At 40.3% G+C, this 288,358-nt stretch overlaps 1 protein-coding gene, 2 non-coding genes and 1 pseudogene across 6 annotated transcripts; 2 read left to right on the top strand and 2 right to left on the bottom strand.

Annotated features, from left to right (window-relative positions):
- Positions 1-59,964: 59,964 nt before the first annotated feature.
- Positions 59,965-261,829, bottom strand: CCSER2 (coiled-coil serine rich protein 2). Of its 4 annotated transcripts, XM_075560994.1 has the most exons (11): positions 261,607-261,829; positions 203,933-205,388; positions 202,666-202,868; positions 164,552-164,642; positions 146,969-147,131; positions 135,484-135,679; positions 118,091-118,174; positions 107,223-107,309; positions 88,879-88,968; positions 81,127-81,211; positions 64,617-64,855 (listed from the first exon to the last, which is right to left on the bottom strand). In XM_075560994.1, the coding sequence occupies exons 2-11, from the start codon at positions 205,347-205,349 to the stop codon at positions 64,761-64,763; spliced, it is 2,511 nt and encodes an 836-aa protein (XP_075417109.1). In that variant the 5' UTR covers positions 205,350-205,388; positions 261,607-261,829; the 3' UTR covers positions 64,617-64,760. The 4 variants fall into 4 exon arrangements, with proteins under 4 accessions (XP_075417110.1, XP_075417112.1, XP_075417108.1 ...); XM_075560993.1 differs by lacking the exon at positions 81,127-81,211 and having other exon boundaries at positions 59,967-64,855; positions 261,607-261,828; XM_075560995.1 differs by lacking the exons at positions 81,127-81,211; positions 164,552-164,642; positions 202,666-202,868; positions 203,933-205,388; positions 261,607-261,829 and adding an exon at positions 147,796-147,926 and having other exon boundaries at positions 59,965-64,855.
- Positions 128,755-129,650, top strand: LOC142458114 (large ribosomal subunit protein uL18 pseudogene; annotated as a pseudogene).
- On the bottom strand, positions 210,913-211,053 carry LOC142460350 (U4 spliceosomal RNA). Its single transcript, XR_012786569.1, has one exon. It is a non-coding gene; the product is annotated as a U4 spliceosomal RNA (small nuclear RNA).
- A 3,992-nt stretch (positions 261,830-265,821) lies between the features above and the next one.
- Positions 265,822-265,924, top strand: LOC142460395 (U6 spliceosomal RNA). The gene has a single exon (XR_012786607.1). It is a non-coding gene; the product is annotated as a U6 spliceosomal RNA (small nuclear RNA).
- Positions 265,925-288,358: the final 22,434 nt, after the last annotated feature.

Here is a 288,358-nt window from a genome sequence, read left to right as displayed (position 1 = left end):
CTTAATGTTGCTGCCCAACAAACAAGGCAATTGTTTATGAATGGCATAAACTCATTAAGGCGCAACATAAAGACCGACAGTTGTTATGGCTCCCTGTCTGAGTCACATGCGTACCACCTGCGACGCATGGTACTAGTCCTCCATCTCCAGCCCATATGACTGTCTCTCTGCTTCCACATGGCATTTAAAAGGGGTCACTTCCTGCACACAGCTTGTGCGGTCACGCAGTGTCGAAAGAATTGGGTATCAGGCATCATCAGAACCAAAAATCATATCATTGTGAAACAGGGGAGTGCGGAGTGGAAGCCCAAAGCCCACGTGTAGGCAATTGGACATCCCCTACGGAAGGGTCACGGGGAGGAGACGAGCCAGTCAGGGTGCAGTGTAGCAACGATGAAACATAAAACTTTCCTCTAGTTGCTAAATGATTCCTTTCCCCCCCTCCCGCCCCACCCCACTATTATGATCCCAATTCTACCTCACAAATCTTGCTAGACCAGATAGGTACAGATAGGAACTGGAAACACAGGGAATTCAGGGTGTATGATCCCTTCAGGGCCAGTGGTGAGAGTGGCAATACCGGGAGGGTGGAGAGAGGGTGGGATAGAAAGGGGGAACCGATTACAGGGATCTACATATAACCTCCTCTTTGGGGGATGGACAACAGAGAAGTGGGTGAAGGGAGATATCGGACAGGGCAAGATATGACAAAATAATAATTTACAAGTTATCAAAGTTTCATGAGGGAGTGGGGAGCGGGGAAATGCGGAGCTGATGCCAGGGGCATGGGTGGAGAGCAAATGTTTTGAGAATGATGAGGGCAATGAATGCAGAAACATGCTTTACACAATTGATATATGTATGGATTGTGATAAGAGTTGTATGAGCCCCTAATAAAATGATTTTTTAATTAAATTATTTCTTTAGGATCACTTCCTTTATCCTCTGTTTTCTTTATAGTCATGGCATGTGACTGCTTCCTTCAGCTCTGCCCTTCTGGATTTTAAAAGCTGGTTTTGAGAATGGGGATGGAGGGAAGAAATTTGTTACCTTTCTTATTTACCTTACTTATCCTGGAACTCTGGTGGTGTCATGGTTATGCGTTGGCTGCTCGCCACCAGCCATTCTGTGGGAGAAAGATGAGGCTTTCTACTCCTGTAAAAAGTCAGTCTCAGACATGGAGAGGGGTAGCTGCCCCTGTCCCCTAGGCCTCTGTGAGTCACAGCCCCCTTGATGGCACTCGGAGTTTGCACTTATCCTGAAGACTCCGGCTGTCTCTACTGGAGAAGGATCAACAATATATACAAAGAAATATGAAGAGGGGACAATGAGGGGCAAATTGATTCTTCATATTATTATTTAACACAACAAACATGTACTTTTAAAAACTAGTGTCATGCTTGCCTAACTGAAGGGTGTTTAATGAGTATGCGAGGCTGGGTTCTCTACAGAAACAAAAGCAGTAGCACTCATATATGTATAGGAAAGCACTTTTTATCAAGAAGGAATTCTCTATCAAGAAGGTCTACCAGCCCAGTTCAACTCAAGTCTGTAAGTCCAAAGGAAGCCAAGGCCATCTTCAGACTCAAGTAGCTGCAGGCTGATGAAGGCAAAAGATGGAGTAGGATACAGGAAGATGAGAGGCCCCAAGGCTGTGGAAATATGGTGGGGTGCTGGCATCTCTCAGGCTTAGGCAGCCTGTCTGGAGCCGCCCCTAGAAGCAAGCAGAGACCTAGTAACTAGGAAGGGAGAGAGAGAGAGAGAGAGAGAGAGAGAGAGAGAGAGAGAGAGAGAGAGAGAGAGAGAAAGTTTTCATTAAGAAGGCCACACCCCCTCATGGGGCATTAATCCACCCAAGGGGAGGTTATTGTTTATATCTCCACAGGGAAAGTGGGACCAGACTTCAACCCAGTGTCGCAAGGTGTGAATGCAATATCCCGGCGTGGAGGAGGGAACTGGTGGAGAGGTCTGGGAGGCTGGCCCCAGCACCATAAATTAAGTGGATTCCTGCCCCTCCCCCGAAAAGGATTTGTTCCAAAGGACGACATTGACTCTGCAGCTATGGGAGATGGACATATTTGATCAGAGCACACGGGAGCAGATGAAGGGGCAGGAGGAGAGAGTGGAGCACAGCCTGGCCCACCAGGCCGTGATGATGATGTTCCTGAGTAGAGCAGCCAGCCCACAGAGAACAACATGGCTGACCCTACTATGAGACATGATGCCCCTCAGTGACTAAGGGCGATACAGGGGACAGCACCGGAGACACAGTGTGGGAATTGCACCTGACCTGATCCCACCACACCGAGGCAAATCACTGCGGGAGTGCAGCGGAACAGCAAGGGAATGGAGTGGCAAGGTCCCCAGGGAATGCTGAAAGTGGACTTTGGGGCCAGGGCGTGGTGCCCCAACAGACTGGACTGGAAAACGCTCCTAAGGGCCAGCAAACGATCCCTGAACTAACTACAAGCTTTTCTCTTATGAACTGTTTTGTTCTGTTCTTTGTCAGTGGTTTGTTTTTGTTGTTTTGTTGTCTGGTTGTATACTGTTGCTTTGTTTTCCTCTGTCTAGTTTTCGTGCATGTTAGTGACTCCACAGGTCTGTCTGAATAGGACAGGCTGGATGAACTATCTGGAGGAAAAACAACGGGACCGACAGTTCCAGGGGGACTTGGGGTGGGGGGGTAGGGGCGGGTAAGGAAGTGGTGTTAACAAACCCAGGGACAAGGGAAAAACATGGGACCCCAAATGGTAGAGAAGGGGGAGTGGCAGGCCTGGTGGGAAATGATCAAGGGTAAGGTTGCTTAGAGAAGAGGTATACTCTAGCCCAGGTGGCGATGAAGCATGGTAGTAGGTCAGGAGGAAGGTCAAGGGAGATGGAGGAAAGAGCTAGGAGTCAAAGGGCATTCATGGAGGTCTAGACAAAGACATGTACATGCAAATATATATAGGAGGATGGGGAAATAGATCTATGTGTCTATATTTATAGGTCAAGTATTAAGGTGGCGGAAGGACCTTGGGCCTCTACTCAAACACTCCCTCAATGCATGAATACCTTCTTTTATTAAATTGGAACTCTATGATGCTCGCTCTCCCGACACAACGGCTGGAGCCAAAGTGTGTGAACAAGTAAATGTGGTGAAGAAAGCTGATAGTGCCCGGCTATCAAAAGAGATAGTGACTGGGGTCTTAAAGGCTTGAAGATAAACAAGCGGCCATCTAGCTCAGAAGCAACAAAGTCCACATGGAAGAACACACCAGCCTGTGTGATCGAGTGGTCCCAAAGGGATCAGTTACCAGGCATCAAAGAACAAAAAATCATATCATTGACTGCACACCTCCATGATAGGATCGCTGAAGACAAATGGGTGCACAAGCAAATGTGGTGAAGAAAGCTGATGGTGCCCGGCTATCAAAAGAGATAGTGTCTGGGGTCTTAAAGGCTTGAAGGTGAACAAGCGGCCATCTAGCTCAGAAGCAAATAAGCCCACATGGAAGAAGCACACCGGCCAGTGCGATCACGAGGTGCCCAAGGGACCAGGTATAAGGCATCATGCAAAAAAAAAAAAAGATATAAGTGTGTGTATGTATGTGTATATATGTGTATATGTATATATGTATGTGTATATATGTATATATATATATATATCATATTAAATAAAGGGGGAAGTGCAGAGTGGAGACCCAAGGCCCAAGTGTCGGCCAATGGAGATCCCCTCATAGAGGGGTTTAGGAGAGGAGATGGGTTAATTAGGGTGTGAGGTAGTATCGATGAAGAACACAGCTTTCCCCCAGATCCTGGATGCTTCCTCCCCCCAACTACCATGATCCAAATTCTACCTTGCAGGGCTGGATAGGACAGAGGCTGTACACTGGTACATATGAGGGTTGGAGGTACAGGGAATCCAGGGTGGATGATACCTTCAGGACCAAGGGTGTGAGGGACGATGCTGGGAGAGTGGAGGGTGAGTGGGTTGGAAAGGGGGAACTGATTACAAGGATCCACATGTGACCTCTTCCCTGGGAGAGGGACAGCAGAGAAGGGGGGAAGGGAGACTCCGGATAGGGCAAGATATGACAAAATAACGATGTATAAATTACCAAGGGCATATGAGGGAGGGGGGAATGGGGAGGGAGGGGGGGAAAAAAAGAGGACCTGATGCAAGGGGCTTAAGTGGAGAGCAAATGCCTTGAGAATGATTGGGGCAGGGAATGTATGGATGTGCTTTATACAATTGATGTATGTATATGTATGGATTGTGGTAAGAGTTGTTTGAGTCCCTAATAAAATGTAAAAGAAGAAAAGAGAAAAAAATGATTAGGGCAAAGACTGTACAGATGTGCTTTATACAACTGATGTATGTATATGTATGAACTGTGAAAAGAATTGTATCAGCCCCAATAAATTGTTAAAATTAAAAAAAATTTAAAAAAAAGAAGGCCACACCCCCAAGGAGGCATCATCAGGGTGATTGACAGGTTAAACTCCACCACTACACTTTCATATCAATTCAACTAACTGCCTCAATGGGGTTCCATTCTTTAAGCAATGTTCCTAAACTGCAAAAAGTTAACATCTCAGCTGCTGACTGAAAGATTATTGATTCAAATTCCCAGAGGCAGTCAACTCAGAAAAAAGAAAGAGTTGGCAATATACTTTTGTTCCCTATAAAGCACAGTTCTGGTGCACACATTGTCACTATGAGTCAGAGTTGACTAGATAGTTTTAAATTTAGAAACCCTTCACGTCTTAACTGCACGTTAATTTTTCCTTCACCTCTCCCTCATTTTTATCAAAACATCCCAAAATGCCACAAAATCTTCCAATATTGTATAAAAACACAATGCTGTACAAATTTGAAAAGGGGCCAGCAACACGGGATTATTGGCCAGCAGGCTGTGCTACAGCACCTACTGAAAGGAGCATTCATCAGCTGAGGTGCAAATGTATATATTTAATGATTCAGGGCTTCTTCCTTTCCTTAAATATTTTATTGGCCATGTCTAATTCAATCAAACTCTTATGTGTTCACTGTTAGAGGTAAACAGATTTATTTGAAGATATAGTTCATCCCTTTGTCCTACTTACCCCTCCCCCAGTTGTCAGGTACCTTCTTGTAGGTTCCGAATCCTAGCAGCCCAATACAAAAGAAGAAATCACACTCCCGGGTCTTGAGTTACCCTAGAAACCTTTGCCAAGCACAAGCCCATTGTTACAGCCACTCTTCTATCCATCTTGCTGAGGGTCTTTCATTTTTCCAATTAGCCTCTACTTAAGAGGTATTAAGAAAGACACTGATTAGAAATACTAGCGTCCTTGCCAAAGCTCTGTATTGGCTATTGTCTACTAATAAGGGTTGATGTTGCTGCTGTTGTTGTTAGATATCATAAAGTCAGTCCAACTCAAAGTGACTCTGTTTTTAATAGAGAAAAACACTACCTGGTCCTACAACATCCTCACAATAGTTGTTATGTTTGAACCCATTGTTGGAGCCATTTTGTCAATCCATCTTGTTGAGGATCCTCTGCTTTCTCCTTGACCCTCGACTTTATCAAGCATGATGTCCTTTTCCAAGAACTGTTCTCTCCTGAAAACAAATCCAAAGTATGTGAGATGAAATCTCACCATCCTCACTGCCAAGAAAATTTTCAGCTGTGCTTCTTCCAAGACAGATCTGCTTGTTCTTCTGGCAGTCCACAGTACTTTCAACATTCTTCCCTAGAACTATAATTCAAATACATCATCTTCGATCTTCCTAATGGGCCTCTGATTTCAGTGTGGTTAATGAAACGTAGGGTCAAGTGTGTGTAGAAATCATTCATACATCACTCATCCTGCAACTAATGCAGGTAAACCATAGGCAATGGAGCTTATCACTGCTCAGCATCCAGCACTACCCATGATTCATTCCAGTTCTTTCTGGTTTCTGGCCCTGGATTCTGTGTTCTAATTTTAGCTCTCTGTTTCCTGACCTTTTAAGTTTCACTAAAATAAGGGTTCCTGCTTTGTCTGTCCTTATCTTTAAGGAATTTGCTCATTTCTACTTTCAATTGTCTTAGATGGATAACTTGGTTCTTTCCTAGACCACAGTATCCTTAGTCTTCTCACAGAAGAGCCTTGGGCATAGGCATACAGAAACCCAATATTGGCAGCAAGCTCAGCAACCCCATGGAATGGTAACTGTGGTCTAGTGCACTTTCATTCATTATTTTCCTTGTAAAAGAAAAAAAAGCATCATAATGATCATACAGTATGAGGGATGATCCGTGCAAAAGAGGAATGATCGTACAGTATGAGGGATGATCCGTGCAAAAGAGGAATGATCGTACAGTATGAGGGATGATCCGTGCAAAAGAGGAATGATCGTACAGTATGAGGGATGATCCGTGCAAAAGAGGAAGGCCCTAACAAGATGCACTGACACAGTAGCCGCAACAATGGGTCCAAACCTAACAGTTGTGAGGATGGGGCAGAGCTCTGTTCTGTTGAATAAAGGGTCTCTGTGAGTCTAGCAGCATTATGATGAATAAGAGGATGTAGTATGGTGGGTGAGCACAAAATAATTATGTAACATCAATCACTCGGGTCTGTGTGTTTGTGTGCATGTGTGTGTTTTGTTTTGTTTCATCTCTTCCCCTATATCAGTGAGAATGCTGAAAAGTAAACAACAAAAGTCACCTCAGATTAGTTTAAACATAAAAACGGAATTAAAAGAGACAAAAATTCTGTAGTTTTTAGTGGAATTGGGCTGACTCATTGCCTGTTCAAGGAACCAGAATTGTGCCTGGTCTGAGCGGCAGTACCCACACAACATTTCTGTAACTGCCAGTCAGGGGTTAGAGAGCACCCTCTTGTCTTCTTCTAACACTCAAAATAGAGAAGAATGAAAGAATTGCATCTGCCAGAATTATCAAGAACTTAAACTAAGAAGAAATTTGGTATACTCAAAAATGAGTACCTCCAGATCTGCACTTGCTGACTAGAAATATGCAGACTTCTTAGATTTGGAAGAAGTATACCTGGACTGGGCCAGGGGCTACCTACAGTAGTTCCTGCCCTGGACACAATAAAACAAGTCTATATCTCTTCCCTGGCACTGTTAAAAATGTTAAAACATGGTCAAGCTGGCGTTCTGATGGAAGTTTTGGGTCTGATGCTTGGAGAATTTGCTAATGACTACACCGTCAGGGTGATTGATGTGTCGGATGTGTGTGGAGGCAGTTGATGCCACGTTCCAAGCCAGAATGTTGACTATGTTGAAGCAGACAGCAAGGTCTAAGATGGTTGCTGGCTGGCATCACAGTCACCCTGGCTTTGGTTGTTGTCTTTCTGGTGTGAATACCAAGACTCCGCAGAGCTTCGAAACGTTGCCAGAGAGAGCTTTCCATGACAGTGGCTGTAGATCCTATTTAGAGCATAAAAGGAAAAGCTGTGGTTGATGCCTTCAGATGGATCAATGCTGATATGATCTTAGGACATGAATGAAGACAAACAACCTCAATTCTGGACCACTTAAACCAGCCATCTCTTCAGGCATTAATTCATGGATGAAACAGACATTACTATTAACTATCAGAAAAATGAACTGGAACAAAAGGAAAAAGGAACTGAGAAAGAAAATGTTGCTAAATTTGCCTAAGAATCATTGGATAGAAGGTTTGACCCTTCAGGACTACAGTGAAGATTGTAAATACAATGAATCAGTGGCAAAAGAGATGCTGGAGTTAGTCAAGAATTACAGTTAGACCGTAGAGGCAGAAGAAAAGATGAAACCTGAACAGGTAGCAATAAGGACTGTTTGCAAGCAGGATTCCAAATGTCATGTTAGATGGGATTCTCTAGAGAAACAACACCAGGACACTAATGATATATATAATATATATATATATATATATATATATATCAAGAAACAAACACTAAATTAATCTATAAAGCTGTACAAATGGCTCAGTTCAACTCACTTCCATGAGACAGCTAATACACCGGCAGTCCTCCAAGTCTTGAGGGCTGCCGGGTTGTCCTCTGTAGAGCAATTCAGTCTATCTGGCCACAGGCAGCAGACAGCAAGGCAGGTCACCAACAGTCAGCCAGATGACAGGGTCTGACAGTCCTCAGCTCAAGTGATGGATACTCCAGTAGTGTGGCGAAGCAGATCTTGAAGGAACCTCAAACTACAGTGACACAGTCCACAGGTTAGGTGTCCCGCAGGAAGCATGGTTGCAAATTGAGGCAGAGAACAAACTAAGGAAGCCACACATTGGTCTGATCATCAAAGAGAAAGAGACAAGAAAGGCGAGGTTCACCGAGCCATTTGTCTCTCTGCCCTTCAATTAATCTCACATGTGTTCATTGGCCATGTTGACACTATAAACCGACCTATCACAGAGAGGGATGTGTGGATGTACTCATAACTTCCAATATTGTCCAGTAGTTAGCAGCTAGGTCGTATTTAAATAAGACAATATAAAAAGTAAACAGTGCTGCTCACAACAGCTATCTGTTCCTGTCTTGTTACTGCTGCTCAAAATCAAGGGACTCCTGAAGGTGGGTTTGGTTAAAGGTAAGGCATTTAGCAATCTGCAGGGATTTAACACCTTCAGTTTCAGTTGCGTTTCTACTTGTTTCTTTATTCAGGGTTTTTGCAGATTCCAAAGTTGTACAACGCATCAAGGTTTTTTAAGTTCCATTTAATATTGGGATAAATCAGTTATGCAAATAAAAGACATTTACAGCATTAAAAATAGATACAGAAACCCTGGGAAAGACAGGGAAACATGGCATTTCATCAGAGAAAGACCACCAAATCACCCCATAGAGCTAGAACAGTGGAGAGCCATGGCAGAGAATATATTGCAGCTTGTATTATCAACCCCTGATTAAAGCTAGAAGCTGTACCCCTGGCAATGCCAAGTAGTTGCCTCAGCCCATGCCAGGAGGCTTCATTACATCTTTCTATGTCATTGTTTCTGAATCAAAATCTCCAAGAACACTAACTGGCAAAGAAGCCAGGTTCAAATGCCTGAGGTTTAGCTGGCAGAGAGCTGGTATATTTGAGTGTGTGGCTTCCATGGAGGAATGATCTCTACCTCCAATGAGGAGTCTCAAAGTGAAAAATTCCTTAAACGCAGAAAGAATGTTAAATTCTTCTGAGTGACCTAAGAAATTGAAAAGTTCCCATTAGAATCTACCCCTTTAAATGTCCAACATTAACACATGCCCTTCTCCAATAAGTAACCTTCCAAATTATAACAATACTGGTTTCCCCTAAAATAATAAAAATTCTTCCCCCAAAAAATGTTACCCATGTGTGTTAGGCAGGGTTCTCTAGAGAAACAAAACCAGGGCAGTTATATCCATCTGTACATGGATAAGTGTAGATAGCAAAAAGGAATATAACAGCAAATTAGTCCACCCAGCAGCAAAGAAATCTCAGTCCAACTCACTTTCATGGGACAGTTAATATACGGAAGGCCCTTTCAACTTTAGCAGATGCCAGTAGGGCAGTGTGGCAAAGCAGAACACGGTGGAGCCTCACCATGGAGCGACCTAAATGATGTGAAGTGGCATCTGCAGTGGTGGCGACCCTAACCCTAGCCCACCGGCAGCAGACATAGCAAGGTGAGTGTAGTAGTTATATCATCTGTTGTCATGAGACTTAAGAGTGAAGGGGTAGAGTTTAGCCTGTCAATCAGGTTGCAGCTTGATGACCTCATTTGGAGGCTCTAAGGAGATAAATAGCTCACTGGACTCAGGACACATGCTCACTTCCAGCAAGACATTGTGGTTGATAAGCCACATGGAGATAAGCTGATGGAGTCAGAGCCCTGGGAACTATAGGAGCCACATGGAGATTCCAGCCAGTGCTGAGATGCTTCTACCACCACTAGATCCACAAGACTTTGCACCCACTGGCCTGTAATCTTCCTGCATTTGGCATTATTGCATAGCTATGGACATTGGGCTAATATTAGACTATGGGCTTGGTCTGGACTGAGCAAGGATGTTTTCTTAATATTCAATTTCTTTTATATATAAAGGACTAACACAGTGGGGAAATACTGCATGTGGAACCAGCAATGTGGTTCATTGCCATGAACATTTGTGCTAGTCCAGGTAGACTAGAGAAACACATTCATTGACACTCATATGTGTGTGAGAGAGCTTTATATCAGAGAAAAATTGTATATTAAGAAAACATCCCAGCCCAGTCCAGATCAAGTCCATATGTCCAATATTAGCCCATATGTCCAATACCAGCATATCAATTCCTCTTCAGACTCACACAACACATGCAATGATGGTGAATGCAGGAAGATCACAGGCAGGTGGGTGAAAAGTCTTGTGGATACAGTGGTGGTGGGTGCATATCCAGGGCTCTGTCTGCCATCAGTGTGGCTCCATCTGGCTTGTCAGCAGGAAGACCAAGAAAGCGAAAGAGTGTGTCCCACCTCCCAGGAGGACGGATGGAAGTCCCAGAATCCTCATGAGAAGGCCACAAGGATAGATTAACAGGTTACCTGATTGACAGGGTAGACTCGACCCCTTTATTCTTTTATCAAGTTGACATGAAATTGTGTAACCATCACAAGGGTTGACTCAGCCAGGTGGAGCAGAGCACTGCATGGCACACAGGTAGCACATCACCTGTGGTGAGGCAGGGCAGCTAGATCAGGCAGTGCTCTGACTGGACCATCAGGGATGGTAGAGGGTTGGAGGACTGGGAGAGCAATTTATCTCAGTTGCGCTCCATAGGAGGTCATCAAGCTACATCCTGAGTGACAGGCTAAAGTCCACTCATGTCTCTTTGCAAATGCCATGTTGTGTTGACACAAAAAAATGAACTATCACACCATGCTCATCCCTGAGACAAGGCCAATCCAAAAACATTTAGGATTTTTCATGCACTTCCACATTTAGGTTCTCTGGAAAAAGTCCATCCCTCCTTAAGTTCTATTATAATTGTCCAATGTCATTTTGTGAATGATAGACCAAATAGCAGAGTTTAACTTCAAAATGCACCTGTACAAAATTTTAGAGAGAGAAGATATGGATGGGATATATATATATATATATATATATATATATTCAATTTATGACAAAGCAAGAGGAAAATATTCATATGTAATTTCCAAAAAGTGCATGTTTCCACTGAACACAATGAACAGAATTGGCACAACAATGTGCTAACTTTCTCCTAAAAAGAGGAGACCCCCAAATCCAAAAGTTACTACAACTTAATCTGTCCCAATTCCCTTTTTATCTCCTGAATATCATAAAGTAATATAAGGATAGATCAATGATAGATGAATAGATAACTAGATGATAGACAATATAAAATGGCTTCCATAATACCAAGGGCTCTAGTAGAAAGAAAATGTTTTGAGAACGATGATGGCAACAAATGTACAAATGTGCTTGACACAATGGACGGATGGATTGTGTTTAAGAGTTGGACAAGCCCTAATCATTTTCTTAAATGATTAGGGCAAAGAATGTACAGATGTGCTTTATACAATTGATGTATGTATATGTATGGATTGTGATAAGAGTTGTATGAGCCCCTAATAAAATGTAAAAAAAGAAAAGGGAAGAAAAAAAAAAGAAAGAAAGAAAAGAAAATGATTAGGGTAAAGAATGTACAGATGTGCTTTATACAATTGATGTATGTATATGTATGGATTGTGATAAGAGTTGTATGAGCCCCTAATAAAATGTAAAAAAAGAAAAGGGAAGAAAAAAAAAAGAAAGAAAGAAAAGAAAATGATTAGGGTAAAGAATGTACAGATGTGCTTTATACAATTGATGTATGTACATGTATGGATTGTGATAAGAGTTGTATGAGCCCCTAATAAAATGTAAAAAAAGAAAAGGGAAGAAAAAAAAAGAAAGAAAGAAAAGAAAATGATTAGGGTAAAGAATGTACAGATGTGCTTTATACAATTGATGTATGTACATGTATGGATTGTGATAAGAGTTGTATGAGCCCCTAATAAAATGTAAAAAAAGAAAAGGGAAGAAAAAAAAAAGAAAGAAAGAAAATGATTAGGGTAAAGAATGTACAGATGTGCTTTATACAATTGATGTATGTATATGTATGGACTGTGATAAGAGTTGTATGAGCCCCTAATAAAATGTAAAAAAAAAAAAAAGAAAAGAAAGCCATCCAACTTAAAACAATTGATCTCTAGTCACCTAGAGTTGGGTTGGCAAACTGTGGCTCTCAAGCCACATACAGCTCTTTCGGAGGTTCACACATATGGCTCTTAAGTAAAGTTGACAATGAAAATAAAAACGATTATTCAGAAAAAAACAGTTGTACAAGCCTCAATAAAATGATTTTATTAAAAAAAATACATTCCATAGAGTCAACTCAGATCATGGTGATTTTATACACAACAGAATTAAGCGTTTCCCTCTCCTGCATCATCCTCATGCTCATGGACAAGTTAGAGCTGATAGCCATGACCACTGTGCCAACCAAATCTGTCTCCCCCTCACTGGCCCTCAGTTTAACTGAGCATGAGTTCTCCTCCAGTCATTTGTCCCTCCTGATAAAAAACAAGCAACTCAGACAATGTTCTGTTGTGATTCTTAAATTTTCTATTGGCTATATTTTGGAAGTTGAACACCAGGCCTTTCTTCCTAATCTGAGAGCTTATCCGATATCTATCCAGCATGGGTGACCCTGAAAGAATTTGAAATACCAGTGTCAGTTTCCAGTTTGATAGCAATACACAAGCCATCACAGTACAGCAGACTAAGACAAGTCAAGGATTATAAAGTTAACCTGAACAAACATGTATAACATAAAACAGGGAGTGAAGAAAGGAAAGATTGGTTACTTTATATAAATATTCACTTTTTCAAGATGAGGAAGAATCTATGTAGAAACTCCACACAATTCTCATTTCTACAACTAATCATGAGGCCATGGTCAATGGTTAAAATTTCCTATTTCCATTACTAGTCCCATAATCTCTTGAACTTTAGCTGGCCTGGATGCCTTCTCATCCCAGTCTATCTCCTTCCAGGAATGCTTGGAAAATGCTTACAGAAAAAGTCCTCAGGGAGGTAGTTTAAGTGTGAATGAGAAGGTAGATGTGAGAGACCAGTCCTCCCTGCTACCTGATACTCAATGTTTCCCAGGGCTGGCCCCTTCTGCTCAAGGTCTACAAATACCTAAAAGACTTCCTGGGATGAGATGGATCTGGTGGCTTAATGTCCACTGATGGCTCCATGAGGAAGAAAATGAATCCCCCTTGACTCGTACGGAAAAAGGACAAGTAATACTTGAATTGTGAGCATAGATCTGGTGCCAGATAGAGCTGAATGTACAGACAACCTCCAGCTCTTTTCAGTTCAATGATCTTTTGAAATTTTAAAGTATCGCTGAGCCTCCATTCTTCATAAAATATGAATAAAATGGCAATTCTGTTACAGGGTTGTTCTCAACATTAAGTGAAATCATGCTTAGAATTTTTCTGGGGCACAGTAAACAGCTCAATATAGTCAACTAATATTTTTTTTCTATTATGGGTACTTAAACTTAGATTCTGAGCATCTCATGTGCAGAAGGCTATGTATGACAGTGGAAACCCAAAATCCATTTGCAGAATTCTCACAGAGATGAAGTCCTCTATTGAATTCCTTCTGACAATTAACTAGCAATGAGAACAGTCTTGACCCAAGCATAGTACGTTGGAAAGTGGATTGTCTCTACTCATCTTTAGCCAGCCCAGGGAGGGCTAGTCTCCCTTATGGGTTTACATGGGTATGTCTTTGATGGAGAGAGCTGTACATGGGGTCACATTGTGAGGAGTTGTGCCCTATCAGTAATGCCCTGACTGCCTTGGCCAGACTGTCTTGGATCAATTTTGTAAGCTCTTCTCTCTAACATCATGTAAATGTCCAAGCATGGTCCGGTCCCCCTTCTGTAGTCCCACCTATGAATGGGATATACTAATACATTGCCAACCATGAATTTTCAACAGTTACTTTGGTGTCCCATGCCTTATTTAAGAGTCTGCCAGTAATACTCTAATCCTATTGTGACCTCATGCTAATGGTCTCCCTCATCCCGGTGATGTGTCTTTGTCCAATTTAAGACTTAATAAATGTTCTCCATAAATTATATTTGAGATCAAAGTACCCTAAAACAGACACGAGGGTTGTATAATTAACCTTATGCAAGAATGTTGGCTTTGTTCCTATTGCTCAACAGGTAATCTCTAAAACCTTGGGGTTTCCAAGGAAGACGAGTCTTTGCTATCATGGAGGGACTTCAGAGCACACAAGATAGATGATCCTAATGAGGTGACTCAGATGGGAGCAAAATCAAACTGGGGAGAGGGATTGCTGAATAGTGAGTCTAACAAAGTGGGAAATGATTAAATCAACTATTAAAACAATAAAACCCCAATAAACACTCTGGACACGGAAGGTCGGGTGAATTTTTTTGATCATTGAAAGGTATCACTCCAGGAAAAGGTGATGTGTCCCTGAGGACATGGAAACTGCATTGGGGAACCTTCTAGAACGTGCTTATATGTCTCTTCATTTGTACTCTCATTATTGCTCCTGATGGGTTTAACTGTACTGGATTCGCTGTGTTTCCAGTTCCTACCTGGACCAATCAGTGTACATCCTCTGGTCTAGCTAGATTTGTAATTTAGAATTAGTATCATGATAGTAGGGGAGAGGAAGCATTTAGGAAGTAGAGGAAAGTTGTATGTTTCATCATTGCTACACTGCATCCTGACTGGCTCATCTCCTCCCTGCAACCCTTCTGAAAGGGGATGTCCAGTTGCCTACAGATGAGCTTAGGGTCTCCACTTCGCACTCCCCTCATTCACAATGATATGATTTTTTTCTTTGATGCATGATCCTATCAACATCTCATGATCACACAGCCTGGCATGCTTCTTCTCTGTGGGATTTGTTGCTTCTCAGCTAGATAGCTGTTTGTTTATCTTCAATACTTTAAGACTCCAGATGCTATATCTTTTTATAGCCAGGTGTCATCAGCTTTCTTCACCACATTTGCTTATGTACCCGCTTTGTCTTCCTTGATCATGTCGGGAAGGGGAGCATTCTCGAATGCCATTTTAATAAAACAAAGCTTTCTTGCATTGAGGGAGTACTTGGGTATAAGCCCAATGTCCATCTGCTTTCTTAATATTAAACCTATAAATATATGCACATAGATCTATTTCCCCATTGTCATATATAAACATGTTTACATATATACATGCTCTGGTTCCCTTGTTGTTCTGCTGCACACCCTTAGTGTTTCGCCTCAGTGTGGTAGGGTCAGATCGGGCACAATTCCTACACTGTGTCTCCAGTTTTTGTCCCCCATAGTGCTATGGGTCAGAGAGGGACGTCAAGCCTCACAGTGTGGCCTGCCCTATGGTCCTCTCGGTGCTTTGGCTGCTCTTAGGGGGAATATAATTTTCAGGGCTTGTTGGGCCAGGATGTGTTCCACACTCTTCCTCTCCCTTCATTTGCTCCTGTGTACTCTGATCAGACATGTCCCTCTCCTTGAGCAGTACCTTCAGTGCTATCCACTGAAGTGAATTCTTCTGTTTTTTTGCTTGTTTGTTTGTTTGTTTGTTTTTTATCAGGGGGCTGTCCACATAGTTAGGATTGGGGCCAGCGCCTAAGACTTCTCTATTGGTTCCCTGATTCATGCTACTGTGTTGCATTCATGTCTTAGAGCACCAGGTTGAAGTCTGGTCCCTCTTTTCCTGTGGCGATATAAACAATACCCTCCCCTTGGGTGGGTTAGTGTCCTGTTCTCCCACTACTCATATCTTTTTCTTTTTGCCCCCTCCTTTTTAGTTGGCTACCATATGTATCCCTGGATTTGGTCTGGCCTCTGCCAAACTACGTGGACCTCACCCCAGGAATATTTGTATACACTAGCTTTTTCCCTATGCCCTTTTTGCATTTTTAAGCTTACCTCAGCAGACTCACGTTTTGTGCTTGGCTTACTTTACTTAGAATAATATCCTCTAGTTTTTCCCATTGGTGATGTGCTTCATGCGTTCATCACTGCTTTTGGGGGATACATAGTACTCCATAGTATGTATGTGCCCCAGTTTTTTAAACCATTCATCTATTGATGGAAATTTGGGTTGTTTCCAACTCCTTCCAATTGTGAACTGTGCCGTGATGAACATTAGACCACAGATGTTGGGCCATGGTTTGTTTCTTGCCACTTCTGGGTATATGCCCAGTAGGGGACTTGTTAGGTCATATGATTCTCTCAATTTCCATCTGTTTTAGATATTGCCAATAGTGATTTCCATAGTGGCTGTACATACTTACAGGTCCACCAGCAATGGATAAGAGTTCCTACCTCACCACAGCCCCTCCAACACTTGTTGCTTTCTGAATTTTTGAATTGGGCTATCTTTGAGGGTGTTAGGTGGTATCTCATGGTTGTTTTAATTTGTACTTCTCTTATAGCTAATGATCTGGAACATTTTCTCATATGTTTATTGGCCATTTTGATTTCTGCCACTGTGAAACTTCTGTTCAGGTCCTTTGCCCACCTCCTCAGTGGGCATTAGTATTTTTCTTTTAGGAAGCTAGCAGAGTATTGTAGATTTTACTGACAAGACCTTTGTCTGATGCATCATTGCTAAAAATGTTTTCCCAATACAGGGCCTCTCTTATAACTCTCTTGGTGAATTCTTTCAATGTACACAGGTGTTTTATCTTCAGTGGTTCCCACTTGTCAATTTTGATACATCTTTATTTGTGTCCTTCCCTATTTCTGATAGCCTATGTATTCCCTGCGCCAAAGTTCTCAGGTTTGTCCCAATTCCCTCATTGATGGCCATGATAGTTTGGGGTTTTTCCTCAAGGTCTGTGATCCACCTTGATTTTATTCTTGTGCATGGAGTGAGATAATGGTCTACTTCATGTTTCTGCAGGTAGATATCCATTTTTTTCCAGCACCACTTGTTGAAGAGGGAGTCTGCTTCCCATTTGTTATTTTTGGACCCTTATCAAAGATCAGTTGTCTATATGCTGATGATTTTGTATCTGGGTTTTCAGTTCTTTTCCATTGGTCTAAGTATCTGTCGTTATGCCAATACCATGCAGTTTTGACCACTGTGGCTGTATAATATGTGCTAGAGTCAGGTAAAGCAAGCCCTCCCACACTGTCCTTTTCTTGATGAGTTCTCTGCTAATTCTAGGCTTCTTCTCCCTCCATATGAAGTTGGTAATCAGTTTTTCCAATTCTTTGAAGAACAATGATGGTGATTGTATTGGGATGTTATAAAACTTATATAGTGCCTTGGGCAGAACCAACATCTTTACTGTATTCAGTCTTCCAATCCATGAGCATGGGATATTCTACCATTTGTTGAGGTCCCTCTTGGTTTCTTGAAATAGTGTTCTGTAGTTATCTTCATACAAATCTTTTGTTTCTTTAGTCAGGTTTATCCCTAGATATTTCAATTTGTGCTTGGCTATTGTGAAGGGTATCACTGTTTTGATTTCCTCTTCTGTGGTCTTGTCTGATGTGTATAGCAGTCTGACAGACTTCTCTTTGTTGATTTTGTGTCCTGCCACTCTGCCATATTCCTCTATTGCTTCCAGTACTCCCCTTGTGGAGCTTTTGGGATTTTCCATATATAAAATCAGAAAATCTACACATAATGGTAATTTCACCTCGTCTCTCCCCAGGCAAATAACTTTGATGTATTTTCTTTGCCTTATGCTGTTAGCTACAACTTCCAGTATGATGTTAAATAAGAGTGGGGCTAGGGGGCATCCTTGTCTAGTCCCCTTTTTCAGTGGAATTTTTTTCATCTTGTCTCCATTGACTACCACGTTGGCTGTTGGTTTTTCATATATAGCTTGCATTATATTTAGGAATTTTCATTTCATTCCTGTATTCTTGAGTGTCTTAAATAGGAATTTGTGTTGGATATTGTTGAATGCTTTTTCCGCATCTATCCATATTATCATGTGGTTCTTATAGTTTTTCATGTCAGTGTGATAAATGATACTAATGGTATTTCATATGTCGAATCATCCCTGCATCCCTCGTATGAATACCACTTGGTCATGGTGTATTGTTTGTTTTATATACTTTTGTATTCTATTGACCAGTATTTTGTTAAGGGTTTTTTGCATCAATGTTCATTACAGATATTGGTCTGTAGTTTTTCATTCTTGTGGGATCCTTGCCTGGTTTGGGCATCAGACTTATACTAGCTTCATAAAGGAGTTCTGGAGTTTGCCATCTTTTTCTATGTTCTGTTAGAGATTTTGTAGGATTGTTGTCAGTTCTTTCCTGAATGCTTGGTAAAATTCTCCTATGAAATCCTATGGTCTAGGGTATTTTTTGTTCGTAATTCCTTAATAACCTTGTCTCTTTTTTTTCTATTGCTATGGGACTGCTGAGATTCTTGATGTCCTTTGGGGATAGTCTAGGGAGGGGTTGTTTTTTCATGAATTTGTGCATGTCTTCCAAGTTGTTGAATTCATAGGAGAACAATACTTTGTAGTACTGTGTAAATATACTTTTGATTTCATTATGATTTGTTTAATGTCCCCTCTTTCATCCCTCATCCTTGCTATTGAAGGTTGTTCCTTCCTTTCTTTGGTTAGGTTTGCCAGCAGTCTGTTGATTCTGTTTATCCTTTCAGAGAGCCATCTTTTAGCAGCATTAATTTTTTTCATATATTTTTAATTTCCCTCTCCTGAATCCCAGCCCTGAATTTTATTATTTCTTTTCTTTTGCTATTTATAGGATTGTTCTGTCGACTCTGCTCTAGTTGCTGTAAATTTTATGCCAGCATATCAACCATAAGTCTCTCTTCCTTTTTCATGGTCATGTATTTCTGTGAACCTTCCTCTGATAACTGCCTTTGCTGTGTCCCATAAGTTTTGGTATATCATGTTCCCATTCTCGTTGGTTTCTAGAAATTTCCTACTTTCATCTCTGATCTGTGTCAGTATGAACTCCTTTGACAATATAGAATTATTCACCCTCCAATTGTTTTCTCTTCATCTTCCTTTTGTTGATTTCTAGCCTTATGCCACAGTGGTCAAAGAGAGAGAGGTCTGTATGATATCTATGTGCTTAAATTTATATAGATTCTACTTATGCTTCAGCATGTGTTCTATCTTAAAATGTATGTCATGTGGGCTTGGAAAGAATGTGATTTTTTATTTGGGTGAAAGCTCTGTAAATATCTATCAGGTCAAATTGTCTAATTGTAGTGTTTAGATCTCTAGCCTCCTTGTTGAGCTTCTTTCCCTGTGACCCATCCTTCTCAGAGCGGTGTATTGAAGTCACCTACTATAATTGCTGAGAGTGTGATTTCTTTTTTCATCTTCTGAAGCATTTGTTTGATGTATTCATTGGGTCTCTCCTTCGGGGAATATATGTTTAAAATGCTTAGTGGTTCTTTGTCTACAGTTCCCTTGAGCATTATATAGTGTCCCTCCTTAGCTCTTTTTATAGTTTGCACTTTGAGGTCAATTTTTTCTGAGATTAGGATGGCAACCCTGCTTTTATTGAATTGTTGTTTGCTTGGTATTCTTTTCTCCAGTCTTTGATTTTCAGGCTATTTTTGTCTGTACTCTTGAAATATGTCTCCTTTAGGCAGCAGATTGATGGTTTGTGTTTTTTTAATCCAGTCTGCTAGCCTGACTTTTAATGTCTAAATTCAGTCCATATATATTTAGGGTTATTACATCCATTGTGGACTCTGTGGTGTCATATGATACCTTTTGTTGTTTAGTGTTTTGTATTGGGTGTTTTCCTACATCATTTTCTTATCAGTGTGTTGTGTGTGTGTGTGTGTGTTTCATTCTTGACTTCTTTCCACCTTTAAGCCAATGCTATCTTTGTAGCTGTTTTCTTTGTTGCCTTCTGGATAGGGTTGTTCTATGTGGTGGTCTTTTATTTGTGCTCAGTGAGTGCTATTCCTCTGTCCATACTCAGTCGGCCATGATCTCTTGTAGGGCTGGGTTTCTTTTAATGTATTCTTTGAGTGTCTCCTTGTCTGGGAAGACTTTTACTTCTCCATCTATCTTGATAGATAATTTTCCAGGATAGAGTATTTTTGGGTTTATGTTATTTTCCTTCAATTTTTGGAATATGTTACTCCACTCTCTCCTCTTCTTCATAGTGTCCGCTGATAGGTCTGAGCATATTCTTATTTCGGAACCTTTATATGTGATTGCTTGTTTTTCCCTAACTGCTCTCGTGATTTTCTCCTTTTCCTCCAACTTTGGTAGTTTAACTATTATGTGCCTTGGTTACTTCTTCTTGGAATTCAGTCTAGCTGGTGTTCTTTCAGCCACCTGAATGGTTGCGTGGTTTTCATTAATTAAGCTGGGGAAGTTTTCCTCCAAGGATTCTCTCACTATTTTTGCAGATGACTTCTTTGTTGTGTCTTCCTGCAGTAATCCAATTATTCTAATGCTGTTCCTCCTCATAGCATCAGAGATAGCACTTATATTTTCTTCAGCTTCTCTGATGATCTTATTAGATTTTTGTTCACGTTTGTTAAAGTCTACTTGGCTGTCTTCTAGGTCACTTGTGGTTCTCTGCCTCCTCCAGTAAGCTGGTGAGATCCGTGAGTCTGTTATAGGTTTTTGTTATGTTGTCCCTAAGCTGTTGTATTTCCCTTTGGTGTATGGTCTCTATATCCTCTATCATTTCATCCTTTTTCTGTATCATTTCCCTCATATTCTGTATAACTCCAAGCAGCATTCTGACAATTTATTTCTGTGGCAGATCAATGCCTGCTTCTTCTATGCACGTCATTAGGCTCAGTACATCTTCCAACACTGCCATTTGTTTCTCCTGTTATATCACTGAGGTTGTTGGGACTGGTTGCTTGCCTTGCATTGTTTTAGATGAGCCAGGTGCCATTTTCAGAGAGTTAAGAGCACCGGACTCTTTCTGGGAGACTTGCATGCCTGACACAATGGATGTATGTATGGATTATGATAAGATTTATATTAGTCACCAATAAAATTATTTTTTTAAGAAAGAAAGAAATCAGGATTATGAAGCATGTAAAAAGAAATTGTAAATTTAAAATTTCTTTGATTCTGTAACAATAACATGCATGATGCTCTTCCTGTGCCCCAGCAGTGTGTAAATTTCCCTCTTAGTGACTCTCCTGCACTGATCTCTACAGAATCCCTCTGGTATGTGTTACTCAGCTGCTATTTTACCGGAAGTCCAGGATTATTCTAGATTCTTCTTTTGTTGTTGGTTTTTTGTTGTTGTTGTTGGTTTATTTTCTTTTGCTGTTTTATATTGCTCGGTCTTGTTTTTGTGCTTATTATTGTCTCTACATGTCTATCTAGGTAAGATAGGTGGGATAAAAAATCCAGAGTAGAAAATAATGGGACCAACTGCACTGAGGGGAAATGGGAGAGGGGGATATGGGGGATTGAAGTGGGTGTTAACAAACCAAGGGACAAGGGAACAACAAATGAACTAAAATCGATGGAGAGAGGGCCTTGGATGCTTGATAGGGTTTGATCAAGGGCAATGTAACCGAGAGGAATTATTGAAACCCGAATGAAGGCTGAACAGGATAGTGGGAGAAGAGAAAGTAAAATGAAATAGAGGAAAGAACTAGGAGGCTAAATATAGGCATGTGCATATGTAAATATATTTATATATAAAATAAGGAAATAAAGCTATGCACATATATTTAGGAGTTTATTATTAAAGTACATTCCTACATCGGGCCTTTACTCAAGTACTTCCTCAATGCAAGAACACTTTATTCTAATAACCTGGCAGATAAGAGCTAGAAACACAGGGAAGTCAGGACAGATAAAATCCTCAGGACCAATATTGAGAGTAGCAATACCAGGAGGTGAAGTGGTAGGTGGGGGACAGACAGACAGAACACATCACAATGATCTACGTACAACCCCCTCCCTGGGGGATGTACAACAGAAAAGTGGGTAAAGGGAGACATCGGTCAGCGTGAAACATGGAAAAAATTACAATAATTTATAAACTATCAAGGGTTCATTAGTGAGGGAGGGTGAAGGACAGAGGGAGTGGTAGAAAAATGAGGAGCTGATACCCAGGGCTCAAGTAGAAAGAAAATGTTTTGAAATGATGATGACAATGAATGTACTAATGTGCTTGTACATTGACACAATGAATGTATGTATGGATTGTGATAAGATTTGTATGAGCCCCCAATAAAATGATTTTTTAAAAGAAAGAAATCAGGACTAATAAGCATGTAAAAGTAAAGAAATTATAAATTTAAAATTCTTTGATTCTGTAGCAATAACATGTAGGAGAGTCCTTTGGGGTTGGGAGAGAAATGAATGCAAGCCATGGGGTAAATTTTTAGTTTAATAAGTAATAAGTTTAATAAGTAAGTACATGCATGCTTCTATACTATACTTTCTAAAGAAAAAAATCAAAAGCAAATCACCTAGAGCAGGGAGACCATCAAGAGGAGGCCATAATGGTATCCAAGGATCCACAGTCACGTGGCAACTTAAATAAAACAAAATCATGTTTGGTGGCAGGTCAATTTATTACAGTCACAGGAGAGACTGTGTAAGCAAGAAAGGGGCCATGATTGGTGTGTGTGCACTGTGGCAGATTAGGAAAGTTTACTGGTGAGTTCTCATCACTTCTGAGGCCCTCTGGCCATCTTGGTTGGAGCATGATTCAAAATCCTGCAACTCTAGTACCTCATCCCATCCCATCAAGCACAACCTCATCTCATCAAGCACACACGCAGGCAAGTCTCCCAGGATGAGACTGCCCCTCCTGAGCTGGTCAGGGGCATCACAGCAATCCACACTTAAACACACTAAGCCCGAGGGCAAAACTTTCTACATTGCAGGTCCGTGGTCAGAAATAATGCAATAGAGACTGAATTTTGACCCCACAACTCCAAACTCACTACATGGAGCCAATTCTGATTTATAGTGGCCCTACAGGACAAGAGAGAACTTCCCCTGAGGGTTTCTGAGACTGTCGTTCTGTCACTGCCATTGCATTGATTTCAAACTCATAGCTACACTGTAGCACAGGTAGAACCACCCCTGTGCATTTCCAACATGGTAACTTTTTCCAAAAGCCTCATCTTTCTCCTTTTCAATGGCTGGTGATTTCAAACTGCTGACCTGGCAGTTAGCAGTCCAGCTCCAATGCCACCAGGTTGCTGTGATTCAAAATTGACTTGATGGCAGTGAAATTTATAGAGACTCAAAATAGATGGAGAGGTCCCACGGTAAATTTTGCATGAACCAAGTGGTCTAAGGTATGTCCATAGGAATTAGTGAGAATCATAAATTAAGAATGAGTAAATCAGAAATTAAGGAAGGCTTGGAAAATCCTGAGCTTCTGTAAAACTGGTATCTTGAAGATGTAATGAGCATCCCAAAATTTGTAGCCAGCAGATCAAAAAAGAGGAGTCTCTAAGTTCCCCCAAAACCAGGGTCTGAAGTCTTGTACAGACTTGGCTAGCTGAGAGATTATTCCCTTTACCGTGTAAGAGCTGACGTTGTGGTCACAGCCAGAAAAAGAACTGCTTGTGCTGTTGGTGTTAGAAAAGATTTTAGTTACTGACATTTAAAGAATACACACACAAACAAATGGCTTGGGGTTCAGGTTCGTTCAGGGAGCCTGCTTTCAGGGAAACTGGAGTCCCGAGTCCAACCTGGTCTGCCAAGGATTAAGCCAGGCCTCTGACTATTCTGATCCTAATACTACAGCTAGGACTGAAGAGTGTTGTGAAGAATGAAGTCTCTAACTCTTTAAAAGAAATCAAAGCGATTTATCGGAGCTAATATGTCATTTGAAAGGGGTAAAATGAAAAGGCGCAGGGTCTGAAGCTCATTAATTCAGGGAAGGGGTGTAAATCACCCATACCATAGGAAATGCAAACATCGGGTTCTTACTGGTTTCCACGATGGAGGTCATTGAAAGGAGTGGGGGGAGGGGCAAAGCAAAGCATGATCTTTAACATTACTTCTTACATTAATACAACTGGGCACACTGATTAGCTAAACCTCACCATTACAAATGTTTGCAATTTCAGAGGGGGACGCATGGCTGTTTCAAAACTGGTGACTACCGTTGGTTAAACATTATCTCCCCCAGAGCGCTAGATCTCCTAGAGAGCTAACACAGCGTTTGATAACATTTGGTTATAGATTTACAGTCTTAGCCTAGCCATAAAACCTAAATAATACTGTTGGTTCCTAAGAACCAGTTATGAATCTAAATGAAAGGTTAAATCTAAGATTTTAGAATTAGCTTAGCCATTTTCATTTTAGGTCAGACACCTAAAATAGAGGTATCCTGTCCCTAAGGCCTGCCTCTTGGACAAGGACGACACTCTTCACGGATTCTCTGGCCCACTCTTAACTTTTCCTGTGTCTGGCATCACACTAACATGGCCCCAGAAACAGAGACTCAGCACTGGCTTACACATCAATCCCACCACCAGTCAGAAGCTCAGGATGTTGGACTAAGTACCCTGCTCTAGCATTCCTTACCCATAGATTTACTGCCCCAGAGTTCCTTGCCCCAGTCATGGCTGTGAGGGAGATGACCCGCTGATGCCACCAGCAGACCTTTACTCTCTATGGATGGATGGATGGCCTCTCCCAAGTGACCTTTCCTACTTCAGTCTCAGCATACCTGGATTCAGAAAATGGTTCTCCAAGCCCAATTTGAAATGCTTGCATTATCCAAATTATTGAGAATTAATTTTTGCTTTAGTTTCATCATTCCTGCCTTACTGCTATTGGACGACAGAGCTGACCTCATAGCTCAACGGAGCACTAAATACCATGTGCTTCACTGTTCAAAGACAGAGTCATCCTTGAATGGGCACCATTTAAATGTTAATACTTGGGCTTTCTCTTAAACACAGCACCCTCCTGCTTCTATTTCCACTGTATTCTAGTTTTTAAGGAGCTTTTCCCTGCCCTTACTTTGGCTTCTGAGCTTCTTTTTGGTGTGTTTCTTGGCTGAAGCCTTGTGACCTAATCGGTGTGAAGGGTTTGACATTTTTTGCGTGTGACTTGACCATCCATTGATTTCATGATTCAGCAAATTGATTTTCAGCAAATTAGCTTTTGATGAATTGACTCTTAGCAAATTAACCATTCAATAAATTAGCTTTTGTTGAATTGACCTAGATCCATAAGATATTGTAAGTTCTCAAGTAACATTTTATGGTAAAATGCTCTTAGCAAGGAGTCATATTGTCCTTACACTAATCACTACCTCTTAATTAGGTTGTGACCGTGTGCATACACATTACAAGCTCTTTTAATGAAACAGGCAGTTGACACATTATAGCAGCTTAAGTCTGTTGAGAGTGATCCTACAGTCCTCAAGAGAAAGGATGCGAAGAAGAAGATGGAACAAGGTCACTTCCCAAGATGCCACCTAGAAACATGGGACTTCAGAAGCCTGAATATAAGTAAGAGCTGGTGGCTGGGGGGTGGGGAAGAAGAAAAACACCAACAAGAACAACCCCCCAATTAAGAGCCAAGTTCAGTAGCAAAAAGAAAACGCCCTAATTGTGTCTCAAAGGAAAATGGGTAACTAAATTGGGGTACAAACATAAAATGCAGTACTATTCAGCCATAAAGAACAATGAGCGCCCCAAACATCTTGGAACATGGCTAAACGTGGAGGGCATTGCGTGGAGCTGACCGGTTGGTCACAATACTAAAGGCGCACATAGATTAGACATACGCACACATACAGTATGTTGTCACTTTAGGAAAGTGCATGAAGAGATAAATGTGTAGAAACTAATATCCATTCATGGCTATCAGGGACAGGGCTGGGAGGTAAAGGAGCTCTCTCTCTCTCTCTAGTTAATAGGTACTTGTTATTTTGGATGATGGGAAGGTAATGTTAGGTTCCTGGAGTGGGTTATGCCTCAATTCTTTGCTTGTCCCACATTACAAATGAGTTCTTTCCCTACCCGTGTCTTTGGGAATTTGTAGAGATAGCAGGAGAGAGTAGGGAAGCAGAGAAAGAGACCTGACTACCACTAAAAATAAAGAGCTGCGAGTGGAGTGCCTCCTTTGGACCTGGGGTCCCTGTGCTGAGAACTTTCTAGACCCAGGGAAGATTGATGCTAAGGCATGTGGAGACCTCTAAGCAATTGTGAGCCCAAAGATGTTGAAAGGACATAAAGACCTTCCCTTACAGCTGGCACCTGACTTCCAATGTCTAAAGAGACTGAAATTGTTTGTTACAGCCAAACATACACACAAATTCAATTAGGTTTCTGATGTAATTGAAGGCTAATTAACATACCATTGCATGTTATTTGATTCCAATTAAATGCCTGAGCAATACTTCCTATTTTACTGCACCAAGACAATATGTCTTTTCTAGCTCAGCATCTTTAGAGTTAATTTTATTTTGACTATTTTGGAATATGAAACCCCAGAGAGAACTCTGAGGTAGATATTTAATTGATGTTGCTTTTTCTATTGCTAAAACCTACCTTATACTCTGTAGCTTCCTGGGAAATATAATTATTCATCTCTGGAAAAGGTGAAGCTTCCTGGAGGTGTCAGTGCGGTGCTTGGGTGCACATGCTGGGACAGGCGGGAGCTGGACTGGCTTGGGGGGCAGGGCGTGGGAGGAAAGCACAGGCTCAGTCCTCCTCCTTCTCTAGGAAAGCCTTGCTTAAAGATCAAGACTAACAGCAGAATCTGGACCCTCGGACACTAGACGTGGGAATGTGCATAGCTGAGCTTCTGGGCCAGCCTGTTGAGGGTGTCTTGTAAGAGGAACCCTGAGTGCCAGCCACCTTCACTCTTGGCAAAGGATCGGGGGCTGGGGGCAAACCTGAAGCACTGCATAGCTGTCCGATAGCTGCGCTGTGCCCACTTAGCCAGGTACAGAACTTGGCTAAGGGACTTTCGAGAAGAGGAATGAGAGAGGTTTAACCCTGGTCTTGGGTGCCTGTGATAAGCTCGCCGCTCCAGACCAACCAGTCTCTCTCCACTCTGTGATGCTGGGGCTGCGACTCTGCAAACCACAGTAATGCTTGAACTCTGCCCATGAGGGAGGGAGGGCGAGAGAGAGGGATGTCGCCCTCTATTTCAGCAAAGGCAGATCCCTCCTGTAACTGAAGCCATTTGGCAGTTTTTCTAGCACCCAGAGAAACCAACGCCATCCCCTCCAGCACACCTCTGAGAACCACCCTGGCCTTTGCCCCTTCTCCAGCTCCACTGGCTCCTTCTACATGCCCTTGGGTTTCAATGGTTGCCCTCCTTTATTTTTCCTGATTTTAAACCATGTGGTATTCCCTTGTTCTGTTCACAAACTGCCTCCTGAACCTTGGACAAGTTCAGCACGAGCCCACTCAAGTGCATCGAGCTTGTATCCTCTCCATACTTGTTCACGCCGTGTGCAGAGTAAATCATCAGAGAAGGTGGTTATATGAAGAAGGGTCATATGAAGGTTATATGGCGTTAGCATTGGAGGACGGATTTTTAACAACCTGAGATATTCAGATGGAAAAAAAACTTGCTAGCTGAATGTAAAGAGGACTTGAAGCACTTGCTGATGGAGATCAAGGACTGTAGCCATCACTATGGATGAAAACTCAATGTCAAGAAAATCTAATCCTCACAAGTGAACCCAGAGGTCACATCAGGAGAAAAGGTTGAAGTTGTCAAAGAGTTTGTCTTGCCTGAATCCAAAATCAGTGCTCCAGGAAACAGCAGTATTGAAAATCAAGGATGTGAACTAAGAAATGCCTGCCCCATGCCATGGTCTTTTTAATTGCCTTATATGCATGGGAGGTTTGGACATTGAATAAGAAAGACTGAAGAAGAACCAATGCATTTGAAATGTGGTGCTGGAGAAGAATATTGAAAGCATGGACTGCTACCCTGTTTCCCTGAAAATAAGATAGTGTCTTATATTAACTTTTGCTCCCAAAGATGCGCTAGCTCTTATTTTCAGGAGATGTCTTATTTTTCCATGAAGAATACGGTACACATTTATTGTTTATTGTTTTATTAAAAGAGACCTCGCACTTCCTGTCTGCTCTGGCTGTTCTGCGGCCAACAGTGAGCTGTGTGGCGGTGCCCACTGCTATGGTCTGGAGTCTAGAGTTACGGTAATTGGGGGTGGGGGGGCTTATTTTCAGGGAGGTCTTATTTTGGGGGGATGCTTTATATTTCAGTGAGAGGCAAAACTTTAAGTGGGTCTTATTTTCGGGGATGTCTTACTTTTGGGGAAACAGGGTAAAAGGAGAAACAGATCTGTCATGGAAGACATACAGCCAAGGGGCTCATTAGAGGCAAGAATGGCAAGATACGTACTTTGGACATAGTGTAAGGAGAGACCAGTCCCTGGAGAAGGATATTGTACTCCATAAAGTGGAGGGCCAGTGAAAAAAGGGAAGGTTCCCAACAAGATGGACTGGCACAGCGGCTGCAACAATGGGCTCAGACCTGGGAACATGGATGAGGATGGCGCAGGACCATGCAGTGTTTCGCCCTATTATGCTCTGTGTCGCTATGGGTGGGAGCCGAATCAATGGGCTCTAACAACCACAACTCCTTTACTCTGCCAGCCCCAGAGGTGCAGGGCTGGTTTGTATATTTACTATCCCGTGATACCGTTGAATTCCCTGGGTGCCTTTTCACTTATGAAGTTAACATTTTGTACCTAGTTAACAATCCCTTAAATATTTTCCGTTCAAATGGCTGCTTAGGCTGCTGTCTCCCAACGGGACTCTTAACCGGTGCAGAAGGGAGACCCAGAATGCAAGGTGGGTTTGATTGAAGGGCTGATGAAAACATGTGCCCAGGGGGAGAGAGAAACGCACCAGAGGAGAGGACAAAGGACCAGAGTATGGGAGTGAGGGGAGGGGAGGAGCTGAGGGAGAGAGAGGTGGGGACCAGAGAGAGCAATGAGTCCCCAGGGGAGGGAGAAGAAAGGAAGCCTGCATCTGAAGGGCAGGGGCAGGTTAGCCTGCAGGTCAGAATCCAGCTGTTTCCTGTTCCCTGTGTGACTGGGCAAGTTGCCTAATCAACTTATGTCGCAGTTTCTTCCTTTGTAAAATGGAAGTGATAGCAGTTTTGTATATTTAGTGATATGTTCTCCGAATGCCTTTGGCATAGAGATGCTCCATAAATGTTGCCTGTCATCATCATCATCATCACCATTGTCCTCCTCCTCCCCATAAGAAGTTGATTCGAAGGCATGAAGGTGGGATGTCTACGTACTGAAAGTGAACAGTCCAGCCTGCCCTGCCCCTGCTGTGGTTACACTAAAAGGTGGTCTGTCCCGTGCAGTAGTCCCACAGCCTTGGAGTGGCTGAGCACATTGGGCAGGCTCTGTGCATCCTGCAGATGTGTTCTCACATGCCGCAGTTCCCAGAAGGGCCACTAGACTAGGACTTGACCTGTTGCTCAGTTGGGACCGAGACTACGAATTCGCCATCTGCCACAGCCTCAGGCTCGCTCTGGAAACACTAGCTGAGTCCAGTGACAACTCAACTGGACCCCTTTCCAGGCCCCTGGAAGGTGTCGTCAAATGGTGGGGCCAGTCCATTCAGCCATGACTACCAACAAGGGAGCACTTGATAAAGCCTGCGGGATGCGGAAAGAGCAGGTGATGAGGAGGAGCAGGGGCTCTTCTTCTGTTCTCACTGGGAAGCAGCAAGCCTGCTCAGACAGCGTGCTCGTGGTAAAACGGGGTGGTCCCACCCGCCACAGAATGTAAAGGGCCAGAAGCCTTTTGAGCAAGAAGGGTGAATGTGGACCACACTGAATGAGTGTGAATGAGATCCACACTGTCAGAAGCAGCGACCTTTGATGAGGGGTCCAAAGACATGAGGACCCTGGCACCTGTAGAACCCCTAGGAAGAGGAAACAGACTCACGGTGTGTCCATTTAGATGAGCTGTGAGGGCAGAGGAGCAGCATGGCCTGATGTGATGGACACCGGAAATCCACTCTAGAAAGGTGTCTCCCTGGGATCCAGAACTGATGTTTGCTGCATGAAGTGAGGCCAGCAGCTAATTGTTCTCATGTTCCAAAAGCTCTCTCTGCTAGAAGTTACAAAGCCACCAATTGCATAATCCACCCCCAACCCCGACTATTTTGAAACGACATTGTCATTGACTAAATCCTTCCACTTCTTTGATGGGTTTCTGCGTTTTAATACTGCCCAGTGACCTAGCCTCTTCTTTGCCAGTGCCACATGCTTTCAATGATGGTGTCTTTATAAGGTGTTCTCATATCCAAGGAAGGTTGGTACCTAGACATATTTTGGATGAGGACTTTTGTGGAGGGTTGATGATTTCAGATAAACTTGAGGAATGATTTGATTGAATGCTTTAAACAGTAAAGCAAGGCCAAAGCAGTATGATTTCCAAGTGCCCCCGATGCTGACATGCTGACGCCATGTATGTGTGCCATCGGGTTTTCTGTGGCTGATGTTTCAGACAAAGAGCCTCTGGATGAATCAGACTCTACCGATGTTACACTTGAGCTGAAATTCAATTTCTAGGCAAACGTAGGGAGTCATACCATCTTCACAAGAATGAGTCTTCTGATCTTCCCCTCACTTATTGAATAAAACATTACTCCAGCTCCTATATAGCAGGGACAGTACTGACTGTGACTTCTGCTCATGCAGATCTTATTTTGAACTCCATTTCTCCTTAAAGAAGCATTCACAGAGAAGTGAGAGTTGAAGTCTGGCCACTGAGTGGCTACAGAGGCTCTCCCCTAATTAAGGGAACAATTAGGCATCATCGCAGGCTCACCAGCTGCCCCCTAACTTGTGTACATGTTCCCAGGCAGAGGGCATACATGCCTGATTAATCATGCAGAACAGCAGCAAGACTGGAAGAAATTGAAAATAAAATGTCAAAACCTGTGCTCTGAGGACTTATGCTAATAGGTGTAGCTCAGGAAAAGGGTCAAGCACCTAGTTTGTCCTAGCAGTGGCTTGACTGCATGGTGCTCCCCAAGAAGCTAGAGAACAATAGTAAGTCCCAGAGAATTCCTTGTGGGCAGCAGAGCTAAGAGGAGGAGATCTCTATCCAGTAGCTTCAACCCAGCCTGCACAAAGCTTTGTCTTCTTCTCCATCAATATGTTCTTCTGTCTTCCCCTTCTCTCTGCCTTCTCTCTCTCCCTGCTAACACAGGGAGACAGGCTTAAGCATAGCCTTTTACCATTGGCTCCAATCCCTCCACAAGCTCTAACTTCATGTTTGGCCTCTTGTGATTATCCCTACCTCTCTGTTCACTCAGATCCTATTTCCCAGTAGCAAAATGCACCTCTTCCTACACAGGCACTTTATTATGCAGGCACCCTCATCCTGTCTAAGACATTCCGCTTCCCAAGTTCCATTAATCCTCTTTTCTGCAAGTGCCTATCCCATGCCAACTGTGTCTGACACTGAAGAGATTGCAGTGTCTTGGAGAATAATAAGATGCAATTGAGCATGACAGGCAAAAGGGATATCTCCTGGATACAGAAGGACAGTCATCACATTAGAAACTCTATAGTGCACAGGAGAGAAAGCTCGATGACCGACATAGGAAAAGAGGCTCAGTCTCACCAGTAAATTGGAGAACTACAAATGGAAGCAAGATGACATATTGACTTAGACTCAATTAACAGGGCCCTTCCGGTCGTACTCCCTGATGTGAAAGATAATGTTTCTGGTTCCGTATGCCTGGGGCTGTGCTCCCATTTTGGAGGGTGTTATCTGCCAACAAACCAGAATGGGATGGATTGAGTCATGACCTAAGCAGAGGGAGTAAATCACACCACACTCTGCTTAATGGTCATCCTCTTAGTTACCATCACTCACAATGGATGTAAGGACTTATATGCTTAGAGCTAAGAGGAGAAAGAAAACTGCATTTGGGAGAAATTTTACTAATCTGATTAAGATTAGTAAGAGGCCAATGCCTACTGGAAACATCTTGCCAGAGGCCCCGGGACATAGGTGCATAAATAAGATAGAGTTCAGGGGTGAAGAACAGATCGTTATATTTGAGTGAAATTTGATTGTGCCATGTAACTCCCACCAAAGGACCTTTCCCTGCATCGGTCTGCCAAGGAGATAGGGGGAGATCGTGATAGAATTCGCCTGTGAGTCATTGTGAACAGGGTTCCCTGGATTGCCATTCTGCTGGGTATAAAATGAGTCAGCCAAGAGCAGGGAATGGGATCTCATCAGCGGCAAGAGCCAGGAGTGAGTGTGTCTTCTGGCCCCAGACTCTGGCTTACCCACTGCCTGACCTTCGGACTTTGGACTGAACAGCACCCACCACCAGGTGAGAATTTCCTCTAACTTTCATGAGTTCTGTGGGACACTGCAGCACTCCCCAGAACCCAGAGATATAAGGGAATATACTCCAGGGAGGAGTGGGGGGTGAGCAGTGGTAGGTGGGGGATAGGATGACACAGACTATCTTCTTGTCCAAGTTGGGTTCTTGGGACTTTTTCAATCTCCAACTTCTGGAGACTAATTTGGTACTAACTCTTATAAAAGAAATTATGAGCGCACATATTATATGAATCATATTGACACCCTTTAAAGAGATGTGTTGTTGAGATTGTGGGAAGTCAAGTAGTGAGCTTGTGTGTAAATAGGGAGTCGAAGATGTCCAGTAAGCATAAGGTCACACTGGGTTAGGAATGGCCATAATCCTATCGCAACTAGAAGAGACATCAATATTCAAGGAAGAGAGTCGTATGAAGGTGGAAACTGAGACTGTGTGATGCACCTACAAGCCACCAACACCGAGGATTTCCAGGAACCACTAAAACTAGGACTAGAGGAGGAAAGGATGGTCTCCTAGAGCCTGTGGAGGACCCATGTGCCTGTGACACCCTGAATTCAGACTTCAGCCTGAGGACTCTAAGCCAATTCATTTCTGGTGTTTAAAAGTCACCTGTGGTGCTTTGTTACACTAGCCCTAGGAAACTAAAGCATAATAAGTCAACTCTAGTTCAACTTTACCATCAAAATTTCTCCATTGTGGGACAAATCAACAGACATATTTATATAAACATAAGTGACTAAATCACAGGAGTGAGGCATTGAATAGATATTTGCTCCAATTTCTGGAGTCAGTGAGGGGAGTGGAAGGGAGTAGGAGAGTGGAGCTATAACTGTATTTGCTAGCTTTTATTTCTTCAAAAGGAAAGACAAATGTGGCAAACGGTTATTAGCTATTAAATCTGGACTATGTATACATATATTTTTATTTTCTGCTGTGGTTTTCTGAATATCTTATACCACCGTCCTTCAGGAGCTTATAGGCTCCTGAGAACTGGTGACAAGAAGGCAGACGTTGAACCTGATGGTGGAACATGAGGAAAGTAATAGGAAATAGAGGAAAGAACCAGGAGGCAAAGGACATTTATACAAGTCTAAATACAGGCATGTATATATGTAAATATATTTTTATATAATGAGAGGGGAATAGATCTACGTACTTATATCTATATGTTAAGAATTAAGGTTTCAGATGGTCATTGGGCCTCTACTCAAGTACTCCTTCAACACAAGAACACTTTGTTCTAATAGTCTGGAATTCTGTGATGCTCACCTTCCCGACACGATCGCTGAAGACAAACCGGGTGCATAAGCAAATGTGGTGAAGAAAGCTGATGGTGCCCGGCTATCAAAAGATATAGTATCTGGGATTTAAAGGCTTGAAGATAAACAAGTGGCCATCTAGCTGAGAAGCAACAAAGCCCACATGGGAGAAGCATACCAGCCTGTGTGATCATGAGGTGTTGATGGGATCAGGTATCTGGCATCTAAGACCCAGAACAAAATCCTACCCAATGTGAATGGGATTGGGGGCATGGAGTGGAGACCCATCTGCAGATAATTGGACATCCCCTCACAGAAGGGTTACAAGGAAGAGATGAGCCAGTCAGGGTGCAGTATAGCACCAATGAAGCACTAAACTTTCCTCTAGTTCTTTAATGCTTCCTTCCCCCCACTATCATGACCTGAGTTCTGACTTACAAATCAGATTAGATCAGAACATGCATATTGCTACAGAAAAGAACCCACAACACAGGGAATCCAGGGGAGATAAATCCCTCAGGGCCAACAATGAGAGTAGAGATACCAGGAGGATAAAGGGAAGGTGGGGGGAGGAAGGGGGAATTGATCACAAGGATCAACAGGGGGATGAACAACAGAAAAGTAGGTGAAGAGTGGCAGAGGACGATGTAAGATATGAAAATAATAATCTATAACTTATCTAGAGTTCATGAAGGAGGGAGGGTGGGGAGGGAGGAAAGAAATGAGGAGCTGATATCAAGAGCTCAGGTAAAAAGAAAATGCTTTGAAAATGACGATGGCAGCATATGTACAAATGTGCTCGACACAATGGATGAATGTATGGATTGTGATTGGAGAGGTAAGAGCCCCGATAAAAGTATTTCATTAAAAAAGAAGAAGGCAGTCATTGCATTTTGATGAAGAGAAAACCAGTTCACAGAGCTGGAGTGCAGATACACAGAAACTTTGGAGACGGAGTCACACTAATTGGGGTACTGAGGTGCACGCAGGAGTTTTCTAGGTGGACGAGGAGGGGCACCTCAGTGAGATAAACATGGCAAGCGTAATGGGACCGGGATTATAAACATAGGGAGCTTGTGGGAGAAAGAGAGACCTAATCAGCAGAGGCTCAGGCACCACGCTAAGCATCCTGGGCTTCAGCCTGTGAGCGTAGGCAGCTCTGGGATGTGTGAAAATCATGACACAATCCGGTTCTATGTCCTTCAAAGGTTTCTCAGACACCGTGATTGGGGTGGGGTGGGGGGGCAGAGTAGACACAGAGGTCCAAACTACAGAAGTAGCCACACAGGCAACAAAGGAGTGGATCCAAGGCTCTAGATGTGGGAATTCGACACTTGTGGGGCCCTTGGGGTTGCTTTCCTCCTCCCATCCCTGTCTGTCGAAGAGGACCTGATCATGGCTTCACCCAGGTCGTCTTCTTGTAGTTGACAGTTGTTGTTCAGCACGGGTGACACCGGAATGCTTAGCTTGGACCCACCACGTCACTCCGGTGCCGCCCATGCCCAGGCGTCACCAATCAGAGCTCTGCTCTTCTACTGGCCAAGTGGTGTCAGGGGCACATGTGACCCCATCAGACTCAAAGGCATGCCAAGGATTTCCTGAAGAGGGCCTTCTGTCCGTCCCAAGTGCCCACGAAGTTGCCACTGAAATCCTGGGGCAGAGGTGTTGTGAGAGGAGAGTATGAGTATGAGGGGCAGCCTGAGAGTTGAGTCAGTCAGAAGGTAAGGGGGGTATGCACGGAGTGTTACGGATTAAGTAATTACCCCCACCCCCCAAAAATATGTATTGAAATTCACCATCACCATCCCATCCCTGTGGATGCAATGCTGTTGAAAATAGGATTTTGTTTTGTTAATTAGATCACGCCAGAGTAGGATGGTTCCTAAATCGAATCACTTCTGGGTGATAAAAAAGAGAGGAGCAGACACAGGCTACAGACACATGGAGAGAGAGGGATGCTTTGTGAGGGTCACCAAGAAAGAAATCGATGTGGTGGCAATCGACATGTGAGGAAACACATTTCAGTTCCTGGAAGTCACGTGCGTGCAGGAGTCCTGGCGGCGCAATACTTGGGAGCTTGGCAACATAATACCGAGAGTTAAATGTTAGCATTGCCTCCACCAGCAACAGCAAAAAGAGCCTGGCAGCGAACCAAAGACTAGCGCTTCAAGCTCAATAGCCTCTCCACAGGAGACAAGGCTGGGCCTCTGCTACTGACAAGACAGAATCCAAAAGCCAAGCCCATCGTGGTCAGGATAATTCGGGTTCATAGCAAGCACACAGGGCCACTGTTCCCCGGGATTTGAAGGCTGTCAGTCTTTACAAAAGCAGACTGCCGCATCTTTCTCCCAAGGCACAGCTGGTGCAGTCAAGCCAACCACGTGCTGGTTAGCAGCCCAAAGCCGGACCCGCTGTGCCACCACAGGGCTTGTCATTCGGCCCATTGGGGTGACTGTGAGTAGAATTCACTCAATGGCAAACAGCGACAAAGCCGGCCATTATGGAAGGGAAAGAAATGCCACGCCCATGGCTTCCCTTCAGAGTCTGGCGGCATGGCACTGCGGATTAGCCGTTGGGCTGTGAACCGAAAAGTCAGCAGTTCAAACCCACAGATGCTCAGCAGCAGGAAAGAAGAGTCTGTCTACTGCTTCCCTAAAGGTTCACAGTGAGCTGACATCGTCTTGATGGCAGTGGGCCTGGGTTGGCTTTGGCTTCCTTAAGCCTAGGTCAAGTATATCTAAGCCATTTCTATTCGGCCAGCTTAGGCCTGGTTTACTGCCATCTACCTGAGTAAACCCACGCCATCATTCCTTGCCCGGCTTGAGAGCACGCCCCTGTTGTCAACTACAGGTCCCTTCGTTGGCCGCTTAGAGCATGGTCTGCTTCCTGCCTGCCCCTCTGATGCTCAGTCTGATGGCCTTAGGTTCGCATCTATTTCGGGCCTCTCTGGGATGTCCCCTAGAAAACCCTGCCCCATCTCTTCAAGCCCCATTAGAGATCGTTGCATGGCCGGTGTGTAAAGACTGGAGTGATGATGGGGAGACTGCGGTGGCTAAGGTAGAAAAGGGCACAGACATCGCACTCTGCCAGGGGCACAAGTTACATATTGTTGTCCATCCTCTTTATTGCAGCTGCCTCGCAAGTATATGTAACATCACCGGCAATAAGGGACAGCTATTTCTGCACCCCCTCCATGGCACTTGCATAGCCCTAGCACTGCAATCACACTGGCCTCGCCACGCGTCACTCTCTGTTTGGCTCAATGGTTTGGGGAAACTACAAACAGAGACACCCCCTGTCAGATGTCCCAGGGGTTTCTCCCTTCTCAGTTCCCCCCAAGAGGAATGGTGTTGCCCCTGAATCTCTTCTTTCGTTTGAGGTTTCAGAAGCCACATCTCAGAGGACAGAAGCCACTCGCACGTCAACTACGGCCAATCTTTTGGGGATCTCGACCTGGGGCCCATTTCCATGACACCTTCTGTTATTTTCCTGTCCTTGCACAAATGCCCCCATGTGGAAGAAAGATGGGGATGGGGAAACAAGATGGGCAGGTGTCCAGGCTGGGCTAGAGACAGCTTACGGAATACAATGAGCAGGCAGGGAGGCTTAGACTGTGCAGACGACAATCTACTTGTCAAACGCCCTCCCCCTTCAGCCTTGAAGGTTGACCTGTCCTGCCTCCCCTTTCCTGGCGTTCTCATTTCAAATTTCAAGGCAGCATGCAGTGTAACCTGCCCACTAAACCTGCTAACACAGCTAATGACTTTTCCCAAGTGGTGACGAGTTCCTTCAGCACATCTACGCTGGGCCCGGGTCCCCACCCACTGTGTCGTACGGCTCAGAGAAAGGAAACCACTTTCCTGGTGTATACATGTCAGATGAGCCAGGATCTTTAGAGCCTGGTGCTGTACGTGAATTCTGGGAGGACCGGGTATACTGGGAGACGCTGCTAGTGGCAATATCCCACTTTCCACCATGGAGGCACGACCACTGCCTTGTGATCTCCTCGCCAAAGGAGAAAAAGCCAGCATTAAGCTGGCTGTCCCTCTCCGTTGGCTGTTGGAAGCAGGTGGCTACATGGCATAATTGGGGAAAGATCGGAGGTGGGAGCCGGCTGCTTCCCACAGGTTCAGCAGAACCGATACCTTTTTTGTTGTTGTTGAGTTTGGCAAACTGGTTGTTAAAATGGCACCTGCAATCAGGCTTCTCTCTAAGGTGGACAGCTGGGCAGCCAACCAGCAGGGAAATCACAAAATCCCAGTCCTTACTCATTGTTAGCATTTATCTGCACAACAGCATATTTTATGTGCCCTTTGTAATGTTCATTTGGGTCCATAGGTATGAAAAATTCTATGGACCTATGCTTGTAATATTTATTCATTTCATAGAAGTCTACTCTTTTGATGAGATATTACATTTTTATTTCCTTGCGACTGTTACTGCAGTACACAGATATATAATGTAAAGAGGAAAGTGCGCCAGACAACAGAGGGCGACACGCTGTCATTTGTCTCTGCTAGGTGTTCAGCCCCAAATTCCAACAAGATATTATGTGTGAATTATGCAATTCCTGGAATTGTTCAAAGAGCTAAAAATATTGTTAGGATAATTGCTGTTGGTTCTGCAGAAGCAAAAAGGGGGGTTTCAAAGATAAACATAGTATGTTCAAGGAAGAGAAATCGGCAGTTTTTAGTGTATTCAAACTCAATGACTACTTCTAAAAATCACAGGATCCTCACGAGGTGTCGACGGGATCAGGTATCAGGCATAAGAAGAGCCAAAATCAACAATCATATCAATGCAAACAAGAGGGTTCAGAGTGGAGACCCAAAAGCCCATCTGTAAACAAATGGATAACCTATCACAGAAGGGTCACAAGGAAGAGAAGAGCCACTCATGGTGCAGTAGAGCATCGATGAAACATACAACTTTCCTCTAGTTCTTTAATGCCTTCTCCCGCCCCCGCTCACTCTCATAATCCTGCTTCTACCTTACAAATCCAGCCACACGGCAGTATGTACAGATAAGAGCTCTTGACACCCGGAATCCAGGACCGATAAACCTCTCCAGAACAGTAATGGGAGTAGCGATACCACGAAGATAGTAGGAATGTGGGGGAGAAAGAGAAAACCAATTGCAATGATTGACATATAACCGCGCCCCCTGTCCCAAGAGGGACGAACAACAAGAATATGGGTGAAGGGAGACAGCGGATGGTGTAAGATATGAAAATAATAATAATTTATAATTTATCAAGGGTTCACGAGGGTGGGGAAGGTAGGGGAGGGAGGAAAGAGGAGCTGATACCAAGGGCTCAAGTATAAAGAAAATGTTTTGAAAATGATGATGTCAGCATATGTACAAATGTGCTTGCTACAATTAATGTATAGATTGTTATAAGAGCTGAAAGAGGCCCCAATAAACTGATTTATAATAAATCAATAAAAAGGAACAGGCTTCTACCCCTATGGAAAGATGGTGAAGGATAAATCACACAGCTGGTGATGCTCAGATGAAAGGGAAGGACATTGCACGTGATGGTGCCAATGAGGAAGCAATATGGAAATGTCTTAATAATGGGCTTGTTTTTGTCAGCTAGTATTTAGTATTTTTCATTAATATTTAAAACTGTTTCTTATAATAATCTAGTTTTTGTACCTCTTTTGTTGATCTCATTTAAGTATTAATTGTATTAAATAATAAATTACCTTTGGATGTATCGTTTTATATTTAAAACAGCCATTAGGGCAGCAAACCAGTTGTTAATTTGAATGTGCACACGTGTGTGTATAATTCCTTCTGGTTGCGTGCGTGCGTGTGTGTGTGTGTGATTCCCTCTGGTTGTGTGTGTGAGTGAGTGTATTATTCCCTCTGGTTGCGTGTGTTATTCCCTCTGGTTGCATGTATGTGTGCTATTCCCTCTGGTTGTGTGTGTGTATTATCCCCTCTGGTTGCGCGTGTGTGTGTGTTATTCCCTCTGGTTGTGTGTGTATTTGTGTTATTCCCTCTGGTTGTGTGTGTGTGTGTGTATTATCCCCTCTGGTTGCGCGCGTGTGTGTGACTGTGTGTGTGTATTATCCCCTCTGGTTGCGTGTGTGTGTGTGTTATTCCCTCTGGTTGCATGTGTGTATGTGTGTATGTGTGTGTGTGTGTGTGTGTGTGTGTTATTCCCTCTGGTTGGTCCTCCCTCTGAGCATACCTGGTAACTCAGCTCCTTTGACAGCACAGGTAAACTTTATCCCCAGGAACATGGTGTTTGGCTATGGCTAGGAATTTTTCTTGACTTCATTCACTTCTCTGTGCGCTCTAATAAACTCACAGAAAAATTTGAAGACTATATGAATATAAGTCTTTTGAATCTGCAGAAATATCCACTGACTGCCAAATCTATGTATACATACATGTGTGTGTACATGTGTATGGATATGTGTGTATAGATGTGCATGCACGTATATACAAACAAGGGGGTACCCCCAAAACGGAATTCCACTGAGTAGAGCAGAGCTTTCAGAATACACATTTTCCCCACTAGGAGAGCATTGAGCAATTGCTCTGAATTAGTGCACCTGGTGGCGTCACTTGGGAAAGTTCTCTCTGGTCAAAGTGAATTTTTTTCATAAAAGCAGTTTTGCTCAAACCTCGTTTTCTGTGATGGCCAATTTAACAGAACAGTGTGTGGTTGTGAAATTTTGTTTCCTGCTTTGGGAAAATGTTGCAGAAAGAGTTATGATGTTGGACCTAGCTTACAAGGACAGCAATATGGGAAGAACTCAAGTGTATGAATGGTTTTCTCATTTCAAAAAAGGTTAATTGACAAACTTTTCTGGATGTCCATCAACTTCCCAAACACATGAAAATCTTGACTCAAAGTGTAGTTTGAGTTCATTCCACCAGGTCAGAATGTTAATCAAACATTCTATTTAGGGTTTCTGAAAAGACAGCATAACAGTGTGTGACAAAAAAGGCCTGATTTGTGGCAGACAGGGGACTGGTTTTGCCACTACTGCAATGCATCTGCTCACGCAGCCATCTCAGTGTGCCAGTTTTTAGCCAAAAAAAACAACATGCCTCTCTTGCCCCGTGCACCTTACTCACCTGACTTCGCCTCGTGCTCCGTGCAACGTCTTTTGTCTCCTCGAACGCAGCGGGACACGGAAGGACCGTGCTGTGGTGGCACAGAAGCAGTGAAGAACACGTGAGGGAGGGGCTGGCAGCTGTCCGACGAGTCTGAAACACGTTTCCAAGAATGGAATCACAGGGTCGAAACATGCATTCAGTGTAATGGAGAGTATTTTAAAGGAAATAGGTTGTATTGTAAAAAAAAATTAAATATGTAGCTTTGAAAAAAAATTCTGTGTTCTGTGGGGTACACTCATATATATATGATGGGATATGTGTGTGTATGTGTATGTATATATATGCATGTTTGTGTGTGCATATATGTGCATACACATATATGGTGGGGTATGTGCATCTATATGCGTGGATATATACACGTGTATATGTGTATGTATATGTGTGTACATGCGCATGTGTGGTGGGGTATCTGCACACACATACATATATATTTGGTAGAGGCTATTAACACATACATAAATATGCGTATGTTCCTGGGGAGAAAGCCTATCTGTGCTGTCAAAGGAACTGAGTCACCGGGTATGCCCAGAGAGTAGAGTGCCCAGCTTCATCCCATAGGGCGCCCCTTCCAGGAGTGGCTTCCGCATGGGGTAAGGGACCCCCCAGTCAGATGATGGGGCTGGGAAAGAGGAGCAGCCGCAGAGCCACGGAGGCAGAATGACAGGGAGGTGTGCCCGGCTGCGTGTGTGGGCCCTGGAGACCAGGCCAGGCCGTGCCTGTGTTGCTGTGTAGGCAGTGCTGAGGGACGCCCCTGCACCTCTGTGGGAGCATAAAGGGCCTGTGGGGTAAAGGGCTCCTCCTGATGTGGCCAAAGCCTGGGCTGGTGGAAGAGGGGGACCTGAGGCAACACTTATGTGTCCTCTGAAGTCCCAGTTCTCTCCCTGCACAGGGATAGAGAGATAGAGAGAAGAGATACAGGCTCTGAGGACCAGCTCAGGGAACTCCAGGGCCAACAGAAGAGGGCAATCAAGGCAAGGGACGCTTGAGGTCAACAAGAGCAGCAAAACTAATTGCTAGTGCATTGCTTCTGGCTCCCAGAAGATATGCTCGGACGGACCCTTTGGGTTTTGAGACTTTGACTCTTTACAGGCTAAGACAGCCTGACCTCTTTCTCCTGAGCAAACTGGTAGGCTCAACCCGCTGACCTTGCGGTTAACAGCTCAGTGCACAGTCGATGATGCCTCCCTCCGTGGGCCCAGACAAGAATTGACATCTTGAGAGCCTGGCCCCACACCAAGAGCTTTTGCCTTAGGGGACAGGCACAACCACCGGTCACCACCACTTCACACCGCTCGCTCAAGGACAGCACTAGGAGCCTTGTGACCCAGTTAAATCTCAGCTCACTCGCTCCAGCCATGTGACTAGGACCAGGATTTTGTCCACGGCAGACCGACCACAATTTCCTGCTTGGAAAAGGAGTCCATTACACCTGTCTGTGGACTTGGTCTCTGAGAGAGCAGCACCAGCGCCTTCTCTTGGGGGTTCCATATTGAAGTTGGGTGAAGTCCTCTCTCCTTCCAAGACCCTGGCCTGTGGGAGGGGTTACCAGATGACGACCCCCTCCCTCTGCCATGCTGACTGCCTTCATGGACATAGCATGATGGTCCCTGGATCCCACACCGCCAGGCTGGGCCTGTGGAGAACCAAGAGATTTGCTGCTTAGTTGAAACTCAGCTGCCCTAGGAGGTGGGGGTCTGGGGAAACCTTGCACCCTGGGGTGGGAGTACCCTAGCAGGGGACCCGGCACAGAACAGGGGCAGGGTCCTATAGGCCAGCCGTTCACCCTCTGAGCTAAGCGAGGCTCATGTTCTTCGTTGACCAGAGGTTTTGGCTAGACACAAGCCACTGTCTTGCCCTCAGCTTGGACACACTGGGCAGGGAGCCTTAGGCCCCTGTGTTTTCTTTCCTCGGTGGCAATGGGGTGCACTTGATGCCATCCTTAGACATCCCCTCTGCCTTCCCCAGCCCCTCACCTGAGAGCACGGAGGAAGAGCTCTCTGACAGCTTCAGCACACCTCCAGACCCCTCAGGCTGAGCGGCCACTGGGAGCCCTGGGGTTCAGGAGTCAAATTCGTCCACTCAGCTCCTCCCCGTGGCAAAGGGAGCCAGGTAATGAGGCTGGCCAGTGCAGCGCCTCCTCCTGAGGGTCTGGACTCGGACTGATCCACAAACACTGGGGAATACACCCACCCACACTTAGAAACACACACAAATGCACACAAATACACAAATCTACCTGAAGGCACCCCAAACGGCATGCATACACACTCAGAAACGCACACACTCAAAAGCACACATTCATCCCCACACAAAGCAGCACCCACTGCGCGCCCTGAGGACACCAACACGCGCTTGCACACACAGAGAAACACACACAGAAACACACTCCGAACTCAGGTCCAACTGCCCACCCACAGAATCCTCAGTCTTTCCGGCTCCAAGCCTCCACACCGGACCGCCGACGGCGTCCTGCTGCACCCATGTGTTCCCAGAGGAGGAAGGCCTGTAGAAGAACATCTTCCAGCGGGACTCGGGCTCCTGCCTCTGAACGGCCGGGCTGCTCTGCCCTGGACCCAGGGCTGCAGGCACTGAGATGGCGGCTTTTCAACACCGCCAGAGACCTGAAGGGCTTCCAGAGCTGAGAGATGGGGGCTCTGTACCGATCTGTGCAGAGTGAAACTCTTTCGAGCTTCAGAAGCCAGAGCACATGGGTGCTGTTGACTGGTCAGTGGGGGAGGAGGGGTGAGGCTGGTGGTGTTGGTGGCAGTGGTGGTGGCGGTGGTGGTTGGAGCGCACCTTGGGGGTCCAGTGGAAGGGCAATTTCTCTGGGGAAGCCTATCTTGGCCTCTCCATCAAGAAGAAATCCTCTTCTCTCACACACGTACATTCGAACACACGCTCACTCTCACGCAATCACACACATACTCTTGTCCCTGGCTGGCTAGGCTTTTTGGTGTAGCGTCCTTCACCACTGAACTCACCCGTCTTTCTTGTCGCCTTTTGCTGAAGGCAGAGCTGTGTGCCCTCCCCCCACCCCCTGGTCTATCTCCAGCACAACACAATGTAGACATTGATGCATACCAGTTGAGTAAATGAACCTTCCCTTAAAAAAGACGTAGCCAGGAAGTCGCCATACTATTTACTGCCCTTTGAGACTTGCCCACACACACCTGCTCGACGCTGCCCAGTCAAGCACAGCGAGAAAGCCTGGCCTTTCTCCTTGGGAGCAGCTGGTGATTTTGAACTGCTGACCTCCGACTTTAGCAGCCCAGGATATAACTTCCTATGCTACCAGTGGTCCTTGAGACTCCCGGGCCTTACTAATAGGGGCTTAGAGCCCTGGGTCCGCTGATCCTTGATCTGCACCTAAAGGGCTTAGCCCAGGAGCAATGGGATTGCATAGACCGGGCTGCTGGGCCCCATTAGAAGCGGCAGAAGGGACTTACCCTGGGGGGTGGAGGGGGGAGGCAGGGAGGGGCTGGGCCCTGAGGCTCTTGGAACTCTGGGCATGTGGATGTACACGTGACTTGAAGGGTCCGCCCCTTATGGCTGCTGCCAATGGCACCGGCCCTGCTGTGCCCCCTGCCGTCTGGGTGGCAGCTGAAGGCCAGCAGTGATCCCGGCCCCGGGCTCAGTTTTCTCCCCTGGCCAGGCAAGCCCGCATCAAGGAGTCCGGCCGAAGGAAGGCCTTAGCAATTGCCCCTGTCTGTGAGCCAGCCGGAGGCCGACACTTGTCACCTGGTTTGCACGCAGGAGAAAAACGGGCTCTTCTACTCGCACCAAGAGTTGCCGTCTCCGAACCCCACGAGGGCAGTTCTACCTGGCCCTGCAGGGTTGCTTGGAGTCCAAAGGGACTCCCATGTGAGTGCTCAGGGCAGGATCCAGGCTGCTGCACGGTGCCTCGGGTTGCAACTTCTCTTTCTCAAAGGCTGGCGCAGAGACAGTTCGTAAGGTGGCAGAGATACTGACTGCGGGCACCAGTCCACCCTGGACCTCCCCAGGACCCGACCCCGGGACGTCCCCGGCTGATCCCGGGACCTCCCCGACTGATGCCGAAACCCGTTCTCAGAAATCAAGCTAGGGGAACGTGACTTCAGGGAGGTCACAAACAGCTCTCGCCTCTTGGTTCCCCACCTTCCTCTCTCCCCGGGACCCCAATCCCCTGGGCTGTGGGCAGCACAGGTCCCACTGCGGGCAGGGTACCTGCGCCAACGCTGGGGCCGGGTGCCCCCGCGTGGCCATGTCTGGTACCGCAGGTCCTGGGAAAAAAGCAGGAGAAAGATGGGTGCGGTGAAGGTACCACCTGGGGACCGCGGACAGGGGACAGAGGAAGCTCTGCACCTTGGAGGGCCCTGGACAGGACGAGATCCCCGTGACGCCCACAGACGAGCATTCGCCAGCGGGGAGGCTGTTGCGCCCTCAACCTGCTCCTGCATTAGGAAGTCCCCCACTTGGGGGCTCACTAAGTGGTGTGAAGCCCATGAACTTGGTTCCCCAGAGGTAGGTACAAGGCCCCTCAAAGGCTGTCCTCAGGACTGGAGGCAATGCAAGGGCAGGGGCGCTCTGAAGCTGTGCATGTCACAGGCTGGCCTTGGGCTTAGAGCTCTGGCGCCTCTCACTCCCCACCTTTGCCTTATCTGGCAAGGCAAATGGCATTTAAAGGGAAGTTACTGGGTGGGGGACCACCGCACAATCCACCGAGAAGCTGGGTGGGCCCCAGCCCTGGCCAATCTTACCCGTGGATGTGTGGCCTTTAGATGCCCTGAGAACAAACTGGCCACCAGAAGTGCCTCTGGCCAACTCACCAACACGTTTTGGCAGTCCCCTCTGGACGCACAGGAGAGCTTGACGCCATCTTTCAAATTTGGCCAGAGATGCGGAAAGTGTGGTTGGAGGTACACCAGGCTCTCGAATGGGGTATCGCTTCATTTAGTCATTCAATGCACAGCGTGTGCTGAGCTGGGGCCTGCTGACCTTCGCCTGATGTGATTATGGAGGTTGCTATTGCTTTAACTGGTGCAGCCAAGGATGGAAGATAAAACTTCTGGGAAATTGACTCTTAATATTATCACCCACCGTGTAGAAAAAAAATGAACTTGGAGTAATTATGAGCTTGGTGCTGTGACTAGGGCTTGGGGGTTCCTGTGTGGTTGAGAATGTGCATCTGTGTGGGCTTGAAGATTGCATCATTGACAATAACCCTCTGATCTAATATCCTGGCCTCTAACCTTATCAAATTCCAAACGGAGATTTGCAAGAATGATTTAATCTGCCCTTAGAGCCTAGAAGCCAAGCCTTGACCGAGATGGATACCCCATGAACAGACTGAGAAATCTGTTCTTAGAAACTGGAGAGTCCCTTTCAAAGAGAGCCCACTGTCAGGCCCAAGGCACTGCTTGCTGATTCAGAACCCCAAGTATAGGACATGCTTCCCCTCTCCTCCTTTCCACAGCACCCCACCAAGCGCCCCACCTAGGTGTCCCTGGGTACTGACTACCAGAGTGGAGCATTTTAGTCAAACTAACCCACTCTCAGCTAGTTTTTAAAGGTCCTGGTGCCATAGTGAGTTGGCACTGGGCTGCTAACCGTAAGGTCAGCAGTTTAAAACCACTAGCCACTCCACGGGAGAAAGAGGACACTTTCTACTCCCACAGAGTTAGTCTTGGAAACCCACAGAAGCAGTTCTCTGTCCTGTGGGGTCACGAATAGGAATCGACTCGCTGACAGTGACTTTTTTACTTTTAACCTCGTGTTTGACTCCTTGTATTGTCACTCCCCCCCCCCCCACCTCGCTGCCATTACGTCAATTCTGACTCATAGCAACCATGTAAAGACGAGCAGAATGGTCTCTGTGGGTCTCCGAAACCATAGATCTTTATGGGAGTGGAAAGCCTCCCCTTTCCCCACCAGAGAATCTGGTGGTGTCGAACTGCTGGCTTTGCAGTTAGCAACTACCCCTACAGGCACCCGCAATTCATGCATTCAGTTGCTAACTAAAGGGGTGGAGCTTCTAGTCTACCCATAGGCACCTCAGAAGAAGAGATTTGCAATCTACTTCCAGAAAACCAGTCATTGACAACAGTGCGCCGCACAATTCGACACCAGTACTCGTGGCTCACCATGCATCTGGGCAAGCACAAAGACAACTAACTGGTCTCACTGGTGCTGCAGTGCAGTGAATATGGGCTGCTAACCACAGGGTGGTGGTTCAAACCCACCAGCTGTAACGCGGGAGACAGACAAGACAGTCTGTTCCTGGTCAAGATGGACAGTCTTGGGAACTGCTGAGCAGTTCTCTTCTGTCCTCCAGAGTTACCAGGAGTTCAAATAGATTCGATGGCCTTGGCTTTGGCGTTCATTTTAACCCAGCTGTGAAGGGGTCCTCTTGGAAAGCCAACCTGGAGGACAAGGAGCAGGCTCCTCCCCTTGGCAGCACAGTAGGTTCTGGGTGCCCCTGAGCAGCCCACCTGTTCTTTGTTAAGGAGCCAGACAGGGAGGACATGCTCTGGACCCACACTGCCAGATGGAACCACAAAGCTGCCTACAGATGCATCTTTTATTCTTTCAGAGGCCATGTTTTAAATGGTAGAAAGAAGTAGTGACATGAATTTGAACGATACACCTGTGTAGTCCGGCATGAAACCATTTCTTTGAGAACGCAAGCAACACAAACATCACTGGCGAGGGATTTCACCTTTTAACACCGGAATCTGGTGTGTTTTTACACGTCCTCTGCGGTTGCTGTCGAGTGGCCTCTGACCTGATGCATCCCAGAATGATGCTTAAATCCCGCGCCATCTCCATGGTCACTGAGCCCCAGTTGTCTGTTGTGACATTGCACCTCATTGGCCTGCGTCCCGTGGGCCCTCTATTTTACCAAGCACAGTGAACTCCGGGGACAGGTCTAGCTGACATTTCATTGACTTGTGGCCCGCACAAGGCCGGAGTGGGTCTAGTACCCTGCGCTGGAGCCAAAGGCACGACTGTACCCCTTACTTGCTATCCCAGGACACCAGGTCCTTCAAACCCTAACGGGGTCCAAACTGCTATAAATATGGGGACACGGGAGACGGGGCTTGCTGGGGTCCAGGGACACGTTCACTGGAGGAGTAGCCACCCGAGAAAAAGAGGAGGCTGATTCTGGGCTCCTATCTTACCAGAGATCTGTTTCACGGGACCTTATGTTAGCTTTTCTGAACAAGTGCTTGGATGTCTATGTAGACGGCAGCTACACGCTTCAGTGCCATTTTCACTGAGTTCAAATAAAGTCAGAGGCCAGAAGAATGCTTGAGCTGAAGGGCCCGCCCTTCAGGGAGCAGCACAATGGAACATGTAACTTCCTCTCTTTGCCTTGGCAACTAGGACACTTAGAGCCGACTCGACATTCTTTTAGACACCACATTTCCAAAAGTAAAAACAAAAAATACATAAACAAAGGTTGGTGGAGTTGGGGATTTGAACCCCATGGGGTGAAACTACCGGAAGGTTTAACACTAAAAGAACTCTCTCTGAAATACAACTTTTATAGTCCACTAAAACTCTATTATTTTTTATAAAAATGTTCCTATAACAACACAAGATTTTAAAGTGCAGCTTACATATTATCAATATGCCTACAAGGCTAAGACTATTCATTAAAAAAAAATAAATCCTGTTATCGGGGGCTCTTACAAAAATCTATACTTCAATTGCATCGAGCTTATGTGTACATATGTTGCCATCATCCTTTTCAAAACATTTTATTTCTGCTTGAGCCCTTAGCATCAGCTCCTCATTTTCCCTCCCTTCCTCACCCTCCTACTCTCGTGGACCCCTGATAAATTATAATTATTTTCATATCTTACACCATCTGCTGTCTCTCTTCCCCCACGTTTCTGTTGTTCATACTCCTGGACGTGGGGAAGGGGTGTATGTTGATTATTAAAGTTGGTTCCTCATTTCTCCCCCTTCACTCACGGTATTGCTAATCCTATTACTGTTCCTGAGGGGTTTATCTGTCCTGGATTCCATGTGCCAAGAGCTCTTATCTGTACCCATGTACATGCTCCAGTCTAGCTGGGTTTGTAAGGTAGAACTGTGTGGGCGGGGTGAGGAGGAAGCATGACAGAACCAGAGCAATGCTGTGTGTCCTGTCAGTGATTTGCTGCACACTAGCTGTCTTCGTTCTTTCTTTGGGACCCTGCTGTGAGGAAATGTCCAACTGTCTAAAGCTGGGCTTTGGGTCTCCACTCTGACCCCCCTCATTGCATTGGTACATTTGTTTGTTTGGGGTCTTCTGATGCCTGACGCCGTTGACAACTCGTGATCACACAGGCTGGTCTGTTTCTTCCATATAGGTTTTGCTGCTTCCCTGCTAGATGGCTGCTTGTTTAAGTCTTTAAGACCCCAAACATTGTATCTTGTAATAGCCATGCACCATCAGCTTCCTTCACATTTGCTTATGCACCCATTTTCACTTCGGCGATCCTATCGTGTCGGGAAGGTGAGCATCATGAAATGCTAGGTTATTGGAGTAAAGTGTTCTTGCATGGAGGGAGTACTTGAGTAGCGACCCAATGCCAGTCTGCTAACGTAATACTTAATATTTAAATACATGTATATAGGCTTATATCTCTATCATAATATATTAAGATATTTACATGTGTGTCTGCTTATATTTATACCTCTATAAACGTCTTTTGCCTCCTAGTTCTTTCCTCTATTTATTTTTACTTTCCTCTGTCCCACTATCATGATCAACCTTCTTTTGACTCTCAGTAATTTCTCTTGGCTACACTTCACTTGATCAAACTCCATCAGGCATTCTACGGCCTCACCCTTGATTTTAGATCTCTTATTTTCCCTTGCCCCTAGGTCTGCTGGTTCCCCTCCCGCTTTCTCCCCCTTCCTCCTTCCCATGTCCCTCCTGAGCTGTCGGCCCCATTGTTTTCTTGGTTATCCTGCCTGCCCTATGTTGATAGACATGAGAAACAGAAAAAGAGGAAAGGGGGGAAAGAGAGAGAGAGAGAGAGCGAGAGCCTATAAATAGTTCCAGGTCTGCCTGCTGACCCTTCTGAATGTTTTCCAATCACATCTGGTGAAGTGTCATGCCCAGCCCACCAATTTCTAGGTCTACTTTCAGCATTCCTCTGGATTTCATTGCTTTGCTCCCCTTGTTGCTCTGGTGTGTGTGTGTGTGTGTGTGTGTGTAGTGGGGAAGGGACTGCAGGATGTCAGACCAACTTAGGACACTTCCCACACCGTGTCTCCAGTGTTGTCCCTTGTAGCCCTGTGGGTCAGTGAAGGGACGTCGTGTCTCCTAGTGGGGCCGGCCCCTGTCCTCTCTGTGCATTGGCTGCTCTGAGCAGGAACGTCCTGGAGGCTTGGTGGGTCAGCAGTTCTCTCTCCGTGTCTCTGTCTCTCCCTCTCAGTTGGCTCCCGTGTGGTCTGGGCAGACCCGCCACTCTCCCAGAGCTGTATCTTCAGGGCTGGCCTCTAGAGTGCATTCTTCTGGGAAGCGGATGGAAGTAGTTGAGATTGGGGCCACGCCACACACCTTTCTGTTAGTTTGCTGCTTCAGGCTGGTATGTTGCCCTCTAAGCTCGGCGCCCAAGGTAGAAGTCTGGTCCCTTTCTCACTTTCCTGTGGAGATCGGAACAATATCCTCCTCATGTGTGGGTTAGTGCCCCATTTCCCCATTATCCAAGTCCTTAATTTACTTTGGGACCTTTGAATGAATTGGTGGCATAGTGGCTTATGAGCTGCTAACCCCAAGGTCAGTAGTTCTCAACCACCAGTTTCTCTTGAGAAGAAAGATCAGGCTTTCTGCTCCATTCCATTACCAGTGAGTTTTGGTTTTGGGTAACAAAGTGTCCAAATGTTACCACGAGGTGGCAGCATTGTATAATAGAAAACAAAAGCGATTTCAGCCCCATCAAAGTCCCATTATTCACTTGGGGGTGGGGGGGGTCAGTGGGAGCTGGGGCAGGGGGACTCTCTAGTCCATTACAACTCACGTGTTACAGACTAGCACTGTGTTCCACAGGGGTTTCTTGACTTCAATTCCCAGGCCTTCCTTCACGGCCCGGCAGTGTAGATTGGAAGTGTCAACCTTTAGATTCATCATCAAATGCAAACAATTTGCTTTACCGAAGGGACCTTAAATATGGAGCCATTTTGATAAGGGAAGGGCTGTGAAAACTCACGGAGATGACATGTAATTCGAGAAATGGTCACAGGGTGATGCGTCAGTGGATGGACTCCTAGCTGGACAACTTGGGCTTAACTTCTGCTGTGCCACTGAATAGCTGTGAGATACCAGGCAGGTTACGGCCCTCAGAGCCTCAGCTCCATCTGTACATTGGAGCTCGGAGTGTCTGCTTCATAGGGTTGTTGCGAGGAGCTAAATGGGGCATGTCAAGTGCTTCATCACCCAGTCGTCAGTTGGTCATCCTACGGTGACTTGTACATCCCAGTCATGCTGGAAGCTCCACCACAGGGTCCCCCAGCACGGACCGCTTTCCATTTCATTTCCAGACAAAGACAGACTAGGGAGAAACACCTGGCGATCTTCTCCAGAAATCAGCCAACGAAAATCCTTTGGATCACAAGAGAACACTGCCTTGCTTGCTTTCAGCATATCATCTGGAGGGGTCCATCACTAGAGGGGACATCGAGTTTGGTGATGTAGAAGGCCAGCAGGGGGAGGGGACATCTCCACTGAGACATCAGTGCGAGCAAATCTACCAGCGACTGTGAGGACCTCCCAGGACCAGTCGGAATTTGGTCTCTTGGGCATGAAAATGCCACGTGTCACTGAGACATGTTGTCAGGGCCACGTCTGACCTCCAACCAGTCCCTGCAGAAGGGACTCCAAGTCTCCCCTGACTGATGATGCTTCCTTTGAGGCGGAGGTCAGATGTCCTTCCAAGCTCCAACTCCTTGACCAGCCATCCTCCCAAGGCGCTCCATGTCTCAGCTGGGTTTGCTAAGTCATTGCAATGGCCACACGGACTCACAGGCAATTCTGAGTTTTAGGTCCACTGGGGAAGCTAACAGAATACAAAATGTGAGGGACAGAATAGAATACAAAGCAGTAGGATACAAAATGTCCTTTTGTCCTCTTCTCAGGCATGTTTCTCTCTGGGTTCTTGGCCTCTCATCCACATGGTCCCTTAGCCTTTGCCTTCCTTTCTCCTTCGCCAGAAGGAACGCGTGCTGCTCCTCAGCTCTGTCTCAGGGTCGCAACGAGGCTCCTCTGCTCTGTCTTATGATCTTGGTGCACCAGCTCTGTGGCCTCTGCCGCTCAAGGTAGGGATGTAGCACATGCCTCCCTGGTTTCTGTTCTCTCTTGATAGTTATGGGATTCTCTCACCTTGCTTCTGAGATAACTCACTCACATACCCAGCCGAATGGTAAAAGTCACCAGTCACTGGCTTATACCCCTTATTCCCATGAGCGGGAGCTCGGTGGGTCCTTTGGTTCAAGTTGCAAAGCTATGGCTAATAGAGCCATATCAAGTCCTTTCACGTCACCATAGTCTTAGTTGACCAACGGCAGCTATTTCTCTCTACCTACTTGTCCCCCTTAGCTGTCTATTGTCTATCACCAGCAAGAGGAAGTCCAGAGGCATTGTGTAACATTCACGTTTTGTTTTGTTAAACAAAATAGTCAAGATGGGAAGTTATTTTTTCTCAGCAGATCCTGCATCTGGTCTAAAACCCTCACCCTCCATATATACTGGGGGCAGCGATGGCTCTGTGGTACAATTCTCACCTTCACACGGGCGGCCTGGAGCAGGACCAAGCTAAATTTCCCTCTGTTGTGGCTGGGGTCCCCATGAACCAGGATCAAACTGATGGCAGCTGACATCAATCCTATGTCACCATCTAACGAAAAGATCAGAGGGAAGCTGACACATCATCTTGCTTGGAGGAAGGGGATTGAAAATGAGGAGTGTCGGTCCTCCTTCCTGCCTTCAGGGAGCACAGCTTTAAGAGCAGCTCCGCACTCCCACCTTACCCAGCCCCAAGCTCGCACCTCCAGAGTGGCCCAGGCCCATTCTCTTATCTGCACTCCAGGCTCTTCCTGCCTCTTCATCCAGCAGGAAGCTGGCTACGGAACACACACTGTGCATACACCTTTTCTCTACTATTCTCCGTGTGTCCCATCTGCTCTTCAGGTGCACAGAGGCGTCAGGAAGAAATGGTAACACGTGGGGCTTCTGGAGAATGGAGAAAATAATCATCCTTGGTTGAATAATTGCACGCAGAGTGAGAGGCTATTGGTAAAATTTGGCAATTTTACAGCATCTAATAGAAAATGAAATATGAATGGCAAGAGGAAAACAGCTGCCACGGGAAGAATCTTCTCTGTGCAAACTAAGTGAATGCATATTTGGATTTTAGCAAGGTCTCAAGCTCAAGGATTCCTTTCCCTTCTTTGCAACACTCAGATTTGCCCCTGGCCTTAGGAGACGAAGCTCTGACGAGACTTGGTGGTGCTGAGCACTGTCCCTCTTACCTAGGACCAGAGTGGAAAAGTTCGTGTACGGAAACCACACATAAACGGTGCCGCTGAAAGCTGGAATCTCCCTCCTTGGTCAAAGCAAGCATTGGGTGCACGGTTCGTCAGCATCTCTAAGGCTCGGAGAGGAAACAGCAGGGTACACGCTGAACAAACCAAAGGAGCTTTCAAGTCTGTACCTAAAGGATGGCGGGAAAAGCTTGGGATGCATGCCTGCTCTGGCGACCAGCCTTACTAAGGGATAGTTTTAGAATGTTCACAACCGCCTGATTCACACCTGCTTGCCAGGGACACACTTAAAGGTAGGTCCTACGCCATGGCATAAGGTCCTAATGCAGGGAACGCAGGTAGGCCAGACCGGCTATGTGCGTGCGTGGTGGCACCCTCACCTGGGAGGGTGCACTTGGAGCTGGTGCTGGCCAGAAAACACTGCATCAAGGAGGGTGTGTGCGTTACAGCCATCCCTGTAGGTTAAGCTTGCGTGTCATGAAAGCAGGTCATTCATTCCAGTGTTGGAAAAATAAATGTTTCCAGTGAGGGCAGACTTATCTATCGTGTGTGCTATGTTGCCCAGTCTTAACCCTAATGGGGAAGGGACTGGGGGAGACAGTGAAACAGATGTGATGTCTTTATTTGCAACTGTGAGCTAATGAGACAATTTTTAAGAATTTAAAGAAAATTTAAAAGAATTTAAATTCCCAGTTCTATCCTTTCTATTGTGAGTTCGGTGAAGGTTTATAAAGCAGGTCATCAGCGAGACATTTGAATTTGTCCAACCTCCCATTATTTTGCCCTATTCCCCTCATTCCCCTTGCCCCCACCTCTTCTCCCCCCCCCCTTCTTCCTGGATACTGTTTTACACCTCACCTAAATGACACCTATCCTGGTGGCAGAGGGAGGTTACCGGCTGGGCTGCTAATACAAGGTCAGTAGTTCAAACTCACCAGGCCCTCTCTGGAGAAAAGATGCTTCTTGTTCCCATGGAAATGGACAGCCTCAAAGGGGACAAGATGCTTCTTGCTCCCATGGAAATGGACAGCCTCAAATGGAAGCCCAAAGGGGCAGTTCTCCCATGTCACACGGGGTCTCTGTGCGTCAGAATGGACTCGATAGCCGTGTCTGTGTGCCTTCCTCCTCTCGCCTTTCTTTTCCCACCCCTGGGGACCACCAAAGTTGGTTTCCTCTAGGGTGAAAACATTGTCTCGATTGATTTGAATTAACAGTGGTCTTATGCAATATTTGTTCTTTTAATTTCACTTGGCATAATTAATCTTTTTTAAAATTATGAGCTTTATAGTTCTGGATTTTATGTTGGGGTCTTTATCTTGAGCTCATTGTTGTTTATGAAGTGAAGAATGGGTCTTGTTTCATAATATCACAGTTGTCAGGTCAAGCAGACCTGCCACTAGCTATGTCATTGGATAAATGATTTAATAATTTCTGATAAATCATCCATTGACAGACGGGTGTGGACAGAGACCACTTCCTAGCTCATCATCGATGTCGCTCAGTGGCCAGAGTTACGATGGTCCACCTGTTGCTTCTCTGGAAAAAGTGTGGATGCACAGTGCAGGTAACCCTGGGGCGGGGTGGGGGGCAGTGCAGACAGATTGCAATGGGTAGGCCAAGAAGGACCGCTCTAATGGGGACTGCTTGGCTTTCCTGGGTCAGCTCTCATGAACACTGAGAGGCTGTGATGGGTCCTGGCTGATTCTGTTAAGCATTGCTGGCTTGGATGGGTCCTGGTTGATGTGTTGACAAGAGTGAGCACTGGAGAGGCTGGAGAAGAGGGCGGTGCTGCCTGTGGAGTCCACAAGCCCTGATGGTTTTCTCCTTTGTCTTTTGTCTCTCCTTTGAAAATCTCCCCTTCAAGAATGTGTCGATGGTGCCTGGCTAGCAAAAGAGATACCATCTGGGGTCTTAAAGGCTTGAAGATAAACAAGCAGCCATCTAGCTCAGAAGCAACAAAGTCCACATGGAGGACGCACACCAGCCTGTGTGACCATGAGGTGTCGAAGGGATCAGGTATTAGGCATCAAAGAACAAAAAATCATATAATTGTAAATGAGGGTGAGTGCAGAGTGGAGGCCCAAAGCCTATTTGTAGGCAACTGGACACCCTTTTACAGAAGGGTTGTAGGGATAAGACAAGCCAACGATGATACAACATTCCTCTGGTTGTTAAATGCCTCCTCCCCCCACTATCATGACACAAATTTGGCTAGACCATAGGATGTACGCTGGTACAGATAGGAACTAGAAACACAGGGAATCCAGAAAAGATGATCCCTTCAGGACCAGTGGTGAGAATGGCAAACCAGGAGGGTGAAGATGGGGTAGAAAGGGGAAACCGATCACAGGGATCTACATATAACCTCCTCCCTGGGGGATGGACAACAGAAAAGTGGGTAAAGGGAGACACCAGACAGTATAAGATATGGCAAATAATAATTTATAAATTTTCAAGGGTTCATGAGGGAGAATGAGCTGATACTAAGGGCTCAAGTTGAGAGCAAATGTTTTAAAAATGATAATGGCAACAAATGTACAAATATGCTTGACACAATGGATGGATGTATGGATTGTGATAAGAATTGTATGAGCCCCCCAAATGGGCAGGTCATTGAGAGCATGAAACATTTGTGTGTTTTGGTGTGTTCTATGTGAGTCACAGGACGCCGGCACTTAGAGTGGCCATTGTGCAGAGAGCTGTCTGCACTGTGACTCACACGCACCATTCCTCATCCGGTAGACAAGGCTCCTAGAAAAACTGCATATCCTCCATTGCAACGGCTGCCTTCCTATGCAGCTGTGAGCGAATCAGGACGTTCTAAAGAATTGAAAACTCCCAAATTCTCTCCCAATTTCTGTCCCCTCTTCAGCTTCTCTGGCTGGGGGAGGAACGGGCATTTTAAAGCACCTGGTCACTCGTAAGGGTGTAGGCCCCTCCTGACTTTTCACAGATGGCCAGAGTGTTTCCGGTTGCAGGTGGGGCAGCCTGGGAGAGGCAGACCAACCTAAGTCAATGTGGTGAGGGTCACCACCTGGGCAACTCTCAAGTACTCGGTGAACACGTGATGTTGTGGCAGACTAGCAAAAGAAACTCCATTTTTTGTTAGCTGCTAAGTGACTTACCCATTCCTCCCTCCCATCTCAGAAAGGTGACTGCTAGTTGACCTGCTGTTCTCCCTCCTCTTCTGAGAAAGTCTCTGCTGGTGATTAATTTTAGAATGTACTCCCATGTTCCCAGGCTCAGGACACTAAAATTAGTTTAGACTATTCTTCAATGTATCATTTGTTTTGATTTTTTTTCAATACTGTTCCCTTGGATGTTGTCATCTGAATGGTGGTTAATCTTGTCATGACAACCAGGATGTTACCATCAATTTTTGTCTGTTTCCAGGGTGGTTAATTTTTTTAAATTTAATTTTAAAATTTTTTAATCATTTTATTGGGGGCTCAGTTACAATCAATTTTGGTATCGTTTCTTTTATGATAGTCTTGTTACGGTAAGCAGGATGTTATAATCAATGTGGGTAAAATTTCTTTTATGATAAGGAATGTACCTTGTAACACATGCTTACTCTTCTTGATGTTACAATTAATCCATTAATTTTGCTGTTTCTGTTCACGCTTCCTTGAACCCTAGACAGGTGACAAATGCTTTTTTGGCCTTAAAGGTGGACTGTGAACTTAAAGTTCACTCAGGGATGCTATGAAGGGAAACTTCGTCTTTGGTTTCCCAGTAGCCCAGCTAACGCTTCTAAATTGCAAGACATTATAGTGGCTTTCATCTACTTGAAGCCGCAACAATGTCACTGCCATCTTTCTTGCTAGGCCCGGTTCACCAACTTGGAGACCTAAAAAGAGCCAGGTCTTCCCAAACAGGGCCACACAGGAGCAGCAGAGGGGCTCCGTGGCCATCCCTGCCCATACCCAAGGATTCTCAGCAGGCACACGGCCTGGCTGCCTGGTTCCACGATACCCAGGGTCTGGCCGGAGGCAGTGTGGCCACTGCAGCTGCCTCGTCCTACGCTTACCCATGCTCTTTTGTTCAGCTGGCCTCCAGGGACACAGTGAAGACCGGAGAGCTGGACCAGTTCTACGGGAGATCAGGCTGGGCCAGAGGCCGGTCCTGAGCAATGTCTGGTTCACACTGAGGCTTCCTAGGATCTTGCTATGCATCTCCCTCGACTTGGTTGCTCATTCCAACCCTGTGTCAGCTGGGCTCAGGGAAGGAAGGCTAGGTTCCCCTTAGGTGCAAACATCACCACCACCTGGCTTGAAACCTCCCTAGGGATAGTGAGGACAGCCCTGAGCTAGAAACCTCTAAGGACCAGGTGGCAAATGACCCCGCTGAGCACAGGCCTTTGATCCAGTGTTCAAAGTAGGGTCCTCGAAGTGAGTGTTGTGAGGGAAAGGCTATGTCGCCAGGCATTTTACATGATGTCCCCCAAATAGAAATTTTACAGGAACTTTTTCTCATTAAAAAAAAGGTTACCTCGTGCTGCTTTTCAAAGAAAAGTAGAAAACATACAAACTCAAAAACCAAACTCGGTGCTATTGAGTCAATGCCGACTCATAGCGACCCTATAGGACAGGTTCGAACTATCCCTGTGAGTTTCTGAGACTATGTGAGGAGAAAAGTCTTTCTCCCAGCGTGGCTGGTGGTTTCGAATTGTGGGTCTTTTAGGTCACACCCCAATGTGTTACCACTACATCACCAGAGCTCTGAAAATATTTAAGATAAAGGACAAGAGCAACAACAAAAGTCTTACTCCACAGTCCTTGCTGGCCTGCTCTTCCACGCGAGTGTCAACAAGCACAGGCCACTAGGAGCCCAGCGCCCGTGCAGTTCAACTTTGCTTTGCCCCATCACAGGTGTTTTGGGTAAACAGTCTTCAAACACAGGGGACTGACTATAGGATATTCTGCCATAGGGAGGTGATAATCTAGCCATTCTCCCACTGCTAGGCATTTCAGCAATGGCTAATGTTCTGCTCTTTGGGATAGCTCTTGCTCATTCAAGTGCAATAAATGTATAGTCATTATATTTTGCGTCTTTGACTACTAGGAAAAAATCCAATAGCAGCTCAGGAGATTTGCATGTCATCCTTGGCTAAACTTTTCAATTTTAGTATATGCACTGCCCAAGCAAGTACGAAGTTCAATAATGTTTCACTTATGACTGGCACTTTGTACTTCACGGTTGTCCATCCAGTCTGTGTGACACTGTACTACTCACCAATGATTACAGAATAACCCCGAGTCTCTCTGGCTTGTGCCTTGCATACTTGAGTTCTCTGGCATGAAGCCCTTCCTTGAGGCCCAGCCATCATCTTTTGGAATGAGAGCAGTTGGGCCAGGGGGAGGGTTCCCAGAGCTACCCGGCTTCACTAAGCTGTCCAGGTCTGCCCCCACCCCTTGGCTGAGCGCACCCCTTGAGCCTGGTCTCACTCCAGATCTCTGTGTCTGAGGCAACACCAGCAGCCAGGCATTTGAAGAAGCATTCATCAAATTTGTCTCTCAATTATAATTAAGTCTGAACCACAGCATAAGCGACCACTTGCATTAGTTAATCACAAATCCTATTATAACTTTTTCAATTCACTTTAGTTTGTATTTCAAAAACATGAAGTTTCGATTATAAATTGTCATGAAATTTTCTGTAATTCCTGTCATTGGAACTTGTAGTGTGATTGTAAGGGGGAAAAGGTATTGGGTCAATAGTTTATTTAACGATGCCCTACGCTACAACCACTGTCTGAATGGCTTCACTCGTAAGTGGACACAGAAGCAAAAAGTCACCCGTGGGCTGAGTCAGGTTCCACCCACCTCTACACACCCAGCAGCTAGCACAGCACCCAGCACAGACACCCCAACATTAAGAGAACCCAACCTAAGGAAGGAGGTGAGAATTATTTAGCTCCTATTCACTTGGGGGTTTTTGGTGTTGGTGATGTTTGTGTGTGTGTGTGTATGTGGGGGGGGGGTGGTAATAAACGATTTTCAACATGAAAAATGTGGAATAATATGAATAAGAAATACTGAAAAGATTACCCAGTAGAACAAAGTACTTGCTAATTCCTCAGATGGTCTAACAAGGTAAGACATCTTCAGAGGTAGTAAACGCCATTGTCGAAATGACTACTCGTGACATTTCTTTCCCTCACCATTTTCTCCCCCTGCTGCCGTATCACTGCATCAGTGTTTTAAGTTCCACATCATAACCACCCCCTCTGAGTAGTCAGTAGAATAAATAATAGACTCTCTTCCTTTTGCTCCCAATAATCGCAACGCTTCACTCAACATTCTTCCTGTTGCGTTGGGTTATTTTGTGCAATAGTCAAAAACCAATAAAATATGCATGACTGATTATCCCCTTCAAACAGCATTCGAATCCAGTTTTCAAATAAAAATGTTCATTATCCTCAATATCGCTAATAGAAAGTAGGTATCTTATTAAAATGGAAATGGAAGTACTAGAAAAAACATACAGAATCTATGAAAGCAGAACAAACTATTTCTCAATTCAATCACTGTTTCTTTGGGGTGTGACGCTCATGAGGGGCAATGTGTGAAACAAAAGAAAAAAAACTGGAAAACGAAACAAAAAGACTGAGCAATATTTCAGACTTTTGTGGGGAAAAGATAACAGATTAAAAAGTACACCATGGAAGTCAATGTTGAAAAGGACAAGATCATTTTTATAATCATGAACTTTATTTTTATTTACTATACTGACATTTTCAAGAGATTTTACATCTGGTATTTATAATTCATTTTACAGGCATATGCTAATATACAGTATTTACTAGTTTTTTTGATCAATGGAAAATAATACACCATGTATTAAAGATTGTGGTGTTTTTGTTTTAGTTAGTAATGACGGAGAAACTTAAGTTCTTAAGGTCAGTATTATTTGTTATGGCAACGTTTTACCGAGGAAAGCTTTACCCCAAGAAGATTAAAATACACACTGTCTCTTTGAGTAATGACATAGTTGGAGATTGACATCTACCATCATAACCATTTATTCAAATATGTTCTTTCAAATTTTTGCAGCAGAGCAATAAAAGGGAGATGTGGAAAGACCATTTGAAAATAGAATTCAAGCATCAGAATTAATACAAATAAATAGGCCATCATCCCCAAAGAAAAACATCAGGGATTTATATTACAGCATAATAAATTATCAAATGTGTGCATAAAGCATGCAAACATAACCACTCCAACTCATTTAGCAACACAAGAACGAATGTGCCAGATGGAGAGCAAACTGAAACTGTGCTGCAGTTTTATAGATCTTGGTCACAGGCCTGTTTGGTGAGTCCAAAGCACAGCCCCAGGCCACGAGAGACTAGGGAGCCATGACGACTGCAGGAATCTGAGTGCACCTGTGTCTACACCACCAACTATGCCACCAGAACGTCAGATCGCAGCGCAGATCACGCTTTCTTTGACACACGGAATAAGATACTTATGGGGACAATGGAATAGTCAAAGAAAACTTAAGTGCTTTAACGGGAAAAGTGACATGCTGGGGATGTACTTCTGTGGAAGGCTGTACTGATTATCTTCAAACAGCAACAATTACAGAGAAATTCATTTCAACAAATGACGCCGGACCCATTGGGAGGCATTTTGATATTTCAGGCACAACTCCAAGCAATAAAGCGCATTTAAAGTGCAAATCTGATATTCTGTTTCATATTTAATTTTTACTTGTTAAAATATTTAGTAAGGTCCTTAGTATCTATAATAAGTACAATGAACAGTAGTCAATACACCAGGGAATATTGCACAAATGACAATGAGACCCCAACAGAAAAATGCTCGAGTGTCAGTTATTAGAAAATACCTAAACAACAACATCTTTTACTTAATGCCTTAAAATCATCCCCACCTGTACTGATGAACTCCTTTGGCCAAGCTTTCTTTCTTTAAAAAACTAATGAGTTATCTTATTAATAGCCAACTACAGAATTCTGCGTTCAACTTTGTTTCACAAATGTGAGCTTTAAGCAATTATATTGGATTACAGACATACTGTTGCACTGGCATTTCGCATTCTACTATATATTATGACTATCATTTTTGATTAAATTAGAAAGTAAGATACATTACAAAACTTCATCTTCAGGAATTAAAATGTATGGACTGTAACCGTCTTCATCCAATCACAAGAACCTGTGGAGGATATGACTCGCAGAAGTCAGAAACCAGTCTGGCCAGATGAGAGGTGGCGTCCAGTTATATCCCTCACTTCCAGTCGACTGAGCATGTACTCACTAGAAGCAGAACAGAAAATTCTCGCAGTTTTTCAAGAGAACTGCAGGCGAAATCTTATGTTGTTTTGCGCAAGCATCCTATATAATTTTTTTCTCCTAAATTCATTATGCTTTATAAGTAAGTTAATGAACCTATCCTCTTTCATGATTATGGCTCAGTAGGGTTGAACTCATAAGTTGATTTATGTCTGAAAATTCATCTGAGAGGGAGAGAAAAAAGGAGGACAAAACCAGAATAAACAAAGTCCTGGAGTCAACATTTTATAAAGCAGACAGTGAAGAGATTTCACTCAGATTCAGAGGTTAAAAATAAATTAAGAGTAGAAAACGTTTATTCTAAAGATGAAGGGCGATCTGTAAATATTTCGTTAAGTCTCTAACAAATTCCAAACAAACCAAGAACCCACTAATTTCATGTGTTTATTCTTTACCTTAGAAAAATACGGACTGATAGCATCCCATTTGCAATATCAGAGACTAGTTTTTGTGTTAAAAACAAAAACAAACTCAAGTCCACCTGCAAATGGCAACTGGAGCAGCCATGCTCACAACCACCAGGAACCATGGGGCTTTGCTGACATGCCTGATCACTGTGCGCTAAGGGTGCCTGGACCCGGCGAAGAACTCACACAGGGCGACGGTGCTCTGCAGAAGTGCTGCCAAGCGAGAACAGGACTCGGTTTGAGTTGCTCCATTCAGCAAAGATGAATTCACTTGAATTGTTCATAGGTTAAGGGAGAATTGTGTCAGAATTTCAGTTAAAGCATTTCCTTTTGATACTCTTGTTAAAAAAAAGGACAGACCATTTCACCAATACACACTTTTAAATGAAATCCTTAGCAAACAAGTGACTGTCTCTTTAAACATCATTCCGCTTATCAAGACAAAAATTGGCCTTGGAAATGTTATCTGTTTGAAATACATGTATTTATTCCATTTAAAGCAGCCATAGGTGAACAATCTACAAATGGCATCATCAGGGAAGAGGAGGGAAACGGCCTGGTCTGACCTGACAAGTAGCCAGCAGCTTGATTAGCATCGTGCCCGTTGTGGTCCCTTGGAGCCCCCGCCCTGCAGCTACTTTCTGTAGCACAGCAAAATAAATAAGCATATTACCTTTGAAACACTTTTAATACCTTTTAATAGCACACAATTTATCCTTCTCAATTCTACTTCTCTTACTAAATCCTGTCTACTTTTCAAGAAATTATGATTCAAACATTTTACAACATAAAAGGGAAACCTGGAAAACTCAGGAAAAATAAAACTATGACCAATTCCAGCTTTTCTCAAGATAGTCTTTCTTACAATTTATAAATTTTCCCAAAATATTTTAACTTGTTTTGTAATACAAAATAGTTTTAAATCCCTATGTGTCCATCATACTTTTGTGCAAACACGTCAAGTCCATTATTCGTTTTCAGACATTAGCAGAAAGTCAATAAATACAAATAGTACAACGAACATTTCATTTAAAATAGATGCTGTAGAATCTTAAAACAGCTATCATGGATCCATAAGCCTATAAGGATCAAAACTGAATCACCAGCAAACTCTAGCACCAACATATTTCGGAAGCAGATATCCCCTAGGTACAGGTTTTAAGATACAGCTTATGCTTTCTTTCCACAACTTACCCAGAAGCAAATACAAACACAAATGGTGTGTGGGGTAGCTCTATGGAGATGCTAAAGTGACACTTAACTAATTCATATATAATATGAAACATTTTCAGCCTAGGAGATTTTTTCAGGTAAATGAATTGTAACACTATCTTGTTGATCCTAGCAGAGGAAAAGAAAACCTACATAGACTTCCCATTAAAAGCCTGATCTCCTTTATTCATCAGAGAGATTTTGCATAGACCTTTGAATTATACAAAATACTGGTCAGACATCTTCCATCATCGGCAACATGTTAGGTAAAATAGGAACCTTATTCACAGGAGTGGCAAGTGAAAACAAAGTTTCTAATAACCACAATTAAGACAGACCCTACAAACAACCAAAGCAACTCTGTAGAACAGAGTAGAACTGTCCAAGAGGGTGTCGGAGGCTGATGTCTTATAGACGCACACTTCTGAGGAGTGGCTAGCGAGCATGAACCACTGGCCTTGTGGTTCACAAACAGGGTGTTTTAACCACTGTGCCACCAGGCTGACCTTAAAAGGACTAAATTAGCAAAGCATATTTCTTGCCTGATAGTTTAGTACTACACATCTTATGATATGTAGAGGGGGATAACATGATTAGAGCCATAACAGGCTGCTTAGATGGGTAAGCAAACATATGCGTTTACCTGAGAAACGTATATTCAAATGGTATGTACTTCAACCTGGACATAAAATATATGAGCCAAACTAGAACATTCCCCACTTTAATATGCTTTAATATTTAAGATTTGCAGGCTTTCAATGGAAGCTCCATCGTGGTAGCAAAATGCATAAAAAGATATTACAGGACAGATGAGTTTGTTTTACAAAAGCAAAGTGGCAGGAGATGGCTATGTATTTAATGTATCTTTGGTTTCGGAAGACGAGAACATCGATTGGTGGTCAAACAATCCCCAGAATGAAAACTACCATTCACAGTCTGCACGATTTCTTTTCTTCGTGTTAATGGCCTTGGGATGCTTGTCTTGGACTGGACATTTGGAGGCTCCAGTCGGGGGCTGCTTATTTGTTTTTGTTTGAAAGAGCTGGAAGGGGGTCGGAGTTTAGACACTTTCAAATTAGGATTATTTGTAAGATTTGTCTGACTAGATGTTGGCTGAAGTTTTGATGAATTACAGGGTGTGATTATGGGTGATTTCTTACAAGTCTCAGCCTTACTTAGGGAAGATTCGGAGACTGGAGGCGATACCAAAGAATTCAAGCTGGGTGGCTTTGGAATTTGCAAGGCCTTGGGCTCTGATGCACGACCCACTGGTGAAGACTGATTTCTTACAACTCTCTTAGCCTGGTCTGCTGTGCTTGACTGAGAAGGTGTTTGCAGAGAAGTGGGTATGCACTGTGTGTCACTAATGTTACTATTTGCCAGACGATAAGGCTCTGGAGCATTTGCGGTTATGTTCAAGTTTGCTTCAGAAGATACACTATTCTCCATGTTCTTAGTCAGCTGTGGACTGGGCGACAAAGGCAGGTCAACCAGACCACACTTGCTTTCTTGTTGCAAGCCATGTGTGAAGCTTTTGTCCAGATGTGCAACTCTCTGATGTGTGCCCCGGGGAGTGCATTCACTGTGGGCCTCGGTACGCTGTGGCTTTACTAGTCTTCCCTGGGCGTGGTCTGTGGATCTGGGAAGGCTGTTGGAAGGCTGTAGTACTTGAGGCTGTGAAAATTAAAAACAATGTTAGCAATAGCATATTTTAGAAATAACACACATTAATTAATGCAAGGTCCAACTGTGCTGTTTTTGTATATATTATGATTTAATACAGGAAAAAGTATTTTAATGTGAGAAATGAATTTCAGTATTCCAGTGAATTCATGAAATACAAACATAAAAAGGCAAGAAACACTAAACAAGAACCAAAATTAAACAAGGAAATGAAAACCTTAAAGTACAGTTTTTGGGTAGAAAGCAGTATCCTGCCTTAAATGATTGAGTATTTAAAAATCACATATATAACAAAGCTTGACAGAATAATTCCCATAGCACTTTTGGTTTAAGTTCCATAAAGCATTCAGACTATAGCAAAAAGAACAGTAACCTTTTAAATGCCCCCCCCTTTATTAAAAGATCATCCTATTGGGGGATCTTACACCTCTTTATTACAATTCACACATCAATCATATCAGACATATTTATACATATGTTGCCATCATTCTTCTCTAGACACTTACTTTCCATTGAGCCCTTGACATCAGCTCCTCTTTTTTTCCCTCCCCCTGACCCTCGTGATCCCTTGATAGATTATAATTTATTATTTTCTTATCTCATACCGACTGCTGTCTCCCTTCCCCCTTGGTTTCTGTTGTTCTTCCCCCTGGAGGGGTGGTGTAGCTATGTATGTGTGCAGAATTTAAAAGAAAATGTCTACCATGTTAACACACTTAAGGAAGTTCTTCACAGTGTCAAACGTACATACACAAGAGTTAGAATAAATATTATATTTTCAATTGAAGTAAAACTCTAATTATTTAAATAAAAATATGTCAATGAGGTGTTTTCAAAATTTGTTTGTCCTGTTTCACTGTCAAACAAGGGCCCAACTACGGTTCTGTTACGCTGACATACAGTAAATAGGCAGATTTACCCTACTCAAGAATGAACATTTATTTCCCCCAACCACACCAAACTCAATGTCATTGAATTGATGATGCTGACTTCCAGCAACTCTGCTTATCTAATAAATGAAAAATCAACAGCTTTTTGAATTATGGCTAAGAGGAAAAAAATGGAAATAACTTCAAACTTGAACTCAAAGGCCTCACAACAAAAGCGCTGAGGATTGTCGACTGAGTGCTGAGACCACATGTCCACTTTTCTAGTACCCAGTGTATGGTTATGCCCTGTGTGGACTAGAGACAACATGCCTTATTTTGGGGTCTTTGGTGAAAGATGATATATTCTAAGGTTCTCTGTCAATGGCTCAAATCATTAAATAAATATAGGGCAGGGCCTACTGGGCTTTAAAAGTTCATGAGCAAATTCCGTTATCTTTTAGATTCTTTTCCCACAAACTTTTGGAAGATTTTATATGTATACACACACACACACACACACACACACACACACACACACATCCTCTAACAATCTACACATGATCTCTAACTTCACTCTTAGATAAGGCAGACCTATTTATATTGCATCAATTGTACTTTTTCATTTCTTTCATTTCTTTGACCAGCCCTGGACACTTCTGGCGGGGTTAGTGATCAGAAACTAATTTATGTTGGCACTAGAGAAGACAGAAAACAAAGCAAAGCTCTCTGACTGATGGAGTGATGGTTGGCCAGAGGGCATAGGATAGACTTGCTACCTAAAAGACAAAAATCAAGACAATGTACTCAGTATTAACGCTATAGAAGTATATTAAAGTGTTATTGGCTGTATGTTTAACATAAAGAAGCCAACTTAGTAATAACCTCAAGCTAACTGCCTCAGGCTTTAAGCTTAATTGGATAGTTTCACAATAAATTAACACAGAGAACAAACTGTCCCAAGACTAAAGACAAAAGGTCACCCATCATACAGTTAATTGGGTAGACTCTTTGTGAGGTCCCTGGGGGAAAAGTGACCATGCCAAAATGGTCACAAATCTCAGCAAGTTTAGCAACAACAAAGCTTAAGACCTTATTCAATAAACCAAAAACTACTTAAGTAGAGAGAGCAGAGGCTAGAAGGGAGAAAGGGGCAGCACCACATGGCTGACTGCATGGGAATTTATTTTCCTCTTTCACCTTAAACACAAAAACACATTGTGGTCTCCAGTTAGAATTCTTAGAGCAACTTAAGAACTTTCAAAATGTTAGCAATAATTTAAGCAATGACTATTGCCATTAAGAAAGAAAAAAAATGACAAACGTGCTGTCGGTTCAAAATTGATAAGAAAAGTGTGATTTTCAAATTAAGACAAAGTAATAAACTGATCAGGGCAGCCAAATGTGTAAAGGTGGGGGACTGTGAACTACAGCTGATTGATCTGCATTGTTCCTATGAATACTACCTGTCAGCAAAAGAAGAGTGAATGCCCAAAGACTGGAGCCCACCAGAGGTGCCTTCAAAGAAATGCCGAGTGGCCTGAAAAATTAACCATCACAAACTCAGAGGGTCTTGCTTGGTTTGTGGGGATAGGTAACCAAGAGTTTCGTAATCAACTTGACAGCAACTACTTTACATGCTAAAAACAATATAGATTTTTTTTTAGCTTGCTATAATTTCCCTATTCTTCCCAAAAGGTTTATTATTATTTATGTGAAAAATCTACTCTGGAAAATGAGTGCTAAAAAAGATCACTTTGAAGATAGAAACATGACCATAATTTGATGATCAAGGGCAATGTGTTACTGTTTCGTAGAAGATGATGTGCATGTGATACCCCAACTGCTGGAAACGGCAAGCTACAAAGCAGGTATGTTCTTTGTCTGACAGCTTGCTGCTTGCAGCTCAATCTCCTTTCATTCAAACTCCTCAACTGCTTAAAGGCAAGGTTTTAACAATTCATCTTAAATCTACTGTCTCTATGATCATAAAATGGTATCCTTGGTGTCTTTACAATGAATTAAAAACATAAAAGAAAGCTCTGATAGTCTTGTGGATAATGAAACTACATAGATCAAAACCACTCATCAACTTTTTAGGTACCTACCCTATATTCTAAGGAGCCGTGGTATGTAGTGGGTTACACATTGAGTCACTGCTCATAATGTCAGCTTTTAAAACCAACTAGTCGCTCCGCTGGAGAAAGATGAGGCTGTCTCCTCCTGTAAAGATTTAAAGTCTGAGAAACCTAAGGGGGCAGTTCTACCCTGTGAGTCAGAATCAATTCAATGGCAGTTTTGAATTTGGGTAGTTTAAGGTTAAACTGATACAATTCGTCCCTTAGGGATATAAAATAGCTGGTATAGGAAGTCGTCTGAGTCATGTCAACTATGGTCCAGGTAGGCACATAATAGTTCACTTTTGTGGACCCACCTGGATCAGGGTGGGGTGGGTGTGGTGGGGGAGGGGAATAGATCGGGTCTCATTTAAGGCTCCACCACTGGCACAAAGTAGGGTGTGTAAGAAAGAGTCACTTCTGCCCACATAGCTTTTGAGGAGGCACTGCTACTTACAGAACTTTCTAATTGTATACTGTCTTGTTTTTATAAGTAAATAAAAGCTACTTTTCATGTGCGAAACACAGTGGCTATTGGGCTCAAACATAAGAACAACTGGACCAGGAAATAGTTTGCTTTCTGCACACAGGCTTGCAATTAGTCAGAACCGACTTGTCGGCACCTGACAACAATAATGTCTTCATTAGCCCTGGTGGTGTAGTGGATTATGTGTTGCGGTGGTAACTGCAAGGTCACCAGTTTGAATCCACCAGGTACTCTGAGCAAGAAAGATGAGACTTTCTTCACCTGTAAAGAGCTAGTCTCAGAAACCCATAGGGGCAGTTCCACTTTGTCCTCTAGGGTCACTATGAGTTAAGAATTAACTCAATGACAGTTGAGTTTAGTTATTTGAATATGTTCAGGTTCTGAATCAGAAGGAGATCTGTTTAGGAAGCAATTCATAGTTGTTACTGGTGCTTTCTCTCTAATGATCTCCTGGCTATCTAAAAATTGGGCAAAACCTGTGAGCATCACGCAGATTCTGAGGACTGTCTTACAGTGATGGCATGGTCAAGTAGGATGTGTTGTCTTACAAAGTGAGATGGTCAGGTATATAATTATGTGACCGGGCCTTTAATAACAAGCAGATATAAAGTGAAACTATTTGGCTGACTTGAGTCATTGGAGACATCCAAGAGTCACAAGTATTGGTGTTGAGTTATGTTATTGTTTAAAACTTAAATGTGGTTGCAGTTACATGAACGTGTCAAATTGATAAGGGGCGGTCTGTGGTAGTTACATAATCATTTGTTAATTTGAGGATTAAGAATGGAGGGGTGGAGACTAACCTGCTAATCAGATCAACGACAATGAGGCTTCTGTGTGGCATAGATTCTCCTGAGAATTCTGGGGAATCCAGGATTTTTCCTCCTTGGAGGCAGAGAGACTCTCTCTCACTACTCCCTAGGGGACACTGCAGCTGACAAGCCACATGGATGCAAACAGACTTATGAAGTTGGAGCAGCCACAGAGATACCTCTGCCGGCGCTGAGATGCTTACAACGCCACTGGACTCAAAGACGTTCTACCCACTGGCTGTGGTCGTCCTGCATTTGGCTTCATTGCATGTGTTTCGGGAGTCTGAAGGGGACTTTATAGATTGGTTTCAGACATAGGTGCTAATATCAGACTTATGGCCTTGGACTGGACTGGGTTGGGATGTTTTCTTAATGTACAGTTGCTCTTGTATATAAACCTCTTTCTTATACACACACACACATACACAAACCATGAGTTTATAAAGTAGGCAAAAAAGAATGAATGAATGTTCTCTATTGCAGAGGGTCAATACATATTAAAGGCACAGCAGTGAGAAAGCACAGAGGGGACAAATCAATGAATAAACAAGGAAGTATATCACATCCTAGAAACTTCAAACAGGCTATATTTGGTAAGTGTAGGGCAGGTTGAAGGATGAAGACATACCCATGAAGGGCCAGTTCATGAAAGTCAAATAAGACATTGTACAACAGATGGTGGGGAAACAATGAGTTTTAAGCAAAGGAATCCTAAGATCCAATTTGTATTTTACAATGATCATTACGAGGAACACAATGGGAAAGGAAGATGAGATTCTAAGCAAAAAAAGCTATTGCTAAATGCTCTGGTAATAAATTATAAGGACCTGAAATTAAGATAGAGGTAAAAGCAAACTGGAGAGGACGCAAAGAGATTTTGAAAATGAGACAAATAAGCAGCTCTTTGGTGGGGCTCTAAGATGAGTACTCAGTTTCTAACTCTGGAGACGCGTGATGAGATGCTACTGCTTGTATTGATGAGATACAGGACATGGGGGGCGCAATACACCTACTCATTTGTTTCTCAGCCTAGCAGGCCCCAAAACACAAAGCGTAAAAGGAATGACCCTCACTACTGGAGAAGGGACTTTAGGAAACCCCCTGAATCAAAAAATGAGTAAAGCTTAACTTCTAACTGGGGGAAGAATTAATGAAGCTTCAAAATTCTACGCAATCTCAAGAGTGCCTCTGAACTAGACTCCGCACCTCAAGTCTTTCTTTCAGTACACACATATAATTCAGAACCCAACAGAAAAGATGTCTCGGGGTAAATGGTCATATGGAGCACAGTCATCTCAAGTGATAATTTCAAGTGTCTGCTTTGAGCTGTTAAAAGATGCCTAGAGACAGCAAGCTCATTACAGACATGTGCCATCATTGCTGGTGGCTGGTGTTCTATTCCTGGTATTTGTCATATGAAAGATACAATACATCTGAGGGTCATCAAAAAGTTTGTGGAAAAAAACCCATTGCACTTTAGTTCCATTTTCTATGAACTTGTTGAAGCTCCCTAAAATTTGCTGGGCAAATGAATAAATATTAATGAGTAGAATATGCTAGAATTCTTTGGCCATAAATGATCAAATGGGACCTCCATATTAAGTTAAGGATGCAGCTTAGTGATTAAAAACTAGTTCTTAAAAAAAATAGTCATAAGAAGATACATTGTAATAGGAAAGGTTTTGTTTTCTCCATTTAGGTCTAGGGCCAGCCTAATGATTTATATGTGTTAATTTGAACACAACTACTTCCCATGACATACAAGCTCAGTCAGCAAACCTTTAAAAGTGAAGACTAGACATATTCCTGGATAAGATGCAAACTCTTTTGAAAAGTAATCAGTAAATTCCCATTGGTAATTTTAATCCAGCCAAAACCCACTGTCAATTCCAACTCGAGAAGTTAAATAAAAATATAGATATAAATCTCATAGGACCTTTAGAAAACTTTCGGTGCTGAATAAATGTCACCTTTATTAACGTAAAGGTTTGAGAAATAAATTCAAGCCAGAGACCTTTTGGTCTAATTGGGTGTTGGAGAGAAGAAAGAGTAGGTCCTGTAGGTAGGACACTCATAAACAAGTTGCTACAGAGTTAAGAGATGTCTAAAGCTTCAACTGCACCACAGTGCCATACATTTCAAAACTTTTAGGTTCAATTGTGTCCTTCATGGTTAAATGTTTTAAGTCCACTACAAATATATCTGAATTGTCAAAGTTCCTTAATTGGCAGTTGGAGAGAAAAAGCAAAGTGAGGACATGTCAGTCACCCTCAACTTTAGGAAGAACTGATAGATACATGGTGATACACAGGAGCTAGTTCAGCACAGCACCAAAGCATTTTATAGTCAGAATTATCTGGGTCTGAGTCCTCGCTCAAACACTTAATTACTACTGGTGAGATATTAGGCAAATTGTCATAATGTTCTGAGAGTCAATTCCATAAACCATGAAATGGAAATAACAAAATCTGGTAGGCGTCCTGGTAGTGCTGTGGGTTCCTAGTTGAGGTGCTAACCTCAAGGTCAGCCTTTGGACCGACCAGTTGCTCGGTGGGGGAAAGATGAGGCTTCCCACTCCTTAAAACCAGAGGGGCAAGTTCTACCCTGTCCTCTAGGGTCGCGATGAGTTGGAGTTGACTTGATGACAATAAGATTTCTTAGAACCTCATTGAATTATAGTAAAAAACAAAGAATTATCACAAGTGCAAGGTACTCCATACAGTGCCTGGCACCCAAAACAAATGCTGATATCTGAGAGAATAGTCTTCTCTTCTTTCCAAGGAGCTCAAACTCTTAAGTTTGGCATGTGCACCCTATAATTACTACACATCGGTAGAAAGTATTGTTTTTATTTACTAAAGCAAAGAAGGGTTAACAGAAGTTAAATGGCATATCTAAAGTCACAAACTTCATCAAGTGGCAAAACTAGAATTTGAATTGTAAGAGAATTTTAAAACAACACTATAACTTCATTATATTTCATGATCCCAACAGGTAGCTTAAAGCTATTCGGGTAAACGTGATGTGTCATAAGCTCTCAGAATATGTGCTACAGCTAAGTGAAAATTTCTAATTTTAGTGTATTTTGACTATAGTAGATTCAGTACCAACACTCAGGTACTATCTCTCTTGGAAAATGCCCCATTTTCTTCTTAGATGAACTGGCCTACACAGCATGATTTTTACACACCACACTGTGGAGGAATATTTCTTGGAAGAGGTGGTTCCATAATAGCCCACACAGAGAAAAGACACTGAGCATGAGCAAAGGCTAATTAACAATTGTCTCCTCATCACCTGCACTGTTTTCATTGTACTTCAAATATATCTCTCACTTTAGCATAAGAAAAACGACTCATCCATTTCTGTAAGCATTGTTGTTCTGAGGTCATCAGTAATAAGATGAAAACTAGAAATGTATGTCTGGATTGAAGACAAATATGCCAAAGTATACAAAAATACAGGAATCTTCTCAAGTATAACAGCATTACAGAGAGGAAGTATCTAAAATCCTGGGTACATATAAGTTTATTACTGTTGTTAAATATAAAATATATTTTGAAAGTTAAAAAGAAGATGGGAATTGAACCATCTGCAACATGCCTATAATACATGCAGGCTCTGACATGCATCATGCATACTGGGAGGGGAAAAGTGATTATGAAGGAGGTGGTAGAAGAATCGGAAATTGTACTGTACCACGCTTTGTCAGAGAAGTAATGGACTAACTTCTCAACTCCTTGCCAATGGCATAATGGGAGCGCAGAGACAAGAGAAAGACAGGACAATGGTGTCAGAGACCACAGATAACACCGAGGGACTGCCAAGACCGGGGACAGCCCAACGCATTTGCTTTGGCTTTGTGTTTTTATAAGCATTGTTCACAATTTTACTTAACATATTTGTATTTAATGAAAACACCTCTTCTTGATAAAGTGGTTTTCACTTTAGTACAAATATCTGTAGTCACAGAAAAGTATATGCAAAACTTCTTACATTTAAAAGGAATCATCTGCAAACTGTTACCCAGTAAAAACTGAAAACAATTTTGACAAATTCTAATGTTTATACTTCACAGATCTAAAATTGCTCAGCTCCATGTAACTCTTTATGAAGGAAACAAATTATTTTAATAAGCTTAATGTGTCTTATATATTATATGAAACGCAAAGAAATTACTTGGTAGCTTACTTTTATTACTGCTAGTGTATGTTTAAGTAGGTAAAGTATTATATTCTAAATTATAAGCAAAATTTCATATATGACTATGAAAATAGAAGGGAGAGAAATAATTTTACCATACAATAACTAGATTTTAAGAGTTTTGTTGTAAAATTTCACATAAACCCAATCACAGGATGGAAACCAGGCGTGCTCTAATTCCTCTACAACAGCAGTTCTCAACCTGTGGTTCACAACCCAATTCATAACAGTAGAAAAATTACAGTTATGAAGAAGCAACGAAAATAATTCTATGGTTAGGGGGTCACCACAACATGAGGGACTGTATTCAAGGGTCACAGCATTAGGAAGCTTGAGAACCACTGCTCTAAAACTCAAAAATCTTGCCTCTAGATATCAGAAAATCAATAGTCTTTAACACAAAGTTAAATATATTTTTAAGTAGGTGACCAATTAACTGTTTAAAAAGAAGATCAGAAAGACTAGTAGTAACTTTAAGCAAAAATAGAGATGCTTAAGCCATGAAGTTGCATCTCAAAACAGAATCCATCAATTTCTACCTCTGCGGTTCACAAAAGTTAAACTGTATCATAATAGTATAATTCCATTGCTGTGAATGATAAACATGGTACATCTATCCAGAGTAAGATGTTGCAGGCAGAATAGTATGCCAGCACATACTGAGGAAAGAATCAATTCTACAGCTACATAGCAAGTTGTTACCAAGGGTTTTATACCATACATACTCGAGTATAAGCTGACCCGAATATCAGCCAAGGCACCTAATTTTACCACAAAACCTGCATAAAAATGTGCTGGAACACTCCACATATACACCAGTATATACAGTACTAACTGCTGAGTATCTCTCCTTATTGCAGCATGTTGAGAGATTTGAACTCATGCCTAGGTCTGTGGGAAAACCTACCGGCCCTTGAGTCTGACGCACTTTTCTAGTCAAGTAATTAGAATAATGACTCTATATCACACGGAAATATTCACAATAGTGTTAGATTTCACATTTTGTTTGTTATAAAATGGAAGTGGTTCAGTTTATTCTGAGGTACCCTAGTTTGCCATTTCGCTTAATATTTTATTTTTATGAAAAGCCATACCCAGAGTTGATTTATCATTAAAGCTATTCTTACTTATAAAGTTAAATTGTCACATGTCAATCATGTTGAGCCACGTTAGTTTATCCCTCAGAAACATGTCTGCCAATTGAATAACGTATTATCAAGTGACTCTACAGAAAGTATACTGTCTGATCAGGCAATAGTCTTCAAAGAACCTGTCTATGCAAGAGAAATGCTGACGCTGATTTATACCCAAAGATAAAGTTCAGTGCAGTATTATCTCTCTGGAATGAAGAAAACTGGAAACAACATCAATGTTTAACAAAAATATAGAGTTGTCCACATAATAATGTATTACCTTGCCGCCAATAAAACTGTCAAGGAATATCCACCAAACATATCATTATTACACTTAGGGAACTATAATGTCTTTCAAAAGGATTTATAGCATATACACAAGTATCTAAAGGCCGTAAATAAAAAGTGAGAATGGGTTTTAAACTTTGGTTTGGCTCACTAACCCTGAGTTAACTTACTGTATATTTCTGACTATATTTATAACATTTTAAAACTGGGATAAAAAAATTACATTATGAAATTAATAGTTCTGAATGAAAGATCTGCTAGAAAGACTGATAATTTAAATAAAATGCATAATTACTTACAAAATATTAAAATTAGTGAAAATACTCATCTTAATTAAAATGTGTCACTAACATTTTAAAAAAGTAAACATGAAAGTTTTGCAAGTGAAAAGATTTGAAAAAACATGGTTCTGAAATAATTTTTAGATTTTGTCCTGAGATGAAAGACAATTCTCTAGTTTAATGGATTGAAAGAGTAAATACAAAGCAAGTGAAATATAATGGTGAATGCAAAAGTGAGAATTTAATGAAGTCAGCACTTTGGTTGAACTGAGTAACCTATTCTCAAATCTGACTTTCAGAAATCATTTAAGCCCTGTGTCCAACAGCCAAGTCCTCCATGGGCAGGACAACTAGTTTGTAGCTGGACTACTAGCCTACAACCCAGCTGCACTGTAGAAGAAAGGCCTGGTTATTGTGTGTAAAGATGACAGCCAAGAGAACCCCATGAAGCAATTCTACACTGTAGCACATGGAATCACAATGAGTCTCAATCAACTTTATGGCAAGAGATTTGGGGCTTTCTTAGATTTGGGTTGCTGAGGTTTAAGCCAACAAAACACACTTGCAGGCACCGACCAACTTTTAAGGATACACCATTTAAAAACAGCATGACTACAGGCCAATAAAACATTCTGATATGTGGACGAGGTGCCAATAAAAATGTAAAATTAAAAAAAATAAAAATTAAATTTAAAAGTTCTGCAAAAATGTGTGTTCTTCGATTAAATAAAAAGGAGCCTTTAAAGGTTTGTAGGAAATTCCACTCTCTTGCAATTCTAATTTCTCATGAATTTTTTTGAACCTTTAGTCTTCCTATTTAAAATCAGTTCACTAAAACATACAATGGGCATAATTTTCTGGGAAAAACAGACAAGTATATTTCAAACTGTGTGTTGCTACCAAGATTTTAAAAACTGAAGAAGAAAAAAAAAAGATTTTAAAAACTGAAATAGAGAATGAAAGAAAATATCAGAGTATCATGTTCTAAGGGAAAATGATATTTTATACATACTTGTTCCTGAATATTACATCTACACACATGCCTCTGTGTACTGGACAGATATAAAATATATTATTGTCACCTTTCAAATAAGTTTGCAAATTACATCTCGCAGATTATAAGATGAGGATGTAAGATAATACAATTGTCATTCTTAACATAATTTTGGTGAATGTTATAAATCACTCAATAACTATATCAAATAACTGCCAGCATATTAAGGTGCATGTAGATTTAATCATTTTTTGCTGTTAAGTTACTGAACATGAAGGTAAAGACAGTAAAGATTTCTAGATACGTTAAAGTGCGGTGTCAAAAAGAGAGCTAAAGCTTGTGTAGGCAATAAATGAGAAATGGGTATTATTTCAACACAGACTTTTAAAAAGGTAAGTAGACCTATAATCATTTGCTATGACAAAAAAAAGAGTATGGGTGTTTAGGATGACTATTGTCATCTTACTCACCAAAAATATTTTTAAAGTCAATTATTCATAATACAAATCAAACAAAAAAATCACTGCTGTCAAGTCTATTCTGACTCATAACAACCCTTAGTATGAGATGGGTGTATCTATCACTGCCATTTCATATTGCTGGATGTTAGAGCAGTAAAACTTAACCAATGCCAGTTAGACTGTTAAGACAACATCTGAAATTATTTCTGACACCAGAAAAACCTCTGTAGGTCTTAATACATGCAATATTTTCAGCTAACGCAAATAAAAATTCAACTGGAAATTAGAAAGAAGAAAAGCATCATGAAGTAGAGATTAGAATGCTCCAGGAAAGAAGGTCAAAATTTCCCAAGGGAGTCATAGGGGAACATTTAAAGATGAAAATTTTCCTTCTGTCTCCATTTTCCCAGGGTTATTCTCAAATTGAGCGAGAACATTCACAGGCAGACCAACGTTCTGGAGTCAACAGAGTAAATATTCCCTGTTAACTTTTTCATACTTCCTACGTATATCTAGGACAGGTAAGCTCTACGCCAGAAGGTCTACTGCTCTTCGAGCTTTTAAAAAAACAAGAGCCAGCTTTTAAAACCGTCTAAGCTTCCCAGGTGTTTGCTGTTGAAGAGTAGCTCCCTCATACTGTCATGTTCAGTAGGGCTTGCTAAAGGATGTGTGACTGAAGCCATCTACACTGAAGGAAAAAGCTCTGTCACCTACCGACCATCAATCATAGAATTAACCTTTCAAAATGTAACACTAGGAATCATGGTGACTAAGTGTAGAAACAAGATTTCCTTGATTGTAATTTTTATGCAGAAAAAAAGGGAGAACCCATCTAAAATCCTCTGGGGAAAAAAAAGAAAAGAAACCACATGAATTTGTTCCTTGAAGTCCACACTTTCTGCTTTTATATATTTTATAACGAAAAAATAATTTCATTAGTAAATGGTTTGGTTGGTGTCTCAGGGTAAATGCACAAGTCTAGTAGTTTAGAACGTATCCAGGTTGAGGGTCTATGGTCTCTGTGTTTACCAGGTGGCGAACAAATCTAAACTTTCCAGAATAAATGTTCCCTTTTTGTCAATCTGGAGATGATGACTAGGAAAGAAGGTTTGAACTAAAAAAGCCGAAAAAAGGACCCCAAACAAAAATACTAGATCTTGATACTGGCATCCCAGAGTAAATGTGTGGAGCTAGAGAGGGATGCTGTTTTTTGCCAAAAACTAGTGCATGGAGATGGCTGCGTGAGCAGTTGCATTGTTGTGCTAGTCAAACCAGGCCCCCGTCAGCCACAAATCAGGCCTTTTTGTTGCACACTGTTATGCAATCTTTTCAAAACTTCTAAAGAGAAAGCTTGATTAACAGGCTGACCTGATGGATGGAACTCTAAATGCTCTATCCCCCTCACATCAAAAACACAAACCACCATCATCTTCATCTTTGATTCCTTTTGACAAGCATTATATGGGCGAGGTGATGACGGTGTCTTCTACTGTCTGACTAGTGTTTGCGTTCAGGGTCATAAGAATAGCACCACATCTCTTCACCAGTAATGACCTTGGAAAAACAGTCTGGTCGCTTTGGAGCTGTTCTTTCAAAGACTGGCAGGTTTCCACTCAATGCTCCTTCTCCTGGTCAGTCAGACCAGAGGTACAAATTTTCCAGTGACCTTTCTCATTCCCAAATCTTCTGTGAAAATTCACTGAACCGAGTTCCAAAACAGTCCAGATAGAGTGTCTTCTCTTCAATGGTCCACTGTCGATCTTCAAGCACAAGACCACGAGTTTTGTCAACATTTTAATGCGTTCAGGAAGTTGATGGATGTCCAGAACAAGGTTTGTCGTCAGTCGACATTTCACCTTTTATAAAATGAGAAAACCACTCATAAACTTGAGTTTTTCCCATAGCGCTGTCCTTGTATGCTGTGTTCACTATCACAAAAGTTTTGGGGGCAGGGCATTTTTCCAAAGTAGGAAATAAAATTTCACAGCCATGCACTGTTCTTTTAAATCAGCCATCACACACACACACACACACACACACACAAAATGAAGTTGGAGTGAAACTGTCTTCACGAAAAAAATTCACTGTGACCAGGAAGACCCTTCCCGGTCAACACCACTGTGTGCACGAACTCAGAGTAAGCTGCTGGATGCTCGCTTAGCCGGGAAAATGCTACCACGAAAGCTCTGCCTAGCAGAGCTTTTTCCATTTTGGAGGGGTGGGGAGGGGAGTGGGAGAGTAGCCCTCATATATAAATTTTGGGTATTATAAATGGATTTTATGTGTACACTAATTGTAAAGTCATCCTTTAAGAATTAGTTCTTATGATTTGACCCTACTCATTACTTGCCCTTATGAAATGATCGCTGAAGCTAATGAGGGATTCAAGTGAAATCGGTGAAGAAAACAGATGGTGCCCAGCTACTAGAAAGAAAAATAACATTGTCTGGGATTTTAAAGGCTTGACTTAAAAGAAGCAGCACTCTAAAATAAGATGTCAGCAAAGCCCACGCAGAAGAAACACACCCATGTGATCTAGGGATAGTACGTGATAAAAGTACAAGACTGGAGGAGAGAGCTGTATTAGGACAGTTTTCAGAAGGCTGTGGTCGACAGTGAAAGCCCAGAATCCAGTTGCAGTCTCCTGTGGAGTAAACTCTCCACAGAACTTCCTCAGACCATTGACTCTAAGGTTTTGGCCTCAGGCAGAGTGCATTGAAAAATGGATCACTGCATATATAAGTGACTTAAAATTTAACATCTCACCATTTTTATGCCCTCTTGACCCATTATTAACATGTATTATTTTCTGCTTTCTTTGGATTCAAATGTAACTGATTTATTTTGTTGTCGCTGATAGGTTTTATTTAAGTCAGTTAGTTTGTGTATGACTTTCTTTCTATAAAATCCAGGATAGGTAAATCTACAGAGAGAGCAATCAGATGAATAGATCATTAGGCCTCTTACAGGGGCGGCTGGAGGCCAAGGGGAAACTAATACAGTGGATACAAGAATGAGGAAAACTATAAAAAAAATCCACTGTGATGATCGCACACCACTGTTCAGCATTTTAACCACTGAACTGTATCACACATGAAGTATATGTCAATAAAATGGTGAAAACTTTTATACCCTAAAGCTCCATTTGTAATATGGAATGATTAATCCTCAATCTTAATTCTCTATTATGGTAGCTGACATAAAGAGAGCGGGAACAGGATGCTGAAGAAAAAGACAAAGGCTAAATACTTCACTAAGTATCTAGCAGATCTGTTATACCAAGCTGTTTATTGGCTATATGTCTAAGACTAAGCTATTTGTTATAATTGTCCTTAAAAATTTAGATTAGCCTACATGTAATTTTGGTTGTGATAGAAATCTTTAAATGGGAACTGTTAGTAGGCAAAAGAAGGTGCTACCATACCTAAAGACAATGGAACAGAGAGTGTTTAATGAGATGAAGGAAAATAAATGGGGAGGGAAAGAAGGAAGAGTAAGAAGCTCTTCAGCGCTTTCACTGAGAGATGCGCTGTAAATAAACAAGTTAATATGAAATTCTACCCCAACCTTCGATTCTGTATTTCCCCTTAACACAAAAAAATATGGAGGTTAGGAAGGACTTAATATGTAAAATATATACTTCCCTTTTTTGGAGTTCACATTTATTTCTAAATGTTCTGGTTAACTTGAGAAATAAAATTTGTTTAAATAAATTATATGTCTAATGGTTTAAAAGTTCCTCCATTTTAGACTTTTGATACTGCACTTAGGTTAGGATAATCAATTCGTAGAATCACAACTCTGGGTACATCCATAGAAGAGGGACAAAAGTGGCTCTGATTGACTACATTTCTTTTCACTAACAGTAACTTTTTGGGGGTGACTTTTCACAAAAGATAAAATACAACCAACTTACCAGGTTTATGTAAATATGTAAGAGAAAATAATAAGCACTGCCTTTTAAAGAAAATGTAACATAACAAAAACAATATTGTAATGTGAAGTAACTATTGAATCATCAGAAATGTTAGTATTCCATGCACATTTACAGTCTTGCCTTTTTTGCCATAAAGAAGCTGATAAATGTCAAAGGTAAATTAGTTATTAAGAAGCATTTTTGAAAACATGATCTCGAGAGCTTTCTCTTAGGTGGCAAGAAGTATGACTAAAAGGCCTCAGGAAACAGAAAACTAGGCAATGGTCTTTAGTACGCCTGCTCCCTCACCAGTATGCATCTGTCCATTGCACCACCGTAGGCAGTATACACACTGTTTCTAACATGACTAAATTAAAAAATAGTTTTATTCATATATCTCAAGATCTTAAGGGGAAAAGATGCATTACAGACAGATGCATGCCCTAGGTCTGGGGTCAGTGGCAGTAGGTTTAAATAGCTTCAAAATAAGATGAACTTGTGACAGCTTTCAAAAAGCTCTACTTAGTGGTATGTTGACATGCAGTCAAAGTTGTTAATTGGGACAGGAGGCCTACAGGGAGTGCGGATTTGGCTCATGCCCACAGGTCCCTGCAGACAGAAAGGAAGAGGGTGCCACGTCATGCAGAAGGAAAGCACCATGAAGGGGAAGCCAGCGAGGGTAGGAGTGAGAGGCCCAGACTCACTCTGTCTGCGGTGCGGCGGAACAGTCCGTGGGATTCCTTGGAATGAGCCCTGCCAAGGAGAGAAGGAGGGAGCAGAATACCCACCCTGTACAGAGAGATGGGGGTAGGAAGGTATAATAAAAAGGGGAGCCGAAAAATAGAGAAACCAAAGTCATACTTTTTTCCAAAAAAACAAAACTCAATAATGTTAAGAAGACGACAGATTTCATATTTCTAATATACAAGCAGCTCAAATTACTAAAAATATATCAGAAATCAATAGACTGGTAATTGCTATTTTTCATGTTTGTAAGAAAAGTTATTTTCATGTAATACTTGGAATTAATGTACAAGAAGCCTTAAAAAAGTTCATGAAATAAATGGAATAAAATAATAATGAAAAATTTCCACTTACTTTTCAAAGCCCTCACGTATAAGAAATAATATACTTTCTGGTATACATTTATCATTAAATATTTCTTTTTAAGTAACAAAATACAGAAAAACACTTAAAGAGACAATAAATTTCAAGTAATAAACATACCCAAATTTTGTCAAGTGATCAGAAAATGAAAAAAAAAATTACTAGACATTTAAAATTGTTTCTTCAATTATAGGTGTTCAGAGCATCAGCAGATAAAAACAATACACGTTAGTATGTTAGTAGAATCAATGTTAGCATTAAAAAAAAGAAACATGTAGATTGTGAGCATGAGACCTGCATCAAAAATCTGACATGTGGGCCACCATACATGCTTTCTCATTTGAATAACTTCTGGCTTTTTAGCTTCTTGTCACAGGTCATCAGAACTGCACTAACTGGAAATATCACTAACTTCTATTTCCTCCCTTTTAAGATTCAAATGGGTCATCAAACACAAACAATCAGTGGAAAACTATGTTTTACTCTGTGTTCCTAACTCATGCCGATGACTGAAACATGGGCATACATATAACTATAGAAAAAATTCTTAAAATATCAACAAAGAAATGAGCCTGTAAATCCTCATTACATCCTGATACATCTACAAAAGTATAGACATTTGACCAAGTCACCTGACAAATAGATATCAGAAAACTATTAGCAATAGCCCCACTGTACTTACAGATTTGTGAACACTTCTCCAAATAAAAGTTGCTTGCCCATCTCTGCACCAACAATCCTGGACTCAGCTCACTATGATCAAATAATTCTGTACTTAAACTTAAGAGCAATCTTCACATTTCTCAATACAGAACAAAAAAGATCCTGTTTGCTTTGGTGGATGAGAACAACAGCCACAAGAAACTCAAAGTACTGGATGATCTTTATCAGCTCCTCCTCATGAAGCTCTTGTCTTTGGAGATTAATAGACTTTTCTTGCTGGGTGCAGTGGAGCTGACTCAACTTATAGTGACCCCATGTGGCAGACGAGAACTGCCTTGTAGGCTTTCCTGCGCTGTCGTCCTTATCCAAAGGTGGGGGTTTATCACAAATTATGTAATATATATAAAGCAATATATAACTTGGGTGAAAGGAAAAGATAGTAATACACAAGACAGGAAAAAGAATTCTGAGGTGGGGGGGCAGAGTAACCCACTAGAGGTGGGTGTTAATAAGTTGTTTAAACTGTTGAATACAAAATAAAAGATCTGAAATATAAAGCCATCTACCTAATTTACAATTTAAAATTGTTTTAAAATTATTTTCAATATATAAAAATTATACACTGTGACCAAGTGGAATTTATTTTAGATCTGCAATATTGGCTCCATTAACAAAGGAAGAAAAGGCAGCTGTGTTAACATCAATAAATGTGGCAGAAACATTTGACCAAATCCAACATGCATTCATGTTAAAAGCCCTCAGTAATAGGTATACAGGGGAGCTTCCTTACCAGGATAAAGATCATCCACATATCTACAGGCAACATCATACTGAGTGATTAAAGGCAGATTATATTCCCTCAAGTATCAGGAATGTGGCGGGAATACTCACTGCCATGTTTCTTATTTAGCGTAGCACACACTGCAAGTCCTCCAGAAACAAAATCAAACCCACTACCATGAAGTCAAAGCTACCATGGACTCATAGTTCCACTACAGGCCAGGAAGGGCAGGAAGGCCCTGTGGATTCCTGAAACTGCAATTCTATATGGGAGCAGAATGCCTAGTCCTTTTTCACTGCAATCCTAGCCAGTATTACACTGCAAAGAAAAGAAATAATGTACAGATTAAAAGAACTACAGCTATTTGCAGGTAATGTAATAGTTTGTATAAAACACCTCAAGAAAAGAAGGCTACAGGATATAAAATCAAAATAAAAAGTAATAGTATTGCTATACATTAGCAACGAACAAATTGAAACCAACTAAAATTGTGACAAAATAGTTTTATACGTTTGTATATTTAGAATTAATATTAATCTTACATATAATTACAACCCTCCTGTAGTTAGTGTCTTCACTAGTTCTACATGAATATCTAGGTACCTTCACATCAGTGTTCTCTCTGAATTATCTGTTTCACCTTGGATGATTTGCCTTTGGATGAAGGTACTTGATCAGAAGCAGACCGAACCGTTCGCCTATGCAAATGCCATGTTCTGCTTCTAAGCCTCATGCTCACCTTTCTTCCTCTCCCCTATCGAAATTTAAATGGCATCTTCTTCGTTTTCGTTGACTGGTTGCATAAATTGGCTTTTCTGACTTCCCTTGACTTACTGTTAGGAGAAAGATAAGGCTTTCTATTCCCGTAAAGAGCTAACAGTCTCAGAAAGTCTCAGAAACCCACAAGGAGAGTTCTACCCTGCCATATATAGAGTTGCCTGTGAGTCAGAACAGACTCAGTGGCAGTGAAGTGTTTTTTATTTTTTAATTCATTGCCAGGTGGATTTCTAAAGCCTTTTAAACAGACATTATTTCTAGAGTAATTCTGTTCAGTAAGGTAGTGATAATCACATGTGGCTATTTACATTTAAATTCAGTGGAAAATTCCATCCCTCGTTCACATCAGCCTTTTTTTCAGCATTAAATGTTCATATGTGGTTGTAGCCACTGCACTGAACAACACAGTAAGTTTTATTGGACAACATTATTCTGTTTTAACCTTTTGTTCTCAATTTAGAAATGGTGTTCCCTGTGTGTGTGTGTGTATGTGTGTGTGTGTCTGTCTGTCTGCTTATAGAGTAGTGTTAGATTATTCATTCCTAAAACGTGTTCCTCTCCAAACTACGGATAGCCTCCATTCCAAAGGCAAGCAGTACTTTATACTAGAACTCAATGCTGGAAACAGTGCTCTGAAAAACAAAGTATTCTTTAATGGAGTCCATCATATGCCTATAGCAAGTCTCTGGCAGTCTCCTAAAGCAGCAAAACCTTTTTAATACTCTAAATGAACAGTACCTACCAGGTTATTAATGATTGCTTCCTTGTAAGGGTTCAATTTCACAAATAAAACCCAAACCCAACCCAAAACAGTTCTGAACTCTGTCAGTGTTACTCTATCATAAAAAGCACCCATACAGTGAATGTCAAATGATGCTAAAAGCAGACAGAAACTCTCACTACCTTATTGAACAGAGGAGCAAATTAATGCATGAAAGATGTGATTGGATATACGTAAAAAAACTGAAGGAAAGGAAAGATTTCTAAAACATCACAAAACAGGATTAATCATAAAAGAAATGTTTGGGAGTGACCTGTCAAAAAGTCTAGAAATCCACATATGAACTGTCAATGGCTAATGTGGTTTGGCTAACATCGTTTCCTTCCATTGTCTGCTACGTTCGTGTTGCGATAGCAGTCTGTGGCTGGGAGCAGCTGTACCCTGTTCTAGATAGCTGTTATGAGTTCAACCGGACTCAATGGCAGTGGATTGGATATTGCTTCAACAGAATAAATTAGGTCTGGTGCCACAACCATTACATTGTTAGGTTTTCACACTGAAAAGGCCAATGATTCAAACCCACCAGCTCCTGTACAGTGGGGAAGAGATGTGGCACTCTGCTCCCCTAAATATCTACAGCCTTGAGAACACTATGGGGCAGTACTATTCTGTCCTAGATGTTGCTGTAAATTTGAATCAGCTGCACGGCAGTGGGTTTGGTGTGAGAGAATGAAGACATACTGCTTTCATATGCCTCTACATTATTACTTTCATACGCCCATTGATAGTGTAGTGGGTTTCCTTTAAGCCTGAGGGTTTTTTTTGGTGGGGGAGGGTGGCATGGGGGGAGCACTGCCATTTGAAAAATATCTGTAGCATCCTATTTTTTCAATTATTTGAAGAAATGCTGTTATTAGCATTCTTTCTCTTAATGAGGTGATATCAAAATTACTTTTATATCCTACTTTATCAATAAATTTCTATATACTACATTTGGATCGAGTCTAATTTTGTTGAGTATATTTTTAACGCACTTGTTGAAACTATGCCTTCACAGTCACAAATATTTTTCTCCCAGGAGACTTAAATGAAATAAACTTCAAAAAGTTCACGGAGAAATTCCGTTATCTTTTAACCCATGTTTCTGCAAATTTTTGAGGCCCCCTAGTATAAAGGCATGTTGCATGAATTATTGCAATTATTAGAATGGCTTGCTGCAATCTCTACCACATCCTCTCAAGTCATACCGCATAGTCTCTCAGGAAGGAACTCTCCATGATGATCTTTCACCGTGCTAATACCCTCTCCTTCATTCTGAGAACGATGATAGCCTCTTTTCTCTCTATTCCTTCGAGCCATCTTTCTTCTGCCAGTCCCTCAAAACACAAACAGGTTTGATGCTATCTACAGGTTAGAAAACCTAGCTTCTGTAACACTGTCTGTACACAGGCATCCACATGCCATGCAGGAGAAGAGTGAGATTGCTATCATTTAAGTTCCCTGGCTGTTACGGTAAGGGGCATCTAGGACTCTATCTTCATGATTATACTCCTACATCAGGGCAGTGTCTAGTGTAAAGGTTTGCTTTTCTTCCTCTTTCCTGCTCTACTGACTTTGTTTTTCTTATTGACTGTTAGTCTTTTACTTCAAAGATCTCATTTGCGGCCATGAGCCAAAACCAAAATTCTCTTGAATAATCTATGAAGAGAAGTCATATTGGGGTCAGTATATTCAAATTTCCATCACTCTTCTGTTAGTATTGGCTTCCACCCTCCTCCTCCTCCAGCCTTTACCTGAGATGTGTTTATATTTTTAATTTCTCTATACCTCCTAAATGGCTGCCAACAAATATTACAGTACTCTCTCTTCTGCATCACCTTTTACCCTTCCACTACATCCAGATCTCTGATTTCTAGGAAATACAGCAAGGAAACGCTCTCGTCGGCCTCAAAGCTCTCTAGAGGAGATTCTACAATCTTAAGTAGTGTCAAGAACACTTAAATCCCCCAAGATAGTACAGGGACTAAAGAGGAACAAAGACTTATAGCTTTCATCCTCTCAGAGGAATAGCCAGAACAAAAATAGTAATTTACACAAAGCTAGGGTATTTTTAAATATAATGTACTGATTTCCCAAACTGCTGCTTAACAAGTAAGAAAACTCTCCTTGCATTCTCCTCATTGCTATCATCAGTATTTTCAAACATGTTATTGCTCGCTAAAATGGAAAGTTTTAAAAGCGCAACTTTCTAAAAGAGCCTCTAATTATAATAAAAAAGTAGGAAATAGTAAATTTTACATTAAAATAGTAAAATACTAAACCATATTATAGTAATTTATATCAAATAAATTCCATTAAGTACAGAGTATAGACAAATTGGTCAATAGGACACATTAATATTTAACTAAATAAATATACAACTTAGTAAAACTATTGTTCCAGCAAGTACTACATAAAAATTTGAACTGCACGTTACAACGAGCTTTACCCTAACTTATGCTATGCCAGACAAAATCATGGATTACTGTGTCCTAAAGGTCTCTTACCTTCCTGCCTTTACTCCTACTGCCCCTTTTACCAGGGATCTTCCTCTCATTTCAACAAGCAAATAACCTTGGGAGTAGAACTCAGCAGTCCTACAGTACAGTACTAATTACTCTAATCGTACTAGCTCACCACATACTAATTATACAAACTTTAATATGCCATTTAAACGCCCTGGTTTCTGTTAGCTTAACTACAAAACAAAGGTACAGAACTAGAAGAAAAGCCTGAAGCCTAGGTTTGTTAAAGAGATGATGCTAGACTAGGAAAATTGATCTTCATCTAACATCAGGAAAAAACTATCTCAGGAATATATCAAAAAATGTGTTGGAGTTGTTTTATATCTTTTAGTTTCACCTGATGAGTAGGCTGACTAATAGTAGTCCGTTTCTAGAACAATGACATTGAGGGAGTCAGAGAGGGCATAAAGACGCCCGTTAATACGGTAAAATGAAATTGCTCACACTTAATGCACATGCCTCACTGTGGGGAACCGTGAAAACATGGCAAGCCCACAAACTCCATCTAGAAACAAGGAGGATGGTCTTTTACTTTTTAATTCCCTCCAGAGAGGTTTCCACATTCTTTGACAGAAAGTGTATCTCTGGATTTAATCACATCATAACGGACCCCCAGGCAAGTCCTTTCTGTGGTTTTCTTTCTGCTACAACTGTCGTCTTCTCTACCAGGCTCCAGTTATACTTTCCCAATCTGCTGAATCCTGGAGAACTACCTGAACTTTGATGTGCACTTGGTCATGGAGGAATTCTAATTTATTTGAGTATTTTTTCCTCTGTTCCTCATTTCTACTTCAAAGGTGTTTGAGTATATATTTATTAAGAGTCTAAAATCTAGGACAGGAAAAGTTGATCGTTCCCATTAATTTATTCAGCAAAAGACCAAATGTTTGTTGAATAAACTAATTCTTAGCATAGTACCACCTTATAGAGTATATATAAAAATTAATAACTCATGGATAAAAATAAACTATCTTATACTTTAAAGGTGAATGTTTTTATGAGATCATTGGTTACAATAACTAATACATTCCCCTACTCATTTTTGTTTCTATGGTTCCACTAGTAAACACAGGCAAACAATGAATCAACCGGCTTACTAAGCAACTGCTTAATTACAATTGTCTACTACCAGCCACTATACATTAGGATAATGATAACAATGATCATAAAGGTGATTATCTGGCTCATGTACATTCTGGACTGAGTTGTGGATAACTCTGGTTAAATTATAATGAATGTAGTTTTATCACTGAAGATCTTCTGATATACAGAAATTATACCTTTATGTATATTTTGGAAAATGAGTAAAAACAACAAAAACCCACAGATTGGATTGGCTGCTTTCTATAATAAAGCCCAAAACATAACACTGTCTTAATGCATTTCTATTTTTAATAGACTCTAGACAAGAGTAATTATAATGGAGCATATCCAAAAGGTTTCAACCACAAGAGAATATCGTGCATTTTTAAAGCACCATATGCTAGTAAAGCTAGGATGTAGAATAGTGGACTTCTGTTGCTTTCAGAGCATGTGGAAATCCTACCCCCACATACATACAGCGAGGGAAGATTTTAGACACTCAAACAAAATGAGCTACAGTTTGAAGAATGGAAAAGCCGTTAAATGTGCATTCATTTACATAAGACACACAAAGAAAAGTTTTCAAAAGCACATCAACATATACGGGGCAAAAAAATCAAACAAAACAAAAACAGCTTACCTAAAAACAATTCACAGCGCAAGCATAGCAGATTAAAATTAGCGCTTAGAGTAAAAAAATTAAATAAAGCATCAAAATAGCAAATCACAGGAGAAAAAATTAAAGGCATATGTTACTCACAGAAATTCTTCTCCAGGGTGTTTGGGTATATTTATCAGCATATGTGCACTTTTCCTCTTTAGATTTTTGGTGGCAGTTACACCGAGTTGCCTGAACAAAAGCACATGTTTTTACATGGATAATTGTGTACACACACGAAATAAGGTAACTAGGGCTCTCGTAGAGGTACAAGAAAAAAACACCAAACATTAAAAAATAGTTGTCACATCTTTACCAAAAGAATGTGCTTGCACAGCACTTAGAATGAAACCCGAGGTCTACTTAGTGATGTCTTCTTTCAATCGTTATTGAGTACGAGAATCAGACTAGGTATGAACAGAGTCTACTTAGTGATATCTTGTTTCACTCGTGATTGAGTACGAGAATCAGTCTAGGTACGGACAGAATCGTGAAAAGTCCAAGAGCTTACATATACATATACATATAGTACTATGTTTATAGATCTAGAACATATACTGCTAGGTGTATAATAAAAAATCCAACAGCAAAAATTACAGTAATTCTGTAAAATATTATACAATAGTCACAGCAGCATAGGGACCACTGTCCAGTTTATTGGCCTTTTGATGGGATTCTGCTGAATATTTAATACTACCAGTCTACAAACAAGGTTGTTTTCTCACATTCACAGTGCTAAGAAGTCCCTGTCATGTGTTTGCTTACTGGAATACTCTGAAAGGTCCTTGTTATGATACATTGGCTTAGTGGGAATATATTAATGGGTCTCTGCCCTCTGACAAAATCCATATAAGCATCTCAGTTCACACATGAATTTGCTGTAACTGACCCATTTGTACAACAAATAATAATGTACCCATTGTGTAACCTTGACATGTCATTTTTCATAGAATTTTTAAAAAATTGATTATGGCAGATGAGGTAGTTAGTTTATTGTGCCAACCTGGCCAATAAACACAAGTGGGGTTAACTAAAGGGCGGAGGGATAAGTGGATTGGTGAGCCTCGCCTTTCTAGTTCTTGGGTCTCTTGCTTTGTGATGTGGACCAGGGTGCAGCTGCCTTAGCAGTTCCCTGTTTCAGCAGCTGGCAAGGCTCACTTTCTGCAAGACATCCCCTAGAAGAAGCTACATAGACCTACCCCAATGCAGCCCTGGATGCTGGAGCAGCCGTGTGGAGACCCCTGCCAGTGTGGAGATGCTTACATGTTCACTGATTCGGCTTTCCTCCTGCAGTTGGCATCATAGTGCATGTTTTGTGAAATGGAAGAGGACTTTGTAGATTACTGTTGGACATATGGGTTAATGCTGGACTTGTGGGCTTGGGCAGCACTGGGTTGGGATATTTTCTTGATATGCACTTAACCTTCATATAAAACTCTCTCATGTATAAGAGTTTCTGTGGATTTGTTTCTCTAAAGTGCCCAGACTAACACAGCAGACATAGTGAGGTTAAAACGCAGTATCTTATCACTTGATTTTCCTTTTGACCCAATTTAAAGCTGTTTCAGTATAATTGAAAAAAATAGTAATGGAGAAATATACATGGGATGACTGGGAAGGCTTAGTGGTTCAGGCGTCTGACTCAAGAGCTCATGGAAATATACGTGGATTAAGCCCTTAGTGAATCTTGTGTCTATGGACCAGAATGCATTGAAAAGTGGATTTCTACAGAGGCTAAAATTTAGGTTAAAATTCAACACTACCATTTGATCTCCCTTATGATCCATTTAAACTTGTTCTAGTTTCTAATACTTTCTTTTTTATTGTGATTCTTACCTGTTTTACACTTTTATTAATAGTTTTTGTCTTTTTAATGTTTTACTATATAAGAAATCCAAATAGGTAAATCTAGAGAGAAAATAACTCGATTAATGGTTCCTGGGGGTATGGCCGAGGGTAGGGGGACTAAATGAGAAGCTAATAGCAAAGAGAATAAGAATGAAGAAATAATCTAAAAGTGATTGTGGTGATGATTGTACAACTCCTCTTGATGTTAATTATATGCCAATAAAACTGAGGGGGAGTTGGTGGAGTTAAATGTTAAATATTAAGAAATGCCCATTGGTCTTTGCTTGCAAGCAGTCTTCCAAGACACAATTATAAGTTTATATTTCTCTGGAGCAAAAGAAGTGGAAAGAGTGTTAGTAATAGGAGAAAAAAATGTAATGTGTGGATAATTAGTTCCACAAAAATTACAACCTTTGCCATATATCCAAAGAAGTGGATAGTGTTCAGCTACCACTACTGAATATTTTTATCAAAAGAGGGAAGGATTCATAAGCAGAAGCATGCATTTCGAGAGAATCCAGACTTTCTGGAGTCATTAAAGCTGATGAACCCCAAAAATATTCACCTTCAAAAAAGTTAGAAAGGGAGCTTAGGGATTAAGTTTATTTATGTTAATAACAGAATAATGGTTTGGAAAAAGAGGGTAAGACTATTGACACAACTAGCGGAATGTGACAAAAGTCAGAGTTGCACAAGGAGAAAATGTAGAATTGGTATTTTGTCATGTATATTTTTTCAACAACACCTAAGAGCCCTTTACTAAGATGCTGGAATATAGCCATTCTGTGGGCTAAAGAACCCCTTAGGGTTCTGCTATGGAGTTAAGGCTCTAGCTGCTATGGAGTTGACTCGGATTCATAGCAAACCCTGTGGGTCAGAGTGAACCTGTGCTGTACAGGATACAGCTCCACAAGAGGGTATATCAAGTTAAAATGATATGCTTCTACATTACAAATACTTACCAATATTCCATTTTTTCTGGATGGTAATTGGGTTATTGCATTTTCTGTATAGAATATAAAATCTAGACTTTAAAAATAAAACTTTCTATGTGCAGGACTATTTTCTATGAAAGAAAGAAAGCAGCAACAAGATCAGTTTTGGAGAGTGGATTGGATACGGCTTCCCCATGAAATTCTCACATGGTAACCATTGCACCCTCAGAGAACAAGGAGCAGGTGCTGTCACGGGGGCGGGGAACCAAACAACATTCCGTAGTGCAAACCTTCTGGTCTTCTTTTCACCAATGCAGCTTTCTGTTTTCTTAAAAGTTCCCAATAATCCCCTGTGTAATCATCCTTTGTCATTCAAAACAAACAGTTGTTGTTTTAATCCCCCCAAATTCTATTTTCTGACCTGACTTCTTTGGCTTGAATTTAATTGGCCAAGCAGATCACCTCAGAAGCTACTCTTTTGTTTGAACTTTGTTCTCAGGATTGCATTGGTAAATCCAAGACTTGTCTCTGGTTAAGATCTGGTCCATAAAATCCATCCACGGTAGCTTTGATCCTGTGTAAAGACTGACAGAAAGATCAGCCAGGACTTCGAGCGCCCGATGATGAGGAAGCTTGCTGAGAGCACGATGCTCGTGTAAAATTTTAAATGCTGAGTCCTGTGAGATCTCAACTCAGGAGCTAACACATCCATGGTAATTCCACAGTCTTCTACCAACTTCTGGACTTCAGCTAGCTTTTCATTCATCAAGGTTGTCTTTCCTCTCGAGGTTCATCTCTGAGGTCTTTCTGACCCTTGAAACACTTGATTCACGAAAACACTTGTATTATGTGGGCAGCATTCACATAAACTTGCCAAAGTTTCAATGATTTGGGAAATGTCCACTTGAGTTTTGTTAAAAAGTACATTAGTACTGACCTCAATTATCACTTTTTTTAAAAGACATAAAGTGGTTTTTTTTTTTTTTGCTTTCTTTTTCTGTGAAAGTATCCTAGTGAGACTAAAGAATTAGAGAAAACTTGTGTATAGTCATCCACCCAATCCAGAGGCATCTAAACATGTTTTCTTAGAAATAAGCCTGTGCATGTGTGAACTAGACACACTGTAGCAGTACTTTTTGACTCACCCTTGTAGTTATTCTACTCTAATGCAATTTCAAGGAAGATTTCCCTTGTTGTAACGCATGCTTAATAATACCTGAATTCATAATTTAGGATATCCAGAGCTCATTGAGATGGAAATCCTGGTGGCGGAGTGGGTTACTTGTTGGGCTGCTAACTGCAAGGTCAGCAGTTCAAAATCATCCTGGGAGGAAGATCAGGCTTTCTACACCCATACAGAGTCAGTCTCCGAAAACCACAGGGCAGTTCTACCTTGTGAAGGGTGAAGAGTTCCACAGAACTGAGTCTACAGCAATGAGTTTGGAGTGTTCATTGATACAACAGCTGTCAAGTGACCAAAATTATTCTTTCTTCAACTGTTTTATTCACCACTGATAACCTAGAGTACTTTAAAGAAAATCTGCCTAAAATGCTTCACTGCTGTTCAAAAGGCTGACAGCAAGAATCAGCTACTCTCTAGGATGAAAGGCCTGGTGATCAGTTGCCATAAAGACTCTGATTCATAGTAACGCACCCTGAAAGATAAGAGTAGAGCTGCCCCATAGGACTTCCAAGGTTCACCTGTTTATAGAAGAAGATTGACATATCTTTCTGCCGCAAAGCAGCTGGTATGGTCAAATCACTGATTTGGCTACCTGTCAGCTGACTACTGTGTCCCCCCAAAGTTCCTTCTATAAAGATTGCAGCCTAGAAAGACGCTGGGGCAGTTCTATTCAGTCCTATAGGGCAGCTGTGATTCAGAACGGACTCCAGTGACACAGCAACAGCAAGAGAGAAGGCAGGCCTTATTTCCTGTTTTTGAACACCTCAGGAGGCCCCAGCCATCAACACTACTGCTCCACCAGAGAAAGATAGTGCCGTCCATTCTGCAACTATTGACAATCCAGGAACCCCAAAGCAGTTCTACTCTCACCATCAACCAATGGTGGTGGGTTTTCTTTCGTTTGTGTGAGAGCATGACATATAAAATGAGGGCAGACATCTCGTGACTATGAGGAGAAGCAGAGGATCCCAGCAAAGTCAGCCTAGAACTTCATAAAGCTGACTAAAATATTGTAACCACGGAACTGGTGGTTGTTGCCATACGGAAACAGCAGAAAACATTGCTTGGTTCTGCACCATTCCCACAATTGTTATGTTTGAATCCATTGTTGCAGACACCATGTCAATCCTTCTCATTGGGGGTTTTTCTCTTTAGTGACCTATCTGAATAAGCATGATGTCTTTTTCAACAAGTCTCTCCTGATAGCAAGTTCAAAGTACATGAGACAAAGTCTTGCCATCCTTGCTTATAAGGAACATTCTGCATACTTCTTCCAAGATAGGTTTGTCTGGTCTCTGCAGACCATGGTACTTTTCAATAATCTTCACTAGCACCATAATTCAAATGCACGGATTCTTTTTCAATCTGAAACTGAATAAAACAACAACAACTGAACCCTGACTTCCATGAGTTGGAGTAGGACAAGGTAGAGTTACCCTTGTGGGTTTCTGAGCCTGTAACTCTTTATGGGCGTAAAAAGCCTCATCTTTCTCCGGAGGGAACAGTTGGTCGTTTCAAACTGCTGACCTTTCAGTTAACAACCCAGTAAGTAACCACCACTATGCTACCAGAGCTCCTCTGAAACTGAATAGGATGCAAGTAATTCCTGGTATTTTGGTTTTTAAAATGTTTTCATTCAGTCATTTTTAGTTAGATACTCCCGCTCCAAAATCAAAACATAATAAAAAGCAGTGACTTACTATGTAGGTGATTAGGAACAGATCATTAAATATTAGTTACTACTTATCCCCTATGGCTCAGGCATAGCATTAGGTACTTTATATACATAGTTCATTTAATTATTACAACTCAATCTAATCAGTATTATTTTTATTATCTCCATCTACAAATGAGCTTAGGAGAGATTAAGCAACTTCCCTAAGAAGTTATTACATTTCAAAGATAGGGTTTTAAATTGGGTTACTTAAAAACTATTATATTTATAATATACTTAATCTAAATTCCACTTTCTATTTCTCAAAAATGAAAGTTTCCTACCGAATATGAATTTAAAACTTTATATGATTATTTTTCTGAATGTTAGTGTGCAACAGGTTCTCCCTCGTCTTGTTTTATGTTGAGAAAAGCCAAAATAGCAGTTTCTAGATTTCAGAAAAGCTGCCAAACAAATTTGGCGCAGGCCAGTTTATAAGAATGGGTTTCTGATTGAATAAACAACCTCCACAATGAACTACCCACAGCATCTCATAAGATAGTGACAGACTCTTTCACAATACTGTACATAATTGAGTGTGAGCCAGCACGAATATTAGCAAGGCATCTAATTTTATCACAAAAACTGCATTTAAAATGTGCTGAGAAACTCGACGTATATACAAGTATATAAGGTAAATATGATCTCTAAGTATATCAAATGCAGGGAATTTCACAACCCATATGGCTAATGACTTATACATTCTCTTCTTTAGAATTCTCTTAGATAGTTGCATTCCTAAGATTTTTTTCAGAAAATTATTTTCAGGATGAGATAATATCGAGATAATTCCTCTTCAGTGAGTTAGGAAGAAAGAATAACTCTTGATAAAGAGAAACTTAAGAAACATCAAATGTGCTCTATGATTCTCAAGTGGATTCTACTTTGGATAAATCAAATATGTAGGATGTTTTTAGAATAGCTGGAGTAGGAATATAAATAAAGAATTGGAATAGATGATGCATTAATTTGGTTTAAAATTATAGTATTTCTACAACTATTTAAAAAAAAAAAAACATCACCGTTAGGTGCTGTCGAGTTATCTCCGAGTCAGGATGACTACATACAATAGGACGCAGAACTGCCTGGGCCTGCTCTATCCTTGTAACTTTTGTTATGTTTACCCCATTGCTGTCCCGCTGTGTCAAGTCACCTTATTGAGTGTGTTCCTCCTCCTTGCTACCTTCTACTTTACCAAGCACAATATCTACCTCGAGACCAGTCCCTCCAGATACTATGTTCAAAGTATGTGAGATCAAGTCTCTCTATCCTCATGGCTAATGGGCATTGCCTGTACTTCTTGACGATAGACATATTTGTTCATTCATCTACCATGGAATATTCAATATTCTTTGCATACACTATAATTCAAAGGCACCAATTGTTACTCGGTCTTCATTATTGTCTAGTTATCATATGCATATGAAACAATTAAAAATACTATCAATTATAACAGGTACATATTAGTTATCAGTGAGATCTTTGCTTTTTAACACTTTAGAGATATTTTCCAGCAGATTTAAACAATGGAATATGTTATTTAATTTCCTGACTGCTGCTTACACGGACTTTAAATGGAGAAACTACTAAAATGAAATATTTGAGAATTTCAATATTTTTCTCCTTTATGACAATTTTGCTACTTTGATCCATGTTGAAGTGTATCCATAGTGATAGCTATAATTGTGTTTTCTCATCAGTTAAGAGCTTGAAGTCATCTTCAGTTTCAATAGTGAAGGTAGTGTCATTTGTAAATCACAGGCTGTCAACTAGCCTTCTCCAATCCTGATGTTGTCTTCTTTTTCTCGTAGTTCAGTTTCTCAGATTATCTGCTCAGCATACAGGCTAAGTAAATCTGGTCTAAGATGCACCCCATTGCTGATTTTAAACAATACAGCATCCCCTTGTGCTGGTTGCAAAACTGCCTCTACAGGTTCTGCATGAGCACAATTAAGTGTTCTGAAATTCCCATTCTTAGAAATAATATCCATAAAATATAAATGAAATAAAAATACAAACTTACATTTCTCACCATAGACTCCATCAATATCAAAACACTTTCTAAGTGATACCAATCATTTAGTGAGCCCTAAAAAATGGAGAGTCCTAAAATTTAACCATGTCAATGCAATTTTCTTACATTCTTAATGGAAGAAAAATGGATGCCCTTTAAAGATATTTTAAGATTAAGAAAGAAAAAGACAAAGGAGCCGAAATAGAACTGTAAGATACATGTTTAATGATTTCCCATCTAAACTCATACAAATTAACCTTGTTTTTTGAGAGGAATGTGCAGGAGCAATGTCATGGTGGAAAAAGACTGGTGAGGTGTTCCTAGGTGTTTTACGGCAAAAGCTAACTTTCTGAAAACACTCTCAAAGTAAACAGATATTATCATTCTTTGGCAATGCAGAAAGTCAATAAACAAAATGTCTTAGCATCCTGAAGAAACGGTTTCTATGACCTTTGATCTTAACTGTTACTTTAGACCAGGGGTCCTCAAACTTTTTAAACAGGGGGCCAGTTCGCTGTTGGAGGGCTGGACTATAGTTTGTTTTGTTTTTTTTTAAACTATGAACAAATTCCTAGGTCCACTGCACATATCTTATTTTGAAGTAGTTTAAGGACGCCTGCTTTAGACCACGTCCCTCTCTTGGGAGTCATTACTTCAACTGTGTTTCTCTTAGATTATGCTGGTGAAGTCATGGTCCATCTGTTAAAATTCTGCTAAGAAATATTTCAGGCTCTTAATATCACTTGCTTAAAGTTTCCTTTGAAATTTCTGTCTTGACAGTGAAGTATTTTAATTTTTCAATTTTCAGTATTTAGCTCAATTTAAATTTTTCAGTCAGCATTGTAGAAATTGAACCAATTGAGATATCCATGATATTAGCTAATATTTCTTCCGTTAATCAATTCTTTAATTCTGTCTTCATAACTATCGGGATGGTCTGCTGATGGCTTCATTGTCAACAAACTTTAAGTCCTTCTTAAAATGAGTTATGTTTGTAAATTGCTTATTTCTTTGGGGCACTGACCCCATAAACTTTTCATAAAACATCAATGATTTCACCATTCATCCTCAGAAGGTTCACCATAAATTTATTTGTTTCTATTTCCATTTTAGAAGAATTCAAGTTGCTCTGAGAAATTGATAGCCATCAAGTCAGTACTGACTCGCAGAGATCTACAGAGCATAGCATAATACATTTCTGAGGCTGCAAATATTTACATGCAAAGAAAACCTCATCCTGTCTCCCTTAAGAGTGCCTGGTGAGTTTGAACTTCTGACCTAGGCTAACAGTCCCATGCAAAACCCACTACGCCACCAGGGCTCTTATTAAACTGATACCATATCCAATCAGTGCCTCAAACTAGATCCAGTTCAGACACATAACAAGTTAATATGAGCTTATTTTGTGGGGAAGAAAAACATTACTTTTTTATGATACACATTTTTTCTTTGACGGTCTCTGTAGTATATAGAAACATACCAAAATTAAAGAATTACAATAGAATTTTTCATAGATATTCAGTACCTCTCACTTCATTTGATATACTCATTATTTCCTTCCTTGATTGATTTAATTTAATCTACACATTCTTTAAAATTCTGAGCAATTTAAATTTTTAATTAAAAGTAATAAAAATGTATCATTCAAATTCCAAAATTGAAATGATAAACAATTACTTTACATGAAATGATCCTAAGTATTCCTTGACTAGTGGTTGTAAGATATATCCCACTTAGTCTATCATTAGATGGTTTCCATTTCACTACTCATTCATTTTAATCTTCATTTGTTCTTGTGTTATTTTCCCACTTATCTCAGGTATTTCTGGAATTTATCATTAAACAACTCTACACAGAAAACTTAATGGCATATTTTTCAAGTCTTTGGAGGACTGAGAATTTACTTTTCTAAAGTTATGCAGGTACTAAGCCTAATTTCATGTGCTCTGTATTAAATGTCTAAAACTTACCTCTTTTCCTAATACTGTCTTTTTATTTCCTTAATTGCCACCACCATCGCCCTGAAAACTAGCTAGGTTCTTGTCTTTATTTTTGACATTCAAGAATTAGGTCTTAGCGTTTTCCTTTATAGTTTAAGTTTTGGTGGTTCAAAAATTTTTAACATCAGCGCGAGGTTTTTTTCCCTTCAGATTTGTTAATTTTAATAGGTTACTTTAATCAAAACATTTGGATTTTCTGTTCTGTTTATTTCTTCATGAGCTAGTTATCCATGAACTGATCTCAGTATTTCAGCAATCAGTATATTAATTCAGAGTTAAACAGGTTATGTGTGTTTTTTGTATTAGTACTAAGAGTGAGATTAATATTTCAGATGGCTAAATTAGTTTGTTGTAATAAAATAGTTTTTATTTCTAATAGGTAATCTATGGATATTTGTGATTTTTATGTCATTGTGTTCCTTTTTTGATGGCCCTTTATATTACTACAAACTAAATTACAATTAAATTCAAGATACTACATGTATTGGCTTCTATATGGGGCAAAATTTTGAAATTAGAATAACTATTTCATGTATTTTAAGACTAAAAACTATTAAGTAAATCTGATGGACACTCTCCACTGAATAAGTTGGAAAGGACCTGCTTGTTTGTTTTTACCAGTTGGAAAAATTTTTATTCAAAGGAGTTTAAAAAATGGACATGGATTTGGGAGCCATAATATTTGCCAGGTTCAAAAAATTTTATTTTCCTCAAGTTATTTCATGCAATTCACATTCAAGCTTAGAATCAAGTTTCAATTTATTAGACTGTGCTCTAAGTTGTTATATTTTATTTTTAACTAACAACTTTCACATTTGATCTTAATCTGTACAGAAGTTTAGATCCAGTTTAGTAAAAGTTAATTAATTTTACTTTGAAACTCTAATAATAAAAATTTCTAATTGTCATCAAATCAAATATTTAGTACAAATTGGCAAAAGTCCATCATTAAATATATGACTGAGGAGTTCTGTGAGTTTTGACACTGGCAATCAGGACTTGAACTTTCTACCCAAGAAACAGAATCATAGACACCCACTATGGGACTAGATAAATCAAATGCTAATCTGGGCTAAGTTTCATTTCCAAGTTGCTCTGAAACCCTATTAAGATAATATAGGGTGGAATTTATAGTGTTACTTTCCAATTTACCTTACCCAAGTAGTAATCTTTTCAATACTTCATACATATATGGAATGTATGGCCGCATCACCCCGAATGTGCTGATGTTTGTCTCATCTTGGAAACTAAGCTGGGGCAGGCCTAAACTTCTTTCTAGCAAACCATCATGTAATATTTAAGTCTGAAGGCCCACTCTGACTCTGCTCACAGAAAAAGCAAATGTCCTGTTCTAAACACTCTAATATTAGTTTCTTTTAAAGGATCTCAAAGAAAACATTTTCAATTAACAAGAATTAAGAAGAATGTTCTAAAGTGGCAAGGCTGAGACCATAGACACTAGAGACTGTGGTACAGAGACAATGGTACAGAGTAAAGAAGCCAGGCCAAAACCAGAAACCAAGGCATAGAAACCGTGAGATGAAATAGAAGAGAAGTACAGACTATGAGACTATGAGGCCAGCTTCCTGGTCCATGGAGGCAGAGGCCACAGAAGCACATGGATGAGAAGCTGAGGAGAGCTGTTACTGTGAACTTAGAACTATATCTGTACTGTTTACTGATCCTGATTTGTGGCAACCTATTAACTTCCCTAATAACCTCCCATACTTGTGTATTTTCTGTGAGTTCGGTATGGCTACTGCAATAAATTATCGAGCCTAGCATAGAAATAGAGTGCCATGCACAGGGACTACATGGGTTATTGGAAATTGGGAAGGACACGAACAAAGAGGAGGCACAAATTGACCAATGGGATATACTAAAGATAAAACACATGTGTACATCAAAATAACTAGATAACAAAAGAGTAATAAGAGAGTTCACAGACTGGGAAAACATCTTTAGGATTGACAAATCAGACAAAGGCCTTATTACTAAAATCTCTACTATGCTGCTAGCTTACAAAAAGAAAAAAACGAATTGACCACTCAGGAGGTGGGCAAAGGACGTGAAGAGAAGTTTCTCAAGGGCAGAAATCCAAATGGCCAATAAACATATGAGAAAATTTTCCATATCGCTAGCCATAAGAGAAATGAAAATTAAAACAACTCTGAGATACAACCTAACACCCTCAAAGGTAGCCCAATTCAAGAAATCAGGAAGTAACAAGTGTTAGAGGGCATGTGGAGAGATAGGAACTCTCATCCCCTGCTGGTGGACCTGTAGGTATGTACAGCCATTATGGAAATCAATTTGGCGATATCTAAAACAGGTAGAAATTGAGCTACCATATGATCCAACAGTCCCCCTACTGGGCATATACACAGAAGAGACAAGAAACAAACCACAGCCAGAAACTGTGCCCCAGTGTTTATCACAGCACAGTTCACAATTGCAAGGAGTTGGAAACATCCCAAATTTCCATCAACAGATGAATGAATTAAAAACTGTGGTACATACATACAATGGAGTATTACATATCCCTAAAAAGCAGCGATGAATGCATGAAGCACATCACTGCATGGGAAGAACTGGAGGAAATCATACTAGTGAATAAGCCAAGCATAAAAGGGCATTTAATGCACAAGTCCGCTGAGGTTAAGCTCAAAATATTCAAAAAGGGCATAGGGAAGCAGCTACTATATACATACATCCCTGGGGTGAGGCCCAGGTAATATAGCAGGGGCCAGACTATGGTACACCACTAAAAGGGGGGGTGGGGAAGACATGGGTAGCTTGAGGAACAGGGCACTAACCCACACAGGGGAAGGGTGTTGACAGTCTCCATGGGGAAAGAGGGAATAGACTTCAACCCAGTACTCCAAGACAAGAACGCAACACACTGACATGAAGCAGGGAACTGATAGAGAGGTCTGAGGAGCTGGCCCCATTACCAATTAAGTGGACAGCACCACCCTCTCCCCTAGAAGAATTCACTTCACAGGACAGCACTAAAGCTACAGCTCAAAGAGAGAGACTTGTCTGATTAGAGCTCACAGGAGCCAAGGAGAGGAGAAGGGGAAGGGGGTAATGAAGCACATCCTGGCTCAGCAAGCCGAGGGTAATATTTCTGCTCAGAGCAGCAATGCAGAGATGACCACAGGGATGCACCACCATGGGGCACAGTATTCCTGACTGACCCATAGCACCATGTGAGAAAACACTAGAGACACACAGCGGGAATGGTGCCCTCCCTGAGCCCACTATGCCGAAGCCAGTCACTGAGGGCGTGGAGCAGAGCAGCAGGGGGATCAGGGCAATGAAGTCCCCAGGGAATTCCAAGGATAGATGTGGGGCCAGGGCATGGCACCCCATCAGACTCGATTGGAAAGCACTTGCAAAGCACAAAAGACCTTGAACTATTTATAAAGTTGTTTGTTGTTGTTGTAGCTATTGTTTTATTTTCTATTGTTGCTTTGTTGTATTTGGTCTTGTGATGATGTATATTGTTGTTGCTACCTGTCTACCTGGAAGTGATAGGCAGGATAAACAAACCAGAAGAGAGAACAACTATATGACAGGTTTGGAGGGAAATGGGAGCGAGGGAGGCAGGGCAAACCCACGGACAAGGGAACAACACGGGATCCAGTAGCCAGGAGGGTGTAGGAGGTCTGGCAGAGTTGGATCAAGAACGATGTAACCAAGAGGAATTCCTGAAACCCAGATGAAGACTGAACATGATAGTGGGACAAAAGAAAAGTACAAAGAAATAGAGGAAAGGACTAGGAGGCAAAGGGCATTTACAGAGAGCTAAATACAGGCATATACAGATCTAAATATATTTATATACGAGGAGGAGATAGATCTATGTACATATATTTATAGGTTTAGTATTAAGGAAACAGATGGACAGTGGGCCCCTACTCAAATACACCCTCAACACAAGAACACCTTGTTCTAAGAACTCGGCAGTCTGAGTTGCTCACCTTCCTGGCACGATTGCTGAAGACAACGGGTGTACAAGCAAGTGTGGTGAAGAAAGCTGATGGTGCCTGGCTACCAAAAGATATAGCATCTGAGGTCTGAAAGGCCTGAAGACAAAAAAGCGGCCATTTTGCTGAGAAACAACAAAATCCACATGGAAGAAACACACCAGCCTGTCCCGACTCAAAAGATGAAGACAAAGGGGATCATAAGCAAATGTGTTGAAAAAAGCTGATGGTACCCAGGTATCAAAAGATATAGGGTCTGGAATCTTAAAGGCTTGAAAATAAACAAGAGGCCATCTAGCTTAGAAACAACAAAGCCACATGGAAGAAGCACACCAGTCTATGAGGTCATAAGGCATTGAAGGGATCAGGTATCAGACAACAAAGAACAAAAAAAAATCATATCAGTGTGAATGAGCGGGGAGTACGGAGAGGGGACCCAGGGCCCATCTGTGGGCAATTGGACATCGCTTGCAGAAGGGTTTCAGGGAGGAGACAAGCAAATCACGGTGCAGTGTAGCAATGATGAAACGTACAACTTTCCTATAGTTCTTAAATGCTTCCGTCCCCCCTCCCACTATCATAATCTCAAATCTACCTTAAAATCCAGGTGGACCAGAGGATGTACACTGGTACATATAGGAACTGGAAACACAGGGAATCCAGGACAGATGGACCCCTCAGGACCACTAGTGAGAGTGGCGATACCAGGAGGGTAAAGGGAAGGTGAGAGAGAAAGGGGAAACCGATTACAAGGATCTACATATAACCTCCTCCCTGGGGGATGGACAGCAGAGAAGTGGGTGAAGGGCAATGTCGGACAGTGTAAGATATGACAAATAATAATAATTTATAAATTATCAAGGGTTTATGGGGGAAGGGAGGGGAAAATGAGGAGTCCATTCTGAGGTTGCGTTAGACAGGGTTCTCTAGAGACAAAGCCAGATTGCTGATAATCATAGATAGATAGATAGATAGATAGATAGATAGATAGATAGATAGATAGATAGATAGATAGATAAACACATCCACCCTTCAATTAATCCCACATGCGGTTTATCAACCAGGCTGGCAAAATAACTATCTCCAAGGGCTCAAGTAGAAAGCAAATGTTTTGAGAATGATGAGGAAAACCAATGTACAAAAGTGCTAACACAATGGGTGGATGGATGGATGGATGGTGATAAGAGTTGTATGAGCCTCCAATAAAATGATTTTTTTAAAACCTATATGCAACAAAAGACACAATTAAAAAAATAAAGAAATAGAGCATCATGGGAGGAATGGTTGATATCACAATAAAGAAGGATGGAGAGTGGAGGCACATCTGACCTCTGCCTCATAGCAATAGGGAAGCCAGAGGAGGGAATCTGGCCCTCGACATGAGTTTCTGCACCAGAAGTAGTCATTTGAAAGGTGTTTGGAGAGTAAAGCTCTATATACACTTTATATCTCAGTCATTTTTCCATCACTCTTTTTCTAGTAGATACCATGGATGAAACAATTAAATGGCAAACTATCAGAAAATATCACCTTCTGCAGTTGCCCTACTTACTTTAATTCACTATGTTGTTTTAAAATCTAAGTGGAATTATTTTTTATATGGATGGCTCTCCACTAGACTGAAAATGCTAAATCGTTGTCAAGAGCTCAATTTATAAAGCCAGTACTAATTAGTTATAACAGATGAAATCCCATTGCAAACAATTCCCTAATAATCAATGTCTCTGTAATCTTGAACATGCTTTTCCTCACATGATCCGGAGATTTTGCTTTGTGTCTGAAAGAGTTCTTGTAACAGAGAAATGGCTTCCAAGGAAACAAAGGGTGTGACTTGGTTCACAGCTTCTACTAGTCAGGACTTTTTTAAAAAAATCATTTTATTGGGGGCTCATACAACTTTTATCACAATCCATACATACATCTGTGTGTCAAGCACATTTGTTTCCTCATCGTCCTCAAAACATTTTCTACTTGAGCCTTTGGTATCAGCTCATTTTTTACCCTCCCTCCTTTACCCTCCCTTCCCTCAAGAATCCTTGATAATTTCTAAATTATTACTACTTTTTCATGTCTTACACTGTCTGATGTCTCCTTTCACCCACTTTTCTGTTGTCCATCCCCCAGGGAGGGAGTTATATGTAGATTGCTGTGATGAGTTCCCCCATTTTCCCCCACCTTCCATTTCCCCTCCTAGAACCACTACTGTCATTATTGTTCTGACTAGTTTATCTGTCCAGGACTCCCTGTGTTTCCAGCTCTGTCTGTACCTGTGTACATCCTCTGGTCTAGCCAGATTAGTAAGGTAGAATTGGGATCAGGATAGTGGGAGAGAAGAAGCATTTAAGAACTAGAGGAAAGTTATATGCTTCATTGGTGCTATACTGCACCCTGACTGTTTTGTCTTCTCCACACGATCCTTCTGAAAGGGGATATTCTTCAGTTGCCTACAGATGGGCTTTGGGTCTCCACTCAGCACTCCCCCTCATTCACAAATGATATGATTTTTGGGTCTTTGATGCCTGATACCTGATCCTCTTGATACCTCATGATCACACAGGCTGGTGTGCTTCTTCCATGTGGGCTTTGTTGCTTCTCAGCTAGATAGCCACACTTCAATCCTTTAAGACCCCAGATGCTATACCTCTTGATAGCCGGGCACCATCATCACATTTGCTTATGCCCCCGCTTTCTCTTCAGTGAACAGGTTGGGAAGGTGAGCACCATGGAATGCCAGTTTAATAGAACAAAGTGTTCTTACATTGAGGGAGTACTTGAGTGGAGGCCCAATATCCTTCTGCTACCTTAATGCTACACCTATAAATACATGCACATAGATTTGTTTACCCATTGTCATATATATTTACATATGTACAAGCCTGTATTTAGACCTCTATAAATGCCCTTTGCCTCCTAGTTCTTTCCTCTATTTCCTTTTACTTTCCTCTTGTCCCACTATCATGTTCAGCATTCAGTTGAGTTTCAGTTATTCCTCTTGGTTACATTGCCCTTGATCAAGCCCTACCAGGTCTCCTATACCCTCCTCGCCACTGATTTTGGGTCACTTATTCCCTTATCCTAGATTTGTTAACATGCACTTCCTTTCCCCTGTCCTCCCCCCTCCTATGTCCAGCCGGAACAGTCAGTCCAGTTGTTTCTTCCTCCAGATTGTTTATCCCACCTATCTTATCTAGATAGACCTGCAGAAAATAATATGCACAAAAAACAAAGCAACAAAAGAAAACAACAACTAAAAACCAAACAAACAAGAAAAGCCTGTAAATAGTTCAGAGTCTGTTTGTTGGCTTTTAGGAGTGTTTTCCAGTAGAGTCTGATGGGGTGCCACGACCTGGCCCCAAACTCTATTTTTGGTATTCCCTGGGGACTTCATTGTTCTGTTCCCCTTGCTGTTCTGTTGCATACCCTTACGGTTTTGCCTCAGTGTGGTGGGGATCAGATAGCCACGATTCACACACTGTGTCTTCAATATTGTCCCCGGTAGCGCTATGGGTCAGGGAGGGATGTTGCGTCTCGTAATGGGGTCGGCCCCATGGTCCCCTCTGTGCTTTGGCTACGACTTAAATACTTTATCTATAATCTGAACCACCTTAATCCTGCTGGTAGAGCAGAAAATCCCCTTCAAAACGAGATTACAGCCACAGGCATAATAGAGTCCAGAATTATGATGCATCACACGAAGAATTGTGGCTAGTAGGGCCATATTAATTGACTACATTTCATCTGGCATTAGAAAAATAATGGCCTCAGACTTTCACTCTCAGTCCACAGCTCTCCTGCAACCATGCAATAGGCAGGTAACTATAGCTCAGGTTCTGCTTAATTTTTCTTTTATGTCGCTTTCATTCTAGAATATTACTAGGCAAATATCCTTCTTCCCATTTAAACACTTTTGCCCTGTTTTCTTAAAAGGAGACAACCACTGTTGCTAGTTTTTGTGTGCGCTTCCAGAAGTAGTCTACTCTTTTCTACAAATTGCAGTATTACAACCATACAGCTGTGGTCCTCTTAAAAAAACTAAAAGCTTTAATGAGGCATAATTTATACACCATATAATTCACCAATTTTTAAGAGTAATTTGATGATGGTTAGTAAATTTACAGATATATATATGGCCATTGCCACGGTTATTTTTTTTATACAACTGCCTGAGTAGGGTAGAGGGCAGACCAAGAGGCAGAGAAACGTGGAAGCTAGCCTACACGGATTGCTGAGAAGTGGCTGTCCTGATTAAAGAACTGTATACCATCATTTCAGATCCTAAATTGTAATCTGTCACTTCCCTAATAAATCCCATCATTGAGTATTATCTGTGAGTTCTATGTGGCCATTGGAAAAAATTACTAAGCCAAGCAGAGAAAAACAGAGTGCTTTGGAAGAGACAAGTTCTTAAAATTGTTAAAATTGATTAAAGGTTTGATAGTACAGACATATGTTACCACTACCTCACAAAAATCAGCCTGAAACTACTGATGTTGATCATCCTTCTGCCTTGTAAAGAGGGGGTCAGCTGCCCCCTCTATGTCAGTTTTGCACATACTAAATTCATTTTTTAATGGATCGCCAAATCGCTTACTTTTAAAATACATATAATCTAAAAATAATACAACTTTGGAAGTCAAAATAGTGAAACTACAAATTCTGATTCATAGTTTTTATAAAAAATATGTGTACTTATTTTTAAAAATGTGTATACTCCTTATTGTGAAACACTTCCATTTTACACACTACACTATAATACTTACAAGCTGATGTTCTAATTGTTGGATTTTTTCATCTTTTTTCTTTATTTCCTCTTTAAGTTGCTTTATTTCATTTAATAAATCTTCATTCTGTAATATTTATAAAAAATTAAGATGCATTATTGAACTGTATTTCAAAGATACTGGAAAACATTAAATCAATTAAGAAGACACAGGGACGAATGAACTGCTTATCTATGGGGATAAGTCCTCCTACACCAGAGTATATGATAGGTACTGGACTTTAAAAAATATTTTTTAAATTATTTTAGTTTACCTAAGAAGTTACTGTCTGAATAGAAATTTGAAATGGAAAAAATGAATAGCAGTAGCGGCTACAACGAAGATTTACTGAGTACTTATTACATACTAGGAACATTTGAGAATTGATCCTAATAAACTTCAGGTATGTACTATAATTTGCAGATGGGCAAGCTGGTACATAGGCCCTATAATGTGATAAATCAAATGCAAAACAAGAATGTCCACAAAGATTTCAGATACACAATGTCTGTTCGAGAAAACAAAAAAGGTCCAACAAGCAAAGGGAATAGCATAATTCACAGAGACTCATTCATGATATGCTAGAAAAAAATCAGCTGAAAGACAAGTGTGCTGAATATAAGGAAGAAAAGGGTAGTGGGGTCATGGGGCATTAATCCACCCAAGGGGAGGGTATTGTTTATATCTCCACAGGGAAAGTTGGACCAGACTTCAACCCAGTGTCGCAAGGTGTGAATGCAATATTCCGGCGTGGAGGAGGGAACCAGTGGAGAGGTCTGGGAGGCTGGCCCCAGCACCATAAATTAAGTGGATTCCTGCCCCTCCCCCGAAAAGAATTTGTTCCAAAGGACGACATTGACTCTGCAGCTCCGGGAGATGGACATATCTGATCAGAGCACACTGGAGCAGACGAAGGGGCAGGAGGAGAGAGTGGAGCACAGCCTGGCCCACCAGGCCGTGATGATGATGTTCCTGAGTAGAGCAGCCAGTCCACAGAGAGAACAACATGGCTGGCCCCACTATGAGACATGATGCCCCTCAGTGACTAAGGGCGATACAGGGGACAGCACCGGAGACACAGTGTGGGAATTGCATCTGACCTGATCCTACCACACCGAGGCAAATCACTGCGGGAGTGCAGCGGAACAGCAAGGGAATGGAGTGAGAAGGTCCCCAGGGAATGCTGAAAGTGGACTTTGGGGCCAGGGCGTGGTGCCCCAACAGACTGGACTGGAAAATGCTCCCAAGGGCCAGCAAACGATCCCTGAACTAACTACAAGCTTTTCTCTTGTGAACTGTTTTGTTCTGTTCTTTGTCAGTGGTTTGTTTTGTTGTCTGGTTGTATACTGTTGCTTTGTTTTCCTCTGTCTTGTTTTCGTGCATGTTAGTGACTCCACAGGTCTGTCTGAATAGGACAGGCTGGATGAACTATCTGGAGGAAAAACAACGGGACCGACAGTTCCGGGGGGATTTGGGGTGGGGGGGTAGGGGGGGTAAGGAAGTGGTGTTAACAAACCCAGGGACAAGGGAAAAACATGGGACCCCAAATGGTAGAGAAGGGGGAGTGGCAGGCATGGTGGGAAATGATCAAGGGTAAGGTTGCTTAGAGAAGAGGTATACTCTAGCCCAGGTGGCGATGAAGCATGGTAGTAGGGCAGGAGGAAAGTCAAGGGAGATGGAGGAAAGAGCTAGGAGTCAAAGGACATTCATGGAGGTCTAGACAAAGTCATGTACATGCAAATATATATAGGAGGATGGGAAATAGATCTATGTGTCTATATTTATAGGTCAAGTATTAAGGTTGGCGGAAGGACCTTGGGCCTCTACTCAAACACTCCCTCAATGCATGAATACCTTCTTTTATTAAATTGGAACTCTATGATGCTCACTCTCCCGACACAATGGCTGGAGCCAAAGTGGGTGAACAAGTAAATATGGTGAAGAAAGCTGATGGTGCCCGGCTATCAAAAGAGATAGTGACTGGGGTCTTAAAGGCTTGAAGATAAACAAGTGGCCATCTAGCTCAGAAGCAACAAAGTCCACATGGAAGAACACACCAGCCTGTGTGATCGAGTGGTCCCAAAGGGATCAGTTACCAGGCATCAAAGAACAAAAAATCGTATCATTGACTGCACACCTCCATGATAGGATCGCTGAAGACAAATGGGTGCATAAGCAAATGTGGTGAAGAAAGCTGATGGTGCCCGGCTATCAAAAGAGATAGTGTCTGGGGTCTTAAAGGCTTGAAGGTGAACAACCGGCCATCAAGCTCAGAAGCAAAAAAGCCCACATGGAAGAAGCACACCGGCCAGTGCGATCACGATGTGCCAAGGGACCAGGTATAAGGCATCATGCAAAAAAAAAAAAAAACAACGATATAAGTGTGTGTATGTATGTGTATGTATGTGTATATGTATATATATACCATATTAAATGAAGGGGGAAGTGCAGAGTGGAGACCCAAGGCCCAAGTGTTGGCCAATGGAGATCCCCTCATAGAGGGGTTTAGGAGAGGAGATGGGTTAATTAGGGTGCGAGGTAGTACCGATGAAGAACACAGCTTTCCCCCAGATCCTGGATGCTTCCTCCCCCCAACTACCATGATCCGAATTCTACCTTGCAGGCCTGGATAGGACAGAGGCTGTACACTGGTACATATGAGGGCTGGAGGTACAGGGAATCCAGGGTGGATGATACCTTCAGGACCAAGGGTGTGAGGGACGATGCTGGGAGAGTGGAGGGTGAGTGGGTTGGAAAGGGGGAACTGATTACAAGGATCCACATGTGACCTCTTCCCTGGGAGAGGGACAGCAGAGAAGGGGGGAAGGGAGACTTCGGACAGGGCAAGATATGACAAAATAACGAGGTATAAATTACCAAGGGCACATGAGGGAGGGGGGAAAGTGGAGGGAGGGGGAAAAAAAAAAGAGGACCTGATGCAAGGGGCTTAAGTGGAGAGCAAATGCCTTGAGAATGATTGGGGCAGGGAATGTATGGATGTGCTTTATACAATTGATGTATGTATATGTATGGATGGTGACAAAAGAGTTGTATGAGTCCCTAATAAAATGTAAAAAAAGAAAAGAGGAGAAAAAAATGATTAGGGCAAAGACTGTACAGATGTGCTTTATACAATTGATGTATGTATATGTATGAACTGTGATAAGAATTGTATGAGCCCCTAATAAATTAAAATTAAATAAGTTAAAATTAAAAAAAAAGAAAAGAAAAGAAAGGAGCGGAGACTAAAAAAAAAAAAAAAGACAAGTGTGCATAGAAGTAGTGTTTCAAGGGATTCTTTTTCCATGAACCATATCCATCTGAGAAAGTTGCTTCAATCACCTTAAGAAATTTAAAGCTATTGAATTAAAATGTACCATCAAGTTAAGGATTAGAAGAATTTCTAAACGGTATTTTTATGACAATATATTTAGCCTTTTTATAAATCAGTGGTTATACAGAAGTTCCTTTGACTCCTGTTGAGAAATAAGTACAAGTAAGGAAATTGTAAGTGATAGGCTAGCATACTGTACTTCCACAAGAAGAAAATAATTATAATGTTTTGTTTAGAGGAAAGTACATGCAGAGTAGGAAAAAAAATTGCAGTCTCCTTAAAAGGATATCAGACAATGCCTAGTTATCAAAAGATACAGCATCTGGGGTCTTAGAAAATTTTAAACAAGCAGCTATCTACCAGGGAAGCTACAAAGTCCACATGGAAGAAACACCAACCTGTGTGATCATGAGGTGTTGAAGGGAAGAGACATCAGCAATTCAAAATCACACAAACAAATCAATGTGAAAGGGTGGGGATATAGTGGACACCCAAAACTCACAGGTAAAATAATTGGGCATCCCTCTCAGAAGGAATGGATAATAAATTCAGGGTGCAGTATGGCACTGAAGAACCACATAATTATCCTCTAGCTCATAAATATTTCCTCCCCTTACTATTACGGTTTTTACTTGTTTTACCCTTTTAATCTAGTTGGATTTGCATACGTTTATTTGTATCTTAAGATTACGCGGTACATCAAAATCAAGATATATAACCCTTCAGAAATAGTTAGGGTGTAATGGTTCCCTGAGGAGGGAGGGGATGAGGAGTTGATAGCAATGATGATTGTATAACTTCACTCAATGGGATTGAAAGAACTGACCGTGAATGCATATATTGGATTATGAAATATATTAATAAAACTATAATATAAATATTTAAAAAGACTCTTAAGTTGCTTGCTACACAAACAAGAATGACAAACATACAGTAAGATCATAGTACACTGTGGAATGGAAGAATCATCTATTTTCAACCTTAGTGTTCCAACAAGATCTATGGTTTCTTTTTGGTCTATCATTAGTACAAGTCTTATTTAAAACATTTACTACTCCTAATATTTTTATTGGTACCGAGTTCATAAACTGAATTATTACATAAGAAAATGACTTATGAATTACATGATTTCCAACTTAAAATGATAGAAATACAACATATACTTAATAGAAGTTATCAGTTTCCAACTCTACCAACCAAATAAAATTGTAATGAGTTATTAAATATATTATGTCAAAACAGCAATCAGAATTAGATATACATAATTAATAAAGCAAAGAATATAAAGCAATGAATGAGGGAAAATATTTTTATATCATACTTATGTGTATCATAACTGAGACAGGTTTATCATCATACAAAAAATCTACCATTGAATTTTAAAATTTAGAAAATTTTAGAAATCATATGCCAAGAAAAAAGAAAATGGGTTACAGATCATTTTTAGCTACATGGCAAATGAAGCTATAATGAAATGATACTTATGTAAAATTTTAAAGCTTCTACATAATTAGCCTGCTTTAAGGTAGAATGTAAAATCATACCTCGACAATTATTTGATGGACTAGCTGGAAAAACACAAAAAGTTGTATAAAACACTTGAGAGTAAGATTTGTGTTGTTGAAAAAGATTGTTTACATGTAGAACTGCTCATTTAGAGCATCAGAATGGGGGAGGTAAAATTCTGCTTTCGAAAATAGTCACAGCAGTACATCAAGAAGGAGCTGGCAGAAATTCAGCCCAGATTCAGAAGGGCACATGGCATGAAGGCTGTGAATGCTGACATCAGATGGGGCTTGGCACAAAGCAGAAACTACCAGAATTATGCTTACCTGTGTTTTAATGACTATTTTTAAGGACACGTGACTGGATCATAACAGACCACGTACAGTATTGAGAGGAATGGAAATCAGAGAACACTTCATTGTGCGATTGCAGAACCTACACGTAGACCAAGAGGCAATCATTCAAACAGAACAAGGGTATAAATCCTGTGTGGTTTAAAATCAAGAAAGGTGTGCTTCTGGGTTACATCCTTCTACCAAATTTATTCAATCTGTATGCTGAACAAATAATACAAGAAGCAGAACTATATTAGGAAAAGCATGGGCTCATCAGGATGGGAGGAGGCTTACTAATAGCCTGCCACGTGTCTATGACACAAACCTGCATGCTGAAAGTGAAAAGGACCTGAAGCAGTTGCTAATGAAAAGCAAAGACTACAGCCCCCCATATTAACTGCAATATAAAGAAAACAAACATCCCAACTAAACCAGTACACAACATCATGATAAATGGAGATAAGTTTGAAATTGTCAAGGGTTTCAGTGTACATGGATCCACATCAATGTTCATGGAAGCAGGAGTCAATACATCAAACACCATAAGGTACTGGGCAAATCTGCTATATCAGGCCTCGTTAGAGTGCTGAAGGTGCCACTGTGCGGACTAAGGTTCAATTGAAAGGCCATGGCACTCTAAATTGCCACGTAAGCATAAGAAAATGGCACAGTAAATAAGAAAGAATACAGAAGAATTGACACATTTGAATTATGATGTTGGTAAATAAATAACAATAAAAATACCACGGGCTGCAAAAGAACAAAAAAATCTGTCTTGAAAGATGCCAGCAGGGTCCTCAGAAGCAAAAATAGTGAGATTTTGTCCCACATATTTTGTACATGTTATCAGGAGAGACCAGTCTACATAAAAAGACAGCAAGCTTGGTAATGCACAAGATTAGCAAGAAAGAGGAAAATCCTCAATATGCTGGGCTGACACAGTGGTTGCAGCAATAAACTCAATGATAGGAACAACTGTGGGAAGGGCATAGTACCAAGCTCACTGCTTTGTTCTGTTATACACAGAATCCTATGAACTGAAGCAAACACCACAGTCCCTAACAACAATACTAACAAGATGGAGACCTAGGTTCAGAAGATGATTTGAGAAGCAACAGGTAGTTAACAAACAAGTAGAATAAGCAGCTATGACAACTTGTTGTTAGGTACCAAAGAATTGAGTCCGACCCATACCAACCCTATGCACAACATAATGAAACACTGTGTGCTACTGCCACGTCCACAGAATTGCTCCCTGCTTGGGCCCACTACAAGCCCATACTATTTTGATTTTGAATATCTATACTCAATCTTGTTCACAATAAATTATTAGCTCTTTTATAAGAAAATTAAGCCTGGCTACTTCAATTGCTTCTACCACTTGTCTAGCAGTGTGTCGTACTTTGGTGCTGTGTGTTGCTGTGATACTAGAAGCAATGTTACTGGTATTTCAAATGCCATCAGTGTCACCCAAAGTGAACAGGTTTCAGAGGAACTTTCAGACAAAGAACAGACAACAAGAGGCCTTGGCTCCCCACTTTGGAGCAAGGAGCTGCTGAACACATAATTTCAAATTGTCAAATACCAAAGACCTAATGCGTGGAAGCAGAATATTGTCGGAGCTGGTGCCAGAGGATGGGCCCATTGGGTCTGACAAGGACCTGATTTCTTATGATGGAGTCAACCGTGGTGATGAAAATGAAGTAAAGCTTCTGGGAGGGGAACCTTTGGGGTCTTCATGTGCTGATGGGGTATGACAAGGGAAAAGAAAAACTGATTTAAAACTTTGCTAAATGATTAAAATTTAGAATATGTGAAGTATGAATTTAGGAAAATTGAAAGTGGTCAAAATTAAAGGGAACACAAAGATCAATATTCTAGTTTTTAGTGTGCTGAAATGGAGTGGTTTTGGTCATTTTGAATCAGAAAATCTTATAACTTAGTATACAAAGAATAACAAAATCAAGAGGAATAGCATGACATTCATTGGATATTCAAATAAGATATTGTAAAATCATGTAGTACAATGCTGTCTGTAATAAGATTATATTTATGTGTCTTCAAGGAAATCCAATCAATACAATGTGCACCAACCACAAAAGCTAGTGATGAAGAAATTGAAAAATTAATCAATGACTTTAGTAAGGAATTGGTCAAAATGTAATACTGATAATTACTGGTGATTGGAATGCAAAAGTTAGAAAGAAAGAGGTAGAATAGTAGTTGGAGAATATGGACTTGGTGACAGAAACAAAGTTAGATATTGCAAGGCATGGTTTTGCAAAACCAACAAATTGCTCAAAGAAAATAACTTTTTCAATAACACAAAAGGGAACTATATACACGGACTTTACCACACGGAAAACGCGGAAACTACACTGACTACTCTATGGCAAGAAACAATAAACAAGCTATCAGCAGCTCCAATGAGGCCAGGAGTTGACAGTGGAACAGAACATCATTTGCTCATTATGTAAATTCAGGTTGAAGCTCAAGAAAATTAAAACAAGCCCATGAGAGTCAAAATACAACTTTGAGTCTATCCCAACTTAATTCGGAGAACATTTCAAGAACAGATTTGACTCACTGAACACTTTATGACAGAAGATTTGATGAGCTGTGGGAGCACATCAAAAATCACCACTCATGATGAAAGCAAAAGGTCATTAAAAAGACAGGAAAGCAAGAAAAGATCAAAGTAGCTATCAGAAGAGACTGAAACTTGTGCTTAATCATAGAGGAGCTAAAGCAAATGGAAGAAAGGATCAGCCCAAGAGCTGAAAGGAGAATTTCAAAGGGCAGCTCAAGGAGACACAGTCAACTAGTATAAGGAAACAGGCAAAGATTCAGAGTTAGAAAACATGCTCAGTTATGTTCAACTGAAAGAACTCAAAAATAAATTCAAGCCTCGAGTTGAAATAGTATAACAGTCTATGGGAAAAATATTGAATGATGCAGGAAAGATCACCAGAAACAGAAAGAACACAGTCACTGTACCAAAAGGCACTAGCTGACAGTTCACCATTTCAAGAGGTAGCATCTGAGCAAAAAGCAATGATGGTGAAGGAAGAAGTTGAAAGTGCACTGAAAGCATATTGGCCCAAAACAAGGCTCCAGGAATTGATGGAATACCGATTGAAATGCTTGAATAAGCCAATGAAGCCAGGGAAACACTCACTCATCTACGCCAGGAAATTTGGAAGATGGCCACTTGGCCAACTGCCTGAAAGAGATCCTTATTTCAACGTATTCAAAGAAAGGTGACCCAACAGAATGTTCAAATTACAGAACAATATCATTGCTATCACATGAAAATAAAATTTTGCTTAAGATCACCCAACAACACTTGCAGTAGTACATTGACAGGGGACTGCTGGAGATTCAGTTTGGATTCAGAAGAGGAACTGGAACAGTATTGCTGACATCAGATGGATCTTGCACCAAAGCAGAGAATATCTGGGGGACGTTTACTTGTGTTCTATTGACTATGCCAAGGCATTTGATTATGTGGATCATAAAAAACTATAGATAATCTTGTGAAGAATGGGAATTCCAGAACACTTCATTGTGCTCCTTCAGAACTTGTACATGAATCAATGGGAATGGAATAAGGGAATTCTGAACTTGAAGCATTTGCTGATGAAAATCAAGGATTGCAGTCTTTATGGATTCCAACTCAATGTAAACAAGGCCTAAATCCTCAAAACTGGACCAGTAGATAACATCATGATAAGTGGATAAAAGATAGGAGTAGTCAAGGATTTTGTCATGTTTGGATTCACAATCAATGCTGACGGAAGCAGCAGTCAAGGAATCAAAAGACATACTACTGCACTACATAAATCTGCTGGACAAGGTCTCTTTAGAGTATTGAAAAGCAAAAATGTTACTTTGGGGACTAAGATGCACCTGACCCAAGCCATGGTATTTTCAATTACTTCATCTGCATGTCAAAGTTCACAATGAATAAGAAGACTGAAAAACAATCGATGCAGTTGGGCTATGGTGCTGGAGAAAAATATTGAAAGTACCATGGACTGTTAAATGGACAAATTGGCATGTCTTGGAGGAAATACAGCCAGAGTGCTCATTTGAGGCAAAGACATGGAGACTTCATCTGACATAGTTCTAACATGTTATCTGCAGAGATCAATCTTTGGAGAAGGACATCATGTTTAGTTAATTAGAAGGGAAGTCAAAGGCCGTTAAGGAGATGGATTGACACCACAGCTGCAAGAATGAACTGAAACCCTGGAACAACTGTGAGGACGGCACAGGGCTGGGGCAGTATTTCATCTGCTGTGCATAAGGTCATAATGGGTTAGGGCTGACTTGATGAAACCTAACAAGAACAACAATTTCACTTGATTGGGCCAAGACTCTGTGACAAGATATGACTAGGTCATGTGTGTGTTTGTAAATGCCCATGATAAAAACATGGCCCAGAACAGTTTGATCCTTCAGCCTGGAGCAGAATGAACCTCAACAACTAAGTGAAGAAACAACCTACAGAGAGAACGTTTCTTGGAACCATATAACAGATTAGAGTTTAATATAACGGGACACCATTGATAAAACTCATCCTGACGACATAGCCACATGGCAGCCGAAAACCATACACCCTAGCTTGTTGTGCATTCTTTCCAAAAATCGGGACTTTTAAAAACACCACGGGACAGGGGAAAAATTGTTAGAAATCAGGACTGTCCCGCAAAAAGCGGGACGTCTGGTCACCTTAGTTTAATATCCAAATATATATAAAAGATTTCAGCAGACATTTCACCAAAAAAGATGTAAATATAAAAAACACATGAAACATATTCAATTTCTATTGCCATGAGAAATATAGAAATCTACATCACAATGAGAAAGTGCGTTATCACCGCTGGGAAGAACTGACACTGAACTTAAACACCAAGCAACCGTGCAAAAGGACAAATGAGCAGGCAGCGTTTTGTTCTGGTGTACTCAGGGTTGCTAGAGTTTGAACCACCTTGATGGTACCCAACAACAAGAGTGGCTTAGATTTTTAAAAAGTAGCTAACAAAAATATCTGAAAACAAATGTTAGTGAAAACGTGGGAAAAATTGAACCCTTATCCCTTGCTAAAGCTTATTAGTGATACTAAGGGTGGAAGAGAGAGAAGGTGAGGTGGTCAATATTTAAGAATCTCTGAGTTCCTGTTTATGGTGATTGAAAATTAATCAATAGATATGGCAGTGTTGGCACAACACAGTAAGTATACTTGGTTCTATTAAATTATATGATAAAAACCAAATTAATAAATTTTCTATAATTTTATTATAATACTCGTTAAAAATGCTCCTGAATTCCATAATTATATTTTCAAATATGAAAGTAATGAACATCACAAATTAAACTCATGTTTAATATGGTTTTTTTCTGGTTGAGATTATGGTAGTAGCTTTTCAATTTTGGTCTTTATTGGCAATCATGTTTTAAAATGAGTTATTTGTCTTTTATAAGTAATAGGTTTTAAAAAATCATACAACAGTAATAATACAAGGACAAATTATCCTGGTGAAAAAACTTGAAATTAAAGCAACAAGGAGATCACAGAAAATAGATCAAGGTAACAAAATATTAATAAATTATACATTTTGTTTGCTATCACTTTACAGTTGGAATAATAAGAAATTTTTGAAGATTTTCACATGATTAATTTATCGTACCTTATATATCTGATCACTATCTTCTGGTTCCGGACTAGATGGCAATGAGAGTTGAACATCATGTAATGAACCACTTCCATCATGCTGTCAGAAAGAAGATAAACACAAAAGATTAATCATTCCAAACATGCAGTTCTACCTGAATTAATTCCAGACAAAATGGTACCACTGCAAACCAATAAACATAAACCTACAGGAGAAGCTCTGTTTATAAGATTTAGAAATACATAGAGTATGCTTTTTTATTACAATAGAATTTAAGTAGCGATAAGCAGCAAATGTATTATATCCCCCAAATACTCATAAGTAAAAAAACCCAAAAAACAACACACACACTTCTAACTAAATGGACACAGGAGTCCCGAGAAAATACGAAAGTTCTCTGCTAACCAAAAGTTAGTGAGTGGTTCGAGTCCACCCACAGGTGCCTCAGAAAAAGGCCTGATGTCGACTTTGGAAAATAACCATTGAAATCCTATCACACAGACTTTGGGGCCAGAGCGTGGCACCCCATCGTCAGACCTTGATCTATTTACAGGTTTTTCTTTCTTTTAAAAATTTTTTCTTTTTGTTTCCTTTTCATTAATTTATTCTTTTCTGGGTCATTGGTGTTCTTTTTTGTTGTGTTCTCTTTTGTGGCTTCTTCTTGCTATACCTTGTTTTTTGATGCGTATTATTATCTCTGTAAATCTGTCTAGAAAAGATAGGCTGGATGAACAGTCTAAAGGAGAAAACAATGGGACCAATGGTTCTGCGGGTAAATGGGAGAGGGGGCAGTGGAGGAAAAGAGGTGGTGTTGACCAACCAAGGGACCAGGGAGCAACAAATGATCCAAAATTAGTGGCAAGGAGGGTGGGTGTCAGAGGGATTCGGCAAGGACAATGTAAATGAGAGAAATCACTGAAACCCAGATGAAGGCTGAGCATGATAGTGGGACAAGAGGAAAGTGAAAGGAAATAGAGGAAAGAACTAGGAGGCAAAGGGCATTTATAGAGATCTAAATACAGGCATGTACATATATAAAAATATTTATATAGGATGGTGGGGAAATAAACCTGCGTGCAAATATTTATAGGTTTAGTATTAAGGCAGCGGATGGACACTGGACCTTTACTCAATGCAAGAACACTTGTTCTATTAAATTGGCATTTCGTGATGCACACATTCCCGACCCAATCACAGAAGACAAATGGGTGCATAAGCAAATGTGGTGAAGAAAGCTCATGGTGCCTGGCTATCAAAAGATATAGCATCTGGGGTCTTAAAGGCTTAAAGATACACAAACGGCCAGCTAGCTCAGAAGCAACAAAGCCCACATGGAAGAAGCACACCAGCCTGTGTGACCCACAAGGTGTCAAAGGGATCAGGCATCAAAGAACAAAAATCATATCATTCTAACTGAGGGTGAGTATAGAGTGGAGACTCAAAGCCCATCTGTAGGCAACTGAACACCCCCTTACAGAAGGGTTGAGGGGAGGAGACAAGCCAGTCAGGGTGCAGTGTAGCAATTATGAAACATAGAACTTTCCTCTAGTTCTTAAAGCTTCCTTCCCGCCCCACTATCATGATCCCAATTCTACCAGACAAATCTGGCTAGACCAGAGGATGTACACTGTTACAGATAGGAACTAGAAACACAGGGAATCCAGGACAGATGATCCCTTCAAAACAAGTGCTGAGAGTGGTGATACCGGGAGGGTGGAGGGAAGGTGGGGTAGAAAGGGGGAACCAATTGCAAGGATCTACATATAACCCACTCCCTGGGGGATGGACAACAGAAAAATGGGCGAAGGCAGATATTAAACAGTATAAGCTATGACAAAATATTAATAATGAATAAATTCTCAAGGGTTCATGAGGTAAGGGTGAGTGGGGAGGGAGGGAGAAAAAGGAGGAGCTGATACCAAGGGCTTAGCAAACATTTTGAGAATGATGATGGCAACAAATGTACAGATGTGCTTTACACAATGGATGGATGTACGGATTGTGATAAGAGTTGTATGAGTCCCCAATAAAATGATTCAATAAATTAAAAAAAGTTAAGAAAATCCTATCACATACAGTTCTACTCTGACACATGTAGTTTCACATGAGCCAGGGGTTTTTTGGTTTTAAAAAATCATGGCTCAATTAGAAAATCAAGGTAAATTAGAATAAATTTTTAAATAAAAATTATAATAGGCAACTAAAGTAGTTCTGAAAAGAAAATTTACATAATTACATTAGAAAATAGTACATGTGTCAAATTAATAATGGAAGGAAACTGAAGTGGAAGGAAAAGAAAAATAATAAAGAGAAGTAAACTTGAAATAAGCATGCACCTGAAGTAAAATGAAGCTGCAAATAAAAAGACAGAATGTAATGAAACCCCAAATAGGTTATACTTAGGGCAAAATTGAGCAAGAACCAATGATATACTACAAAAACCAGGGAACAGACGGTACATATCAAATATGAATGTCCTGATATTCTCATCAAGAACTTCTCATGTGTTAGAAGTGAGTAACAGAGAAATATGCGAAAATTATGCACAAACTTGACAACTTAGATGAAATAGGTATGTTCTTTAAGAACCACTCAAAGATGAAATAGGTAACTTCAGTAGACTTCAAACTACTAAAGAAAATAGTTTAAAAATTCCACACAATATTTTTGAGAATGGAAAGAATTATTCTATGATATAGCCCAGAACAACTAGGAGTTAATATTTAACTTATTGCTATACCTAAAAAAAATACAAAAGTCCTTTTTTCATAAGATAATCTACATTTGAAATGTTATTAGAAAAGGCATTATTTCTATTAAATCTAAGATCTTACAGTATATCATGTGTAATCTCCACTGAATCAACTAAGAAAATCATATCCGCCTTCCAGTAATTTGAGAGTGGTACCAAAAGTAGCATCCTGTATTTAACTGACAAATGACATCTGGGTCAAAATAAGGAAACTGTGATAAGCTTTTTAAAGCATTGGATAGGATTTAAAAGGGGAAAAAAAAGACAAAAACCATGCTGTTTTTAAAGTACACCGCAGAAGTAGCCATCACACTTGTAATGTCCGTGCCTCATACAGCCCCCGTGGCCATCAAGTCACAATGACCCTACAGGGCAGAGTAGACCTGCTCCTTCCTTAAAGCGTCTGAGGCCTTCAAGCTTTTCTAGGAGGAGACAGTTTCATCTTCCTCCTGATGCGTGCCTAGGGAATCTGAACCAGAGAACCTGCAGTGAGCAGCCTAGCCCTTGACGCACTGTGCCACTGGGGCTTCTTCATGCTTTACAGCACATACAACAGGGAGCTAACACTTACTGACCACTTACTATGTGCTGAATATTGCGCTAAGCATACTGTAGAAATGTATTTACTAAATACACAGATACAGGAAAAACACAAACATATTTTATCACTGTCCAGAACTTACTGATTCCATAGCAGTTAAATGTTCATCAGGGCTGCTTTATGGACCTGTCTTAGCCATTTCTATAGGTTTAGTTAGGCATTTAAGCTTATTCATATTACATGCTACCTATATTCAAATTACTAAAAATTCAGAAAGGTGAATGAAACTTTCTCTAGTTTAAGTGCATTTGAAGACCAGCAAATGACCTTTCATATTTTTTTTCCAAAGACAAAACAAATGAAAGATTTCTTTGACACAGCATTACAGTAAATTTTTGTTCAAGTATTAGAACCCTCTCACATGAAACCATACTGAAAAATTCTATAACAAATTCCATCTTACCCAACTGGATCTTCCATGAAATTGAACAAACTGAGGTTTTCCTATGAGCTCCAGGGCAGCTGAAATGGACATAGCTACTAGATTAAATGACTAACAAGAGGAGCTGGCTGCAATGAACAACCTTTGTTGACAAGCATCATCAGTGATGTCAACAAAGCTGCCTGTGCTTCAGATAAGCTACAACACAAACCTAAGAGGAGTCCTAGCAAAGGCAGAGAAAGGGAAGAGACAGATTTGTTTTTCTTTTTAAAAAGAACAGACATACATACATACTCATAGAGCCACACTAAGATATATGGATGAACATCCCTTACACAAGTTCAAGACAGTAACTGGTAGCCTAAGACAGAGAATTAGATAGAAATGCTTTTTTTCCCCAGTAAACCTTACAGTATCAGGAGAGCTTTCCTTTAAAATATACAATGTGTCAATTTCTAAAACTTTAATAATATTAAAATTTTATAAAATAATTTTTACGAACTTTTAGAAAACTTTTCTGTAATTTTAAAACTTTTCTACTAGCATTTTAGGAAAATTTGAACATATTCTGTTAAGATTATGAAGTTTGGGACTCCTAATTTTGTTTTTATTGTACAACACAGTAAAATCAATTAGATCAGTATGTATTATTTAAATTCCAGAGGTAAAAATAACAACAAAGACAAAAAGTGCCTCAAAAGACATTGTTTTTTTGTAGATAAGTGAATGGATTTGGGGCTCATCCTTAATTCTAGTCCCAATCTAAGAAAATTAGTTCTTATGACATGGCCCTGCTTGATGATGCTCACCCTCTACATAAAGAGATCATTGAAAATATCGTTACTAAAGCAAAATGTGGCAAAGCAACTACATGGTGCCTAGCTATTAGAAAGAATAGTATCTAGGGGCATGCTTAACAGCTTATCCTAAAACAAGAAGCCATCTGAGTTGTCAACTAAGTCCACATGCAAGAAGCACACCAGTCTGTGTGATCCGAGGATTTTACATAATAAAATCCAAACCTGACAGAGGGAATGGTATCAGAGCGTAAATTGTGAAGACTTGGTTTACAGAAGGTTATGGATGAGATGGGGTGCCCCCAAACCATTCATAGGGTACACACACAGATCAGGGTCCATACACAGAAGCCCCTCGAATCATAAACCAGGGATTTGAATAGCCTTGCCATCACACAGCATATTATGGTTTTGTTCTTTTTCCCTTCTGTAATTTTTGGCTACTTTTTAAAATATAAAATCCAGGAAGGGGACTTCCGGGAAGATGGCGATGCTGTAACACATACCAGAGGGACTCTGAAGAATTCAGCCCAGGAGAGTTGCTTAGAGGGAAATTCAAAACTGCTGGAGCAGGAGGAGCATCATAAAAATAAGTAGGCATAGACCCATGGGGTTTTGAGGGGCTAGGGGCTTTTGGCTTACCTCAGTGGAGGGCAGCTGGGGCTTGACCTTGGCCCTGCCACTGTCACTGCCGGAGCCGGGACCATTTGGAGCCTATAGGGCAATTGGTCTCAACACAGCTGTTTACCACTACCCACATTGGGGCAGGGACTGGACCCTTGCAGCTCCACGGGCAGGGATCGAGGTTCAGCTACACTGTTGCCCTTATTTCCATCTCCTCTGTACCCCCCTGGGTCTTGGAGGGCTGCACAGGGTCCTTTTCTCAACACAGCCACGGCTTGCCACTGCTATCTCAGAGCAGAGACTGGACCCTTGCAGCTCCACTAGTGGGATTCTGGACTCAGCTACACAGTTGCGTTTGTTTCCATGCCCCCCCCCCCCCACCACCACACGCCACATCTCCTGGCCCCCACAGGCTCAGTGCTTGCTTTTTAACTTTTTTTTTCTCCTGTCTCTTTCTTGGTCTCTCACACACTACTGCTAACCTCCAGACCACTCTCTTTAGTCTAGGGCATTTACGCCTTTGCCACACCCAGCTAGGGGAGCTCTACCCTGTGTAGCTAGCCAGAGGCTAGGAAGGCCCTGCTGACCTCCACCAGGGGATACTCTGCTCAACATCTTACAGGGGAATTCCTGCCTGTGTGCCTGGGGTCCTAAGGTACCTTGGCCAACATTCCTGAACATTCCAAATTGCTACAGGAACCTATGCCCAACCTCTCCAACACCAATGCAGGCAACCCAACAGCCTTCTGGGTCACTCCCCTGAGAGGGAAGCCACAGAAGGATAAAGTGGTAGGTTAATTCCATAGTGAAATAAGCTGTAGGCAGTTCGAAGAAGTTTTCCTACAAGTCTCCCAGAGAGAGCCAGTGCTCTAAAACTCCCGGGAAAATGGCACCTGGCTCCTCTAAAACAACGCAACGCAAACAGCTTTCAGCCCCAATGACCTCAACCACAAAAACAGGAGAAACAAAAGGCAATTGCAGAAGATGTCCTGAACATAATGACATGCATATAAGAAGCAGACATTGAACTGCCACAGAAAGAAATTTTCAGAAGGCTACTTGGAGTCATAGAGGATATGAGGGAAACAATACAGAAAAAGGATGAAATGATAGAAGAGATAAAAGTTTAGGGAGGAGATAACAAAAACCAGTATCACACACACAGACCTCGAGAAGCGACTGGAGGAATCAGAGAACTGCATCAGTGACTTGGAGGATAGCCAAGCAGACTTAAAACAAATGTGAACAAAAATCTATTAATATCATCAGAGAAGCTGAAGAAAACTTAAGAGCTATGTCTGATGCTATGAAGTGGAGTAACATTAGGATTATTGGCTTACCGGAGGAAGACAAAACAAAGAAGTCTAATCTGCAAAATAGTGAGAGAATTCTTCGAGGAAAGCTTCCCCAGCTTAATGAATGAAAACCAGGCAACCATTCAAGAGGCTGAAATAACACCAGCTAGACTGACTCCCAAGAAGTCACCAAGGCACATGATAGTTAAATTATCCAACTTTGAGGAAAAGGAGAAAATCATGAGAGCAGCTAGGGAAAAACAAGCAATCAAATATTAAGGTTCCCAAATAAGAATAGGCTCAGACCTCTATCAGGAAAAACAATGAAGAAGAGCAAAGAGTGGAGAAACATTCCAAACATCGAAGGAAAACAATGCAAACCTAAAAAATACCTAGCCAAATTATCAATCAAGATAGAAGGATAAGTAAGAGTCTTCCCAGACAAGGAAAATCTCAAAGAATACGTTAGAAAAAACCCAACCCTACAAAAGATCCTTGCCAACCCAGTTTGGGCAGAAGAACAACACTCGCTAAGCATAAATGAGAGATCACCATATAGAACCACCTCATGCAGAGGGCAAAAAGAGAAAACACACCTCAAGATAGCATTGACTTAAAGATGGAAATAATTCAAAAGTGGTTGAGGTAAGCTTAAAAAAAAAAAAAGGCAAAGGGGTCATAAGGAAAAAGCTACGGTTTATAAACATTCCTAAGGTGAAGACCAGGTAATATGGCAGGGACCAAAACAAATACAGGAATACACATGGTAGACAACAAAAAAGGAGGTGGGGAGAGGAAAATAAAAATAATAAAGAAAAGGGTAGTAGGGTCACAGGGCACTAATCCACCCAAGGGGAGGGGATTGTTTGTGTCTTCACAGGGAAAGAGGGACCAGGCTTCAACCCAGTGCTTCAGGATGCCAATGCAAAATGCCAGCGTGGAGTAGGGAACCAGTGGAGAGGTCTGTGGGGCCGGCCCCAAGCTCAACTACTAAGTGGACACCTGCACCTCCCCTAAGAAGAATTTATTTCAAAGGACGGCACTGAATCTACAGCTCCGGAAGAGGGACATATCTGATCGAAGCACACAGGAGCAAATACAGGGGGAGGAGGAGAAAGTGGAGCACATCATGGCCCACCAGGCCGTGAGGTCGATGTTCCCCATTAGAGCAGACAGTTGACAGAGAGGACCACATGGTCGATCCCACTATGAGACATGACACCCCTCACTGACCCATAGCCCTATAGGGGACAACACCAGAGACACAGTGTGGGAATTGCACCTGACCAGATCCTGCCACACCGAGGCAAAACATTAAGGGGGTGCAACAGAACAGCAAGGAAATGGAGCAGTGATGGCCCAGGAAATGGTGAAGGTGGACTTTGGGGTCAAGGCGTGGTACCCCAAGACAATGGACTGGAAAATACTCCTAAAGGCCAACAATCTTTGAACTAACTACAAGCTTTTCTTGCTTGTTGTGTTTTGTTTTGTTGTCATTGGTTTGTTGCTGTTGTTATTTTGTTGTATAATGTTGCTTGGTTGTGCTCTGTCTTGTATTTGTGCATGTTATTATCTCCGCAGGTCTGTCTAAATAAGATAGACTGGATGAACAATTGGATGAGAAAACAATGGGACCAACAATTCTCTGGATGAGAAAACAATGGGACCAACAATGGGACCAACAATGAGAGAAGGGGAGGTGGGGGAAAAGGTAATGGTGTTAATAAACCCAAAGACGAGGGAACAACAAGTGATCCAAGTAGGTGGTGAAGAGGGAGTGGGAGGCCTGGGTGGGCATAATCAAGGGTAATGTAACTAAGAGGAATTGCTAAAACCCTGGTGGGGAATGAGCATCATAGTGGGACAGGAGAGAAGTCAAAGGAAATAGAGGAAAGAGCTGGGAGGCAAAGGGCATTTATAGAGGTCTATATAAAGACATGTACATATGCAAATATATTTATACATGAGGATAGGGAAATAGATCTATGTGCATATATTTATAGGTTTAGTATTAAGGTAGCAGAAGAACACTGGGCCTCCACTCAAGTACTCCCTCAATGCAAGAATACTTTCTTCTATTAAATTGGCATTCTATGATACCTTCCCAACACAACCGCTGAAGACAAAGCAGGGGACTAAGCAAATGTGGTGAATAAAACTGATGGTGCCGGCTATCAAAAGATATAGCATCTGGGGTCTTAAAGGCTTGAAGGAAAACAAGCGGCCATCTAGCTCAGAAGCAATAAAGCCCACATGGAAGAAGCACACCAGCCTGTGTGATCACAAGGTGTCAAAGGGATCAGGTATCATCAGAACAAAATATCATACAGTGAATGAGGGAGGGAGTGCTGAGTGGAGACCCAAAGCCCATTTGTGGGCCATTGGACATCCCCTTACAGAAGGGTCTTGGGGAGAGGATGAACCAATCAGGGTGCAATGTAGCAACGATAAAACATACAATTTTCCTCTAGTTCCTAAATGCTTCATTCTCCCCGCCCCCGCTGTCATGACCCAAATCCCACCTTGCAAGTCTAGCTAGACCAGAGGACATACAAAGGTACAGATGGGAACTGGAAACACAGGGAATCCGGGGTAGATGATTCCCTCAGGACCAGTGGTGTGAATGGCGATACTAGGAGGGCATAGGGATAGTGGGTGGGAAAGTGGGGACCGATTCCAAGGATCTACGTGTGACCTCCTCCCTGGGGGACAGACAACAGAAAAGTGCGTGAAGGGAGATGTGGACAGAGCAAGATATGGCAAAATAATAATGTATAAATTATCAAGGGTTCATAAAGGAGTGGGGAGTGGGGAGGGAGGGGATAAAATGAGGACCTGATGCCAGGCGCTTGAGTGGAGAGCAGACATTTTGAGAATAATGAGGGCAACGAAATGTACAAATGTGCTTTACACAATTGATGTACGTATGGATTGTGATGAGTTGTATGAGCCCATAATAAAATGATTTTTTTAACTCAAAAAAAAGCAACACAGTAAATTAATGAAAATTTAAAAAAAGAAATCCAGGATGGGCAATGCCATAGAGCGTTCCTTTAAGGGTGGGGGCAGGGTTATGACAGGGGAGGATGGGGAGAAATGGGGAACTGATAACAATGAATACAAGAAAGGAGTAAATGTTCTCAAGTTGCTTGTGACGATGATTGTACAACTCTTTTTAATATGATTGAACTACTGAATTGTATGATAAGTGAATTATAAAGACATTTTCCTACCTTTATGAAATTTATCATTTGCTTTCAATTCCCTTACTCTCTCCTGAATTATGCTTTTTCTTTCATTCTCAGAGATGGCCTGCTCTTAATAGCTATTAATTTAAAATTCTTCAGAATTCAAGGCAACAAACTCAGATACAACAGGAGGTACCTGGAAGAACTAGGAAAATGGTTGACTCAGAATACACTTTTAACATGGTAGTTATTCCCATCCCTTTCTTTTTAATCCAAAACTGTAATAAGAAAAATTTTTCCCTAGTCCATACATCAGAGAAATATTACATGCCAGAGTAAATATCCTTCATACAGTTGAACTACCATAAGATGTAAGCACAGTTTTAGTATTTCAATTTTGGCATCTCTGCTTCAAGTGAAAGTCTAGGAATCTCAGGTGCTAAAAGATCATCTCTTTTCTAGCATAGAATTTTTTCCTTTTAAAAATAGTTCCTTTTAAAAAGCCTATATATAAGAATAGACAGGAGTAGTCCTGATCATCTAAAACAAACAATTCTCATGCCTTTAACAGAATATTTACACTAATCACTAATATTAAAAGACCTATACTTCACATTAAGAAGCACTTATTGAGCTTATTCACATGATGGTCAACAAGGATTCTGTTACTTGGCAGTCATTCATAAAATGTCAAAAACAAAAGCCTCTGAAAGGTGAGGATGGTGCTGCATTTATCATTCAAGAGAAATAATGCTGTCCTCTTCATCACAAAGAATGTTTCAGGATATACAAGTACAATACTGCCTGTGGTAGGACATTATCTGTAGAGTCAAGGGTGATCAGTTAAATACACTTTATCATTCAAATTTAGGAACCAATAATAATATATAAAGAAACTAAATAATTCTACCAATTTCTTCAGAGAAACTGATCAAACATGCAATCAAGATGCACTGACTGGCTTTTTTCCCCACCCCCAATAGAGCCGCTCGCCCTGCCGGTCTGTGGCGATCTGCGGACGATGCTCTCTTTTCCGCAGGATGGGGTTTATTAAAGTTGTCAAAAACAAGGCCTACTTCAAGAGATACCAAGTGAAATTTAGAAGACGACGAGAGGGCAAAACTGATTATTATGCTCGAAAGCGCTTGATGATCCAAGATAAAAATAAGTACAATACACCCAAATACAGGATGATAGCTCGTGTAACCAACAGGGATATCATCTGCCAGATCGCTTATGCCCATATAGAATGGGATATGATTGTCTGTGCAGTGTATGCTCACGAACTTCCCAAGTATGGTGTGAAAGTTGGCCTGACCAATTACGCTGCAGCATATTGTACTGGTCTGCTGCTGGCACGCAGGCTTCTTAATAGGTTTGGCATGGACAAAATCTATGAAGGCCAAGTGGAAATAACTGGAGATGAATATAATGTGGAAAGCATTGACGGCCAACCTGGTGCCTTCACCTGCTATCTGGATGCCGGCCTTGCCAGGACCACCACTGGAAATAAAGTGTTTGGGGCTCTGAAGGGGGCTGTGGACGGAGGCTTGTCTATCCCTCATAGTACCAAGCGGTTCCCTGGTTATAATTCAGAAAGCAAGGAATTCAATGCAGAGGTGCATCGAAAACACATCCTGGGTCAGAACGTCGCCGACTACATGCGCTACCTAATGGAAGAGGAGAAAGATGCTTACAAGAAACAGTTCTCTCAATACATAAAGAACAACGTGACTCCTGACATGATGGAGGAGATATACTAGAAAGCACATGCCACTATACGAGAGAACCCGGTCTATGAGAAGAAGCCTAAGAGAGATGTGAAGAAGAAGAGGTAGAATCATCCCAAGATGTCTCTTGCCCAGAAGAAAGATTGGGTAGCTCAGAGGAAGGCAAGCTTCCTCAGAGCTCAGGAGCGGGTTGCAGAGAGCTAAGCCAAACCATAATTTTCCATAAACTATTTCAAGCAGAAAAAAAAAAGATGCACTGACTGGAATGTGAATGTACATGAAAAACATACCCTTGATGAAAGAAGTGAAGCTGGAAACTACAGGATAGAACTTTACAACACCAACAGCTTCTTCATTACAACCCCCTTTTTCAACAACATAAATAGTAACTATGCACATGGAGTTGCCAGGTGGAGTACACAAGATTCAAATTAACTAAAAATGGACAAGTTCAATTATCATCAGCCGAAAGAAGGCCAGGATTAAATGTGGAGCAGACGACAAACTGCTCATATGCAAGTTGTGGTTAAAGCTTAAGAAAATTAAACAAATCTGAGAGACCCAAAATATAACCTTCAGTATATCTCACCAGAATTTTGAGAACATCTTAGAAAGTTTTGAAGTAACAAGGTCCACTGCTTCCCAAGTGGGTGATACCGACCCCTGGAATAATCCAGAGGGGCTGTAAAAGCAAACACCTACACTTTATCCCAGCATAGGAACTCCGGCACAAACGTTGTTAATTGACAGGGGGTGCTCAGTATTTTTTTTTTTCTTCCTAAAGTGAGGGTAGTCAGTCAAAAACGTCTGGGAACTTATAGATTAAAACCTAGTACCTAAACACACACTGATTTGTAGGATGACAATGAGAATATCATAAAGAAAACAAAAGATCACTAAAATGATAGAAAAGGAAAGTAAGGCACAAAAGTGGATGTCAGAAGAAACTCTAAAACACAATGTAGCTAAGTGACGGGAGGAAATGGTGCTAAGCAGAAAATTTCAACAGGCAGCTCAAGAAGACAATGTAAGCATAATAATGAAAGCAAAGACTTGGAGTTAGAAATCCAAAAGGAACAAACTCAGCATCATCTAAAGCTGAAAAAAATTAAAAGAAAACATTTAATCCTCAAATTGCAATAATGAAGAATTCTTTGGGTGAAATGGTGAATAATGCAGAAAGCATAAATAGATGATGGAAGGAATACAGTCAATTGCTAAAATAATTAGTGGGCATTCAATTATTTCAACAAGTAGCATGTGATCAAAAATCAATGGTATTGAAGGATGAAGACTAAGATTCTTTGAAAGCATTAGAATAAACAAGCAAATAAGGCTCCAAGAATTGATAGGATAAAAACAATTGAAATGTTTCCACAGATTGATGCAGCATACATTTGGAGGATTCCCACATGGATTAAGACTCCAGGGAATTCCCTCTGATCACAGTCCAGGGATGCTATCATACAGAGCATCATCAACTCAATGATGGCTGCAGATGCAGTTGGCAACAGTTGGTCACCCTTTCTAACCATTTTTAAATCTTTTGTTTTTATATTTTCTGCTTCTTATTTTTTTAATATTTTCAGTAGGTTTATTTTATACTCACACCACAGCTGACCCAATATTTTAGATAACATAAAAAAATCTGATTATCATTGTTGTTGGTTGTTTCCTATTTGTTTCTGGTTTGTGTTTTGTGTGATTTTCTGTATATAAAATGCAGAATAGGTAAATCTATAAAGACAGTAACTACATTAATAATTATGTACAGATGGGGCAGGAGAAAAGGATGGGAAGAAATTGAGAGCTAACAATGCAATGTTTCAGAAAATGTTCGGAAATTGATTGTGGTGATGATTGCATAATTTTTTAAAATATGATCAAATTATTATATTGTGTGAGAATCAAATGCCAATACAATTATTTTTAGGCACATTTGATTTTTTAAAATCATTTTATTAGGGGCTCATACAACTCTTAGCACAAACAATATGTACATCAATTGTGTAAAGCCCATTTGTACATTCACTGCCCTCATCATTCTCAAAACATTTGCTCTTCACTTAAGCCCCTGGCATCATGTCCTCATTTTCCCCTTCCTCCCCGCTGCCCTCCCTCATGAACCCTTAATAATTTATAAATTATTATTTTGTCATATCTTGCCCTGTCAGACGTCTCCCTTCACCCACTTTTCCGTTGTCCATCCCCCAGGGTGGTCACATGCAGATCCTTGTAATTGGGTCCCCCTTTACAACCCACCCACCCTCTATGTTCCCAGTATTGCCACTCACACCACTGGTCCTGAAGGGATCATTCGCCCTGGATTTCCTGTGTTTCTGGTTCCTATGTGTACCAGTGTACGTCCTCTGTTCTAGCCAGACTTGCAAGGTAGAACTGGGATCATGATAGTTGGGGGGGAGGGTGGCAGAGGGGTGGATGAAGCATTTAGGAACTAGACAAAAGTTGTATTTTTCATCGTTGCCACATTGCACCCTGTCTGGATCGCCTCCTCCCCAAGACCCCTCTGCAAGGGGATCTCCAGTGGCCTACAAATGGGCTTTGGGGCTCCTCTCTGCACTTCCCCCTCATGCACTATGGTAAGATTTTTTGTTCTGATGATGCCCTGATACCTGATCCCTTCAACACCTCATGATCACACAAGCTGGTGTGCTTCTTCCATGTGGACTTTGTTGCTGCTGAGCTAGATGGCTGCTTGTTTACCTTCAAGCCTTTAAGACTCCAGACTCTATACTATATCTTTTGATAGCCGGGCACCATCAGCTTACTTCGCCACATTTGCTTATGCACCCATTGGTCTTCAGCGATTGTATCATGGAGGTGAGCACACAATGATATGATTTTTTTTTTTTGATGCCTGGTAACTGATCCCTTCGGTGCCTCGTGATCACACAGGTTGGTATGCTTCTTCCATGTGGGCTTTGTTGCTTTTGAGCTAGATGGCGCCTTGTTTACCTTCAAGCCTTTAAGATCCCAGATGCTATATCTTTTGATAGCTGGGCACCATCAGCTTTCTTCACCAGATTTGCTTATGCACCCGCTTTGTCTTCACAGTTTGTGTCGGGAAGGTAAGCATCATAGAATGCCAATTTAATAGAAGAGGAATTGCTGAAACCCTGGTGGGGACTGAGCATGATAGTGGGACAGGAGGAAAGTCAAGGGAAATAGAGGAAAGAGTTGGCAAGCAAAGGGCATTTATAGAGTTCTATATAAAGACAGGTATATATGCAAATATATTTATAAGAGGGTGGAGAAATAGATCTATGTGCATATATTTATAGGTTTAATATTAAGGTAGCAGATGGACATTGGGTCTCCACTCAAGTACTCCCTCAATACAATTATTTTTAAAGAACAAAACAAAACCTTATTTTCACTTATTGCAAAGAAAGTGGACACAACAGAGTGTAGACATTATCAAACAGTATCACAAGTAGCCAAACATCACAAGTAGATAAAATTTTACTCAAGGTAATTAACAAATGGTTGCAGAAGTTAATAAACAGAGAGTTTCCAGAATTTCATTTCAGATTTAGAGTGTATGAATGAGGGATTATCAATGCATTTTTAAAAATTATTTTATTAGGGCCTCTTAGAGCTCTTATCAGAATCCATACATACATACATCCATTGTGTGACGGACATTTGAATATTTGTTGCCATCATCATTCTCAAAACACTTTCCTTCTACTTGAGCCTTTGGTATCAGCTCATTTTTCTTTGCTCCTCTATCACTGTTAACATAAGATAGATCCTGGTTATAATTGGAAAATACCAGGAATATGTTTACCTGTTATTTATTTCCTAAGCAATTGCATTTGACTATGTGTTCCATAACAATTTGAGGATAAAGGGATTCCAAAATAATTGTGATTAGTAAGAACCTGTACAAAGACCAAGAGTCAGTCATTCAAATAGAACAAGGGAATATTGCATAGTTCAAAATCAGGAAAGGTTTAAGTCTAATTGGATCCTCTACCCACACTTATTCAACCTGTATAATCATCAAATAATGTGAAAAGCTGAAATATATGAAGAATGTGGCAGGTAGAGTAGAGGAAGATTCATTAACAAACTGAAATATGTAGATGACTTACCCTTAATTGCTCAAATTGAAAAAGACTTGAAACACTGATGAAATACAAAGATTACGATCTTCAATATAAATTACTACTCAGTGCAAAGAAAACAAAAATCCTCACAAATGGACAATTAGATAACATCAGGATAAGTGGAGAAAACAATGGGGTTTTCAAGGATTTCACTTTACTTATATCCACAATTAAAATTCAAGAAATCAAAGGAGGGGACAAAGAACAGAAATGTGGGTGAAGGGAGACAGTGGTCAGTATAAGATATGAAAATAATAATAATTTATATTTTATCAAGGGTAAACCATGGTGGGGGAAGGAGGGGAAAAGAGGAGCTGATACCAAGTGCTCAAATAGAAAGTAAATGTTTAGAAAATGATGATGGCAACATATGTACAAATATGCTTCATACAACTGATGCATGGATTGTTAGAAGAACTGCAAGGGCCCCAATAAAATAATCTTCAAAACAAAACAAAATCAAAGGCCACAATGCATTGGACAAGTCTGCACAAAACCTCTGGAGAGTTTTTGAAAGAAACATATCACTTTGAGGACTAACGTGAGCCTGACCAAAGTCACGGTGTTTTTGATCACTTCATATACAAGCTAGACAACGAAGAGAAAGATCAACACAATGAAGAGAAAGATAGAAAATTTGATGTATCTGAATTATGGTGTTCGTGAAGAACATTGGGAGAACATGAACCACCAGAAGAGCAAAGGAAATCTGTCTCCTATGAAGTACAGCTCAGATTGTGCCTTAGAATTGAGAATGGCAAGTTTTGTCTAATGTCCTAGGGATATTATTAGGAGGGACCAGTCCATAAAAAAAGACATCATGATGGTAGCGTTGAGGGTCACCGAAAAAAAGGAAGCCTCTCAAGGAGTTTGACTGACCCAGTGACGGCAGCAATGGGCTCAAACAACAACTGTGACCGTGGCACAAGACTGCGGTATTTCATTCTGTTGCACACAGATGTGCTATGAATTTGAGCCACCATGAAGACACTTAATAAGAAAGGTGACCAGTGAGCAGAAAGAATAGCTAGCATACAAAATACAATAAAGATTTGAACCAAGTAAAAGGTATCAGAGAGTTAATTAGCATTTTACTCCTTGATTTCTTGTTTGCATCTGGATTTTACATCTCTCTGTGCTAAAATTCTTCAGAAGCCAGGTATTACCAGAAATCATAACACTGTCATACGTACAAACTTTCTCAATTAAAAAAATTAAAGAACTGGGGTTCAACTTGAATGCTCTACCCAAAACTTAAATTAAGTGCCTACCAAAGGTACAGTTAATAGGAAATTATTTCTACTATATGAAAGCTGCTATGGTTTCTTGTTCTCTATTTAGCTGAAATTACAGTAGCAAGGATCAATTATTGAATGTACAGGTATTAGATTTTATGTCTTATACCTATTATTCCTCAATCACTACAATCTTGCAATGGAGCAAAATAAAACAGAGTAAACAGAAACATAGTGGTTGACTTACAAATACCCTTTAGGTATAATGCTGGAGACCGTATCAAGACCTGAAGCAAAACCTAATATGTTTTTCCTTCAAAATAGTAATATAGTACATATATGATATGCATGTTTTATTTCTCAGAGATGTCAATTAAAGAAACATCTGTGGCTGTTGCACTATTTCAACTCACGGCACCCTCACGTGTTGCAGAGTAGAACTGCACCAGCAAGCTTTCACGGTTATGGCCTTGAATAGCTGATTATCAATCTGGATTTGCAGTACACCTCTGGATATTTTGCTCTATCAGTAGTCAGGTGCTTAACATACACACCACCTAAGGACTCCTACAGATCTAAGTAGATATTAGGAAACCTAGCAACACAATTTTCTAAGCCATTCAATTTGCAATTCAGATGATCAGAATCTGAAATATTTAGTATCGACTCACCTGATGCAACAAACGTTTCAGTTTCAGTAACTGAGTTTTCACTGCAGTGCAATCTTGGACCATGTGCCGGAGAGTCATTTCATCCAATATCACGGTATTTTCTGGTACATCTGCAAACATCCTCTGAGCTTGGAAAAACGGGGCGCCCCCATAGCTTTCAAAATGGCCCAAAGGAGATTCTCGGTAAGGGGAACCTCTAGAAGAATGCAGAAAGGGAGGAGGGGGTAGAGATATACAGCATATTTTTTAGAGAGAGAAAAAAATAAAGGTATCATTACAAGTCATTTTTAATTATGACAAAGACTGCAACTTGCATCCCCTCAGTCAAGGAATCTGTTTCTGCTGGTCCAATCATGTCTAACCGTCATTAAAACTATCTTCTGTTCTCCTCCCTGAATTTTTTACTATTTAACACTGAGTCAAAACAAACCCCCCAAAACAAAACAGAATGTTTATTTTGTTTGTACATTGAATGCCTATTCTTAGGTGAGCATCACAGAATGCCAGGTTATTGGAACAAAGTGTTCTTGCATTGAGAAGAGGGAGAGGGAGAGACACAGAGAGATTTATGCAGGTAGAAATATAGGCATGTACATATGTAAATATATTAATATTTAATGGTAGAGATTTAGGTGTATGTACATATATTATAAGTTAAGTATTAAGGTAGCATATGGACATTGGGCCTCCACTCAAGTCCATACATAAATTGTATCCAGCATATTTGTACACAGTTTTCTCCCACGTGGTCTGGGAAGACCTGCCACTCTCCCCGGGGCTATATCTTCAGAGTTATCCTCTAAAGTGCACTCTTCTGGGGAGGGAGGTCGATGTAGCTGCGATAATGGGCCACTCAGACCTTTAATTCACTGTGAAATCTCAATACTTAAAATAATGGAGTGAAAACTTATTCTTTCTAATATTGTAGGCATGTTCTTATATAAGTTAACATTAAATTCACCATACACTAAATTTGAAGCAGATTAATTCTATACAAACAAGGATTCTACTAAAGTTTCTACCTTTTAAGAACCACTCACACATCTCTGAATTCTTAGGCAATATGAATTTAGTTTTCACATTTTTCTTTTTCTTTAAAATAACCTCTTTCATACATAATTTCAGGCCTGGCTTTTATTTAATATCCTAAAAATATTTTGATGACTTTTAAAACTATTAATACATACATCCCTAATTTAGAGACTAATACTTCTGCTTTAAATTTATTTGCTCAAAGTCGTCAAGTTTCAAATACTGATCAATTAATCAGTATGAATTTATGTGCATGTCTTAGAGGCTGTATTTCCAATACCTTCAGCATGAAATCCAAAAGTGAGTTTTAATCTTCTGGTCTAACTGATACATCTCATCCTCCAGGAAACCCTGCCTATTCTCATGAATTAGATAAAACAATATTTTCATGAGCTTTAACTTACATTACAGCATAAATTAAAGGAACTTATATATGTACCCACCCTAATCAGATTGTAAAACTTTTAGAGACAGCAACTGTGTCTTACTCATTCTGAGACCATCCATGTAGAATCCATGTGTTACATCTTAGCTCTGCCATGTACTAGCCATACAGCACACTCAGAGAGTATTTACACTCTATGCTTCATTTTCCTTATCTACACTATGAGGTATATAATAATACATAACTCATAAGGTTGGTATAAAAATTAAATAGTGCTTAGAACACTGCATGGCAATATAGAAAAAGACACCCGACTGCCATTAAATTGTTATGACTCAGTGAATGTGGTAGTTACATAATTTCATGTCAACTTGATCATCAGGTCACAGCCTGATTGATGCCTCCTTGTGAGTGTGCCCTTCTCATGAAGATTCTGGGACTTCCTCTCTTCCTCCATGGAGGCAAGGACATACTCAGTCTGTTTCACAATCCTGTTGGCAAGCTACATGAGGCCATGCTGATAGCAGTCAGAACCCTGGAGATGCTTCCACTGCCACCAGACCCACAGGACTTTCCATCCACTGGCCTGTGATCTTCCTGCATCCAGCATCATTTCATGTGCTACAAGAGTCTGATGAATTCATGGGCTAATATCAAACTTATGGGCTAATATTGAACTTATGGATTTGATCTGAACTGGGCTGAGATGCTTTCTTCATATATAATTGTTTTTTCCTATACATATGAGTCTCCCTGAAAATTGTTGCTCTGCTCTACCCAGACTAACACAGTGATCATTTATAGTGTTTCTGAAACTGGTAAATCTTTCCCCCATGGAAGCAATTCAATGCTTACTGCACAATGTCATTCCATTCTAAGAGATATTTTTTGCTTATAATAATGCCTAGCACATGTGTTTGTAGGTATATGTATGCATATATGCTAAATAAAAACATATTAATATTGTAAGGAGCCCTGATGGCACTATTAGGTAATTGGTTCAGGCTCACCAGCTGCTCCACAGGAAGAAGATGAGTCTGTCTGCTACCATACAGATTTACAAAACCTTGGAAACCCTACATAGGGCCACCACAAGTCAGAATCAACTGGACAGCAGTGGCGTTGGGGGTTTTTCTGTGGTTATTATTATTGCTTATACAAATAATTTCCAACTTCTTTATACTGATAACATTATCGATCAGAAAATATCAATCACAAGAAACACCATATACCCTTTTACCTTTATTTGCTGATCATTAAAATATTGACACATAAGCTTTATATCTGTGATTAAAAAACCATTTAACAACAAATTGCTGGTAGCAACATTTCATTGAAAGACGATTTGAAATTTGCTGGGAAAAGTAATTATGAATGAAAATTTTAAATGTAAGAGGGCACAAAGATGTAACAGAAAGTGAATGTACAATGGCAGTCATTTTCAGAAAATGGAAGAAGACTACAAAGACAAAAAAGAGAGAGTGAGGATTGTTAAATTTCTGATTGTTAAATGTTGATGCACTTCATACATGAGAACCCAAATCTCCGAAAGAAAAATACACCCAAATCTTCAGTCCACCAGATACAGTAAGACAAATAATTTCTGTACATAGATAAAAGGTCCTTTTGAGGATAAATATAAGGTTGAATAATAATAGAAAGTAAAGATAAGGCAAAAAGGGGATTACTGTACATAATAGCCTATATTAAGTTAAGAGGCATAGAGTTATACTTCAGAACATATTATAATTGTCATGGGTTTTCAGCCCAGATAAGTGGAAAAATTAAGTAATAAAAGAAAGCAATCAAAGGTAGTAACTTGCTATGGGAGACATACTGGAAGGCCAGCAGTGTCCTATCAAAGGGAACACTATGTGACCACTCACAGGTCAGGACGGCTAGTAGAAATGAAGAGTTGATCTCGTCGAGACATGGGAAAAGGTGAAAAGTGAATTCAGAAGTATGGAAAAGAAAATGCTTAAGATCACCATTATCACCTACGTACATTATCACATAAATACAGCCAATGAAATAAAAAAAGAAACCAAATAAGCACAGAAGGTTTAAAAAGAATGTTAAACGGATACCTTTGTTTATTCTTACATTCATTTTGACTGAATGTGCATACTTTATCAATATCTGGTATTCCATTCACAGAACTCACAATTACACTAACATAATTTTATTGTAGTTTTAGAAGAATCTCCTGGAATTATGATTAAAGATATATATATATATCTATATATACACACACACAATGTTTCTTTTCTAACCACTAGTAGCAATTACATATTAAAATATATTTATGTTTGCAGTTTTACATATATGTATATATATTTTAAGTATACCTTTATATCTGTAATTAAAAAACCATTTAACAATAAGTTGCTAGTAGCAACATTTCATTGAAAGACCATTTGACTGATGACCATGGGCATCTGGGGGGTTGGGGGGAAAAAAAGAAAAAGAAAGACCATTTGAAATTTGTTGGGAAAAGTAAAGACCTCCCCAAATCCCCTCCCTTTTATAAAATTTGTCAAAAAATCAACCTTTTCAAATATGTGAACAAATAAAGCCTTAGAGTACTATTCCACAAAGAGTGCTCAATCTTGATGAGAACAGTGAATTCTGTGATGTTTTAACTTACGGTATTTTCAACTCTGCTTCCCAGCTCTAAGATAGTCTTAAAAAACATGATAATCGCTCTCTCTCTCTCTCTCTCTCTCTCTCTCTCTCTCTCTCTCTCTCTCACTCATACACACACACAGTGAAACGTTGCAAATAAAGGGGTAGAGTAGATAGATCTAGAACTCTCCAAAAAGACCTGTCTGAGATTCTGGGGACAAAGCATGGTACCCCTTTGGACCTGACAGAAGGACACACCTAGAGATCAAAAATCAGACCTTGACCAATTTACAGATTTTTCTTTCTTTTAATTAATTTATTCTTCTTTGCATAATTGGTTTCCTTTTTTGTTGTCATCGCTGCGTTCTCACTCATCGCCTATTTTGCTATGACTTGATTTTTGATGTATATTATTATTTCTACAGATCTATCTAGATAAGATAGACTGGATGAATAGTCTGGAGGAGAAAACAAGAGGACCAATGGTTCCGGCGGGACACGGGGGAGGGGGAATAGGGGGTAAGGAGGTGGTGCTGACCAACCCAGGGACAGGGGAGCAATAAGTGATCCAAAATCAGTAGCAAGGAAGATGTGAGAGGCCTGGTAGGGATTCAGCAAGGGCAAGGTAACCGAGAGAAATTACTGAAACCCAAACAAAGGCTGAGCATGATAGTGGGACAAGAGGAAAGTAAAAGGAAATAGAGGAAAGAACTAGGTGACAAAGGCTATTTATAGAGGTCTAAAGACTGGAATCTACATAATGTAAATATATTATATAAGAGTGTGGGGAAACAGATCTATGTGCATATAGTTATAGGTTTATTATTACGGCAGCAGATGGACATTGGGCCTCCACTCAAGCACTTACTCAATGCAAGAACACATTGTTCTATTAAATTGGAATTCCAGGATGCACACCTTCCCGACATGATTGCCGAAGAAAAATGTGTGCATAAGCAAATGGGGTGAAGAAAGTTAATTGTGCCCGGCTATCAAAAGATGTAGTATCTAGGTCTTAAAGACTTGAAGATAAACAAGCTGCTATCTAGTTCAGAAGCAACAAAGCCCACATGGAAGAAGAACATCAGCCTGTGTGACCATGAGCTGTCGAAGGGATCAGATATCAAGCATCAAGGAACAAAAAAATCATATCATTGTAAATGTGGGTGAGTGCAGAGTGGAGACTCAAAGCCCATTGGTAGCCAACTGGACATCCCCTTACTGAAGGGTTGTGGGGAAGGAGATGAGTCAGTCAGGGTGCAGGGTAGCAACGATGAAACATATAACTTTCCTCTAGTTCTTAAATGCTTCCTACTCCCCAACTATCATGATCCCAATTCTACCTTACATATCTGACTAGACCAGAGGATGTACATAGGTACAGATAGCAACTGGAAACACAGGGAATCCAGGACAGATGACTCCCCTTCAGGACCAGTGGTGAGAGTGGCGATGCCTGGAGGGTGGAGAGAACGTGGGGTAGAAAGGAGGAACTGAATACAGGAATCTACATATAGCCTCCTCCATGGGGGATGGACAGCAGAGAAGAAGGCGGGGGGGAAATGTCGGACAGAGTTAACATATGACAAAATAATAATTTATGAATGATGAAGGGTTCATTAGGTAGAGGGGAGTGGGGAGGGAGAGGGAAAATGAGCAGCAGATATTAAGGGCTCAAATGTTTTGAAAATGATGATGGCCACAAATGTACATATGTTCTTGATACAATGGATGGATGTATGGATTGTTATAAAAATTGTACCCATGGTAGTAGGCCAGGAGGAAAGTCAAGGAAGATGGAGGAAAGAGCTAAGAGTCAAAGGGCATTTATGGAGGTCTAGACAAAGACATGTACTTGCAAATATATATATGAGGATGGGGAAATAGATCTATGTGTCTACATTTATAGGTTAAGTATTAAGGTGGCGGGAGGACCTTGGGCCTCTACTCAAACACTCCCTCAATGCATGAATACTTTCTTTTATTAAATTGGAGCTCTATGATGCTCACTCTCCCGACACAACTGCTGAAGCCAAAGTGGGTGAACAAGTAAATATGGTGAAGAAAGCTGATGGTGCCCGGCTATCAAAAGAGATAGTGACTGGGGTCTTAAAGGTTTGAAGATAAACAAGCGGCCATCTAGCTCAGAAGCAACAAAGTCCACATGGAAGAACACACCAGCCTGTGTGATCCAGTGGTCCCGAAGGGATCAGTTATCAGGCATCAAAGAACAAAAAAATCATATCATTGGCTGCACACCTCCATGATAGGATCGCTGAAGACAAATGGGTGCATAAGCAAAAGTGGCAAAGAAAGCTGATGGTGCCCGGCTATCAAAAGAGATAGTGTCTGGGGTCTTAAAGGCTTGAAGGTGAACAAACGGCCATCTAACTCAGAAGCAAAAATGCCCACATGGAAGAAGCACACCAGTCAGTGCGATCACGAGGTGCCAAAGGGACCAGGTATAAGGCATCATGCAAAAAAAAAAAGATATATATATATATGTATAAGTATATATATGTGTGTGTATGTATGTGTATACATATATACATATATACGATATTGAATGAAGGGGGAAGTGCAGAGTGGAGACCCAAGGCCCAAGTGTCGGCCACTGGAGATCCCCTCATAGAGGGGTTTAGGAGAGGAGATGGGTTAGTCAGGGTGCAGGGTAGTACCGATGAAGAACACAGCTTTCCCCCAGATCCTGGATGCTTCCTCCCCCCAACTACCATGATCTGAATTCTACCTTGCAGGGCTGGATAGGGCAGAGGTTGTACACTGGTACATATGGGGGCTGGAGGCACAGGGAATCCAGGGTGGATGATACCTTCAGGACCAAGGGTGTGAGGGGAGATGCTGGGAGAGTGGAGGGTGAGTGGGTTGGAAAGGGGAAACTGATTACAAGGATCCACATGTGACCTCCTCCCTGGGAGATGGACAGCAAAGAAAGGGGGGGGAGACTCCAGATAGGGCAAGATATGACAAAATAACAATGTATAAATTACCAAGGGCACATGAGGGAGGGGGGAGCGGGGAGGGAGGGGACAAAAAAAGAGGACCTGATGCAAAGGGCTTAGGTGGATAGCAAATGCTTTGAGAATGATTGGGGCAGGGAATGTGCAGATGTACTTTATACAATTGATGTATGTATATGTATGGATTGTAGTAAGAGTTGTATGAGCCCCTAATAAAATGTAAAAAAAGAGGAGAAAAAAGAAAATGATTTGGGCAAAGAATGTACAGATGTGCTTTATACAACTGATGTATGTATATGTATGGATTGTGATAAGAGTTGTATGAGCCCTTAATGAAATGTTTAAAAAAAAATAAAAAGAATTGTACCACCCCCCAATAAAATGATTAAAAAAAAAAAAGACTTATCTGGTGGCTCCTTATGCAAGGCTCATTTTCAGAGCACTTCTTTATTTCTTTCAGAGTTCGCAAAGTGCTAATAGCCTTACCTCAGGGTGTTGCAAAAAAAATCAGTAACAATCATTAAGGATAAATATATAGATCAAAGAAATAAAATTGAGTCTAGAAATAAAGCCTTAGCTTGACAGCAACTGGGTTTCAACATAGGCGATGAGACCATAGAGAAGAGTATTTTTTTTAAACAAATGATGCTGAGGAACATGTTCTTCTGTATGTAAAAGAATGAAAATGATCACTAATAGAAAAATGAAGGTAGAAGAGTGAAAGACATGAATCTGTTAGAATGTGAGAGAACTCCACAGAGCAAAGTGGAAGATGTGTGCATAAAAGGGAGGTCTGAAAAGAAAAGGAGTACAATGTCTAAATAGGGGGAGGGGTAAGTAATGATGACGATAATATGAGAGAAAGTAGAGCAATGATTCTGAACTACCAATCTTCCCAATACTCCTGAATTACGGATAAAGCATAATCCTTTAATTAACCATGACAGTGGCAGAAGTTAGAGCTCAGAGAGAAAAGAGAGGGAACTTCACCCAGTAAGCTATACATGGGAAAAAAGACCTTTTGTACTTGACATATAATACAAAGATTCCAGGGTTTAGTATATCCAAATCTTTTAAAATAATATATAAAGAGAAAAAATGTTTAAGTATGCTGGGGTTAGGCTTCTCTTAAAGGTTTTATTCTAAAGTTCCACTCCAAAAACTGGCCCTAAGGAATCTAAATATCCCAAATCCCATATGATCACCGTAAATCATGCAGGCAACATTCACTAGCACACCAGTCACCATCAAGGATATTACCACTGTGTCTCCAGCCAGTTGTTGGGAAATTCTGCCAACATGAGTCAGATTAGTCACCATTAAAGAACTGTGCATTTCCCTCAAAGAATGGTCACAAGAAAGGTACAATCAGCCAGGATGCAGTACTGAACCTAAGAAACATACAACCTTCCTCTAGTTCTTTAATACTTCCTCCCCCCCACTATCATGACCCCAGTTCTACCTTGCAAATCAATTAGACCAGAGCAGGTAGATGGGTACAGGTAAGAGGTCTCGACACACAGAATCCAGGGCAGATAACTCCCTAGGTACAATAATGGGATTAGTGATACCATGAGGGTAGGGGAAGGTGGAGGTGGGAGGGGGGAACAAAGGGGGAACCGATTTCAATGATCAATGTATTAACACCCAGGGGGCCAAACAAAAGAAATGTGGGTGAAGGGAAACAGTGGATGGTGAAGATATGAAAATAATAATAATTTATAATTTATCAAGGACTCATGAGGATGAGAGGGTGGGAGTATGGGGGAGGGAGGGAAAAAAGAGGAGGAGCTAATACCAAGGGCTCAGGTAGAAGAAAATGATGATGGTACCATATGCATAAATGTGATTGATACAACTGATGTATGGACTGATATGAGAGCTTTAAGAGCCCCCAATAAAAAGTTTATCTATTGATCGATCCGCCAAAAGAAAGGTAGGTAGGTAGGTAGGTAGGTAAATAGGTAGGTAGGTAGGTAGGTAGATAGATAGATAGATAGATAGATAGATAGATAGATAGATAGATAGATAGATAAATGTTGTGCATTTCTCTCTAAAAGCCAAGAATCACTGGTATAGATGATAACTAGTCTCTCAAAAAATTGTGAATAAATGATTTGTGCTCCTGTGTTTGGGGATTTGCCAAATTAACATTTTATCTTCAACCACCTCTTATACAATCATAGTACTACATGCACATATTAAAGGCATTATATTATCTTGCAATAAAAAATAGTAATTTTAACTTGTTCATTTCCATACTCATCTGACCAGAGTTCCTATACATTTGACAAGCAGGGAACAGAGTATAGAAAATGTTGTTTAATTTCTCTGACAGGTGCCTTATAAGCCTCATATGATCTCTCCAGGGACAGAGTAAGCTATTTCTAGATAATTCATTGCACTTTGGACAGGCTGAATAGCCACACTTCAAGCTGAACTTTGACATCATGTACTTTAAAATGTAAAAGATCCTTGTATTATCTAGTGTTTAAATCATATTTATTTATTATTCCAAGTGACCCAGATATTCTGCTCAGATAAACTTGGTACGTTCTGTGCAAATGTCATACACTTGTGACCCTTCTGTAAGAGGATGTCCAATTGTCTACAGATGGTCACAAGGAAGAGAAGAGCCAGTCAGGATGCAGTATAGCACCATTGAAACACATTAACTTTCCTCTAGTTCTTTACTGCTTCCTTCCCCCCAATACCATGACCCCCAAATCTACCTTAAAAATCTGACTAGATTACCAGAGGATGTACACAGGTACAAATGACAGCTGGAAACACACGGAATCCAAGAAAGATAAACCCCTCAGGACCAATATTCAGAGTAGGGATACCAGAAGGGGAAGGGGAAGAAAGGGAAACCGATCACAATGATCTACATATAACCCCCTCCCAGGAGGAGGGACAACAGAAAACTGGGGGAAAGGAAACATCGGACAGTGTAAGACATGACAAAATAATTATAATTTATAAATTATCGAGGGTTCATGAGGGAGTGTGGGTGGGGGAAGAAGGGAGGGGGAGGGAGGGGAAAATATGAGGAGCTGATACCATGGGCTCAAGTACAAAGAAATTGTTTTGAAAATGATGATGGCAATGAATGTACAAATGTGCTTGAAACAATGGATGGATGTGTGGATTGTGATGAAAGTTGTACGAGCCCCCAATAAAATGATTAAAAAGAAAAAAAAGAAAATGTCATACCCCTTTCATAGTTGGTTTGTTTATTTGTTTGTCTCATGCTTTTTTCCATCTGGAAGTTTTTTCTCTCTAAACATGTTTCAATTAATACTTTTCAAATCAATTAAATCCTAACTATCTTTATTCTGCATTACACCTAGACAATAATCATTTGCTACATGCTCCTGAAGTCCCTTTTAGAACACTGTCTACATTATCTCTCATATACTCTGAGCATCCCAACACTAGGAAGCCCACAGAAACTGGAAACTGTACAAAGCAAAACCTCAAAAAGGGAAAGCTCAAACATTTTCCATTAGGAGGAGCAACAGAAAGGTGCACCTGCCAAAGATGAAAAACTGTGAGGTCTGGAAACAAACCAGCCCATCAAGTTCCAGCTCTCGCTGTATTAAAAATGCCAATGTCAACCTCACATTCAATTATTAATGTCCTTATATTATTCCCTCTTTATCCCATGCTTATTCCTTGTATTTTAGAAGTACTCCCAGATGATCTTAAATCCCTTGTGAAAAAATTAAGAGCACCAGTAACTAACATTAGGTGCCGACTGTAAGCCCGACACTGCTTTTGGCACTTGACCCTGATCCTGGAACACCGAGAGAAAGGTATTGTTAATTACATTTTACAGGTGGTAAGCAGAAGTAGATAGGGGCTAAATGACTTATCTAAGTTTGCATAGCTAATTTTTGCCTAATCAAACTTAGATCTAAGATTTGAATAACTACAAAGACCTATTGTACATAAAGTCTCATATAACTAAATGTCATCCTTCATGTTACAAAGGCAAGCCTTAAAACTTTCACACAGTACCTTCTTTTGTTTCTAAAAGTACTCTAGGAATTCATTAAGAAATTTAAAGTAAACACTAAAAAAAATAAAATAAGTCGCATGGCAGTTATTTCAGATATTAATTTGAAATCTAATAACCTTCTGACTAAGGCAACATTTAATCATTCCCAAATGGGAGTTAGAAAAATCATACCACAACTGAAAGTCCAAATATCAGATATAAATAATAAGCATTATCAATGACCCCAAAGAAAAAAGATTAAGGTCTTTTTGCAGGAATAGGTTTTCTAATTAAGTCCTTTGTATATAGAATAAATAGCTATGTTTCACTCCAATGAAGGCCATATGTAACTATGAAATGGTTTTTGGTGTATCTGAAAACCAGACAAAAAGCTTTCTGTTAGAAAAGTTACAATTCAAAATTAATCAGAGGAAATAAAATTTAACTTCTAATCGTGCTCACCTGCTCAAGTCACTTTTTCCATGGTGATGATAGTGGTCAGGATGACTGAGGTGGTAGTGTTCCTGTCCACTCCACCTCTGAAGTGGCCTTTTCCAAAATCCTTCCTGAGACTGCCGAGCATTTCTTTCTGATCGGTCAAAACGGTTCATATTGTCACACTCCACTAGAAAGATGTAAAAGCACAGCGCTATAAAAACATGTACTAACTCGATGAAAGTTAGCTGTTTGTAGCTTGACAATTAGACGCTGTTGATAAAATAAAACAAGTATTCTAAAGAATTAGTACAATTATGTTAAACACTAAAGCTTTTCAGAAGAAAAATAAGGAGTTAAAGTACAAAGTGTTAAACTGAAGAAAACAGTGACACTTCTGATAAATCAGTCAAATAAGTAAACAAGCAACTACCATACAGTTTTAAAACAAGCAAATTATCCTTGAAATCAACAGTATATATTTTAAACAGCAGTAAACAATTATACAAAGTTCTTATCACGTTAGTTCTGATTTTAGTAAAAAGTACAAGGCAAAGATCATAATTCTAGTAAAGAATTCACGCCTAAAACAGACATCATTTCAATCTTACAGAGTTCAAGAAGTACAGGCTTAACTTTTTATCAAAAACAAATATTCTTAAATGAAGTTCACATTTTTAAAAAATACGACTTTTCAAATCTGCATGCAGTAGAGCTTGTTCAAAAGTTTAAAACGCCAACTGAAAACAAAGCCAGTACTTAACAGCAACACACAGAGAACTCCCTGCTAGCCACATACCACAAAAACATGCAAAGAATCTCTTTGAAACACCCAGAGTTTCTCCTTCCCTTACCCAAAATCTTGTTCCTTGCATATCTGACCACTCAATGAGAGTGTTACTTTGTACAAGGGAGACATTGTAGTGCTGGCAGCCTACTCAGACATAGTTGCATGCAAAGCACTGACAAACAGGCCTTCCTTCCTGCTCAACGCCCAGCCCTCCCTTGGGAAACAAGCCCAGTTTACCCTGTGACTCCATCTTCACTCAGTGCTTACATAGCTATTGAGTTAGAAATGTTACTAAAAATATAACTAAGCATTAACCCAAGCCACAGAAAGGGAAAGGTTTGTCTAGTCTGAGAATTGTTGTATGAGAAAGTTCAACTCTTGCAAGTTCACAATTCCTTGGGATAAAACTTTAGTAATCAATATAATCCTCAATTTTAGAGAAAAACCAAGTCTTTTTAGTCCTTTTAAAACCTTTTACTTTGAAATATGAAGAGTTCAATTCTCCTCTGTACTGTATTTGAACAATAGTTATATTGATTACAATGCATTGTAATGTATTTTCTAAATACAGAACAATTTCAATGTCTTTGGATGGAATAAATTAATTTGCTTATATTCACTGAAGAGCCCTGGTGGTACAGTAGTTACAAGCTGGGCTGTGATATGCATGGCTAGCAGGTCTAAACCACCAGCAGCAGCAGGGCAGAAAGATTGGACTTTCTACTCCAGAAAACAGTTACAGCCTTAGAAACCCACAGAGGGTCCCTCTGAGTCAGCACTGACTTGGGTGATGATGAGTTTCTTATATTCATTAAGAGTCAATTTGGCAGTGAGGAAATAACTACACATTTTAGGTAGATCCACAAACTTTTTAAAAAGAAATTTTGCATTTGAAATTATTTCAAACAATGCAATTACAAATAATTTCTTGATACTGCATTAGAAAAATCAAGATTAGAAAAGTACTCAATCACAAGGGAAAAAATCCAACTGCTGGGAAAAAACAAGAGAACCGTGTGTCAATAAACTTAGTGGAAAATGAGATTACAGAAGATAATATTTTATAAAACCCTAAAAAGGTATAAAACTATTTTTAGTGTAAAACTTTGAGCAGTATCACTTATAAAATCAAATTTCTACTACACTTACAAACAAATTTTAAAAACATTGTCATCAAGTGGATTTTAACTCATGATGCCTCAATTGAGGCTTTCTAAGGTTATAAAGCTTCACGGGAGCAAACAGCCCTATCTTCCTCCCAGAAAGGGTCTAGTGGGTCTGAACCACCAACCTGCAGTTTCTGAAGTTGGCAGCACAACGCTTAGCCCACACAACAACAGAGATCTTTGGATTCCATAAAATAAATTCCTACATATTTCTACATGGCAACTTTATTTTTAGCAACTCTCTATAGCTGTCATAATTCTCTAGTGCTGCTAGATAACAGCACTTTTACAAACAGAAGATCATTTTCTATAGGTTAGGACAGTAGACAACAGAATTCATAGTGGCAGATCTTCAGAAAAGATTTTTTTTCTCTGATAGGTCTTGAAGAAAGTTCTTGTTTCTTCTGTTTCTGTTTCCTGGTCTGTTGGTTTGTTTTTGAGATCTCCATGTCCATCTCTGTTTACTCACTTGCTTATTTATCTCAAAGGAGGTTGACCTTAATACGGTCTTAAAAAAAAGAACCCATTCCCAAATGATTATAACCATAGGCATAAAGGTTAGGATTCACAGCACATATTTTGGGGTAGAATGAGTGGGGGAGTAATGATTAATGATTCAATCATAACAATAACTAAAGGATACTAAACATCTAAGGTATATACTCGAATATAAGCCGACCTGAGTATAAGCCCAGGTACCTAATCATTACCTGGGAAACCAGAAAAACTGATTGACTCGAGTATAAGCCTAGGGTGGAAAATGCAGAAGCTATTGGTGAGTTTCAATAATCAAAACAAATGAAAATAAAATTACTAAAACTTGAGACATCAGTGGGGTAATGTATTTAAATATTTATTTTAAATAAAAAACATAAATAAATGGACAAGTCATTTAACATTAGTAAACCAGCACAGTTAAGTAGAAAATAGGTTCAACAAAAACAATAAGGTATCAACAATGATTCCTTAAGAGTACTATTCCCTGAGCTCAATCAGCAACCAAGCTAAAATGTAAAGAGTTAAAATCCTTCAAAACTGGGTTCCTCATCATCATCCGTATCCCAATGCAGAGCTTCAGCTGGTGTGAAGTCATCATAGACGCTGTCCTCACTGAGATCGCCGTCATCACCATCACTGCTGTCATTTTCATACAAAGTGCAGTCTTCACTGCCATTCATAGCATTACTAATACTACATTTCTGGAAGGCACGTCGCACCACACCATGTCTTCTGAAATGTCTTCCCATGCATCTCGAACCCACTTTGCTATTAACTCTATGTCAGGCTTCATGACATTTTCCTTTTGTTAGTTGGGTTTGACCAGATGACATTCATTCATACCACATCCTTCGCACATGGTCTTTACAAGGCTTATTCCAAGATACACGTCACAGGATGGCTGTGATTGGTTAGATATGAGTAAACAAACATTCAAAGCCGTGCAGTGTCAGCAGGGCTTTGAATGAACAGCAGGGAAATGGCAATCACCAGTGAGATAACGGGCGCTCGTCCAGTTACCTGGATGGGGGAAAGGGGAGGGGGAGCGAGATGTTACACCTCGTTAGGGTACCACTAACCCATGTATAAGCTGAACCGCAGTTTTTCAGCATATTTTTGTACTGAAAAATCAGCTTATACGCGAATATACACGGTACTTATAAATATTGAATTAGTTTTTCCTTTAAGGCAGAAAAAAATTTTTTTTAACTTACTCTCAAAGGTGGCAATTTTCAGAAGTTAGTATGCTCTTTGGAGGATATAAACCAGAACTCAGGGAAATCTAAAGCAAACACACTAGGCAAAGAGGCCAGAAAAATATTGTGGGAAATAACTATGCAGAATAAACATACTACATTTTCTTTGCTAAAGGTTGTTGGTAACACAACTAAAGTGATTCCAAACTAAAGTATGTATTGAAACTTGAACTCAACCATGGGCATATCAGTAAATAAGCATTTGCCAAAATCCAAAGTTCAGAGTGGCTCAGAAGATTTAAGTTCAAATTGAGACACAAACAGATTGAATTCTAACATGACTATTCAAAAAATTATGCAAAAAGTATCCTGATTATCTTTCTATCTCAGATACCTGACAATAAAATATTTTATTTACTTTAAGACTGCCTACTTCACTTTTAAGAATAGAATGTGAATTTAACACCAGTGGTGGTTTCTTAAAGGAAAAAAGGGTTCTCTGAAAGGATCAAAGAGATAATATAGAAATGAATACAAAAAGTAAACAAAATTACCAAATGGAGACCATTCAGAACAAGCTTCCAGGAGCTGAAAACTAAGAGGATAAAAAAGACCAAGAAAATACGTTTCTCTAAATGTGTAATGTCATATGGGTTGATGGAGCCTCTAGTAAACAAATGGTTCTTAGAGAACTAAAAGCATTCCTTTCTAATATTTTAAAGCCAACGTGTTAATCAAAAGTGTTACAGGTCAGGTTTGGAATTTAGTACCGTGCTGGAAAATGTATACCTCTGAAGGACGATGCCTGCTCCAATGGTATAAGGCAGCATATTTTGATAGTTCTTTTACTATGAGTAAGAGGCAATGGGTGGGAGAAAGACGAGGCTTTCTACCCCGTAAGAATTAAAATCTCAAAAACTACATGGGCAGTTCTACCCTGTCCTATAGCATCACTCTAAGTCAGAATCTACTTGATGGTGGTTAGTTCACATTTTTTGGAGGAAGCAAAAGAGGAGCCCTGGTAGCACAAAGGTCAAGCACTAAACTCCTAAATAAAAGATTGGCTGTTTGAAGCCTACCAAGTCACTGTGTGAGAGAAAGATAGCACATTTTCTTGAAGATTTAAAGCCTTCTCTGATCAGTTTTATTCTGTCCTACAGAGTCACTCTGAGTTGGAATTCAACCTGTCAGTCATGGGTTTAATGTTAGTTTTGGTTATTTAGGAAACAACGATATAGTATCAGGCATTTTACCTCCCTACCCCCCACCGCCCTTGAAATTGGAAAAAGAAAAAGTAACATGACTAAAATGGTATTTGATGTGGAGATTCATGTCTAAAACTCATTGTATCCAATTCTTCACATTTAATACACAGGTGTGTGAGAAGGATTGGTATGAATCCAATCCCTAAAACATGAATCTTTACCCACTTCTCCAAGTTCATCACTAGCTGCCCCAAAGCACTCTCTTTCTGATGTTAGCCAGCTGGAGTTAGGACAGAGCTCACAAGTTTAAAGAGATTGTCCATCAGGTGCTCGGCAAGTCCAAATAACACCTAAACACTCTGACCTACAAGCCAAAAAAGTGGGGGCTGGCTTCCCATTATCTCTAGGATGCCAGCTGCTAGATGGGAATCCATGAAATACCTTTACTCTCTGACCTCCTGGCTCCCACCATTCCTTTGAGTTTAATAATTTACTGCAACGACTCATAGAACTTAGGGAGAATTGATAGTGGTATCTAACCCAAAGCTAGACTCACCAGGGGTTCCAGAGGAGAAAGATGAGGCTATATATTCTCTTATAAAGAGTCACTGTAAGTCAGAAATGACTCCCTGGCAATGACTACATACTTATTGTGGTGGTTACATAATCTGGGGTCAATTTGAGAGGATTATGAGTGAAGGGGTGGAGTCTGACCTGTCAATTACGATATAACTAATGAGGCCTCCTGAGAATTCTGGGAAATCCTGTATTTCCTCCTTGGGAGGCTGGAGACACTTGTCTCTCTCTGCTCGCTCCCTTGGAGATGCTCTACTGACAAGACACATGGTGCTACACCCTAGAAGTTGGAGAGTAGTCACAAGGACCTATGCTGATGCAATCAGACCTATGGAGCCAGGGAAGCCACATAGAGACCCCTGCCAGCGCAGAGATGCTAATAACACCACTGCATCCAGAAGACTCCTAAACCCACTGGTCTGTGATCTTCCTGAATTCGGCGTCATTGCATGTGTTTGTGAATCTGAAGAGGACTTTATATAGATTGGTATCGGACATATTGGACTTATGGACTTGGTCTGGAATGGGCTGGGATGTTTTCTCAATATTCAAATGTTCTTGCATATGAAGCTTTTTCCTATACATATGAGTGTGTCCATGAATTTGTTGTCTACCCAGACTAACACAATTATTAAATCAAAAATGAAGAGACTGGAAGGGTTCCCAACACAGAACTTCACTCTATGCTCCATATACAGATGTTCTTATCATCCAGGAGCCTCTAAGCCTCTGTGGATCAGCTTCTATCAAGCAGTCCTGCATGATAGGCTAAATCACACTTTTTTTTTCCCCCTGTGTTCCCAGGATGTCCCAGACCAAGGCACCTCAATTACTCCAAAGATTATTTGTCAAGAGACAGGGGCAAAGTCTATCTTACCTAGAGTAAAACTAGATCCCTTATCCCAGACAACCTGGATTATTTTCTTATACAGTAATGATAGAGACAAATAATATTCCCATCCATAAATACTAACAATTAGGATGAAGAGGAAGAAATTACATATTATAAAGTCTGGGTAGACCACATTTTCCAGTGGATTTTATAATCTGATCAATAGTTCTGAGCTAAATTTTGGCTTGAATAGTAGAAAAAATCATTTAAAAGAAAATGCACATACACAAACCCACCTTGTTATTACCAAACACAATTGGTATTAAAAGAGGAAAAGACACCTACACAGAAAATGATACAATATTGGAAGCAATCAAGGTCAGTATTATTAATAGTCTGACAAAATTATGGCCTTAATAAATTTAACATGAAGGAAGGGCAACGTAATACAGAAACTCACTCCCATGGAGTCAATTCTGACTCACAGCGACCCTCCAGGGCAGGGGAAAACTACCTCTACGGGTTTCCATGACTGTAACTCATTATGGAAGTAGAAAGCATCTTCTTTCTCAAGCAGAGAAACTCTGGTGGTTTCAAACTGCTGACCTTGGGATTAGCACCCAAACGGGTACCACCAAGGCAATGCAATAGGCACCATGAATTTGTGAGATAGAACTTAGAAAATGATTATATTAATACAAACCTTCTTAAACAGAAAATAAAGAATGGGTGAGGAATTAACAAATTATACATTGTGCAATTGATTAATATGAACCTGAAGACAAATTCTGGATATGCCAAATGCCAGGTTTTAATTGGTAAGACAATGAATGACCATTGAAGGTTCATGAACAAAAGAATAAAGCAACACACCCATGCTTTTAATAGAACAAAATTATTTGAGAGGAATCTTAGAATGAAAATGTAAGGGTCGTCCCCACCCCCAGCCAGTCCTGGGGCTTTGGGGCTCGGCTCAAGGGGAGTCCCTCTGGGACATGGGGGTACAGTGAGTGGTATGACCCTTTGCTGGGCATGCTTACACAACAGGGTATGCTGGGTCCCTCTAGGGTTTCCCTTATGGGCTCCAATAAATTTCGTCCCTTTTGCTTAAGATGATAGATAGATAGATAGATAGATAGATAGATAGATAGATAGATAGATAGATAGATAGATAGATAGATAGATAGATAGATAGAAGCTAAAAAAAAGAAAACATAAGGGTCACAAAAAAGGGCCGAGGGTCACAAGGAAGGGATGAATCAACTAGGGTGCAGTATAGCACCAATGAAACACACAATAAATATCTCTGTTTCCTTAAGCCTTCGTTACTGGCCACTATAATGACTCCAGTCCTGTCTTCCACTTCGGGCTGGACTGGAGCCTGTACACTGGTACAGATAAGAGTTCATGACCCATGGAATCCAGGTCAGATAAAACCCTCAGGAGCAGAAATGGGAGTAGTGTTATCAGGGGGATAGGGGTAAGAAGGAGAGAGGAGGGGAGGAAGCGGGTACCGAAAGCAATGATTGACACATAGCCACACACACCCCACCGCCAAAGGGGACAAACAGCAATAATCATGGGGGAAGGGAGACAGTGGTCAGTGTAAGATATGAAAATAATTATAATTTATCAAAGGGTCTCAGACAGTAAATGTTTAGAAACAATGGTGGCAACATTTGTACAAAAATGCTTGATACAACTGATGTATAGATTGTTTTAAGAGCTGTAAGAGCCCCCAATAAAGTGATCTTTTAAAAAAAAGGAAAAAAATGGAACAAATCAAAAATGCTAAACTGCCTGCCAAAAGCATGAAGAAAATTCAGATGTGAAAATTGCATCCTTCAGAGTGTCTTTGCCATTAGAAGAAAATTATAAATTAAAAGTACCATATATACTCGTGTATAAGCCGAGTTTTTCAGCACATTTTTAAAGCAGTTTTTGTGGTAAAATTAGGTATCTTGGCCAATATTTGGGTCGGCTTACACATGAGTACATACAGTATCTCTCTTTTAGTTTTTCCCACATTCCAGACTTTAACTATTCCCCTTTCTCCTACACTTTTTTATTCTTCGTTACCTGAAGAAAATTATATCCTCGGATGTCTAACATTCATGTGATACAATATTTTCTGAATAGATTTACTGTTATTGTTCGGTGTTTTTAAGTCAGTTCTGACTCGTGGGGATCCAATGCGCAACAGACTGAAACACTGTCATGGGTCATCCTCACGATTGCTGCTATGTCTGATCCATCGTCATCAGCCCTGATGTCAACCCAGCTTGTCAAGGGTCTTCCCCTTTTTACTTTATTGAAAACTATGACTTTTTCCAGGTATCAGTCTCTCCTGATAACATGTCCAAAGTACTACTCAGGAGTATTCTCGCTGTAATTCTTCCAAGACCGACCTGTTTGTTCTTTGGCAGTCCATGATACTTTAAGCACCATAATTCAAATGCATCAATTTTTGTTTGGTCCTCCTTTTTCAATGTCCAACTTTCTCAACCATAGGAGACTATTTGACACAGCTTAGCCCTCAAAATAACATCCTTGCTTTTCACCACTCAAAAGGGGTCTTGCACAGCAGACTTACTCAATGCAATGTGTTGCTTGATCTCTTATTACTACTTTCATGAGCACTAATTGTGGCTATCTCAGCAAGAAAAAAACCCTTGACAACTTTGGGCCAGTTGTGAGAATTTTGGTCTTCTTCATATTGAGTTGTAATCCATGTTGAAGGCTGCAGTCCTTAATCTTCATCAGCAAGTGCTTCATGTCTTCCTCACTTGTATTCTATTTCCTCTTCACTTGTAGCAAGTACAGGAGTATCATCTGCATATCGACGGTTATTATTAGCCTTTCCTCTAATCGTGATGCTGCTTTATTCGTCAATGTCTAGCTTCTGAGCATTTGCTCAGCATGCAGAAAGAGTAAGTATAGTGAAAGGATACACCCCTGGCACATACATTTCCTGAATTTAAACCACAGTATTGCCCCTTGTTATGTTTGCACAAATGCTTCTATATCTCTGGGCAAGTTCTGCAGGAGCACAAAGAAGTGTTCAGGAATTCCCAGTTTTCTCAAGTCTATCCAGTTTGTCATGATCTACAGTTGAATACCTTAGAATAGTGAATAAAAATAAAGCACAGCAAACATCTTTGGGGTAGTCTCTGCTTTGAGCCAAGAAATTTATCTATAAATACAACATTCTGTTGGGTTATCTTTCTTTGAAATGGGTGTAAATAGGGATCTTTTACCATTAGTTGTCGAGAGAGTGGCCTTACATACTTCTTGGCATAAATAAGTGACTGCTTCCAGTTCTTTATCAGCTTGTTGATTTCAGTTGATACTCCATAAATTCCTGGAACCCCATTTTCAGTAATGCTTTCAGTGCAGCTTAGACTTCTTCCTTCAGTACCACTGTTTCATGTTCGTATGCTCCCTCCTGAAATGGTAGACTACTGACTAGTTCTTTTAGGTGCAGTGACTGTGTATTCCCCTCTTCTCTTGAAACTTCCTGCATCATTCAGTATCCTGCCTATAGAATCTTTCAATATTGCAACTCAAGGTTTGAATTTTTTGAGGCGTTTCTGTTTAAGATATGCTGAGCATGTTCTTCCTTCTTAGTTTTCTAACTCTAGGATTTTGCACATTTCTTTTTAATAGTTTATGTTGTCTCACAGATGTATTAGAATACCTCTAATCAGACAAACTTGATTAGCTTGACATTAAAGCTTAAACATCTGTCAGGATTCAATGTAAAAGAATCCCTAGAATACGACCTCTTGCCAGAGGCTAAATCAGCTATCCCAAAATGTGAAATGCTTTGACCACAAAATGAAATCTATTTAACAGTGGTCAGCATATTAGAGACTTTAAGTGTTCTAGTGCTGCTTGAGAAGACTTGGTACTGCTAGCTGAAAGGTCAGGGTTCACACCCACCATGTGCTCAGAGGAAAAAGATATGGCTATCAGCTTCCATAATATGGCAGCCTTGAAAACTCTAAGGAACAATTCTATTCTGTGCTTCAGCTCACTATGAGTCAGAAGAAATGCAATAGCAATGTGATAATGATTTCTGAGGATGTGGATACCATAAAAGGAGGATATCAAAACTTATTAACAAAAACAGCAACAGAGTGTCTGGTTCATCATTTCACCAGACTGTGTTAAACTGCTCAAGATCATGACACTCAAAATAAATATATGAGGAGGTTTCCCATATGAGGAGCTTTTATGGTATGCATTCCCCACCCCCACCCCCACCCCAAGTGACCATCTAGCAACTCTCCATGAGTTAGTGTACCCAGTGGCATGGCGTGGGAAGGTTCTCTCTGGTCACAGTGAATTTTTTCATAAAGTAGTTTCGTTCAAACCTCATTTGTGGCGATGGCCAATTTAATAGAACAGCGTGTGACTGTGAAAGTTTATTTCCTGCTTGGGGAATAATGCCCCAGAAACTGTTGTGATGTTGAACACAGCCTACAAGGACAGCTCTATGGGAAAAACTCAAGTGTACAAGGTGTTTTCTCATTTCAAAAAAGGTGAACTATTGATTGATGACAAACCTCTTTCTGGAGGTCTGTCAACTTTCCGGAGAAAAAAAATGTAGACTTGTAGTGCATTTGGAGTTTGTTTCAGATTGTTAACCAAGTTTTCTATTTAGAGGTTAGGAAATGATTATGTAACAATGTGTAACAAAAAGGGCCTGCTTTGTGGCAGATGGGGGACTGATTTTGCCACCATGACAATCCACCTGCTCACATAGCCATCCTCAGTGCATCAGTTTTGGGGGAAAAACAGCTCCGTGTGACTTCTTTTTGTTTCTGAATGAAGAGGGACATGAAAAGACAGTGATTTGATGACATAGAAGAGGTGAAGAAAAAACGAGGGAGGTCCTGTCAGCCATCCAAACAGATGAGTTTGAAAAATGTTTCCAAAATGGGATCACAAATTTGACAAATGTATTAAATATAATGGAGAGTACTTTGAAGGTGATAAGGTTGTCTTGTAAAAAAATTTAAATACAAAGCTATGGGGGGGGGGTAATAATTACAATATTGGTGGGTACCCCCTCGTAATGCGGCTGACTATTCAAAGAGGTTTACAAAGTTAGCAAAGGAGTCACTGGTGGCAATCTGGATGTCAATTCCAGTTGTTGAAACAGAGTCTCTAATTTATGGCAATCCCAGGTATATCAGGGTAAAACTGCTTCAGGGTTTTTTTTTATAGTTGACGTTGGTTTGGGGTTTTTTTTTGAAAGAGATAACCAGGCATCTCTGGATTATATTAAGAGTTTAAACTCTGAGAACCTCAGTTTGCAAAAGGTTACTGATGTCATTGATCACCAAAATCCATTTGCAGAGTCCCCACATAGATTAAATCTCCAGTGAATTCTTTCTGATCATTCACCAGAGTTGCAAACAATACTTCCCTCAGACAAAATACCTGGGAAAGTAGATTAATTACCTCCACAGCTGCTCCAGCTAGCTTCAAGGGAGGGGCAGAATCTTAGGGGCTTGCCTGGATGTGTCCACAATGAAGATCATGCTCACAGAGATGGTACTGGAGGTTTCCATAGTCCTGAATCAAGCCTTATATCAGTCTTGCCCTGATTGCCTTGGTTGGAAAACATTGCACCAATGTTGTATGCCCTTCTAGCTAACCTAATGTACCTGTCCCAATCACGGCCCTGTTTCTGCTTCTGTAGTCTCAGCTGTAATTTTGATGTACTGATCTGCCACCAATCATGAATTTGTGATAGTTCCGTTACTCTATGCCTACTTATCTAATGTCCCAATAGTGATTCCTTAGACACCATTTTGCCTTCATGTTAGTGGCCTCCGTCATCCATGATGTGTTTGTGTCTCTTTGTAGTTTATGCCTCTTTTAAGACTTAATAAATGTTTTCATTAAATTATATTTGAGATTTGTATCTCATTTGTACCCTAAAACAGGATACACTGGAAGCTCAAATCCATTGGCTAGCAGATGAGTTAATAAACTGCACCACCCTGGATGAAAATTATTTGAGAATAATCTTTTAGCACCAGAGGACTTTTTTATTCTTCACATCATATAATCGTGCATAATCTGAGTTTTTCAGCACATTTTTTAATGCAGGTTTTGTGGTAAAATTGGGTGCTTTGGCTGATATTTGGGTTAGCTTATAATCGAGTATATATGGTAAATAATTTTATTGGATACTCGTACAACTCTTATAACAATCCATACACATACATCCATTGTGTAAAACACATTTGTACATTTGTTGTCATCATCATTCTCAAAACATTTTCTCTCTACTTGAGCCCTTGGTATCAGCTCCTCATTTTACCCCTCCTCCCTGCCTCACGAATTCTTGATAATTTAAATTATTATTATTTAGTCATATCTTACCTACTCCCTTCACCCACTTTTCTGTTGTCCATCCCCCAGGGAGGAGGTTATATGTAGATCCTTGTAATCAGTTCCCCCTTTCAACCCCATCCCCGGTATAGCCATTCACACCACTGGTCCTGAATCCACCCTGGATTCCCTATGTTTCCAGTGCCTATCTGTATCAGTGTACATTCTCTGGTCTAGCTAGATTTGTAAGGTAGAATTGGGATCATGACAGTGTGGGGAGAGGAAGCATTTAGGAGCTAGAGGAAAGTTGTACGTTTCATCTTTGCTACACTGCACCCTGACTGGCTCATCTCCTCCTCGGGACTGTTCCGTAAGGGTGTGTCCAGTTGCCTACAGATGGGCTTTGGGTGCCCACTCTGCACTGCCCCTCATTCACAATGATATGATTCCTGATAAACAATTTTAAGACCGATTATTAAACACCATTGCAGCAGGGGGGAATAGGAAAAATAAAAAACTTGGCTAGAATGATGTGGTAGTTAAATAATCTGGTATCCATTGGGGACTTGAGAGGATTAAGAGCGAAGGGGTGTAGTCTAGTCTGTCAATCAATCGTAGCTAATGAGACCTCTGTGTGAATATGGGCTTCTCTTAAGAATTCTGGGAACTCCTGTAATTTCCTCCTTGGAGGCAGGAGACACACTTTCGTTCCACTCCATTGGAGACATGACACATGGCACTACACTGATAGACTCCAGCCCCGGGTGCTGGAGAAGCCACATGGAGACCCCTGACAGCGCTGAGATGCTTCCAATGCCACTGGATCCATATGACTTCCCACCCACTGGCCTGTGATCTTCCTGCAATTGGTGTCACTGCATGTGTTTCATGAGTCAGAAGAGGCCTTTATAGATTGGTATTGAACTTATGGACTTGATCTGGACTGGACTAGGATGTCTCCTCAATATTCAACTGCTCTTGTATATAAACCTTTTTTTATACACGTGTCTCTATGAATTTGTTTCTCTAGTCTACCCAGACTAACACATATGACAAATGTGAGCTAGTGGTACAGCGGTAAGCACTCAACAGGAAAAATAGTAAACTATAAATTGGATATTCTACCAATGTATTTCTGGCTCCGTAACAACCCATAAGAGCTCAACTCTCAGGGCCTGAGTCTCCAAATTCATCAACTATACAACTAGGAACCCTGATAGTATTGCGGGTTAAGCACTGAGCTACTGGTTTAAAAGTTAGCAGTTCAAACCTACTTGTAGCACTGGAAAAGAAAAGGTTGCTTGATCCAATAAAGGTTTATAGCAGGGGTAACTTTTTTTCTACCAAAGGCCGTTTTAATATTTATATCATTCAGAGGACATACTGATCAAACATTTAATTAACTCTCCCCTAATGTGTTAGCTGAGTAATTTAAATGTTTGATCAGTACGAACTGTGAATGATGTTATAAATAACCAAATGGCCCTTGGCTAGGGAGCCCTAGTGGCATAGTATTTACACACTGGGCTGTGATCTGAAAGGTCAGCAGTTCAAATCCATGAACTACTCCTTGGGAGAAAGGGCTTTCTACCCCCAAAAAACAGTCTCTGAAACTCTCAGAAGGAGGTTCTATGCTGTCCTATTGGGTAGCTATCAGTTGGAATTGACTTGATGGCAGTTTAGTTTGGTTTGTTTAGATGTCCTGACTGAAACTGCTTCTCTTTGGTGAAGCACATGATGATAGCTGGTACTGAGGATTTCAAGGGATTTATATATGGCCCAGGAGCTGGACATTCCCTACCCCTAGATTATAGTTTCAGAAACCTTATCAATCAGAATTGACCAAATGCAAGGGGTTGATACTGAAACCTTTCCCAGCTGAGAACTATTGCTTTCATGGTAGGATAAAAGTCCAACTATTTACTTGATTTTATATGATCAATTTTGGGAAACTCAAGTTTTCTAGTGATGGGGGCACTCCTTTTATGGAACTGTTAAAGAGCTTTGCAAAGTCCCATCTATTACTCAGAACTTTACTGTTTGTCATTTCCAAATCTTCAAGAAAGAAGAAAGAACAAATGAAATTCGAACTCAAATTAGCAATACAAACAGGCTATAAAAAGTTCATGTGAAAGTGGAATTCAAAGATAATATATTTTTCCATAAATTTTCTGATGTCCCCTCATATTGACTCTAAGCATCCATGGCTCTACTGATAATAGATCTGCAGTGCATGAACTCTCTCTTATGAGTTTGTAAAGGGACATCCATTGAAGTGAACAATATACCCAGCTTATCACTAACCAGTATTTTTTTCTCAACATCCTCCTAAACAGTCCTGTCATGGCTAAAAAAGCTGGAAGAGATATTAGAGAAAGATATTCCTGAACCCCAACAAAGAGAACTTTATCAGGGTCTATTAACAGCCACAACAATTCAACTCCAACTGGTTAATCCTTAGATCCACATTCACCATATCCAAAACTCACCTTCAAATCACATCTTGTTATGGATAGAACATGTGAGGGAAATCCTAACCTCTACAACAATGGTTATAATCCCAAAGGGAATGGATTGTCTTTGCTGTATTAATGATACAGGATTAATATAGAGTATGTCTTAAATCGATCTCTTTTGCTATTGAGATAAAAGAGAATAAACACACAAAGGAGAGAACCTTCCCTCAGAGTCAAGAGACACCGAAAGCTTTACCCTACAGTTGGAGTCCTGAATTTGAACTTTTAACTTCCTAAACTGTGAGAAAATAAATTCCTGTTTGTTAAAGTCACCACTTGTGTTATTTCTCTTACAGCAACACTTCTGAACCAGGTAAGACAGAAAGCTTAACCAGATGATAACTAACAATCTTTCAAAGGTTGTCAGTCTATGGATCTCATTCCAAATTTTTAAAGCAAACTAATTACAAAGTAAGAAATAGACAGATTCTACCCAACAGCCATAGAAAAAATCCATATACTGCGTACTTCGTTCTGCATTTTTTCATCCATTATTTTCTTAAATACCATATATACTTGTGTATAAGTCGAGTATTGCAGCACAAAAAAATGTGCTGAAAAACTTGGGTTTGGCTTATACACGGATCAATAGTATCCCAGTGAGGTGTAACATCTCGCCACCCCCCCACCCCCCGCAGGTAATGGGAAAAGCACCCGACACTGCAGGGCTTTGAATGTTTGTTTACTCACATCTAACCAATCAGAGCCGTCCTATGACATGTATCTTTGAATAAGCCTTTTAAAGACCGTGTGCGAAGGATATGGCATGAATGAATGTCATCTGGTCAAGCCCAACTAACAAGAGGAGGAAATCTCATGAAGCCTGACACAGAGTTAATAGCAAAGTGGGTTCAAGATGCATGGGAAGACATTCCAGAAGACATGATATGACGTGCCTTCCAGAAATGTAGTATTAGTAATGCTATGGATGGCAGTGAAGACTGCGCTTTGTATGAAAATGACAGCAGTGATGGTGATGACGGCGATCTCAGTGAGGACAGCGTCTATGATGACCTCGCACCAGCCGAAGCTCTACATTGGGATACGGATGATGATGAGGAATCCAGTTTTGAAGGATTTCAACTCTTTACATTTTAGCTTGGTTGCTGATTGAGCTTAGGGAATCGTACTCTTAGGGTATCATTGTTGATACCTTATTGTTTTTGTTGAACCTATTTTCTACTTACTGTGCTGGTTTACTAATGTTAAATGACTTGTCCTTTTATTTATGTTTTTTATTTAAAATAAATATTTAAATACATTACCTCACTGATGTCTCAAGTTTTAGTAATTTATTTTCATTTGTTTTGATTATTGAAACTCACCAATAGCTTCTGCATTTTCTACTCTAGGCTTATACTAGAGTCAATCAGGTTTTCTGGTTTCCCAGGTAATAATTAAGTGCTTCGGCTTACACTCGGGTCAGCTTATATTCGAGTATATACGGTAATTGCTTTCTTTTTTTTCAGTTTTGAAGCTATCTTTAATTATGTTATCTATATGTTCTCTATATTTAATAATGCTCTGTGTACTCTTTGCAATCCTTAGAACATATTTAACGCGGTGTGGCAAACTAAGTAATATATTCTGGATTATGTTTATGTCCTTATCTCTAGCACCTGTAAATAGGACTTTGAAAAGTTCTCAAAAAAGTTCCACTATCTTTTCATGAATGTTTAAAGCCCTCTAATACTATTTTATATGGCAAGAAGGTTACAGATGTTGAGATGGGGACTCCACCAATGCTTTTCAGTTCACCTCTGATGCCGGGGAAGCCTGGGTACCAGGTAAGCACATAGGATCACAGTATTCTCTGATTGCTGGGAGCCATATAGCATCCTCGCAGGATGAGCAGCCTTGCAGTCCTTGACTCAAATGCTTGTCTGTGGGTCCTGACTAACCCTTACAATCGAAAGTACAACAAAGGCAATGCCAGTGGAGGCAAGAGAGCCCAAGACTTGACTAGCATATGGATTACATAAAGCCCCATGCCAGCAAGTATCCAGAAGAGGAGACAGAATGGAATTAGCAGTAAAATGGGTAGAAGTATTCATTCAAGTTCCCTCTAGTGAAGATTTGCTCATTTTAAAATGTTTTTATTAATGTATTAATTTTTAAAGCTATTTTTATAAGCCAAATAATTATTAGGTACATTAATTTATTAAAATGGAAATAGTTGGAAAGAGGGAAAACGGAATATATACTAAGAGATAAAACCAGTACAAATCCCATCTGTCATTTACTTTGAGGGATAGGTACATGATGTCACTGGATCATAAAAAGCAAACCTAGACCTATACAATCAAGTTTTAAAAGTTTGGATATGCTTTCAAATGGACTCATTTTACTCCACTAAGATTAGTTCTCAGTCTAAGAACGCTTTCATCAACTGAAATTAAGAAATCTGTGACTAATATCTAAAAGATGATTAAATCGAGTGATTCAACTATATACCTCTGGCGGTTAATACTATCCTTACTCACCATTTTCAATAGGTGTGTCTTCAGGAAGATCCACATCAAGCATAAGGTCATCATCCTCAAGGTCACATGATTCAAGATTATTCAGAATATCCTGTGAGCCAAAGTAGTAAAAGACACTATAACCGAGAAGCCAAGAATTTATAAAATCATCAGTTTTGAAAATATTATACCATATAATCAACTTAGTTTTATTAAATGTATGTTAAGTATACAATAAAATAAATAAATGACCAAAGACTCAGTGCCATCAAGTTGATCTGACTCATAGTGATCATATAGGATGAGGGAGAACTGCCCAGGTAGGCTTCCAAGACTATCTATAGCTCTTGTAGGAGTACAAAGGTCAGTCTTTCCCTTCGAAGAACTCAGCTAGTGGTTTTAAACTGCTGACCTTGCAAATCACAGACCAACAAGTAACCATTGCAGCACCAGCTTCCAAGAATATCTTTTTATGAAAACTTTTAATTTAAAAATCTATGCATACAATATATTTTCAAATTAAAAAAATATTTTGAAAGATCCAATTAACTTACTTACCTTGATATTTGTAACACCTTTCCTAGTTTTCCTCCCTACTAAATTTTCATTTTTAAGCTGCCATGCCATATAATATACATGTCAGATACTATTCTAAGCACTTTGAAATATTTAACCCATTTAGTTAATCTTCAAACAACTCTAACTAGTAGTGACTGTCATCTGCATACTAAAGGTGATAAAATTAATGTACAAAGAACTTAAATGCATGGCCAAAACAGGATTCTCAACATACACGAATCCATACTTTCAAAACCTATCCAGGAAAATGTGTATAATCTAAAATAACAATGAATTGCCCAAAATGTATTCAGATTTGGCATGAAAATTAAGTTTTATTATACCTAGGGATTGGACCACCGGCATGAAATAAAGAAGCTTTTAATAGCATTTATACACCATTTCCTTTTTTGTACCAGATCCTCTACTATTACCACCAAAACTGTTATCACTTTAATTTTGGTTAAATTTGGTCTTTCTCTATAATATATATGGACTACATGAATTAATAGAAACAGCCCTTCACTGATTCTATTTGCTACTTTGCTAGCAAGCACATCCCCTTAGAAATTTATTTTACTTTCAAAAAATGTCTTTAAAAAAAATGAACCAAAGAAAGCTGGCAGAAAATCTAATCAAATTCTGAAGAGGGCACAGAATAAAGGACATTATTGCTGGCATCAGATGCATCTTGGCTGTAGCATAGAATACCAAATAGACATCTACCTGTATTTATTTGACTGATTAAGTTTTAAATGGTGTTATTGGCATATATTTCACATATCATACAATTGTTCAATCACATTAAAACAGTTGTACAATTGTACCTATATTTAATTGACTATCTAAAGGCATTTGACTGTGTTGATCATAACAAATTATTGATAACTCTTGAGACTCAAGAACATTTCTTTGTTCTCATGCAACATTCTACATAGATCAGGAGGCATCATTTGAACTGAAGAAGGGGATTCTGAGTGGATGAAAATCAGGAGGTATGTACTATGGCTGCTTCTTTTCACTGTACTTAGTTTGGATGCTGAGACAATATTCTGAGGAGCTGAATTACATATTAGGAAGAAAAAGACATTACAATTGGAAGAAGGTTCACAGCGCTTGTACCCTTCTGAAGTAGGTGTTTCCTTCTCTCTAACCCACTTCTGATGAATTCTGTGCTCTTCCATTTAAAGTACATCAGAACAGAAACTTAGGCATTTTCAAAGGACTCAAATCATGCTCCTTTTATTTTATGACTTTTTCCATGTTCCTTTTAAATGCATTTTGAGTTTGATAATCAAAAGTAAGTTCAAAAGATCAGGTTTGTAGGTTGTAGGTGGTAAGGTTTCCCATGAAATTCCGCATTATTGCTACCCTACAAGGAGCAAGGACATCGCTAGTATTAAAAAAAAAATCCCCGTGTCATTTTCCTGGCCTTTTCCTCACCAATGCAGTTCTTCAACTTTCTTAAAATTTTAAAAGTTTTCATCATAAACCCTCATGATCATTCTGTCTTTAGGAGAAAAAAAAATCTGTCAATCTGGGATCGCAAAAGATAATTGCTACAACCTTCTGAGCTTACCTCTCTACCCCAAATTATCTGGCCCAGAAGTTAACCTGAAATGCCATTTTTTACTGGACTTTGAGTTGTGAAGCTTATTGGTGGATGCTACACTTGGACCCAGTTATAATTCAACCCATAAAATGAATTTTATTAACCTTCAATCTTGTTTAAAAGACTGATGGAAAGATGCGCTCTGAGCTAAGCTGGTCTTCATGCAATGCTTTGGGCATCCTTCTAGCCGAAACCTGGCTGTGGCCATTAGGTTTAATGAAAATTAAAATGGTTTCACCCTCACCACACGATCACTGAAGAAAAAATGGGTGCATAAGCAAATGTGGTGAGGAAAACTGATGGAGCCCCAACTATCAAAAGATATAGTATCTGAAGTCTTAGAGGCTTAACGTTAAACAAGCAGCCATCTAGCAGAGAAACAACAAGGGCACATGGAAGCACACGAGCCTGTGTGATCATGTGGTTCTGAGGGAATGAGGTAACAGGCATCAGAAGACCCAAAAAAATATTGTTGAGAAAGAGGCAGGTCGGAGCAGAGACCCAAAACCCATCTGTACAAAATAGGACATCACCTCAAAGAATGGTCACAAGGAAGGGATGAGTCAAGCAAGGCGCAGTATAGCACCGATGAAACACAATATTCCTCTCGTTCTTTGAGGCTCCCTGACCCACCACTATCATGATCCCAGTCCTGCCTTTCAGTCCTGACTAGACCAGAACATGTACTCTGGTACAGATAAGAGTTCACTACACATGGAATCCAGGTGAGATAAATCCCTCAGGGACAGAAATTGGATGCAGCAATACCAGGAGCATAGAGAGAAGGTGGGGAGAGGAGGGGCGTAAAGCAGAACCTATCACCATGATCCACACATAACACTCCCCCACCCCCACCCTGAGGGGAACAAACAGAACATGGGTGAAGGGAGACAGCATTCGATGTTAAGATATGGAAATTATAATAATTTATAATTTATCAAGGGTTTGAGGAGGGGAGGAAAGGGGAACCTATTGCCTAGATCAACACCTAATGCGCCCCCACCCCCACCCCAAGGGGGACAAACAGAAATGTGAGTAAAAGGAGACAGTGGTCAGTGTTAAGATATGAAAATTATAATAATTTATAATTTATCAAGTGTTTTCAAGGGAGGCAGGGGGAGGGAAAAAGAGGAGCTGAAACCAAGGGCTCATATAAGAAGCAAATGTTTAGAAAATGATGGCAACCTATGTACAAATATGCTTGAACAATTGATGTATGGATTGTTGTAAGAGCTGTTAAAGCCCCCAATAAAATGATCTTTTTTAAAAAATTTAAATTGCTGAATCATATGAGATGCTAACTTGAGTAGCTATTCCATCAATCATAATTCTACAGTCTTCTTTCACTTCTTCCTGGATTTGGGCAGTTTCTTTCTTTCTGAAGATTGATTATTTTCCTCTCATGGCTCATCATGTAGTAGTATCTCCATAAATTTATTGTAAAGCTTCAATGATTTAGGAAGATGCTCCCTTGAGTTTTATTAAAAATTCTGTATTAAAACTGACCTCAAAAATAATTTCTTGGTTTTCCCATAGTACAAAAGTATCCTATGTGCTAATTCACACTAAGAAGACTGAGAGAAGTACGCTGAGAGAACTTACATACAGCCAGACATGACTGTAAGTTTAAATACATTTTGTTTGGAATAAACCCATCCATGTATAAAATGTAACATTAGCAGAAATTTTTGTTAAGTTACCCAAACTCAAAAAAAATTAACTGCCAATGAGTTGACGCTGACTCATAACATCTAGATAAGATAGGGTAGAGATAGCTGCCCCTGTGTGTCCAGGACTGTAACTCTTTACAAGAGTAGAAAGCCCTGTCTCGCCAGCAGAGCAGCTGGTGGTTTCAATCAAGCTCCAGACTCTCTGGTTAGCACCACAATGAGTAACTACTATGCCACTAAAGCTCCTTTTGAGTTTATTTATGCAGGTACAATTAAATATCTAAAAGGTAATTAACTACAGGATTACACACTGTAATATTAGGTTAGATAAGTATTTATATTCTTTATATTCTATTTTATTTTTCCACATTAAGGACATAGTAATTTTATAGTAAGACATCATCTTGGAAAAAGCTTATGTTACCACTGCTCAGTCACAGTCTTACACACACACATATATATCATCTACAGCATTATAATAAAACATGATTAATATTTTGACCATTAACAGCTTTCAAGCTATATACCCTCCCTCTTTTCTTGCCCCATATCTGAGTAAATCGTAAGAAATTTAAGATAGGTCTCCCTTCCCAAGTGTCAGCAACAAAGAACAAACTGTGCAAAAGCAGCCTGCCCGTGGGAACCCTCAGCCTGGACCTTTCCATAACCTCACTAAAAACAAGAACAAGTCTCCCCTACCTTCACTCAAGCCTTTTGGACAGCTCCAAATGGCTGCTCTCCTCACCCCAGAAAAATCTCATTACATGAGCAACATCTTTTTCTATTTTTGTGTTATGTGGTAACATCATGACTTTTGATACCTGAACCAATTTTGGATGAGAAAGAATAATCCCACCCTCCACTGGGAAACCGTGAGACACATTCTCAGTAATTCAACAAACATAAATATTAATATAGGCAAAACCCCATGCTAAGTACAAGAGATACCATACATACTTGAGTATAAGCCGACCCAAATATCAGCCAGGGCACCTAATTTTACCACAAAAACTGCATTAAAAATGTGCTGGAAAAACTCAGCTTATAAACACGTATATACGGTAACTATATAAACAAGCTATAATCCTTACCCTCCAAAGCTACTTGTCCCTCGACCCTAATAATCAGTTCCATTACTGCATAGTCTGGCAAGTCAGGCACAACATAAAAATAAGTTAGAGAAAAATCTAATAAAAAATAAAGTGAAATTTTGGCCTAGAATATAGAACATCTTTTAAACAAACAGCAGAGAGAAGGCAAAAACACACAAAAAACTGTGTTTTATTTTCTAGGAGGTGACAATTTTTAAAATTATGGCAGAAAATAAATATTACAGATCTGAGGTTCAAAAAGCAACATTGAGGATCTTAAGTCTTAAATAATCATTTAAAGCATAACCATTTAAAACACATAAACCATTCTTAGTTTATAAGCCATTAAAAAACTAAACTGTCTAGATTTGTGTTGCAGGACCCAGTTTGCTGATCTCTAGTCTCTTGAAATAACCGTAAATAGTTTATTATCACTCAAATAAAAAGTGAAAAGAAGAAATAAAAAACATACTTCATGAATAACTAATTAGGCTACATTAAGGAGTTCAAGACAGGGGGGCTACAACAAAAGATTTTAGAGAGGAGTAACATAATAAGGTTGGCTTTTAAGAAACCTGATTCTGGCAACAATATAGAGAATGGATTTGAATAGGATAAAAAGTCACTTGTGGCTATTGCAGAAACCATGTGACAGAAAACAGTGGTTTAATATGAGTCAAATAAAAATAAGGAATAAGTAGGAAGTTACAAACATATTAAGGAGTTGAAAACCATAATACTAAAATTGACTGAAAAGGAAATCTGGCTTAAGAAACAGAGTAAATGATGCATAATCACTGAAGTGGTGAAGAAAGCTGATAGCGCCCGGCTATCAAAAGATATAGCATCTAGGGTCTTAAAGGTAAACAAGCAGTCAGCTAGCTCAGAAGCAACAAAGCCCACAGGGAAGAAGCACACCAGCCTGTGTGACCACAAAGTCTCAAAGGGATCAGGTATCAGGCATCAAAGAACAAAATATCCTATCATTGTAAATGAGGAGGAGTGGGGATTGGGGACCCAAAGCCCATCTGTAGATAATGGGACAACCCCTTACAGAGGGGTCGCGGGGAGGAGATGAGCCAGTCAGGGTGCAGTGTGGCAACGATGGAGCATACAACTTTCCTCTAATTCTTGGATGCTTCCTCCCCCGACTATCACAAGTCCAATTCTACCTTGGAAATCTGGCTGGACCAGAGAATGTACACTGGTAAAGGTAGGAACCAGAAATGCAGGGAATTCAGGACTGATGGATCCCTTCAGGACAGATGATTCCTTCAGTGGTGAGAGTGATGAAACAAGAGGGTGGAAGGAGGGTGGGGTAGAAAGAGGGAATCGATTGTAGGGATCTGCATATGGCCTCCTCCCTGGACAGAAGGGAGGGTGATGGGAGGGAGACATCGGACAGTGTAAGACATGCCAAAATAATAATAATTTATAAAGTATCAAGGGGGAGGGGGAAGGAGGCAGCGGGGGGGGGAATGAGGAGGGATTAAGTATAGAGCAAATGTTTTGAGGGTGATGAGGGCAACAGATGTGCAGGTGTGCTTGACATACAATGAATGTATGTATGGATTGTGATAGGAGTTGTATGAGCCCCCAATAAAATGATTTTTTAAAAGGAAAATTAAATCAAAAGAAATATTAAACTTACTTACACAATAAGTGTACAGGTCTCATAAATTTAAAAACGCCAAGGTATCATTTTAAACTCATAATTGCTTTTATACAACAGGAAACAATTCTTTCTATATAAATAAATAAAGATGTGTACATAGTTCAACTCCTAGTGGCATTGTGGTTTCAGGTTGGGTTGCCAATCACAAAGTCTGAAGTTCAAAAGCCACCAGCTGCTCTGGGGGAGAAAGAGTGGCTTTCTGCTCCCATGAAGAGCTATAGTCTCTGAAGCCCACAGAGAAGGTTGTACCCTGCCATACCTGGTCACTAGAAGTTGGAATCAACTCCATGGCAGAAATGGAAAGAGGGAAGGAGGAAGGGGGGGGGGGGGGAGGAAAGGAGGGAGGGAAAGAGGGAAGGAGGGAGGGAGGGAGGGAGGGAGAGAGTTTGTTTTAAGCAGGAGACTCAAACTATAGTTGTAAAGCATGAGTGAGTGAGTGAGTGAGTGAGTGAGTGAGTGAGTGAGTGAGTGAGTGAGTGAGTGAGTGAGTGAGTGAGTGAGTGAGTGACTGACTGAGTGAGTGAGTGACTGAGTGAGCGAGCGAGCGAGCGAGTTTGTTTTAAGCAGGAGACTCACACTCTATAGTTGTAAAGCCTGACCATTTTGATGATGTGCAAGCTGCATCTTCAAGACATGTCCAGCACATAAAATGAAGGGGGTTACAGTCCAGCAATAAGACCTGTATACGCACCACTTTTTACCACACAGACAACAATTGGAAGATATACTATAATGTGTTTAACAAGAAAGACAGTGCAGAAGGAGAAAACTGGTTTCTAATATCTTTTTTCTTTCCTATTCCTTCATTTTTTTAAGAGTTTCTCTAGTATCAGATTTTGAGAAGAGCTCTAACAAAAATGCTCTTAAATTTGAAATATAGGTTCACACACAGGTAAAAAAATCATTCATCTACTGTAATTTTTCTTTACCTGTCAGAATCTGTCATCTGCACAAAGTATGATCTGGATAATTTCAGTTAGAGAAGACTTAAAGCAAAGACTTACTAATGTGGGAATATTTATTTACTACTTTTGTGACAACAGCCTCCTCTAAGAGAATCAATACCCATGTCCAATTGGTTTATTAATAGATAAATCAGAATATGCATTAGCTATGAACACAAAAATGAAAACTCCTTAGTCTGTATTATCTCTGACAACAGAGCTTTCCCATAAGCCTCACTGGAACTAAACCTCTTGACTGAGAATTTATCAGCAGGGTTACCACAGAAGGTCTTGGTCACTAAAGATGTCTTCCTACACAAATAAATTGAGGGTGTGGGGTGAGGAGGCAGTTTCTAATGCTTCCTTCACATGAGATTTCCTTCACTGCAAACTAAAGAGCTTAAAGGTTTCTGACAAAAGATACCATCAACAATTTCCTTTAACTGTCATTTTGTAGGTTTAGTTTCATAAATTTTAAAACACACCTGGGCTTTTTTAACCACCAACACACTCAGGCTAGAGCCTCCTCCCACACTAGCAAAACCTGGTCTAATCTGCATCACTACAGTTGTCCCTTTCAAGAAGTCACAGAAATGGAATCATACATAATACAATCTTTCCACATCTGACATTGGCTGGTTTTTTATTCTGTATAATGCCATTAGGATTCATCTAAGCCTTAGGTTTTAAATGTACCACTCATCACTTATGTTTTACTAATTAGCATTCCAGTTTGTTTATCCATCTATTCACTAAAGAAAGTTTGAGGTTTGGGGTTTTTTGCTTTCCATTTTTACTATAATACCTATAGTTATTCTGAATATTCATCTATAAGCTTTTTGTGAACATAGTTTTCATTTCTCTAAGGTAAACAGCCAGAAGTAAGGTTGAATTGAAAAACAAAGTTTTCCAAAAGTGTTAGAACATTTTGCATTTCAATCAGTAAGGAGAGTTCCAGCAAATCCACAATCCTATAAATATTTGGTAGTAACAACATCTGTTTTAGCTATCTAATAGGTGTGTATAGTAGATGGAATTTTATCATGGTTTAAATGTAATTATGCTAAAGGTTTTTTTGCTCATTTTACCATCCTCCTTTTTAGTGGCATGTCTATTCAAGTACTTTGTACATTTTATTTTGGATTTTTGCTTTTTAAAAGATTATTCTTGAACATTCTTTATACATTTTGCATATAAGTCCTGAGATGGATATATAATTCACAAATATTTTATCCTATAGTTTACATTTTCAATCTCTCAACAATTTCTTTGGTAGAGCAAATGTTTTTAACTTGATAAAATTATAAACATCTATATTTGAGTGGGTTATGCTTTTGGTTATAGGAATTCTTATGTAGTTCCAAGTTGAAGATTTTCTTACACTTTCTTCTAAAAATGTTATCCCTTTACATTTGGATCTAAGATCTAGAAGCAGGCTGAAATTTTTTAAACACATGGAAAGTCCACGGGTCAACATTTATTAAAGAAAACAATGTTTCACTTAAAGAGCTTTTGGGGGGCCAGGTGACAATGGCATCTTCCACAGGCTTGACTGATGTTTGCTTTCAGGGTCAAAAGAATAGCACCATGTCTCATAACCAGCAATAACCTTGGGAAAAGTCTGGGTAGATTTAGAGCTGTTCTTTCAAAGCTTGGCATATTGTCATTCCGCATATTTCCACTCCACATTCTTTTTCCTGGTCAGTCAAAACCCGAGGCACAAATTTCGCAGTGACCCTTCTCGGTTCCAAATCTTCCATGAAAATTCGCTTTATTGAGCCTCAAGATAGTCCAGATAACTTCCCCATCTCTTCAGTGGTCCATCGTCATCAGTCTTTGAGCACAAGTACACCCATTTTCTCGACATTTTTGTCCATTGAGAAAGCTGACAGATGTCCAGGAGGTTAGTCACCAATCGACATGTCACCTTTTTTGAAATGAGAAAACCACTTGCATACTTGAGTTTTTCCCATTGAGCTGTCCTTGTCAGCTGTGTTCAGCATCACAACAGTTTATGTGGCATTTTTCCCGAGCAGGAAACACAATTTCACACCTACACGCTGCTCTCTTAACTTGGCCATCACAAAAAATGAAATTTGAGCAAAACGGCTTTCTTAAAAAATTCACTGTTACCAGAGAGAATCTTCCCAGGCAACTCCACTGGATGCACGAACTCAGAGCCAAGTTGCTCAATGTTACCCTAGTGGGAAAGAGGTGTACTATGAAAGCTCCCTCCAGCGGATTTTTTTGCATTGTTGTTGTTTGGGATTTTTTTTGGGGGGGGCAGGGGTACCTCCTTGTATATAGTAGAACTATTCCATAGAATTGTTTTGTTACAATCTTATTGGAAGTAGATGGGCAGGGCTTTGCTTCAGCAGTACAGCTCAGTGAATTAAAACTGCCACCTTGGGGTGAACAGTTAAATACAAACTATTTGTGCTACCTAATCAAAACCAAATTAAACCCACCGCCTAGTCATTTCCAACTTATAGCAACACTATTAGCCAGAGTAGAACTGCTCCAGATGGTTTTTGAATCTGTAATCTTAACATAAACAAACTGCCACATCTTTCTCTCATGGAGTGACTAATTGGTTCACTCTACCCATCTTTCCGTTGACAGACCAATGCTTATTAACACAAGACTCCTTGGGCTACCTAAGGATATTGAAAGAAATAAGTAAAAATAAGTAAAACTAGACTAAAACTGCTAATATGAGTTCAACTACAATGCTCGTTCCTTCTACTCCCATGACAGCACCCCAAAACTCCTACCTAGAACAGTTTCGGATGTAATACTGCTACAAAACTCTTCCTGAAAATATAGGTTGAGAAAACTATGTTTAAGAGAAACTGAAATGGCCAGCTATGAGAATGATCTAGTTTAAATAAGCTTATAAAATATGAACACAAAACAGACATTATGTAAGTTTTATAGAGCAGGTTCTCAGATCATGAAACCAGAACAAAGAAGCTTTATTAATGTGTCTACGCAAAATCTCTACAAAGAATGCTTTATGAAACAAGTGCCTTGTTTAAAGACAGATTCTCTACTTCACTGTATTCCTTGTGAATTTTAACTAGAAAGTCCCAAGAAGAGACTTCAGATATTGCTTAAGCCTTTGTAAATTTCTTATACAATCAAGAAATGAAGATGTCAAGGATTTCATCTTGCTTAGAAGCATAATCAATGCTAAAGGAAACAGCTGTCAAGAGATTAAACATATTGTATTAGGCGAATATGCTGTATGAAATCTCTTTAAAGTATTTAAAATCAAGTATGTGAATTTGAGGACTAAAGTGCACCTGACCCAAGCCAAGCTATTTCCAGTCACCTAATATGCATGGCAAAGTTCAACACTGAATAAGAATGATGAAAAATACATTTTAACTAGGGAGTTGGGGAAGAATATTGAAAATAACGTGGATTGTCAAAAGAACAAACAGATCACTCTCTTGGAGGAAGTACAATTGCACACTCCTTAGAGGAAGGCTCTCAAAGAGATTAGGTGACACAGAGCAATTGTAAGAACAAATGTGAGGATGGTGCAGAATTGGGCAGTGTTTTGCTCTGTTGCACACAGGGGTGCTATTAGTTGAAACCAACTCCACGGCACCTACCAACTTAAGAGATTATTGCCTTAAATTCCTTGCCCTCCATTTTCCCCAGGAAGAAACCCATTTTAATATCCAGAAACGTCTTTTATACACACATACACACAAATAGAAAACCAGATAAATTCCCCAAATCTTAGAGCTCTGAAAAAAGAAATGAGTAGTAAAGGCATAGCTCTTGTGTCAAGTTCCAAGTCCATTTATTTCGAAGTACTTAATGCTAGATTTGAGTTTACTCTTATTTAAGAACACCACAAAAATAGGAATTCCAGAGAAATAAAATACATTTTCCTAAGAGGTACAATAATTTATAAGAGAAAATGAAGTTACTCATTTTTCTTTAATGAATAAAAATTAAAAAGAAATCATGCCCCAGTTAGAAGTGAACTTTTCTTTTGCTCTTTGAGAGGGGAGAAATTCTAGCAAATATAAAGACAATCAAGAATGATATAAAAAGTATCAAGGTTTAAAAAATGAAATATGATTATTCAACTTCCTCTTAAAATTACATACAATACTACCATCAATACAAAGTCTAAGGGAAATTATGTGAATTTGGGCACCAAAAAGATAGCAAATAAAATGACATCTCTGAAGAATTATCTAAATTTGACAGGAATGTTGTTACTTTGAGGACTAAGGTATACCTGACACAAACCAGTGGTAAAAGCAACTCCACTTACAGAGTTATAAGGATAAAAGGATCTACTGTAACTATTACTCAAATCAAACCCACTGCCACTGAGTTATATTTCAACTCATCGTGACCCCAGGCCAGAGTAGACCTGCTCTATCACAGGGTTTCAAAGCTGTGAATTTCTACAGAAGCAGAATAACCTTCACAATCTCTTGGAAAAGCTGGTGGATCCAACCTCTAACCTTTTGGTAGCTGCCGAGTATTTAACCATTTTACTACCGGGGCTCCAGAAAACTAGTGCAATGACTGGCAAATTGTAAGTCCTACAATTGATAAGCCTATGGAATTATTAGTGTACTCATACATTTTATCCCATAACATTTTCATGACTATTCACCAAGAATGTATAGTGTCCTTAAAATGTGAAACTCTACAGTGTAGTCAACAAAATGGCTTTTATTTATATTGTTAAAGTTCCACATAAGCAACATGCAATAAATCTAGTGGGGCTATGCTCAGCTAAAATTTGAACATACTAGTTTAAACTCCCTGTCATCGAGTAGATGTCAACTCATAACGGCCCTAAAGGACAGAATAGACCTGTCCTTTTAAGTTTCCAAGGCTGCAACTTCTTTATAGGAATAGAAAACCTTGTCTTTCTCCTAAGGAGGAGCTGGTGGTTTCAAACTGCTGACTTTCTGAATAACAGTCCAATGCTGCATAACCACAATACCATCAGGATTCCTAACTCCAAGGACAGCAATTCAAACCAACAGCTCCTTGTGAGAAAGCCCAGGCTGCTTCTCCTGTAAAGAGGTGCAGCCCTGGAAACCCAAAGGAGCAGTTAGACAGTCCTAAATGGCTGCTCTGAGTGGAAAGCAACTTAAAGGTGGTAATTTGGGGATTTTAAGGGGGGGGGGGGGGCGAGATTCAGAAAAAAAAAATCTAAGAGAAGGAAATTCAAACTGCTTAAGGAATTCGAGCCATTAATCACCCAGCAAAAGGATTACAATGTTCCATTAATGCAGCTGGCATTCTGATTTGTGAATGAAATCAGCCACCTACCCACCATTAAAGTCATGTGGCTAACATTACACATCTGATACCTGATCAAGTGTCATTCTCATAATTTTTGTAATAACTGAACTCTTTACAACTGCTGTGTCCCCATCCATCTCAATGAGGGTCTTGCCCTTTTTTGTTGATCCTGCAACAAGTAGTAAGTCCTCCAGGGGCTGGTCCTTCCTGACATGCTCAAATACTTGAAATAGAGTGTTGTCGTTATGTCTGTCTCTCTAAGGAGCATTCTGGATATATTTGTTCAAAGCCAGATCTGTTTAAGTTCTTCTAGAAATCCACAGTAATACTCATTTTCTTAGTCAACACTGTAATTCAAACTCACCAATTCATCTTCAGGTTTACTTTATTGCCCGCCTCAGATTTATTTATACACTTAGCACAGGAGGACACCAGCTCCGTGCAGATGGCAGTCCAGGGATGCTATCAGTTCCACTTGTCCTCCTAACAATGGAGAGCTCTACTAATGGAGTCTCTGTGCAAACCTGAGCACCTCTGGGAGCTTGCCCTGGATCCTGGGCACCTTTGGGAACTTGAGCTTGAGTAAAGGCACTGGCTGGAGCATTGGCCTTGTTTTGCACTTTGGTTTGGGACTTTGGCTGGCAAAGCCTCAGATCCGTGGCAGTATGTGCCCAAGCCTACCTGTCAAGCTTTGGGTGGGCAATGTAGGCCAGTCGACTGAGCTTACAATTGAAACGTACTGGGATCTTAGCCTTGATCTCCATGGGCTTTATATGGGCCTTGATACCCTTGGCAAGAGCATCATTACTCTTGGCTTACATTTTGTTCAGGCCCTTCTTGGTGTGCTTCTTGGTAAAGTACATGGTCTTCAGGAACTTCAGGCCCATCCCCTGAAGAGATTCATATATGTAATCAGAGTTTCTTGATGCGATTTCCATGCCATTTTTTGAATTGGTTGTGTGGTGTGGTTCTTGGCCATGTCTGCACTGATTCCTGCTGCTCCCAGAGTGCCAGCAAGCAGGAGAGAGAGAAAAGCAATAGCCTTGTGTCTTATACTTATTTGTGGAGAAACTGGATTATATGAAGAATGTGGCGTCAGTATCAGAGGCAGACTTATTAACAACCTGTGATACGCAAATGTCATAAACTTGCTTGCTGAAAATGAGAAGAAATGAAACATGGATTACAACAATTGAATTGAAGCATGGATTAAAAATCAAGAATTCAGCATTGATTACAACTCAGTGTAAAGGAGATGAAAATCCTCACAATTGGATCGATAGGTAACATAATGATAAACTAAGATTGAAATTATCAAGGATTTTATCTTGCTTGGATGAATGCTCATGTAAGCATAAAGTCAAAAGATCAAAGGACACATTGCATCGGGTAAAACTGCGACATGACCTCTTTAAAACGTTGAAAAGCCAAGGGGGTTACTTTGAGGACAAAGATGTGTTTGACCCACGTCATGATATTTTCTACTGCCTCATATGCATGTGAAAGTTGGGCATCAAATATGGAAGAACAAAGGAAATTTGATGCATTTTATGGCTAAGAACATTAAAAGTACCATGTACTGCCATAAAAACAAACTGATCTGTCTTGGAAGAAGCACCTCCAGGATGTTCCTTATATGAAAAGATGGTGAGACTTTGTCTCATGTACTTTGGACATGTTGTCAGGAGAGACCAGTCCCTGGAAAGGACATTGGCTTTTAAAATGAGGAAGGCCTTCAAAATGATAAGACTCACAAAAGAGCTCCATTATAGGCTCAAACTTAAGAACAATTGTGAAGATGGGGGAGGACAGGGTGGTGTTTCTTTCTGGGTACAGAGAGTACTGTGAGTTGGAAGTGACTCGAAAGCACCTGTTCCTCTGTCTCAGTCTGGTAGTCTCGGGTCAGATGAGGTGGTCTTGGTGCTGGTCCTCTGAGTTTCAATGACAAAAGCTCTGCTGCAACTGATCTCAGGGGCTTTTACCACTTCAGACTGAGATCTTGAACATTGTCCATCCTGTATGTATAGCACCCAATTGCAAAGAACCTGGCTTGAATTAAGCAGACTTTAGTTCTTTTTTAATAAAGAACCTTATATCAAAGAGCAATAGAACATTAAGAAAATATTGCAGCCCAGCCCAGATCAAGTCCATTTAAGTCAGATATTACTCCATATGTTGATACTGGTCCATAAATTCCTCTTTAGACCCACACAGCCATGTAATGACACTGAATGCTAGAAAATCACAGGCCAGTGGGTGGGTCTTGTGGATCCCGTCATGGTAGAAACATCTCAGCACTGGCTTGGGTCTCTATGTGACTCCTTCAGCTCGATGGCTCTGGCTCTATCAGTTAGCTCCATGTAGCTTAACAGGAATACGAAGCAGAAAGTGTCTCTGGCCTCCAGTGAGCTATTTATCTCCTTCACACTTCCAAATGAGGTCATCTAGCTGCAACCTGACAAGCTAGACTCTATCCCTTCACAAGTTGACAGGAGATTATAAAACTGTCACAGAGTTCCAACTGTTTTTTTTTAACCTTTTATTAGGGGCTCATACAACTCTTATCACAATCCATACATACATCAATTGTGTAAAGCACATTTATACATTCGTTAACCTCAGCAGTCTCAAAACATTTGCTCTCCACTTAAGCCCCTGCCATTATTTTCCCCTCCCTCCCCACTCACTGCTCCCTCATGAACCCTTGATAATATATAAATTATTATTTTGTCATATCTTGCACTCTCTGACTTCTCTCTTCACCCACTTTTCTGTTGTCTGTCCTCCAGGGAGGATGTATATGTAGATCCTTGTAATCGGTTCCCCCTTTACACCACACCCTCCCAATATCGCCACTCTCATCACTGGTCCTGAAGGGATCATCCGTCCTGGATTCCCTGTGTTTCCAGTTCCAATCTGTACCAGTGTACATCCTCTGGTAAGGTAGAATTGGGATCATGATAGTGGGGGAGGAGGAAGCATTTAGGAACTGGAGGAAAGTTGTGTTTCATAGTTACTACACTGCACCCTGACTGGTTCTTCTCGTCTCCTCCCCACAACCCTTTCATAAGAGGATGTCCAACTGCCTACAGATGGGCTTTGTGTCTCCACTCCGCCCTGCCCCTCATTCACAATGATATGATTTTTTTCGTTCTGATGAAGCCTGATGCCTGATCCCTTTGATACCTTGTGATCGCACAGGCTGGTGTGCTTCTTCCAGGTGAACTTTGTTGCTTCTGAGCTAGATGGCTGCTTGTTTACCTTCAAGCCTTTAAGACCCCAGATGCTAATCTTTTGATAGGTGGGCACCATCAGCTTTCTTCTCCAAATTTGTTTATGCACCCAGTTGTCTTCAGCGATCTTATCATGGAGGTGAGCACACAAGGGTATGGTTTTTGTTCCTTGATGCTTGATAACTGATCCCTTCGGCACCTTGTAATCACACAGGCTAGTGTGCTTCTTCCACTTGGGCTTTGTTGCTTCTGAGCTAGATGGCTGCTTGTTTACCTTCAAGCCTTTAAGACCTAAGACACTATCTTTTGATAGCCGGCCTCCATCAGCTTTCTTCACCACATTTGCTTATGCGCCCACTCTTTTCAGTGATTGTGTTGGCAAAGTGTGCCTTATGGAATGCCAGTTTAATAGAACAAAGTATTCTTGTATTGCTACCTTAATACTAAATCTATACATATATGCACATAGATTTCCACATCCTCATATATATATATATGTACATGCTTGTATTTAGACATCTATAAATGCCCTTTACCTCCCAGTTCTTTCCTCTATTTTCTTTTACTTTCCTTTTGTCCCACTATCAACTTCAGCCTTCATTAGGGTTTCAGTAATTCTTCTCCGTTACATTACCCTTGGTCACGCCCTACCAGGCCTCCTACACCCTCACCACTGACTTGAATCACTTGTTGTTCCCTTGTCCCTGGGTTTGTTAACACCACTTCCTTTCCCCCTACCTCCCCCTCTTCCATGTCCCCCTAGAACTGTCAGTCCCGTTGTTTTCTCCTCCAGATTGTTTATCCAGCCTACCTTATTTAGACAGACCTGCGGAGATAATAACATGCACAAAAACAAGACAGAGCAAAACCAAGCAATAAAAGAAATCAAAACAACACCACCAACAAGTCAATGACAACAACAAAAAAACAAGAAAGAAAAGCTTGTAGTTAGTTCAAGGACTGTTTGCTGGCCTTTAGGAGTGTTTTCCAGTCAAGTCTATTGGGGCATCAAGCCCTGGCTCCACAGTCTATTTTTGGTATTCCCTGAGGACTCCATTGCTCTGTTCTCTTGCTGTTTTGTTCAACATGCCCTTAGTGTTGGTGTGGTGGGATACGATCAGGTGGAATTCCCAGTGTCTCCAGTGTTGTTCCCTGTAGGGCTATGGGTCAGCGGGCTATGTTGTATCTCATAGTGGGGCCAGCCATGTGGTCTTCTCTGTGGATTGGCTGCTCTGAGCGGGAATATTGTCCTCAAGGGTTGGTGGGCCAGAATGTGCTCCTCTCTCTCTTCTTCCCCCTTCTTTGGTCCAGTGTGCCCTGATCAGACATGTCCCTCTCCCTGAGCTGCAGATTCAGTACTGTCCTCTGAAATAAATTCTTCTGGGGAGTGGGGTGGGGGGACATATCAGACTTTAGTTCTTAAGGTAACATCTTTGCTTTCGACAAGTTCAAATGGTTTTGTACAGATCTGACCAATGCATTATGTCATTTACTTCCTTTACTGCTGGCTTTCATGACTGCTGATTGTAGATCTATGAAAAACAAAATGCTAGACAACTTCAGTTTTTTTTTCCTCCATTTGTCCAGTTGTGAGGATTATTTGTTTTATGATATTGATTTTTTGTCCAGTTGTGAAAATTTTTGTTTTGTGTTGAGGTACAATCAATTTCTGAAGACTAGTCTTTAATCTTTATCAATAAATGTTTCATGTTCTAAGCAAAATCACATTCTAATTCTTCTCTCCCGCCATCTGAGATGTTATAATTTTAGGTTAGTTGATCTCTCTTTCATCCTACTAGAGAACATAAAAGAGAAATAAACTAATATTTAAACAGTAAAGTATGAATCAGCAATGTGATAAAGATTGCTTAAAGACATGAGAAAAAAATAATCTTTAATTATAGACTTTGAAGAAATAAGGTATGAGCTTCCTCTTCAAATTCTAGCAAATTACCACAAACCTAGTGGCTTTAAAAAAACACAAATTTATTATCTTACAGTTCTGAATGCAAGGATTCAGATTGAACTAAAATCAAGGTATAGTGGGGCTTTGTAAGTTTCTGGAAGCTCTAAAAAGAATCTACTTCTTTTCCTTTTCTGACTTTTAGAAGCCACTCTTGACCAGTGGCCTCTTTCCTCCATCCGAAAAGAGAGCACTGTTGCATTTCTTTGACCATTCATTTTCCCTGTGAATCTCTTTTCTACCTTTTTCTTCCATTTTTTAAGGATGATTATGATTCCATTGGGCATACCTAGATAATCTAAAATAATCCCCTTATATTAAAGTCAGTAATCTTAATTCCATCTGTAAACTCAATTCCCCTTTGTCATATTACCTAATCTATTCACAGGTTCCAGGGACGAGAATATGAAAAACTCTGGGGTGCAGCCATTATTCTATCACCAGATAATCTAAATGAAAGCTCAAATTTTGTAACAAAAATTGTAACAAAGGTCCAAAAACTAAAGCAGACTATCAAAGCCAGATTTTTTTTTAAAGAGTGTTTCAAGTGATCAAAGTAGAAGTTGTAGTTGTAGGCCAAGGAGATCGCAATATGCAGACGAAGATGGTACATAATATTTAAAGATGACAACCAGCAGAGGAAAGAAATGAGTGGGGTAGAAGATCTGAATGGCAGAACTAGACAACAGGATGCTTCTAAAAGGAGTATCAAAATGAACAACCAATGGAAGCAATACTCACCGTTGAGGCAACACCAATGCACAGAGATTCTATAGGCCAGAGTAGCTCTGCTCCTGTGAGTCTCTGAGACTGTTATATAGAAGGCTCATTTTGTCTCTTTTGGTGTTCTCAGTGATTTTTAACTGCTGACCATGCAGTTAGCAGCTCAAAGCATAACCACTAAACTGCCAAGGCTACTTAATGAAAGTAATAGTGAGTATAATGTATTTTTTTAAATTTTTCTATGACTTAAGAGATAAAAAATGTGCCAGCTCATCTCGTTTTTGTCATCATTAGACGGTAATTTTTTAAACCGTCTGTCCATGTGCCATATTATGGTGGTTAACATGTTGCTTAAATGATGGAAGCAAGCTGTACTAGTATTTGAATACCAAAAAAGTCCCAATGGTAGAATGGTTACAGCACAACTACCAAAGAGAGCTAATCCAATTCTGGTCTGCTAATTCAATTCTCAAAATAAGCCAAGGAAAACATAGATCACAGAAAATTATGTCTTTGATTACTGTTGTTGTTGTTGTTGTTGTTGCTAGGTGTCATCAAGTTAGCTGTGACCCACAGCGACCCTATGCACAACAGAATAAACACTCCATATTCCTGTGTCACGCTCACAATTGTTCTATTCCCTGAGCCAAATAATGCAGTCACTGTGTCAATCTAGCTTGTACAGGGCCGTCTTCTTTTTTGCAACCCTTCCACATTAGCAAGCATGATGTCATTTTCCAGGGACTGGTCTCTCCCGACAATATGTCCAAAGTATGTAAGACAAAATCTTGTCATCTTTCCTCTAAGGAGCACTCTGGCCATAATGTTTCCAACCCAGATCAGTTTTTCCCTTTAGCTGTCCATAGAACTTTCAATATTCTTCTCCAGTCCAATTCAAATGCATCAATTCTCCCATGATCTTCTGTATTAAATGTCCAACTTTCACATGCATATGATGGTAGGGAATTACCTAAGTCCTCAAAGTAACATCCTTGCTCTTCAATACTCTGAAGAGGTCTTGTGCCAGCAGATTTAGTCAATGCAACATGTCTTTGGCTCTCAACTACTGAATCCATGAGCATTCCTTGTGAATCCAAGCAAGACAAAATCCTTTACTGCAACCTTTCCTCCATTTATCAAGATGTCATCTACTGATCCATTTGTGAGGATTTTTGTTATCCACACTGAAGGCTACAATCCTTGATTTTCATCAGCAAGTCGGGTTGTGTCATTTGCACATTGCAGGTTGCTAATAAGCCTTCCTCCAATCCCGATGCCACACTATTGTTCACATAATACAACTTCTCTGATTATTTGCTAAGCATACAGATTGAACAAGTGTGATAAGAGAGTACAACCTTGATGCACACTTTTCCTGATTTTAAACCATGCAATATATAGTCTCTTCTTCTGTTCACACAACTGCCCTTTGATTCATAAATAAGTTCTGAATGAACAGTGAAGTGTTGTAGAATTCCTATTCTTCTCACAGTTATTCATAGTTTATTATGGACCACACAGTCGAATGCTTTTCCATAGTCAATGAAACACAAATAAACATGTTTTAAGTTATCTGCTTTGAAACATGATCCATCTGACATGAGCAATGATATCCTTTGTACATCTTCTTCATCTGGCCTGTTTCTTCTGGCAATTCCCTGTCAATGTATTGCTGCAACTGTTGTTGGATGATCTTAAGCAAAATTTTACTTATGTCAGCTATCAGTGATATCATTCTATAGTTTGAACATTCTGTTGGGTCATCTTTCTTTGGAAAGGGCACAAATATGGTTTTCTTCCAGTCAGTTGACCAAGTAGCTGTCTTCCAAATTTCCTAACATAGTCTAGTGAATGCTTCCAGTGTTGCATCAGCTTTCTGAAACATTCCAATGGGTATTCTTGGAGTCCTAATGTGACTTATACAGTGCAATTTGAACTTCTCCCTGCACCATCATTAGTTGTTACTCATGTGCTACCTCCTGAAGTGCTAGAATGTCGACTAGTTCTTTTTGGTACAGTGACTCTGTGTATTCTTTCCATCTTCTCTTGATGCTTCCAGTATCATTCACTAGTTTGTCCATAGAATCTTTCAAAATTGCAACTCAAAGCTTTGTTCTTGAGTTCTTTCAGTTTAAGATATACTGAGCGTATTCTTCCCTTTTTGCTTTCTAATAGTATGTCCTTGCACATTTCATTATAATATCTGCCTTTGCCTTCTCCAGTTGTCCATTGAAATTTTCTAATCGGCTCCTTTACTTCATCCTTTCTTTGATTTGCTTTAGCTCCTCTATGATTAAGGGCAAGTTTCAGAGTCTCTTCTGACACTCACTTTGATATTTTCTTAATTTCCTGTCTTTTTAAGGAACTTTTGCTTTCTTCCTGAGTGATGATTTTGATGTCTTCCCACAATTCGTCAGGTCTTCTATCATTAGTGTTCAATGCATCAAATCTGTTCTTGAGATGTTCTTGACGCTCACAGGAGACAGACTAAAGGCTGTATTTGGGCTCCTGTGAACTTGTTTTAATTTCATTAAGCTTTTCCTAAACTTGTATATGAGTAATTGATGGTCTATTACATAGTTGGCCCCTGATCTGCTTTTATTTAGCTGATATTGAGCTTCTCCATCTTCTCTTCTCAGATATGGAGTCAATTTGATTTTTGTGTATTCCAACTGGGGAAGTCCATGCGTATAGTCACCTGTTGTGTTGCTTTAAAAAGGTATCTGCTATGAGCAAGTCAGTTTTGCAAAATGCTACCATGTAATCTCCAGCTTTACTTCTATCAGCAAGTTCATATTTCCTAACTACCGTTCCTTTTGCTGTTTCCAACTTTTGGATTCCAATTGCCAATAACTATCATTGTATCTTGACTGCATATTTTATCAGTCTCTGACTGAAATCACTGCTAGAACGCAATTTCTTCATCACTAGTTTTTGTGGTTGGTGCATAAATTTGAATAACAGCTACTGTGATCAAACTGAAAGCTGCAATCCTCAATCTTCACCAACAAGTACTTCAATCCTCCTCAACTGTCACCAGGCAATGTTATGCCATCTGTACATCACAGGTTGTTATAAGCCTGCCTCCAAAATGATGTGATATTTAATGTCTTATTAATATGATTTACTAATCAGAATTTAATCTGATCAGTAAATGTTACAAAAATAATATCTGCCCTTTCAGTTTGTAGTACTGAAGTCCTCTTGTTTTTCTATCTGGTCATTTCTCTAGCTTCCTCTGTAGCTACCTGCCAAGGCAATCTTGGTGTTGTTAGGTGCCTCCAAGCCAGTTCTGACTCATAGCAACCCTATGTACAATGGAACAACGCAATGCCCAGTCCTGTACCATCTTCAAGCTGCTCTCAAGTTTGGCCCTAATGTTGCAGTTACTATAGCAGTCAGTCTCATTGAAGGTCTTCCTCTTTTTTGCTGATCCCGTACTTACCAAAATTACATCCTTTTCTCAGGACTGGTCTCTCCTGATAACTACAATGTAGAGCAAAGTTTCACCACACTCAGTTTTAAAGAATCATACTGTTATTTGTCATTTACATCATGATTTTGTAATATTTCCATGTATTGTACATAATGTTTCCTATGTCTAAAATTATCTCTCCCTATTTTCCTAGACCACTTGGTCAACTTTAAATTCAGTCTTTACAACTGAACTCAGAAACTTATGAAAACACAAACATACACAGTGTTAAATGTCCTTTCTGTGTTATTTTGAAACCACATGTACACTAAGCACAGCATGGTACACTTGTAAAAGTATACTATGATCATCTCTTTATTACATCTTCATCACTCATCCTTGACCTTGACCTCATTTTCAACAAAAGCATCTGTTTCTGTATCTTAAGAATATAATATGGTGCGTAAAACACAGAGGAAGCTAAAGAAACAAATTGTTTGTTGAACTTCATGTTATTAACATACTTCACTTATAAAAAGTATTAATATAGAATCAAAGTACAATTATGTTAAAAGTCTCACAATAACTATATTTGATAAATTTAAACTATTCCCCCAAACATAAGAATTACATTGACAGGTCTAAAAGAAATTAAAGTAATTAAATATACTTAGAATATTCCCTATACTGGCAAATAAAATGTGAATTAAGAAAAATGTATTATCTTTATCACACTCATTCTGTTTTATCTGTGAAACAATTGAGTTGCATTAAGTTTTTCAATGACTTAAAGTTCTGTAATTCTGTGTTAAAACACGGCTGTAAGTAGCAATGAGATTTCCAGTTACCTATTATCGACTGTCTCAATTTTCTGTAATCTGCCCCTTTGCTATTACATTTTGTTCACACTACATTTTTAGCTACATGCAGCTTGCTATTATGACACGTGATACCTTAGAAACTTGCTTTGTAAACAGGTTATGTCACAATGCATATGGGGGAAAGTCAACAGTATTAAATACTTAAACTTTAGTTTTTCATTTATTATTATTTAAATGACAATCACCAGGGCATCTGTTTTATTTCAACAAATATTTAGTGAAACTTTTTTAAATGCCAGAAATCTAAAGGATGAGTTCGATAAAACATTAACTACATTCAAGATGTATTATAGGGACCAGAGACAGATTTGTAAAACGTGAGGATAGGTTTCAGAGAGATGACTGTTAGGGAGTTTTGACATTACAAGTCGAACATACAATTTAGGATGATTTATATATTAAGAAAGGAAGCAGCTATGCCAATAAAAAATCTCTGGACAACTATAATTGTAAATCCCATTTCCAAACTGCTCCTCACTGCTCACTGCTCTGCCACCAACTTAGCCCAATCCAATACCTTGTCTCATTTTGTAACTAACCTCCTAGCACCTTGTCTAGCTCCCCTCTAGTTTCATCTTCGGTGTTTTAAAAATGCAAATTCAATCATTTGAAAATAAAGACTGATATAAATATGAGAGTGAGTATATGTATGTATACCAAAACAAAACAAAACCCACCACTATCAAGTGGTTGTCTATTCAGAGTGACCATATAGAACAGGGTAGAATGGTCCCTGTGAGTTTCTGAGACTTTAACTCCAGATATTCCCTAGTTTTGTCTACTGTGATAACCTGGTAGCAGATATTTCTCAATAGCAGTGAATATAATTAATAATGCCTCAGCAAGATCAAAAATTAAGGTACAACCAGTTGTATGTTAAAAACTTTCAAGAAAAAAAAACCTTCCAAGAGTTTTAATTCCCACAATGGTTCTCCATATGTACAAGCCCATCAGCAGTGTATAAGAGTGCCAATCCCTCCAGCATTTATTCTTTTTAACTGGGCTACAGTTGTGGGAGTTAGATGGGGTCTCATTATTGTTTGGATTTGTACTTCTGGATGGCTAGTTAACAAGCGCCTTACCTCGTGTGCTTGTAAATCATTCCAGTGTCATCCTCTGCCAACTCCTTATTCACGTCATTTACCAACCTGTTAAAGGGTTGTTTGTTTTTTTCTTACTGTGGGCAGTATTCTGTAGATTTTAGTAATTAGGCCTTAGTCCATTATGTCATTGCTAATTATCTTTTCCAAATCTATGGGTTCTCGTTTTACTTTTCTGATAAAATCTTTCAATGTACACATGTTGTTCTATTTTGATTCATCTAGTTTGACTTCTACTCTGTGTGCTTCCTTTGTTACATCTGCTAGCCCATGTATGCCCTGCACTAGAGCCTAGGATTTATCACAATTTTCTCATTGATGATCTTGGTAACTTTGGGTTTTAAATTAAGATGTCTGATCCATCTTGAGTCCATTTTTGTGCATAGATGAGGTATGGGTCCTGTTTCATTCTTCTGCAGATGGACATCCGTTATTTCTAGCACGGTTTGAAGAGGGTATCCCCTTCCCATGTATATTGGGCCATTGTCAAAAATAAGTACTCTGTAAGACAGTTTTAAGAAAAGTCAACTAAGCTCAAATGAAAGAAACACACCAACCTCCAAGATATAAGGGTTGTAATTATATAATCCAAATCTGAAGAAGGGAGTAATATCAGAGCTTAAATTGTGACATTCTACTGTGCAGAAAGCAATGCATGACAGTCAAAGCTTTCCCAAAATACATTTGCAGAATCTACACAGGGAATAAGCCTCTGGTGATTTCCCTCTAATAATAATTGAGAGATGGAAATAACCTGGTTATCAGAAAGAGAGTATTGGAGAGACAACTAAAGCAGATTAAAATGATACATCTGACTTAAATGCTTACAGCTTGTTATTTGATCTCCCTTTTGATACTTGATATGGTTGTTCTGATTGTTAATATTCTCTGTCCTTTTGTGTGTGTGTGTATGTGTGTATATATATGTAGAGCTGTTGTATTTTGTCATTGTGAGTAGCTTTTTGATCCTTTGTTAAGTATTTTTCTAAGACGTTCGATATATGAAACCAAGGGTGGGTGAAATTATAGAGATAATAACTAGAATAAGGGTTCCTGGGGGCTTCTGTACTGGAGGTGGGGAAAGAGGAACTAGGGGGAGCTGATACCAGGAGTATAAGAACATGTTGTGAAACTGATTGTGGTAGTAATTAACAACTTTGCTTGATATGATTGAACTATGTAATGGTATGATGTCTGAATTGGGTCCTAATAAAATGGTCTGAAAAGAAAAGTCTCAATTTATCTTTTAAGTCGAAAAACATTCTGCAAATTATGACGCGTGAAACTTGCCTACTATGTGGAAAAAAAAACAGTTGATAAACTAGCTGAGGATTTCTACATTGGTGGCTAAATATAAATGGCCGTGTGGTATCTTAACTTTCTTAGCAGTAGGTTGCGAAAATAACTTCCCTAGGTTATTTGCACTACATTTCAGAATGTTTTCTTATCCAAAATGTAGAATATCAAAATATCAAATCTGGCTTGTATTTGGCTTCGAGTTTCAGGAGACATATCTAAGTCTGTACCGCAATGGTCTTACTATCACTGAGGTTTTTTTCAGTGTGACCGTTGATGTTGGCCTGGATTTTACTTTGAAGGAGAGCTACTTCAAAGCTTTTAAAAAGTGTATTCACATATATTATCTCAACTTGTCCCATGTGGCTAGTTTCTGCTGTTTATAATACATTTCATCAGAGGAGGCCTCGTTTATTTTTTTTTTACCCAAATCATTTTATTAGGAGCTAATCCAGACACCATACCATTCCATAGTTCAATCACATCAAGTAGTATTACACAATTGCTACCACAACCAGTTTTACAACATTTTCTTCCTTCTTGAACTCCTTGCTACCAGGTTTTACACTCTCCCTGTCCCCCACTGTACAACCCAAGTATCCTTATTCTACTTGTTACCTCCATAGTTTAATCAATGCTAGGTTTCATATATTCCCCAAAAAAGAACACATAACAAAGAATCATGAAGGCTACTCACAGTGACTAAATACTTGAGCTAAATCCCAATATGAAAAAAAAACCAAAACGGAATATTGAAAAATAGATCAAGTCTCAAGTGTATCAGAGGGAAGATGAAGTGATAAGAATTTAACCATTCAAGTCAGGTTTATCATTTTACTCTACTACGGTCATCTCTGGTAACCCATTTATTCCCATCCCTCATTTATGGTTAGAGGGAAATTACAAGAGGCTTATTTCCTGTGTAGATCTCGCAAATATACTTTGGGCTTTCATTGTAATCATGTCTCTTTTGAACGGAATTCATGTTCAGAGGATCATTATCCTACTACTTCGGTCTTACCTAGTCTCACGTACAAACTGTTTTAGATTTTTTTTCCTGCCTAAAGCTCTCGTTCTAGACCTTTGTCTATGCTGTACTATATTGATATGTCCTATTTCCACAATTCCTATGAGTCTGTTTTCAGACTGCCTCTCACCTTCTTTCACCCACTGCCATCAAGCTGATTCCAACTCATGACCCTATATACTCAAAATTCACCACTCTCGGAAACCCACAGGATGTCACTATGAGTTGTCATGGACTTGATGACAATGAGTAAGAGCTCTTTATATCTTCATTTCCTCTTTTTACTTTCAAGCATTCTAAAGAAAAAGCATACTGCCATCAAGTGGAGAATGACTCAGAGAACCCTTATAGGAAAAGTAGAACTGCCCCTGTTAGTTTTCGAGACTGTTAACTCTTTATGGGAGAAGAAAGTGCCATATTTCTACTGAGGATCAGCTGGTGATTTCAAACTCCTGACCTTATGGCTCACAGCACAACAAACGTAACCCCTATGCCACTTGAGCTCCTTTCACTTAAGGTGCTCTATAGTCAAGAGCACGTTTCAGAGTTTCTTTTGACATCCACTTTGGTCTACTCTTTTTTTTTCTATCTTTTTAATGACCTTTTGCTTTTATATTATCATAACCTTGATGCCATCTCACAACTCTCCTAGGATGTTTGGTGCATCAAATCTATTCTTTTTTTTAAAGATCATTTTATTGGGAACTCTTACAACTCTTGTCACAATCCATACATCAATTGTATCTGACATAGAAGTCCATATATTCCATCGTTCTTTTCTAGACATTTACTTTCCATTGTGAGCCCTTGGGATCAGCTCCTCTTCCCTGCCCCCCTTCCATAGCCCCCCAATCCTTGTGGCCTCTTGATAGATTATAGATTGTTAATTATTTTCTAATCTCACACCGACCACTGTCTCCCTTCCCCTCTGGTTTGTTGTTCTTCCTCCTGGATCCAGGGGTATGTAGTTATGTGCCATTCAATGCAATCGGTACCTCCCTGCCTCCCTCTCCCCCCCCCCCACCCCTGGACCCCCTACCCTTTTTATATCACTATTCCTATTCCTGTTCCTGGGTTCTATGTGTCGTGAGTTTTGTCTCTTGCCTATACCTATGTACATGCTCCTAGTCTAGTCCAGAGTGGGAAGCAGCAATGGGATCATGATAGTGGGGGGTGAGGAGGCCTCAGGGATCAAAAGTATATTGTATGATCCATTGGTGCTCTACTGTACCAACTGACTCATTCCCTCCCTGCGATCCCTCTGTAGGGGGATGTTTCATTGGCCACAGATAGGCTTTGGGTCTCTACTCCAACACCTCCCCCCCCCCATTTTCACCAATACATTTTTGTTTGTTTGTTTGTTTATTGTTTGTTGTGAATCTTCTGATGCCCATTGCCCAGTCTCGATACCTGCCGGCTGGTGTACTTCTTCCATGTGGGCTTGTTGCTTCACTGTTGGATGGGCACTTGTTTAACTTCAAGCCTTTAAGACCCCAAGTATTATATCTTGTAATAGCTGGGCATCATCATCTGTCTGCACCACATCTGCTTATGTACCCAGTTTGTCTTCAGCAATCATGTGTGTGTGTGTGTGTGTGTGTGTGTGTGTACATGTGCATGTGTGTACACATGCGTATGTATGAGGGGGGTAAGAAGGGAGCATTACAGAATGCCAATTTGTTAGAACAAAGGCCTGTCTGCAAACTCAGTGTATTGCCTTATAAATATATGTACATAGGCTAATACCTCTATTTTTAGGGATTAATGTATTTACGTAAGTGCACCCCTCTGTTAATATCCCTCGCTATACCTTTACTTCCCAGAGCTTGCCTTTGTTTCCTTTTCTCTTCTCCTGTCCAGCCATCACTTCCCCTTCATCAACGTCTTAGTGCTTTCTCTCTGCGGGCTTGGTGTTGCTCTAATACTCACAGGATCTCTACCCTCTCCTAGATGTTGCTTTTGATTCCCTAGTTGTTCCCATGTAGAGTCATATTTGGGCACTCATAAATTTTTTTTATTGAAAATTTTCTTCAGCTTCAACTTGTTGTACCTGCACATGGTCTACTAAACAGTTCCAGGGGCCCTCAAACTTTTTAAACAGGGGGACAGTTCACTGTCCCTCTGACCCATTGGAGGGCCGGGCTATAGTTTTTAAAAACTATGAACAAATTCCTATGCACACTGCACATATCTTATTTTGAGGTAAAAAACAAAACAGGGCAAAACCACCCAGCGGGCCGGATAACTGTCCTCGGCAGGCTGCATGTGGCCTGAGGGCCACAGTTTGTGGGCCCCTGAGTTAGACTCTTGCCTTTATGACTGATGATACATTTCCACAAATGGAGTCAATGTGACTACTGTGTTTTCTTTCCTCAAGCAAGTTGTACAAGTAGAGTCACAGGGTATGTTGTGAGAAAAAAAAAGTATTCAAAATGATTAAGCCACTGGTTTTGTAAATTTATGTCATGCTCTCTCCAGTATGGTGTTTATCACCAATGCCATATTTTCCCTCTACTAATACTTATTTCCATCTTTCTCATTCTAACCACCAATAATCATCAATTGACTATATAGTTGATCAATTTCAGGCTGCAAAACTTAATAAAATTTTCTTCATCTTTGAAAGCATTCGTCAGTGTGTAAACGTGACTGTTACTTACATTAATTAATCTTCCTTATAGTGCTTGGATATTATCTGACCACAGACGGCACTGTCCTTTAGGACACAACATGAACTGTTCTTTTTGATGAGGAATGCAACACCATTACTCTTCAATTAGTCACTCCCAACGTTATAGACCACATGATTATTCCATTCAAAATGACCAGTGCCACTCCATTTGGCTAATTAATGCCTAGGACGTTAATATATATCCATTCTATTTCATTTTCCCTAGAGTATTGAGATATATATATATATATATATATATACTTATTTTTAACATATCTAATTTACCTAGATTCCTACTTAGTACATCCCATATTGCAATGATCTATGTTTACAGTGTTTCTTCTCATTTTGAGTAGTTTCACATGCGCAAATGAAGCTTTTCTATATTTGTCATTAATGTCAACTTTACTTTTGAGGAGGAAGCTATTCTTCCCAAATCATGCGTGACTATCTTCCACCCAAGGGGCTCATCTTCAAGCACTGTATCAGACAACATTTAGTTGCTACTCATAAGACTTTCATACTGTACCAGACAATGTTCAGTTGTTATTCATAAGGTTTTTACTAGAAATAGATTGCCAAGCTCTTTTTCTAGTCTGTCTTAGTCTAGAAGCGCCAATGAAACTTGTACATCATGGTATTTGAAGTGCTGGTGGTATAGCTTCCAGCAATATACAAGCCATTAAAGTACAACAAACTACCAGTCAAGTAGTGGAATAAAAGCATGGAGAGCTAAAAGAATGACAGAAAGAAATGGGAAGAGAATATTCTTGGGTGATGGACATATTCCAATGTCAACTGATTATTAAATGAATATACATATTTACTAAAATACATTGAGCTATCCAAAGAAAATCTGTGTATTTTATCTTTAGTAAATTATACCACAACAAAATAATTTTAGCATTGAAATAAATAACTAGCCTAAATTCTAGAACTAGGCAAAGCATTCAGCTTAACAAAATTGTTTGTTAGGAACCAGGACAAATTAAATAACTTGCATCAGAATGTAAATGAAACACACTGCTTCCCACAGATAAAGTTTTGCTGTGGACAGAATATCAGCTGAATTAAACAGTGGGTTGAAATAAACTGTATCAGAAGATACACATTCTAGTGAAAATCTGCATGTTAAGCACCATTTTAAAGACAAAGCCCAGGGGAACAGGTCAGTGGAGAGAAGGAGTTTGGGTAACAAGAGATGGAGAAGAACAAGAAAAATAAGGAACATATTAGAGTTCTTGGGTTAAGTTAGAACTATTAACTAGAGAGCCTTAATGAAACATGAAACAATTTATATTTAAAAAATAAGAGAACAAAATGAAGTAGAATACCTACATAAATACATTAAACTCACTGGTTAAAATAAGAATATATGTAAAACTTTTATCAAACTAGCTGTTTGTTATATATCGAAAGCTTGAAATTATAGTAATATTAATATTTGAAATAATAAGAGTTTCAAACTCAAAGTTGGATTGGGCCTAAAGGAGATCACTAAATAATGACTTAAATGTCCAATTCACTAGGAAACTACTAAAAGACGTACATACGTAACAGAATAACTTTAAAATATACAAGGCAAAAAATCAAAAGCATTTCAGAGCAAAAAATGGTAGATCACTAAAATGTGGGTGATAGCTACACTAAACACTCTTCTCAATTTTTTCCATGCACAAGACCCTCTCAAATATATCCTGCCTCCAGTGTCCTAAATTAAAAGCCATGTAGAGAAAAACGTGTATCTTTTTCCAAAATGCAGATTGACCATTTTTGTTGTATACCATCTTAGATTTAAGAGACTAAGTAGCAACCTTTTGAAGTTTTAGCTATATGCATTGAAGTCCTAAAGGTGAGCAGTTCAAAACCACCAGCTGCTCCTCCTCATAAGATGGAGCTTTCTACTCCCATAAACAGTCTCAGAAACCCACGGGGAGTCTCTGCAAGTCGGCATCGACTTGATGGCAGGGAGTTTGGTTTTTGGTTTTTCTTTGGCCCTGAAGAGCCCAGGTGGTGCAGTGGTTAGGCACTATCCTACTAACTAAATGTGAGAAGTTTTGAACCCATCAGGAGCTCCAAGAAAGATGTGGCCCATCTGACTCCATAAAGCAATGGTTCTCAACCTTCCTAAAGCCGGGACCCTTTAATACAGTTCCTCATGTTGTGGTGACCCCCAACCATAAAATTATTTTCATTGCTACTTCATAACTATAATTTTGCTACTGTTATGAATCATAATATAAATATGTGATATCCAGGATGTATTTTCATTGTTACAAATTGAACATAATTAAATATAATTAAAGAATAGTGATTAATCACAAAACAATAATTATATATTGTGAAATATTTATGTGTTTTCCAATGGTCTTCGGCAACCCCCCTGTGAAAGGGTCATTCGACCCCCCAAAGGGGTCGCGACCCACAAAGACTTACAGCCTTGGAAACCCTTTGGGATAGATAGACCCTATCCTATAGGTTCACTTGAAATCAGAGTCAACCTGACATTCATGATTTTTACATAGCCCTGATGATAAGTTTAAGTGCTTGGCTAATAAAAAGCTCCTCCTCATCCTTACCTTGAAAAAGACCTGGCAATCTGCTAGAGACTGCAACACAGGAAACCCTACAGAGCAGTTTTACTCTATCACATCACACGGGGCCTCTGAGTTGGGATCAACTAAGCAGCAGCTAACAGCATTTTGTCCCTAGTTACAAGAACAGTGAGTGAACTCAGGGTTGAGTTGGTCAATAGCTCTATTGTCTTGTCCTAAACAACACATTGCTGCCATCTGCTGGGCACACTGTTCATTTCTACTTCAAGCATCTTAGTTACATATTTTTTAAGTTCTATTAGCACATAAGGCCATAAACAGAACAGTCTCTGAACTTCCTTTAGCTAATGAAATAGATAAAAGCTTTAAATTAAATGTGTTCCACACTCTGTTTGTGCAACTTTAATTAAGTAGCCACTGATAATAATGTTTGTTTTCCAAGTCACAGGTTTATCTGCATGTACAAAATTACACTGATTGAAATTTAATATATTCACAAAGACTAACAATTTTCCTACGCAACTACTGGAAAATCCAATTTTACACAGTGAGTAACTACAATGAGTCACTCTGAACACACCACTTTGCTCATGTGGCACTTTAATCCTTCTTTCTTGCCCTTTTTCCTAACCCATAAATCCTCTGAATAATTCAAACAAGCTCTCCATACACAGGACACTGAAAAATTTCTCTTCTATGTCACTTCATTCAATTTGACTTCTTGATCTTTTTGACTCCCTTGAAATGTTTTCATTTCCATATGAAAAAATGTGCACTAAGAATTAATGAGGGCTGATAATACAATTTTTCTTGATATAACTATTGAATTGTGTGATATGTGAATTGTGTGCCAATAAAACTGTTCTTAAAAAGAATTCTGGATAATATCTTTATGAAAAAATTCTACAAGCAGTTGACTTGTACAGTTATTAAAAAACATTTCATCATTGAGCAATCTTTTAAAAATCTAAAAAATGTGACTGTCTTCAATGAGTTCATGGGAAAATTCCATTATCTTTCAATTTTATCTTTCTCTTAATTTCTTAAAGCTTCTTTATACAACCATGCCTCTACTGGGGGAAAAAAACACATTTTTTCAAGTGAGCTATTTCACAAAATAATTGATCCTTGATTGATACAGTATGGGAAAGATTACTATCTACAAATTACTTTTACACACAACACAAAATAAAAATCCAAACATGATTTTTTAGTATATGTTTGGAATAGAATTTTTAACAATAATTTTAAAGTAATTACTTAACTTCTGCGATCTTTCCTCTGCCACGTAAACATGGCATGAGTGTAAACGGACACTAACCAAGTCTCAGATTCAGGAGAGAGAACTTCAAGAACAAGTTAAGATACAGTACTGCAACCTCACTGTCACTCATTTCTAATTATGTGTTGACTATGAAAATACTTGTGAAAAATTAAGTGGATTCCTGCCCCTCCCCCGAAAAGAATTTGTTTCAAAGGATGCCATTGATTCTGCAGCTCAGGGAGATGGACATGTCTGATCAGAGCACACGGGACCAGATGAAGGGGCAGGAGGAGACAGTGGAACACAGCCTTGCCCACGAGGCCGTGATGATGATGTTCCTGAGTAGAGCAGCCAGTCCACAGAGAGAGCAACATGGCTGGCCCTACTATGAGACATGATGCCCCTCAGTGACTAAGGGCAATACAGGGGATGGCACCGGAGACACAGTGTGGGAACTGCACCTGACCTGATCCCACCACACCGAGGCAAAGCACTGGGGAAATGCAGTGGAACAGCAGGGGAATGGAGTGGCAAGGTCCCCAGGGAATGCTGAAAGTGGACTTTGGGGCCAGGGCGTTGTGCCCCAACAGACTGGACTGGAAAACGCTCCTAAGGGCCAGCAAACGATCCTTGAACGAACTACAAGCCTTTCTTTTGTGAAGTGTTTTGTTTTGTTCTTTGTCAGTGGTTTGTTTATGTTGTTTTATTCTCTGGTTGTATACTGTTGCTTTGTTTTCCTCTGTCTTGTTTTCGTGCATGTTAGTGTCTCCACAGGTCTGTCTGAATAGGACAGGCTGGATGAACTATCTGGAGGAAAAACAATAGGACAGACAGTTCCGGGGGGGACAGACAGATCCGGGTGGGGGAGGGGGAGGAGGGTAAGGAAGTGGTGTTAATAAACACAGGGACAAGGGAACAACATGGGACCCAAAATGGTAGTGAGGGGGGAGTGACATGCCTGATGGGGAACGATCAAGGGTAAGGTTGCGTAGAGAAGAGGTATAGCTGTAGCCCAGGTGGGGACGGAGCATGGTGGTGGGGCAGGAGGAAAGTCAAGGGAGAGGGAGGAAGGAGCTAGGAGTCAAGGGACATTTAAGGAGGTCTAGACAAAGACGTGTACATGCAAACATATATAAGAGGACGGGGAAATAGATCTAATTATCTACATTTATAGGTTTAATATTAAGGTGGTGGAAGGACCTTGGGCCTCTACTCAAGCACTTCCTCAATGCATGAATACTTTCTTTTATTAAATTGGTACTCTATGATGCTCACTCTCCCGACACAACTGCTGAAGTCAAAGTGGGTGAACAAGTAAATGTGGTGAAGAAAGCTGATGGTGCCCGGCTATCAAAAGAGATAGTGACTGGGGTCTTAAAGGCTTGAAGATAAACAAGCGGCCATCAAGCTCAGAAGCAACAAAGCCCACATGGAAGAACACACCAGCCTGAGTGAGCGAGTGATCCCAAAGGGATCAGTTAGCAGGCATAAAAGAACAAAAAAATCATCATATCATTGGCTGCACACCTCCATTATAGGATCGCTGAAGACAAATGGGTGCATAAGCAAATGTGGCGAAGAAAGCGGATGGTGCCCAGCTATCAAAAGAGATAGTGTCTGGGGTCTTAAAGGCTTGAAGATAAACAAGCGGCCATCTAGCTCAGAAGCAAAAAAGCCCACATGGAAGAAGCACACCAGCCAGTGCGATCACGAGGTGTCAAAGGGACCAGGTATAAGGCATCATGCAAAAAAAAAAAAAAAAAGAATGTGTGTGTATGTGTGTATATATATATATATATATATATATGTTTATATATATACCACATTGAATGAAGGGGGAGGTGCAGAGTGGAGACCCAAGGCCCAAGTGTCGGCCATTGGAGATCCCCTCATAGAGGGGCTTAGGAGAGGAGATGGGTCAGTCAGGGTGCAAGGTAGTACCGACGAAGAGCACAGCTTTCCCCCAGATCCTGGATGCTTCCTCCCCCCAACTACCATGATCCGAATTCTACCTTGCAGGGCTGGATAGGGCAGAGGTTGTACACTAGTACATATGAGGGCTGGAGGCACAGGGAATCCAGGGTGGACGATATCTTCAGGACCAAGGGTGTGAGGGGCGATGCTGGGAGAGCGTAGGGTGAGTGGGTTGGAAAGGGGGAACTGATTACAGGGATCCACTTGTGATCTCCTCCCTGGGAGAGGGAAGACAGAGAAGGGGGGGGGGCCCCCCCCGGATAGAGCAAGATATGACAAAATAATGATGTATAAATTACAAAGGGCACATGAGGGAGGGGGGAGCGGGGAGGGAGGGGGGGGGAAAAAAAGAGGACCTGATGCAAAGGGCTTAAGTGGAGAGCAAATGCTTTGAGAATGATTGGGGCAGGGAATGTATGGATGTGCTTTATACAATTGACGTATGTATATGTATGGATTGTGATAAGAGTTGTATGAGTCCCTAATAAAATGTAAAAAAAGAAAAGGGAAAAGAAAGAAAGAAAGAAAAGAAAATGATTAGGGCAAAGAATGTACAGATGTGCTTTATACAATTGATGTATGTATATGTATGGACTGTGATAAGAGTTGTATGAGCCCCTAATAAAACGTTTAAAAAAAGAAGAAGAAGAACAGAGAGCCTTGATAGCTCTATAACTCTCTCTGTTTTAACTGGCAAAAAAAAAAATACTTGTGAAATCTTTCCTAAAAAATGTTCTTCGAAGGGATCAGGTATCAGTTATCAAAAAACAGAAAAACATATCACTTTAAATGAGGGGGTGAGTACAGAGTGGAGACCCAAAGCCGATCTGGAGGCAACTGAACACCTCCTTACAGAAGGGTCACAGGGAGGAGACGAGCCAGTCAGGGTGCAGGGTAGCAACAATAAAACATATAACTTTCCTCTAGTTTTTAAATGCTTCCTCTCCCCCACCCCCTAATCAGGATCCCAATTCTACCTTACAAATCTGGCTAGACCAGAGGATGTACACTGGTAGAGATAGGAACTGGAAACACAGGGAATCCAGCCAGGGCAGATGACCCCTTCAGGATGAGTGGTGAGAGTGGTGATACCTGGAGGGTAGAGAGTAGGTGAGGTAGAAAGGGGGAACTGATTGCAAGGATCTACATATAACCTCCTCCCTGAAAGATGGACAACAGAAAAGTTGGTGAAGGGATATGTTGGGCAGTGTAAGATATGACAAAATAATAATAATTTATAAATTATCTAGGGTTCATGAGGGAGAGAGGAGTGGGGAGGCAGGGGGAAAATGAGGGGCTGATATCAAAGGTTGAAGTAGAAAGTAAATGTTTTGAGAATGATGGCAACAAATGCACAAATGTGCTTAACACAATGGCTGTTATGTATGGATTGTGATAAGAATTGTAAGAGAGCCCAATAAAATGATTTAAGACAAACAAACAAGCAAAAATATGTTCTTCTCCGCAGGCAAGCAAGGCCTTGCTCTCAGTCCTGCATACCCTCGCTCTAGTGTGTATATAGGCCTCTTCTCAGCAACCTGAGGACAAGGATCCTCTCAGTCCTCTGAAGATAGACCTTCTGACTTCAGACTCCCTGTTGTGAGCAACTCACCATTAAATGAATAAGCTCATAGACCGTAGAGCCTATTTGTTCTGCTCTTGGCTGCATTCCTAGCAGCAGGTTTCTGCCATCACTGACCCTGCCACAGGACCTCTTCCAAGCCTCTTCCAGCCGTAAGATGTGTTAACTATTTTAAGAGTTTCCTTGTTTCCTCTCTCTCAGCTACGCTCTTCTTCCTTCTTTCCTTTATCTTCATTCCTGCTTTTTAATGTCTGCCAAGCCCTGTGGGGTTCGTATGTACATACACACACACACACACACACACATGAAAACTGGTGAATTTCAAAGTAATGGCCCATCCACCAGGGCCATGAACTGACAATTCCTTCTTAGTAGGTCACAGACACTTCATTTGCATGGTAATCAGCCACTCATTTGCATAAACATACTGACCAATTCCTACACAATATGCAACATAAACTAATCAAAGTACAGACTATAGTCCAAGGTGAGATAAATAGTATGAAACTACAAGTTATTTTCAGCTTACTAAGGAAATGTCGATCAACTTGGACAGAAGTAACAGGCCCTCTGGGGTAGAAGACAAAAGTACCTTCCTCAAAGTTTAAGGAGAAAATCTCTCATGAAGCATGGGGAAATAACACATAGAAGAAATCATTTCAAACCAGATTCCTGAAGAAGGAATGATTTGTATGGCCAGATCAATGCCAGGCCGGCTTCTAGCAGCAAGTGACCTTGAATCTCCCCCACACGTGCGGAGCTGACCAGAGCTGGCTGACACAACTAGCACCAAGTGGCCTTGAATCTCCCACACACACCTGCGGAGCTGACCAGAGCTGGCTAAGTAACCTATCAGCAGTTTTGCAAGTTTTTTTCTTTCTTTCACTCACGGTCCGTTTTGCTCACGGCTCGTTTGACTCAGTGCCCACTTTGTTCTCAGGTCCGCAGCTCTACACCCGGTAGGAATACACCGGAACCAGAAAGACACCTTACATTCCAGAAACCCGGACATACCTGCATCTCCTAACCCCTGACTACTTTACCTTATGTGGACTCAAAGCAGCCCAGTCACATGTTCTCTGGCAATATAAGCACCACCCCCATAGTCTGGGGCACAACTCCCCTGACCCAGACACTGTGGACCGTAGGACTTCACCCAGGCTGAGTTTTTCTCCCCAATAAAGCCTGTTTGCTCTAAGGCGCCTCTCAACTACCTTGCATAATTCTGTCCTGGAGAAAGCACAGTCAAAAGGCTCCTTAGCAGGAAGAATGAGGCTAATCCTGCTTATATTAGACATGCTATCAAGAGAGGCTAATTCCTGTAGAAAGCTACCATGCTTGCTAAATTAAAGTGTTAACGAAAAAGAGATCTTTAACAAGTGGACTGACACAATGGCTGCAACAATGTGCTCCAACATATGCACTGTGAGTATGGCACAGTACTGGGCAACATTTCACTGTTTAATTCAGAGATGATCCGATGGCACCTAACAAAAACAAAGGTGAATTCTCAGTTGTCAAAGTTAATTCATAAGGTTAAAAAAAGTAATGAAAAAATGTAATCATCATTTACAAATATAAAGTTTAAATTGGGATATAAATCCATACATACTATACTGTTCATCTCAGAGGACTCATAACTTCCAACAGGATGCACATTTCCAATGGGCTCCAAGCCTTCTTCATCCCACATGTATGTACCATCAGAGCTATCAGATGGAGAGAGTTCAAAGGAAGAACCAGCTCTGTAATCTGTGTCTGGTGAAATCAAGTTATTCCCAGCAGTGTGCTTTGTACATTCACTCGTGTCTTCAACTGAATATTGAAAAAGGAAGAGAAAAAGAGCAGTTATTATTTCATAAAAATATAATTGTTGCTAAAGCTCTAAATATGTATCCTCTAATATCATCTATTACAGAAAAATGGTTGACAAAATAATATTCCAAACAGTAAAATTTTTTAATTTCTATTAAAAATGTCAAACATCAAAATGCAAAATCGTAAAAGAAAACTTCTGAAATATTTCCCAAAAGAGATTTAGAAAAATTAATTTATCCATCTTTTGCTTCTAAAATATTTCTAGACAATATAAATAAAATCTTTTATTGCCCAAAATATTATTTACTTTTAACCAGAAAAAATCTCCTTCTACTGTGGATAACTAGAGAGTGTCAAGCAAGAAACTGAATTCCTCCTTTCAAATATGAAAATTGCTTGGGATAAAAAAACCCATTGGGTTGGACATAACCTTATGATCTTATTTAACCTTTCTTAAAGCTTTAGTCTTAGCATATAACAATGATCCATTACCTAAGAGATGAAATAGTTTTATGGTATACCACTAATCTGAGAAAGTTGGGGAAAAAACATTTTAAAATACTGCCTTCACTGAGTATGAATAAGTCTGTATATAATAACCAAGAGGAGGTAAGGAAAGAGTTTTGTTATTGATATTCTTGGTAAAAATAGTACAAGGTATAAAAATCACTGAGTAAGGAAGACAAATGTTTCCCTTCTTAAATTTTATCTGGATCCAAATTCTCCTTCTAATAGGCATTTAATATAAACTATGAACTTGATAGTACCTTATAATTAATGGGGGATAAAAAAAAACCTCCCAAACCAAACTCACTACCATCAAGTTGATTCCAACTCATATCCCTGTAGGACAGGGTAGAACTGCCCGTGAGTGTCAGAAACTGTAGCTCCTTGTGGGCATAGAAACTTCCATCTTTCTCCCACAGTGCAGCTTTTTGGAACTGCTGCCCTTACAGTTAATAACCCAGCAAATAATCACTGTTTTAACAGAGCTCTCAATTTATCAAGATAAGTTAGATTATGAAGCACCCACAAACAAACATTAAGATATTGATATTTACCAGATACATTTATATCTATCCATTCCTCAGTTTTAATGAAAGATTTTTCACTTTCCTTGGGGGAATCCAATATATCCGTTGGAGGTATCCGTTCATGCTTTTCTTCTTTGAGAGAAACTTCCTCTGGAGTTACTTGAGTTCTGTTAGAGTCTTCCATATCTATGAAGTCATCACTAAAGTCTTCACTTAAATCATTCTTATCAGAAGAGGATAAAGAGGACAAGGAAATGTCATCCACATCATCACTCAGGTACCTAATTTTGGCATCATTCTTCATAGTCTGGTCATTTTCTGTTCGGTAACTATCATTTTCAATTAGTTCTTGGTCCTTGCTTGTAGTTTTCTCATTAGCCAAATCTGCAGCATGTTCCTCTACACACGTGTTAACAGGTGTGTTTTTATTACCATCAACTGTGATACTCCCAGAAAATGCAGGTCTACTGGATTTCAGTAAAGAAGGATGAACCATTCTATAACCCAAAGTGGAAGTGACACCAGAGCCATTAGATAAAGTCAACTTCTTTCCACTAGCAGGATATGGCCTGTTATATCCATACCTTAAATGTTCATTCCCATTGAGTACTTCCGATTGCCGGGCATTTCTTGTTAGCATGCTTGACCGTAGAGGCACTCTCATGTGTAGGTGTTGGTTCTGGTAAGGCTTAGTAAGATCTACAGCTCTGTTGAAGGAATGTGATCTGGTGATAGATGACGGTGGAAGGAATGAATTCTGAATGGAATGTGAAAAACTTTGTGACCTTACCATTTTATCACAAGCAATAGATTTACTATTGTCTGGGGACTGTGCTAAGCTTTCTCCAGAACTGCTTCTAGTAACATAGGAGTTTGCTCTAGGCCTTTGCATGCTACCAGCTGATCGAGTTCCATAAAATCCATTCAACTGTGATTTGGGAGCACTGACTGAAGAATAGGAAGTCCTTCCTAATAATGTCCCTTTGGTGAATTGACCCAAATTTGATGGTCCAGACAAAGATTTCTCATGTAACTCCTCTGTAGATGATACAAACATAGTGGGTGGCTTTGCTACCTGGGATGTGAGGACAGAAAGACTTTTCAAAGTTCCTTTTATCCTACTTTTATCAAACATTCCTTGGGTAGGAGCATGTTTTTCAGAATCAATTAATTTATCAAGTGAATTCTGAATATCATCAGGCTCTCTAGCACTTTGTTCACTGAGTTGGTATCTATTTGCCTTTCTCCAATTAAATGAACGAGACAACGCACAATCTGAGCCATTGTTTTTGATGTAACTTTTTACATTGCTACTCTTGGAAATGTCTAAGAAGGTAGCAGGTGTCGCATTTGGCATTGGTTGCAGTGTACTTCTTACGGATTTTGTTCCATACTTTGGCAACTTCGAACCCAAAAATGTCTTGATATGAGTTTTTTCTTCCATGAGCTAAAAGGTACATTTGTCCTTAAAGATTGACAGAATCTGTGAAGGGGAGGGAAAAAGAGAGTTGTTATTACTAAATATGGACTAATACAAGGATTATCACATATTAAGAACATCAAAACCCTACCGTCATTGAGTCAATACAACTCATAGCAACCCTATATAGGGTTTCTCACACTTGTAACTCTTTACAGGATCAGACAGACTGACCTTTCTCCTATAGAGTAGTTGGTTAAGTTTGAACTGAAACCTTTGAACTGAAACCCTGTGGTTAGCAGCCCAGATCCATAATACTAATACATATAGTATTTTTTACAATTAGATTCAGTAAAATTAAAGAACTACTACTATTCTTACAAAATCCTTCTTAGATAATGAGTGCATTTATTATATATTAGAATAGAGTATTTTATAAATATTTTCATAACCTTGGGTTTTAGATGATATTAACGTCCAGAAATAATAAAATTAGATTGTCAAACTTGACTTTCTTTAAAAAAAATTAATACTGTCAACTCCAGTACGAGGAGCAACAGAGGAAGAAGTAGAGTTGAGAAGAAGGAAGTAATGGAATGTGTGACTAAATGCCTTCGGGAACAAATGCCTCCCCTTCGCCATGAGACTAGAAGAACTGAATGGTGCCTGCCAGCATTCATTCATTGTCATCAAGTCAATTCTGACCAGTAGGAACCCTATTCTAAACATTTAATCAAAGATTCCATAGGACACCTCTAAATAAGAGGAAAAATAACAGAAAAGAATTTTAAATTCTCATTCATCTAGAGTTTCTAGTGGCAGGGAAGGCAGATGAATCCTGAAATTATTACCTTGAGATAATCATTAAACCTTACACCAAATATCCCCAAATCATCTTAAAACCAAAGAAACTTCGCTGAGCTTCCAAACCAAATAAAACTCACTGCCAATGAGTCAATGCTGACTCAGAGTAACAACCCCTGTGGGTTTCTGAGACTGTAACTATTTACAGGAGTAGAAAGCCCAGTCCCTTTCTCCCTGGTGCTTTTGAACAGTCGACCGTGCTATAACAAAGAAAGGAACGGTGACATCTACATGACATCTACATGTAGGTGACTACATGTAGGTGACATCTACATGAGGTGACTACCATTCCTGTTTTGACAAAGGTCTTCTCCTCTACACCCCATCCCCCACCATGCATGCACACAAATGCGCTTAGGATAGTCAAAAAGCAGTAGAATGATATTAATGATCCAGGGCAGTCATTGTGAAAATTAAGTGTTCTATCCTCCATTAATTCCATTTGCGAGCCAGAAACCTATCACAAGAAGACTGAAGAGAGAATCTTCTATTCTTTCACTTCTCTAGGTTCCCGCTTTCCTGTCTAAAGCCAAGGCACTGCATGTCATCTCCCAAGAACATCTTAAGCATTAATAACTTAGAGATAGGCCCATAAGAAAAAACATACTATGAGTACAAAATATTCAGAGTACCACTTAGGGGAAAGACATATTAATAGTAATGTTAGAACCTGAGTGGACTGTTTTCTTTTTTTAAAATACTTTTATTGGGGGCTTTTACATCTCTCATCACAATCCATACATTCATCCAGTGTGTCAAGCACATTTGCACCTATGCTGCCATCATCATTTTCAAAGCATCCTCTTCCCACTTGAGCCCCTTATATCTGCTCCCCATTTCTTCCCCCTTCCTCTATTGTCCTCCCTCCCTCACGAGCCCTTGATAAATTATATTATTTTTTTTGTATCTTACATCATCCTCCGTTGCCCCTCACCCATTTTTCTGGGTAAACCCCTGGGAGGGGTTTCCAGATTGATCCTTGTGATCGGTTTCCCCTCCCCCACACATACATTCTCCCCTAATCCTCCTGGTATCTCTACTCTCCTTGTTGGCCAGGAGGGGTTTGTCTATCCTGGATTCCCTGTGTTGCGGGCTCTTGTCTATAACAGTGTGCATGTGCTGGTCTAATGCAATTTGTAAGGTAGAACTGAGGTCATGATAGCGGAGTGAAGGAAGCACCAAAGAACCAGAGAAAAGTTGTGTGTTTCATCGGTGCTACACTGAACCCTGACTGGTTCATCTCTTCCCTGTGACCCCTCTATAAGGGGATGTCCAATTGTCTACAGATGGGCATTGGGTCTCCACTCCATGGTTTTATTCTGGGTCTTTGATGCCAGATATCGGATCCCAGAGTAGACTGTTTTCTATCAAGAATAGTTACTCATTGTTAAATATATAAATAAATGTATTTAAAATAAAATCACTTTGGACCTGTGGTCTAAAACATTGATCTAATGGCTCAACTATAAAACTTCCATATCTATTTACATTCTGAACACTGCCATTTCATTTATTGACAGTGAGCTTCATCTACTTTAAATGTTCATAAAACTGCGTTCTCCTACCAAAAAATAAACTTAATGTCACCTAGTCAATGCCAAGTCATAGCAACCCTATAAGACAGAATAAAAGGGGGCATGTGAGTTTCTAAGACTGTCCCTCTTATGGGACAAGGAAGCAGCTGGTGGAGGAGCTAGTGGTTTGGAGCTGCTGCTCTTGTGGATCACAGACCAGTTTCCAAATGAAATAAACAGATTTTGTGAACCTAGCTTACATGTTATGATGTCTCTGATGTACTTTACCTGATAAAAAAAACTGCTAAAAGTGTAAAAAAGGCAATCCCCAAAATTTTTAAATTACATTTGCTGTGATGTTTTAATATTGTCTATAAACTTTGGTTTTATGCTCAACTAAGAATAATATATATAGCACAAAGCTTAGGAAAGTCTACAATATTTCAATTTCTGCTAAGAAACAAAAAAATTATAGTATGGATATTTATAGTACTAGTATTTCACTTTGGAAAATATTTAGAAATTTCTATTTCAAAAACTAGTAAATCAGTTTTTCTTTTAAAAGGAAAAGGAGGTAAAAGAAGGTACAAATATTATTGCGCATGGCAGATCACTTAATCCTTTGTTGGCTCTTTTAGTCTTCCTAACAGTATTAGGAGATGATAAATTTCATTCCATTTTAAATACATTAAGCAGGATTAAGAAAGAGTACTAGACTTATCCAAAGTCACAGGTTCACAAACTGCTAAAGATGATTGAAGTTCAAGTCAATATGATTCAAAGCTTAAAGGAAATAAATTTTTTAATGAAATATCCAGAGTAGTTTACTAATTGGCTATACTAACAAGTCCTGGTGGAGTAGTGGTTATGAGGTGAGCTGCTAACTCCAAAGCCAGCAATTTGAAACCACCAGCTACTGGAAAAGGATGGGCTTTCTGCTCCTATAAAGATTTATAGCCTCAGAAACCCACAGTGGCATTTCTACTTACCGTAGGCTCACTATAAGTCAGGCTCAACTCAATGGCATTGAGTTTTAATAAGTAAAGGAGGAGCAAGATAGCTAACATTAGAAGACTACCATAGAAACTGAAAGGACCTATGCATTAATTAAAGGAGGCTTTTCATTGAAACGTAGCAGCTTTCACTTTCTCAACCTCCTTTCATATCCACTTGAAAATGCCTGACGGTACAGTTAATCCGCACTTGCCTGTTAACCACATGGTCTCTGGTTCAAACCCAACAGCCAACCCACAGAAAAAAGATGTAGCGGTCTACTTTCGGTCAAAAATTACAGCCTTCAAAACTCTATAGAACAAAGTAGGCAACTCTACTCTGACTTATAGGATCACTAAGAATTAGGATCCACTGAATGGCATTTTCCCCATATATCCATTACCTTATCTTGTGAAGAACAATCTTATATTATATGCTCGTTACAATTTTTCAATTAGCTTTGCAAATATATGAATTGCTTGTATTATAGGGATTTACAGAGGCATAAATTCACTACTGAGTTGAAGAGCACTTATCTGAAAAAGGCTAATCAATGGCTATGTACAGATAATCAGCCACTTCTAAATCTGTCTTCACATTCACATACATCCAGTTGCCATTTAGTCTATTACAATTCATGGAACCTTGTGCATATTACAGTAGAAATGTACTCCATAGGGTTCTCAATGGATGATTTCTCAGAAGTAAATCACCAGGTCTTTCTTCCAAGGCATCTCTGAGACTAAAACCAACATTTCATATTAGCCATTCTCACAGCCCAAGAGAAGAGCTCTGCACAGCCAAATAACCACCTTTTAATAATTTTGTTTGTTTTAAAGTCGTGTTACCACACAGGTCTCAACATTTTTCAAGAAAACGAATGAAAGCCAGTCAGAGACCTAAGGGAAGCATCTCTCAACTGCACAGGCATTTAAGAAATTATTAGAAGTTACCAGGAGACAAGCCCTTGGACTGCTCACTTCACTGTATTCTTCTATGCTACAATGAAAATGCCTTAAGCTGCTTGAGAAGCACTCACTCACAAGGTGTAAGAAAAGACCAGTGGTAACAGAGGCAGGAGCGAAAACAAGCCGTCCTGCTTCTTGATAGAAGGGTAGAAAACCCATTGTTCCTAGGATGAGGAAGAAAACCGTCTTGGGTTTAAGATCCTACACAAAGTGCCCTTGGGTGAGGAACAGAAAATTCCTACCTACCATCACGGGCCATATACAAGACAAAGTGTAGCCACCCTATGTAAGAAGGACAGAAACACTGGGAAAGCCCCACCTTTGGGCTTTGGATTTAGCACAAGTCAGGAAAACAGATAATCCCCCAGGTCCCCTATCAATTCATAAGTATTATCAGATTACCACCCAAAATAAAACTCACTGCATCAGTCGATTCCGACTCACAGCTACCCTAGAAGACTGCCTCTGTGTGGGTTTCAGAGACTATACTCTTTACAGTAGAAAGCCTCGTCCTTTTCTCCCTCTGATGGCTGGTGGATCCAAACTGCTGACCTTTTGGTTAGTAGTCCAACTCGTAACCCAGTACACCACCAGAGCCCCTTTTATACCCACTAAGGAGGTAGATATAAAAGCACAGAGGGCTCTTCTGTGGCCCCGATCAATGAAAGCTGAGGAAGGGGGCAAGGTAACAGCAGACCATCACGATACAAACTGAATTCTGAGTTGATCTGAAGGAAATGAAAGTAACAACAAAATGGATATTCTCAGCTTAACTCCTGACTAGGCTGACTAAACTAATAGTCTACCAAAAAAGTGTGCCATTTCCAGGCACATCTACTTTTAATGTTAGTCTCCACTGTGCTTCCTTCCACACATAATGACCAGGATTCAGTTACAAATTAGGAGATATACAGAAAAGCAAAAAGGAAAAATAATAAATCAAAATAAAACAAATATTTTAAGATAAAGCCATCAACAAAACTAGACTCAGAAATATTACAACTATCAAGCAGAAGCTTTGAAACGATAATGAACAATATATTAAAAGAACTACTAGAAAACAGAGACAACATGAACAATTGAGAATTTCAGCAGAAATAGAAGCTATTAAAAGCATTAAACAGAAATACCAGAGTACAATACATAATATCAAAAATAAAGAATTCTTTCAACGGGATCACTAATAAATGTAACCCTGCTACAGAAAACTCAATAAGGTTTAAGATAAATCAAAAAAAAAATTTTCAGTCTCTGTGGAGACCGTCAAAAATTGCCAATGCTGACTATCTTTCAAGTTGTCACGGCAGGGTATTGGAAAAAGTTTTCAATTAGCAATAATCACACCTCAGGTAAACCTCATTAGCTACGATATTGCCACTGTACAAAGCTAAATCAATTTTTTTATAAAAGAATCATAAATAATAATTGCAAAAGAAATGGTGGAATTTTAAAATAAGATAATCATCACTTTGCAATACCTGGGAACTAAAGAGTGTAGTAGTGCTTCAGAGGCCAAATTACTGCCTTCCATGTGAGAGACCTAGAGGTCTATAATGTGGATGGAGGTCAACAGACCTCAAGCATGGCCACCACCCATCAGTGGGGGCTTGTGTACTGCTGTGATGCTTAAGAGATTTTAGTGAGCTTTCAGACTGACAGACTTAAGGAAAAACCTGGCAGTCTACCAAAAAACAGTCAATGAAAGTCCTATGGATCACAAGAGTCTGATCCCATTTACATGTGCTTGCCATGAGTCAGGAACTGATTCAATAACAGCTAACAATAGCGAACTAATGGAGTGAAGCAGTATTCGTCAATATACACTAAATCCATCATGTAAGAAGATACCTAAACCTAAATCAATCTTAAAGTCTCACGTAAGCCAATAGAAATACAAAATATTCTTGCCACAAGCAAATTGAGTAAATAAATCTGAACACATTCACACCTCTAGATATAACAGATTTTAGAGAAGACTAAGAGCAGATAAATATGTCAAACAACATAGGATGTAATCAGTCAAATATGGAGAGCAAAAAAATTCTACAAAAGGAAAGATTCCATTTCTTTCCTCAACAAATAAGGATTGTTCTAGCGCTTAATAGATACGGTAGCTAAATGAGTGAATCTTGTACAGAAACAGAACATTTAAGAACCTTGTTTTTCCAGGTTTTAAAAGTTTTCCACCTTTCCCACTAGTAGTAAGAACTTCTCTAACAAACCCCATAATCATTTGCCTCTGAGCTCTGCTTGGTCACGCCAACAGATTATCAAGCCCAGAAGAAAAGAAAAACAAGGGAGAAACAACTGATTTAAAAATTAATAAAAAGATTGAAGGGAGGTTTGAGGCATGTCCTGTGTCCAAATTATAAAATTATGCCTAGGATTGTGGGAAACAGAAGGATTTATCTCAAGCTGTCTCCCCCACATATATGCCAAACTTAGCTGCTTGCGAATGACTATACACTTGGAGGTCATCAGGAGTAGATTAGGGGTCATTCTCCCTAAGAGTTATCAGCCATCAAGAGCAAGCAGACACCACTGTTTATCCCACAAGTAGGGCCCACTCTCTTCTGATAAGGAGAGTAGTTGTCTGTTTCCTTGTAGGAGACCCCAGAGAAGTCAAACCCGCCCAAGGATGACCAAGGTTAAGCTGCCATCCTAAATCTATGATCCACCCATTTTGTCACATGTATACCCCCAATCCCTCCTCTTCCTATGGCGTGTATGTCCCTAGACCACCCCCTCTCATTACTGTATTACTTATAGCATAGCCCCTGTGACGTATGTCCTCACCTGTAATTAGGGGGCTTGCATGTCCCCAGAGAATATAAAAGCTTGGGCTAGCATTAAATCTCTCTCTCCCTCCATGTGAACCACCAAGCAGGGCTGAGGTGAGCATGCTACCATGAATTGTGTCTGACTCCATTTATTTCAATATTTCTCTTCTATCTCTTATGCTCTCTATAATCTTTACTTATCGCTGTACAATTGCGCCTACCAGACCCGTAATGATGTGTTAGGGGCTGGCTTCTCCTGATATAGGATTATGCCACAGGCTGATGCCGAGTTTGATTCTCATTCCCCTTACTAAGTCAAAAGAGGTAAGGCACCGCCCACAGGCCATTTTTACAGGCAAATAAAACAAATATGTCAGAATGATGAAAACTCTTAAAAGCTGAATGATATATAAACTTGACGTCTAATAATATTCTATTACTACGTTTGAAAGGCACCTGGTAGCATAGTGAGTTACACTTTGGGCTGCTAAACACAGAGTCAGCAGTACCGACCCACCAGCCACTCCTTGGGGAGAAAAAGAGGGTTTCTACTCCCATTAAGATTTATAGTCTTAATATTTTAGTTTATTAAGTTTGAAAGCATCTATATAATTTTTTCTTTAAAGAAAAAGACACCATAGAGTTATTTAATCTTTAAAGGAAAAGATAAGTAACCCTTAAAGGAAGATGAGGTATATACCAAACCTTAGTATATTCCGTGTTATCCTGAGCTGAATACTCATTTTTTCTTTCTTTCTTTCCCTTACTTCCACTGTCCAGAAATTAATGGCCTCAAATAAAACAAAGGCATCCTGACAGCATCATAAGTTGTACACTACTAGGACCAGAGTTTGGATTCCAGATAGTATGAAATAATAGTTAAGGCTACAAAGGTACCCAGTTAGAATCTCATATTCACGAGTCCTAGGAATATGGCATAACACAAGTTACTTGGTCTCTTATTGAGTCTGTTTCCTCACCTGCAGATAAACCAGAAAACCATGACGTTGATTCCCATTCATAGTGTTATAGGACAGGGCAGAACTGCCCCTGTGAGTTTGAGACTATAGCTCTATATAGGAGCAGAAAGCCTGACTTTCTCCTGTGGAGTAGTGGTATCAAACTGCTGACCTTGTGGTTAGCAATCAAACTCATTACAATAACGATGATGCCACCAAGGCTGCTTCACATAAGAGCTAAATAAAAATACCTAATTGTTGGCATTGAAGAGCTTTGATGGAGCAGTGGTTAAGAACTTGGGTGAGAACAAAAAGGTTTGTGCTGCTCTATGGTTGAAAAATGTAGCAGTCTGCTCTTCTAAAGATTTGCAGCTTTGAAAATCCTACGGGGCAGTTCTACTCTGGCCTACAGGTTCAAAATGACTCAGAATTGACTCAAGGGAAACAGGTTTGGTGGTGGTTTATTTATGATTTTCATCTTAGGTTGTCTGTCAAAGAGAATAATCAGATGAGACAAATCATTTGTCAAAGAAGTTTGTATTAAACAAACAAAACTCTATCAATAAGTAATATGAGCAACAGACAGCAAATAACCTTCATCACACCACACATGCCACCCTGAGAGAATAGGGGTGCAGCTCAGAGGTCATGCACAAGTGCCTGTGACACGTTATTACTTTTACAAATGGGGAACATTTAGTAACTTGTTATTAAATACAATCAAATGTACACACCAAAACAGTCACATGCTATGCATCTATTTTCAATTTCAAATCAGTATGACAAAGAGCTCCTCTTAATGTCTCAGCTTCCTTCCAATGTTTAAGTTCCAAAAGAACAGGATTTAATAAAGTTAATATGTTAAATCACAAGACTCATTTTAATGTTCATTTCAAACACCACTGAACAACAAGGATTTAAACAGTAAAGTCACCTGGCAAGATTAGGGGATAAATTACTCTGATAACCAAATATTGAGCAATGGATAAATGCTAAACTCTTTGAACCCACTGCCATCAAGTCAATTCTGACTCAGCAAACCGGAAGTACACAGTAGAATTGGGTTTCCAGAGCTATAGTCTTTGCTGAAGCAGGCTGCTGCAACTTTCTTTCATAAAGTTGCTGGTGGGTCTGAACATTTCATGCTGGCAGCCAAACGCTTGAACTACCGCACCACCAAGAATCCTCAGATAAGTGCTACGTATACAAAATCGGTGGCAAAGAGGGCACAGAATGTCTGGTGGAGTTTGATCAAGTACAATGGAGCCCAGAGGAAGTACAGAGAGCCAAATGATGGTCAAACATGGAATAGGACGAAAAATAAGAGGAAAGTAAGAGGAAATAGAGGAAAGAACTAGGAGGCAAAAGACATTTATAGAGGTATAAACATAGGCATACACATGCAAATATAATAATATATAACAATAGGGATATAGGTCTATATATATATTTATAGGGTAAGTATTAAGCTAACAGACTGTAGTAGTTAAATAATCTGATGTCAATTTGGGACTTGAGAAGATAGTAAAGGGGTGGAGTCTAGCTGTCAACAGATCATAGCCAATGAGGCCTCTGTGTGGGAATGGCCTTCTGATAATTCTGGGAAATCAGATTATTTCCCTCCTTGGAGTGGGGAGAAAACTCCCCCCCCCCCCCGTCCCCCTTCATGGTGCTACACCCTGGGAGCTGGATAAGTCAAATGGACTTATCCTGATGCAGCCCCATAGCTGGAGAAGCCACATGGAGACCCCTGCCACTGCTGAAATGCTTACAACACCACTGGATCCAAAGAGTCTACCCACTGGCCTATGACTGTCCTTTATTTGGCATCAATGCATGTGTTTCATAAGTCTGAAGGTGGCTTTATAGATTGGTATAGGGCATTTGGGCTAATATCAGACTTGGGCTTGGACTGAACTGGACTGGGATGTTTTCTTAATGTACAATTACCCTTTATATAAAACTCTTTTATACGGGTTTGAGTTTCTATTTTTTCTCCATTTATTATGATGTTATCTATTGGCCCAGTTGTGAAGATTTTTTAATTTATATATTTAATCATTTATTATTTAGTGGCATTACAATCTATATATACATCAGTTGTGTAAAACGCATTTGTACATTCATTGTCCTCATCATTCTCATCCACTTAAGCCCCTGCTCTCCACTTAAACCATTGGCATCAGCTCATTTCCCTCTCCCTTCCTACTATCCCCTCCCTCATGAACCCTTGATAATTTATAAATAATTTTGTCATATCTTGCCCTGTCCAATGTCTCCCTTCACCCACTTTTCTGTTGTCCGTCTCCCAGGGAGAGGGTTATATGTAGATCTTTTTAATCGGTTCCCTTTTCCCCACCACCCTCCTTCCACCTTCCCAGTATCGCCACTCTCACCACTAGTCCTAATTCCCGGTGTCTCCAGTTCCTATCCGTACCAGTGTACATCCTCTGGTCCAGCCAGATCTGTCAGGGAGAATTGGGATCATAATAGTGCGGGGGGGTGGGGAGGTTTGTGGTAAGGGGGTAGCATTTAGAAACTACAGGAAAGTGATATACTTCATCGTTGCTACCCTATACCCTGACTGGCTCATCTCCTACCCACAATGCTTCTATAAGGGAATGTCCAATTGCCTACAGATAGGCTTTGGGTCTCCACTCCGCACTCCCCCCCTCATTCACAATGATATGATTTTTTGTTCTGATGATACCTGATACCTTCGTCACCTTGTGATAGCATAGGCTGGTATGATTGTTCCATGTGGGTTTTTGTTGCTTCTGAGCTAGATGGCTGCTTGTTTACCTTCAAGCCTTTAAGACCCCAGACATTTTATCTTTTGATAGCCAGGCACCATCAGCTTTCTTCACATTACGTTTGAGTTTCTATGGATTTGTTTCTCTAATCTACCGAGACTAACACAGAGATGCACATTGGGCCTTTACTCAAGTCCTCCCTCAACACAAGAACAATTTGTTGTAAAAACCTGGCATTCTGTAATGTTCACTTTCTCGACAAGATCACTGAAGACAAAATGGTTACATAAGCTAATGTAGTGAAGAAAGATGATGGGGTCCAGCTATTACAAGATATAAGCATCTGGGGTCTTAAAGGCTTGAAGTTAAACAAACGACTATCTAGCAGAAAAGCAATGAAGCCCACATGGAAGAAGCACACCAGTGTGATCACAAGGTTTTGACAAGATCAGATATCAGTCATCAGAAGACCCAAAAATAAACAACCATTTCAATGCAAGTGGTATCAAAATGGAGACCCAGAACCCATCTGTAGACAATTGGATATCCCCTCACAGCAGGCTCACAAGAAAAGGAGGGGTCAGCCCCTCAGGAACAGTAATGGGAGCAACCATACCACGAGGGTAGGGAGAAGGTGGGAGAAGGGGAAAAAGGGTTAACTGATCGCAATGATCATTGTACAATACCCTCCCCTAGGGGGACAAACAACAAAAATATTGGAGAAGGGAGACAGCAAATGGTATAAAATATGAAAATAAAAATGATTTCTAAATTATCAAGAGTTCACAGTGTGAGAGAGCTGGGGAGGGAGGGGAAAAAAGAGGAGCTGATACCACGGGCTCAAGTAGAAAGAAAATGTTTTGGAAATAATGATAGCAACATATGTACAAAGATTGGTACAATTGATGTATGGATTGTTAAGAGCTATAAAAATCCCCAAATGATTTATTGAAATAAAAAAAACTGATTACCTAGGGACACAGAGGGGGGGGATGGGAAGTCAACAACATGTAAAAGAAAGTAGTTAATGGGGCAGGAAATGTATGGATGTGCTTTATACAATTGATGTATGTATATGTATGGATTGTGGTGAGAGTTGTATGAGTCCCTAATAAAATGTAAAAGAAGAAAAGAGAAAAAAATGATTAGGGCAAAGACTGTACAGATGTGCTTTATACAATTGATGTATGTATAGGTATGAACTGTGAAAAGAATTGTATGAGCCCCAATAAATTGTTAAAATAAAAATTTTTAAAAATCCAAAAAAAAAAAAGAAAGTAGTTAAGGTTCCAAAGTTGATTGTAGCACATTTGCACAACCCTTTTGATAGGATTGCACTACTGAATTATATATGTTAACTATAAATCAATTATTTTTTTAAATAGATGAAATAAACAGTCATTGTGCCAAAATTAATTAGTCAACATTCAACCACTTCAAGAAGCATATGATCAAGAATCAATGATATTGAAGGAAGAAGTCCAAGGTGCCCTGAAGGCAATGGCTAAAAATAAGGCTCCCGGAATTCATGGAATACCTTTAAATGCTAAAAATGCAGCACTGGAACAAACCATTCATTACTTTATGGCTAGAAATTTAAAAGGCAGTTACTTTTTCAATCCACGGGAAGAGATCCATATTTGTGCCAATTCTAAAGAAAGATAACCCAATATAATACAGAGATTATTGAACAATATCATCAAAATCACTAGCAAGTAAAATTTTGCTAACGATAATTCAAAAATAATTTCAGCAATATAGTGAGTTCCAGCAATTCAAGCTGAATTTGGAAAATTTGGAATGAGAGCTAACTTTGCTGACGCAGATGGATTCTGGCTAAAAGCAGAAAATATCAAAAAGATATTTGTGTTTTATTGATTATACAAAGGCTTTCAATGCTTTTGATCATAGAAAAATATGGATGGCATTGGGAAGAATGGGAATTCCAAAACACTTAATTGAATTCATGTGGAATCTGTAAATAGGCCAAGGGGAATTCATTTAAACAGTACAATGGGACATTATATAGTTTATAATCAGAAAAGTGATTTTCACTATCAAAATCTTGATTATCTAATGTGGAAAACATGGAGTAGGTATATCTACCCAAGTGCTGGGAATTCACTGTTTTTTATTGGGGGCTCTTAGATCTCATAACAATCTATACATCAATTTTATCAAATACATTTGTACATATGTTGCCATCATCATTTTCAAAACATTTTCTTTCTGCTTGAGCCCTTGGTATCAAGCTCCTCTTTTTTCCCTTCCTTCCTTCCTCCACCCTCATGGACCCAATAAATTATAAATTATTATTTTCCTATCTTACATCCTCCTCTGTCTCCCTTTGCCCACGTTTCTGTGGTTCGTACTCCTGGGGGCTGGGGGTTGCTATACATCGATCACTGTGGTGAGTTTCTCTCCCTTCTCTCCCCACCTCCCCACCCTCATGGTATGGCTACTCCCATTCTTCTTCTTGAGGGTATTATCTGCCCTGGATTCTGTGTGTTGAGAGTGTTATCTGCACCAGTGTACATGCTCTGGTCTAGGCACATTTGTAAAGTAGAAATGGTGTCATGATAGTTGGTGGGGGGGCGGGGGGAAACGTACCATTAAAGAACAAGATGAATGTTGTGCTACCTCAGTGCTATGCTGCACCCTGGCTGACTCGAGTTTTCTATAACCTTGAATTACTACTATCAGAAGAGGTTACAAGAGGCCTTATGAGTAAATCAGAGACCTATGTAAGCCACAGATATGTGAATGCTTTTTGAGCCCACATTTAATTATAGCCTCAATCTAAGAAAAATTAATTCTTATGACATGGCCTTGCTTGACACTTGCCCTCATAAAAAGATCACTGAAGATAAGGGTGCTACCACAAAGTATGGTGAAGAAAGCATCAAAACAAATAGTCAGTCTTAAAGACTTTTCAAACAAGCAGCCGTTCTAAGTGAGGCATCAACATGGAAGAAGTACACCAACTTGTGTAATCCAAGGATTATAAATAATAAAATCCAAATCCAAAGGAGGGAATCATATCAAAGCTAAATTGTGAACACCTGGTTTTCAGAAGGCTATGGAAAACAGCGGAAGTCCAAAATCCATTTGCAGAGCCCCTACATGGATTAGCTTTTGGTGAATCCCCTCTGACCATAGTTTAGGGATGTGAATAAACTTTCTAATCCGACAGAGAGCACTGTAAACTCAATTGTGGTACCTTATCATTTATGTCCCTTTGGAACCATTTTTAAATTGTTTCATTTTTTAAAAGTGAAGAGTAAATACACATAGATTGAGCCTCCAGTGACTATCCTCTGACCACGGACCAGTAATGTGAATAACTTTGCTATTCTGCAGAATGAAAGAGAAAGATTTGTGACAGAAACAGGTTAAAAGAAAACACCTTGTGATAGTTAGGCTTATTGTGCCAACTAGGTCAATAGGAACATGTGGATGTGTTTACACAGGTCATAGCTTGACTGGAGGATAACCAAATAAAGACAGCCAGCATTCCACCCCCCTCTTACTCCCTGGTGATAAGACTATCATGCCACTGCTTTGGCTCGTTCTCTGTCTCAACTTGTGTGCTAAGCTACCTGTAGGCCAAGCCAACCCAACCCACTGATGGTGGCACTAGAGCTTGAGGCTCCTTCGAGACTTGCTTCACCACATTTACATTCCTTGAGCTTGAGGCTGGTGGATCCTGTCACTCTGCTTAAGTTCTATAGAGATGCCATGGGGCCTGCTTCACTAAGCACAGGAGCTACTGACTGTTGCTGACCCACCCTGCTGTCTGCTACATGTGGGCAAACGCTGGCTGCCTTGCTTGAGGAAAGACTCGTTAGTCGGCTTCCTTGACCTTGGACCCAGCAGCCCACGTGAGTTGAAGGACTTCCTCTGTATTAACTGTTCCATGAAAGTTAACTGAACTGAGCCTTCTGTACTGCTGTGTGGACTACTTAGCTAATATATTCCTTCTCACTGTGCAAACCTATCCTCACATATAATCATAAGTGTCCTGGCGTTAGAGAACCCTGCCTAACAAAGACCTTATCATTTGATCTCCCTTTTGACCCTTTTAAAAATTTTTTCTGGCTTTTGATAATTCCTGCTTTCTTTTTGATTGGAGTTTTTCTCTGGTTTATTTTGTTATTGTTGTTTTTTAATTTTTTGCAGGGTAGGGAGAATGTTTTCCAGTATATGCAATTCAGGATGGGTAAAAAAGTATAGCAAAAGCAATTGGATTAATGGCTCATTGGACTGTGGGGGAGAGAGCAGGGGGAGTGTGCCGGAGGACAATGGGGAGCTGACAGTAGTAAGTACAGGAAGGAAGAAATGTTCTGGTACTGACTATGGTGATAATTGTGCAACTTTTAATGATACGACCAATTGAGGTGCATGATGTGTGAATTCTATGTCAATAAAACTTTTATTAACCCTTTTGATAGAAAAATTGACAGGATAAATCAGGACCCAAGGACCATCAGAAAGAAGCAGAAAATGCCCAGGGTTCACAGATCTCACACTGGGTAGATCTTCTACCACGAGCATTCCACACAGGAAGCTCCATACAAGTGAGCAAAACCAACTGAAAAGTTTCTTGGTAATGCCAGCAATCAAAGGAAGATATTAGCAATTGCTTACAAACCAATTTGCAAACAAACATTCAGAACTTAAAACTGTTTTAAAAGAGTTGGTAAACAGAAAAAGATTAGAGGTGGAGGTTTGGTAGGAGCAGGGGAAGCAATTACAAATTAAAAATTATTTACAGGCAATTCCATCCATCATTTACATTAAGAACATACTATAAGGTGCGTTTCTGTGGAAAGACATGACTTTTCTGAAAAAAAAATTCGTGCATACATACCTATCATAATAAAAACATGTTACCATGAGTGATAGTAATATCAGAAATATATGAAGGGTGTCAAGGAGTTTAAAGAAAATAGAAATGAAATATGATATTTTTACACAAAGTTTTTGAAGCTCTGTTGTACGCATTTTTCTATATAAATTCAACTACTCGAGCCAGTGCTTACTACCTAAAGCTGTAAGAAAAATCTACTAGGTTCAAAATGGGTTGTCATTTGATTTTTCAAGGGAAATTTTGACTATACGTACTCACTTACTGACCATCTTGTTAAATACAATTTCACATACCATATACATATACTCAAGTATAAGTCGACCCGAATACAAACCAAGGCACCTAATTTTACCACAAAAAGTACATTTAAAATGTGCTGAAAAACCTGGCTTATACACAAGTATGTACAGTATACCCAACTTTGAAGAAATTATTAGGGGGTAACTCCATGGCCTAAAAGACTGTCATGCCTGGGATGCCTTCCACAAGTAGGTCTGAGAGACAATCAACTGGCCGAGGGACTATACTCCCATTCTAATGCAACGCCTGGTTTGAGCTAGAGATGGCTTGAGGCAATGGTGATCTCATGGAGATTTCAGCAGGCAAAAGCCGTGGATAACGCCTTAATGTACTCGGAGGTCAGTGAGGGGAGCTGAATAAGGTGCCATGTGGGGTTGAGGTGGGCGGAAAATGAGCATGGTCTTCACCCAGGGTGATGGTGGACAATGCTCAACCATCATCAGCATCACCACCAACACACTCAACTCCCATGGGATACCCCATGGTATTAAATGGGTCACAAAATTCCCTGGGTATCTTGAGACCCACTGGAGAGCAAATAAAATGTCCCAGGGTAAGAACAGAACATTACATTTGAGTCAAATTTGATTGTGCCATGTAACTCCCACCAAAGAACCTTTCCTTGCATGGGTCTGGCAGGAACATAGGGTAAGATAGTAATACACTTCACCTATGAGGTCTGTTTGCTCACAAGGTGCCAAAGGGATCAGTTATCAAGCATCAAAAAACAAATAATCATATCATTGTGTGCTCACCTCCCTGATAGGATTGCTGATGGGTTCATAAGCAAATGTAGCGAAGAAAGCTAACGGTCCCCACTATCAAAAGATATAGCATCTGGGGTCTTAAAGGCTTGAAGGTAAACAAGCAGCCATCTAGCTCAGAAGCAAAAAAGCCCACATGGAACCAGCCTGTGTGATCACAAGGCGTCGAAGGGACCAGGTATCAGGCATCATCAGAACAAAAAATCATTATCATTGTGAATGAGGGAGGGAGTACAGAGTGGAGACCCAAAGTCCATTTGTAGGCCACTGGACATCCCCTTACAGAAGGGTCTCAGGGAGGAGATGAGCCAGTCAGGGTACGAAGTAGCAACAATGAAACATATAACTTTCCTCTAGTTCCTAAATGCTTCCTCCTCCACAACTATCATGATCCCAATTCTACCTTGCAAATCTGGCTAGACCAGAGGATGTACACTGGTACAGATAGTAATCGGAAACACAGGGAATCCAGGGCAGATGATCCCTTCAGGACAGTGGTGAGGGTGGTGATACTGGGAGGATGGAGGAAGGGTGGGTTGGAAAGGGGGAACTGATTACAAGGATCTACACGTGACCTCCTCCCTGAGGGACGAACAACAGAAAAGTAGGTGAAGGGAGACGTCAGACAGGGCAAGATATGACAAAATAATAATATATAAATTATCAAGGGTTCATGAGGGAGGGGGGAGTGGGGAAGGAGGGGGAAAATGAGGAGCTGATGCCAGGGGCTTAAGTGGAGAGCAGGGGCTTAAGTAGATGAGAATGATGAGGGCAGTCAACGTACAAATGTACTTTACACACTGATGTATGTATGGATTATGATAAGTTATATGAGCCCTAATAAAATGATTTAAAAAAAATTCGCCTGTGAGTAATTGTAAGTGGATTCCCTGCAATGCCATCCTGCTGTGTATAAAATGAGCCCAGTGAGTAGCAGAGGGTGTGAGCTCATTGCCAGCAAGAGTCAGGGGTGAAGTACATCCTCTGGCCCCAGCATCTGGCTTACCCCTACCTGACCTTCAGACTTTGGACTGAAATGCATCCACCAGTCTCATTTCCTCAAGGTGATATGAGCTCCTGAGCCCTAGAGGCATAGTGGTTACCTGCTGAGAAGCTAACTGTGAAGTCAGCAGTTCAAGACTGTTTTTCAGGAGAAAGGTGAGGCTTTCCACTCCAGTGAAGAGTTAGTTTCAGAACCCATGGGAGATGTTCTACCCTGCCCTATAGGATTGCCATTCAGAATTGACTAAATGTCATTGTGTTGGGGGGCCTTATGATTCACAGGACCCAGAGATGCTGAAGGAAAATATTCAAGGAAGGAGTTGAGAAAGATGGAACAAATTATCATCTTGCAAGAGTTGGACTTTGGGGAATTTTTCAATATGGAACTTCTTGGGACTAGTTTGATGTTAATTCCTAGAAAAAAGTAAAGTAAAAAAAAAAAGTAAAGTATTAAAGGTGTTTTTTCCTTCTCTCCAACTCTCCCCCAGAGAATTCTGCACCCTTGGATTTATCAACTCAAAACTCACAACCATAGTATCACATGATTCTGACTCAAAGTAAATCTTACAGGACAGAGCAGAACTCTCCCTTTGGGTTCCTGAGACTGAATCCTCACAGGAACAGAGACCCTCTCTTCCTCCCATGGTAGGGCGACTGAGTTAACAGCCCAACGCAGCAACCCACTACACTGTGTTAAAACTAGTTTGCCATCCTCAAGGAACCAAACCATGTTCTTTTCCATCTTCTTTTAGAACTTTTGGAACAAAAAGAAATCTGAAGAGGTGAGTGCAGACGCAGAAAGTAAATGGGATACAGTTTCCGAAGGAGATCCTCACAGGATAGTCCTTGCCACCCTCAAAGAATAAGCAGCTGTATTGGTATTGTCATGATGAAACAATTCCTCAATATAACTTTCCTGACATTTTTCTCCCAATGCCATTCTCAGTTTTCTCAAAAGTTCAGAATAACCTCCCATATTCATTCTGTGTTCTTTGAGAAAATCCGAATTACCCATTTGAAATCTCAAAAGAATGTTATCACAACCTTGTAAGTTGCCGGACCTCTCTGCCTTGAATTTAAATGGCCCAGCAGACCCCCCTCAAAAGCCACTGTCTTAATTGGACCTTTCTTCTGAAGCCGCCCTAATGAGACAAAGGCCAGTATAATACTAAGAGAATTTGTCCATAGCCACTCACTGATTGCATTGGAATAAACTCCTGTATGAACTGAAACCCTGGCAGCAATACTTTTTTACTAACTCTCATACACTAGAAACCTAGACCAACAAGAGACAACAGGGCTTGTTGGTGGTGGTGGTGGTGTTAGTTCCGACTCATATTGACCCGATATACAAGAGAAAGAAACACTGGGCTGGCCTGTGCCATCCTCACACGTATTCTTTTATCTGAGTCCATCAACACAACCACTGTGTCAATCCATTTTGTCCAAGGTCTTCCTCATTTTTGTTGCCCTACTACTTTGGTCATACATGATATCCTTCTCTAGCGAATGGTCTCTCCTGACAACATGTCAAAAGAACGTGAGAAGTCTCACCATCCTTGCCCTAAGGAACATTCTGGTTGTACTTCTTCTAAGACAGACTTGTTTGTTCTTCTGGCGTCCATGGTACTTCCAATATTCTTCACCAACACCATAATTCAAGTGCATCAATTTTCACATGCATATGAGATTTGAAAATATGGCTTTAGTCGGGAGCACGTTAGTCCTCAAAGTAACATCCTTACTTTTCAATTTTCTAAATAGGTCTTATGCAGCAGATTCACCCAATACACATGTGTCTCTTGATCTTTACAGGATATTCCAAGAGTACTGATTGTGGATCCAAGAAAGATAAAAAAGTCTGAACAACTTCAGCCTTTTTCTCTATTTATCATAATGTTACCTATTAGTCCAGCTGTAAGAATTTTGATCTTCTTAACATCAAGTTGTGATCCATACTAAAAGCTGCATGCAAGTGCTTCAAGCCCTCCTCACTTTCAGCAAGCAAGGTTGTGTCATCTGCATATCTAAGGTTAAGCCTTCCTCCAAACCTGACACCATGTTCTTCTTCATTTCACCTAGCTTCTCTGATGATTTGCTCAACAGACCGATTGAATAAGGATGGTGAGAGGCTACAACCCTGTCACACACCTTTCCTGATTTCATACCAGGAAGTAGTCCCTTCTTCCATTCTCACAACTGCTTCTTGATTCACGTACAAGTTCCACATGAGCAAAATGTAGTGTTCTGGAATTCTCATTCATCTTACGGGCTCTCCTGAGTTTGCTATGCCCCAGGTTAAATGGCTTAGTATAATCAATAAAGCAGAAGTAAACATCTTTCTGCTGTTCTCTGCATTCAGCCAAAAAAGCAAGATGGAATATTCAGGGTCTCTAGGAACATTTTAAGCAGTCTTCTGACCAGGATTATTTCACTATTTATGAAAGCTCATGGTGGTTTTGTTGAGGTTTGGGAATCAAAATAGTCATAAGAAACCGGCCCAACATCATCATGTGTTCTGCAGTTAGTTTGTTTTTTTTTGTGGGTAGTACACAATCCTTACCCTTCACACTCCCTTATATGGTCATGTCATTTTTTGCAGAACTCAATCCCAGCAGGTGAGGTGTGGGCTTCTATTTCTTGATAGTATACACAGAAATGCTCCTCTGGGTTATATTCAGATTGAAGGCTGAGTTTTTTTGAGAATACACACTACGCCTTTCATTTATGTTTTCTCACCTAGTCCCAGGGTACATGCAGTCTGACATTGAACTGGTGTTTTATAAAGGTTGGTTGAAAATGTGAACAGGCATATTCCTTTAACAGTGTCTTGCTAAGAATTGTATGAGTTCTTGCTTCAAACCTACACTACTAAGACTTACCTATGCAGGTAGTCACCAACCTCCATTCATTGTAAACTGGCTCTGACACTTTTTTAGATTTCATTATCTAGTGACTTTTACTATCAAAGCCTTCATAAATCTTATTTTTACTCATGTGGGGGGATTGGAAATATTAAATGTACAGTTACATATAAAGATAACATCTGCAAATTACATGCTGCAACACTATATGTAATACATATTACTAGGGATAAAATATATTCCAATAAAGGGGGAGGGATGGTCATAATTGTGATTCATGGTAACTTTAATACACAATAAGGAAAATGAATATATATATATAAAACATTAATACCCAGTTTATCAAAACCTAGGTAAAATAGGCATCCAAATTCTCTTTTTCCCTACTTTTCCAATAAACCATAGTGAACTATTTAACTTAAAAAGTAAGCCAATTTATTTCCTGATAACTTTCTTCTTGCTTAATAACTTATTCTGATTTCGAATTTCCTTGCCTACCCACCACATGTATGGTGCTGAATTCTAGCTTTTACAAGAAGGAACTCTTAAAACTCTTGGCATAAAACATCAAAAAAATAAAAATACTACATTAAAAGTTAGAAAAGTTAACATATTCTTAGTCTAACTGTGCACTTTTAATGCTGCCTTCCTTGTTTAATTATAAAGTATTTTAGGTAATTACTTACATACATTTTAATAGCAACTAGGACAGCCCTACTTAAGAAATTTTTAAGTAAAAATCATTAAACTTGTAAGCAGTTAGTACTTAATCAACCCTGAGTATCAACACTAACAATCTTAATTTGTCAAAATGTGCATCCATAAGTTGACTATGATATAAGACATGATGGTCAATGAGCATAAGGGTAATCTTACAATGCTTGGGCCCAACACAGTTCGACATCCTTTATAGGGAGGTGCCACTGAATCTACAGCACACCTCCAAGTTATATTAACACAATTTTATTGAATATTTATAAGATAAGATCCTGAAAAATAAGCACATTGGGTAAGATACAATAACTGCAATGATACGCTCATAATGCAGTATGGAAGAAATGTCCTCATTACTGTAATAGCTTCACTATAATCATTCTGTTACCAAAGTTTCCTTGAAAACTGATTATGGCTCTGTGCTGGAGGTTACGACAACATTAATACATTCCAATACATGGAAAAAGATACGAAGACAAGAAAAAAGGCAATTAAGTGTTTTAACAATACTGGGACACACACAAAAAAAGAAAAGGCTCACCTGGGGAAAGGATGTATCATATGACTTTAGGAAGCAATGCTTGAATGGAATCTCACAAGACAAATTATAAATATTAAGAAATTAGATGTGGCAAAAAATAAATTAGATGTGGAAAGTCCTCCAGGATGAGTAAAGAGCATAAACAAAAGCAAGAAGATACATAAGAACCATGTGATACAGCTAGAAAATTTTAATTAGCTGAACTAAGTTGAAGAACGGAATCCAGAAAAATGCATTAGGAGACAAAAGAACACTAGACAAAACTAAGTCTATGGAGGGGTGCATGTACCAAACTAAGTACTTTGGCTTTGCTCTGAGCAATTAAGGGACAAAGGGAAAACAATGATTTGATGATATTTTGAAAAGCCCTTCAGATTTCAGTATGGAGGACAGACTAGAGGAAGACTGAAAGATGCATTAAGGTGTTTTATAACATGAGAAAGATAAAAAGGATTGTAAGAATAAGAATGAAGAAATAATTATAATTTATAAATTATCAAGGGTTCATGAGGAGGGGGGAGCAGGGAGGGAAGGGAAAAATGAGGTGCTGATACCAAGGGCTCAAGCAGAAAGCAAAGGTTTTGAGAATGAGGGAAACAAATGTACAAATGTGCTTGATACAATGGATGGATATATGGATTGTGATAAGAGTTGTACAAGCCCCCAATAAAATTATTTTTAATCTTTTTTAAAAAGTTAAAAAAAAAACGATGCTTCCATAGGTTTCAGCTGCCTCAAAATGCATTAGGTGTTGGCAATGTATGTACAAATGTGCATCAGACAATGGATGTATGTATGGATTGTGATAAGAGTTGTATGAGCCTCCAGTAAAATGATTAAAGGGAAAAAAAGAAAAGAAAAAGAAAGGTAGAGAAAGGAGGCGAGGAGGGGGAACCAATCACAATGATCGACACATAACCACCTCCACGCTCCAGGAGGATAAATAACAGAAACCGAGGGGAAGGGAGACAGTGGTTGGTGTAAGATATGAAAATAATAATAATTTATAATTCATCAAGGGTTGGGGCAGGCAAAGGGAAGAGAAAAAAAAGGAACTGATACCAAGGGCTCAAATAGAAAGCAAATGTTTAGAAAATAATGATGGCAACACATGTACAAATATGCTTGATACAAATGATGTATGGATTGTTGTAACAGCTGTAAGTGTCCCCAATAAAATGTTTTAATTTTTAAAAAAAGAATGAAAAGGGCCAAATACCAGATATTCACAATATTGAATCTTAAAAATTTTGCAGCTAATAGCAGGCACAAATTAAAACAATCAATTAATTAATTGATGAATACAGGGCTGGTTAATTAGATGTGGGGGATGAGGAAGGAATTAAGAATTCAGGTTGATTTGACTAGACTCTGTAGGTACATATTCTATCTTAAAAGGTAGATAGATGATGAGTTTAGTACATCAACCTAAATCTAAAGTACCTAGAGAGAGTGCAGGTGGGGTGCAGACTGGATAGTCAGCAAAAGGTCTAAAGTTCAAGAATAAAGTCTGGATGGGAGATGAGGATTTGGGAATTGTTAACAGGAAGGTGGATGATGGCTAAACAACTGACCAGAAAAAAGAATGAGGCATCTCATGGAAAACACCAACATTTAATGCACTCTAAAAAACAAAAGCAGCAAAGAATGAAAAGAATGTATAATCCCAGAGGAAAAAAAGAAAACTATAAGAGTAGTCAAGGAAGAATTTGGAAATGGCAAAAAGCCAAACCAAAACTCACTGCTGTTAAGTCAATTCCACTCCTGGCAAGTTTGCAGACTAAGGTGTTGTTATTAGGTGCCACTGAGTCAACTCCAACCAATAGCGACCCTATGGCACAACAGAACCAAACACTGCATGGTTCTGAGCCGTCATCACAATTATTCCTAGGCCCCTGTGTCAATCCATCACATCGAAGGTCTTCCTTTTTTCACCACCCTTCCACTGTACCAAACATAATATCCTTCTCCAGGGACAGGTCTCTCCTGACAACATGTCCAAAATATGTAAGCTGAGGCTTTGCTATCCCTGCCTCTAAGGAGCACTCGGGTCGTACTTCTTCCAAGCTAGATGGGTCTGTCATTTTCACAGTCTATGGCACTTTCAATATTATTCTCCAACACAACAATCGATACGTCGATTCTTTTACATCTTCCTTATGTCCACCTTTCACATGCATACGAAGCAATGGAGAATATACTATGGTTTGGGTCACGTGCACTTTAGTCCTCAAAGTAACATCCTTGTTCTTCAATACTCTGAATAGGTCTTGTAAAGCAGATTTATGCAATACATCTTTTGATCTCGATTGCTGCTGCTTCCATGAGCATTGATTGTGAATCTAAGCAAGACAAAATCCTTGTCAATTTCAACCTTTTCTCCATTTATCATTTTACCTATTGATTTGCAATCCATAGTGAAGACTACAATCCTTGATCTTCATCAAGTGCTTCAGTTCCTCTTCACTTTCAGCAAGCAAGTTTATGTCATCTGCCTGCCACGGGTTAAGCCTTCCTCCAACTCTGATGCCACATTCTTCATGTATCTGGCTTCTCTGATGAACAGGGGGAAACTGTCGATGTATCCAAGGCTATAATCTTTATTAAAGCAGACTGCCACATCTGTGAAACACCTAGTGAATTTGAACTGCCCTTTACCTCCAGGGTTCCTCCAGGAATAAGCAGTAATGCAAATTCTACAGGTAAGCAAAGAAAAAATGAAAAACTGAAAGAAATGAATGACCACTTGGAGGTTTTCACTTGATAGTCACTCTGAAAGACCAGTGTCAAGAGATATGTGAGGCATGCACACATGACAAGGGTACAACCCCCAAAAAAGAATTTTTTAAATCATTTTATTGGGGGCTCATAGAACTCTTATCACAATCCATATATCCATCCAGTGTGTCAAGCACATATGTACATTGGTTGCCCTCATCATTCTCAGAACATATGCTCTCCACTTAAGCCCTTGGTATAAGCTCATTTTTCCCCTCCCAGCCTGCTCCCCCTTCCCTAAAAAGAATTTTAAGATCATTTTACTAGGCTCTTACAGTTCTTATTACAATCCATGCATCAATTGTATCAAGCATATTTGTACATACTCTTTTACCCTACCTCCCCACTCCCACCCTCATGACCCCTCGATAAATTTTAAATTATTATTTTCTTATCTTCTTAGACCATCCAATGTCTACCACCACAGTTTCTTCCCCCCCCCCCCCTTCTCTTCCCACCTTCTCCCTACCCTCCTGGTAACACTATTCCCATTTCTGTTCTGAGGCAGTTTATCTGACCTGATTCCATGTGTCTGGAGCTCTTATATGTATCTGTGTACATGTTCTGGCCTATCCCACAGTGAAACACAGGATTGGGGTAATGACAGTGGGGTGTGGGGAGGAAGCCTCAAAGAACCAGAGATTCATCAGTGCTATACTTTACCCTGGTTGATTCATCCCTTCTGTGAAGGTATGTCACATTGTCTACAGTTGGGGTTTAGGTCTCTGCTCTGACCAGCTTTGTTCTCAAAAATATTTTGTTTGTCTGTTTGTTTTGGATCTTCTGATGCCTGTTATCTAATCCCGTCTAAACCTCATGGTCGAATAGGCTGGTGTGCTTCTTCTATATGGGTTTGTTTCTCTGCTACATGGCCACTTGTTTAACTTCAAGCCTTTAAGACCCCAGGTGCTATATCTTTTAATAGCTGGCCACCATCAGCTTTCTTTACCACATTTGCTTGTGCAACAATTTTGTCTTCAGCAATCATTTTTCCACAAAGCTATGTATTTAAATATTTTTTGCAAAACAAATTTGATACCTTCAAGGTTCTCTCCATTCCACTTGATACATTTGTCAAATCTGCGATTCCATTCTTGGAAACTGAGGTAGTTAAGAGTTTATTGTGCCAACCTGGCCGATAAATACATGTGGGATTAATTGAAGGGCAGAGGGATAAATGGCTCCGTGAGTCTCGCCTTTTTAGTTCTCAGGTCTCTTCCTTTCTGATCATCGGACCAGGGTGCAGCTGCCTTAGCAGTTCCCTGATTCAGCTTGCAAGGCTGACTTCCTGGAAGACATCCCTAAGGAGAAGCCACATGGACCTACCCCAATGCAGACCTGGGTGCTGGAGCAGCCCTGTGGAGACCTCTGTCAGTGCTGAGATGTTTACACATTCAGACTCGGCTTTCCTCCTGCAGTTGGCGGCATTATTGCGTCTGTTTTGTGAGATGGAGGAGGACGTTGTGGATTGGTGTTGGACATATGGGTTAATGTGGGACTTGTGCGCTTGGGCAGCACTGGGTTGGGATGTTTTCTTAATGTTCACTTAACCTTTATATAAAACTCTCTCTTATACATGAGTTTCTGTGGATTTGTTTCTCCAAAGTACTCAGACTAACAGAAACATTTTGCAAGCTCATCTGTTTGGATGGCTGACAGCACCTTCCTCTTTTTATCTTCATCTCTTCTCTGTTGTCAAATCACTGTCCATTCATGTCCCTCTTCATTCGTGGAAACAAAAAGAAGTTGCACAGAGCAAGGTCAGGTGAGTCAAGTGTGTGGAGAGAGAGGAATGCAGTTTGTTGCCAAAAACTGGCACACTGAGATGGCTGTTTGAGCAGATGCATTGCAGTGGGAGCAAAATAGTCCCTGGTCTGCCGCAAATCGGGCCTTTTTTGTCTCTCACTTTCAAGCAATCTTTTCAGAATATCTATATAGAAAGCCTGATTAACAGTCTGATCCGGTAGGACGAACTCCAAAGGAGTGGACACTTTTGTCCGTTAGGAAATTGACATACACCCAGAAAGAGATTTGTCATCAATCAACATTTTACCTGTATTGAAATAAGAAAACCACTCGTACACTTGAGTTTTTCCCATAGTGCTGTCCTTGTAAGCTGTGTTCAACATCACAACCATTTCTGTGGCATTTTTCCCAAGCAAGAAACAAAATTTCACAGCCACATATTGTTCTCTTAAATCAGCCATCACACACACACACACACACACACACACACACACAAAAGCAAAATGGTTCAGGCAAAATGGCTTTTACAAAAAATTCACTGTGACCAGAGAGCCTTCCAAAACATCATTACTGGGTACACTAACTCAGAGCAAGTTGCTCGATGCTCACCAAGTGTGAAAAAATGCATATTATAAAAGCTCCCCTGTGCTCAGTGCCATTCTTGGTTTTTTGGCAGTATGCCCTCGTATATTGAAGTCACCAAACCAAAAAACCAAACTCTCTGCCAGAGTCTATTCCAACTCAAAGCAACCCTTGGAGGACTGAGTAGAACTGTTCTTGGTTCTACTGGGGAATGATAGTTTCGCCAAAACTGTAAATCTTTACAGGAGCAGACAGCCTCATCTTTCTCCCATAGACTGGCTCATGGGTTTGAACGGCTGATTTTGCAGTTAGCAGTCTAATACTTACCCCACTGCACCATCAGGGACAAAAACTGTCTGAAAATAAAGAGAAATTTATCATACTTGGAAAAATGTTAGACTAAGGTAAAGACCAACCATTCTTCTATTAAAAGATCTTTTTGAAGTGGTGCTCTTTAAGATGTTCTGAATAGTGAAAGACACAAATGCATACTGGTGGAAAACCATTTTCAAGAAAATATCTGATGCATATTTTTCTACATAGGCATTCCTTGAAATATAAAGAGAAACTTCTGCATGCACGGAAACTTCGTGACCAGTATCTCTGACTCACTTCCCTTATTCTTCCCCTCTACAGCCCTTATTCAGTACTCAGCTGACCGCAAAAGACATGGCCATCTGATGCCCACCCTAACTTCAAAGTTTAGATCTGAAGCCTCAACAGGATTATATAGTCACAGAATAAGTTTCCAGATGGTCTGTCATCACTTACATGGGAATTCTCATTCCGCACAATTTCTTGTTTTAACACTGTCCACAGCATTTTCTCCAATAAATATGAGGCCAGTGGTCATATGTGGCTATAGATCACTTAAAATGTAATTAGTAGAACTAGGGAACTGATTTTTAAAATTTATTTAACTTTAATTCATTTAAATTAGCCGCAGGTAGCTAGTGGCTATAGGAATAGGCAACAGAATCGTATACACAAAAACAGGTTATTTATCCTATCCACCTTTTGGTCATCATACACCTGCTGTTATTATTTTGAGAGATGAAAAACAAAACTCTCCTTTGTTTTCATTCCAGTTGTGACCATAAAATATGTGTGAGCAAGGCAGATAAACCTTCACAAAACTAAATGCCCCATATAAAAAACCTTTAGTGATCAAGACACATATTTTAAAGTAAAATTAGAGTAGAAAAACAAAAGTGCTATTAGTCTCCATAACCTTGAAAAAACCTCGGTCACATAATGCATGTAAATTGAGAAATTATACATCACATAGGAAATTGAGTCCAAAAGTTAAATGATTTGTCCTTCATACAGTGTGTCGACTACAGAGCCGGGTTCCGACACAGCACATGCTCAGAAATTGTTTCAGAATCTTAATTTGCACGAAAGCCACTTACTGCTAAATTATCAGACATGCATTATAAGGCAGAAATCCAACCCTCTGAAGGCGCTCACACTTAAGTCTTCATTTATCTCCTTCAATAAACCTGATGTTTCATATATGAATAATCAAATGTTTTAAAAAGTTAAAAGTAAAAAGAATAATCAAAAGTTATAGTTTTAATCATTTTAATTTTCTTGGTATAATTACTGATGTCATTTTCTATTCTATTAATTGGCAAATATTTTTTAAATCATTTTATTGGGGGCTCTTACAGCTCTTATCACAATCCATACATCCATCCATTGTGTCAAGCACATTTGCACATATACTGCCATCCTCATTTTCAAAACATTTTCTTTCTACTTGAGCCCTTGGTATCAGCTCATTTTTCCCCTCCCTTACCCATCCTCCCTCCTTCATGAACCCTGGATAAGCTACAAAATTTTTTTCATGCCTTACACTAACCCCTGACTCCCTTCACCCACTTTCCTGTTGTTCGACAAACATAATTTTTATAGGAGAAAAACACTTCACCAGTAACAAAAAAAAAAAGTTTGGACATTACTGTAATTCAAAAGTTATTTTACTATAAAATTCAATAACAGATTTGTATTTGTTTTTAATAACTATATGCTTATTCCTTATCAACTTTCTAATTATCTGACATTTCACATCCTTAACAACAATAGCAAAATCTATGTGGTTATTTTGCATATTAACAACTTGTGCCTGGCAGTAATGAACACCAACATTTAAAACAAGAGTAACACTGGCTATGATGGTTATGGTTATGTGCCCCCTTGGTCTGGCCATGATTATAAAAGTTATCATCTACTTTACACAACAGTGGGTTTTGCATAATATCCTAGGTCTCTGAAACCTAATCATGTCAATAAATACATGTTCTCAGAAGCATTCTTCTAAATTTTAGCTGCGATTACCATTGAGCATCATTTAAAATAATATTAAAACAATATTTCAGGACAACAAAAATTATATTATTACTAAAGAGAATTCAAATAATATATTAATGACCTAATGATTTCATACCTTAGGAAATATGAAAGTGTCACAAAGAGACAAATTAGCAGTAGAATGCCCTAAAAACTCTTTACGTCATTTAGCCTTATCTCTAAGCTAACTTGATGTGTCACTGCAGAAAACTTAAAATGCTTTTAAGCCTCAAGAAAATTTGAAATTTTCTATGACTTAATTTAACTTCAGCAATTTTAATTAACAAGTTTTAAAAGGGGTTAAAGTACTATGTCAAGAAGCACCCATGCTGAGAAAACCCTGAAAAAAATATATTACCTAAATCAGAAGAGTTATGCAGCCTACTGAAGTCCCAATTTATTTAGAATAGCATTAAAAGTTCTATACGCTATATTTTCTCCTGTCTTTTCAACTAATTATGAAATTCTTTATTTTAAAACTTCTTCTAAAATTCTATCAACCTAACAAAACCATTCTTCAAAGACCCTTCTAAATTTAATCTACTCTTAGTTATAAAACTGCCTAGATAACAATGTTATGTCTTACTTTTAAAATATCGTTTCGTAAATATTTCCCACAATTTTTATATAGTTAAAAAATCGTCTTAATGATTACATATTACATTGAATTAATGTTATGAATGTTATCTTTATTCTTTGATATAGCACTTTCAGAGTTACTATGGTAGACAATAAACTATCTCAGTTACCTTGGTAAGTTAGAAGAGCCCTTGTGACACACAGGTTAAAGCGCTCAGCTGCTGATCAAAAGGTCTGCTGCTCCACAGGAAAAAAAATCTGCTTATGTAAAGAGTGACAGCCTTGGAAACTCTAGGGGGCAGTTCTATTGTCCCATATGGTCACTAGGAGTTGGGAGCGTTGGATTTGACAGCAGTGTACTATGGATTTTGATGGGTTCTATATATACAAGGAAGGGTAATGGTAAAGAATTATGACACAAGATAAAAAGCTACAACGATTACAATGTTTTACTCTAACAAAACCAGAAGATATGACAAAAAATATTTTTTTAAACAGTTGCCATTGAGTCGATTCTGTCTCATTGTCACCCTACATGTGCTGAGAAGAACTGTGCTCCGTAAAGATTCAGGGCTGTGACCTAGAATCAGATTGCCAAGCCTCTCTCCTGAGGGGCCTCGGGATGGGTTCAAGCACCAGCCTTTAGGTTAACAGTCAGGTGTTTAATCAATTTTACCACCCAAGGATTCAAAGACATGACAGCTGCTTCCAAACAGTTTAAGATATAAAGTGTGTGTATGGGGGGGTTGGGGGGGGGGGCGCCGGTGCAACATACTTTTTCCTATAAAGGACTAGCACCAGTGAATGAAAACAAGAAATGATGGTTTTCGACCCAAACTAAAAAAAATCTTTCAAATTATCAGAACTATTAAGTAAAATATTAAGATAATAATTCTAAGCTGCCACTTAAAACTATGTAGTCAACCTCTGAATATATACAACAGGCATCCTAAAACTACAACCCGCAGGCCACTTGCGGCCCACCGAGGACATTTATCCAGCCCACCAGGTGTTTTTACCCTGTTTGTTTTTTTACTTAAAAATAAGATATTGCAGTGTGCATAGGTATTTGTTCATGGTTTTTTTAAAACTATAGTCTGAGGCACCGTGAACTGGCCCCCTGTTGAAAAAGCTTGAGGACCCTGATACACAAGAACAAATTGGTAAATCATGTGACAAAGAATGAAGCCTCTGATACTTGGTAGGAAGACCCATTAACCACTCAGCTGCCTTTCATTCACGTTCTCAAGTATTTACTCATCTATTATGATTAGTAGCACTGTGCTTGGTTTGATACACAAAAGTGAGCATGTTCCTATGGTTTTTGGCACTTTCTAATATTAGCCTAGAAGACTGAACAATATCAGCAATAACAAAGATTTCAGTGCTATGAATGAAAAAAATGAAATGCTATAGGAGAAAAACAGATTGGGCATTAAGGACACTCTTTCAGAAGAGAAAGACTTCAATTGGGAAATACTGACGGAGCGCTAGCAAAGCAAACAGCACTCGGGCGTAATGAAAAGCGACTGAAGTATAAGCTGGACAGTGACACAACCTGATTTATATTCTTTGGGGAAAATAAATTGAAAGAAAAAGTGGAAGCAGAGTTCACAATTAATTAGGACACTGGATGAGAAATGATGACCGACTAAACAGTTGAGGTAGATAGAAATGGATGGGTTCGAGATATCCTGGGGGCAACTGAAGCTCCAAGACTTGAAGATGGGTTTAATGCAAAGGAAGAAAAGTGAAATCAAAGATGATTCTGGTTTGCACAATTAATCTGATGGCACTGACATTTTCTGAGATAGAATCGACTGGGGATAGGGGCAGGTGTAAAGTAACAAAGGAACCTACCTTTAAGCCTCTATGATTCTTTAGACTCTCAATAGGAAATTTCCTGCAAGTGGACTATGGCAGATGTATTTACGTCAAAGGGTAATGTTATCATTTAATCTCTCTTAAGACCAATTTTAAATTTGTCTTATTTTTTTTAGATGAAGGAAAAACACATGTGGATTAAGCCCCTGAATAATCCCCTCTGACCATGGACCAGGGATGGGAAGAGCCTTGCTATCATGCAGAGCGCATTGGAAAGTGGATTGTTGCAGATGCAGTTAGGTTAAGATTTAGCACCCTATCACTTTATCACACTTATGGATCCATTTAAATTTGTTCTAGTTTTTCATATTTTCTGCTTCCTTTTCAATTGAGGTTTTTGTCTGCTTTACTTTGTCATTGTTGTTAGTTTGTTGTTATTTCTTAATGTTTTTCTGTACAGGTAATTCTATAGAGACAGCAACTGGTTTAATGGTATGGCGGGGGAGGTTGGGGAGAAATGGGGAGTACAAGTTTGAAGAAAATGTTCTAAAACTGATTGTGGCGATGACTGTACAACTCTTCTTGATGTGACTAAACTATTGAATTATATGATATGAAAATTACACGCCAATAAAATCGTTAGAGGGGAAGCCTCTCATAATTCATTCTCTGTGCTGTAAAACTTAGTCTGTACTAAAAGGAAAGTGAATCAGTTGAAAATATTGGAATACAAATGACAGATTAAACTTTCATATCAATGTCACGTTTAGTGTAGTTTGTACTTTATAATGTAGCAAAGGAAACCAGTGGAAACCGAACATTTGGCCTGAATTCATGTGAAGGGGACAAAAATGACTTCATTTTGACCAATATACACTTAAACTGTACTTGAGTTTTGGTGGCCCTGGTAGCCCAGTGGTCATGCACTGAACTGCAAGGTGGGACTTCCTGTTCCCATCAAGAGTTACAGTCTCAGTAGCCCATGGGCTAGTTCTAGCCTGTCCTACAGGGTTGCAATGCGTTGCAATCAACCCGATGGCAGTGAGTTTTATTTTTCAATTATCTGAAAGAGTGGTTTTTGCTTGCCTTGCTGATATGTGTTCCAGAAAATAGAACATCTGTGATGAGGCATAAATACGTACAGAAATATACTTATTAGTAGATCATGCTAATAGAAAATCACTTAGATTTTCTGTACCAAACCTTTTCCTACCCTTAATTATCAGACTACTTAGCATTTTTCATTTTTAATTATACTATTGACTCAACAAAACCTCTGCTCTTATATTTTAACAGAACCAACCAACATGATGTTGAAATAATAATCTAGTTTAACAAAGCTGCAAAATGCCCAGATGATCTGATGTTCCATAAAACGTAAATCTTTAGAGGTCAACCTAGTCAGTGATGGGATTCAGCTGGTTCACACTGGTTCAGCAGAACCAATACCTAATTTTTTGTTGAGTTATGCAAACCAGTTGTTAAAATGCCACTTGTAATTAGGGTTCTCTAAGGTGGGCAGCCGGGCAGCCACTCAATACGAAAATCACAAATTTACATTTCTTAGTCTTTCAACATTCATCTGCACAAGTGTGTTCTAAGCACCCTTAGTAATGTTCATTCTTTTCATAATGAAAAAATAATAAACTCACTGCCCTCAAGTAGATGCTGACTCATAACCTCTCTATAGGACAGGGTAAACAGGATAGAGCTGCCCCTATGCGTTTTGAGACTTAACTCTTTATAGGAATAGAAAGCCCCCCATCTTTCTCCTGAGGAGCAACTGGTACTTTCGAACTGCTGACCTTGAAGATTGCAACCCAACTCATAACCGCTATGTCACCAAAGCTCAATGTGTCCATAAGTATAAAAAATAGATGGAACTATGCTTGTAGTATTTATTCATATAACAAGCTCATATTTTTATTCCCTTGTATTTTAAACTTATAAAGATTAAAAAGTGTCAACCAGAGGGTGACACACTGTCATTCATTTCAGCTTTGTGTTATGCTCTAAATTTCCACACGATTTTATTAGTGAATTATTAAATTCCTGAAAGCATCAACAGAGTTAAAAATATTGTCAGAACAACTGCTGTTATGTTTAGCAGAAGCAGAAAGGGGTTTTTCAATGATGGAACATAACATGCTCGGAGAAGAGCCTATTTCTAATATATCAAACACAACGACTATTGTCTAATTGGCCTACCTCGCGTCCTACAGTGAGTGAAACACACAGCCAATAATGATCTCATAAAAGTAGAGAATATTGAAAATGAGGTTGCCAATAAATAAGCAATATAGAAAATATCTTAAGTATGTAAGTTTTATGGGTTTTTCTCGGGTATTATGTAATATTTTCCCAATACATAATATTTTAAAGTCTTAGACTTTAGTTTTGTGTATCTCCTTTATTGTTCTTATTTAAATATTCACTGCATGATCTAAACTACCTTACGATAAATCATCTTTTTATACTTAAAAATGTCATGGAGGAGAGTAAAAGGGAGCTGATGTCAGGAGTTCAAGGAAGATCATGTTTTGAAACCGACTGGGGTAACAATTATACAATACTGCTTGATGTAATTGAACTATGGAACAATATGATGTCTGCATTAGCTCCCAATAAAATGGTTTAGAGGGAAAAAAATATCATTAGGGCAATGAATCTTTTTTAATTTATTTGAATCCCACCACTGTACCCACTCCCATCCCCTTGCTCATACTTGTCATTTCCACACCTTTGTTCTAACTAAAGAATCCTTGGTGCTACTGTGGGAGAAAAGTTAAGCAGCGAACTGCAAGTTTGGCAACACAAGCCCAACAACTGTTCTGAGAAATAACTAGTAGACCATCTAGTGCCACCATGATTTACAGTTCCAGAACCTCTAAAGAATCAACTTGATGGCAGAGATTTTCAGTTTTGTTCTAACTTACCTATCAATCAATCAGACATTTTTAGCTGCCTCTCTTCACACAATCACTGCCTACACCAACACCAGCAAATGAAGATTAATTTAGCTCTATTCCTGCAGACTGTGGTTTTTGCCTTTAAGAACCCTAATGGCTCCCCACACTTCAGTGAAATAAGCTACCTTACCCGTAAGATTCACTGCCTACCCAACTTCAGTTGCTTATACTCTCAATAAATCTTTTTAACTTAAATTTAGAGTGTAAGAGTTTTCTTCTTAGATACTTGGAGGGCATGATCGAGACTGCGGAGGTGCTTTGCCAGCTGTAACCCACGGAATTCAAGAACTTCACACCTCAGTGCCAGCACAAACCCTTTGCATTTATGCTTCTTTGTGAGTCAACCCAGTGTGTCTTTTGATTTGAAAGGGTTTTTAATAGCAACCCAATGTACAAAAAACCAGTTCCTGTGTGTAACACATTGACCCACTGCCTAGTCCAGCACCATCCTCACAACTGCTGTTACATTTGAACCCATCGATACAGCCACGTCTATCCATTTCATTAATGGTCTTTCTCAAACTGGTCCGTCCTGTCCAAACTCACTAAGAAGTCTCACATCTTCATTTCCAAGGAACATTATTGATGGATGTAATCTCAACCAAGATAGAATTGTTTGTCTTCCTGGTCATCCATGATACTTTCAGTATTCTTCAACACTACCAAAATTCAGATGTGTTGATTCTTCTCTGGACTTCCTTATTCACTATCTAGCTTCTATTTGCATATGAAGAAACTGAAAATAACATGCCGGTATTATAACATGCCGGTTTAAATGCACTGTAGTCCTCAAAATGACACTCTGCTCCTTAACATTTTAAAGGGGTCTTTTGTAGCAGATCTGCCCAGTGAACTAAATAAATCCTTTGATTTCTTGACTGCTGCTTCCAAGGGAATTCGGATACAAGTGGATACAAACAAAATAAAATTGTTAACCATTTCAATCTTTTCTCCCTTTATCATGATGTCTACAGGTCCAGTTGTGAGGATTTTTGCTTTCTTTACATTGAGTTGTAATCCATTCAGCAGGTTATCGTTTTTGATCTTCATCAGTAAGTGCTCAGTCCTCTTAGCTTTTAGCAAACAAGATTATTGAAGGTTGGTAATAAATTTTCCTCCAGTCTGGAAAGTCAAAAGGAAACACAGGAAAGAGCTGGGAGGCAAAGGGCATTTATAGAGATCTAAACAAAGGCCTGTACATATGCAAGTATATTTATATATGAGGATGTGGAAATAGATCTGTAGGTTTAGTATTAAGGTAGCAGAAGGACATTGGGCTTCCACTCAAGTAGTCCCTCAATGTAAGAATACTTTCTTCTATTAAATTGACATTCCATGATGCTGACCTTCCCGACACAACCGCTGAAGACAAAACAAAAAATCATATCATTGTGTGCTCATCTCCCTGGTATGATTGCTAAAGACAAATGGATGCATAAGCAAATGTTGTGAAGAAAGCTGATGGTGCCCAGCTATCAAAAGATATAGTGTCTGGGGTCTTAAAGGCTTGAAAGTAAACAAGTGGCTTAATCTAGCTCAGAAGCAACAAAGCCCACATGGAACAAGCACACCAGCCTGTGCGATCACAAGGTGTCAAAGGGATCAGGTATCAGGCATCATCAGAACAAAAAATCACATAGTGAATGAGGTGGCGAGTGCGGAGTGGAGACGCAAAACCCATTTACAGGCCATTGGACATCCCCTTACAGAAGGGTCTCAGGGAGGAGACGAGCCAGTCAGGGTGCAATGTAGCAACGATGAAACATACAACTTTCCTCTAGTTCCTAAATGCTTCCTCATCCCGCACTGTCATGATCCCAATTCTACCTTACAAATCTGGCTAGACTACAAGATATACACTGGTACAGATAGGAACTGGAAACACGGAATCCAGGGCAGATGATCCCTTCAGGACCAATGGTATGAATGGCGATACTGGGAGGATGAGGAAGGGTAGGTTGGAAAGGGGGAATCGATTACAAGGATCTACACGTGACCTCCTCCCTGGGAGACAGACAACAGAAAAGTGGGTGAAAGGAGACGTTGGACAGGGAAAGATATAACAAAATAATAATTAATAAATTATCAAGGGCTCATTAGGGAGGAGGAGTGGGGAGGGAGGAGAAAAAAATGAGGAGCTGATGCCAGGGGCTTAGGTGGAGAGCAAATGTTTTGAGAATGATGAGGGCAATGAATGTACGAATGTGTTTTACGTGATTGATGTATGTATGGATTCCGATAAGAGTTGCATGAGTCCCTAATAAAATGACATTTTTTTAAAAAAGAAACTTAAGTAATCAGTATGAAAAAAAATTTTTCCTCCAGTCCAGATGCCCTTTCATGCTATGTAAATTTACTCTCACTTTTAGAAAACTGAACCAATCCACAAATTCTTCATCACAAATTACCTTCATGGCTACATAACCAAAATGCCAAACGCACTGCCTATATGCAATTATAGTTATCAGAAAGGCCTAGAATCTTTTTTTTCCAGTAAAGTATGACTATATAAGAGCTGTTGCACCTGATTCGACTTATTTACAAATTCTTAAATGCACAGAAATAGGATCAGTAACCTTGAGACTACCTGTATTGTAAATCTGATCATGTCACCCTTCAACTTAAAGTCTTTCAATGGCTCTAAAAAGCATAAATGTCTTTAAACAGCATTAATAACAGCAAGTGATTATCTATTGAGCACATGTTTCATAATAATCCTACCAAGTAAGATACTTTCATTATTCTCCTTTTGCAAATATACAAAAATTGAAACTTGGGAGAAATCACATAATTTGGTCACAGACACAGCTTGTATATAGATAATATAGCTAAGATTGCAAAGGTCTTTAAAACCGGGCTTGGTAATTCTTTGTAGAGGCTCTCCCCTACCAAAACTCAACACACTTCACCTTCCAGTCACACTGAGCCACCTAAGAAAATCTCTGACCATGTTATACTCTCTCTCACGACTCCTTAAGAAAGAACACACAACTCCTGCCACCGAAATGCGACTCCCTTTATCTTTGTTCATTGTGGCAACTTCACTGAATCCTCTTTCCTACCTTTCACACCCCCTTAAATTCCCCTATGTAAAATATTACAAACCAAAATAATTCACACCCCTACTCTTGCCTTCAAATGCTAGAGTACAAAGGGCTCAAGCAGATTTCCAAATGTAACCTCGAGTGAAAATCGAGTGCTAGACTAATAAAGCCCTCAATTCCTAAGAAAGTGACAAAGATCAACAATATATCAGCAGCAAACACTAAATTAAAATGCACTAATACTTTTGTGATATATTGACAAATAAAATGATTTTTTGATATATGAGCAAATCATTCAGAATACAAAGTATATACGTACTTTCTGCTGCAAATGTGGAGTCTTTTTATCCTAAGATCTACTGGTAGTAACCTAAGAAATGTTCACAAAACTCAAGATCGTTTCCATTACTATAGAAGCCCAAACCCTGCTGTCAAGTTAATTCCAACGCCAGGTGACCCTACTAATATATAGGGTCAGAAAATCGCAAAGCCTTGTGAAACAGATGATGTAGAAGTACGGTGATAGAGCTACCAAACCCGCAGTGTCTGCACATTACATCACTCTTCCAGGAACATGCAATAATGGTATCTCCAGGGTATAAACACACTGTTAAATAACATCTATACTCATATCTATTAGCTTATACTTCTCCACATGAAAGCTCTCATTCTGTCTACTCAGTGTTAACGTCGTCCTGAAGTTATTTTCTCTTTAACTGGCATTGGACACTCAGAACACCAAATGTTACTTACAAACTTTTAAGCTCGTTTTTAGTTCATTAAGAAAATGCATATAAATCATTTCCAGCAATTTTCATCCCAGTCAGATTCATTTCCATGTGTCTTTTCTTGTTTAGCTTTGTTTTGTTTTTTGCTCTAATCCTAACAAACCTTCGTAATCCTTAATTATACTTCTGTGGAAAACAGAAATTATTTCAGAACAATGTATCTAATAGAGGTATTTCAGAAACTGACTTTCAGTGGCTATATAAGTAGTAGCCCACATTTCAAGCTCTGATCTAGGATGGCAGATCCAAAACTATTTTGTCTTTAGTATTCCATTTGGATATAGCCGACATATGCTTCCTGAGTACAAACACATTACATTGATATATAGGACCAGGCAGAAAGAAGCCTTACTTTGAAAGGGTTTTTTACAATGGTCACTCAGGAAATTCTACCACCCATCTCTCAGTTTGTTGTACTGTGTGATGTTGGAAGTTTTGCTAAATACCATCAGGGTCATTTATGGTAGATAGCTTTCAAATAAGTTTCCAACCCAAGGCAGGCCAAGAATGATCTACATACACCAGTGAACACAGAAGGATGGTACAAGGCTTGGCAACATTTCACTCTGTTATACATAAAGTTGCTTAGCGTCAAAGCTGCTTCAGTTGCAACTGACAGCAACTTGGGAAATTAGAACCTAACCCAAAGAAACAACAGTAGGAAAGAACAAGTCTCGGGGTTGAGAACTAGTGAAAGCAATGACGAGAGAGAGAAGAGAAGTCAGGATAATTTCCAGGTTTATAATTTGGGCAACTGAGAGTCTAGCAGCAGCATCACAAAGCTAGAAAATGGGGTTAAATATATGGTTCTGGAAACAATAATGTACAATATTTGTGTACCAAGTATCAAGTTTCCTACTAGACATTTAAGTGGTCCTTCTAGGTAGCAAACTAAAAGATGGGAGAGCTCGAGAGAAAACTGAGCAGAAGAAAAGAGCAAGAAGTCAGATAAGGCGAAGTAACGTGTTTGGAAACCGGAGCCAACTGGAAATGCAAAATGGTACAGACATGGTAGAAACTGGTGACAGTTCCTTATAAAACTAAACATAAAATTATCATTTGAATCAGCAGTTACACACTAGAAATATGCCCCCATGGATTTGTAAGCAACAATGCAAGTATGTATGTACCAATATTCAATACAGCATGATTCACAAGAACCAAAAGGTAGAAGCAACCTAAACGACCTTCAAGAGATGAATGGACTTTTTAAAATGTGATACAGACAAGAAAGCTAAAAAAAAATTCATGGAAGCTTTCCATTATCTCTCAATCCTTTTTCCCACAAATCCCCTTGTGCATATAGCAATGGAATATTATTCAGCCCGAAAGAGAAATTAAGTCTCGATACATGCTGAAATATGGGAAAGGCTGGAAGACAATACGCTGAATGAAAACAGTCAATCACAAACAGACAAATATTATATACTTTCATTTATATAAAACAAGAACAAGCAAATGTATAGAGAGCAATGTTTATTGGTAGTTACCAAGGAAAGGAGGGAAAGTGAAAGGAAAGGTTAGCCTATTTTCCCCAGACACTGTCTCAAAGACCGACATCTTGAAGACAACATGTCATCCTTGAGACTACATTCTCCAGAGAAGTCCCTGCACCCAAGTAGGAACAAAACATACTTATTAGACTGAAGTTCCCAGAATCTCTCACACCTCATGGGAACCCTACAAAAGCCTCCACATACAGGTGCTCAAGGAAGCAGCTACAATAATTCTCATGGCTTCTCCCGCCTAGGCTCCTCTAATAAAATTCTCCAACTGTCCAAAAAAGAAAAAAAATCCAGTACAACCCTGGTCCTCGACCGCATCAATACTTGACCTAATCAGATTTCGACGCAAAATATCCAGAAAATTTTGCTTCGGAGCTTTAAACAAAACACTAGAATCCGACCTGACACACGTGATTATTGTAAACAAAATCAATTCATGTTCCAGTCACTCGGCGTTAATGTAGTTAGTACGCATGGTTTAAACCCTTTGCAGCTGTGTTCCAAGCATTTTGCCATAATTTTCTTAGTTTTTGTGGCTTTGGGTACTGTTTTTATATTAAAAAAAACATGGGTCCTAAGAAAGAGTTTTTTGAAAAGAATCATCATAATAAGGTACAGATTAACTGCGTTATCGATATTGTTGATGATAATTTAGTAAACCATTTTAGAAAACAGTCAAGGAAACACAAAGAGTAGACCACATTCGATTTTTTTTTTAGAGAAAGCCAGCCAGGTGCTGGTGAAAAAAGACATAGAAAGGGAAAAACTGAAAAAGCAGCTACCAGTTGATTTTATGAAAGGGGAATCCCCTTCCAAACAATGACTCCCCATACCTCCTCTCTCTCCACCACATCCGTGTCCACAGATCCAGATCCTCATCAATCTCAAGGTATGGGCCATACCGTAGTTATTAAAAACTTTTTTAAATGTTGTGTTTCTTATATTATTTAACTGTGAACTTATTTACTTTGAAGTTTCTGTTTAATGTTTTGTATAAAACGGCAAGGTTAGGGTAAAATCTTGGTGGTCAGGAACGGTTTAATACATTTTCAGTTATTTCTTAAGGGAAAAATTGATTCAGAAACTCAACTGCATCACATCTCAATGCTCCTTCTAAAATGGATTAGCATCAAGGTCCGGGGTTCTACTGTAAAATCGAAGATGCATGGAAACAATGAGTATAAAGAACAATGAGCCAGAAAAATCTCAGCATTCAGGGCCCTGAGACCAGGAGAATTAGATGGTACCCAGCTACCCTTGCTGACTCGTCTGAAAGGGATCACAACAGAGGGTCGGAGATGGGAGTGGGAGAAAAAAAATACCATAAAATTCAAAATCAGATTAAACACTAGGCTTGTTGGTCTCATGGAAATTGGTAGAATCTTCAAGACTATGTGCTTGTCACCCTTTAAGCCTGGAACTGAACTCATCCCCACAGGTCCACTTTCAGCCAGACAGGCATACCAGGTAAACAATAACACCACTGGAGACATGCGTGCCCTCGAGCAGACATAGGACAAAGAACAGCATAACCACAGCAAAAATGTCAGAAAGCGAAAAGGGACAGCAAAGAGGGCAAATGGAAATGCAAAAAGAGGACAAAATGGGAAGAATGTTGTTATACTGTGAAGATTGCAATCAACGTCATAAAACAAAATGTGCACAAAATATTGAATAAAAACCACTTTCTTCGGTAAACTTTCAGTCAAATCATCAAAGGGGGATCCATTAAATTGACCGTAAGTTTGTGTTGGGGCAACAGAAACCTGCCACCAAAGCGAATAAACAGCAATAACTACTACAATAAACTAAGTAGGGAAGAAAATATAGGACATGGAATTATTAATAGAGTAAGCAAGGTAAAAAATATGCCTTCAAGCTCAAGATATCAATACCAAAACAAATTTTTAAAAAAAAAACCCTCACTACTATCAAATCAATTCTGACTCATAGGGACCCTACGAGGCAAAGGGGTATTTTAAAAGATTAACTGATTTAATGAGATAGATAAGAAGTTGAAGCCCCAATAAAGTGATTTTTTAAAAGAAGTTGAATGGTATGCTAAAAAATTAGAATAATAACTATATCATGTGCAGAGGCCTGTGACATCTATGTTTCTTATCCTTACAGACCCATGACAAAAGATGGAAGCCACAGCACAAGAGAAGACTATGTAACTGACAAAGATCTGACCTTTCTCTTACAGTAGAAAACATCACATGTGCACCAGAAGCCTCTATGGAGCACTCCAGGCTTCCTAAAACAGACAGCATGTACCAAAAGGAAGTGTGCAAGGGGCAGAGAAATATTCTGCAGACAATAAGGAACCACAAGTTTCAAACAACACTGAAACTGAGCAGAGATGTATTTCTGAAAAGGAAAAGTCGTCAGCCTAGATCAGTGGTTCTCAACCTTCCTATGCCGTGACCCTTTAATGCAGCAGTTCTTCATGTTGCAGTAACCCATCAACCATAAAATTATTTTTGTTGCTAATTCATAACTGTCATTTTGCTACTGTTATGAATCGGGTGACCCCTGTGACAGGGTCGTTCGACCCCCAAAAGGGCCACGACCCACAGGTGGAGAACCGCTGGCCACCATCACAGCTAGAAGAAAACTCTGATGTAAAACCAACAAAGATTGAGACGTGATTATGACAACGCTGCAGCACTAAATACTGACGACTGCCGAGTCAAACATAAGCGAACCACAGCGAGGCACATACAGTGCTGTAACGCTAACAGGTGCTTTCCACCGAAGAGTCCGACCTCTCCAGACATCAGCTCAATAATCAAGAGCAACTGCAGTACAAGAGTGGTAAGGCATCAGATAAAGGAAGAGAATAATTCAGAGAAAAAGAGTACCCATCAAATTTTCACTTTAAATGCACTTCATTTAAATGTCAGTTAAAAATTGGAGATTAAAAAATGTTTTAATTATTTTTAATGAAGCTAGCATTTCAGATAGAGTGCCAGATCAACATTTGAAACTAAGCACAAGCCCCAAGCACTGTGTAAAACTTCTGAGAATGATCAATGGAGAAAAGCCAAAGGAAAAATAAGTAGCCAATATGAAGCCATTTAATCCATTTCCCAATAATATGCTTACATATAAACCTACAGACTGGAACTGACAAAAATTTACTATGTACTAGAAAATAATGGGGTGGGAGTGTCCTTCAACCACTGCCACCATTTAAAAGAAATATCGGAATGCATAAGGAAGCAAACATACATCCTAATAATGGTATCTTGTATACATAATTTGGGAAAAAATTCATATTGTTCACTTTTCAGAGAGCATGGCTCTAGTAATTGTCCCCAGTCGCCTGCAACTTCACGTTGTTTTTTTTAAGGTGGATCATTGTATTCTACCAGCTATAGAAATATGCTAGAAAATTATCAGTCTTAAAAAAATAAAACCCCTTCACTACACGGCTCCTTCAACTACCATTCTATTTGTCAGTTTTACTTTACAGCAGGGATGTCAAACGGGCCACATGCGGCCCCTGAGGCAATTTTTTGTGGCCCACGATGCTCTGAAATAAAATGAAAATAGAAAAAATTATTATGAAGAAAATAGCACTTAGGGGAGATCGAGGCAATACCGTAAACACAATTCCCTCGTTAACCCTTTAGATACTGAAGATGAGTAGACACGTGGCCCGGTGCCTTTCCTGGGGACCTGTGGACGTGTATAAACGCACTGACTCTGGTCCTGCAATGTTTGGAAGCAATGTGTCTGCTATTCTCAGTGTCACGTAATGTAAACAGATCCCGAAAAAGTTAAAAAGAGCACTCTGGGTTGTGCTGTTATGAATCACACCTAACCGCAGTGCTAGTTAACATTTTTATAGGCAAACCATTACGACTGTGCACCACGTTTATGAGCTGTCCAACATTTTGTGCTTTTTATTAGTTACCTTGTTACATTTTCCGGTTACAACTTAAGAGGTAAATGAAGACTAGAAGGAGGAAAACACCAGCAAGTTTCAGGTAAAAATATAATTTTAGTTTTATAAATATATTAAATAAATGTATAAATAAAAGCAATTATATAGTGTTTCAATTATCCTATCCATATTCCTGAATCCTCACTTCAAAATATAAATTTAACAAAACGTGTAAATGTGTTGTGGCCGCGTGAATCTTGCCTGTTGCACCAAATGGCCCGCGTTTTAATTAAGTCTGACACGCCTGCCTTACAGCAAACTCCTTCAAAGAACTGTCTATCCTGGTGGTCCCCAATTCCTCTCATTCAATTCTCTCATTAAGCCCATTACAATCAAGTTTTCACTTCTACCATGCTTCCCAGAAACAAATAGTTAAAAGTCACTAAAGAGCTTAGTATGCTAAATCAAAGCCTCATTATAGTCCTTAACATGATCTCATTTGACACAATAGATCACCCCCTCATCCTCAAAAATATCTCACATTTGGTTTAGGGAAGGCACTCACTCCTTTTCTTTGGAGTGCTTTTTTTCTCTCTCTTTCTGTTGCTCCTTCTTTTTCTTGCCTACACAGACTGAAAAGGACCCCAAAGCGGTTTTCCCACTCCTTCAGCCACACTCCCTCACTGGGTCGTGTCGATTTCATGGCATCAAACACTCCCTCTATACGCATGATTCTAAAGTGTATATCTCATCTCAAACCTCTGCCCTGACGACCTACACACTAATGGATACTCAGCTATCTACACAAAATCTCCACTTACTTTTCAAACAAGTATCTAATACTAACACGGCAAAATTGAACCCATTATCTTCATCCCTAAAACTGCTTCTCTTGCTGCCATTGCTATCTCAGCAATAGCAACTTCACTTCTTCCAGTTCAGGCCCCAAACCACAGCCCACATGTACTCCATCCTATCAAATTCTGTTGATCCTGCCTTCAAAATACACACAGAATAAAAGGTCTTCTCACCCCCTTTACTGCTAATATCCACCCCAATTACTACAATGCAAAGTCATCTCTCTGCACTCTCTTTATTCCCTGTATGGCTGCTGAGAAAGTCTAGTGAAAATAAGTCAGATTCTACAATGCAGTGCTGCAGACTTCAACCAACTCCAGCACTAGATGAATGGAGGGCCACACGTGGTGGCAGGGAAAAAATCGTCATAAATTGTCTGCATACCCTGTTGGCTAGAAGGTCTTAAAGGATGGAGCCTCCAGATGGTCTGCAGAGTTTTCTCTTTCTTAAATCATGTTCATAAGATGACTATGCTGTTATTCTAAAATGAATTGATAATTTGTTGTTTGAAAGGGGCTTCAAAAAGCTCATGGGAAAAATCCATTATCTTTTAAATCTATTTTCCACAAACTTTTTTAAGTTCCCTCATATTATTTTAAATAATAAAAGCTCCTCATTGCCTAAAAGTTGCATGCCAGATGACAAGAATGGCTACTGAGACTGCTTGTGTACATCTAAAAATCTCATGAGATTTGGAGGATGAGGCCCAGGGTTTCATGAAACATCTCAGTTGGCATGACATGTTTCACACCTCTGTTCTAAGTAGTGCATGAGGTATTAAAAGTTTGCAAGCAGGCATCCAGTAACTGGTCTCTTTTCACCTGGAACAGAGTAAGGAAAGTCAGAAATACGTAGAGAAAATGTGACTAATTTTCTCCATGAATAACTACTTTCTTTGCTGAGATTAGAACAACTAGAAAGTGCATGCTAGCATTCCTGATCATTTTGATCAAAAACTCCATTGAAAAACCTTGATCAAAGGAGGGGAACACAGAAGAGAATATCAAATTCCCATGAGTCCATATTTTCTAGAGCCATGAAGGTTGGATGAGCCCTGAACTACTACCTCTAGATCATCTTTAAGCCTTAAACCAAAAATACCCCATGAAATCTTAAAACAAGCAACAGTTTAGCTTAACTAATAAAAAATGTCTGCCTGCCTTCAACAGTGTGCTCATTTCACAACTATCCGTATGGGACTGAAATGGCAACAGCAGTTGGAAAGGTCAGGAACATTAGGGAGCTTTGAGTTTATGGTCAGAGGGAGGACCAATGAGAAAAACAGGGGGAGAGAGGTTGCACACCTTGAGGCAGGTAGTCACTGCCACTGTACGCTACATGTAGACACTGCTGACGTAAGTATAAGTAATTCTCAACAACAAAAGTATATTTCAGAAAAGTAGCCATTGCCATAATTTTTTAAATAAATGAAACTTTACTAGTGTCCCACCTTCAGAATAAAAGCCTAAGTCATAGAATGTGCTACAACATTACATGAAGCTTCAAACGGATCATAGGAAAGTAGAATTAAAAAGTAATGGCATTTTCCACTCGTTTTTTGAGGCCCCTTTTATATGATCATATCACCAACCTCCACTCAACCTCTCTGTAACCTCTATTTCTCCACCAAGCTCCCTACTACTCCTTAAACAGATCCAACAGACTTCATCCACAGGACCTTTACATTCACTGCTCCATCTTCTTTAAATGAACTCTCCCCTAATATCTGCAAATATAACACTACTACTTCTTTCAGGCATCTGTTCAAATATCATTCATCACTGAGGCCTTTCATGGGCACCTTAGTCAAAAACATCAATACACCCCCCACATAACCATGCTCTTTCCCCCTTATTATGGCTTTTGTCTAAAGACAGTGGACATATGATTTGTACTTATATACATACTTGTGAATATGTACATGTATGTATGTACTTGTATATACATATATATACTTGTATATGTATAGTTATACATAAACACCTGTGTGTTCATTTTCTGTATGTTGTCACTGGAACAGAAGCCCTTTGAAGGCAGGAAATTTGTGTTTAAAGAGTACCTTTGACTGGATAAATGCATGAGCAAAGAAAATCAAGACTCGGGATAATGACAGCGGGTATTTATCATGTAGAACGAACAGCTCAGGGCCAAGAAACATGTGGACTTCAACAGCAGCCATAATAACAGCCACATCAACAATTGTAGTTGGGACCAATAATAAATAAGAGTTCATTTGAGATGAAATGCTAATAATAAACTTGATAAAAGTTTTAAAAATAAAGAGAAGGGGGAGTGGAGATGGCCTCTTCACCCCATGAAAAAAATACTACCAGAAATGTTCCCTGTAATGCTGGTCTACGAACTCTAATCAAAATATCCCCAGGCCCACTCTGGGCACTTAAATAGCTGCTCTGAGTAGTTCCTGTTTGTCTATGCTATGGGCTACTGAGCAGTTTGTAATTCCAAACCTAACACTAAGTGCCAAAACATAATGCTCCCAGAAAGCTCTCAAATGTCCCCAAAGCACTCAGGCTGCAAACCAAATGTCATTAACATAATAACAACAATGATTCAAAGTACCTTCTAGTGTCTCCTGTATCCTTTGTATATTCAGGGGTTCAGATATCAACCTCAAGACGTCAATATGCTGGTGTCAGAGCGGGATGAGACAAAGAGAATAATTCAAAGAAACAGGGCTGGGATTTATTTAAATATTTACTGCATTTTAAAGAGAAGTACACTCCCAGGGAAGAGAACTCTGCTAAGGCACAGATGTTACCTGGGCTTGTCTAGACCATACCAATTGAGAAATTCTCCATAGATATTCAGTGTTCCTTGGTTAAGGATTTTAAAATGTATCTTGTATCTCTTCTTTCCACGAAGAGAACTGAAGAGAACTGTAGATATGGAATAAAGATGATGGCAAAGAGAAATGCTCAGCAGTGGCCGGGGTAGGAAAAAAGAAAAGGGAACAGTAAACACCCAAACATTTTCCACTGTGCTTACCAGGTTTTAAAAAAATGACTGCAGATAAAAAGTGGCAAAGAGAAAGCAGAAACTGGAAAGTAAGGTAAATAGCAGGAGAAGAAATTGACAATATATTTTCCAACATTAGATTTAGAAAACCGACATAGGAAGTAAGTTAGAATCTGATCAAGGGAATTTAAAAAGAGCTTCTACACTTGGTATAACTATACAATTGCACAAAGAAAACAGAGATCCTAATTATTTACAATGATGCCCCTAGGGCACTTTTAGAAACAGGACTAGGATTTATTTATTGAATTATTAAAGAGAGGTACACCATCAGGGACCAACAACACACAAAGATAATCAACTATATATCCAGCCTAATTGTACAACATGGAAAAAGAAAAAGACTCCAAATGTCATGGATTCAGCTTTCAATCAGTTGGCTTCCCAAAGAGCCCCAGTTGCATAAGGGTTAAAAAACTTGACTGCTAACAGAGCAGTGCTCAGTTCAAAGTCTGAGTCCCACAAGTCACCCCATAGGAGAAATTCTGCTGCCCTGAACACTTACAGCCTTAGAAACCCAGAGCAGTTCTACCCTATTATAGGGTAGAACTTTACATTGGTAAGGACTCCCCAGCAGATTTGGGCTGGGTAGGGCTTCCCAATAACAACCAATCATACTTTACATACAAGTATAACTCTGGGGCATTAAAACTCAATTAACTCAGCAAAAGCTAAAAACTATGCCAAACATATTATTATATAATCAATTCACTTTAAAAAGGAGTGTTCTGATTCAGCCTCCACTCAAGTACTCCCTCAAAGCAAGAATACTTTGTTCTATTAAACTGTCATTTCATGATGCTCATCTTCCCGACACGACTGCTGAAGACAAAGTGGGTGCATAAGCAAATGTGGTGAAGAAAGCTGATGGAGCCCAGCTATGTGTGCTTGATATGTGGATTGTGATAGAGTTGTATGAGCCCCCAATAAAATTAATTTTTTAAAGGAGTGTTCTGATTGGCTGAGTCATGCCCTCAACATCAGTACATGAGGCAAGCAAAGGTTAGAAACCAAGAGGCAGGAAACCACAGGATACTCTGAGAAGGATAAGTAGGGAAAACGAAGCCATTAGCAAAGAAAAGATAATTTTGCACAAACTGCCCATCTGCACATCACATTAGCACAAACTATCATCAACAACTATTTGTAATCAGAAGTGGCATTCTACACACACCCTGTGCTAATGTACCCCTCTCCTTGATATCCCTCCCCTTTTCTTGGAATCCCTCCATTCTCCGAGATCGTTCCCCCTCTTGGTGAAACAAATGTCAGCTCTGGCTTCCCCACTCCTCATGCCTGCCAGCTGTCACATTCTCCAGCTCCTTCCACTACCCACTCTGCGCTTTTGCTCTTCCTTATACCTGCTTAGTCACTTGTCCTCTTCTTGCATCCACTTACGCATGCCTTCTACTCAGTTCCCATCCTTGAAAAGTCACAAACCAGCAGGGGAAGTAGATATTTAACTAGATTGGGTACATCAAAATCAGTGCTATGAAAGTATTTATAACAAAGCACTGTAAATACATATTCATTTGTCACTAACATCTACTGAAGATATGCTCTGCTCTCCTTGTAACTCGTCAGTTCTGTAACTTTCCATAATATCCTCTATCTCCACTCCACTTGTGGTAGTTATATGATCGATTGTCAATCTGAGGATTAAGAGTGAAGGGGTGGAGTCTAGTCTGTCAATCGGATCAGAGCCAATGAGGTCCCTGTATGGGTATGGCTTTCCCCTGAGAATTCTGGGAAATCTGTTTTTTTTTTTCCCTTGGAGATGGGAGAGACTTTTCACTTCCTGCAAGGCAACCCTGAGGACCTCCCCTGATGTTGCCCTGGGAAATGGAAAAGCCACTTAGACTCCTGCCAGCGCTGAGATGCGTACAACACCACTAGATCCAAAGACTTTCTACACACTGGCTTGTGATCATCCTGCATTCAGCGTCAGTGCACGTGTTTTGTGAGTCTCAAGAGGACTTCATAGATTGGTATTGGACATAAGGGCTAATATAGGACTTATAGACCAGGACTGGACCGGGTTGAGATGCTTTCTTAATGTACAATTACCCTTTATATAAAACTCTCTCTTATACATTGTGTTAGTCTGGGTACTTTAGAGAAACAAATCGACAGAAACTCATGTATAAGAGAGTTTTATATATAGGTTAAGTGTGCATCAAGAAAACATTCCAACCCAGTGCTGCCCAAACCCACAAGTCCAAAATTAACCCATTAACCCATATGTCCAACACCAGTCCACAAAGTCCTCCTCATCTCACAAAACAGACACAACGATGCCGACTGCAAGAGGAAAGCTGAGTCAGTGAACATGTAAGCATCTCGGCGCTGGCAGGGGTCTCCACATAGCTGTTCCAGCACCCAGACCTGCAACAAGGTAGGTCCATGTGGTTTCTCCTTGGGGATGTCTTGCAGGAAGTCAGCCTTGCAAGCTGAAGCAGGGAACTGCTAAAGCAGCTACACCCTGGTGCGACTACCACAAAGCAAGAGACCCTAGAACTAGAAAGGCGAGGCTCACCGAGCCATTTATCCCTCTGCCCTTCAATTAATCCCACATGTGTTTATCGGCCAGGTTGACGCAATAAACTAACTCATACACATATGAGTTTCTATGGATTTGTTTTCTAGTCTACCCGGGCTAACACATCACCTTACCATCCCAGCCTTGGTATTTTCTATAAGTATTTCAAACCCCTGTTATCATGAGCAAATTTATTTCTCACATTGCCACAAATCATCTCCCTAAAACATGTAACATACCAGCCTTCCCTTACCTTGAAACACCTAATATCTTACCAATGCCTGAGAAACAAAGTCCAACTCCCTAGTATAGCAAATAAAGTAATTCGGGATACATACTCCTCACAAAATATCTTTAATGCAGGAAGCATCAAAACAAGATACTAGAAATACAGAGTTACTTTATCAAATAAGAACTGGTCTACATCCAGCCACTTCAGGAGGCAGCAAATGATCGAGAATTGATAGTACTGAAGGATTGAGTCCAAGCTGCGCTGAACTCATGGGTAAAAATCAAGGCACCAGAAATTAACAAATACCAAATGAGATGCTTCAAAGAGACGAAAAGCTACCAGAAGAACAAGCATCTCTATCTGGGAGGACGTACAGGCAGAATGCTCTGTGTAGTAAGGATGGGGAGACATTTTTTCAAGTGCTTTAGACATGTTACCAGGAGGGACCAGTCCCTGAATGACATCATGCTTAGAAAAGTATAGGGGCATTGAAAAACAGGAAGAAATTTAACCAGATGGATTGACAATAGCTACAACAAATTTTCAAGGGCTGGGCAGTGTTTCACACAGCTAAAAATATGATCACTATGAGTCAAAACTGACTTAATGACAGCAGTAATTCCTCACTTACCTACGATTACATCCTCCAGCACTTTACATTATTTGTAACCTTAGTGAAAAATCTGCTATTCAATTATTTTGTGCAGTAATGACTTCTGTCCAGCAATACGAACAACATGGTAAGAGTAGCTCTAATTGTGACAGTCTAAGCTATGTGTCAACTAGCTGGGTCATGATTCTAAATTGTTTGGCAGTTATGTAATGATATAATTTGGCATAATAATTTAATTTGGTAGTTATATAATGAGGTGGTCATCCTTCATTTTTGCATGTTCATACAATGATCTGGTCTTTGGAACCTAAGCACGCCAAAAGGTGAGGAGTGAGTGGGCACTTTTGAAACAGTTCTCTGAGAAAAAAATAAAACTACCAAAGAACCCTCTGCTAAACTAAGATGTAGAACAGAGGACAATGAAAAGCAGGCAGACTGTCTGGGTTAAGTTCCGCTTCCACTCTTCACTAGCGGAGTCGCTTTTCTTACCTGCTAAGTAAGGATATTAAAAAAGCACACTCCCTGTGGTTGTTGTAGAGCCAAGCATCACCACTAGAACAATTTTTTAATTGTATATATACTTTGATTAGATGTATAATGTATATGTTTGTTTACTTTTACTTGTTTCTGATTTCTTCGATTGTTATGTCATTTGGACAATAAAAAGCTTTTTGGAGGTTACATGGTCCACTACACTAAGTAAATATTTCTAAAATGACTTTCAGAGATTTGAAATTATTTTCTTTTTCCCACCCACCCCCCAAAAAAATGATGGCATAGGAGTAATCAAAGGGGATACTCTCCAATAAAGGATAATCATACATGTAACTTTAGACATGCTATTAGCCAGCTGTAACCTTATTACATTAGAACCTTGTTTGTAGGAAGAAAATATATTCAATTGTATGTGGGCTCTCCATATGGTGAGCATAAGCCACTTAAGAGGGGGCATCTAAATAGAGGTCCCCAAGCACTGAGGTTAAAAAGCATCGAGGAATTTGGAAAAGGATATCAATAATGGTTGCACAACAGGAAGAGGATTATTAATGGCACTGAATTATACTCTTCATGGGAGTAGAAAGCCTTATCTTTCTCCCTTGGAGATGCTGGTGGTTTCAAACTGCTAGCCTTGAAGTTAGTAACCCAATGTGAAATCCACTATGCCACCCCTAAAAGTAGCAGCTACACAAAGGGTAGGTCAATTTGTTCTGCCTCTTGAAAACTGGCCCAAGTTCTCATTTTCCCCACAGCAACCTAGCGTGAATAAGGTCGGGAGGAACGAAACAGCTGCCCCTAAGAAGCCTTAGACATGTTACTTTCCTTTTCTAGCTTTGGTTTTTTTAATGATAAAAATTTTGAAATCAAGCCAAATAATCTGTTAATTCAAGTCCACATTCTGAAACCTACAAATACTGTCCCAGATTACAAATTCATCATTAAGAGTAATAATTAAGATACTGGGAAGCAAAACTGAAATACACAGATGGTCATGGACTGTAATCCGAGCCCTATAACTCTCTCTGCATTACCTGGGGAAATCACCACGCAAGGTGATGGTTCGGATCGATGATGCAGCGGTTACTAGTCATTCCTCTTATTCTCATCACTTAAAGATGGTTGGGTTTTCCCTTACCCGGTTTCATTTCTAACCAGCAACGGTCTTCATTCAGTCTTAGAAATTCAAAAGAACCTTGTAATTCGTCTTTTATAAGTTTTCAGATAATGAAAAGAGGCCGATCAAAGAATTAGCTGACCTTAACACCATATCCAAGAACGAAATCATTCCTAGAGTTCACAAAGTTCATGCTCAGCATTCTACTGAGATAAGTAGCATCTGGGGTCTTAAAAGCTTGAAAGTAGCCATCTAAAATACAACTATTGGTCTCTTCTTGTCTGGAACAAGAGAAAAAAAAAAGCCAAGTCTCAGAGAAGAATCTAGTCAACAGCTGAAAAGCCTACAGAAGGTGCAGACTACTCTATCCTGAGAGCAGAAAAACTAAATAGTGGCCAGCTACGACTACTTACCATTCCGATCAGAGCCACAATAGATGGGCCCTGGTAGAATAAAAGAAAACACAGCACAATTAACAGAGAATTTGACAATTCTCAAATTCTTCGAAATTCCAGACTAACTCAACCAATTGAGATTAAAGGACTTGCTGATGGTATCATCCTGCTGTTCTCTTTAATTCTTACACCAAAACTATCTAGATGTTATCTTTCTGAGAAATTAATAAATTGGCACACAAAACAACTAATTTTGTTGCATTTTGTATTACTGTATCTCACAAAGACTGCATTTCTTACATGTTAGCGCTATTTCTCCTATTAAAAGCATGCATTCACTGCATGTCTGTCACATGTTCATAATCTGCATATTTTAAGCTTTTTCATAATACTATTACACATAATAAACTAAAATACAGTGTGTATATTAACTTTTTACACAAATGGGGAAATGAAGAAATTCATACGGCTTGCTTTACTACAGTGGTCTCAACAGAAACTCACTCTATCTCTGAGAAAAGCTTACACTCACAGGATAATGCCGTACCCATGAGTATAATGCCCAATTATAAAACCAATGAGACCTGGTCAATAATTAAAGCAAATATGAAATGGCAGGGAAACTGGAGTATAAGAAATGGAACGACCAGAATACAATTAAAGAAAATGCTGACCAACTGTAAAAATTACAACTAATATCACTGTGTCTGTATGTATCAGTTGTCAAGTAGAACCTGTAAAGTTTCATTGAAAACACAATATGCCTAGTTTATTTTAAGAAGCTATTATAAAATTCCTCCCACCACCAGCAAATAAAAATATTCTCACGCTTAAAAAAAGTAAATCATTCAATAAATTAATTTTGAGCACCTATGCCATACAACAACTTATGCTAACATTGCAAATAAACAGTCCCAAAATCTGGTGGAGCACACACAATCAACTGACAAATACTAACTGCGGAATGAACGATATACTAGTGGTTGTAGTATAGGGCAATTCTGTATCAGTCAAGACAAGGAGGATGAAGTGTCTAGAGCGATCATAAGTGATATTTCAGTTAGGTCTTGGAGGCCGAGTTGTCAACCAGGTAAAGATAGAGAAAAAGAAAATTCTAAGGAAAAGGAAAGGCTAATTAAAGCCATAAAAGAACAGATCATCTACCAAAAAAAACTCCAATTATCCTTAAGGGAAGAATATACTGGTAGAAGATGAAACTGAAAATGCAGGCAAGTCCCACAACTGCGAAGAACTATGAATTCAGTCCACACAGGACACAGAAAGCCATGGAAGGACTTTTCGACACTGAATCAAAAGTTCCCCTCTTCGACTAGTCAGTGGAGATGGATCAAGAGAAGGAACACATAAACAAAATGAAGGTCTGGGGTTTGGAAGGGGAGGATGGTGACTTACAACAGGAGCGCCCTGCTCTTTGGATGACTTCTAGCAGCTTCTAACCATGGCACATTAATACAATATTGATCTAGGTCACTTTTAAGAAAATGTTTCAGGAGAAAGTGTGTACTTTTATCCAAAGACTATTTAAAGTCAATGCTGTTGGGAACACAAAAGAAAACAACCAAATAAGAAACAGGGAACAAGTAGAGAAGAATAATAAAAAGGTCTAAGAAGAACTTGGCTGACTTTAGAAATGTGTGAATCCTTATTATATATTGATTAGATAGCAAAACACATTTCATGATGTTTACAAAGAAAGAGTATTGGTAAGGCTGAAGTGCTGTTACTACTAAATCTCTTTAAAACCAGGCGAAAAAGAAATGCTACTTCCAAAAAGCTGCCAGTCAATAGGTCTCATTAATATTTTACTACTGGGGGGAAGGAATGCCTTTAAAAATAACCTCAGATTACAGGGTCTACATATAACCTCCTCCCTGGGGGACGGACAGTGGAGAAGTGGGTGAAGGGAGACGTCAGATGGTGTAAGATATGACAAAATAATAATGATTTATAAATTATCAAGAGTTCAGGGGGGAGGGGGAGGAGGGAGCGGGGAGGGAGGGGAAAAATGATGAGCTGATACCAAGGGCTCAAGTAGAAAGCAGGTGTTTTGCGAATGATGATGGCAACATATGTACAAACGTGCTTGACACAATAGATGCATACATGGATTATGATAAGAGTTGTATGAGCCCCTAATAAAATGATTTTTTAAATAGCTCTTTCTAAAAGGTGAACAACTCTCCCAAGACGACATCCTCCTCATAATAAAAGAAAATTGTAAAATAAATACAATAAAAGGTTCACAACTCAATCTATCTCACCTATAGGAATGAAACACTCAAGATGCCAATCTGGGGCCACGAGGAGTCCAGAGATCAGTATTGCCCAGACTGCTCAGGCCCTGTCTAGGAACTGAAAGTTGCATTAGCTGGGTAGTTTCAGAGATGAATTGGCACTTACTGAAAAATTCTAACTCGAGCCTAGCTGAGAACGTTTTTCTACAGGAATCTCCTATCCTCCTGTTAACAAAATAGATGCACTAAATACAAACAAACCAAAAACAATCTCACAAAAATAACATGCCTAAAGGGGGGGTGCGGAGGAGGAGAGCATCTGTACCTATGGCAACCATGTGGTCCAGGAAAGTTCTGTCTCGGAAGGTGTTCAAGGTGTGTCTTTGTTTGGGCTTAGCAATGAACAACACTAAAAAAAAATTAAAGAAAGAAAGAAGACAGAAAAGGCCATGCCTGGGCACCTCGGTACTTTCCGCGCGCTGGCTTCGCGAGCATCCTGGCTCGGAAATCCCAGCGCCCCGCGGCCTCGCCCCGTTTCTCCTCAGAGCAAGGCGCTGCCTCGCGGCCCGGCTCGCCTGTCACCGCCCGGGAGGCGGGGACCGGGCGCGTTCGGCCTCCCGGGTCCCTCGGACTCTGCCCCGCGCGGCTCGGCTCGAAGGCAGGGGTCGCCTCGGAGGACGCCGGCCGCCACCGCCTCCCCGCGGCCTCGACCTCCGCGCCCCCGGCCGCGCCCCTCGCCCCAGGACACGGTCCTCAGCGCCCGCCCCCTCGGCCCCGACGCCCAGCCAGTTCTCACCCCGCAGAGGTCGCGCTGCCTCCGCTGGGCCGCAGCCCAACTACGGGCCCCAGCAGCCTGCGGGCCTGAGGATGGAAGGGCGAGAGGTGAGCCGAGGAACCTCCGGTCGCATCCCAGCCGTCCGACCCGCAGCTGCCAGCAGCGCTGCCCGCGGCCTAAGGGAGCGGCGATCCGGAGCCACGGCGCTCCCACTCGCCGGCGCCCTCCCGGGCTCCGCCTTCGGGCCGTGGAGCACGCGCGCGCGCGCGCGCGCACAGCCCCGCCCCTCCGTTCGCGCGCAGGCGCCTGCCTGGTTGGCCCAGGCCCAAGCCCCGCCCCGCCGCCCATCGCCAGCCTCGGCGCACGGCTGATTTCGAGCCTGCCGCCTCAGGCTCCGCCCCCATCTCAGACACGCCCCTTTACTGACCTTGCCTCCTTGCCCCGTGACTCACCTCTGCTCTTGGCCTGGGACGCTGTCTGTCTTCTGGCCGCACCGCCAGCTGACTCCGCAGGTTAGTATTTGTTTGCTGACCACCTTCAAACCTGTCAGTTCCACCTACAGACCCAAAAAGTTGGCAGAGATCTGAGCATCAGGGAAAAAAATGAAGCCCTCCCATCGCTGTACACACACACCTATTCAACTCTTGGTGATCTAAATATCACGCACATTTGTGTCTCAAATCCATCTCTGTTCCTTGCTCTCCTTCGCAGCAAGCCTGAGACCGCCCTCCCCCACCACCACCACCACCCAACCACCACCACCACCCCATCGCCTGCCACACCCACCGCGGCAGGGATCTTGCTGAAATCCTGGGGAAAGGCCGCTCAAAGACGGATTTGGACGACTCTAAGGTGCCATTAACCTGAGGTTGAGGAACCAAGCTTTCTCTGGTTCATCCATCCCCACCCTACGGGCAAGTTCAGAGGCTCCTATCTTCGCTGGTGGCCAGCCCCTCCCTTGAGTCCCCACACAGATAAGAGGCTGATGTTAAAGCCCTGGGGCTATTCCCATCTGTGGAAGGCAAGCTGCTCTCTCTAAGTCCTTACTGGCCACTTTAATCAACTACTTTTGTCTCCTGAGTGGCGCTTTTAACTACTTTGGGTTCCAGCCCCTCAACCTATCTACTAAGAAAGATGAGGCTGCCTGCTCCCCTAAAGATTTGCCGTTTTAAAAACCCTATGGAGCAATTCTACACTGTCCCATCGACTCCCAGAGAGCTGGAATCCCCCTAGTAGCAAAGGACTATTTGGTCTTTTGTTTCTGTTTGTTTGTTTGTTTGTTTGTTTATCTCCTGGGAGAAGGAAAGGGAGAAAAGGACACTGGTATGAGGGGACAGGTGTAATTTATAAAGCCACATTTCACAAGCAATTGGGAACTGTGAACGCATTTCATTTTTTTAATCATTTTATCAGGGGTTCATACAACTCTTGTCACAATCCATGCATGCATCAATTGTGTAAAGCACATTTGTACATATGTTGCCATCATTCTCAAAACATTTGCTTTCTACTTGAGCCCTTTGTATGAACTCATCGTTTTCCCCTTCCTCCCCACTCTCCCCTCACTCGTGAACCCTTGATAATTTATAAATTATTATTATTTTGGCATATCTTACACCATCCTGTCTCCCTTCACCCACTTTCTCTGCTGTCCATCCCCCAGGGAGGAGGTTATATGTAGACCTTGTTATCTGTTCCCCCTTTCTCCCTCACCTTCCCCACACCCTCCCGGTATCGCCACTCTCACCACTGGTCCTGAGGAGCTCATCTGTCCAGGATTCCCTGTTTCCAGTTCCTATCTGTGCCAGGGTACATCCTCTGGTTCATCCAGATTTGTAAGGTAGAATTGGGATCATGATAGTGGGACGGGAGGAAGCATTCAAGAACTAGAGGAAACTTGTATATTTCATCATTGCCACCCTGCACCCTGACTGGCTCATCTCCTCCCCGCAACCCTTCTACAAGGGGATGTCCAAGGTATTTCATTTGTAAATCTATCTTTAGTCAAATTTGTGGACCAATTTGGTATCTCATGCCACTTAGTCAGAAGTTTGTCTTCTCAGTATATTCTATAGTATATACTGTACCTTTCCGTGAGTAAAATTTTAAAAGGAAAAAATAAAACATTTCCATATATATGAAAATATGTTTAACAAAATAATACAGTAATAATACTAAGTTTGGTGGCTAATCAGTGTAACAGGTTTGGGGGGCTGGTTTGTTCCCCACTCCTGAGATTGTACATAAGTCAAATGTTTGTTACCTGAGAACTGCTTATACTTTTATAAAGAGTCATTTTCTACATTTGAACCACTAAAAATTAAAATTGAGCTTTTGCAATCAGTGTTCGTTTAAAGTGTTTACAAAGATTGGTTTTAAACACTAATTTATCTTTGGACTAACTCAGGTAATTAGAAAGACAAACACTAAAATACACTTTAGAACACAAGCACGTCTCCTGGAAGAGATGCATTCACAAAATGTGCCTCGGGGTTTATATCATCAACAAAATTGATAACCGATACAAGCAATGGCCCCTACCATTTGTTTGGGGGATTGGGAAATGGTCCAATGGTCTTTATGTGAGAATCTGGGAAAGGAGAGGAAGATCTCTCCATTCATCAATCTGCTTCCCCCAACTGCTGGATTACTATCTCCTGCCTGAACTCTCGATTGATCCATGTTTCTAGGGTTTTGACCGTTGCTAAGTCCTGTGAGTTGTAATCAGTTTGATGACAGTTGTTCTTGTTCTTGTTGTAGTAGGTGCCTTCAAGTTGGTTCTGACTCATAGCTACATCCCATATAACACAGCGAAACACTGCCTGGTTCTGTGCCTTCTTCACAGTTGTTCCATGTCTGAGCCCATTGTTGTAGCCACTGTGTCAGTCCATCTCACAGAAGCGTGGGTGTCTCTTTTTTGCTGACCCTCTACTGAGCACGATGCCCTTTTCCAGGGACTGGTTTCTCCTGATAGCACATCCAAAGTACCTATAGTCGTAGTTGTTGTTGTTGTTATATGCTGATGAGTCAGTTTCAACTCATAGCAACCCTAAGTACAACAGAATGAAACACTGCCTAGTCCTGCAACATTTTCACAATTGTAATAAACTAACAATCCATCTGAATACATTTATATATATATATCCCCATAAAGGCTTCGTTCTAAGATTCTGAAGGCTGAGATTAAGACTGAAGTTAGGAGTAGAAAGAAGACAAAGCCAAGAAGGAGATCTCAAACTCCAGTGTGCATCAGATTCACTGCAAGTATTGTCAAAACGTAGGTGGTTAGTCTAAGGTGCTAGCCTCAGGGTATCCAATTCAGTAGGTCTGGGTAGGGTCCAAGAATTTGCATTTCTAATATATTCCCACTGGTTGCCATTTTTCCAAGTATCCCAGTTTGAGAACCACTGTGAGTGCCTCCTCAACAAATCGCACCCAGGCAGGAGGGACTTTTGAGATAACAAGTGTCCTAGACTGTCACATAAGCAAAAATCATAATTGTGATAACTTTCAACACAGACTCAGCCTAGAAGATAAGAGTCGTGGAAGCCGGGGTAGAACACAGCACCTTAAACTGGCACAGTAATAAAGAAGGTAGATGGTTCGAGGCAAATGGCAAAAATACTGCAGTGGGCACACCATTATGAACAGGGTGCCATGACCCCTCCAGCTCCACTTTCTACCTTTTTCTCTATGTTTCCTTTCATCCTTCTCTTTCTCATTTATTCTCTTCCCTTCCCTTATGCCCCACACCCAGCCCCCACTGAAGACAGCAACTGCATCCACACTTCCAAACTACATCTGTCCCTCCTGTGCCCCACCCACTGGACAAGGGCCATCACCTGCTCCTATACCACTTGATTGACAGCACAACTGGCCAGCAACAGCCCACCCTGCCCTCAACTCCATCACTCAGCAAAAACAGATCTGGGCACACCATCCTATGCACTCTCACACTCACCAGGAGACTAGGGGGGAGTGTCCCTGTGCTACCAAAGTAACATGACCACCTGTCTACCCAGAGATGGCAAAACAAAATAAAGCATAAAAACCTAGGTGGGATATACCAACATACAATCCTCAAATAAATTCAGGAATACCACCATATCTCTGAGACCAAAGAGAACCTCAGATCCCAGACATAAACAAGAGAGGGTAGTTCAATCAAGTGATCAAAATCAGAACCAGAAAACTTTTGGGGGGTAGGGGGTGGAGATAGAAATGGTGCTGGAGTGCTTGCTTCGGCAGCAAATATACTAAAATTGGAACGATACAGAGAATATTAGCATGGCCTCTGAGCAAGGATGACACACAAATTCGTGAAGCATTCCATATTTAAAAAAAAGAAGAGGAAGAAAGAAAGAAAGAAAGAAAGAAAGAAATGGTGCTGGAACTACCTGATAAAGAATTCTATTAGCATTCTTCAAAAAGTTTGTGGAACATAGAATTTTAAATGATGGAATTTTTTCCATGAAAATTATAAAGCCCCCATGCATTTAGAACCCTGAGATCAATGGAAAACACAGTGAAAATGCTAGAAAAAAGCAATATGACAATTCAAGAACAACTTGACAAAGTAAATGGGAAAACTGAAATCATGAAAAGTGACTAAAAATTTAGAAGATTAACAGTGAAAATTCAGAAACAGTCCAAAAGTTCATGGAAATTTCCCATAATCGTTCAAGTCCATGTTTCTGTGAACTTTTTTATTCAATCATTTTATTAGGGGCTCATACAACTCTTATCACAGTCCATACATACATCAATTGTGTAAAGCACATTTGTACATTCATTGCCCTCATCATGCTCAAAACATTTGTTCTCCACTTAAGCCTCTGGCATCAGCTCCTCATTTTGCCCCTCTCTCCCCACTCTCCCCTCCCTCATGAACCCTAGACAATTCACAAATCACTATTTTATCATATCTTGCACTGTCTCCGACGTCTCCCTTTACCCACTTTTGTGCCGTCTGTCCCCCAGGGAGGAAGCCATATGTAGATATCTTTGTAATCGGTTCCCCCTTTCCAACCCACCGCCCTGGTATCGCCACTCATACCTCTGGTCCTGAAGGGATCATTAGTCCTGGATTCCCTGTGTTTCCAGTTCCTATCTGTACCAGTGTACATCCTCTGGTCTAGCCAGATTTGTAAGGTAGAATTGGGATCATGATAGTGGGGGTGATGGAGGAAGCATTTAGGAACTAGAGGGGAGTTTTATGTTTCATCGTTGCTACACTGCACCCTGACTAGCTGTCTCCTCACTGCTACCCTTCTGTAAGGGGATGTCCAGTTGCCTACAAATGAACTTTGAGGCCCCAGTTCACACTCCCCCTCATTCACAATGATATGATTTTTTTGTTCTGAGGATGCCTTATACCTGATCCCTTCGACACCTCATGATCACACAGGCTGGTGTGCTTCTTCCATGTGGACTTTGTTGCTTCTGAGCTAGATGGCCGCTTGTTTACCTTCTGTGAACTTTTTAAAGCACTTTCATACAGAATGCATTTAAGGGCAAAGTGGTAGTTAAATCTAAGAGTGTGAATTAGGGAAATGAACAAATCTCTGAATACTAATCTAGTAGAGAACAATCAGGAAAAGAGAGCAAAAATGAAGAAATCTTAAGAATTGTATAGGAGAGACCATCAAGAGGAATAACTTATGTGCGATTGGATTTCCAGAACAGGAAGCAAAATATATATATATATATAGATATATAGATATATAGATATATATATAGATAGATAGATAGATAGATAGATATAGATATTTGGGGGTCAGATATAAGCTGGTGTAACCTTTGAGACTAAGGACCTTATTCGCCCTTCAGGTCTGGAAATAAACTCTTGCTCATAGCTCACGTTTCAGCCGAACAGTAGACAAGTCTTTAAGGGGAGCAATGGCATCAGTGATGTAAACGCTCCTTCGAATAAACGGCCGTGGGAGATCAAAAAGGCAGCAATTACTCGAGGACAGAGTGCCGGAAGGGAAAATATCAATAAGAAATACTGGGAGGAAGTAGGTTTCATGCTGTTACATTGAGGGGACGGCAACAATGAGATGATACAACTGTCTGTGAGTTGTTGAATGTAAAATGGATCATCTGTGCCAGGAACCTTGACCCACTCCACAGTGTGAATTTTACAAAGGCAGCAAACATAGGCATGATTACATACGCAGTCTTTCAATAGCAGTAATAAGAATCTGTAAGCAGATCCCGCAGAAGCCTAAGTGGAGCAGTGGGTTACTTGGGCTGCTAACTCTGCCTGTGTTCCACAGGCAGAAGAGGAGGGTTTTGACTCTGGCTTAGGTGATCACCTCCTATTGAGGTGGAGGCGTTTTCCCTTCACTTAAGCCCTTTAATGATTTTCTATCTGAAGATCTTTCTATTATCCACGCAGAAAGCCTTTAAGTCTGACTTGGCTTTCTGCAGAATCTAGGGATTTGATTGTGTTTCTTTGTGTGTGTGTGTGTGTGTGTGTGTGTGTGTGTGTGTGTGTCTCCTATTCAACAACATGAATGTAGATGTAGCTTCTCGCCAAAGCTTCCGATGCTAGAGACTCTTCACAGGTAACTAGGATTGCAGGGGGGAGGGGTGGTTGAAGAAAATTATACAGCCTTGCAAATGTCATCCACTGAGGTACTCTACTCAGAGACTGCCATCTCGCCTCTTCCCTCCTCCGTGGACCTGCTTCCTCAGGAGAGCCATATTCTTCGACCAGTCCCAAAGTACAACTGCCCGATTCTGAAGAGAAGAGCCCAGTGGAGAAGAAGTAAAGGCCAGGGCAAGAAACAAAGTCCTAACTATGGCCTCTCAGGCCCTGCTGTGCTTACTGGAAGACCAATCTCAGAAACCAAGACTCCAACAGATGCAAGAACTTTGCCAACTTCTGACTCTGAGCTGCAGGCGGGTTCCAGAACCAGAGAATGCACTGTAAGAGGGGGCAGAAATCCACCCGCTGGTCAAAGAATGCCCAAGGTGTGAGACTGAGATGGTCTGTGCCCCTACAGATGCCTGGACGTCTGTGCTTCCTATCACCAACGATGCCTCCCTTCTGGAAGCCTTCCAATGGGAAGCAAGCAGAGCTGGAACAGCCAGACCTGGGACAATCAGAGCTGGAACAGCCAGACCTGGGACAATCAGAGCTGGCATAGGCAGGCTGGGAGCCATCGGACCTGGAACAGCAGCCAGGTGTGGAATAGGCAGACATGGTGCACTGACGCCTGGAACAGTCAGGCCTAGAGCAACCCAGTCCAGAACTGTGGAGAGGAATTCCTGCTGCCCAGTTCCAGCAAACTTTAGGATCGAACCTCAGCAACAGGAGCTAAAAGGACAAAGATGTGTGGCGAAGGATTATTCTTCTTACTAAACAATTTAGGGATGGCGAAAGATTGAGCCATGAGGAACTCCATATTGGTACAAACATATCAAAGAATATCCATTTTACCTTTAAAAATATTTATAATATATAGTAAAATATATTAAATATATTTACATTTTAAATATATTAATTTAATATATAAATGAATTTAATTTACATATTTTATATAAAATAAAACTAATTCTATAAAATAACTTTATAATAAAATACATTTAAAAAGAGACAGTTCTACTCTATTTTGCCCTATAGGCTTGCTATGACTCAGAATCACTTTGATGGCAGTGAGGTTTTTTGTTTTTTTTAATAAGTGGATACATAAATTGACGTGTAGGTTTAAAGAGGTAAAAATCAGGGAGATGAGTTGCTTGTTAAGATGACCTACTTGTTAAGAAACACAAAGTATGATGTCCTAGAATGTCCAGAGCAGGAGAGTCTGATTTATCAGACATCTCTTTGATTAATCTAGAGAAAATCAGAGAGCATACTGTAAACATTTTTCAAATCTATTTTTTTATTTTTTGAAACTGTATCTGCAGTATAAATATAGAAGATTTTGCTTACAAGTTTCTCTTATATACACCAAGCCAAAAAGTACCATCCCACTAGCATCAGGTTAATGCTGACTTATGGTAAGCTTCTGTGGGGTTTCCAATGCTGTAAACTTTTATAGGAACAGATAGCCTCATCTCTATCCCACACAGCAGTGAGTGGTTTTGAACTCCCTACCTTTCAGTTAGCCATCCACTGAGAGTGCCAGCAGGGTTCCTTCTTGCATACACACAATACAGCCCCAGTAGTGTTTGGATTTTGTGTAGATATCTTGATATATTTTAATTGTTTGGGATTAATAGTCTCATGGCTTCCCCTGTTTTAGATATGGCTTAAACGATACAAATTTATCATTGTGCAATTCTGAAGGTCAGAAATCTGAAATGAGCCTGCATCCTGAAACTTTTGCTGGGACCCGTTTGACCTTTTGGGAAACTTTTTGGATTCATAACAAACCGGACAATGGAATGCTTCCTGCAGTGCCCAGTTGAAAGCAGAATCATGAAATGCTCTGGATATTTCCCAAAATGCAACCAACAAGCGTCTGATGAGATCACCCTATTGTCTTCCTTCCAGTAATACTTACCGAGCACCTACTATGTGCCAGACATTCGCTTAGAGGTGCACAGCATTGAGTTGAGCAAGGACGATACGTAGTATGATTGACTTGCTGAAAGAAATCACCAGGTCTCTCCAGAGAGTGGTGAGATGGAGACTCCTTGAATCCCATAGTCAGGCAGGGGTGTCTTTGTTGCCCTACGTCTCTATCTTCTGGTGCCTACAGGCCTTCTACCTGAGATCTGGCAAGAAGCATCTCCAGCTCTAAGGGACAGATTCTCAGGTGAAAATGGAGAACGCCTACTTATCCCATGGAAAGATGGCAATAGGGACGGAAATGGAGAGAATCTCTTCAGCTCATTCTTTGAGATATATATCTGCCCCAGGCCTGAAGATGAGGGATACCAGAGCAACCATGATGCCTGTACACAGGCCTCTCACTCATCCCTTCGTCCTGGCTCTCACTGACGCTACAGATCAAAGTCAGCCAGCAGCTGCATACGCGAACACTCCCACCAAGCCTATTTTTAAAAATATTTTGGAGGTAATTAGGAACATTTGAACATTTATGCATTTCACATAAAGTCCAAATGTCCTATTCTGTCCAATTTGTCAGAGCCCTCTTGTCTTGTATTTGACTCCATTTACCCCCTTGCTGGCTTCCTGTCAGTATTGCAACTTGCCATAGTTTTTAACTGGTTAAATTTAACAGCTTCATAGATAATTCACTTGGTTGTAGATTTGACTGTCTTGTAAAGAAACATCAAGCAAGCAAACATAATCAGGACTCTCGTTTGTACGACATTTTGTGGTAGGTGCTTAGTATACTGTTGGGAGTTGCTGTTGAGAAATTCCCCAATCATGGCGACTCCAAATACAATAGGAAAAATGCTGCCTAATCCCATACCGTGTTCATCAGTATGTGTTTGGCATAATATGTAACGTATATTAACTGCTTAATCCTTTAACAATGACTTAGGAGTGCCCTAAAAGCTAACAAGCATTTTTTTCTTATAATAATTTAATGAATATACCAAATAAGAAACAATTTTATTTGTTTAATCATAATGTAACCATGTGGCCTTAACAGTAAACAGAGGGATTCAATTATTAGAAAATTTGGGGGTATATCTTTCTCTACACATTTAATAATCTCAAAGAAAGAAACTCCCTTCCCTCCCACCACACACACACACACACCACCACCACCACCAAATTACCTCCAAGGTAAATGGGATCGGGAATGTAAAAACAAATGGAAACTGGTAAAGGTGTTCCCAAAAGTTGAGGCAATCAAGGATATTCAGCTTTGAATGTATGAAGGTGAGTTATTTCATGTTTTCAAGGAGGACACATAACCTGTTAGCCAGTTGCTCCTGAATTAATTCTGACTCATGGCTGACACCATATGTGTCACAGTGTTGTTGTCAGTGATTTATTTTTCAGAAGCAGATCACAAACCTGTATCATGAGGCACCTGTAGTTGAACTTGTATCTTTAACTTTTCAGTTACCAGCTGAGTTCATAAACTGTACCTCCCAGGTAGGCGTGTAGCTTGAATAACTTCCCCTTGCCTCTTTCTGCTGGTCAAACTTATCTCTTGAGCTGAGACTAACATCCTTTAGTTAAGATGTGACCAATTATAAATTGAATATAGCTCTGAAAGCATTCTAGTAGCTATACAAACCAATTGTAAAAAGTAGCATAAACTTAGAGCTTTAACATACCATAATAAGGTCACAAAAAATTAATTTCCAGGAGGCAGAATTTCTGATGAACAAGGCAAACTAGACATTCAGGTCTAATTCTCCATCCTGAAATCCCAACTATTCTAAGTACACCAGTCATGGTCAATGCTGTACAACCAATGTGAGATCACTGAAAGCAGAGTAAGGAAGAGGTGCCCACAGTGAGCTCTCAAAGGACAGTAAAAGCCAGTTCCACCCACCATTTAACTGTGTTCAAAGAAATACATAGAGCTAACCTGGAGGTACAGGAGTACTTCTCTGTCCCTGTGGCAATGACAAAGCTCTGAGGACGCAGTGAGTCTTCAAGGTTGACGATCTTGGTGGATCCTCAGTCAGACTTCTGGTATTTATTTGGAGAAGATTTTTTATGTTTTGGCCCTTGTGATAGTTGGGTTTTGCGTCAACTAGGCTTGACCAGGATTCTCAGAAGTCTGGCAGTTGGGGTTTGGTAATCCACCATGATGTAACCTAACAGTGTAGTCAGTTTAATGTTTGGATCTATTGTAGACAGCAAAGCAGTTGTAAGAAGATTAGGGAGTTGTCCCCTGTAGGGCTATGGGTGAGTAAGAAGTGTCATGTCTCATAGTGGGGCCGGCCATGTGGTCCTCTGTGTCGACTGGCTGCTCTAATTAGGAACATCATCCTCATGGCCTGGTGGGCCAAGATGTGCTCCACTCTCTCCTCCTCCCCCTTCATCTGCTTGCGTGTGCTCCGATCAGATATGTCCCTCTCCCAGAGCTGCAGATTCAATGCCGACTTTGAAATAAATTCTTCTGGGGGGAGGGGCAGGTGTCCGCGTAGTAGTTGGGAATGGGGCCAGGCCCCTAGACCTCTCCTGCTCCACGCTGGGATGTTGCATTCACATCTTGGAACACTGGGTTGAACTCTAGTCCCTCTTTCTCATTGAAGATATAAACAATACCTCCCCTTGGGTGGGTTAGTGCCCTAAGTGTCTGCTACCCATTTCTTTTTTATGATTTTTTTACCTTTTCCCACCTCCTTTTTAGTTGTCAACTATGTGTATCCCTGTATTGGGTCTGGTCCCCGCCATACTACCTGGTCCTCACCCCAGGAATGTGTGTATGCAGTAGTTTTTTCCCTATGCCCCTTTTGAATTTTTTTAAAGCTTACCTCAGCAGACTCATGTTGTACTTGTCCTTTGTGCTTCACTTACTTCACTTAGCATGATTTCCTCCAGTTCTTCCCATGCAGCGATGTGCTTCATACGTTCATCACTGCTTTTTAGTGATGCGTAGTACGCCATTGTATGTATATACAACAGTTTTTTAATCCAATTGTCAGTTGATGGAAATTTGAGTTGTTTCCAACTCCTTGCAATTGTGAACTGTGCCGCAATGAACATTGGAGCACAGATGTCTGGCCGTGGTTTGTTTTTTATCTCTTCTGGGTATATGCCCAGTAGGGGGATTGCTGGGTCCTATGGTAACTCTATTTCCATCTGTTTTAGATATCACCAGATCGTTTTCCATAGTGGTTGTACATACTTACAGGTCCACCCGCAGTGGATGAGAGTTACTGTCTCCCCAGAGCCCCTCCAACATTTGTTGCTTTCTGGTTTTTTGAATTGGCCTCTCATTGAGGGTGTTAGGTGGTACCTCATTGTTGTTTTAATTTGCATTTCTCATATGTTCATTGGCCATTTGGATTTCTGGCCCTGTGAAACTTCTGTTCAGGTCCTCTGCCCACATTCTCAGTGGGCTTTTTTTTTTTTTTAAGCTAGCAGAGTATTGTAGATTGCACCTGATCTGATCCCGCCACACCGAGGCAAAACACTAAAGGGGTACAACAGAACAGCAAGGGAATTGAGCAGCGAGGTCCCCAGGAAATGCTGAAGGTGGACTTTGGGGACAGGGCATGGTGGCCCAACAGACTGGACTGGAAAATACTTGTAAAGGCCAACAAACAATCCTTGAACTAACTGCAAGCTTTTCTTTCTTGTGTTTTGTTTTTTTGTCACTGGTTTGTTTTTGTGTTGTATATTGTTGCTTGGTTGGTTTTGCTCTGTCTTGTTTTTGTGCGTGTTATTATCTCCACAGGTCTGTCCAAATAAGATAGGCTGGATGAACAATCTAGAGGAGAAAACAACTGGACTGATAGTTCCAGAGGGGACATGGGCAAGGGGGTATTGGGGGGAAATGTAGTGGTGTTAACAAACCCAGGGACAAGGGAAAAACAAGTGATCCAAATCAGTTGTGAGGAAGGCGTGAGGGACCTGGTAAGGCATGATCAAGGGTAATGGAACCAAGAGGGATTGCTGAAACCCAGGTGGGGACTGAGCATGGTGGTGGGACAGGAGGGAAGTCAAAGGAAATAGAGGAAAGAGCTGGGAGGCAAAGGGCATTTATAGAGGTCTAGATAAAGGCATGTACATATGCAAATATATTTGTATATGAGGATGGGGTAATAGATCCATGTGCATATATTTATAGGTTTAGTATTAAGGTAGCAGAAGGACACTGAAGCTCCACTCAAGTACTCCCTGAATGTAAGAATACTTTCTTCTATTAAATTGGCATTCTATGATGCTCACCTTCCCGACACAACCAATGAAGACAAAGTGGGTGAATAAGCAAATGTGGTGAAGAAAGCTGAAGGTGCTGGCTATCAAAAGATATAGCATCTGGGATCTTAAAGGCTTTAAGGTAAACAAGCAGTCATCTAGCACAGAAGCAAAAAAAGCCCACATGGAAGAAGCACACCAGCCTGTGTGATCACGAGGTGCCTAAGGGATCAGGTATCAGGCATCAAAGAACAAAAAGTCATATCATTGTGTGCTCAACTCCATGATACGATCACTGAAGACAAATGGGTGCATAAGCAAATGTGGCAAAGAAAGCTGATGGTGCCCGGCTATCAAAAGATATAGCATCTGGGGTCTTAAAGGTTTGAAGGTAAACAAGCGGCCATCTAGCTCAGAAGCAACAAAGCCCAAATGAAACAAGCACACCAGCCTGTGTGACCACGAGGTGTCGAAGGGATCAGGTATCAGACATCATCGCAGTAAAAAATCTTATAGTGAATGAATAGGGGAGTGCGGGGGATACCCAAAGCCCATTTGTAGGCCACTGGACATCCCCTTACAGAAGGGTATCAGGAGGAGATGAGCCAGTCAGGGTGCGATGTAGCAATGATGAAAAATACAACTTTCCTCTAGTTCCTGAAAGCTTCCTCCCCGTCCCACTATCATGATCCCAATTCTACCTTGCAAGTCTGGCTAGACCAGAGAATGTACACTGGTACAGATAGTGATCGGAAACACAGGGAATCCAGGGCAAATGATCCCTTCAGGACCAGTGGTGTGAGTGGCAATCCTGGGAACATAGAGGGAGGGTAGGTTGGAAAAGGGGAACCGATTACAAGGATGTACATGTGACCTCCTCCCTGGGGGATGGACAACTGAAAAGTGGGTGAAGGGAGATGTCGGACAATGCAAGATATGACAAAATAATAATTTATAAATTATAAAGGGTTCATGAGGGTGGGAGAGCAGAGAGAGGGAAGAAAATGAGGAGCCAGTGGTTTAAGTGGAGAGCAAATGTTTGAGAATGATGAGGGTGATGAATGTACAAATGTGCTTTACACAATTGATGTATGTATGGATTGTGATAAGATTTGTATGAGCCCCTAGTAAAATGATTAAAAAAAGGATTAGGGAGAAGTGCATTCTCCTTCCTTACTCAGGTCACAGCCTTGATACAATTGAAAGGAAGTTTCCTCATGGGTGTTGCCTATTCCTATAGAAGGAGAGACTCTGAAGACTTTTCCACTTTTGCTGGACTGGATCTTGTATTTGACTCATCAACCCATCTTGTTGCCTGCCAACCCTGGATGTTATCAGCAGCCTGCCATATTGCCTGCCAACTGTGGATTTACCCAACTTTCCCACCATAAGCCTGACGTACTCACCTTGAAATTATCTGCCTCTTCCTCTGCCCAGCTGTGGTCTTTCTGCTTCCGGTTTTATCTTTTGTTTCCTAGTTCATAAGCAACTGCAGCTAAGTGAGTCATGGAAAAAAAAAAAAAACCTTCAGTTTAGCATCTGACCCACAGACTTACACCAGACTGGATTTACCCACTTCTACAACTGTGTGAGCTACTTCTCTGAAATACTTCTTTTTTCTCTTTCTTCCTACTTTTCTTCCTCCCGCTGGCTGCCTTATTGCCACAAAGCAGGTTTCAGACACACTTCCATGGTCCATCCTTCTATACCTACTCCAACACTAATCTCTCCTCCTATACCACTCTACATCTGTGCAGGGCTCCAAAATTCATTGTAGTGGTCACACAGAACTCACAGACTATACTCACAATTAAGAGGGGTTATTAGAAAAGTTAATAGGTTACCACACGTCAAGATCAGCAAATAATAAGGATACAGTCATTGGTCTCCTCAGCCAGCAGCCAAGTCTTTTCCTTGATTCTCAGGCTCTCAGCCACATGGTCCCTTGGCTTTTGTCTTCATGGGCCAGGACGTCAGCCTGTTACATGTCACTCTGCCCAGCAATTCCAGAGTCTGGGGCCAAATTAGCAGAAGGGACTCCAGAGTCTTCGGACTGCTCCTCCGAGTCTCAGTGGTTCAGTCTATGATGCATTTTGTCTCAAAGCCTCCCCTACTTCAGACAGAGATCTTGATGTGCTTTTCCAATGTCTTCTGGCTCTCTTACTTCTCTGCTGCTTCACACATCCTCACAGCCAGGGGAGCGCAATGAAAACTGACCAGTTAGCTTTCTTAGGGTGTCACATACTCTGTTTGCATAGCCCCATCTAATTACAGATTTAGGTAAATGAGCATATTAAGAAATTTCACTCCACCACAGAGACCAAGAAACACTAATCATGAAAGAATAAATCAGAAAATTGGACAAAATTAAAAATCTTTATTCATCCAAATATACCATTAAAAATGGATAGGAAAGTCAGATTTGGAGGTTATCATTCATAAGACATATGTGAAAAAAACAAAACCAACACTCATTGCTGTCAAGTTGATTCTATTTAAGGCAAAATAGGGAATCACTGTTTAGGGGATACTGACTGAACAAAAACCTGGAAATAGATGGTTGCACAACATGATAAGCACAGCATTGTCACTGAAATAGACATATAAAATATTGAAATGGAAAATGTTTTATTCTGTGTAGATGCTTACTATAATAGAAAATAAGTACCTTGAATCATTAATAGAGAAAGCATACAATCCAAAATTTAAAATGGGTAAGTCATGAATAAACTCTCCCCAAAAGAAGATACATGAATCAGCACATGAAAAGATTCTCAACATTATTGGTCACCAAAAGCACAAATTAAAATCTAACTAAATACCACTTTACACCTACTATAGTGGCTACACTTTAAAAGACTCACACCTGCCATTTGGGGGAAGAGCATTATAGTGCTCAGATTCTGCTGAAGAGAATATGAATCTTACTACTTTGGAAATTAGCCTCATGAAGTTGTACATACGCTTATTCTGTGACCCAGCAACATCATTTCCAGGCATTTATCCAAGCAAAATTAAAGCACATGTTCTCACATACACACAAAAAACAGCAAACAAAGTTTTAACAAGATTTTTCATAGAAGCAAAATCTGGAAACAATCGCAGGACAATTACCAGGTGATGGATAAAGAAATTGTTCTGTAGTCAAACAATGACCAGGAATGACCTACTGGTTCATACAAATGAAAATAGTACATACTGGATTGTTTCATTTATAGGAAATGCTGGGACAGGAAAGATTAACATATCATAATAAAAATCAACAGAACTATTGCCTTGCAAAGGATTGGTGGTGATTTCCAGGGTCCTGGAAATATTCGTTGCCTTGTTTGATATGCTAGCTTTATTTGGAGTATAAATTTATAGAAAACCATTGAAGTATATGAATAAAATCTGTCCATTTTATAAGATAATTATATCTCAATTTAAAAAGACGTTTTAAAGTATCATTTCTTTACTGATTTGAGGTACTACTTTTACCATATATTACTTTCCATAAGCAATTGAGTCCATTTCTGTACTTTCAAATTCTGTTCCATTGGTCTTCCTATGTATTAATGAGCCAATAAAAAGTGCTTTAATTATAGAAGCTGTATAATACACTCAAATGCCGGGTAAGTCTAGCCCCACCTCTGACATGATTTTGTTTATTTCAAGGATTTCTTGGTTATTTTTCCTTCTGTTCTTCCAAATAAATTTTATAATTAACTTACCAGAAACAAACGGTGTTTCTATTGGAATTGTGTAATTTAGAGGGAACTGACATCTTATGAGGTTGGATCTTTTCCTCTGGCAGCTTGTCATCACTGTCTACTTTTTAAAAATTCTCTTTTGTGACTTCAGACTTATTTTACACTCTTCCTGTTATGGCTGTTATATCATATTCCTGCCTTGGCATCTGTGTGTCAGCATGCATGTGTGCTGTAATACGTGGAATCTTTTTACTATTTCCTGCTGTTTCTTGTTGTTTAAAAAGTCTTGTTGATATATGCTAATTTGATTAAATATTCCGATACTTTGCTAAATTCTCTTATTTTCAGTTTTTTTTGGGATTTCCAGATATAATAATAACTGTATAAATGGGGTAAACTTCCAACTATTCTATTACATAGTGCAGGATAAAGTAACTATATCCAACTATTCTATTACATAGTGCAGGATACAGTAACTATATCCAACTATTCTATTACATAGTACAGGATACAGTAACTATATCCAACTATTCTATTACATAGTACAGGATATAGTAACATCACTGTTATACCAATTACTTTAGCATAAAAGCTAGCAAGAGGATGGCTTTTTGATTCTGGTATTTATTTCATCATACTAAGGACATATCTATCAATTCCTTGTTTATTGAGTGTTTTGATGGGGAAAAAAAGCCTAAATATTTGGATTTTGCTTTTGTCAGATGCCTTTCTACCTCTGTGGAGATGGTCACAAATTAATGGATTTCTGAAACCAAACCCCTTTTTGACCTTGGCATATGCTCTACAATATGTCTTTTAAATTTGTTGAGGTCATATTTCTTTGACATTTGCACATTTGTGTTCACGGACTTGTACATAGTTTTTTTGTAATATATGTCTGTTTTAACTCATCATTTAGCCTTCTAATTTCTAGTTTTATTTGTGTTTCTTCTCTTTTTAATGCGTAAGTTAGCTAATGGTTTCTTTATTTTTTTGAGCTTTTCTTTTTAAAAAAATCATTTTATTAGGGGCTCATACAACTCTTATCACAATCCATACATCCAGCCATTGTGTCAAGCACATTTGTACATTTGTTACCATCATCATTCTCAAAACATTTGCTTTCTGCTTGAGCCCTTGGTATCAGCTCCTTTTTCCCCTCCCTCCCCACTCCTCCTTCCTTAACAATTTATAAATTATTATTATTTTGTCATATCTTACCCACTCCCTTCACCCACTTTTCTGTTGTCCATCCCCCACGGAGAAGGTTATATGTAGATCCTTGTACTCAGTTCCCCCTTTGCACCCCACCCTCCCTCCACCCTCCTGGTATCACCACTCTCAGCACTGGTCCCCAGTAAAGGACATCGTGATTGGTAAAGTGGTAGGTCAGTGTAAGGAGAAAACCCACGATGAGATGGAGTGACTGAGTGGCATCAACCATGGGCTCAAATTTAACAGCCATTGTGAGATGGCACGAGACCAAGCAGTGTTTTATACTGTGTGCAAGGGTCGCTATGAGTCAGAACCTACTGGACAGCACCTAACAACAACACTGTTCCCAATACAAGTGTCCATCTCTGTAGTAAAGAGCGTTCTCATCGATCCTTAGAAATCCGGTGGCTAATCTTTCTTCCTGAAGAAAGGAGATGACATTCTTTCCCTGTGCCTCTGTTCCTGAGAGTGCACAGAAGCTACGTGCTAAAGCAGCGAAGGCGTCGATATAGATTTGCTTTGCCTTGGAACAAAATGCAGATTGTTGGATGACTTTTAAAACAAATGCATTAGGCATACGCTTATTGACCTGGAAACCTATGATTGGTAAAGTGTGTTTAGGGGAATAAACTAAGTCCCAATAAGTATGTTGAAGGGAACACAATAAGTCCTTGCACTGGTGAAGAACATGGGTCCAGAGTCCACCCACGTGGCTGAGTCCTGACTTAGTCTCTTGGCATGTATATTTTGTGAGACTTTGGACAATATACTTTATTGCTCTGTCCTTAGTTATCTTATCTGTGAATGGTGATTAAATGGGCTGTTACAAGAATTAAATGAATCAGTTTATGTAAACACTCAGACCAGTGTCTGTCATACTGGAAAGTGCTAATGAAGGACTAGATATTATATCATGTTCCATATTATTCTAAAATTAAACATGTCACAGGGATAAAATATACTTACGTTATTATTTGTATATGTAAATTAATATAAATGATCTAATTTAATTTGGCCTTTTTCCTGAATCCTGATTTAATAATTATTTGAAGAACAAAACAACAACAAAATAAAATGTCAATCTCTTTAAAACTTGGACAAACTGGTTGTTCAATCATTCAATTTGGATATGAAGAAAATTAACATCCTCAAAACTGAATTAATAAACATTGAAGGTACTATTCTACTTGGATAAACATCTATATAAGTAGCAAACAATGTGTTGCTGTCTTATAGGAAAAATCTGTTACCAAAACCAATGAAAGTTTTTGAAGGTTTAAAAAGCAAAAATACCACTTTGATGATTAAAGTTCATTTGATCAATCCAAGGCCTCTCCAGTTCTCACGCGTTTGTGTAAAAGCCAGAGCCTGAAAAAGAAAGACAGAAGCAGCATCACTGTCTTTGAACTTGGGGAGGAATATTGCCAATTGGGCTGCCAAAAGAATGAACGTCTTCATCTTAGGAAAAAATACAACCAGAATATCCCGTAGAAGGATGGTAAATAAGTGTGACAAGTTCACAAGTTCTCAGTGCTCAAGACTGAAGGAAAGCAGAGATCAGACACTGTTCGGTGGCATGATCAATAGGTCACTCACAGAATAAACAGGACAGCGATGAAAAAAAACAGCAAGCATCACCATCAGCCAAGGGCCTCCGAAGTTAGGCTCCGGTCCTAGAGTGGGAATGTTACCATCACGTCCAAGCCTGCCCCACTTAGCACCGTGAGCGAGGGATCCCCAGGATATTCTCTCCCAGGGTTAATATACTGGCAAGCAACAATGACTAGTGTCAAACCTCCTGTACAGAGGAGAATGCAGGAAAAAGGATAGAAAGGGGGAAAGGGTAGTAAAAGGGAACAGCCCTCTAGCAGAGACGTCTCCTGATAAGGCTATTCTAGACTTGCTGGAAGCAGTAAACAATCCTTCCTCCTTTACCCACTAAAAGAATCGATTACTGTTTGGGGTCTCAAGAGGCAATCATCTTCCCTAAGGCACACACTTTGTGTCTATTAGTAGCTCCGCTGTCCATTTGTATCTATGGAGACGGTGGAAGCTATTAGACTACCTCTAGGCAAGAGCAGGGCAGCTTTGACTCACTTTGGACAGAGGGCTCGTTAGCAAAAACCATGAGCTACACCATGACATCATGTGCGGTAATGTGAAGATCCTGGGAAAACAAGGAAACCCTCCGTGACCCAGTAGCTACTGTGAGCTCAAACACCCGGAGCCTGATCATTAACATGGTGCAGGAAAGGGCAGGTTCCTTCTGAGTTGGAGCCAGCTCTATGGTAATTATTAGCAATAACTGATATTTTAAATATATGAGTGTTCAGCCACTTCTGGCTGAAAACATTCAGTAGCTGTCTTAGGTCCCTGTTTCCTTCTCTCAAAAGAAGCTACTTCCACCTATGGTAACAGATAAACATTCTCTTGGCTTGTTTTGTGCTCAGTGACTGCACCCTCATCTCCCACCAACACAGAGACCCCTCTGAAGTCTGTCTGCAACCCCACTCAGTTCTATCCGGGACAGTTGAGCCACCAGCTCACCAATGAGCACAGGGATGACAATTGATCCTAAGGCCTGAGGACATCACAGGGAGGACCCCCCTGATGGAAAAGAAAGGGTTTTGAAATTAGTGTACTGTGGCCACTGAGAATATGAGATGCATTCTAATCTAATATTCACACCAGACTGATAACAATAGATGAGGATTTTCTTTTTTCTTTTTTTTTTAAATCATTTTATTGGGGGGTCGTACCATTCTTATCACTATCTATACATCCATCCATGTGTCAAGCGCATATGTACATTTGTTGCCATCATCATTCTCAAAACATTTGCCTTCCACTTGAGCCCTTAATATCAGCTGCTCATTTTCCCCCTCCCTCTCCACTCCCCCCTACCCCATGAACCTTTCATAATTCATAAATTGGTATTATTTTGTCATATGTTACACTGTCCGACGTCTCCCCCTGCCCTCTTCTCTGCTGTCCATCCCCCAGGAAGGAGGTTATACGTAGATTCTTATAATCAGGTCCCCCTTTCTATCCCACATTCCCTCCACCCTCCAGTCATCGCCATTCTCACCACTGGTCCTGGGGAGTCTAGATGAGGCTTTTCCAATTAACAGGGGCATTCCAAGACATTTTGCAGTAGCCAAGTGACCTACCTGGGTTAGAGCTAGACAGAGGGCAGGGGGCCAAGCATCAGTGACCCCAGGAAGTTTCTCTCAGAAACTAGATAAATTATACTGGGCTTCCAGCTAGTATAATTCAACCTAGTAGGCATGATCAACAGAAAACCGTCTGCAGAGTGATCTTCCTCACATTTTCCTATGCTGATTCTTCCTCGGATCTTTGTGGGACTTTGGACCAATTTGGGAAAGATCCCCATGTGTGTAGCCCCTATAATTTCTCGAAGTCATCATCACCGGAGTAGGATGATTGCTCATCTAATCACAGCGGTGCTCTTTTAAAAGAGGAGACCAGACAGAGAGACAGAAGAAAGAAGACCGTGTAAAGACTCATCTCCTTACCAAATAATGCCTAGGGCTACAAAGAAGCTGGGAGAGATTTAAAAAGAAAAAGATCTACTTTGTTTCCCAAAGTGGGTGATGCCACCCCCTGAGATGCTGGAAGGATCCAGGCGGGCTGCAAAAGTAGATTTTACTCACTGGCTGTCCCCGTAGGACAGAAGGGAACTGCCCAAGGTATCAGACCCATTGTAGCTGAGTCAATTAACTCTATCAGTACAGTAGACCTGCCCCGTAGTGACTGCAACATTATGGAACCAGAAAGCCACATCTTTCTAAGGAGTGGCTGGTTGGTTTGAACCACTGGCCTGTGGGTTAGCAGTCAAGCATTTCACCACTGCACCGCCAGGGTTTGTTTAGTATAAAGTAGATGCGGGGGGTCCTGGTGATGGGGTGGGTAGTGGGGGGTGACTTTCATGGGTAAGTTCTTGGCATATATGTGTGTCTTCACTAGATGCCTCAAATTAATTCTGAACACAATCTTGGTCTACTTTCTATAGTGGGGAGACCGTCTCCCTTAGCCCCAGGGCCTCCCCCCCACCCAACCCTACTCATGAGCAGAAGGAAATGAGCAATCCCCTCCCCATCTCTAATGCTACCATCCCAAACTGGCAAGAAGTAAATTAGGGAGAGGGACATATTTGGGGTCTAGGGCCAGAGAGAGGGCATGATTGGGTCATTGGTGTAATGGAACTGGCCCTGTGCCCTCTTGCCGTAAGTAGACTCTGGGGCCTCCGCTCAGCTTGGACAGGAAGGAGGGGCCCACCTGATTGCAAGCAAGTGCATAAAAAATTAATTTCTCACATATAAAACTCCAGCTCCCCACTTGCGTGGGGGTATGTATGCCCACAGGCCAGGGAACAGTACATGACCCCTACCTGAGTGAACATTGGACTGGAGCAGTGAGGGTCAGGGTTAAGGTCATTGCAGCCCTCTTACCCTGCCTCTCTATTCTGGGGGAGGGCTCAGTTCAGACCACCGGGAATCTTGGCTCCCCTTCATGCAAACCTATGAAGCACAGGACAGCTTTGAAGGAGACCATTTATTGAGAAAGTTATTCCCACTGCCACTTGGGCCTCTTTGAAAGCCCAGTGGAGGCCTGGGTGGGAACAAGGATGGGAGATGATCTCATATTCTCCTCAGTCTGCCTGCAGGGCTGAGAAGACAAAGCAGTCTGTGTGCTGTTTGGGGAATGACCCACCAGGCTCTCAAATCAATCTGTCATGAAGTGGATTGAGTGAATTTGTCATGATGTAGATTGAGGTGAATCTGTCATGAAGTGGATTGAGGTGAATTTCTAAGAAGGACTTCCTCATTGGGACTCAAGAAGCTGGTTTGGGAGGATCTGAGCCAGTCTCCATCCTCCCTACAAGCCTCAGGTGATGACTTGTCACTATGGAGCGACCAGACATTGCCCAGCAGAGGCAAAGGGTTGGACAGATGGCCAATGGGGAGTTTTTATTTTTTTTTAAATAGCAAAACTCAAACGTGGCTGCAACTGGATCAAAAGTTACTTCTCTTTCATGAAAATTCAGGAGGAATGTAGTCCAAAGTTGGAATGGGGGCTTGGCTCCATCAAGTTGTTGAAGGTCCCTCTGCCCTCTCTAGAATGCGACCTTTATCCTCAAGGTCTAATCAGCTCCTGAGTTCCAGACAGCAGGGTGGAGGAAGGAAAGCAGCAAGAGGCAAAGGGCTTCCACTGGCTATCTCTTCAAGAGGGTTCTTGAAACTGGACACAGGGCACTGCCCCTCGTCTCTTGTCAGTCCACACCCACACCTAGATATGGGAGGGGGGAAGGGCTTCCAAGTTTGTTCGCTCTTCGCTCCAGCCATGCAGATTGAGACTATGACTCCTGAAGACAGAGAATGGCCATCAGGGGACAGCTCCTGCCACCGACGATTTCAGTGCAAGGTCTGTTTCCTACTTCTAAACCTCTCCCCCGCATTCATTTGATTACCAGGCCACATGAACCAGTGAGGCCAGGAGAAGTCTGGGCGAGTGACCAGCAATGAAACTGTTCAGTCTGTCATACTCCAAAGTATTATCCAAGGCAAAAGTTATAAATGAAGCAGACAGTTTTCTGAGCCCCCTGCCCCCACTGCACCACTGACAACAATTCTAACTCATAGCGACCCTATGGGACAGGGTAGAACTGCCCCTAGGGGTTCCTAAGACTAATTCTTTATAGGAGAATAAAGCCTCATTTTTCTCCCTATGCATAACCACAATACCACCAAAGTGTATAGGAGGGAAGACTGGAGAAGAAAATAGCATAAGCTAGATTGAGAACAGGGATCCAGCCTCCCTGTGTGCAGGTGTATTCTTGGGGCCTAGAATACAGTCAGGTCGTGGTAGGTTCAATGGCAGAATTCTCACCTTCCCTGCTGGAGACGTGGGTTCTGTTCTTTGACAACACACTTCACGCACAGTCACCACATGTCTGCCAGCGTTGGACAGCTTATCTCTATGATGCTGAATAACTGCAACATTTGAAATACTAGCTGCATTAACTTGTCTTCCTCGTGGGCATATGAATATTATCCTATCACTGACTGCGCTGTACTTCAATCAACCTTGCAGTGTTCTGGTGGGCAGTGAATGCAACACTATTCCTCTTAAATTTGCCACTGCTGACATAGTAGACTATATGAATCTATGATTCAAAATGGTCAGGATCAGTCTGTTTCAGCCCACCAGTGCCTAGAATATTAATCTTTATGCATTCATCGCATTTTGTGTAACTTGCACGTTTCCTCTGTCCCGTTTGGACAATGCACATTGTAATTGTTGATGGGTGTTTGCAGCTGCTTTTTCTCCGTTGGAGTCATGCCAGTTGAGCAAATGAAACTCTACTCCGTCCACATCGTGAAGGTTGAACTATTTGAAGAGGCAGCTCTCCCAGTGAGACATGGGTGCCTTCCACCTGGAGGGGTTCACTCTGTGACACTGTTATCAAACATGGTTGCGCTACTGTTCAAGAGGTGTTCATTGGTCTGTCATTTCAGAAGCAAGCCACCAGGTCAACTGAATGATGGTGTTGGTGAAGAATGTTGACTATACCATGGAATGTCAAAGGAATGAGCAGGTCTCGGAAGAAGTACATCCAGAATGTTCTCTGGAAGAGAGAATGGCGGGATGTTGTCTCATGTACTTTTTACATATCATCAGCAGGGAATAATCCTTAGAGAAAGATATCATGCTTGGTAAAATAGAGAGTCAGCAAAAAGAAAGAAAGACATCGTCAAGCTAGATTGACATCCTGGCGCGACAATGAACTCAGAGGCATGATTGTAAGGAGGGTGCTGTGTTCTGTTCTGTTGCTGTGAGGTGGAACTGGCTGGATCGCACGTATTAACAACAGTGACATGACACTGAACAGGTTCTAGAGGAACTTCCACACTAAAACAGACTAGGATACAAGGCCTGGCTATCTACTCAAATTAGGGGCCCTAGTGGTGCGGGTTATGTGTTGTGCTGTGATCCACATGGTTGGCAGTTCGAAACCAACAGCAGCTCTGAGAGAGAAAGACTGAGCTTTCATCTCCCATAAACAGTTACAGTCTTGGAAACCCATAGGGGGTTGCTATGCATCAGCATTGACTTAATGACAATAAATGAGATCTACTGGGGAAAAAATCAGCCATAAAACCCTGTAAATTACAACAGACTATTGTCTCATGTGCAACCAGTGTTGGGGAGGGTGTGTGATCTGACAGCTTCTTTATTGTCCTGGAGTTGCCATGAATCGAGGGCCAACTGCTAACAACGGCATCATGCCCGAAACAGAGAAGACCTGAAACAGAATCAGCATTCATTCAAGAAATCTTTGTGGAATCACTGAAACCAATGCTAACTCTGCAGGACACCGGGATCCACCAACCTGCCAAGAGGCTCTGTGCTTGTGACTGTACGGCTTGCACACCACAACCGAGGGGCACAGAAAGTGCACTATCATGCAGCTCCAGAGTCCCGAGAAAGATGCTGACTGCTTGTCTGGTGAGGTGACCTGTGGTTTAGCCTAAAGGAGGAACACGCCTATAAAGCAGGGCGATTTGCTGATTTGCCATTGCTGCGCCTTGCTCTTCCTGCCTACGTGCCATTTGTCTGATGTGCCAGGAAAGGTTTTGTGCAGCTGGGCTCCTTGCCAGGCGTCAGTATGTCATTGTTGAAGGTCCACAAACCCCCTTGGGAAAAAAAGGCCATTTCTGTGGCAGCTCAGCTCTTCCAGGGGAGAAACAAACGTGCTGTACCTCGGACTGGTCATTCCGCTGCAACACTGGCAGCAAAGCCAGGGAGTGTTGTCCCCAGAAGGTGTGAGTCCTCAAGGGGAGTGTGAGAGACAGGAGATACCGCTCACTGGTTCGGGGTTTGAGCAGGTGCATAAAATCGCTGTTCAAAGAGGAAATGGGTAAAAATGATCAAATAATTTTCAAAAAAGTATTATTTTTCCAAAAAATGATTGTGCAAAAACAACCTAAAAGCAAAATACTAGAATCTAAGGTCGAAGCAAGGAGGACTGAGTCATGAAGACAGGCTTGGGAACTGGATATGGTGAATTTTCCTATCATGGCAATGTATCTGCTCATTTTATCAGTGTAGCAGGAGCTGACCTGAGATCATGTGAATGGGCAACCTTACCCCATCCACCTTCTAGGCTTGGTCTTTCAGACCCTCCCACCCCACACCCCCCACACTCTTAGAACATTTAAAAGGAACGTGGGTTAAGTCCCTTAAGGATATCAAAACTGCTGATATGACATGGTATAAATTCGAGTGCAGAATTCTTTGGGGAGGGGCTAGACACCTTCATAAGTGTCTAGGCATAAAGGAAGGCTATGTTAGAAAACAACTGTAGTAAACAGCAGTAAAGGGTCATATCTGACTTGCTCAGGCTTCCCTATTGTCTTCCCAGGAGGTAGACCAGCCTCCATGATCCATCCTTCTTCATCTATAATGACACCAATCTTTCCTCCCTTGTGCTAAGTTTGATACGTAATTGCAGTGGTCACACAGAACTCAGGGACAATATTTATAACTAAGGGGGGGTGTTCATCTGGGTAGACTAGAGAAACAAATTCATAAACACACATATGTATACAAGGGAGAGATTTATATATAAGAGCAATTGAATATTGAGAAAACATCCCAGCCCAGTCCAGATCAAGTCCATAAGTCCGATATTAGCCCATATGCCCGATACCAATCTATAAAGTCCTCTTCAGACTCAGAAACACATGCAATGAAGCCAAATGCAGGATGATCACAAGCCAATGGGTAGAGTCTTTGGGTCCGGTGCCATTGTAAGCATCTCAATGCTGACAGGGGTCTCTCTGTGGCTTCTCCAGCTTCAGAGGTCTGGTTACATCCATGTGGCTTGTCTTCTACAATGTCTCCCAGGGAGTGACAGAGACAGAGAGAGATGTCTTCCACTTCTAAGAAGGAAGTACCAGATTTCCCAGAATTCTCAGGAGAAGTCCGTGCCCACAGAAGTCCCATTAGCTATCACTACATTGACAGCCTAGACTCTACCCCTATACTCTTAATCCCTAAATTGACACCAGATTAGGTGACTACC

The sequence above is a fragment of the Tenrec ecaudatus genome, chromosome 10 (assembly GCF_050624435.1).
Source record: "Tenrec ecaudatus isolate mTenEca1 chromosome 10, mTenEca1.hap1, whole genome shotgun sequence".
Lineage (NCBI taxonomy): Eukaryota > Metazoa > Chordata > Mammalia > Afrosoricida > Tenrecidae > Tenrec > Tenrec ecaudatus.
Note: the sequence above shows the minus strand (reverse complement) of the source record. Positions and strands in the feature narration are given on the sequence as shown.

Coding starts and splice junctions, on each gene's coding strand:
- CCSER2 (XM_075560993.1), bottom strand. CDS start 205,349: ATGGAAGAAAAAACTCATATCAAGACATTTTTGGGTTCGAAGTTGCCA. Junction 147,132..164,551: donor AGACACACCTATTGAAAATG/GTGAGTAAGGAT, acceptor ACATCTTTCTAG/TGGAGTGTGACAATATGAAC. Junction 107,310..118,090: donor ATAGTGATCAGATATATAAG/GTACGATAAATT, acceptor TAAATATTACAG/AATGAAGATTTATTAAATGA.